Raw genomic sequence first — 266266 nt, forward strand, 5'->3', positions numbered from 1 at the left:
TAGTGGCTCCCAATAACCACCAGTGCCTCCCAGTAACCACCAGTAGCTCCCAGTGGCCCCCTTGTTCTTCCCAGTAACCACCAATGACCCCCCCAGTGCCTTCCAGTTCCTCCCAGTAATCACCAGTGACCCCCCAGTGCCTCCCAGTTCCTCCCAGTAACCACCAGTTCCTCCCAGTAACCACCCCTGACCCCCAGTGACCCCCCCAGTGCCTCCCAGTAACCACCCCTTACCCCCAGTGACCCCCCAGTGCCTCCCAGTGCCTCCCAGTAACCACCAGTGACCCCCCAGCGCCTCCCAGTGACCCCCCAGTGCCTCCCAGTAACCACCAGTGCCTCCCAGTGCTCCCCAGTGACTCCCCCAGTTCCTCCCAGTAACCACCAGTGACCCCCCCAGTGCCTCCCAGTTCCTTCCCAGTTTCTGTCAGTCCCTCCCAGTTTCTCCCAGTCCCTCCCAGTGCCCCCCCAATCCATCCCAGTGCCCTCCCAGTCCCCCCCAGTTCCTCCCCAGTCCCTCCCAGTTCCCCCCCAGTCCCTCCTAGTGCCCCCCCAATCCATCCCAGTCCCTCCCAGTTTCCCCCAGTCCATCCCAGTCCCCCCCAGTACCTGGCAGCGCTGCCTGGTCCCTCCTGCACCGCACTGGGATCGAACTGGGAGCAAACTGGGTTCGAACTGGGAGCACTGGGAGCCCCCCCCAGTCTCTTAAAGGCTCCCGGGGGTGGGGGGAGGGGCCGTGACTCAGTTCCCGGCATTCCCTGCGCGGGGGGGGAGAGGGGGGGAGGTTTTGGGGACCCCCCCGACCCCAAATTTGGGGACCCTCAAAAATTAGAGATGATTCCCCCCCCAAAAAAAAAAATTTGGGATGATCCAGGTGAATCCCCCCCCAAAAAAAATTTGGGACAATCCAAGTGTCACCCCCCCAAAAAAAAATTTGGGATGATCCAGTTTAATTTCCCCCCCAAAAAAAAATTTTGGAACAATCCAGGTGTGTGTCCCCCCCAAAAAAAAAAAAATTTGGGAAGTTCCAACTGTGTTCCCCCCAAAAATTTGGGAAGTTCCAGCTGTGTGTCCCCCCCCAAAAAAATTTGGCACAATCCAGGTGTGACCCCCCCCAAAATAATTTGGGACAATCCAGGTGTCACCCCCCCAAAAAAAAAAAATTTAGGAAGTTCCAACTGTGTGTCCCCCAAAAAATTTGGAACAATCCAGGTGTGTCCCCCCCTAAATTTTGGGATGTTCCAGGTGTGACCCCCCCCAGAAAAACCTCTGGAAAAATCCAGGTGTGACCCCCCCCCAAAAAAAAATCTGGGAAATTCCAGGTGTGACCCCCCCCCCAAATAATTTGGCACAATCCAGGTGTGACCCCCCCCAAAAAATCTGGGAAATTCCAGGTGCGACCCCCCCCCCAAAAAAATTTGGGACGATCCAGGTGTGACCCCCCCCCAAAATAATTTGGGATGTTCCAGGTGTGTCCCCCCAGACCTGGGCGTGTCCCCCATTTGGAACCGGCCCTACTGGGAGCACTGGTTTGGGGGTGGGGCCATACTGGGAGCACTGGTTTGGGGGTGGGGCCATACTGGGAGCACTGGTCTGGGGGTGGGGCCGTACTGGGAGCACTGGTTTGGGGGTGGGGCTGTACTGGGAGCACTGGTTTGGGGGTGGGGCTGTACTGGGAGCACTGGTTTGGGGGTGGGGCTGTACTGGGAGCACTGGTTTGGGGTGGGGCTGTACTGGGAGCACTGGGAGCACTGGTTTGGGGGGGGAGGGGCTGGGATGGGACCCAGTGTCCCCAGTGTCCCAATCCCAGAATCCCCAGTGTCCCCAGTGTCCCCAGTGTCCCCATTCCAGTGTTCCCAATGTCACCATTCCCAGTGTTCCCAGTGTTCCCAGTGTCACCACTGTTCCCATTCCAGTGTCCCCAATGTCCCAATCCCAGTGTTCCCAGTTTCCCCAGTGTCCCAATCCCAGTGTCACCATTCCAGTGTCCCCATCCCAGTTATTCCCAGTTATTCCCAGTTTCCCCAGTGTCTCCATTCCCAGTGTCCCCAGTGTCCCCAGTGTCCCAATCCCAGTGTCCCCAGTGTTCCCAGTGTCCCCAGTGTCCCCATTCCCAGTGTCCCCAGTGTCCCAATCCCAGTGTCCCCACTGTCCCCAGTGTCCCCAGTGTCCCCATTCCATCCCAGTGTCCCAATCCCAGTGTCCCCAGTGTTCCCAGTGTCCCAATCCCAGTGTTCCCAGTGTCCCCAATTCCAGTGTCCCCAATCCCAGTGTCCCCACTGTTCCCATTCCAGTGTCCCCAATGTCCCAATCCCAGTGTTCCCAGTTTCCCCAGTGTCCCCAATCCCAGTGTCCCCACTGTTCCCATCCCAGTGTTCCCAGTGTCCCAATCCCAGCGTCCCCAGTGTCCCCCATCTCAATCCCAGTGTCCCCAGTGTTCCCATCCCAGTGTCCCCAGTGTGTCCCCAGTCCCAGTGTCTCAATCCCAGTGTCCCCATTCCCAGTGCTCCCAGTTTCCCCAGTGTCTCCAGTGTCCCAATCCCAGTGTCCCCAGTGTCCCCAGTGTCCCCATCCCAGTGTCCCCAGTGTCCCCATTCCAATCCCAGTGTCCCCAGTGTCTCGTTCCAGTGTCCCCAGTGTCCCCATTCCCAGTGTCCCCAGTGTCCCAATCTCAGTGTACCCAGTGTCCTCAGTGTCCCCAGTGTTCCCAGTGTCCCCAGTGTCCCAATCCCAGTGTCCCCAGTGTTCCCAGTTCCCCAGTGTCCGCATTCCAGTGTCCCCATTCCAGTGTCCCAATCTCAGTCTTCCCAGTGTCCCCAGTGTCCCCATTCCCAGTGTTCCCAGTTTCCCCAGTGTCCCCAATTCCAGTGTCCCCATCCCAGTATCCCCATCCCAGTTATTCCCAGTGTCCCCAGTGTCCCCATTCCCAGTGTCCCCATTTCATCCCAGTGTCCCCATCCCAGTGTCCCCAGTTCCCCCAGTGCCACACCCCTTACGGGGCAGGGACGAGGCCAGACCCAGATCCGAGATTTTATTTGGGATCCTCCGGGATCCTCTGGGATCTTTTGGGATCCATTGGGGCCCAGGACCCCTCCCCTATTTCCGACACCCCCCACACCCATCCCCATCCCCGGGGCTGGAATCCGGCTCGGATCCGGCGCTGGATCCCTGGTTGGATCCCGTCCCATATCCCTGACTGGATCCCTGATTGGATCCCATCCCAGATCCTGTCCCATATCCCTGACTGGATCCCTGACTGGATCCCATCCCAGATCCTGCCCCATATCCCTGACCGGATCCCATCCCGTAGGATCCCGTCCCAGATCCCATCCCGGATCCCTGACTGGGTCCAATCCCATATCCCTGACTGGATCCCATCCCATATCCTGCCCCATATCCCTGACTGGATCCCATCCCATATCCCTGACTGGATCCCATCCCATATCCCTGACCGGATCCAATCCCATATCCCTGACTGGATCCCGGCCCCCTGCGGATCGGGATGTGCCCCCCGATGCGGGCGGGGTCCCGCAACCCCGGCACGAAGGGGATCCCGGGATTCTTGTAGCCGGGGCGCTGCCGGGATCCCCCAGAGGATCCCAATCCTCCATAGGATCCCGAGGATCCCCCATAGGATCCTGATCCCCCATAGGATCCTGATCCACCCCCGTAGGATCCCCCATAGGATCCTGGTCTTCCATAAGATCCTGATCCCCCATAAGATCCTGGACCACCCCCATAGGATCCCGATCCACCCCCGTAGGATCCCCCAAGGGATTCTGGAACACCCCCATAGGATCCCGGTCTTCCATAGGATCCCGGACCGCCCCCATAGGATCCCAACCCTCCATAGGATCCTGATCCACCCCCGTAGGATCCCCCGTAGGATCCGGCATCATCCCCGTAGGATCCCGAGCTGTCCCCGTAGGAATCCAGGCCCCCATAGGAGCCGGATCCACTTCCAGGTCTGCCAGATCCAGATCCGGATCCGGATCCAGATCCAGGCCTGCCTGATCCGGATCCAGTTCCACTTCCGGGTCTTCCTGATCCAGATCCAGGCCTGCCTGATCCAGATCCGGATCCAGATCCAGATCCAGGCCTGCCTGATCCAGATCCAGATCCGGATCCAGATCCAGGCCTGCCTGATCCGGATCCAGTTCCACTTCCGGGTCTTCCTGATCCAGATCCGGATCCAGATCCAGATCCAGGCCTGCCTGATCCAGATCCGGATCCGGGTCTTCCTGATCCTGATCCAGATCCAGATCCGGGTCTTCCTGATCCGGATCCGATTCCCCCTTGGGATCCAGGCCTGCCTGATCCAGATCCGGATCCAGATCCAGATCCAGGCCTGCCTGATCCAGATCCGGATCCGGGTCTTCCTGCTCCTGATCCAGATCCAGATCCAGATCCAGATCCAGATCCGGGTCTTCCTGCTCCAGATCCAGATCCGGATCCAGGTCGGCCCGATCCGGCTCCGTAAGACCCCGAGTTGGATCCCAAATTCCCAGAGGATCCCGAGGTGCCATAGGATCCCGAATTTCCCCCATAGGATCCCGGATTTCCTCCATAAGATCCCGAATTTCCCCCATAGGATCCCGAATTCCCTCCATAAGATCCCGAATTTCCCCCGTAGGATCCCGAATTCCCATAGGATTCCCCATAGGATCCCGGATTTCCCCCGTAGGATCCCGGATTCCCATAGGATCCCGAGTTTTTCCCGTAGGATCCCCCGTGGGATCCCGAGTCCGCCCCAGAGGAGTACGGATATCCATAGGATCCCCCGTAGGATCCTGAGTCTCCTCCATAAGATCCCGAATTCCCATAAGATCCCAAATTCCCTCCATAAGATCCTGAATCCCCATAGGATCCCAACCCTCCAGACGATCCCGAGCCGCTTCCAAAGGATCCCGGTTTACCCCCGTGGGATCCCAGATTCCCAGAGGATCCCGATCCCCCATAGGATCCCGAATTCCCGGAGGATCCCGAATTTCCGTAGGATCCCCCGTAGGATCCCGGATCTCCAGCGGATCCCGATCCCGAATTTCCTCCATAGGATCCCGAATTTCCTCCATAGGATCCCGAATTTCCATGGGATCCCCCGTAGGATCCCGGATTTCCAGTGGATCCCGATCCCGAATTTCCAGCAGATCCTGAATTTCCAGCGGATCCAGATCCCAAATTTCCAGCGGATCCCGATCCCGATCCAGAATTTCCGGCAGATCCCGAATTTCCGGCAGATCCCGATCCCAGCTGGGGGCTGAGGATCCCCAGCGGATCCTTGCAGGGATCGACCCCGGCCGTGAGCGGGGCCAGGGCGGGGCCGGAGCTCTCACAGCGCCCCCAGGCGGCTGCGGGGGATGGGATCCGGTAAACACCAGTACAGACCAGTACGGACCAGTACAGACCAGTACAGAGCAGTGTGCACCGGTTTGGACCAGTACAGACCAGTACAGACCAGTACAGACCAGTGTGCACCAGTTCAGTTCATCCCAGTCCATCCCAGTCCATCCCAGTTCATCCCAGTCCATCCCAATCCATTCCACTCCATCCCAGTTCGTCCCAGTTCCTCCCAGTCCCTCTCAGTCCATCCCAGTTCCTCCCAGTCCACCCCAGTCCATCCCAGCCCATCCCAGTTCCACCCCAGCTCATCCCAGTTTATCCCAGTCCATCCCACTTCCATCCCAGTCCATCCCAGTTCATCCCAGTTCCTCCCACTCCATCCCAGTCCTTCCCAGTTCCTCCCAGTCCATCCCAGCCCATCCCAGTCCATCCCAGCCCATCCCAGTTCATCCCAGTCCATCCCAGTCCCTCCCAGATTCTGTTTCCGTCCATCCCAATCCATCCCAGTTCATTCCAGTCCATCCCAGTTCATCCCAGTCCATCCCAGTTCATCCCAGTCCATCCCAGATTCTGTTTCCGTCCATCCCAGTTTGTCCCAGTTCATCCCAGTCACCGCAGCCCCACCCAGATTCCATACCCGTCATTCCCAGTCCCTCCCAGTCCATCCCAGTTCATCCCAGTCGCTCCCAAATTCCCTATCGCTCCATCTCCGGCCCTCCCAGTCCCTCCCAGTCCCTCCCAGTTCCTGTCCCAGTTTCCCTCCCTGACCCCATCCCAGTTCCCATTCCCAGTCCCTCCCAGTCTAACCCAGTATATCCCAGTGCCCTGTCCGAGGAGAATCTATTCCCAGTGCATCCCAGTCCATCCCAGTCCCTCCCAGTCCATCCCAGTTACCCCAGTCTCCATTCCCAGTCCAACCCAGTCCCCCAAATCTCCATCCCAGTCCATCCCAGTTCATCCCAGTCCCCCAAATCTCCATCCCAGTCCATCCCAGTGCCCCAAATCTCCATCCCAGTCCATCCCAGTTCCCCTCAATCCCCTCCCAGTCCATCCCAGTTCCCCTCAATCCCCTCCCAGTCCATCCCAGTTCCCCAAATCTCCATCCCAGTTACCCCAGTCTCCATTCCCAGTCCATCCCAGTCCCCCAAATCTCCATCCCAGTCTCTCCCAATCCATCCCAGTCTATCCCAGTTCCCCCAGTCTCCATTCCCAGTGCCTCCCAATCCCCTCCCAGTCCATCCCAGTCCATCCCAGTTACCCAAATCTCCATCCCAGTTCCCCCAGTCTCCATCCCAGTGCCCCCCAATCCCCTCCCAGTCCTTCCCAGTCCATCCCAGTCCCCCAAATCTCCATCCCAGTCTCTCCCAGTCCATCCCAGTCCATCCCAGTCCATCCCAGTTCCCCAAATCTCCATCCCAGTCTATCGCAGTTCATCCCAGTCTATCCCAGTTCCCCCAGTCTCCATCCCAGTGCCCCCCAATCCCCTCCCAGTCCATCCCAGTCCATCCCAGTTCCCCCAGTCTCCATCCCAGTGCCCCCCAATCCCCTCCCAGTCCATCCCAGTCCATCCCAGTCCATCCCAGTCCATCCCAGTCCCTCCCAGTTCCCCCAGTCTCACCGGGCAGCAGCAGCAGCAGCAGCAGCGCCGGGGGCCGGCGGGGCCGGGGCGGAGCCATGGGGGCCAGGTGTGCCCAGGTGTGCCCAGGTGTGCCCAGGTGTGCCCAGGTGGGACAGGAGGGGACCTGGGGACACCTTAAATAGCTCAGGTGAGGGGGGAGGGGCCCAGGTGAGGCTGGGGGAGGGGCGGGGAGGGGGCCACGCCCACCCCCAAAATCCTCTGAGTCACCGGGATTGACCTGCTTGGGGTGGGGGGGGTGGGGACACACCTGGGGACACACCTGGGGGGATGGGGACACACCTGGGGACAGCTGGGGGGGATGGGGACACACCTGGGGACACCTGGGGGGGATGGGGACACACCTGGGGACACACCTGGGGACACCTGGGGGGGATGGGGACACACCTGGGGACAGCTGGGATACACCTGGGGGGATGGGGACACACCTGGGGACACCTGGGGACACCTGGGGGGGTGGGGACACACCTGGACACACCTGGGGACACCTGGGATACACCTGAGACACCTGGAGCACATCTGGAGCACACCTGGGTCACACCTGGGGGGGTCACCTGGTTCTCCCTCCAGCTGAGGGGGGGGCAGGGCTCACCTGGCCTGGATCGAGATTGGGATCAAGGTCAGCCTCACCTGTCCAGGTGTGGGGTCAGGGTCATTTCAGGGTTCACCTGCCCAGCTGTGGGATCAGGGTCAGCCTCACCTGGCCAGGTGTGGGGTCAGGACTCACCTGGCCGGGGTCAGGATCGGGGTCAGGCTCACCTGCCAGGTGTGAGATAGCTCAGGGCTCACCTGCCCAGGTGTGGGGTCAGGATTGGGGTTAGGATCAGCCTCACCTGCCCAGGTGTGGGATTGGGGTCAGGATTTGGGTCAGGATCAACCTCACCTGCCCAGGTGTGGGGTCAGGATTGGGGTCAGAGTTCACCTGCCCAGGTGTGGGATCGGGGTCAGGATTTGGGATCAGGATCAGCCTCACCTGCCCAGGTGTGGGATTTGGGGTCACCCTCACCTGTCCAGGTGTGGGATTTGGATCAGCCTCACCTGCCCAGGTGTGGAATCAGGGTCATCTCAGGGCTCACCTGCCCAGCTGTGAGATCAGGAACAGGGTCAGAGTTCACCTGTCCAGGTGTGGGGTCAGGATTTGGGATCAGTCTCACCTGTCCTGGTGTGGGATCGGGGTCAGGATTTGGGATCAGGATCAGCCTCACCTGTCCAGGTGTGGGGTCAGGGTCATTTCAGGGTTCACCTGCCCAGCTGTGGGATCAGGGTCAGCCTCACCTGCCCAGGTGTGGGGTCAGGATTGGGGTTAGGATCAGCCTCACCTGCCCAGGTGTGGGATTGGGGTCAGGATTTGGGTCAGGATCAACCTCACCTGCCCAGGTGTGGGGTCAGGATTGGGGTCAGAGTTCACCTGCCCAGGTGTGGGATCGGGGTCAGGATTTGGGATCAGGATCAGCCTCACCTGCCCAGGTGTGGGATTTGGGATGAGCCTCACCTGCCCAGGTGTGGGATTTGGGGTCACCCTCACCTGTCCAGGTGTGGGATTTGGATCAGCCTCACCTGCCCAGGTGTGGAATCAGGGTCATCTCAGGGCTCACCTGCCCAGCTGTGAGATCAGGAACAGGGTCAGAGTTCACCTGTCCAGGTGTGGGGTCAGGATTTGGGATCAGTCTCACCTGTCCTGGTGTGGGATCGGGGTCAGGATTTGGGATCAGGATCAGCCTCACCTGTCCAGGTGTGGGGTCAGGGCTCACCTGCCCAGGTGTGGGATCGGGGTCAGCCTCACCTGCTCAGGTGTGGGATCAGGATCGAGGTCAGGGTCACCCTCACCTGCCCAGGTGTGGGATTTGGGATCAGTCTCACCTGCCCAGGTGTGGGGTCAGGGTCAGCTCAGGGCTCGCCTGTCCAGGTGTGGGATCAAGACTGGGATCAAGGTCAGCCTCACCTGCCAGGTGTGGGGTCAGGATCAGCCTCACCTGCCCAGGTGTGGGGTCAGGTCAGGGCTCACCTGCCCAGGTGTGGGGTCAGGGTCATCTCAGGGCTCACCTGCCCAGCTGTGAGATCAGGATCAGGGTCAGGATCACCCTCACCTGCCCAGGTGTGGGGTCAAGGCTCACCTGCCCAGGTGTGGAATCAGGATCAGCTCAGGGCTCACCTGCCCAGGTGTGGGATTGGGGTCAGGATCAGCCTCACCTGTCCAGGTGTGGGGTCAGGATCGGGTTCACCTGCCCAGGTGTGGGATCGGGGTCGGGATTTGGGATCGGGGTCACCTCTCACCTGCCCAGCAGTGACGTCACCTCTCACCTGGCGGGCTGTGACGTCAGCGCTCACCTGGCCGGGATCGGGGTCAGGATTTGGGCGCGGCCCACGCCGGTGACCCCGACCCCCACCCCGGGGTGCGGCCCCAGGTGAGCTCAGGGGGGGTGGGGGAGGGGGGGAGACGCGGCCGCGGCCCCTCCCCCACCCCGGGAGGGCGGGGAGAGAGGGGGAGGGGAAATTTGGGGGAATTTGGGGAATTTTGGGGAATTTTGGGGAATTTTGGGGAGATTTGGGGGATTTGAGGGAAATTAGGGGGAATTTGAGGGGAATTTAGGGGGAATTTGGGGGGAATTTGGGGAAAATTTGGGGAATTTGGGGAAAATTTTGGAGTAAATTTGGGGGATTTTGGGAAAATTGGGGAAAATTTGGGGAAAATTGGGGGAATTTGGGAAAATTTTGGGGGAATTTTGGGGAATTTGGGGGGAATTTGGGGAAAATTGGGGGGGATTTGGGGGATTTAGGGGGAATTCGGGGAAATTTGGGGGAATTGGGGAAAATTTGGGGGAATTTGGGGAGATTTGGGGGATTTTGGGGAATTTGGGATTTGGGGAGACCAGGGAAAGGGAATATGGGGAAATTTGGGAGGAATTTGGGGGAATTTGGGGGGAATTTGGGGAAATTTGGGAAAAATTTGGGGGAAATTTGGGGGGTTTTGGAAAAATTTGGGGGAATTTGGGGAAAATTTGGGGGGATTTTGGCAGAAATTGGGGAAATTTGGAGGAATTTGGGGAAAATTTGGGGGATTGTTGGGAAATGTGGAGGAATTTGGGGGAATTTGGGGAAAATTAGGGGAGAATTGCGACAATTTGGGGAAAATTTGGGGAAAATTGGGACAATTTGGGGAAAATTCAGGGAAATTCGGGGGAATTGGGGAAATTTGGGGTAATTTGGGGAAAAAATTGGGGAGATTTTGGGAATCTGGGGAAAAATTAGGGGAAATGTGGGGGATTTTGGGAAAATTTGGGGAGATTTGGGGGATTTAGGAGGAATTCAGGGGAATTTGGGGGAAATTTGGGGGAATTTGGGGAAAAATTGGGGGAAATTTGGGGAATTTTGGGGAGATTTCGGGGATTTGAGGGAAATTAGGGGGAATTTGAGGGGAATTTAGGGAGAATTTGGGGGGAATTTGGGGAAATTTGGGGGAAATTTGGGGGGTTTTGGAAAAATTTGGGGGAATTTGGGGAAAATTTGGGGGATTTGGGGGGAATTGGGGGAATTTGGGGGAAATTTGGGGGAAATTTGGGGGATTTTGGGGAATTTGGGATTTGGGGAGACCCGGGAAAGAGAATTTGGGGGAAATTTGGGGAGATTTGGGGGATTTAAGGGGAATTTAGGGGGAATTTGGGGAATAATTGGGGAGATTTGGGGAAAATGTGGGAAAATTTGGGGAATTTTTGGGAAAATTTGGGGAGATTTGGGGGATTTAGGAGGAATTCGGGGGAATTTGGGGGAAATTGAGGAAATTCGGGGTTAAAATTGGGGGTATTTGGGGAAAAACTGGGGAAAAATTGGGGGAGATTCGGGGGATTTGGGGGGAATTTGGGGAAAAATTTGGGAAATTTTGGGAATTTGGGGGGATTTAAGGCGAATTTGGGGGGAATTTGAGGGGAAATTGGGGGGAATTTGGGGTCTGTGGAGTCCCGGAAAAGGAAATTCGGGAGGAATTTGGGGAAATCTGAGAAAATTTGGGATCCAGGAGGGTCCGGGGGGATCCCAAAAATCCGAATTTTGGGGGAATTTCGTGCGGAATTCCCGAGATTTGGAGGAATTTTGGTGCCGAGCGGCTCCGACCCCACCCAAAAATTAAAAAAAAAAACAAAAAAAAAAAAATCGAGGCCCCTCCCCCTCCCCAACCCCGCCCCTCCCCCCGAGCCCCTCCCCCATTTCCGCACACAAAGAGGAACCCACCCCTCCCCCACCACCCCCAAAAAATCCCCAAAAATCTCCGAATTCCCCCAAAATTTTTCATTTCCCCTCCCCCACCCTCCCCGCCCTGATTTATTTTTTATTTTAATTTAAATTTTTTTAACAAAAAAACAGATTTAACCCCTCCCCCACCCAAATTTCCCCCAAATTTTTTATCGGGGGGGTGCCCCGGAAGCCCCTCCCCCCCCCTCCCCGCCCCTCCCCCACCTTCCCCCCGCCCCTCCCCCCCCCAGGAAAAGCCGCTTTTCCTCCCCCCCCGCCCCTCCCCCACCCCTCCCCTCCCCCCCCGCCGCTTCCTCCGGGTCCCTCCCGCGCTCCAGCCCGGGGTGAGTATTTTGGGGACCAAATTTTGGGGTCTCTCGGGGTGGGGGGAGGGGCGTGGGACCCCTTCCCTTTATTATTTCCCCTCCCCCCCTATTTATTTTTATTTTTTTAATAATTTTTTAAAAATTTTTTTTAAATTTTTTTCCGCGTTTTTCCACCGCTCCGTGCTCGCCCCTCCCCCCACCGCGCCCCCCAAATTTTGGGGGGGGGTCTCCAACCTTCCCCTCCCCCCACCCAACCCCGCTGTGATTTTTTTTATTTTTTTTTTTGGGGCGTTTCCCAAATTTTTTGGGGATTCCGGGGATGCTCCCGGAGCGCCCCTCCCCCACCCCCGCGGATTTTTGGGAATTCTCGCGGGGTTTTGGGAATTCCCGCGCGTTTTTTTTTTTTGGGATTTCCCTCCCCCCCATCCCCCACCCGGAATTTTGGGATTTTTTTTTCCTCCCCTCCCCCACCCCGAGGATTTCCCGCGATCCCCGCCCGGATTTTTTTTTTTTTGGGGGGGGAGGGGGGTGAAATTCCCGCCGAAATTCCCGCCAAAATTCCCAAAATTCCCGCCAAAATTCCCTCCCCCCCCAAAAAAAATTCCCCCCAAAAAAATTCCCCCGATTTTTCCTCCCCCAAATTCCCGGAATTCTTAAAAAAATTGCTCCGAAAATCTCGGAATTACCCCAAAATTCTCCCAAAATTCTCCCCAAAATTCTTTCAGGATTTTCGGGATCCCCCAAAATTTCCCCAAAATTCCCGAAATTCCCCCAAAATTCTTTCATAATTCCCGGAATTCCCCCCAGAATTCCTTCATAATTCCTGGGATCCCCCAAAATTTCCCCCAAATTCTCGGAATTCCCCCCAAATTTTCCCCAAATCCCCCCCAAAAATTCCCAAAATTCCCCCAAAATTCCTTCAGAATTTCCGGCATCCCCCAAAATTCCGGGAATTTTTGGATTTTGGGATTCCGGGGATCCCCGGGGTGATGTCCCCAAATGTCCCCAGATGTCCCCAGGGCCTTTGGCTCCTCCCTTGGTGGCTTTGGTGGCCCTGGTGGCCCCTGTGCCACCTTTGGTGGCCTCTGTCCCCGCAGTGTCCCCATGTCCCCAATGTCCCTCTGTCCCCGCAGTGTCCCCGGGATGTCGCTGTCCCCAATGTCCCCAATCCCCCCAATGTCCCCAATGCCCATAGCGTCCCCAATGTCCCAAATGTCCCCAATGTCCCCAATGTCCCCGCAGTGTCCCCAATGTCCCCAATGTCCCCAATCCCCCTGATGTCCCTCTGTCCCCAATGTCCCACTGTCCCTGCAATGTCCCCCATGTCCCCATGTCCCCTCTGTCCCCACAGTGTCCCCAGGATGTCACTGTCCCCAATGTCCCTAATGTCCCCGCAGTGTCCCTGGGATGTCACTGTCCCCTGATGTCCCCAATGTCCCCTCTGTCCCTGCAGTGTCCCCGGGATGTCGCTGCCCCCGCGGTGTCCCCAATCCCCCCAATGTCCCCAATGCCCATAGCGTCCCCAATGTCCCAATGTCCCCTTGTCCCCGCAGTGTCCCCAGGATGTCGCTGTCCCCAATTCCCCCGATGTCCCAAATGTCCCCAATGTCCCCAATGTCCCCTTGTCCCCGCAGTGTCCCCAATGTCCCCAATGTCCCCAATCCCCCTGATGTCCCCAATCCCCCTGATGTCCCCTCTGTCCCCGCAGTGTCCCCGGGATGTCGCTGTCCCCAATGTCCCCAATCCCCCTGATGTCCCCTCTGTCCCCGCAGTGTCCCCGGGATGTCGCTGTCCCCAATGTCCCCAATCCCCCTGATGTTCCCAATCCCCCTGATGTCCCCAATGTCCCCAATCCCCCGCAGTGTCCCCAATCCCCCCTCTGTCCCCTCTGTCCCCGCAGTGTCCCCAATGTCCCCTCTGTGTCCCCGCAGTGTCCCCAGGATGTCACTGTCCCCAATCTCCCCAATGTCCCCAATGTCCCCGCAGTGTCCCCATGTCCCCAATCCCCCTGATGTCCCCAATGTCCCCGCAGTGTCCCCACTATCCCCAATCCCCCTGATGTCCCCAATGTCCCCGCAGTGTCCCCACTATCCCCAATCCCCCTGATCTCCCCTTGTCCCCGCAGTGTCCCCGGGATGTCACTGTCCCCAATTCCCCCAATGTCCCCAATCCCCCCAACGTCCCAGTGTCCCCACACTGTCCCCCATGTCCCCTCTGTCCCCGCAGTGTCCCCGGGATGTCGCTGTCCCCTGATGTCCCCTCTGTCCCCGCAGTGTCCCCGGGATGTCGCTGTCCCCTGATGTCCCCTCTGTCCCCGCAGTGTCCCCGGGATGTCGCTGTCCCCTGATGTCCCCTCTGTCCCCGCAGTGTCCCCGGGATGTCGCTGCCCCCCTGGAAGCTGCAGCTGCTGCAGCGGCGGCGGCGCGAGGAGGAGGCGGCGGCGCGCAGGGAGCGCGAGCAGCGGGAGCGCGCGGCGCTGCTGCCACCCTGGAAACGGGAACTGCTGGAGAGACGGAGAGCGCGGGCGGGGACCGGGACAGGAACCGGGGGGACACCTGGGGACACACCTGGGCACGGGGGGACACCTGGGCACGGGGACACACCTGGGCAAAGGGACACACCTGGGCATGAAGGGATTAGGGACACACCTGAGCAAAGGGACACACCTGGGCAGGGGGGGACACCTGGGCACGAGGGGACAGGGGACACACCTGGGCATGGGGACACACCTGGGCATGAAGGGATTAGGGACACACCTGGGCATGAGGGGACACCTGAGCATAGGAGCTCACCTGGGCATGGGAGTTCACCTGGGCACCAGGACTCACCTGAGCCAGGGGTCACACCTGGCCAAGGAGTCACACCTGGGTCAGGGATAACACCTGGATCTAGGGTAACATCTGGTCAAGGGGTCACTCCTGGGTCAGGTGTCACACCTGGATCAAGGGTAACATCTGGTCAAGGGGTCACACCTGGGTCAGGGGTCACTCCTGGGTCAGGTGTCACACCTGGTTCAGGTGTCACACCTGGTTCTGGTGCCACACCTGGGTCAGGTGTCACGCCTGGGCAGGAGGCTCCGGGCGGGTCCCTGGTGCTGGCGCCGGGGCGGAGCCGCGGCTCCGAGGGGCTCCGTGCCCAAAATCCCACCTGGGATCCCCAAAATCCCACCTGGGATCCCCAAAATCTTCGAGATCTCGAAAATTCTCTCCAGAGTTCCCTCCAGGATCCCAAAAATCCCCTTTGGGATCACGAAAATCCCGCCTGGGATCCCCAAATTCATCCCCAAAATCCCCTCCGAGATGCCAAAAATTCCCCGCGGGATCCCCAAAATTCACCCCGAGATCCCAAAAATTCTCCCCAAAATCCCAAAAATCCTCCCCAAAATCCCCAAAATCCTCCCCAAAATCCCAAAAATTCTCCCCAAAATCCCGAAAATCCTGCCCAGGACCCCCCAAATCCCCCCCAGGACCCCCCAAATCCCCCCCAGGACCCCCAGAACCCCCCCCGGGGCTGCGTCAGCCGCCTACGGAGCCGCTTTGTCCCCGAGGGGGACGAGGGGCGTGGCGTGATCACCAAGGGGTCACCTGAGGGTCAAGGGTCAAAGGTGGACACTGGAGCGGTCAAAGGTCATGGGGTGGTCACCAAGGAGGGGTCACCTGAGGGTCAAGGGACACTCAAAGGCCATGGAGTGACCGCTGGCGTGGGGACAGCGGTCAAGGGCATGGTCAAGAACTGGAAGGTGGTGGAGGGCCGGGGGGGTCAGGGGACATTGGGGACATCGGGGACATTGGGGACAGTGAACGGCCACGAGCCCACAGGACCACCCAAGACCTCGGGGTCACCTTCGATGGCCGCGCTGACCACGAGCTCAGCACCGCTGTCCGGTGGTGTCCCCATGTCCAGCGGTGTTCCTGTGTCCAGTGCCACTGTCCCCATGTCCAGCAGTGTCCCCGTGTCCAGTGCCACTGTCCCTGTGTCCAGTGCCACTGTCCCCATGTCCAGTGATGTCCCTGGGTCATCAGGGGTCACTGTCCCTGTGTCCAGCAGTGTCCCCACGTCCAGTGCCGCTGTCCCTGTGTCCACCACCATCCCCATGTCCAGTGCCACTGTCCCCATGTCTGGGGTCACTGTCCCCGCGTCCCCCACCGTCCCCGTGTCCATCCGGCCGGTGTCCCCTCGCCGTGACCCCCCGTGTCCCCCCCCGTGTCCCCACCCCGCCCTGCAGCGCCGCAGCGGCAACACCATCACCGTGAGACCGCGGCGCGGCCCCGCCGCCGGCCCTGGTGGCCCTGGTGGCCCTGGGGGTGACCCTGCAGGTGGCCCTGGTGGCCCTGGTGGCCCTGGTGGCCCTGGGGGTGGCCCTGGTGGCCCCCCCAAGAAGCGCTACCCCACGGCCGAGCAGATCCAGGTGATCGGGGGGTACCTGGCGCTGTCCCGCTCCTGCCTGGCCAAGAACGACGCGCGGCGCAAGAAGGTACCCGAGTGTCACCTGTGTGTCACCTGAGTGTCACCTGTGTGTCACCTGTGTGTCATCTGAGTGTCACCTGTGTGTCACCTGTGTCACCTGTGTGATCTGTGTCACCTGAGTGTCACCTGTGTCACCTGAGTGTCACCTGTGTGTCATCTGTGTGTCCTGAGTGTCCTGAGTGTCACCTGAGTGTCACCTGTACCTGTGTGTTCTGAGTGTCACCTGTGTGTCACCTGTGTGTCACCTGTGTCACCTGTGTGATCTGTATGTCACCTGTGTCACCTGTGTGCCACCTGTGTGTTCTGTTACCTGTGTCACCTGTGTGTCACCTGAGTGTCACCTGTGTCATCTGTGCCACCTGAGTCACCTGTGTGTGATCTGTCGCCTGTGTCACCTGTGTCACCTGAGTGTCACCTGTGTCACCTGTGTGTCACCTGAGTGATCTGTATCACCTGAGTGTCACCTGTGTGTCACCTGTGTGTCACCTGTGTCACCTGTGTGATCTGTATGTCACCTGTGTCACCTGTGTGCCACCTGTGTGTTCTGTTACCTGTGTCACCTGTGTGTCACCTGTGTCACCTGTGTGTCACCTGAGTGATCTGTATCACCTGAGTGTCACCTGTGTGTCACCTGTGTGATCTGTATCACTTGAGTGTCACCTATGTCACCTGTCACCTGTGTGAACTGTGTGTCACCTGTATCACCTGAGTGTCACCTGTGTCACCGGTGTGATCTGTATCACCTAAGTGTCATCTGTGTGTCCTGAGTGTCTCCTGAGTGTCACCTGTATCACCTGAGTGTCACCTGTGGGATCTGTGTCACCTGTGTCACCTGTGTTACCTGTGTCACCTGGGTGATCTGTCACCTGTGTCACCTGAGTGTCACCTTTGTGATCTGTATCACCTGTGTGATCTGTGTGTCACCTGTGTCACCTGTATCACTTGAGTGTCACCTGTGTGTCACCTGAGTGTCACCTGTGTGATTTATCACCTGTGTCACCTGTGTCATCTGTGCCACCTGAGTCACCTGTGTCACCTGTACCTGAGTGTCACCTGAGTGTCACCTGAGTGTAACCTGTGTGTCACCTGTGTCACCTGATTGTCACCTGTGTGATCTGTGCGTCACTTGTACCTGAGTGTCACCTGAGTGTCACCTGAGTGTCACCTGAGTGATCTGTGTTACCTGTGTCACCTGTGTCACCTGTGTGATCTGTGTCACCTGGATGTCACCTGTGTGTCCTGAGTGTAACCTGTGTGTCACCTGAGTGTCACCTGTGTGACCTATGTGTCACCTATGTTTCACCTGTGTGTCACCTGAGTGTCACCTGTGTCACCTGTGTGGTCTGAGTGTTACCTGTGTCACCTGTGTGATCTGTGTCACCTGTACCTGAGTGTCACCTGAGTGTCACCTGTGTGTCACCTGAGTGTCACCTGTGTCACTTGTGTCACCCGATTGTCACCTGTGTGATCTGTGCATCACTTGTACCTGAGTGTCACCTGTGTCACCTGTGCCACCTGTGTCACCTGTGTGTCGCCTGTGTGATCTGTGTGATCTGTGTCACCTGTGTCACCTGTACCTGAGTGTCACCTGTGTGTCACCTGTGTCACCCAATCCCAGCCCATCCCAAATTCCCCTCAAATCTCCCAATGTCCCCAAAATGTCCCCAAATGTCCCAAATCCCCCAAATGTCCTCAAACACCCGCAATGTCCCCAATGCCCCCAAATCCCTCAAATCCCCTCCAAGTCCCCAATGTCCCCAAACCCCCCAAATGTCCCCAAAATGTCCCCAAATGTCCCCCCAGCTGAAGATCTGGTTCAGCGAGCGCGACCTGGAGCGAACCTTCTCCTACCCGTCCGAGGGGGCGGCGCTGGCGGCCTGGGGACCCCCCGAGGACCCCCCTGGGACCCCCCCGGGACCCCCTGGGGACACCCCCGGGACCCCCCCGGGACCCCCCGGGCAGGAGGAGGAAGAGGAGGAGGAGGAGGAGGAGGAAGAGGAGACCCCTCCCCCCAGGCGGGGGCTGCCGGGGGGGCTGCGGGGCCGGGCCCTGCTCGTGGGTGGGTGATGGGGGGGGGGAAATTTGGGAATTTGGGGAGGGGTTTGGGGGTCTTGGGAAGGGATTTGGGGGATTTTTGGGGGTTTGAGGAGGGTTTGGGGGGATTTGGGGGTCTTGGGAAGAGATTTTTGGGATTTTTGGGGGGTTTGAGGGGATTTGGGGGTCTTGGGAAGGGATTTTTGGGTGGATTTGGGGGATTTTTGGGGGGTTTTGAGGAGGGTTTGGGGGGATTTGAGGGTCTTGGGAAGGGATTTGAGGGTCTTGGGAAGGGATTTGGGGCATTTTTGGGGGGTTTTGGGGGGATTTGGGGGTCTTGGGAAGGGATTTGGGGGATTTTTGGGAGATTTTTGGGGGGTTTTGGGGAATTTGGGGATTTTTTGGGGGGTTTTGTGGGGATTTGGGGGATTTTTGGGGGGTTTGAGGAGGGTTTGGGGGGGATTTGGAGGTCTTGGGAAGGGATTTGGGGGATTTTTGTGGGGATTTGGTGGATTTTGGGGGGATTTGGGGGGGATTTGAGGGTCTTGGGAAGGGATTTGGGGGATTTTTGGGGGGTTTTGGCGAATTTGGGGGATGTTTTGGGGGTTTTGTGGGGATTTGGGGGATTTTTGGGGGGTTTGAGGGGGATTTTGGGGGGATTTGGGGGATTTTTGGGGGGTTTGAGGGGGTTTGGAGGGTTTTGGGGGGATTTGGGGGTCTTGGGAATGGATTTGGGGAATTTTTGGGGGAGGTTGTTGGAAATTTTGGGGGATTTTGAGGAGGTTTTGGGAGTATTGGGGGGGATTTTTGGGGAATTTGGGAGTTTGGGGGGGGTTGGTGAGATTTTGGGGGGATTTGTCAGATTTTGGGGGGGATTTTTGGGGCTTTTGGTTAATATGGGGAGATTTTTGGGGAAGATTTGTGAAATTTTGGGGGGATTTGAAGGATTTTTGGGGATTTTTGGCTCTTAGGTTATCTTGGGAATGTGTGAGGGTGATAATTGTGGATTTGGGGGGAATTTTGGGGGTCCCTGACCCATTTTTTCCCCCTCCCAGACGAGTCTTGCCGTCGGTAACCCCGGCCCAGCCCCCCCGGGACCCCCGGAGGGGCAGGACAGGGATGGACACTCGGACAGGGATGGACATTTGGACAAAGATGGACACTCAGACAGAGACCCCCCCCCAAACCACCCTGGGGGAGGGGTTCCAGAACATTCTGCCCACCCTGGCGGGGTCTGGGGGGGTTTTTTCACCCCATTTTATATCTTTGTTATTACCGGGGTTTTAATTATCCATAACGAGGTTTTTTTTAGCCTAATTAAGGGATTTTTTTACTGGGGTGGGGGGGAATTTTGTCAGTATTGAGCCAACTGGAACTGGCCCAGTTTGGACTGGGCCAGGCCCAGTTTGGACTGGCCAAGGGGGCCAAAGCCAAGGCAGTGTTTGGGGGAGGGGGGGGCAAAGCTGCTTTAAAGGGGGGGGTGGGGGAGGGGGAGGGAGAGGGGGCGGATTTTGGGGGGGAGGGGGCAAAAATGGCGCAGGTTTGAGTAGGCCGAAGCCTGCGGCCTTTTTTTGTCGCCATGGACACGAAGCCTGTGGCCTGGTCACTCCTAAGGCCTGTGCCTGTCGCTATGGCAACAATCTGCAGCCTGTGGCCTGCTCCTGTTGCTATGGTAATGAAACCTGTGGCCTGCCTACTCCCGAGGCCTGCTCCTGTTGCTATGGGTAACGAAGCCTGCGGCCTGTGTACTCCTAAAGCGGCCCCGCTCTCATCACCATGGCAACGAAGCCTGTGGCCTGTGTACTCCCAAGGCCTACTCCTGTTCTTGTGGTAACGAAGCCTGTGGCCTGCTCATGTTGCCATGGTAACGAAGCCTGCGGCCTGTGTACTCCCAAGGCCTGCTCCTGTTGTGGTAATGAAGCCTGCGGCCTGCTCATGTTGCCATGGTAACGAAGCCTGCGGCCTACCTACTCCTAAAGCCTGCTCCCGTCGCCGTGGCAATGCGCTACTGCTTGGCCGCGCTTGTATCGTGACAGTGACGATAAACACCAATGTCGGTGACAATAAACGCTGACCTTGGCCGCTGTGACTCCGACTGGTGACATTTGGGGACAGGGGGGTGACAAACGGGGGGGAAATAGGGAAAAAACCAGACAATCTGCCCCAAAAATTATTTAAAAACCTGCAAAAAAGGGTCTAAAAGAGTGGAAAAAAGCCTAAGAACAGCTCAAGAGAACCTTTGAAAAAAGCATCAAAAAGGTTCCAAAAAGTGAAAAATAAAAGGATCCAAAAAAGCTCAAAAAAAATCTCAAAAGTTCCAATCCCTCAAATCTTGGGGTTTTGGTGCACTCCAAACAGTTTCTGAGGGAGAAAAGGGGATTTTCCATAATTAAAGGGAACTTTCTGGCAGAAAACGGAGGTTTGAGGGGGAGAAAAGGGGTATTTTGCATGGAAAAAGTTTGTGATTTTATTGGAAAAAAGGATTTTTGAGGGCCAAGTTTTGTTTCTGGGGAAAAGAAGTGGATTTGTTTAAAATCGGGGTGTCCTGCAGAGGGAAAAAAATGGAGTTTATTGGGAAATTTGGGATTACTTTAATTTTTGAGGTGGGAAAATGGAAGTTTCGAGAAATTCTTGAGGGAAAAGATGATTTTCGAAACGAGACAAACTGAAAATTCATAATTATTAAATTATCAAATGTAACAAAAACTTCGATTTCAGCCCCGAAAATATTTCCAGCCCCTCCCCCCATCGTGAGTAATTAAATGCCCCTTAATTAAATAATGTTAATGAGGGTTGGAGGGGGAGGGGCTGGGAAAGGAGGAGGAAGAGGAGGAAGATGACCGGTGGTCACTCCGTGTCCAGTGGTCACTCAGTGTCCGGTTCAGGTGGCCGGAGGGTGGTCAGTGGTGATGATGATGGTCAGTGATGGTCACTCAGGACCCGGTGGTCACTCAGTGATGATGATGATGATGGTGGTCAGTGATGGTCACTCAGGGCCTGGTGGTCTCTCAGTGATGATGATGATGGTCAGTGATGGTCACTCAGGGCCTGGTGGTCACTCAGTGATGATGTTGATGGTCAGTGATGATGATGATGGTCATTGATGGTCACTCAGGACCTGCTGGTCACTCAGGGCCCGCTGGTCACTCAGTGTCCGGTGCAGGTGGCCGAAGTCCGGCCGCTCGGCCGCATCCCGGGCCCAGCAGTTCAACATCAGCCGGTGCAGGGCCGGGGGGCAGCCGGGGGGGCAGGGCAGGTACTCCTGGGAACTGGGGTTACTGGGACGGACTGGGACGGACTGGGAGGGATTTCCAGTGCTCCCAGTCCATTCCTAGTCTGTCCCAGTCTGTCCCAATCCCCTCCCAGTCCCTCCCAGTCCATCCCAGTCCCTCCCAATCCCCTCCCAGTCCATCCCAGTCCATCCCAGTCCTTCCCAGTCCCCTCCCAGTCCCTTCTAGTTCACTCCCAGTCCATCCCAGTGCCTCGCAATCCATCCCAATTTCCCCCAATCCCCTCCCAGTCCATCCCAGTCCATCCCAGTCAATCTCAATCCCCTCCCAGTCCCTCCCAGCCCCTCCCAGTCCCTCCCAGTCCGTCCCAGTCAATCCCAATCCATTCCCAGTCCATCCCAGTCCCCTTCCATCCCCTCCCAGTCCATCCCAGTTCCTCTCAACCCCCTCCCACTCCCCCAATCCCCTCCCAGTCCATCCCAGTCAATCTCAATCCATTCCCAGTCCATCCCAGACCCTCCCAGTTCACTCCCAGTCCATCCCAGTTCACTCCCAGTTCACTCCCAGTCCATCCCAGTCCATCCCAGTCCCTCCCAGTCCATCCCAGTCAATCTCAATCCATTCCCAGTCCCTCCCAGTCCATCCCAGTCCATCCCAGTCCATCCCAATTCCTCCCAATCCCCTCGCACTCCATCCCAGTCCATCCCAGTCAAACTCAATCCATTCCCAGTCCCTCCCAGTTCACTCCCTGTCCACCCCAGTCCCTCCCGTCCCTCCCAGTTCACTCCCAGTCCCTCCCAGTCCATCCCAGTCCATCCCAATCCACTCCCAATCCATTCCCAGTCCATCCCAGTCAATCTCAATCCCCTCCCAGTCCCTCCCAGTCCCTCCCAATCCCCTCCCAGTCCCTCCCAATCCCCTCCCAGTCCATCCCAGTCCCTCCCAGCCCATCCCAGTCCATCCCAGTCAATCTCAATCCATTCCCAGTCCCTCCCAGTCCATCCCAGTCCATCCCAATTCCTCCCAATCTCCTCCCAGTCCATCCCAGTCCATCCCAGTCCATCCCAGTCCCTCCCAATCCCCTCCCAGTGCCTCCCAATCCATCCCAGTCCCTCCCAGTCCATCCCAGTCCCTCCCAGTCCGTCCCAGTCCGTCCCAGTCCCACCTGCTGCCCGCGGTTCCTGAAGTGGTGCCCGGCGTTGGCGATCACCTGCTCGTCGCTCAGGGCCCCGTACGGCTGCTCCCGGCAGCGCGTCAGCACCTCCCAGAGCGTCACCCCGAAGGCCCAGGCGTCGCTGGCTGGGCTGAATGTCCCCTAAAATCCCAAATTCGGAATTCCTGAATTTCCAAATTCCCAACATTTCCAAATTTGGGGTTTGGCGTTGGCGAATTTTGAGGATTTTTGGTGAATTTTGGGTGAATTTTGGGGTTTTAACACCTCCCAGAGCATCACCCCAAAGGCCCAGGCATCGCTGCCCGGGCTGAATGTTCCCTAAAACCCCAAATTTGGGGAATTTTGGGAATTCCAGAATCCAGGAATTCCAAATTTGGGGTTTGGTGTCGGCAAATTTTGAGGATTTTTGGTGAAGTTTTGATGAATTTTGGTGAATTTTGGGGTTTTTGGCTCCTCCCAGAGCATCACCCCGAAGGCCCAGACATCTCTGACTGGGTTGAACATCCCCTAAAACCCCAAATTTGGGTATTTTGGGAATTTTGGGAATTTCAGAATCCAGGAATTCAAAATTTGAGGTTTGACGTTGGCGAATTTTGGGGATTTCTGGTGAATTTTGGGTGAATTTTGATGAATTTTGATTAATTTTGGAGTTTGGCTCCTCCCAGAGCGTCACCCCGAAGGCCCAGGTGTCGCTGGCCGGGCTGAACGTCCCCTAAAATCCCAAATTCGAAATTCCTGAATTTCAAAATTCCCAGCATTTCCAAATTTTGGGTTTGGCGTTGACGAATTTTGAGGATTTTTGGTGAATTTTGGGTGAATTTTGGGTGAATTTTAGGTTTTCAACTATTCCAAGAGTGTCGCTGGGCACGCTGAACGTCCCCTAAAATCCCAAATTTGGGTATTTTGGGAGTTTTGGAAATTTCAGAACCCAGGAATTCAAAATTTGGGATTGGCGTTGGCGAATTTTGAGGATTTTTGGTGAAATTTTGATGAATTTGGGTGAATTTTGGGGTTTCAACACCTCCCAAAGCATCACCCCAAAGGCCCAGGCGTCACTGGCCAGGCTGAATGTCCCCTAAAAAATCCCAATTTTCCCCCAAAAAATCCCAATTTTTTCCCCCAAATCCAATCGTTTTTCCCCAAAACCCCAATTTCCCCCCGCTAAAATCCCATTCTTTAACCCAAACCCAAATTTTCCCCTCCAAACCCCATTTTCCCCAAAATCCCAAATATCTTTTCTCCCCCAAAGCCCCAATTTTCTCCCAAAATATCCCATTTTTTTCCCCCAAAATCCTGGTTTTCCCCCCAAAAAATCCCGTTTTTTTCCCCCAAAATCCTTTTTTGTTCCCCCAAAATCCCGGTTTTCCGCCCTAAAATCCCATTTTTCCCCCCAAATTCCAGTTTTTTTCCCCTATAATCCCATTTTTTCCCCTCCCAACCCCAATATTCCCCCCAAAAATCCCATTTTTTCCCCAAAAATCCCATTTTCTTTCCCCAAATCCCATTTTTCCCTTCAAATCCCAACTTTTCCCCAATATTTACCACCAAACCCCAATTTTTTTCCCCCAAAATCCCCATTTTTTCCCCAAAATCCCATTTTTCCCCTCCAAACCCAGTTTTCCCCCCAAAAAATGCCATTTTTTTCCCCAAAATCCCTTTTTTCCCCAAAAAAATCCCAGTTTTTTTCCCCTCAAATCCCAATTTTTCCCCTCCAAACCCCAATTTTCCCCCAAAAAATCCAATTTTTTCCCCAAAAATCCCATTTTCTTTCCCCAAATCCCATTTTTTCCTTCAAATCCCAATTTTTCCCCTCCAAACCCCAAATTTCCCCAAAAAATTCCCAATTTTTTTCCCCAAAATCCAATTTTTTCCCCCAAAACCCCAATTTTCTCCCCAAAAAATCCAATTTTTTCCAAAAATCCAATTTTTTTCCCCCAAAACCCCAATTTTACCCCAAAAATCCCAATTTTTTCCTCTCCAAACCCCAATTTTCCCAAAAAAAATCCCATTTTTTTCCCCAAAAAATCCCTTTTTTTCCAAAATCCTGATTTTTTTTCTCCTCCAAACCCCAGTTTTCCCTCCCGAAATCCCATTTTTCTCCTCCAAACCCCAATTTTCTCCCCAAAAAATCCCATTTTTTCCCCCAAAATCCAATTTTACCCAAAAAAATCCCATTTTTTCTCCCAAAATCCCATTTTTCCCCTCCAAACCCCAGTTTTCCCCCCAAAAAATGCCTTTTTTTTTCCCCCAAATCCCTTTTTTTCCCCAAAAAATCCCTGTTTTTTTTCCCCTCAAATCCCAATTTTTCCCCTCCAAACCCCAATTTACCCCCAAAAAATCCCATTTTTTTCCCCAAAAATCCCATTTTCTTTCCCAAAATCCCATTTTTTCCCTTCAAATCCCAATTTTCTCCCAATATTTACCACCAAACTCCATTTTTTCCCCAAAAAATCCCATTTTCCCCCAAAATCCCAATTTTTCCCCTTCAAATTCCATTTTTTCCCTATTTTCCCCCCAAACCCCAATTTTCCCAAAAAAATCCCATTTTTTTCCCCAAAAAATCCCTTTTTTTCCAAAATCCTGATTTTTTTCTCCTCCAAACCCCAGTTTTCCCTCCCCAAATCCCATTTTTCTCCTCCAAACCCCAATTTTCTCCCCAAAAAATCCAATTTTTTCCCCCAAAATCCCAATTTTCTCCCAAAAAAATCCCATTTTTTCTCCCAAAACCCCAATTTTCTCCCAAAAAAATCCCTTTTTTTTCTCCCAAAATCCCGTTTTTTCCCCCAATAGCCTGTTTTCCCCCCAAAATCCCGTTTTTCCCCCTAAAATCCAATTTTTTCCCCCAAAACCCCAATTTTCTCCCCAAAAAATCCAATTTTTTTCCAAAAATCCCATTTTTTCTCCCAAAACTCCAATTTTACCCCCAAAAATCCCAATTTTTTTCCCCAAAATCCCGATTTTTTCCCCATTTTTTCCCCCAAATCCCCATTTTTTTCCCCAGAAAATCCCATTTTCCCCCCAATCTCACCATGAGGATGCACTCCCAGGCCATCCAGCGGATGGGCAGCAGCGCCCGCCCGCGCACCCGGTAATAATCGGCGGCGTAGAGGTTGCGGCTCATGCCGAAATCGGCCACCTTGACCGTGAACCCGTCGCCCACCAGGCAATTCCGAGTGGCCAAATCCCGGTGCACGAAATTCCTGCGCGCCAGGAATCGCATCCCCGACGCGATCTGCGCCCCCACGTGCAGCAGGGTGGAAAAGCTGGGGTGAAAAAATTAAATTTTTAGGATTTTCTAATTTTTTTTTCGGGTTTTTCTTAAAAAAGTGTTTTTTTTCTGTTTTAAAATTGGGGTTTTCTAAGCAAAAATCTGATTTTTCTGGAAAAAATTGGCTTTTTTTCTTACTCTAAAATCTGCTTTTTCCCAAAATTTTCATTTTTTCTACTCTAAAATTCATTTTTCCAAGAAATTTCGCTTTCCCTACTCTAAAATTTGGTTTTCCTAAAAAAATTCCTTTTATTCTACTTTAAAGTTCGCTTTTTCCAGGAAATTTCCCTTTATCTACTCTAAAATTCCCTTTTTCAAAAAAATTTCCCTTCTTTCCTACTCTAAAATTAGCTTTTTCCAAAAAATTTTCATTTTTCTACTCTAAAATTCACTTTTCCCAAAAACTTGCCTTTTATTCTACTCTAAAATTCATTTTTTTCCAAAAATTTCCCTTTCCTCCTACTCTAAAATTCACTTTTCCCAAAAACTTTCCTTTTTTCTACTCTAAAATTCATTTTTCAAAAAAATTTTCCTTTTTCTACTCTAAAATTCACTTTAAAAAAAATTTTTTTGTTTTTTCTACTCTAAAATTCGTTTTTCAAAAAAATTTCCTTTTCCCTACTCTAAAATTTCCTTTTCCCAAAAACTTTCCTTTTATCTACTCTAAAATTCATTTTTAAAAAAAATTTCTTTTTTTTCTACTCTAAAATTCACTTTTTTGAAAAAATTCGGTTTTTTCCTACTCTAAAATTTGCTTTTTCTTCTAAAAAAATATTTTTCCTACCCCAAATCCTCTTTTTAAGAAAAAAAAAATTATCCCCCCAAAAAATCCCAATTTCTGAATCAAAAGCAATATGGAGTGGGCGTGGCCTATTTGGGGTGTGCCAGGAGTGGGCGTGGCTTCTTTAGGTCAGCTGGTCTGTGGACAAAGTGGGCGGGGCTTCCCTTAAAGGGACAGAAACCCAGAAATGTGAATGGAAAGTGATTTTGAGTGGGCGTGGCCGGAGTGGGCGTGGCTTGTTTGAGTGTGTCAGAAGTGGGCGTGGCTTCCTCTGGGCATTTCCTACTTGATGAATAAAGTGGGTGGAGCTTCTCTTAAAGGGCCAGAACACCAGAAATGTGAATGGAAAGCAATTCGGGGGGAAGGGGGGGGGGGGGCTGGCATGGCCATAGTGGGCGTGGCTTGTTTGAGTGTGTCAGCAGTGGGCGTGGCTTCCTCTGGGCATTTCCTGCTTGATGAATAAAGTGGGTGGAGCTTCTCTTAAAGGGCCAGACACCAAGAAATGCGAACAGAAAGCGATTTGGGGAGGGTGTGGCTGGAGTGGGCGTGTCTCGTGCGAGTGTGTCCGGGTGTGGGCGTGTCCCACCTGAGGGCGTGGCCTCGGGGCCCTCCCAGGAACTGGTGCAGGTCTCCGTGCTCCATGTACTCGGTGACGATGCACAGGGGGCCGGGCCCCACGCACACCCCCAGCAGCCGGACGATGTTGGGGTCCCGCAGCCGGCCCAGGGTGCGCGCCTCCTGCAGGAAATCCCGCCTGGCCCCGCCCCCCGGGTGGAGTCAGGGCACCTGGGCACACCTGGGTATGCCAGGAGCACACCTGGGCACACCTGAGCACACCTGGGCACCCCTGGGCACACCTGGGCACAGGTGAGCCCTCCCCAGGTGAGGTTGGTCAAACCCACGATCGCCCTGGATCCCCTCCAGTCGCTCCCAGTCCATCCCAGTCCATCCCAGTCTATCCCAATCCCATCCCAGTCCCTCCCCAGGACATCCATTTCATCCCAGTCCATCCCAGTTTATCCCAGTTCCCCCCAGTCCATTCCAGTCCATCCCAGTCTATCCCAGTCCATCCCAGTTCCCTCCCAGTCCTTCCCAGTTCCCCCCAGTCCCTCCCAGTCCATCCCAGTCCCTCCCAGTTCCCTCCAGTCCATCCCAGTCCCTGCCAGTCCCTCCCAGTCCCCTCCTAGTCCCTCCCAGTCCATCCCAGTCCCTCCCAGTTCTTCCCAATCCATCCCAGTCCTTCCCAGTCCATCCCAGTCCATCCCAGTCCCTCCCAGTTTCCGTACCGGGCGTTCTTGGTGGCGTCTGGCCGCAGCACCTTGACCGCCACCAGCAGGGGGCGCCCTGCGGCCGGGGGGGCGGGGTCTGATCCGGGGGGCGTGGCCAAGTCCAGGGTGTGGGGGGCAATGACCTCACACAGCAACACCTGGGGGCGTGGCCAAGGGAAGGGGGCGTGGCCAATCATTGAGGGTGTGGCCAATGAAAAGATGCTGTTCAAAAAATGAGGGCGGGGCTAAAACTCTGGGGGCGGGGCCTCAATGTGGGTGGGGTTAACCCCGAACTGGGTGGGCCCAAATCCATGAAAGTGGGCGGGGTCTTGGTGGAGTGGGCGGGACAAAACTCATCAGGTGGGTGGAGCCAATTCCATTCAGGGCGTGGCTATGACATCATGGGTGTGGCTAAAACGTTTGGGGGTGTGGTAAATCATTTTGGGTGTGGCTAAAACCCCATTTAGGGGCGGGGTTAAAGCCCTCAGGGGTGGGGTTAAACCACGGTGGGCGTGACCTCAATAAGGGGCGTGGCCAAACCACAGGGGTGTGGTTTGATTCCCAAGGGGGCGTGGCTTACCTCTCCAAACTGCCCCTCCCCCAATTTCTCCCGGAAGCGCAGGCGGTGCCGAGGGAAGGAGGGAAGGGCGGGGCCGTGGGCGGGGCTGTGGGCGGGACCAGCCAGGGCGTAGGCGGAGCCTCCGGTGACGTCAGCCTCGGCGTAAGCCCCCGCCCCCCCCTCGGGCTCACCTGTGCACAGAGGGGAGGGGCACAGGTGAGGTTGGTGTGGGCGTGGCCAAAGTGGGCGTGGCCCTGTCCCAGCCCCGCCCTTACCGTCGGTGTTGATTGGTTTGGCGCCGTCGGGCGTGGCCCGGGCGAGGCCTCCCATTGGCCGGGCGTAGGTGGCCAGGAGCAGCCGATAGGCTGGGTTGGCTGGGGGAACGTGGTTAGAGAGGGGTGTGGTCAGGGAGGGGCGTGGCCAGGAGGTCACACCCCTGATCCCTCCCCGCTCCATTCCCGGGGGATTTTTTTTTGAGATTTTCTACCTTTTCCTCATTCCCGCAGTAATTTTTTTGAGGATGTTCCAGGCAAAAAAAAAAATTTAAAATTAAAAAAAAAAGGGGGAAAAAAATTTCTCCCTCCCCTTTTCTCCATTTTTTTCCCCTTTCCCCTCCCTTTCCTCCCTATTCTCCCCCTTTTTTCCCTTTTTTCTCCTTTTTTTCCCATTTCCCCCCCATATTTTCTGCTTTTATCCATTCCTTCCCCTTTTCTCCCTTTTTTCCCTTTTTTTCCCTTTTCCTTTTTTCCCCTTTCCCCTCCTTTTCCCTTTTTCCCCTTTTTCTCCCTTTTCCTCATTTTTCCTCCCGTTTCCCCCCAAATTTTTCGCTTTTATCAATTTCTTTCCCTTTTCTCCCTTTTCCCCCCCTTTTTTCCCTTTTCCCCTCCTTTTTTTCTATTTTTTCCCCTTTTTTCCCTTTTCCTCACCAGCCCCGGGGGGCAGCGGGGGTGGTCGGGGCCGTGCCCGGGTGGGTTCCTGGTACTCCCCGGTTCCGGTTCCTGTTCCAGTTCCAGGCGGGATCCGCTCGTAGCGGGGCAGCCCCCGCGCCCCTCCCCCCCCCGTGGCATTGTTGATGACCACGGTGTCCCCCGAGAGCTGCACCCGCAGCGCCGCCTCCGGCCCGCGGCCCTGGGCCTGCCAGGACAGGGGGCACAACCAGTTAGAACTGGTTAGAACCAGTTAGAAACAGTTAGAACCCGTTAGAACCAGTTAGAACTGGTTAGAACATATTAGAACCCATTAGAACCAGTTAGAACCAGTTAGAACATGTTAGAACCAGTTCTGCCTCAGTTAGAACAGGTTAGAACCCGTTAGAACCAGTTACAACCAGTTAGAACCGGTTAGAACCAGTTAGAACCAGTTAGAACCAGTTAGAGCTGGTTAGAACCCGTTAGAACCGGTTAGAACATGTTAGAATTGGTTAGAACCCGTTAGAACCCATCAGAACCGGTTAGAACATGTTAGAACCTGTTCTGCCTCAGTTAGAACTGGTTAGAACAGGTTAGAACCAGTTAGAACTGGTTAGAACCTGTTCTGCCTCTGTTAGAACCAGTTAGAGCCGGTTAGAACCCATTAGAACTGGTTAGAAACATCTAGAACTAGTTTAAACAAGTTAAAAACAGTTCTGCCTCAGTTACAACTGGTTAGAACTGGTTAGAACTGGTTAGACCTGGTTAGAACATGTTAGAACCAGTTAGAATCCATTAGAATCAGCTAGAACCAGTTAGAACCAGATAGAACCAGTTAGAATCAGTTCTTCCCCAGTTAGAACTGGTTCAGAGAAGTTAGAACCTGTTCAACCTTGATTAGAACCAGTTCAGAGCAGTTAGAACCAGTTCTACCTTGGTTAGAACCAGTTCAGAGCAGCTAGAACCAGTTAGACCCAGTTCTGCCTCAGTTATAACTGGTTCAGAGCAGCTAGAATCAGTTCTGCCCTGGTTAGAACCAGTTAGAACCAGTTAGAACCAGTTAGAACCGGTTAGAACCCGTTGTGCCGTGGTTCGAACCAGTTCGGAGGAGTTAGAACCAGTTTAGAGCAGATAGAACCAGTTAGAACCAGTTAAAAATTATCCAGAACAGTTAGAACCAGTTAGAACCAGTTAGAAGCATCCCAGTCCATTCCAATCCACTCCCAGTCCCTCCCAGTTCACTCCCAGTCCCTCCCAGTCCATTCCAATCCACTCCCAGTCCCTCCCAGTCCCTCCCAGTCCATTCCAATCCACTCCCAGTCCATTCCAATCCCCTCCCAGTGCCCCCCAGTCCCTCCCAGTGACCTTGCCCAGTGGCCCGGAGCAGAGGCGGTGCCGCAGGGTGAGGATGAGGAGGGCCAGCAGCAGGAGGATGATGGCTCCCAGGCAGCCCAGCAGCGCCGGCGACTGCCCAGGCTCGGCTTTGGCCACCGGCGGGACCAGTTCGGGCTCCCCGGGGGCTACTGGGCGGGGCAGGGCGGTGTCATGGTTCAGTTAAGCCATACCCATTTAATCCACACCCCTTTGAGCCTCGCCTAACTAAGCCCCACTCAGTTAAGCCCTTCCCATCTAAGCCCACCCTCATTAAACCTTTCCTAGTTAAGCCCCGCCCACTGAGCCCCACCCGATTAACGACCCACCAAGTTAAGCCCCGCCCAGTTAAGCCCCACCCAGCTAAGCCCCGCCTACCCAGGGAGGTGACGTTGGTGGCCCGGCCCCCATCTCGGGTGTTTTCCAAGATGGCGGCAGAGGGGTCAGGGGTCGGGGGCCACCCGCTGGCACCCACGGGGTCGTCCAGCACCTCTGGGGACGTTGATGATGTCATCAGTGACGTCATTGACAATTGATGATGATGTGAGCAGTCAATGATGTCATCAACAGTCAATTACATCATCGACAATCAAACGGTGTTATCATGAAATCAATGACGTCATTGTGAATCAGTGATGTCATTGATTCACGATGACATCATCAGTCAACCGATGATGTCATCACCCAACCATTGACCCCAACAGCCAACCATTGACCCCAACATCCAATGAATGACCCCAGCACCCAACCATTGACCCCAGCACCTGACCACTGACCCCACCACCCAACCGTTGACCCCAACACCCAACCATTGACCCCAACACCTAATGAACGATCCCAACACCCAACCGTTGACCCCAACACCCAACCATTGACCCCAACACTCAACCATTGACCCCAACACCCAACCGTTGACCCCAACACCCAACCATTGACCCCAACACTCAACCATTGACCCCAACACCCAACCTGAGACGAAGGAGACCTCACTGAAGAGCATCCACTCGGCACCGAAGAAGAAGCGGCACTGGATGAATCGGGCGTGGCGCCCGCCCAAGGGGACAGTGACCGAACGGGCACTGGGGTCTTTGATGGCCCCGGCCAGGCTGTGAGTAGCCACCGTGGGCTCCCAGGCCGTGGCCAAACTCTTCTTGAAGCGACACTCGACCGCCCGGAATATTCCGACCCCGCGCGTGTGGAGGTTGTTGCAGTGGACCTGAGGGACAGGAGGGCGACAACACATCCCATGATGCTCCGGGGCAGAGTGACCAATCTCAGGCCCCAAACTGTAGTGGTCACTCATCCGTCCATCCTGACCAATCCCACAATTCCCAGATCTCCCAGCATTCCCTGGGGCACCTGCATGGCGTGGAAGGCCCGGAGCTCCTGGAACTCGAACTCCAGCTCCACGTGTGGGTGTGGCCCCGGGGGGCGTGGCCACCCCACGTAGTCGTAGCCCGGCCACAGGCGGCGCTCGCGGGTCCTCAGGAAGTCGTCGAGGCCCAGGACCCCGTCCGAGAGCTGGCCCAGCCCCCCGAAGTGCAACCTGGGCAGGTGGGACACACCTGGGTACGGGGGGGAACCTGAACCGCACACCTGGGGACCTCCCAGGGACACCTGGGACAGTTTGGGGACACCTGGGTACGGGGAGGGTCCTGAGCCACACACCTGGGGACCTCCCAGGGACACCTGGGCAGGTGGGACACACCTGGGTACGGGGGGGAACCTGAACCGCACACCTGGGACCTCCCAGGGACACCTGGGACAGTTTGGGGACACCTGGGTACGGGGAGGGTCCTGAGCCACACACCTGGGGACCTCCCAGGGACACCTGGGCAGGTGGGACACACCTGGGTACGGGGGGGAACCTGAACCGCACACCTGGGGACCTCCCAGGGACACCTGGGACAGTTTGGGGACACCTGGGGATGGTTTGGGGACACCTGGGGATGGTTTGGGGACACCTGGGACACTCTGGGGACACCTGAGGACACCTGGGGCCACCTGGGACTCACGGGCCAGCGCTGAAGCCGTCGTAGGTGGAGTCGTTGAGGACGATGGGGACGGGGTCCAGCGCCATGACGTGTCCCCGCGGGGCCGTGTAGGACACAAGCCCGGCTGGGGACAGCGGGGTCACCACGGGGTCACCGAGGGGTCACCGTGGGGTCACCGCCGGGGTTAATGAGGAGCCACCATAGGTGATGTCATCAACCCAGCATTGACCCCATGACCCAACTGTTGACCTCGTGACCCAACCATTGACCCCAACATCCAATGATTGACCCCAACAGCCAACCATTGACCCCATGACCCAACCATTGACCCCAACACCCAAAGATTGACACCATGACCCAACCATTGACCCCAACACTCAACCATTGACCCCAACACTCAACCATTGACCCCAACACCCAACCATTGACCCCAACACCCAATGATTGACCCCATGACCCAAAGATTGACCCCATGACCCAACCATTGTCCCCAACACCCAATTAATGACCCCAACACCCAACCACAGACCCCAACACCCAACCATTGACCCCAACACCCAACCATTGACCCCAACACCCAACCATTGACCCCAACACCCAACCATTGACCCCAACACCCAACCGTTGACCTCATGACCCAACCATTGACCCCAACACTCAACCGTTGACCTCATGACCCAACTGTTGACCCCAACACTCAATGAATGACCCCAACACTCAATGAATGACCCCAACACCCAATGAATGACCCCAACACATTGAGGAGTGATGGGATGGGACAGACGTGACATGGAGGTGACAGGGGGGTGGCAGGGAGGTGACAGGGAGGTGGCACTCACCCTCCCAGGGGCAGCCGTAGAGCTCGAGGCGCAGGCAGACGCTCATGGCACGCGGCGCCCGTGGGTACACCCGGAGCGCCCGGGCCACCGGCGCCGGCGCCAGGTCCTTGAGCACCACGCCCTCGGGGTCCTCGTTGCCACCGATCACCTGCGGTGACACCATTGGGACCCCAGGGTGGTCACCAAGGCGTCACCGAGGTGTCCCCGAGGTGCACCATCACCTTGGCTCCACGATGTCCTCAAATGTCCCCAAATGTCCCCAACATCCCCGTTGTCCCCAAATCCCCCTGATGTCCCCAAATGCCCCTGATGTCCCCAATGTCCCCAAATCCCCTTGATGTCCCCCAACCCTGCTGATGTCCCCAATGTCCCCAAATCCCCTTGATGTCCTCAATGTCCCTAAATCCCCTTGATGTCCCCAAATCCCCTTGATGTCCCCTTGATGTCCCCAAATCCCCTCGATGTCCCTAAATCCCCTTGATGTCCCCAATGTCCCCAAATCCCCCTGATGTACCTGATGTCCTCAAATCCCCTTGATGTCCCCAAACCTCTCCCAACCCCCTAAATGTCCCCAATGTCCCTAAATCCCCTTGATGTCCCTAATGTCCCTAAATCCCCTTGATGTCCCCTAAATCCCGTTGATGTCCCCAATGTCTCTAAATCCCCTTGATGTCCCCAATGTCCCTAAATCCCCTAAATGTTCCCAAATCCCTTTGATGTCCCCAGATCCCCAAACCCCCCCAACCCTTCCCGATGTCCCCAAATCCCCAAATCCCCCCAAGCCCCCCTGATGTCCCCAATGTCCCCAATGTCCCCAAATCCCCTTGATGTCCCCAATGTCCCCAAATCCCCTTGATGTCCCCAACGTCCCCAAATCTCTTTGATGTCCCCAAATCCCCTTGATGTCCCCCATGTCCCCAAATCCCCCTGATGTACCCGAATCCCCTTGATGTCCCCAATGTCCCTAAATCCCCTTGATGTCCCCAATGTCCCCAAATCTCCTTGATGTCCTCAAATCCCCTCGATGTCCCCAATTCCCGAAATTCCCCCAACCCTCCCTGGTGTCCCCAATCCCCAAATCCCAAAATCCCCCCAAGCCCTCCCAATATCCCCAATGTCCCCAAATCCCTGAAATCCCCCAACCCTCCCCGATGTCCCCGATGTCCCCAAGGCCACCTCGGCCCCCCAGCGGTCCCTCCAGCGCAGCCAGCGGCGCCGGTCGCGGCTGTAGCGCAGCCGGTACTGGTGGGCGAACTCGCGGCCGTGTCCCCCCGCGTGGCGTCCCTGTGTCCCCACCAGCGTCACCACGTGCAGCCGGCCCAGGTCCACCTCCAGGAACTCCTGCTCAGCCGGGAACACCGGGCCGGCCGGGCACCAGGCGCCGTCACCGTCACTGCGGCCCAGCCTGGGACGTTTGGGGACATTTGGGGACATTTGGGGACACTTTAGGGACATTTTGGGGACATTTTTGGGACATTTTGGGGTTTAGGGACATTTTGGGGTTTGGGGACACCGGGATTGCCGGGCACCAGGCGCCGTCACCATTGCTGCGGCCCAGCCTGGGATGTTTGGGGACATTTGGGGACACTTGGGGACATTTGGGGACACTCAGGGGACATTTTGGGGACATTTTTGGGACATTTTGGGGTTTAGGGACATTTTGGGGTTTGGGGACACCGGGATCGCCAGGCACCAGGCGCCGTCACCGTCGCTGCGGCCCAGCCTGGGATGTTTGGGGACATTTGGGGACACTCAGGTTGGGGTTTGGGGGCATCCAGGGATACACCAGAACCCAGGCCCCTTATACTGGTCTATACTGGTCTGAACTGGTTTATACTGGTCCAAACTGTTGTATACTGGTCTGAACTGGTTTATACTGGTCTGTACTGGTTTATACCAACCTACACACTTCCATACTGGTCTGAACTGGTTTATACTGGTCTGTACTGGTTTATACCAACATACACAGTTCCCTACTGGTCTGAACTGGTTTATACTGGTCTGTAATGGTTTATACCAACCTACACAGTTCCATACTGGTCTGAACTGGTTTATACTGGTCTATACTGGTTTATACCAACCTCCACAGTTCCGTACTGGTCTGAACTGGTCTGAACTGGTCTATACTGGTCCATACTGGTCTATACCGGACCATACTGGTCTATACTGCTCCATATTGGTCTATACTGGTCCATACTAGTCTATACTGGTCTATACTGGTCCATACTAGTCTATACTGGTCCATACTGGTCTGTACTGGTCCATGCTGGTCTGAACTGGTCTGAACTGGTCCATACTGGTCTGAACTGGTCCATACTGGTCCATACTGGTCCATAGTGGTCTGAACTGGTCTATACCGGACCATACTGGTCTGTACTGGTCCATACTGCTCCATACTGGTCTATAGTGATCTATACTGGTCTATACTGGTCCATACTGGTCCATACTGGTCTATACTGGTCTATATTGGTCCATACTGGTCTATACTGGTCTATATTGGTCTGTATTGGTCTATACTGCTCCATACTGGTCTATACTGCTCCATACTGGTTCATACTGGTCCATACTGGTCTGAACTGGTCTATATTGTCTATACTGGTCCATACTGGTCTATACTGATCCATACTGGTCCATACTGGTTCGTACTGGTCTGTACTGGTCCATACTGGTCTATAATATCCCATACTGCTCCACACTGGTCCATACTGGTCCATACTGGTCCATACTGGTCTATACTGGTCCATATTGGTCCATACTGGTCTGTACTGGTCTATACTGCTCTATACTGGCCCATACTGGTCTACACTGGTCCGTACTGGTCTGTACTGGTCTATACTGCTCTATACTGGTCTACACTGGTCCATACTGGTCTGTACTGGTCCATACTGTTCTACACTGGTCTATACTGGTCCATACTGGTTTGTACTGGTCCGTACCGGCCGTGGCGCGCGGCGGTGGAGTCGGACCAAGCGCTGGAGGCCGAGAGGCGAAAGTCGGGGATGGTCCCGTCCTGCATGCCCAGGGCGAAGCGACAGCGGCCTGGGGACAGTGAGGGGACATTGGGGACACTGAGGGGACATTGGGGACATTGGGGACATTGGGGACATTGGGGACATTGAGGGGATTGGGGACATTGGGGACAGCCAGGGGACATTGAGGGGACATTGGGGACAGAGGGGACAGTGGAGATATTGGGGACATTGAGGGGACATTGGGGACACATTTGATGGCACATTTGAGGACATTTGGGGACACATTTGGAGACACATTTGATGACACATTTTGGAACATTTGGTGACATTTGGTGACACATTTGATGACACATTTTGGACATTGGCGACATTTGGGGACACGTGTCTCACCCAGGTCCAGCAGTGTCCCCTCCTGTGTCCCCTCCGTCCCCCGCGGGGTCCCCTCGGCCACCCCGGCCAGCAGCAGCAGGGGGAGGGGCAGCGGCAGCGGCGCCATGGGGTGAACTGGGAGCACTGGGAGGGACTGGGAATGAACTGGGAATGAACTGGGGGGTGAACTGAGAGCACTGGGAGTCAACTGGGAGCACTGGGAGGGACTGGGAGTGAGCTGGAAGTCAACTGGGAGTGAACTGGGAGGGACTGGGAGGGACTGGGAGCACTGGGAGGGACTGGGAGGGAGCTGGGAGTGAACTGGGAGCACTGGGAGTGAACTGGGAGTGAACTGGGAGTGAACTGGGATGGACTGGGAGGGACTGGGAGGGAACTGGGAGCACTGGGAGGGGACTGGGAGTGAACTGGGAATGAACTGGGATGGACTGGGAGTGACTGGGGGCACTGGGAGTGAACTGGGAGCACTGGGAGGGACTGGGAGTGACTGGGAGAGACTGGGAGGGACTGGGAGTGAACTGGGAGTGAACTGGGAGCACTGGAAGTAAACTGGGAGTAAACTGGGAGTGAACTGGGGCTGAACTGGGGGGACTGGGAGGGACTGGGAGGGACTGGGATGGACCGGGATGAACTGGAATGAACTGGGAGCCCCCCACCCCCGCAGATGCTCCCATAATTCTTTGCGGGACACACACCACCACCCCCCCCGCTACAAAGGGGCGGAGCCTCGCCCTGACACCGCCCCATCATTTGCATAAACATGAATATTCATGAGCCACCAATAAAAAACACCCGGGGAGGGACAAAATCTGCCCCAAACGCCCCCAAAATTCACCAAAAATCCCCCAAATCCACCCAAATTTCCCAAAATTCCCCCAAACTCCCCGAAATCCCCCTAAAATCCCCTCAAATTTCCCCAAACTCCCCCAAATTCCATAAAATTCCCCCCAAATTCTCTCAAAATTCCCTAAAATCACCCCAAACTCCCTCTCAAATTCCCAAAATCCCCGAAAATCCCCGAAATTCCCCTGAAATTCCCCCAAATTTCCCCAAACTCCCCCAAATTCCATAAAATTCCCCCCAAAATCCCCAAAATCCTCCCAAAATCCCCCAAAATTCCCAAAATTCCCCCAAAATTCCCCAAATTCCCTCAAAATTCCCCCAAATTCCCAAATTTCCCCCAAAATTCCCCCAAAATCCCCCAAATTTTCCCCCAAATTTCCCCTAAAATTTCCCAAAATCCCCCAAAATTCCCCAAAATTCCCCCAAATTCCCCAAATTCCCCCAAATTTCCTCTAAAATTTCCCAAAATTCACAAAAAAATCCCCTCCGACTCCCCCTAAATCCCCTCAAATTCCCAAATTTCCCCCAATTCCCCCAAATCCCCCCAAAATCCCCCCAAATTCCCCAAATTCCCCCAAATTTCCCCTAAAATTTCCCAAAATCCCCCCAAAAAATCCCCTCTGACTCCCCCAAATTCCCAAATTTCCCCCAAATTCCCCAAATTCCCTCAAATTTCCCCCAAATTCCCAAATTTTCCCCAAAATTCCCCCAAAATCCCCCAAATTTTCCCCCAAATTTCCCCTAAATTTTCCCAAAATCCCCCAAAATTCCCCAAAATTCCCCCAAATTCCCCAAATTCCCCCAAATTTCCCCTAAAATTTCCCAAAATCCCCCCAAAAAATCCACTCCGACTCCCCCTAATTCCCAAATTCCCCCAAATTCCCCAAATTCCTTCAAAATTCCCCCAAATCCCCCCAAAAATCCCCCAAATTCCACCAAATTCTCCCAAATCCTCCCAAATTTTCCCTAAAATTTCCCAAAATTCCCCCAAAAATCCCCTCCAACTCCCCCTAAACTCCCCCAAATTCCCCCAAACTCCCCCTAAAATTTCCCAAAATCACCCCAAAAAATCCCCTCTGACTCCCCCAAATTCCCAAATTTCCTCCAAATTCCCCAAATTCCCTCAAAATTCCCCCAAAGTCCCAAATTTTCCCCAAAATTCCCCCAAAATCCCCCAAATTTTCCCCCAAATTTCCCCTAAAATTTCCCAAAATCCCCCAAAATTCCCCAAAATTCCCCCAAATTCCCCCCAAACTCCCCCTAAAATTTCCCAAATTTCCCAAAAAATCCCCTCCAACTCCCCCTAAACTCCCCCAAATTCCCAAACTCCCCCAAATTCCCCCAAATTTCCCCTAAAATTTCGCAAAATCCCCCCAAAAATCCCCTCCGACTCCCCCCAATTCCCAAATTTTCCCAAAATTCCCCCAAATTTCCCCCAAAATTTCCCCACCTCTTGCTCGGTTCCTTCTCCTCGCTCCCAAATCCCCCCCGGACCCTCCCAAAAATCCCAAAAAATTCCGGGACCTCCCCCTGGGGTGGCTCCAGGGGGGCTCCAGGATTCTGAAATCCCCAGAAAAATTCCCAAATTTCCCTAAAAAACCCCCAAAAATCCGAGGACAAAAATCCCCAAATTTCCCCTTTTTTTTGAGGGTGAAAACTCCCAAAATTCCCATTTTTCGGGATTTTTTTACCCTTTTTTGAGGCAAAATCTCCCAAAATTCTCATTTTGGGACCTTTTTGTTCCCAAATCCCCCCAAAATTTCCTTTTTTTGGGACCCTCTCAAAAAAATCCCAATTTTTCAGCCTTTCCACCCATTTTTTTGCCCTCAAAAATTCCCATTTTGGAGACACTTTATTCCCAAAAATTCCCATTTTTGAGCCCTTCCCCACTTTTTTTTTTCTTTTCCAAAATTTCCGTTTTTGGGACCCTTTTATTCCTAAAAGTCCCAATTTTTGGAACCCCTTTTTTCCCTCCAAATCCTCTAATTTTGGAAAACCTTTTTTTTCCCCCCAAAAAAATCCCAATTTATTCCCGAAATTCTTCATTTTTGGAACATTTTATTCCCAAAATTCTCAATTTTTAGAACCTTTTTATCCTCAAAATTCTCCATTTTTGACCCCCTTGAATTCCCAAAATTCCCAATATTTGGAACTTTTTTTTTCACCAAAAAATTCCCAATTTTTGAAACTTTTTTTTGGGAATTTTTGGGGTCCCCCCCTCTCTGGGGCTCCCTCCCCTCCCCCTCCCTGATCCTAAAAATATTTGGGAATCCCTGGGAAAGTCACGTGACCCCGCAGCTGTTTTTTGGGACAACAGCTGGAAAGGGGGAGGGGGGGGGGGGGCGATTTTTGGGGAAAAAATTCCCGATTTTTGGTCGATTTTGCCATAATTTCGCCATTATTAATAATTATATCCTCATTATTAGTAGTTATTTCCCCATTATTAGCTGTTATCTCCCAACTTTTAGTGATTATTAATTGTTATTTCCCAATTATTAGTGATTATTCGTACTTATTTCCCAATCATTAATAATTATTTTCAGTTATTTCCCAATAATTAGTAATTGTTTCCTGTTATTAGCCATTCTTTCCCCATTATTAATCTTTATTTCATGATTATTAGAGGTTATTTCTTAATTATTAGCCGTTATTCTCAGTCATTAGAGGTCATTTCCCCATCATTAATAATTATTTCCTGATTAATAATAATTATGAACCATTATTTCCCGATTATTGATCATTAGTACCCCAATAATTAGCAATTATTAACGCTAATTTTTGCACTAATGTTTAGATTTTACCTCAAAAATTATTGAATATTAATTCTTCTCCGCCATTCCCCCTTTAATTGGGATTTTTTTCCCCCATTTTTTGGGGAAAATTCCCAAATTTTTGGGGAAAATTCCCGCCTTCATCCCTATTAACAAACCACGCCCGCTCATTTGCATAACCCAACCCCTTAATTATAATACACATGTCAATCATCCGCCATTTTCTCCGCCTCTTCCCACCTAAACCACTCCCACTCCCCTTCAGGACTAAACCCCGCCTTCCGCCCCTCTTAACCAATCAACGCTGGCGTCGTGTGAACGACAGCCAATCAGCGCTGTCGCTGGGGCTGAATCAACCAATCAGCGGCCTCGCCGCGTAAGGGGGCGTGGCCTCGCTGCCGTGAGGGGGAGGTGGCGGCCGCCATGTTAGAGGCAGCTGAGGGCGAGCGGGTGGGGGACGTATGGAGGCTGTAGGGGCTCTATAGGGGTGATTTGGGGGGTCTGGAGGGTTCAAAATGGGTCTGGGGACTTCTAAAAAGGGTTCTCAGGGGGGTTAGGGGGGATTGGAAGGGGTATAGAATAAAAGGGGGGGTGCATGATGGGGTGGGGGGTATAGGGGATGTATAGGGGCGGTATAGGGAGGGTATAGGGGATATTTGAGGGGGATTCAAGGGGTTTTTGGAACGTATGGAGGGTGTAGGGGTGGGTTCAAGGGGAGTTGGGGTGGTTTATGGGGTGTATGGCATCTATAGGGGATCTATAGGGGAGGTTTGGGGGGGATATTGGGAATATCCGGAGTGGTTTCTGGGGATATCCGAAACCTATGGATTTTCTTTTTATGGGGGGGGGGGGGGGGGGGGGGTTTGACGGCACCTATGGAGGGTGCGGGGTGGGATCTATAGGGGGCGATTTGGGGAAAAAATCCGGAGTGGTTTCTGGGGATATCCGGAACCTATGGGGGCTATAGGGGATTTTGGTGGGGGGGGGAGGATTTGGGCCCTATATGGGACCTATGGGGGTCTATAGGGGGAGTTGGGGGTCCTATGGGGGCTATAGGGAACATTTGGGAGGGTCTGGGGGTCTATAGGGGATTTTGGGGGGGTATAAAACCCTATAGGGGCTCTTTGTGGGGGTGGGGTTGGGGACCTATGGGATCTATATGGGAATTTGGGGAGGGGTCTGGGGGGAATGTTCGGGACCTATGGAATCTATAGGGGGAGTTTGGTGATTTTGGGGGGGGGGTTTAGAGGACATTTGGACCCTATAGGGGCTCTATAGGTGCTGCTCTGGGAGGGTCTCTGTGTGTGGGGGATTCTATAGGGGATCTATAGGGGATTCCATGGGGGATTCCATGGGATTCCGTGGGGATCTATAGGGGATCTGTGGGGATTTCATTGCTGATCTATAGGGGATTCCATTGCTGATCTATAGGGGATTCTATAGGGGATCCATAGGGGTTCTGTGGGGATTCTGTGGGTGATCCCTTGGGGATTCCATAGGGGGATCTGTGGGGAAATCCATAGGGGATCCATAAGAGATTCCATAGGGGATCTGTGGGGATTCCATGGTGGTCTGTAGGGGATCTGTGGGGATCCATAAATGATCCATAGGGGATCTATAGGGGATTCCGTAGGGGGATCTGTGGGGATCCATAAATGATCCATAGGGGGATCTATAGGGGATTCCATAGGGGGATCCATGGGATTCTGTGGGATTCCATGGGGGGAATCCATAGGAGATCTGTGGGGATCTATAGGAGATCCATAGGGGATTCCATGGGGGGGATCCATAGGAGATCTGTGGGGATCTATAGGGGACTCACACATGATCCATGGGGGGGATCTGGGGAGGAATCTATAGGTGATTCCATAGGGGATCTGTGGGATTCTATGGGGGATCTATGGGAGATCCATGGGGGATCTGTGGGGGATCCATAAGGGATTCCATAGGGGATCTGTGGGGGATTCTGGGATTCCATGGGGGGGATCCATAGGGGATCCAGAGCTGATCTATAGGGGATCCATAGGGGGATCCATAGGCCCTGTCCCCCAGCGGGGGGCGCTGTCCGGTGCGCCGCCCCCGGGGCCGAGGCCACAGCAAGGCTGGGGTCACCTACGGCCGGGGAACCTATAGAGCCCCGGCACACGCCGGCCCCTACACACCCTATAGGGGATCTACACATCCTATAGGGGATGGGAACCTAGAGATCCCATAGAGAAACCTATAGAGTCCATAGGGGAACCTATAGAGCCCACAGAGGAACCTATAGATCTCATAGGGGAACCTATAGAGCCCCGGCACACGCCGACCCCTACACTCTCTATAGGGGATGGGAACCTATAGAGCCCATAGGGGAACCTATAGAGCCCACAGGGGAATCTATAGAGTCCATAGGGGAACCTATAGAGCCCCGGCACACGCCGGCTCCTACACGCCCTATAGGGGATCTATACTTGCTATAGAGGATGGGAACCTATAGAATCTCTAGGGGAACCTATAGAGCCCATAGGGGAACCCTGCCCATCCTAAAATCTCAAATCCCTTATAGAAAATCCCAGTTTTCCTATAGAAAATTCCAAATCCCCTATGGAAAATCCCAGTTCCCCTATAGAAAATCCCAGTTCCCCTATAGAAAATCCCCTATGGAAAATCCCAGTTCTATAGAAAATCCCAGTTCCCCTATGGAAAATCCCAGTTCCCCTATAGAAAATCCCCTATGGAAAATCCCAGTTCCCCTATAGAAAATCCCCTATGGAAAATCCCAGTTCCCCTATAGAAAATCCCAGTTCCCCTATGGAAAACCCCAGTTCCCCTATAGAAAATTCCAGATTCCTGTGGACGAAGCTCCCGGATCAGAGCCCAGGTAAGGAGAGAAAAATCCTGGAAATTGACGGGAAAAATCTGGGAAATTGACGGGGGAATTTCTGGAAATTGGTGGGAAAATTCCTGGAAATTGATGGGAAAAATTACTGGAAATTGGCAGGAAATTCCCTGGAAATTGGCAGGAAATTTCCTGGAAATTGGCGGGGAATTTCCTGGAATTTAATGGGGAAAATCCTGGAATTTGGCGGGAAATTCCTGGGATTTTGGCGGGAAAATTCTGGATTTTTTGGGGTAAAAATCCTGAATTTTGGGGAAAAAAATCCTTGGGATTGGGGAGAAAAATTTGGGAATTTTTGAGGGACTTTTTTTTTCTTTAATTTTATTTTATTTTTCTGGGATTTTTTTATTTTTATTCTGGGATTTTTTTGGGAATTCTGGGAATTTTGGGGGGGGAATTTTGGGGATTTTTGGGGGAATTTTGGGATTTTTTTGGGGAAATTTTGGGATTTTTTTTGGGGGGGAAAATTCCATAATTTTGGGGGAATTTGGGGGGGAATTTCAGGATTTTTTTGGGGGAATTTCAGGTTTTTTTGGGGGAAATTTTGGGATTTTTTTTGGGGGAGAATTCCAGGATTTTCTGGGAATTTTGGGAAATTTTTTGGGAATTCTGGGAAATTTGGGGGGAGGAATTCTGGGAATTTTGGGGGGGAATTTTGGGATTTTTTGAAGGTTTTTTGGGAATTCTGGGAAATTTTTTGGGGAATTCTGGGAATTTTTTTGGGAATTCTGGGGAATTTTTGGGGGAATTCTGGGAATTGTTTTGAGGGAATTTGGGATTTTTTGGGGAGAAATTTGGGAATTTTTGGGGGAATTTTTGGATTTTTTTTGAGATTTTTTTTGGGAATTCTGGGAATTATTTTTTTTAAGTCTGGGAATATTTTTTTGGAATTTTGGAATTTTTGGGGGGAATTTTGGGATTTTTTGGGGATTTTTTTTTTGGGAATTCTGGGAATTTTTTTTTTTTAAATTCTAGGAATATTTATTGGAAATTTTGGGAAATTTGGGAAGTTTTTTCCCCTCCCACAAAGGCGTGCGGGTCTCTCGTGGCCCCCCCACGTAAGAACCGGAGGCAGAAAAAAAAAAAAAAAATTTGGGGCCAAATCCTCAAAATTTGGGAAATTCCCGAAATTCCAATGGGAACAAGCCCGAGAATGGAACCCCACAGGAAAATTTGGGGAAAAATTTGGGATTTTGGGAAAAAAAAGGGAATTTTGAGGAAAAATTTAGGGGAAAAATTGGAAAAAAATTGGGAATTTTGGGAAATAATTTGGGGAAAAAATGGGAATTTTGGGAAAAAAATTGGGGAAAAATTTGGGAATTTTGGGATAGAAATTTTAAGGTTTTTTTGCTTTTTAAAATTTTTATTTTATTTTATTTTCATTTCCAGGCTCGATTTCCCATCTTGAATTTAATCAAAATCTCCTCGTTTCTCTCCTTTAATTAAACTCTAATAAAGATTTTAATTGAAATAAAATAAATTTGTTTCTTTATTAAATTGGGATTACTGGGAGGGGGGGTGGGAAATTTTACCCCCCAAAAATTCCCTTTTTTTTCCCGAAAATTCCCTTTTTCCTACCCCAAAAATTCCCTTTTGTTTTCCCCAAAAATTCTTATTTTCCCCTCAAAAATCCCCATTTTTCCCCCCAAAAATTCCCATTTTTTTCCCCAAAAATTCCCATTTTCCCCTCAAAAATTCCCGTTTTTCCCAAAAAAATTCGCAATTTTTTTCCCCAAAATTTCCCAATTTTTCCCCCAATTTTTTTTACGGGAATGACGCAAAATTCGGGGATTTTCCCACACCACGCCCCCTTTTCATCTCCACCAATCAAATCCCTCTGTAGGCGTGGCCTTACCTTTAAACCACGCCCCCTTCTATTTCCACCAATCAAATTCTTGCATGGGCGTGGCCTCGCTGCAAACCACGCCCATTTTATTTCCCACCAATCAAATCACTCAATGGGCGTGGCCTCTGGTCAAACCACGCCCCTCACGTTTCCACCAATCAAATCCCTCTGTGGGCGTGGCCTCGTCCTCATTTTATAACCCCGAGGCCGCGGGTTCGAATCCCACCCTGTCCTGATGGTGCCACCGTCCCAAAAATTCCTTCTTTTCTTCCCCAAAAATTCTCAGTTTTCCCCCAAAATTCCCTCTTCCCCCGCAAATTCCCTCTTTCGTCCCCAAAATTCCATTTTTTTCCCCCTAAAAATTTCCAGTTTTTTATACAAAATCACCTCTTTCCTACCCCAAAACTTCCCTTTTTTCCCCCTGAAAATTCCCCTTTTTCCCCCAAAAAAATTCCCAGTTCTTTCCCTAAAATTCCCCAAATTTCCCCTTCAAAATTTCCTGGTTTTCCCCAAAAAATTCCCATTTTTCCGCAAAAAATTCCCCCAAATTTTCCCCCATTTTTTACGGGAATGACGCAAAACTCGGGGAATGCCCCTCAAACCACGCCCCCTTCCCAATCAACCAATCAAATCCCTCCATAGGCGTGGCCTATGTTTAAACCACGCCTCCTTTCCCCTCTCCACCAATCAAATCCCTCGGTGGGCGTGGCTTCGCCCCTCATTTTATAACCCCGAGGCCGCGGGTTCGAATCCCGCCATTTCCTGTCGCCATGTCCATGGTGGCCGCTGTCGCCGCCACCGCCACGTGTCCGGGCCGATGCTGGGGACATCCCGAGGGTGTCCCCAAAGGGGTGGCACCGTCCCCACCTCGTCACTTCACCTTCGAACCCCCCCCTGCGCCCCGAGGCCCGTCCAGGCCTCGGCGACCTCGGCATCGCCGCGTTCTTTATCCGCCCGCTGTGAGTATTTTGGATTTTTTGGGTTTTTTTTGGGTTTTTTAACCTCAAATTTGGAGTTTTTCGGTCACCCCGTGTCATCCGTGTCCCTAAAAGTCCCTGAGAATCTCCGCTAAACCCCCCTGAACTCGGAAAAATTCTCCCCAAACTTTTAAAGGTTGCCCCAAATTTCTAAAATTCAACCAAAATTTACTCCAAACTCTCTCCAAATGGCCCCGAACCTCCCTAAACTTCCCCAAATTCGCCCTGAACTTCCCAAACTCGCCCTAAACTTGACCAGATTTGTTCTAAACTTCCCCAAATTTGTCCTAAACTTCCCCAAATTCCTCCTGAACTGCCCCAAATCCCCCTAAATTCGCCCTAAATTTCCCAAACTCGCCCTAAAATTCCCCAAATTTGTCCTAAACCCCTCAAAGTCGCCCTAAATTTGCCCAAATTTGTCCTAAATCCCCCCAAACTCACCCTAAATTTGCCCAAATTTGTCCTAAACTCCCCCTAACTCGCCCTAAATCCTCAAAAACTGGCCCTAAACTTCTCCAAATTTGTTCTAAACCCCCCAAACTCGTCCTAAGCTTCTGAAATTTGTCCTAAACCCCCCTAAACTCGCCCTAAATCCCCCAAACTCACCCTAAATTTGCCCAGATTTGTCCTAAATCCCCCTAAACTCGCCCTAAATCCCCCAAACTCACCCTAAATTTGCCCTAAACCCCCCAAACTCGCCCTAAATCCCCCCAAACTTGCCCTAAATTTGCCCTAATTTGTCTTAAATCCTCTCAAACTTGCCCTAAACTTCTCTAAATTTGTCCTAACCCCCCCCAAATCCCCTCCCAAATCCCAAATTCCTGGAATTCCCCGCCGGGAATCCCAAAATGTTCTCATTTCCTGGAGTTGATTGGGGAGCACTGAGTCATTTCCACCCCCTCAGCTCTGACTCAGATTTTCCTGGCCAGGATTTGGGGCCCTCCCCACTGAGTTATTCGCTCCAGGCTGGGATTTATTTGTCCAAAAAAAAAGGAATATTATCCCCAAAATGGGAATTTTTAACCCCAAAACGTGAATTATTTTTTTGGAAGCTAAGCAGGGTCCACCCCGGTCACCCCTTGGATGGGATCCCTGACTTGATTAGGAAAATATTTACCCCAAAAAGGAATTTTTTCTCCCCAAAAAAATGGATTTATTTCCCAAAAACAGAGGTAATTTTGTCCCAGGATGAGAATTATTTCCCCCAAAATGTGAATTATTTTTCTAAGCAGAGTTAATTCCCCAACCCCTTTTGGAAGCTAAGCAGGATCCACCCCGGTCACCCCTTGGATGGGATCCCTGACTTGATTAGGAAAATATTTACCCCAAAAAGTGACTTTTTGTCCCCAAAAATGGATTGATTTCCAAAAAAAAGAAGGAATTTTATCCCAGGATGGGAATTATTTACCCCAAAATGTGAATTATTTCCCCAGGCAGGGTTAACTCCCCCAACCCTTTTTGGAAGCTAAGCAGGATCCACCCTGGTCACCCCTTGGATTGTATCCCTGACTTGATTAGGAAAATATTTATCCCAAAAAGGAATTTTTTCTCCCCAAAAAATGGATTTATTTCTCAAGAAGAGAGTGAATTATTCACCCTAAAATGTGAATTATTTCCCCCAAAATGTGAATTATTTCCCCAGGCAAGATTAACTCCCCCAACCCATTTTGGAAGCTAAGCAGGATCCGCCCCGGTCGCCCCTTGGATGGGATCCCCAACCTGACCAAAAAGGGGCTTTTTTTCCCCGAAAAGGAATTTTTTTTCCTCAAAAAATGGATTAATTTGAGAAAAAGACAGGGAATTATTTACCCTAAAATGTGAATTATTTCCCCCAAAATGTGAATTATTTCCCCAGGCATGGTTAACTCCCCCAACCCTTTTTGGAAGCTAAGCAGGATCCACCCTGGTCACCCCTTGGATGGGATCCCCGACTTAAATAGGAAAATATTTACCCCAAAAAGAGACTTTTTCTCCCCCCAAAATGAATTGATTTTCCAAAAAAAGAAGGAATTTTATCCTGAAGTGGAAATTATTTACCCCAAAATGTGAATTATTTCCCCAGGCAGGGTTAACTCCCCCAACCCTTTTCGGAAGCTAAGCAGGATCCGCCCCGGTCACCCCTTGGATGGGATCCCCAACCTGACCTAAAAGGGGCATTTTTTCCCCTAAAAAGGAATTTTTTTCCCAAAAAAAAAAATTTATTTACCCCAAAAAGGGAGGGAATTTTATCATGAAGTGGAATTATTTCCCCCAAAATGTGAATTATTTACCCCAAATTGTGATTGATTCCCCAACCCGTTTTGGAAGCTAAGCAGGATCTGCCCCGGTCACCCCTTGGATGGGATCCCCAATCTGACCAAAAAGAGATATTTTTTCCCCAAAAAGGAATTTTTTTTCCCCAAAAATGGATTGATTTCCCAGAAAAAAAGAGGGAATTTTATCCCAGGATGAGAATTATTTACCCCAAAATGTGAGTGATTTACCCCAAATTGTGATTAATTCCCCAACCCCTTTCGGAAGCTAAGCAGGATCCACCCCGGTCACCCCTTGGATGGGATCCCCAACCTGACCTAAAAGGGGCATTTTTTCCCCTAAAAAGGAATTTTTTTCCCAAAAAAAAAATTTATTTACCCCAAAAAGGGAGGGAATTTTATCATGAAGTGGAATTATTTCCCCCAAAATGTGAATTATTTACCCCAAATTGTGATTGATTCCCCAACCCGTTTTGGAAGCTAAGCAGGATCTGCCCCGGTCACCCCTTGGATGGGATCCCCAATCTGACCAAAAAGAGATATTTTTTCCCCAAAAAGGAATTTTTTTTCCCCAAAAATGGATTGATTTCCCAGAAAAAAAGAGGGAATTTTATCCCAGGATGAGAATTATTTACCCCAAAATGTGAGTGATTTACCCCAAATTGTGATTAATTCCCCAACCCCTTTCGGAAGCTAAGCAGGATCCACCCCGGTCACCCCTTGGATGGGATCCCCAACCTGACCAAAAAGGGGCATTTTTTCCCCAAAAAGGAATTTTTTTTTCCCCAAAAACAGGATTTATTTGAGAAAAAGACAGGAAATTATTAACCCTAAAATGGGATTTATTTACTCCAAAATAGGAAATATTTCCCCAGGCGGGGTTAACTCCCCCAATCCTTTTTGGAAGCTAAGCAGGATCCACCCCGATCACCCCTTGGATGGGATCCCCTCACCCCTCATCTAATCCCACCTCAGAAAATTTCCCCCACATGGAAAATTCCAGAAATTCCCAAAATCCCAACAAATCCCTGACCATTCCCCCTTTTTAATTAATTTCCAATTTTAACCCCTCCAGGTGCGCCGCCCCCTCCCCTCGGAAGAACCCAGCGCCGCCAAACGCCTCCTGCTCCTCCTGCTGGCCGTGGTGGGCACCCAAATCTACAACGCGCCGGGAGACGACGGCGCCGCCGGTTTGGGGACCAGAACGGACTTGGGGACAACTCTGGGGACAAATTTGGGGACAAATTTGACGACGAGGACAATCCCAGTTCCGGAGGAGCCTCAAATTCCGGCCTGGAACACCAACGGAACCGCGAGTGGCGCTTGTCCCGCTTTCCTGTGGGTGTCACCCCCTTTGTCACCAGCTGGGGGCGCCAGGACGCGCTGAGGGACGATCCCAGAATCCTCCTGGGTTAATTAACGAGGTCGTTAATTAACAAGGCCGTTAATTACGGCGGAAGAGGCAGGAGAAGGCGGCGACGTCGGACGAGCCCAGTTTGGAACTGGGAGGACTGGGAAGAGGAGGAGCCATTGACTGAGGAGGGTTGTTCCCATTCCTTAATTAATTAGCTCATTAATTACCCCCTAATTAGCTGGTTAATTAATGAGCAGCTCGTTAATTAGCCCCCAGTTTTGGGAACAAACTGGAGGTTGAACGATCCCAGTTTGGAACTGGGAGGACTGGGAATGGGCGGAGCCATGGATTGAGGGAAGTTGTTCCCATTCCCTAATTAATTAGCTCATTAATTACCCCCTAATTAGCTGGTTAATTAACGAGCAGCTCATTAATTAGCCCCCAAAGTTGACTGGTTAATGGTGGGACCAGTCCCAGTTGGGAACTGGAAGCACTGGGAAAGGGGGCGTGGTCAGGATGGGCCTCATTAACGAGGTTTAATTAACGAGGTTTGAATTATTTATTATTTATTTATTTATTATTTATTCGTTATTTATTGCTATTTATGAATATTTAATTATTTATTTGCTGTTTGTGAGCATTTGTTTATTTATTTGTTATAATTTATTGAATAAATATTTATTAATTAATTAATTTAATTAATTTTCTCTGGATGATTCCTTTCCCAATTTCCCGTGGTCTGGAAGGTGAACTGGGAGCACTGGTTTGTACTGGGAGCACTGGGAATCATCCCAGTTTATCCCAGTCCCATCCCAGTATCCCCAGTAACTCCCAGTATTATTTTGGGGTAAATTAATAATTTTGGGGTAAAATAAAGGAATAAAAATCCCAAATTTTTGGTATTTTCAACACAAATATTTTTATTTTATTTTTTTTATTTACGGATTTTTATTGAAAATACAAAGTCACAAAAGTAACAAAAAACTAAAAAAAAAAATTTACATTATTTCCTAAAAAAAAAAAAAAAGTTAAAAAACGCCAGAAAATCCAAAATAAAATTGAAAATAAAATCCAAAATAAAATCCAATCCTTCCTCCCAAACTCACATTTGCATTCAGGACCCAAATTTGGGAATTTTTTTCCCAAATTCCGTTTTTTTTTCCTCTAAATTTTTATTTTTCCCCAAATTTTGAGGATTTTTCCCCAAATTTTGAGGATTTTTTCCCCCAAATTTTGAGGATTTTTTCCCCAAATTCTGATTTTTTCCCCCAAATTTTGAGAATTTTTTTCCCCAAATTTTGAGGATTTTTCCCAAATTTGGAGGATTTTTCCCCCCTTAATTCCAAGGCTTTTCCCAAATTTTAAAGATTTTTTTTCCCACAACTTTTCAGGGCTTTTTTCATGGAATTTTAATTTTTTTTCCCCAAATTTTCAGATGATTTCCCCAATTTTTGGATTTTTTCCCCCCAATTTTTGGGGGATTTTTGCCCAAATTTTGGGAATTTTTTCCCAAATTTTGGGAGTTTTTTCCCAAATTTTTGGGCTTTTATCCCAAAATTTTGTGGTTTTTCCCAAATATTTGCGATTTTCTCCCGAAATTTCGGAATCCACGCGTTGGGAAGAGCCCCCAGTGTTGGGTTTGGCCAATCCCAGTTGGGCACTGGGAGCACTGGGAGCACTGGGAACTCACCAGAACCACGGAATGCTGGGAAGTCCTCATCTCCCCACTTAATTAATGAACAAATTCATCCCTAATTAATTAGAGATCGTTAATTAGCCCCCAAATTTGAATGGGAACAAATGGAAACCAAACTCAACGTTGGGTCTTGGGGTTGGCCAATCCCAGTTGGGCACTGGGAGCACTGGGAACGCCGGGAACTCACCGGAACCACGGAATGCTGGGAATTCCTCATCTCCCCAATTAATTAATGAATGAATCCATCCCTAATTAATTAGAGATCATTAATTGGGCAATAAATTTGAATGAGAAAAATGGAGACCAACCAAACGTTGGGTCTTGGGGTTGACCAATCCCAGTTGGGCACTGGGAGCACTGGGAGCACTGGGAACTTGCCGAAACCATGGAATGCTGGGAATCCCTCATCTCCCAACTTCATTAATGAATGAATCCATCCCTAATTAATTAGAGATTGTTAATTAGCCACCAAATTTGAATGGGAAGAAATGGAGACCAAACTCAACATTGAGTTTTGGGTTGGCCAATCCCAGATGGGCACTGGGAACACCGGGAACTCACTGGAACCATGGAATGCTGGGAATCCCTAATCTCCCAACTTAATTAATGAACAAATCCATCCCTAATTAATTAGAGATTGTTAATTAGCTGCAAAAATGGAACAGGACCAACCAAATGTTGGGTTTTGGGTTGGCCAATCCCAGTTGGGCACTGGGAGCACTGGGAACGCCGGGAACTCACCGGAACCACGGAATGCTGGGAATCCCTCACCTCCCCACTCCATCACCAAACAAACCCAACCCTAACCAATCAACACCCCTCACTAATTACCCACCGACCCCGCCGGAAAACCCGGGAACGCCCGACCCGGCAACGCCAACGCCCAGGGCAGCTCCAACGCCGCCGGCACCGCCGACGACCCCGGGAACGCCGGGAAGGCCAAACCTCCGGGCGCCAACGCCGAGGACGCCGCCGCCGCCGAGGCCTGACCGGCGCCGCGAGCGGCCTTGTCGCCGGCGTGGGTGCGCCGGTGCCGGTTGAGGTGGGAGCTGCGGCTGAAGCATTTCCCGCACTCCTGGCACTTGTAGGGCTTCTCGCCGGTGTGCACGCGCCGGTGGATGGTGAGCTCGGAGCGCTGGATGAAGCTCTTGCCGCACTCGGCGCACTGGAAGGGTTTCTCGCCGAGGTGCGTCCGCTGGTGCGTCAAGAGGTTGGAGGAGACGCTGAAGCACTTGCCGCACTCGCGGCAGGCGTAGGGTTTCTCGCCGGTGTGCATCCGGCGGTGGATGGTGAGGTCGGATTTTTGGATGAAGCCTTTGGAGCACTCGGGGCACTTGTAGGGTTTCTCGCCGGTGTGGATGCGCCGGTGTTTGACCAGCGCCGAGCGCTGCCCGAAGCTTTTCCCGCACTCCTGGCACTTGTACGGCTTCTCCGGCGCCGCCTCCGCCTCCCGCCCGCAATCCTGGCACAACCCCCGGCTCTTCCCGCAATCCAGGCATTTCGGCGACGCCGCCGCCGCCGCCGCCGCCGTGGCCGCGCCGCCGTGAGCGCGTTGGTGCTTCAGCAACGCCGCGCCTTGACCGAAACACCGCCCGCACTGCCCGCACTGGAACAACCTCCCGTGCCGGTGCGCCGCCAAAAACCCGGCCAGGTGCTCCGGGCACCGGTAGGACGCGCGTTCGGCCGCGTGGATTTTCCGGTGCCGGTCCAGGTGGGAGCTGACGCTGAAACTCTTGCCGCACTCGGCGCAGGAGTACGGCCGCTCGCCGGTGTGGACGCGCTGGTGCCGCTCCAGGTCGGAGCGTTGGATGAACCCTTTGCCGCAGTCGCCGCAGGCGAACGGCCGCTCGCCGGTGTGGATGCGCCGGTGCTGGGTGAGGTTGGAGCCGCGGCTGAAGCTCTTGCCGCAGTCGCCGCAGCGGTGCGGCCGCTCCCCGCTGTGAGTCTTGCGGTGTTTTGCCAGCGCCGAGCGCTGCCCGAAGCTCTTCCCGCAATCCCCGCACCGATGCGGCGCCGCCTCCGCCGCCGCCGGCGCCGCCTTGGCTTTGCCGCGCGGTTGTTCCGGCGGTCCCGGCCCGCCGGCGTGGGTGCGGCGGTGCCGGTCCAGGTGGGAGCTGACGCTGAAGCGTTTGCCGCAGTCGCCGCACGGGTACGGCCGCTCGCCGGTGTGGACGCGCCGGTGCCGCTCCAGGTCGGAGCGTTGGATGAAGCCTTTGCCACAATCGCCGCAGCGGTGCGGCCTCTCCCCGGTGTGGATGCGCCGGTGCTGCGCCAGGTTGGAGCCGCGGCTGAAGCCTTTGCCGCAGTCGCCGCAGCGGTGCGGTTTCTCCGCCGCGGTGCGTTCCGGTTGCCGGCAGCGCCGGCCGCACTCGGCGCAGCGCCGGGGTTTGGTCGGGTTTTTGCCGCACTCCGAGCAGTTCCCGGTGGTTTTTCGGTTCTTGGCGGTCGCCGGAGGGTCGGGAGCGGTTTGGGGTTGAGCCGGGGGCGGTTCTTGGGTGTTGGGAGGGGTTGGGTCGTCCTCGGGGCCGCTCCCGGCGCCGACGCCTGCGGTGGGATGGGAGAAGGTGAATTCCAAACAAAACTCTTCCAGGATTTCCATGGGTGGGGTCAATGTTGACCTTGGCCATGGCCAGGAATCCCTCAACCCCAAAATTCCAATCTCAACCCAAATTTTTTCATAGAATTCCATAAATTGGGTTGATGTTGACCATTGACCTTGGCCATGGATCCATTGACATCAAAATTCCAATCCCACCCCAAATTTTTCCAAGGAATTCCATGGATTGGGTCAACGTTGACCGTTGACTTTGGCCATGGATCCATTGACCCCAAAATTCCAACCCCACCCAAATTTTTCCATGGAATTCCATAAATTGGATTGACGTTGACCGTTGACCTTGGTCATGGATCTGTCAACCCCAAAATTCCAATTCCAACCCGAATTTTCCCAAGGAATTCCATGGATTCGGTCAACGTTGACCGTTGACTTTGGCCATGGATCCAGTGACATCAAAATTCCAATCTCACCCCAAATTTTTCCATGCAATTCCATGGATTGGGTCAATGTTGACCATTGACCTTGGCCATTGACCTTAGACTTTGGCTATGGATCTATTGATGCTAAAATTCCAACCCCACCCAAATTTTTCCATGGAATTCCATAATTTGGTCAACGTTGACCGTTGACTTTGGCCATGGATCCATTGACCCCAAAATTCCAATCTCAACCCAATTTTTTCCACGGAATTCCATGGATTGGGTCAACGTTGACTGTTGACTTTGGCCATGGATCCATTGATCCCAAAATTCCAACCCCACCTCAAAATTTTTTGGTAGAATTCCATGGATTTGGTCAACGTTGATCATTGACTTTGGCCATGGATCCACTGACCTCAAAATTCCAATCCCAATCCAAATTTTTTGGTAAAATTCCATGGATTCAATCAATGTTGACCATTGACCTTGGCCATGTCCTGGTCAACCCCAAAATTCCAATCCCAACCCAATTTTTTTCATGGAATTCCATAAATTTGGTCAACATTGATGACTGACCTTGGCCATGGATCCATTGACCCCAAAATTCCAATCCCAACCCAAATTTTTCCATGCAATTCCATGGATTCAGTCAACGTTGACCGTTGACCTTGACCATATCCTGGTCATCATTAAAATTCCAATCCCAACCCAAATTTTTCCATGGAATTCCATGGATTGGGTCAACGTTGATCATTGACTTTGGCCATGGATCCATTGACCCCAAAATTCCAATCCCAACCCAATTTTTTTGGTGGAATTCCATGGATTGGGTCAACGTTGATCATTGACCTTGGCCATGTCCTGGTCAACCCCAAAATTCCAGTACCAACCCAAATTTTTCCATGGAATTCCATAAATTTGGTCAATGTTGACCATTGACCTTGGCCATGGACCAATTTACCCCAAAATTCCAACCCCATCCCAAATTTTTGGGTAGAATTCCATGGATTGGGTCAACGTTGATGACTGACCTTGGCCATGGATCCATTGACCCCAAAATTCCAATCCCGACCCAAATTTTTCCATGGAATTCCAAAAATTTTGAATTTTTTTGAATCCCCAAATTTTTAAAACCTCATTTTTGGGTCTTCCACCAACAATTTTTTTGGGGAAAAACCCAAATAACTCATTTTTGGGTCTTCCACCACCATTTTTTTTGGGAAAAAAAACCCAAAAAATTCATTTTTGAGTCTTCCACCACCATTCTTTTGGGAAAAACCAAAAAACTCATTTTTGGGTCTTCCACCACCGTTTTTTTGGGATTTTTTTTGGAAAAATGCCGAAACTCACCGCCATCTTTGTCCATTCCCAAAAAATTCATTTTTGGGTCTTCCACCACCATTTTTTTGGGGAAAAAAAACCAAAAAAATTCATTTTCGGGTCTTCCCCACCATTTTTTTTGGGGAAAAACCCAAATAACTCATTTTTGGGTCTTCTACCACCATTTTTTTTGGATTTTTTTTGGAAAAACACCAAAACTCGCCGCCATCTTTGGCCATTCCCAAAAAAATCATTTTTGGGTCTTCCACCACCATTTTTTTTGGGAAAAACCCCAAAAAACTCATTTTTGGGTCTTCCACCACCATTTTTTTGGGGATTTTTTTTTGGAAACTCACCGCCATCTTTGGCTATTTCCAAAAAATTCATTTTTGGGTCTTCCACCACCATTTTTTGGGGATTTTTTTTGGAAACTCACCGCCATCTTTGCCCATTCCCAAAAAACCCCAAAAAATTCATTTTTGATGGTTCCACCACCATTTTTGGGGGAAATTTTTTAGAAAAAAATCCAAAAACCCTCATTTTTGGTCTTCCACCACCATTTTTTTGGGAAAAACCCCAAAAAACTGATTTTTGAGTATTCCACCACCATTTTTTAGGGATTTTTTTTGGAAACTCACCGCCATCTTTGGCCGTTCTCCTGCGGTTCCGGCGTTTTCCGGCCTGGCCCTGCTCCCTGACCAATTCCCGGAGCATTTTTTCCACCTGGCTCCTCCCGGCCGTCTGCAGGATCAGCCCCAGCTGGCGGCGGAGGTCGGGATCCGCCCCTCCCCCATCGCCCTGGGGAGGGGGAGGGGCGGGGGCGGGAGGGGGGGAGGGGTGGGGAGGGGAACCGTCGGGGGAGGGGGCTGGGGAGACGGAAAAAAAATTGGGGAAAAAATGAAAAAGAAAAGAGAAAAAAAATGGGGATAAAATGGGAAAAAATGAAAATAAAAAAAGAAAAAAAATGAGGATAAAATGGGAAACAAATTGGAATTAAATGGGGATAAAATGAAAAAAAAATAGGAGAAAAAATGAAGATAAAATGGGGTAAAATGGGAAAAATGGGGATAAATTGAGAAAAAAAATGAAAATTAAAAAAAAGAAAAAATGGGGATAAAATGGGAGAAAATGGGGAAAAAATGAGGAAAAAATTTTTAAAAAGGGAAAAAATGGGGATAAAATGGGGAAAAATTGAAAAAAAGAGAAAAAAAATGGGATAAAATGGGGAAAAATGAAAATAAAAAAAGATAAAAATGGGGTTAAAATAGGAAAAAATTGAAAGAAAAAAGGGGGGGAAAATGGGAAAAAATTGAAAGAAAAAAAGGGGGGGAAAATGGGGATAAAATGGGAAAAAATTGAAAGAAAAAAGGGGGGAAATGGGGGAAAAATGGGAAAAAATGAATTAAAAAACAGGAAAAAATGGGGATAAAATGGGAAAAAATGGGGAAAAAATGAGGAAAAAATTTTAAAAAAGGGGAAAAATTGGGATAAAATGGGGAAAAAAAGAAAATAATAAAAAGATTAAAAATGGGGTTAAAATCGGAAAAAATTGAAAGAAAAAAGGGGGGAAAATGGGAAAAAATGGGGATAAAATGGGGAAAAAAATGGAATAAAATGGGGATAAAATGAAAAAAAAATAGGAGAAAAAAAAGAAGACAAAATGGGGATAAAATGGGAAAAATGGGGATAAAATGAGGAAAAAATGGAAATTAAAAGAAAGAAAAAATTGGGATGAAATGGGAAAAAAATGGGGATAAAGTGGGAAAAAATGGGGAAAAAATGAAAGAAAAAGAAAAAATGGGGATAAAATGGGAAAAAATGAAAATAATAAAAGAGAAACAATGGGGATAAAATATGGAAAAAATTGAAAGAAAAAAGGGGGGAAAAATGGGGATAAAATGGGGAAAAAATGAAGATAAAATGGGAAAAAAATGGGGATAAAATGGGGGGAAATGGGGAAAACATTGAGATAAAATGGGAATAAAATAGAGATAAAAAGGGGATAAAATGGGGAAAATATGGGAAAAAAATGAGAAAAAAATGGGGGAAAATGAGGGAAAAATGGAAAAAAAATGAAAAAAAGGGGAGGAAAATGGGGATAAAATGGGGAAAAAAATGAAAATAAAAAAGAGAAAAAATGGGGATAAAATGGGGAAAAATGGGGATAAAATAGGGAAAAATATTTAAAGAAAAAAGGGGGGAAAAATGGGGATAAAATGAAGAAGAAAAAAAGAGAAAAAATTGGGATAAAATGGGAAAAATGGGGATAAGATGGGGAGAAATGGGGAAAAAAGGAAATAAATGAGAAAAAATGGGGAAAAAATGAGGATAAAATAGGAAAAAAATCAAAAGAAAAAGGGAATAAAATGGGGTTAAAATGGGAAAAAATGGGAGAAAAAATGAAGATAAAATGGGGATAAAATGGGAAAAATGGGGATAAAATGAGAAAAAAAAGAAAATTAAAAAAAAGAAAAAATGGGGATGAAATGGGAAAAAATGGGGATAAAGTGGGAAACAATGGGAAAAAATGGGGAAAAAATGAAAAAAAAAAGAAAAAATGGGGATAAAATGGGGAAAAATTTTAAAAAGAGAAAAAAATGGGATAAAATGAAGATAAAATGGGGAAAAAATGAAGATTAAATGGGGGAAAAAATTGAGATAAAATGAGGATAAAATGGAAATAAAATGGGAATAAAATCGAGATAAAATGGGGATAAAATGGGGAAAAAATTGAGATAAAATGGGGGGAAAAATGAAAAAAAAAGTGAAAAAATGGGAATAAAATGGGAAAAAAATGGGAAAAAAATGGGGATTAAATGGAAAAAAAAGGGAATGAAACAGGGATAAAATGGGGATAAAATGAGGGGAAATGGGGAAAAATAAAGAGAAAAAAATCCTTAAAAATCCTTTTTTTTTTTAAATTCCCACCCCAAAAAATTCATGAAAATTCCCCCAAATCCCCTCTGAATTCCCAAAATTCCAAACACCCCAAAAATTTCAATTTTACCATTTTTCAACCCAAAAAAAACCCTAAAAAATCCATTTTTAAAAAAAATTCCCCCCAAAAATCCACAGAAATCCACCCAAAATTCCCCCCAAAAAAATCAAAAATTGAAGTTTTAACCAAAATTTAGGAAATTTATCCCAAATTTTTTCCGGATTTTTCTCCACTCACCCGACACCAGCCCCCGTCTCCGGTGGGATTCGGCGAACGCGGTGATCCGGGGCCAACTGATGGCGATTTCCTCGGCTTTTGGGGGAAAAAAAATGGAAATTTTGGGAAAATTGGGAATTTCCTCACCTCATTTTCCCACCCTGGGCTCGGGTTTGGGTGGAAATTCTGAGATTTTGGGTGAATTTTAGTGAGGGGAAAAATGTTCCGGGGAAAATGAGGCGGTAAAATTAAAAAAATTTAAAATTTTTGCATTGGGGATTTGCAAAAAAATGGGAAATTCTCTTTAATTTTGCCCTGGGAATTCCCAAAAATTGAGAAAATTTCCTCAAATTTGTGTTTTGGAATTGTTAAAAAAAATCCCAAAATTGCTCAAAATTTGGGTACTGAAAAGTCCAAAAATTCCTCAAAATATGGGTTCTGAAAATTCCCAAAATTCTACAATTTTTGTGCAGAGAATTAAAAAAAAAAAGAGAAAATTCTCTCAAATTTGTGTTTTGGGAATGGTCAAAAAATCCCAAAATTCCTCAAAATTTGGGTCCTGAAAATTCCCAAAATTCCACAATTTTTTGTGCAGAGAATTCAAATAAAAAAGAGAAAATTCCCTCAAATAATCCCAAAATTCCTCAAAATTGGGTCCTGAAAATTCCCAAAATTCTACAATTTTTGCCCAGAAAATTCCCAAAAAATGAGAAAATTCCCTCAAATTTTGTGCAGAGAATTCCCCCCAAAAAACAGAAAATTCCCTCAAATTTGTGTCTTGGGAATTGTCCAAAAAAAATCCCAAAATTCCTCAAAATTTGGGTCCTGAAAATTCCCAAAATTCCACAAATTTTGTGCAGAGAATTCCCAAAAATTGAGAAAATTTCCTCAAATTTGTGTTTTGGGAATTGTCAGAAAAAAAATCCCAAAATTCCTCAAAATTTGGGTCCTGAAATGTCCCAAAATTCCACAAATTTTGCCCAGAAAATTCCAAACAAATGAGAAAATTCCCTCAAATTTTGTTCTGGAAATTCCCAAAAAATTTCCAAAAATTTCCCAAATTTGTGCCTTGGGGAAAAATCGAAATTTTAAAAATAAAATCTAAAAAAATTCTAAAATTTTGCTGTTAGGACACCCCAAAAAAATCCCAAAATTCCCATAAAAATTCCTTTTTTTCCCCTAAATTTTCAGGTTGGAATTCCCCAAAAAATCCCCAAAAATTCCCCAAAATTCCAAAAAAATTCACAAAATTTTGGGGTCGCCTTACCCAAGGAAATGACGTTCTCATAATTCTCCTGCATCCCAAATTTTTGGGGGATTCCCCCTCCAAAAAAATTTCCCAAATCCGAACCTGCAAGGAAAAAAATCCCAAAAATCCCTGTTAGGATCCAAAAAAAATCCCAATTTTTGGGGGGAATTTTGGGGTCAATTTGGGGGAATTTGGGGGGAAATTTGGGGGAATTTTTGGGATAATTTGGGGGAATTTTGGGGAAAATTTGGGGGAATTTTAGGAAAATTTTTGGGGAATTTTGGGATAATTTAGGGGGGAATATTTGGAATATTTTGGAGTGGATTTGGGGGATTTTGGGATGGATTTGGGGGGAATTTTGGGATAATTTTGGGAGAATTTAGGGGGAGTTTTGGGATAATTTTTGGGACTATTGGGAAAATTTTAGGGGAATTTTGGGGGGAATTTTGGGATAATTTTGGGATGGGTTTGGGATGGATTTGAAGGAATTTGGGGGGAATCTGGGGATGAATTTCAGGAAAAATTTTGGGGTGGAATTTTGAGGTAATTTTGGGATTATTTTGGGATGGATTTGGGATGAATTTTGGGATAATTTTGGGAGAATTTAGAGGGAATTTTGGGATAATTTAAGGGGAAATTTGGGGAAAATTGGGAGGAATCTTGGGATAATTTAGGGGGAATTTTGGGATAATTTAGGGGAAAATTGGGAGGAATTTCCCGATCCCACCCCAATCCCGATCCTGACCCTTCCTGATCCCGACCCGATCCCGATCCCGGTTCAAATCCCGATCCCAATCCCAGTCCCGATCCCGATCCCAATTCCCAACCCTGACCCAATCCTGACATGATCCCAATTCCTGATCCCAATCCTGACCCTTCCTGATCCTGATTAAAATCCTTATTCCAATTCCAGTCTCGATCCCGATCCCAATTCCCGATCCTGACATGATCCCAATTCTTGATCCCGATCCCAATCCCAATCCCAGTCCTGATCCCAATCCCAATTCCCAATCCTGACCCGATCCTGATACGATCCCAATTCTTGATCCCAATTCCTGATCCCGATCCCGATCCTGACCCTTCCCGATCCCAATTCAAATCCCAATCCCAGTCCCGGTCCTGATCCCAACTCCCAATCCCAATCCCGATCCCAATTCCCAATCCTGACCCGATCCTGACATGATCACAATTCCTGATCCTGATCCCGATCCTGACCCGATCCCAATCCCAATTCCCAATCCTGACACGATCCTGACATGATCCCAATTCCTGATCCCGATCCCAATCCCAATCCCAATCCCAATTCCCAACCCTGACATGATCCCAATTCCCAATTCCTGATCCTGATCCCGATCCCAATTCCCAATCCTGACCTGATCCTGACATGATCCCAATTCCTGATCCTGGTCCCGGTCCTGATCCTGATCCCGACCCTTTTCCTGGTCCCAACCCCGACCCAGTCCCGATCCCAACCCTTTCCCGATCCCGATCCTGATCCTTTCCTGGTCCCAATCCCAACCCCGCACCGATCCCAGCCCCGACCTGATCCCGATCCTGATCCTTTCCCAGTCCCTGTCCCAATCCCAATCCCAACCCTTTCCTAATCCCAGTTCAAATCCTGATCCTGACTCCGACCCGATCCTGTCCCAATCCCGATCCTGATCCTGACCCTTTCCCAATCCAGGTTCAAATCTCGGTCCCGATCCCGACTCTTTCCTGATCCCAATCCCGGCCCGATTTCAATGCCAATCCCAATTTTCATTCTGATCCTGATCCTGACCCTTTCCCGATCGCAGTTCAAATCCTGATCCCACCCCAATCCCGATCCTGACCCCATCGTGATCCCACCCTGATCCCAAACCGATTCCGATGCCAATCCCGATCCTCATCCTGATCCCAATCCCGATCCCGATTCAAATCCCAATCCCAACCCTTTCCTGGTCCAGCTCCCGGTCCCATTCCCAATCCCGGTTCAAATCCCGATCCCGATCCCACACCAATCCCGATCCCGGTTCAAATCTCGATCCCGATCCCAACCCTTTCCCGATCCTGCCCCACTCCCGATCCCAACCCCAACCCCATCCCGATCCCGGTCCCGATCCTGATCCCAATCCCAATCCCAATCCTGACCTGATCCTGACCCTTTCCCAATCCCAGTTCAAATCCTGATCCCGATCCTGCTCCTGGTCCCGATCCCAATCCCAATTCTGATTCTGATCCTCATCCCAATCCCAACCTGATCCTGATCCCCATCCCGATCCCCATCTGATCCTGACCCTTTCCTGGTCCCGCTCCCAATTCCGGTTCAAATCCCGATCCCGACCCCAATCCTGACCCGATTCCAATGCCAATCCTGACCCTCATCCCGATTTCGATCCCGATCCCTGTCCCCCCCCCCGATCCCAATCCCGGTCCCAATCCCGATCCTGCCGCAATCCCGAACCTCATCCCAATCCTGATCCCAACCCGATCCCGATCCCAGTTCTGCCCTGATTTCAATCCTGGTCCTGATCCCGATCCTGCCCCAATCCTGATCCTGATCCCAATTCCAATCCTGATCCTGACCCAATCCCGATCCCGACCCTTTCCCGGTCCCGATCCCGTTCCTGATCCCGGTTCAAATCCCGATCCTGGTCCTGACCCTTTCTCAATCCCGGTCTTGCCCCAGTCCCAATCCCGATCCCGATTCAAATCCCGATCCTGACCTTTTCTCTATCCCGGTCCTGCCCCGAACCCGATCCCGCCCCGATCCCATCCCCATCCCGATCCCGACCCTTTCCCGGTCCCGACCTGATCCCAATCCCGATCCCGATCCCGATCCCGATCTCGACCCTTTCCCGATCTCGATCCCGACCCCGATCTTGATCCCGACCCCGATCTTGATCCCGACCCAGTCCCGATCCCGCCCCAATCCCAATCCCCATCCCGGTTCAAATCCCGATCCCGGTCCTGCCCCAATCCCGATCCTCACCCCAATCCCTTTCCCGGTCCCGATCCCGTTCCCGATCCCGATCCCCATCCCGATCCCGGTTCAAATCCCAATCCCGACCCTTTCCCGGTCCCGATCCCGATCCTCATCCCGACCCCACTCCCCATCCCGATCCCGCCCCAATCCCAATCCCGATCCCATCCCGGTTCAAATCCCGATCCCGACCCTTTCCCGGTCCCGATCCCGGTCCCGGTGCCGCTGGAGGCGGCTCCCGGCGTGACCCGGATACAGTGGAGCTTCCTCCCCTCCCCCTCCTCCTCCTCCTCCGCCTCCCCCTCCCCCATCCCCATCCCCTCCTCCTCCTCCTCTTCCTTCTCCCTCCCCCCTCTCCCCCTCCCCCTCTTCCTCTTCCTCCTCCTCCTCCCCCTCCTCCTCATCCCTCTCCCTCCCCCTCTTCTTCCTCCTCCTCCTCATCCTCCTCCCCTCCCCCTCCTCCTCCAAAAACCTCCCGAGGAATCGCCCAGAAATTCCCGGGATGCTCAAAGGATTCCCAAGGATTTACAAAAAAATTCAAAAAATGCCCCAAAAAAACTCGCAAAGGTTTGTTAAGAGATAAATAAAATAAAATACGATAAAATAAAATAAATTAAAATATAGAATAGAATAGAATAGAATAGAATAGAATAGAATAGAATAAAATAAAATAAAATAAAATATAAAATAAAACAAAATTTCCTCAATGTCCAAAGAACTCCCAGAGATTTTCCCCCCAAAATTCCCCCAAATGCCCAAAAGATTCCCAAGGATTTGCCCCCCCAAAAAATTCCTCAAATGCCCTCCCCAAAAAAATCTCGAAGGTTTGCAAAAAAAAGAAAAAAATAAATTCCCCAAATGTTCGAAGAACTCCCAGAGATTTGTACCCAAAAATTCCCAAAGATTTGCGCCCAAAATTCGCAAGGATTTGCCCCAAAATTCCCAAGGATTTCCCCCCCAAAATTCCCAAATATTCAAAGATTTCCCAAGAATTTGCACCCAAAATTCCCAAGGATTTACCCCAAAAATCCCCCGAAGATTTGCCAAAAAAATTCCCAAATGCTCAAAGAATTCCCAAAGATTTGTCCCCCCAAAATTCCCAAAACACAAAAAAATTCCTAAAGAACCTCCCAAGGATTTGCCCCAAAATTCACCACAAAAATTCCCCCAAAATTCCCAATTTTCCCAATAATTATTCCCATTTTTTCCCCCCATCATTCCACAAAAAAATTCCAACAATTCCTCACTAAATCTATTTTTTATTCACATTACAAACAAAGAAGAAAATTCCAAAAATCCCAAAAAACCCCCAGGAAAATCCCCGGAATTCCCACCCCAACTTTTTCCATCCGGGAAAAAAAAAAAAAAATTGGGATCAAATCCTCATTTTTATTTTTTATTTAATTCCAGATTTCGGGATTTTCCAGTTGAATAAATACAATAAATTACGGAATTCCGGCTTTTCCAACCTCAAAAAAAAAAAAAAAAATTCACCAAAATTTCCAGGATTTTCTCCAACTCCATTTTTTTCTTCCCCCTGGGAAAATTTTTTTTCCAGAGAAAAAAACCAAAACCTGAAATTCCACTTTATTTTTATTTTTATTATTTTTGTTTCCTTCTCTACCCTACTTTTCCTACTCTACCCTACCCAAAACTACAGCTGGGAACGCCGGGAAAAACAAAAAAAAATCCGGAATTTTCTTTCACCCCTCCGGCATTTCCTTGGATTTTTGGGATTCAATGGAGGAATTCCAATTTTTTTGGGATTCCACGATGGATTTTTGGGATTCAACAAAGGGTTTCCCATTTTTTGGGTGTTCAACGGAGGATCTCTCATTTTTTTGGGATTCCGCGACGGACTTTTGGGATTCAACGGAGGAATTCCCATTTTTTGGGTGTTCAACAACAGATATTTGGGATTCAATGAAGGATTTTTGGGATTCAATGGAGGATCTCCCATTTTTTTGGGATTCAACGGAGGATCTCCCATTTTTTCGCGATTCCTCGTGGATCCGTTGATGTTTGGCCAACGGTGACGAATTGATGAAGGATTTCCCAATTTTTTGAGACTCAACTGAAGATCTCCCATTTTTGGAGGACTCAACCGAGGATTTCGCAATTTTTTGGGACTCAATTGAAGATTTCCCAATTTTTTGGGACTCAACTGAAGATTTCCCATTTTTGGAGGACTCAACCGAGGATTTCCCAATTTTTTGGGACTCAACAGTGGATTTCCCTTTCTTTGGGGACTCAACTGAAGATTTCCCAATTTTTTGGGACTCAACAACGGATTTCCCATTCTTTGGAGATTCAACTGAAGATTTCCCATTTTTTTGTGACTCAAGTGAGGATCTCCCACTTTTTTGCGACTCCTCATGGACCCGTTGATGCTCGGCCAACGCCGACGGATCCGCGAAGGATTTCCCGCTCTCGGAGAAGATTTTTTGGGATTCAACAACGGATTTCCCATTTTTTTGGGATTCAACAATGGATTTCCCATTTTTTTGTGACTCAACAACGGATTTCCCACTTTTTTGCGACTCCTCATGAACCCGTTGATGCTTGGCCAACGCCGACAGATCCGCGAAGGATTTCCCGCTCTCGGAGAAGATTTTTTGGGATTCAACAACGGATTTCCCATTTTTTTGGGATTCAACAATGGATTTCCCATTTTTTTGTGACTCAACAACGGATTTCCCACTTTTTTGCGACTCCTCATGAACCCGTTGATGCTTGGCCAACGCCGACAGATCCGCGAAGGATTTCCCGCACTCCCCGCAACTTTTCCCCGCCCCGGCTCCGTGCGCCTGCTGATGCTTCTGGAAGTGCAGCGTGGAATTAAAACTCTTCCCGCACTCGCCGCAGACGTGGGGCCGACCGCCGGCGTGCGTCCGCTGGTGCCGGTAGAGGTGCGACGTCCTCCCGAAGCTCTTCCCGCACTCCGGACACTCGTAGGGTTTCTCTCCGGTGTGAATCCTTTGGTGCCTCTCCCAGTGGGAGCTCCAGGAAAAACTCTTCCCGCAATCCCCGCACCGGTACGGCTTCTCCGCGCCGGACCCTCCGTGAAAACTCCGGCGGTGCCGCGCGTACTGCGAGCGGGCGCCGAAACCTTTCCCGCACTCCTCGCAGCGGAACGGGCCCTCGCCGAGATGAATCCGTTGGTGCTTCACCAACGCCGGCGCGTCGCCGAAACTCTTCCTGCACAACGAGCACTTGTAGGGCCGGACGCCGGTGTGCGTCCCTTGGTGCCGCTCGAAATGGAGGATGCTGCCGAAACTCCGCCCGCAGTAGGTGCAGATGTACGAGCGACCGCCGGCGTGGCCGCGCTGGTGCCGGTAAAGATGAGAACTCCTGGAAAAACTCTTCCCGCACTCCGGGCACTCGTAGGGTTTCTCGCCGGTGTGAATCCGTTGATGCCGGAGCCAATGGGAACTCCAGGAAAAACTCTTCCCGCAATCGCCGCACTGGAACGGCAAATTCCCGGTGTGCGAGCGCCGGTGCGTCGCCAACTCCTTGTTGCGACGGAAACTCTTCCCGCACTCATCGCATCGATAGGGAAGACCCCGCGTTTGCTTTTCCGAATCGGCGTCGCCGTGGCCGCGTTGGTGCCGGTAAAGGTTGGAAGAGACGTTGAAGGTTTTGCCGCAATGGCGACACCGGAACGGTTTTTCGCCCGTGTGCGTCCGGCGGTGTTTGGAGAAATGGGAGCTGCAGCTGAAGCTTTTCCCGCACTCGGAGCACTCGTAGCTTTTTTGGAGGACGATGATGCTCTTGAAGTTGGAGAAATTCGGGGATGTGGGGTTTTTCGGGTTTTTTTTGCCGGTTTTTCCCGACGTTCCCGGGTCGATTTGTTGGACCACGGTCCAGCGGAGAGTTTCGCGCTCGGGGTTGGGGAAGAGGGGGTCGGGATCCAATTCTACGATTCCGGAGGGGGTCGGGTTGGAGGTTGGGAATCCTTGGGTGGAAAAAATGAAGAATTTTGTGGGGTTTTCCCAGGTTTTTTTCTGGGATTTTCCATATTTTTTACGGGTTTTTTTTCCTCATCTTTTAGGGATTTTCTCCCATTTTTTGTGGATTTTTTTTCCGCCTTTTTGTGCATTTTTCCCCCATTTTTTGTGGATTTCCCCCCCATTTTTAATGGATTTTTCCCTCATTTTTTGTGGAATTTTCCTCATTTTTTGTGGATTTCCCCCTCATTTTATGTGAATTTTTACCCATTTTTAATGGAATTTTCGTCTGTTTTTGTGGATTTTTCCCCATTTTTTGGTGGATTTTTTTCCCTTTCTTTTTCGGGGATTTTCCATATTTTTAATGTTTTTTTCTCCTCATATTTTAGGGAATTGTCTCCCTATTTTTTATGGAATTTTATCCATTTTAAATGGAATTTTCCTCAATTTTTCGTGAATTTTCCCCCATTTTTTGTGGATTTTTTTTCCCTTTTATTGTGCATTTCCCCTCCATTTTTTGTGTTTTTCCCCCCATTTTTTTGTGGATTTTTTTCCCATTTTTTGGTGGAATTTTATCCATTTTTAGTGGAATTTTCTCTAATTTTTTGTGGATTTTCTACCCTTTTTTTCTAGGGATTTTCTGTATTTTTAATGGTTTTTTCCTCTCATTTTTTAGGGATTTTTCCCCATTTTTTGTGGATTTTTCCCCCCTTTTTAGTGCATTTTCCCCCATTTTTGGTGGATTTTCCCCCATTTTTAATGGATTTTTCCCTCATTTTTTGTGGATTTTTTCCCCATTTTTTGTGGATTTCCCCCCCATTTTTGTGGATTTCCCCATTTTTAATGGATTTTTCCCCCCATTCTTTGGTGGAATTTTCCACATTTTTTGTGGTTTTCCCCCATTTTTTGTGGATTTCCCCCCCATTTTTAATGGATTTTTTCCCTCATTTTTTGTGGATTTTCTCACATTTTTAATGGATTTTCCCCCCCATTTTTAGTGAATTTTTACCCATTTTTAATGGGATTTTCCTCTGTTTTTTGTGGATTTTTTCCCCATTTTTTGTGGATATTTTTTTCCTTTTTTATGCATTTCCCCTCCATTTTTTGTAGCTTTTTCCCCCATTTTTTGTGGATTTTTTCCCCATTTTTTTGTGGAATTTTGCCCATTTTTAATGGAATTTTCTCTAATTTTTTGTGGATTTTCCCCCATTTTTTTGTGGATTTTCTTCCCTTTCTTTTTCGGGGATTTTCCATATTTTTAATGGGTTTTTTTCCCTCATATTTTAGGGAATTGCCCCCCTATTTTTTATGGAATTTTATCCATTTTTAATGGAATTTTCCTCAATTTTTTGTGGATTTTCCCCCATTTTTTGTGGATTTTTTCCCTCATTTTTAAGGGATTTTTTCCCCCCATTTTTTGTGGAATTTTCTCCACTTTTGTGGAATTTTCCCTCATTTTTTGTGGATATTTTCCCCCATTTTTTGTGGATATTTTTCCCCATTTTTTGTGGATTTTTTACCCATTTTTTGTGGATTTTTCCCCATTTGGGAAAATCATGGGATCGTGGGATTTATTTATGGGATTTATTTCTAGGATTGATTGATGGGATTGATTTATGAGATTGATTGATGGGATTTTTGGAATTTATTTAGGGGATTTTGGTATTTATTTATGGGATTGATTTATGGGATTTGTTTATGGAATTTATTTATGGGATTGATTTATAGGATTAATTTATGGGATTTATTTGATTTATTTATGGCATTTTTGGGATTTATTGATGGGATTTTTGGGATTGATTTTTGGGATTTATTGATGGGATTTGTGGGATTGTTTTATGGGATTGGTTTATGGGATTTATGGGATTGGTTTATGGTATTTAAAGGATTAATTTATGGGATTTTTGGGATTTATTTATGGGTTTCATTTATGGGATTTATGGAATTTATTTATGGGATCTTCGGCATTTACAGGATTTATTAATAGAATTTATTTATGGAATTTATGGGACTTCTGGGATTTATGGGATTTATTTATGGAATTTATTTATGAGATTTATGGGATTGGTTTATGAGATTTAATTATGGGATTTTGGGGGTTTATGGGATTTATGGGATTTATTTATGGGATTTTTGGGATTTATGGGATTTATTTACAGAATTTATTTATGGGATTTTGGGGATTTTTCGGATTTATTAATGGGATTTATTTATGAGATTTATGGGATTGCATTATGGGATTCATGGGATTTATTTATGGGATCTATGGGATTTATTAATAGAATTTATTAATGGAATTTTGGAGATTTTTGGGATTTATTAATGGGATTTATTTATGAGATTTATGGGATTGGTTTATAGGATTTATGGCATTTATTTATGGGATTTTGGGGATTTATGGAAATTATTTATGGGATTTATGGGATTTATTAATGGAATTTATTTATGGGATTTATGGGATTTTTTGGGATTTATTTATGGGATTTATGGGATTTTTTGGGATTTATGGGATTTATTTATGGGATTTTGGGAATTTTTGGGATTTCCCCCCTTTCCCCAAACTTACCCTGGATCCCGTTGGGATTTTCCTCCTCTTCATCCCCAAAAATCACCTCTGGCTCCTCCTCCCCCCACGGATCCATCGCCGGCTCCGGGATCCTGGAAAATCCCAAAAAAAGGAAAAATAAATTAAAATCCCAAAAGGAAAAACAAATAAAAATCCCAAAAGGAAAAATAAAAATCCCAAAAAAATTCCAATCCCCAAAAAAATTCCTGGCCCTAAAAATTCCAATCCCAAAAAAATTCCTGGCCCTAAAAAATCCCAGTCCTGAAATTCCAGACCCTAAAAATCCAGCAATTAAAGGACACAAAAAATTCCCACTTTTTTATTAATTAAAGCACCACAAAATTCCCGTTTTTCTAATAATTAAAGTACCTAAAAATCCAATTTATCCCTTAATTAAAGCCCCCAAATTCTCATTTTTCTATTAATTAAAGCACCTAAAAATCCAAATTTTTTCCATTAATTAAAGCACCTAAAATTCCCATTTTTTCATTAATTAAAGTGCCTAAAATTCCATTTTTTCCATTAATTAAAGCATCTAAAAATCCAATTTTTCCATTAATTAAAGCACCCAAAATTCTCATTTTTCTATTAATCAAAGCACCTAAAAATCCATTTTTTCCCATTAATTAAAGCACCCAAAAATCCAATTTTTTTCATTAATTAAAGCATCCAAAAATCAAATTTTTCCATTAATTAAATCCCGCAAAAATCCAATTTATCCATTAATTAAAGCCCCCAAATTCCCATTTTTCTATTAATTAAAGCACCTAAAAATCCAAATATTTTTCCATTAATTAAAGTACCCAAAAATCTCATTTTTCCACAAATTAAAACATTTTAAAAATCCCATTTTTAAAGCATCCAAAAATCCCATTTTCACATTAATTAACCCCCCCAAAAATCCCATTTTTCCACAAATTACAGCACCCAAAAATCCCATTTTTTCCATTAATTAAAACACCCAAAAATCCAATTTATCCATTAATTAACCCCCCCAAAACCTAATTTTCCCACAAATTAAACCACCAAAAAATCCCCATTTTTCCACAAATTAAAACATCCAAAAATCCAATTTATCCATTAATAAAACCACACAAAAATTCAATTTATCCATCAATTAAACCCCCCAAAAATCCAATTTTCCCACAAATTACAGCACCCAAAAATCCCATTTTCCCATTAATTAAACCATTCAAAAATCCCATTTTTCCTATGAATTAAAACACCCAAAAATCCGATTTATCCATCAACAAAACCCCCCAAAAATCCCATTTTTTCTATGAATTAAAACACCAAAAATCCGATTTATCCATCAATAAAACCCCTCAAAAATCCGATTTATCCATTAATCAACCCCCCCCAAAATTCCCATTTTCCCCCGAACCTTCCCCACCCCACGCCCCCAAAATCCCCCAAATTCCCCCCAAAAAAACCCCAAAAAAACAAAAAAAAAAATTCCCCGACCCCTCCCCCCACCCACGGGGACAAAGCCGGGGCGTCTCCCCCTCCCCCAACCCCAAAAAAATCCCCAAAAATCCCAAATTTCCCCTCCCCCACCCCGACCCACCCTTAATTCCGATTTTTTTTTAATATTTCCCCTTTTTTTCCTTTTTTTTCCACCCTTTTTTTTTCCCCAAAATCCCCGGATTTTTTACCTTTTTTTTTTTTTTTAGTTTTTTTTTTTAATTTCCTTTTTTCGGAGTTATTTTTTTATTTTTTTTTATTTCTATTTTTTTTTTTTTGTTCCAACCCCTTCCTGTGTTCCTCGATCTCGGAGCCGACCTGCAACACCCGCCCCTCCCCCTTCAACCTTTATTTATTTTTTTATTTTTTTTTATCCCCTCCCTAAAAAATTCCATTTTTTTTTTATATTTTTCCCCTCCTCTCATCCAGCTTTTCCTCCGCTATCCAGGTAAATCAAAATTTCACCAAAACCTCGATTTTCACCCCAAAAAATTCATCAAATCCTCTCCCGACCGCGCCTTGAAAATTAAAATCAAATTAATTAAAATTTAAAAAAAAAAAAAAAAAAAAAGGGGGAGGGGGGAGGAAAAAAATTCCCAGAAATCCCCCCTCGGTTTTTAACCCTTTTTTTTCTCCTCCTCCCCCATCCCGGATCCGTTTTATTTTACCCCAAAATTGCCCAAAATCCGCGGTTTTTTTGGTGGTTTTTATTCGGATTTTCTCTCTCCTCGTAGCCCGGCTGTGAGACTCCATTTTTGCTTTTTTAATCCGATTTTTTTCCCGTTTTTTCCCGTTTTTTCCCCCGTTTTCTGCCGTGATTTTCGGGGTTGTTCTCCCGGTTTTTTCTCCTGGTTTCATCCCCTCTTTATTTCGGATTTTTTTTTCTTTTTATTTCCATTTTTTCCCCTTTTTATTTCCCTTTATTCCCCCTTTTTCCCCCCCATTTTCTCATTTTTTTCACTTTTTATTTCCCATTTTCCCCCCATTTTTTTCCTCTTTATTCCCCTTTTTTCCCCATTTTTTCCCCTTTTCCCCCTATTTTTTAATTTCTAATTTCCTTCAATCCCCATTTTAAAAATTATCCCTTTTTTTAACCCTTTCATTCCCTGGATTTCTTCTCCATGGAAACCCCAAATCCTTCTTTAAACCCTTCCCAAAATTTGGAAAACCGGGATAAGGGAGGGAATTAAGGTGGGAATTTTTTATTTTTTATTTTTTTTGGTGGGGGGGTGGAATCTCTAAACTTCCCTAAATAATTCCCTAAAAAAAATTCCTTCAAAAATCCCTAAAAAAATCCCTCCCTCAAAATATTCCTTAAATAAATTCTCTAAAAAAAAAATTCCCTAAAATATTCCCCCCCAAAATATTCCCCAAAAAATTCCCTCAAAAAAATTCCCTAAAAAAATCCCCCCCACAAAAAAAATCCCTAAAAAAATTCTCTAAAAATTCCCTTTAAGATACCCAAAAAATTCCCTTTAAAATTCCCTAAAAATTCCCTTTAAAAAAATCCCTAAAAAAATCCCCTTTAAAAATCCCCCACTAAAAAATTCCCAAATATGGAAAAACCCCAAATTAATTTTTTTTTACCTGCCAGGATCCCAAAATCTGACTCAGCACTGCTGAAATTCCCTGGAATTGGGATCTTTTCCCCAAAAAAATTCCCTTAAAAATTGTTTTTAAAAAATCCCTAAATAAAAATCCCCAATAATTTCCCTAAAAAAATTCCCCCCCGAAAAAAATTCCCTTGAAAAATCCTAAATATAAAAAACCCCAAATTTAATTTTTTTTTCCCTCCCAGGATCCCAAAATCTGACCCGGAGCTGTCGAAATTCCCCGGATTTGGGATTTTCCCCCCCAAAAAAATTCGGGATAAACTCGGAATTCCGGGACGAGATGCAGGAGAGCTACGAGAGCGTCATTTCCTTGGGTGAGCCCCCAAAATTCCTTGGATTTCCCCCAAATTCCGGATCAAAATCCCTAAATTTTCAACCCTAAAATTAAAATCAATCTGGATTTTAATTAATTTTCTCTTTAATTAATTGGGCAGCCGAGGAGATCGCCATCAGTTGGCCGCGGATCACGGCGTTCGCCGAATCGCACCGGAGACGTGGCCTGGGCACCGGTGAGTCAACGGTGGCCAACGGGGCTTGGCCAAGATGGGGTTGGGCTCTTCCAGTTGGCCAACCCAACCTTGAGTGGGTTTGGGCTCTTCCAGTTGGCCAACCCAACCTTGAGTGGGTTTGGGCTCTTCCAGTTGGCCAACACAACCTAGAGTGGGTTTGGGCTCTTCCAGTTGGCCAACCCAACCTTGAGTGGGTTTGGGCTCTTCCAGTTGGCCAACCCAACCTAGAGTGGGTTTGGGCTCTTCCAGTTGGCCAACCCAACTTTGAGTGGGTTTGGCTCTTCCAGTTGACCAACTCAACCTACAGTGGGTTTGGGCTCTTCCAGTTGGCCAACCCAACCTAGAGTGTGGGTTTGGGCTCTTCCAGTTGGCCAACCCAACCTAGAGTGGGTTGGGCTCTTCCAGTTGGCCAACGGGACCAAGATCCCCAAAATCCCATCCAGGGACCCCAAAACCTCCCAAAAAACCTCCCCAAAATCCCAAAACCTCTCAAAAAAATTCCCAAAAAATCCCCAAAAAAACCCTGAAAACCTCCCCAAAAAATCCAAAAAAATCCCCAAAAAATCCCAAAAAATCAAAAAAAATCCCAAAAAAATCCCCAAAAATCCCCAAAAATCCCCAAAAATCCCCAAAACCTCCCCCCCCAAAAAATCCCAAAACCTCCCAAAAAATCCTAAAAAAATAAAAAAAAATCCAAAAAAATCCCAAAAAAATCCCAAAAAATCCAAAAAATTCCCAAAAAATCCCCAAAAAATCCCCCAAATCCCAAGAACCACCCCAAAAACCCCCAAAATTTCTCAAAACCCCCAAACCCCCTCCCCTTTTCTTCCTCCAGACGCCTCCCCGGCCTCGCCGAGCGACCGCGACGACGAGGAGCCGCCCCCGAACCCTCCGGCAAAACCCGAAATCTCGGCAACGCCGCCCGACCCCAAATCCTCCCCCGACCGCGACGACCCCAAACCCGAAACGCCGAGAGCGGAACCCCAAGCCCAAAAACGCCGCGGTAAATCCGACTGCGGGAAACCCGCGAAAAATTTACGGTGCCATGACTGCGGCAAAGCCTTGGCGTCGCCCAAACGCCGGCGGCGAACGGAGCGACCCCACAAATGCCAGGAATGCGGGAAGAGTTTCCGGTTAGGCTCCGGTTTGGCCACGCACCGACGCCGGCATTCGGGCGAGAATCCCTACAAATGTCCCGATTGCGGCAAATCCTTCGGCGTCGGCTCGGCGTTCATCCAGCACCGGCGCGTCCACGCCGGCGCGGCGCCGTGTCGCTGCGGAGTTTGCGGGAAGAGTTTCCCGGCCGGCTCGGGGTTGGTGAAGCATCAAAAAGTTCACCAGGAGGAGAAACCGTACAAATGTGGCGATTGCGGGAAAGGGTTCAACTGGAATTCCCACCTGGAGCGGCACCGGAGGATTCACACCGGCGAGAAACCGTACGCGTGCCAAGAATGCGGGAAAAGTTTCTCGTGGAGTTCCCACCTGGATCGGCATCGCCGAACCCACGCGGCGCCGGAATGCGCCGAGTGCCACAAGGACGCGGCGAGAAACTCCAAAATTCCCAAAATCCGGCGGGAACCGGCGGAAAAACCCCCGAGGAGTTTCGGCGTCGCTGCCGGCAAACCCTACGAGTGCCGGGAATGCGGGAAAAGTTTTTCTTGGAGTTCCCACCTGGATCGGCACCGGCGCATCCACATGGGGGAGAAACCGTTCCGCTGCGGCAGCTGCGGCAAAAGTTTTTCCCAGAGCTCCCATTTGGAGCGGCACCGGAAAATCCACCGGGAGCCGTGCCGGGAATGCGGCAAAAACGGGAAAAAAAACGGGAAAAGCTTCCCGAAACGCTGCCGGATTTTGGGGGAGGCGGCGTGCGGGGAGTGCGGTTCGGTGTGGGAGAAATGCGGGGAGTGCGGTAAAAATTTGGATCAGGGATCGAATTCGGGGTCGGAGGGCGGGAATTTGAGTTTGGGGTCGGGTTTGGGGTCGGAGGGTGGGAATTTGGGGTCGCACTTGAAGGATCAAGGGACTCAAACGGGCGAGAAGCCGTTCGCCTGCCCGGAGTGCGGCAAAACCTTCGGGCAGAACTCGGCGCTGGCCAAGCACCGGCGCATGCACACGGGCGAGAAACCCCACAAATGCAGCGAGTGCGGCAAAAGCTTCGGCGTCCGCTCCAACCTCATCAAGCACCAACGGACGCACCTGGGCGAGAAACCCTACAAGTGCCCCGAGTGCGGCAAAGGCTTCATCCAAAAATCCGACCTCACCAAGCACCGCCGGATGCACACCGGCGAGAAACCCTACGCCTGCCGCGAGTGCGGCAAACGCTTCAGCGTCTCCTCCAACCTCATCAAGCACCAACGCATCCATCTGGGCGAGAAACCCTTCCAGTGCGCCGAGTGCGGCAAGAGCTTCATCCAGCGCTCCGAGCTCACCATCCACCGGCGCGTGCACACCGGCGAGAAGCCCTACAAGTGCCAGGAGTGCGGGAAATGCTTCAGCCGCAGCTCCCACCTCAACCGGCACCGGCGCACCCACGCCGGCGACAAGGCCGCTCGCGGCGCCGGTCAGGCCTCGGCGGCGGCGGCCTCGGCGTTGGCGCCCGGAGGTTTGGCCTTCCCGGCGTTCCCGGGGTCGTCGGCGGTGCCGGCGGCGTTGGAGCTGCCCTGGGCATTGGCGTTGCCGGGTCGGGCGTTCCCGGGTTTTCCGGCGGGGTCGGTGGGTAATTAGTGAGGGGTGTTGATTGGTTCGGGTTGGGTTTGTTTGGTGATGGAGTGGGGAGGTGAGGGATTCCCAGCATTCTGTGGTTCCGGTGAGTTCCTGGCATTCCCAGCGCTCCCAGTGCCCAACTGGGATTGGTCAACCCAAAACTCAATGTTGAGTTTGGTTTCCATTTTTTCTCATTCAAATTTATTGCCCAATTAATGATCTCTAATTAATTAGGGATTAATTCATTCATTAATTGGGGAGATGAGGGATTCCCATCATTCCATGGTTCCAGTGAGTTCCCGGCATTCCCAGTGCTCCCAGTGCCCAACTGGGATTGGCCAACTCAAAACCCAACGTTTGGTTGGTCTCCATTTGTTCCCATTCAAATTTGGTGGCTAATTAACAATCACTAATTAATTAGGGATGAATTCATTCATTAATGAAGTTGGGAGTTGAGGAATTCCCAGCATTCCGTGGTTCCGGTGAGTTCCCGGCATTCCCAGGGCTCCCAGTGTCCAACTGGGATTGGCCAACAAAAACACCCAACCTTGGCTTGGTCTCCATTTATTCCCATTCAAATTTGGTGGCTAATTAACAATCTCTAATTAATTAGGGATGGATTCATTCATTAATTAAGTTGGGAGATGAGGAATTCCCAGCATTCCGTGGTTCCGGTGAGTTCCCGGCGTTCCCAGTGCTCCCAGTGCCCAACTGGGATTGGCCAATCCCAAAACCCAACGTTTGGTTGGTCTCCATTTGTTCCCATTCAACTGTGGTGGCTAATTAACATTCTGTAATTAATTAGGGATGGATTCATTCATTAATTAAGTTGGGAGATGAGGAATTCCCAGCATTCCGTGGTTCCGGTGAGTTCCCGGCATTCCCAGGGCTCCCAGTGCCCAACTGGGATTGGCCAACAAAAACACCCAACCTTGGCTTGGTCTCCATTTATTCCCATTCAAATTTGGTGGCTAATTAACAATCTCTAATTAATTAGGGATGGATTCATTCATTAATTAAGTTGGGAGATGAGGGATTCCCATCATGCCATGGTTCCGGTGAGTTCCCAGTGCTCCCAGTGCCCAACTGGGATTGGTCAACCCAAAACCCAATCTTGGCTTGGTCCCATTGAATTTTCATGGCTAATTAACGATCTCCAATTAATTAGGGATGGATTCATTCATTAATAATGTTGGGAGATGAGGAATTCCCATCATTCCATGGTTTCCGGTGAGTTCCCGGCATTCCCAGTGCTCCCAGTGCCCAACTGGGATTGGTCAACCCAAAACCCAACCTTGGCTTTGGTTTCCATTTGTTCCCATTCAAGTTTGGTGGCTAATTAACAATCTCTAATTAATTAGGGAGGGATTCATTCATTAATTAATTGTGTAGATGAGGGATTCCCAGCATTCCATGGTTCCGGTGAGTTCCTGGCGTTCCCAGTGCTCAACTGGGATTGGTCAACCCAAAACTCAATGTTGAGTTTGGTTTCCATTTTTTCTCATTCAAATTTATTGCCCAATTAACGATCTCTAATTAATTAGAGATGGATTAATTTATTGATTGAGTGGGGAGATGAGGGATTCCCATCATTCCATGGTTCCGGTGAGTTCCCAGCATTCCCAGTGCTCCCAGTGCCCAACTGGGATTGGCCAACCCAAAACCCAACGTTTGGTTGGTCTCCATTTGTTCCCATTCAAATGTTGTGGCTAATTAACATTCTGTAATTAATTAGGGATGGATTCATTCATTCATTAATTGGGGAGATGAGGGATTCCCAGCATTCCATGGTTCCGGTGAATTCCCGGCGTTCCCAGTGCTCCCAGTGCCCAACTGGGATTGGCCAACAAAAAAACCCAACCTTGGCTTGGTCTCCATTTTTTCCCATTAAATTTCATGGCTAATTAACGATCTCTAATTAATTAGGGATGGATTCATTCATTAATAATGATGGGAGATGAGGAATTCCCAGCATTCCATGGTTCCGGTGAGTTCCCAGTGCTCCCAGTGCTCCCAGTGCCCAACTGGGATTGGCCAACAAAAAAACCCAACCTTGGCTAGGTGTCCATTTGTTCCCATTCAAATTTCGTGGTTAATTAACATTCTCTAATTAATTAGGGATGGATTCATTCATTAATTAATTGGGGAGATGAGGGATTCCCAGCATTCCGTGGTTCCGGTGAGTTCCCGGCGTTCCCAGTGCTCCCAGTGCCCAACTGGGATTGGCCAACCCAAAACCCAACCTTGGTCCCGTTCAATTTTCGCGGCTAATTAACGATCTCTAATTAATTAGGGGATGATTAATTGGCTAATTAATGACAGGATGGGGAATTCCTGCTCATTGCTGGGCTCCTCCCAGTGCTCCCAGTGCCCAACTGGGATCGGTCCCAAACTCCGACGTCGGCGCCGTCGTTTTCCGGGAATTCCGTGGAATTTTGGGAATTTTTTGTTTTTTTGGTCGTTTCTGGAATTTTCCGTTCATGTTGAATTTATTTTTATTTTTATTTTTATTTTTAATTTTTAATTTTAATTTTTATTTTATTTTGATTTTTGGTATTTTTATTTTCAGGGATTTTTACTTTTTTCGGGATTTTTTTTTTTTTGGAATGTGGGAGGGAAAAATTTGGGATTTTCCCGAGCGAAGGAGAGGGGAAAAAATGGGAATGAGGGAGGGAAAAAATTTAAAATTAAAAAGATTAATTTAGGAAAAAAGAAGGAAAAAATGGGAAAATACTCCAGGAAAAAAAAAAGTAATTAAAACTTAATTAATTTATTGAAATTAATCAATTAAATTTATTAAATGATTTTTTTTTTTTAATCCTGGAAAAGGAGGAAAAAAAATGTGGAAAATTAATGGAAAATTCTGGAAAAATTCTGGAAATATTATGGAAAAATTAAGGAAAAATTATGGAAAAATGTGGGAACATTCTGGAAAAAAAAAGTGGGAAAATAAAGGAAAAATGTGGGAAAATAATGGAAAATAAAGGGAAATTATAGAAAAAATACGGAAAAATTACGGAAAATTTATGGAAAAAGTTGGGAAAATTTGGAAAAATGTAAAAAAATTTGAATGTATAAAAAATTTATGGAAAACATGGATAAATCGTGGAAAATAAAGAAAAATGATGGAAAATAAAGGAAAAATAATGGAAAATTTATGGAAATTGTGGGAAAATAATGGAAAAAATAAAAGGAAAAATGTTGGAAAATTCTGGAAAAATGAGAAAGAAAAAGTGGGGTTGGAAAATCGAAAAATTTGGGGAAAAAAACGACCAAATAATCCCAAAATTCCGGGAAAAACGAATCCAAGAAATTCCCAAATTTTGGTTTTTTTCCGGGAAATTTCCGGAATTTTCTCCGCGGCGCCGTCGGGTTTCGTTTCCTTTTTTGTGAGTTGAAATAAATTTGAAATTCCCAAATTTTTCCTGCCTTTTTTCCTGGGTTTTTATTTTTCCTAAGGAAAATCGGGTCCAAATCCAAATTTTTGGGAGGATTTTCTCATTTTTTGGGTTTTTATTTTTTTCCAGGATTTTTTTGGGTTTTTTGGGGAGATTTTCCTATTTTTAGTGATTTTTTCCCGAGGATTTTGGGGTTTTTTTTCCTTTTTTTTGGGAGATTTTCTCATTTTTGGGGATTTTTTTACCAGGATTTTTGGGGATTTTTTTGGGAAATTTTCTCATTTTTGGGGATTTTTATCCAAGATTTTTTGGGGGGAGATTTTCCCAATTTTGGGGATTTTTTTACAGGATTTTTTTGTTTTTTTCCAGTTTTTTTTGGGAGATTTTCCCATTTTTGGGGATTTTTTCATGGAAATTTTTCTGTTTTTTCCAGGATTTTTTTGAGGAGATTTTCCCATTTTAATGGATTTTTTTCCCAGGATTTTTGGGGGTTTTTTTCCAGTTTTTTTGGCAGATTTTCTCATTTTTAGGGATTTTTCCAAGGCGTTTTCCATTTTATTTTATTTTTTTAATCAGTTTTTTTTATATTTTCAAGGTTTTTAAAAGGGTTTTTCCCACCCATTTTTGGGATTTTTTCCCAATTTTAAAAGATTTTTCCCCCTATTTTTGGGATTTTTTTTCCCAATTTTAGAAGTTTTTTTCCCCCTATTTTTGGGGGGTTTTTCCCAGTTTTTAAAAAGTTTTTTAAAATAAATTTAAATAAATTAAAATAAAATAAAAATAAATATATCAAAATAAACAAATAAATGACAAAATAAAATAAAATACAAACAAATAAAAAATTCAAAAATAAAGAGGAAAAGACAAAAAAATCAACAAAAAATTGGGATAATTCCCAAAAAAAATCATCCCTAAAAACCACAAAAATCCCCCCAAAATTCCCAAAATAAAATTACCAAACATAAAGAAGAAAACACAAAAATTTCCCCCCAAAAATAAAGAATTATATAATTTATGACAAGAAAAAACAAGGAATTACAACAAGAAGGAATTTTATTGATATCAACAATTTTTTGGGATTTTTTTTTTATTTTTCTCCCCCCAAAATTCCCAAATTCCTGAAATTTCTTGGAATTCCAGAGGGGATGGGAGAGGAATTTTTGGGAATTTTTAAAAATTATTATTTTAATATTTTAATATTTTTGGGGATTTTTTTGGCTGCCTCGAACCTGGAGATTCTCATCACAGCCTAAAATTCCAAAATTCCCAAAAAATTCCAAAATTCCCAAAATTCCCAAAAATTCTCTTTAGTGCAATTGGGTTCTTGTTTCAGTTTTGGGTGGGAAAAGGGGGAATTAACCCAAAATAAATAAAAAATTGAGAATTTTGTGGGATGGGATTCGTGAAATTAAAAAAAAAAATCCTAAATTTTGGGGATTTATTCCCAAAACTCCCAAATTCCAAATATTTATCCCCCAAAATCCCCAAATTCCCAATATTTATTCCCAAAAATCCCAAATATTTATCCCAAAAAAATCCCAAATTCCAAGGAATTTATTCCCAAAAAATCCCAAAATTCCAATTATTTATCCCAAAAAATATCAAAATTCCCAATATTTATTCCCAAAAATTCCCAAATCAGAAATATTTATCCCAAAAATTCCAATTATTTATCAAAAAAATCCCAAATTCCAAATATTTATTCCAAAAATTCCAATTATTTATCCCAAAAATTCCCAAATTCCAGGGATTTATTCCCAAAAAATCCCAAATTCCAAAAATTTAGCCCCAAATTCCTGGGATTTAAACTCAAAAAAGGAAATTTTGGGATTTTTTGGGGAAGTTTTGGGGATTTTTTAAGGGAAATTTTTAGGGGTTTTTAGGGATTTTTAAAGGGAATTTTTTATGGATTTTTTGGGATTTTTTAGGGAATTTTTGGGATTTCGTGGGGATTTTTTTAGGGAATTTTTGGGATTTTTTTGGGAATTTTTCAGTGAATTTTGGGGATTTTTTTAGGGAATTTTTGGGATTTCATGGGGATTTTTTAAGGATTTTTTTTGGATTTTTTAAGGGATTTAAAAAAATTTTTTAGGGAACTTTCTTGGGGATTTTGTGGAATTTTTGGGGGAATTTTGGGGATTTTTAAAGGGAATTTTTGGGATTATTTTAGGAAATTTTTGGGATTTTTTTAGGGAATCTTTGGGATCTCATGGGGAATTTTAAAGGGAATTTTTGGGATTTTTTAGGGATTTTTAAGGGATTTTTAAAGGAATTTTTTGGATTTTTTAGGGAACTTTTGGGATATTTTAGGGAATTTTATGGGGTTTTCTTAGGGATTTTTTAGGGAAATTTTGGGATTTCTTTGGGATTTTTTTGGGGAATTTTTGGGATTTTTAAGGTAATTTTTAAAGGGAATTTTTGGGATTTTGTAAGGAATTTAATGGGATTTTTAGGGAATTTCTAAAGGGAATTTTTGGGATTTCTTAAGGATTTTTTAGGGAATTTTATGGGATTTTTAAAGGCAATTTTTGGGATTATTTTAGGGAATTTTTTGGGATTTTTTAGGGAATTTTTGGGATTTCCTTGGGATTCTCCAGGATTTTTTGGGAGTTCCTTGGGATTTTTCGGATTTCCCTGGGATTTTTCTTTTTTCAAAATTTTTTGGGATTTCCCTGGGATTTTTAGGATATTTCAGAATTTCCTAGAGATTCTATTTTTTTATTATTTTTTAGCATTCTCCAGAATTTTTTGGAACTTTTTGGGATTTTTCCGAATTTCCTTTTTAAATTTTTTCCTGCCATTTCCCCATGACTTTTCCACCCTCCCCCAAAAAATTTCCAACATTCCCCCAACCTTAAAATCCCAAAAAATCCCAAAAAATACCCCAAAAAATAAAAAAAATCCCCAACAATTAAAAAAAAAATCCAAAAAAATCCCCAAAAAATCCCCCAAAAATAAAAAAAATCCCCAAAAAACCAAAAAAAAATCCCAAAAAATCCCCAAAAAATCCCGAAAAAATTTCAAAAATCAGAGACTGATGCTCCGGTGATGCTGAAAATTCCGCCCCCGTTTTTCCCAAAAAATCCCCAAATAAATCCAAAAAAAATCCCAAAAAAATCTCAAAAAAAAATCCCAAAAAAATCTCAAAAAAATAAAAAAGCCCAAAAAAATCCCCCAAAACCCCCAAAAATTCCCAAAAATCCCCAAAAAAATCCCAAAAAATCCCAAAAAACCCCAAAAAAATCCCAAAAAATCCCCAAAAAAATCCCCCAAAAAATTCCAAAAAATTCCCAAAAAATCCCCAAAAATCCCCCAAAAATCCAAAAAAATCCCAAAAAAATCCCCAAATAAATCCAAAAAAATCCCAAAAAATCCCAAAAAAAATCCCCAAAAAAATCCCAAAAAATCCAAAAAAATCCCCCAAAAAATTTCAAAAATCAGAGGCTGACGCTCCGGTGATGCCGAAAACTCCGGCCCCGTTTTTCCCTCTCCTCTCCCAACTCCTCGCTGTGCAGACTCAACGCGTCGGCGATTCCCGAAATCCCCGGAATCGCCGCCAAATGTTCCACGGAATCGAATTTCTGCAGATCCGAGGCGATGGTTTGGAGGCTCAGAACCGACAGAGAATCCCCGGAATCGGAAATTCCCGACGGAACGGCGGAATCGTCGCCGGAAAATCCGGGAACAGCGGCGTCGGAAATTCCGCGGATTTGGTCGGAAATTCCGAGATTTTTGGCGATGGCGTCGTTGATTCCGGGAATTCCACGGATTTTGTCAGGAATTCCATGGATTTCACCACGAATTTCACTGGGAATTCCATGGATTTCACCAAGAATTTTGCCAGGAATTCTGCTGACATCAGCAGAAATTCCGCGGATTTCGCCGGGAATTCCGTCGATTTCGTCGGGATTTTGGCGGATCTCGCCGGGAATTGCACGGATTTCATCATGAATTTCAGGAATTCCAGGAATTTCACCAGGAATTTTGCCAGGAATTCTGCTGATTTCAGCAGAAATTCCATGGATTTGCCCAGGAATTCCACCAGAAATTCTGCTGACATCAGCAGAAATTCCATGGATTTCACCGGGAATTTTGCCAGGAATTCCACGGATTTCACCGGGAATTTTACTGATTTCTCCTGAAATTCCAGAAATTCCATGGATTTCACCAGGAATACCAGGAGTTTCACCAGGAATTTTGCCAGGAATTCCACGGATTTCACCAGGAATTTTACCAGAAATTCTGCTGACATCAGCAGAAATTCCACAGTTTTCCCCACGAATTTTACCAGGAATTTCTCCAGGAATTCCCATTTCTCCAGGAATTTTGCCAGGAATTTCTCCCTGAATTCCCATTTCTCCAGGAATTTCCATTTCCCCAGGAATTCCAGAATTTTTTCCGATTTCTGCCGGAATTTTCCCGCTGATCTCATCGGGAATTTTCGCGTATTCTCCTGGAATTTTTCCGTTTTCTCCCGGAATTTTTCCCATTTCTCCCGGAATTTCGAGGTTCTGAGCACCCCCCTCAGCCCCCAGAGGATTTTCCCGTTGTTTTTTCCGGAGAATTCTCTGGAATCTTCGGGCGTGAATCTCTTCGCTGATCTGCTCCAGGTTCCGAAGGGCGACGGAATAACGGAGCTTGGCCTGGGCCACGGAGGATTCCAAGGAATTCACGCGGGATTTGTGCTCCTGGAAAAGGGGGAGGAGTCAGGAATGACCAGGAATTCCCAAAAAATAAAAAAATCACGGTGAAAATTGGTGAAAATTTGGGGAAAATCCAAAAAAATTTGGTGAAAATTGGGAAAAAATTGGGAAAAATTTGGTGAAAATTGGGAAAAAATCGGAAATATTTGGGGAAAATCGGAAAAAATTGGGAAAAATTTGGTGTGGGGAGGCTCCCAGTGCTCCCAGTTCCCCCAGTATCCACTTCAATCCCATTCCCAGTGCTCCCAGTTTCCTTCAATCCCATTCCCAGTGCTCCCAGTTCCCTTCAATCCCATTCCCAGCGCTCCCAGTTCCCTTCAATCCCATTCCCAGTGTTCCCAGTTCCCTTTAATCCCATTCCCAGTGCTCCCAGTTCCTTTTAATCCCATTCCCAGTGCTCCCAGTTCCCTTCAATCCCATTCCCAGTGCTCCCAGTTCACTTTAATCCCATTCCCAGTGCTCCCAGTTCCCTTCAATCCCATTCCCAGTGCTCCCAGTTCCCTTTAATCCCATTCCCAGTGCTCCCAGTTCACTTTAATCCCATTCCCAGTGCTCCCAGTTCCCTTCCATCCCATTCCCTGTGTTCCCAGTTCCCTTAAATCCCATTCCCAGTGCTCCCAGTTCCTTTCAATCCCATTCCCAGTGCTCCCAGTTCCCTTCAATCCCATTCCCAGTGCTCCAAACTGATCCCAGTCCCTCCCTAAAAAGAAGAATTTGGGACAGAAAAAAGGAAATTTGGGATTAAAAGGAGAACTGCAGGAACATGGCGGCGGCAGCAGGAGCGGAAGTCGCCTCAGAAGAAAAGGGAAATGGGCGGGGCTTGGACCGGAAGTGGGCGAGGGGGCTGATGGGAAATGGAGTCCGGGATAGGCCAGGGCATTCAATGGGATCCAAAGGGGGACATTTGGGATGGAAAAGGGAAATTTAGGATGGAAAAAGGAGAGTTTGGGATTATAAATGGGAAATTTTGGAGTTTTGGGTCCAAAAATGGAAAATTTTGGAGCAAAAATGGGAAATTTGGGCGAAAAAAAAAGTGGAAATTTTGTTCCAGGAAGGGAGAATTTGGGGCTCCCAGTTCTTTCCCAGTGCTCCCAGTTCCCCCAGTATCCAGTCCAATCCCATTCCCAGTGCTCCAAACTGATCCCAGTGCCCCTCCCAGTATTCCCAGTGCTCCCAGTACCTCCAGCCTCTGGTTGAACTGGGCCTTGAGCTCGAAGTAGGGCCGGCTGCGGGCGATGTCGCGCCGCAGGGATTTCTGCAGCCGCTGCACCTCGGCCTCGGCCTCCTGGCACAGCCTGGTCACCCTCTGGTGCTCCCTCTCGCTCCAGAGCCGCTCCTGCTCCGCCTCGTTCACCTGGAATAACAAAAATTCCCGAAATTCCCGAAATTTTGGGAGGATTCGCAAAAATCCGCGCGAAAATCGGGTGAAAATCGGGTGAGAAACGGGTCGGGAATGGGGGAAAATGAGACAAAAATGGGGTTGGGAATGGGGGAAATTCCAAAAAAAATTTAAAATTATTTAAAAATCCCAACAGAATTAAAAAAAAAAATTTAAAACATCCCCCCAAAAATTCCGCCCCCCCAAAAAAGAAAATGGCCCCAAAAAATCTCCCAAAAATTTCCAAAAAATTCTCAAAAAAATCCCAAAAAATCCCCAAAAAATCAAAAAAATCAAAAAAAATCCCCAAAAAATTTCCAAAAAATCCCCCCAAAATCCCCAGAGAATTCCCAAAAAATCCCCAAAAAAATCCCAATAAAATTTAAAAAAAATCCCCCAAAAAATCCAAAAAAATCCCCCAAAAAAATCCCAAAAAAATCCCCCAAAAATTAAAAAAATCCCCAAAAATTTAAAAATATCCCCAAAAATTCCCCCCAGAAATCCCAAAAAAATCCCAAAAAAATCCCAAAAAAATCCCAAAAAAATCCCCACAAATTTCAAAAAAATTACCAAAAAATTAAAAAAATCCAAAAAAAATCCAAAAAATCCCCAAAAAATCCCCCCAAAAATCCCCCAAAAAATCCCCCAAAAATTCCCAAAAATTCCCCAAAAATCCCCCAAAAATTCCCCAAAAAATAAAAAAAAAATCACAAAAAAATCACAAAAATCCCCAAAAAATCCTAAAAAAATCCCAAAAAAATCCCAAAAAATCCCAAAAAATCCCAAAATTCCTGACCTTCCTGGTGGCGTGGTTGAGCATCTCCTGCCAGGTGGGGTCCAGGCGGTTCTTGCCGGTGCCCATGCCCTGCTCTGCCACGAACACCATCTCCCGCGCCGCGTTGTGCATCCCCACCGCCCGCTCGTAGCGCAGCGCCGCCCGCTGCGTCTCCTGCTGCGCCTGGGATGAAAATTTGGGAGTTTTTTAATGGGGTTTTTGGGGGGATTTGGGATGAGATTGGTGGTTTGGGGTGGATGAGAAGGTTTGGGGTTGGTGGAGAAGGTTTGGGATGGGATTTGGGATGAGTTGGAGAAGGTTTGGGATTGATGCAGAAGGTTGAGGATGTGATCGGAGGTTTGGGATGGATGAGAAGGTTTGGGATTGGTTGGAGAAGGTTTGGGATGGATGAGAGGGTTTGGGATTGGTGAAGATTTGGGATGCGATTGGAAATTTGGGATGGAAGGAGGTTTGGGATTGATGGAGGAGGTTTGGGATTGGTTGAAGATGGTTTGGGATTGGTTGGAGATGGTTTGAGATGGGAGAAGGTTTGGGTTGGAAGGAGGTTTGCGATTGGTGGAAAAGGTCTGGGGTTGATGGGATGAGATTTGCAATGGGATTTGGGAGGGATTGGAGGTTTGGGATGGGATTTCAGAAGGTTTGGGATGGGATTTGGGATGGGTGGAGAAGGTTTGGGATAGGTGAAGATTTGGGGTTGGAGAAGGTTTGGGATTGGTGGGATGAGGTTTGGGGTTGGTGGAAAAGGTTTGGGACTGGTGGAGGTTTGGGATTGGTAGAGGTTTGGGATTGGTGGGATGGGGTTTGGAGAAGGTTTGGGATGGATGAGAAAGTTTGGGATTGGAGAAGGTTTGGGATGGGATTTGGGACTGGTTGGAGGGTTGGGATGGAATTTCAGAAGGTTTGGGATTGGTGGAATGAGATTTGGGATTGGTGAAGAAGGTTTGGGATTGGAGAAGGTTTGGGATAGGTGGAGAAGGTTTGGGATTGGAGAAGGTTTGGGATGGGTTGGAGATGGTTTAGGATTGGTGGGATGGGGTTTGGAGAAGGTTTGGGATTGGTGGAGAAGGTTTGGGATTGGTGAAGATTTGGGATGGGATTGGAGGTTTGGGATGGGTTGGAGAAAGTTTGGGATGATATTTCAGAAGGTTTGGGATTAATGGGATGGGGTTTGGGATGGGACTGGAGGTTTGGGATGGGTTGGAGAAAGTTTGGGGTTGGTGAAGATTTGGGATGGGATTTCAGAAGGTTTGGGATTGGAGGTTTGGGATTAGTGGGATGGGGTTTGGAGAAGGTTTGGGATTAGTGAAGATTTGGGATGGGATTGGAGAAGGTTTGGGATGGATGAGAAGGTTTGGGATGGGATTGGAGAAAGTTTGGAGTTGGTGGGACGAGGTTTGGGATTGGTGAAGATTTGGGATGGGTGGGACAAGGTTTGGGATGGGATTTCAGAAGGTTTGGGATTGATGGAGAAGATTTGGGATTGATGGCACTTGGAAAAGTGGGAGAAGGTTTGGGATGGGTTGGAGAAGGTTTGGGATTGGTGGAGAAGGTTTGGGATGGGTGGGATGAGATTTGGGGTTGGAGAAGGTTTGGGATGGGTTGGAGAAGATTTGGGATTGGTGGAGAAGGTTTGGGATGGGTTGGAGAACGTTTGGGATAGGATTTCAGAAGGTTTGGGGTTGGTGGGATGGGGTTTGGGATAGGTGGAGAAGGTTTGGAATGGATGAGAAGGTTTGAGATGGGATTTGGGATGGGTTGGAGAAGGTTTGGGATGGGTTGGAGATAGTTTAGGATTGGTGGGATGGGGTTTGGAGAAGTGGGAGAAGGTTTGGGATTGGTGAAGATTTGGCATAGGATTTCAGAAAGTTTGGGATGGGCTGGAGAAGGTTTGGGATTGGAGAAGGTTTGGGGTTGGTGGGATCAGGTTTGGGTTGGGTTGGAGAAGGTTTCTGATGGGATTTCAGAAGGTTTGGGATCGGTGGCATGAGGTTTGGGGAAGTGGGAGAAGGTTTGGGACGGGATGTGGGGTGAGATTGGAGGTTTGGGATGGATGAGAAGGTTTGGGATTAATGGAAAAAGTTTGGGATGGGATTTCAGAAGGTTTGGGGTTGGTAGAATGTGGTTTAGGATGAGAATTCCCAAATTCCCATTTTTCCCAAATTCCCCTTTTTTTCCCTCATTTTTTCCTCCTATTTTTCTCTTTTCCTCCCATTTTTTACCTGTTTTCCCCCATTTTTTTCCAATTTTCTCAAATATTTTTCTTACTATTTCCCCATTTTTTCCAAATTCCCCATTTTTCACCCCAAACCTCCTTGGCTCTCCTCCTGACCTCATAGTGGATGTGATTTGGGATGGAAATTCTCATTTTCCCTCATTTTTTCCCCATTTTTTTCTTCATTTTTCCCAATTTTTCCACCAATTTTCCCCATTTTTTTTTATTATTTCCCATTTTTCCCAAATTCCCATTTCCCCCAAATTTCCCATTCTTTCTATATTTTTTCTCACTTTTTTCCTCCTTTTTTCCTCTTTTTTTTTCCATTTTTTTCCTATTTTTTCCCCTTTTTTTGTCGTATTTTCCCCATTTTTCCACCAATTTTCCCCATTTTTTTTATTATTCCCCATTTTTTCCCAAAATCCCCATTTTTTGAATTTTCCCCATTTTCCCCAATTTTCCCATTTTTTCCTTTTTATTTTTTTCCCATTTTCCCCCATTTTTTCCTCATTCTTTGCATCTTTTCCCCTTTTTTCGTCGTATTTTCCCCATTTTTCCACCGATTTTCCCCATTTTTTTTATTTTTTTCCCCATTTTTTCCCAAATTCCCCATTTTTCACCCCAAATCTCCTTGGCTCTCCTCCTGACTTCATAGTGGATGAGATTTGGGATAGAAATTCCCACTTTTTCCCCATTTTTTGTCATTTTTTCCCCATTTTTCCACCGATTTTCCCCATTTTTAAAATTATTTCCCATTTTTCCCAAATTCCCATTTTTCCCAAATTCCCCATTTTTTCTATTTTATTTTCTCTTTTTTTTCCTCCTTTTTTCCTCTTTTTTTCCCATTTTTTTCCAATTTTTTCCCCATTTTTTCTTCATTTTTTCCCCATTTTTTGTCGTATTTCCCCCATTTTTCCACCGATTTTCCCCAATTTTTTTTTATTATTTCCCATTTTTCCCAAATTCCTATTTTCCCCAAATTCCCCATTTTCTCAATTTTTTTTTCTCATTTTCCCCCCATTTTTTTCCAATTTTTTTCTCATTTTCCCCCATTTTGCCTCATTTTTTTGCGCAATTTTTCCCCATTTTTCGTCATTTTTTCCCCATTTTTCCACCGATTTTCCCCATTTTTTTTTTAATTTTTTCCCCATTTTTTCCCAAATTCCCCATTTTTCACCCCAAACCTCCTTGGCTCTCCTCCTGGCCTCGTAGTAGGGCCGGGCTCTGTCGATGCAGGTCCCCAGCTGCGAGCCCTGCGAGTTCAATTTCCGCGCGGAATCCGAGAGGATGCGGCGATAGCGGCACCGGGCGGCCTGCAAACCAGTTTGAACTGTTTTGGGACTGGGAAACCAGTTTGGGACTGGTTTGGGATTGGGAAAGGACTGGGAAACCAGTTTGGGACTGGGAAACCAGTTTGGGACTGGTTCGGACTGGTTTGGGACTGGTTTGGGATTGAGAACCAGTTTGGGATTGGGAAACCAGTTTGGGACTGGGAAACCAGTTTGGGACTGGTTCGGACTGGTTTGGAACTGGGAGACCAGTTTGGGACTGGTTTGGGATTGGGAAAGGAGTGGGAAACCAGTTTGGACTGGTTTGGACTGGTTTGGGATTTGTTTGGGACTGGGAAACCAGTTTGGAATGGTTTGGACTGGTTTTGGACTGTGTTAGACTGGGAAACCAGTTAGGGATTGGGAAACCAGTTTAGAACTGGTTTGGACTGGTTCAGACTGGTTTGGGATTGGGAACCAGTTTGGGACTGGTTTGGGATTAGGAAAGGACTGGGAAACCAGTTTGGACTGGTTTGGACTGGTTTGGGATTGGTTTGGGACTGGGAAACCAGTTTGGGACTGGGAAACCAGTTTGGGACTGGTTCAGACTGGGAAACCAGTTTGGAACTGGTTTGGACTGGTTCAGACTGGTTTGGGATTGGTTTGGGACTGGTTTAGACTGGGAAACTGGTTTGAACTGGTTTGGGATTGGGAACCAGTTTGGGACTGGTTTGGGATTGGGAAACGACTGGGAAACCAGTTTGGGACTGGTTTGGGATTGGGAAAGGAGTGGGAAACCAGTTTGGACTGGTTTGAACTGGTTTGGGATTGGGAAACCAGTTTGGGACTGGTTCAGACTGGTTTGGGACTGGGAAACCAGTTTGGGACTGGCTTGGGACTGGGAAACCAGTTTGGGACTGGGAAACAAGTTTGGGACTGGTTTGGGATTGGGAAAGGACTGGGGAACCAGTTTGGGACTGGGAAACCAGTTTGGGACTGGTTCGGACTGGTTCAGACTGGTTCGGGACTGGTTTGGGACTGGTTTGGACTGGGAAACCAGTTTGAGACTGGGAAACAAGTTTGCGACTTGGGAACCAGTTCAGGACTAGTTTGGACTGGTTTGGGACTGGGAAACCAGTTTGGGACTGGTTGGGACTGGTTTGGGACTGGGAAACCAGTTTGGGACTGGTTGGGACTGGTTTGGACTGGGAAGGGAATGGGAACCATTTTGGGACTGGTTCAGACTGGTTTGGGACTGGTTTGGGACTGGTTTGGACTGGGAAACCAGTTTGTGATTGGGAAACCAGTTTGGGACTGGTTTGGACTGGTTTGGGACTGGTTTGGGATTGAGAACCAGTTTGGGACTGGGAAACCAGTTTGGGACTGGTTTGGACTGGTTTGGGATTGGTTTGGGATTGGTTTGGGACTGGGAAACCAGTTTGGGACTGGTTTGGACTGGTTTGGGATTGGTTTGGGACTGGGAAACCAGTTTGGGACTGGTTTGGACTGGTTTGGGACTGGGAAACCAGTTTGGGACTGGTTTGGGATTGGGAAAGGACTGGGAAACCAGTTTGGGACTGGTTTGGGATTGGGAAAGGACTGGGAAACCAGTTTGGGACTGGTTTGGACTGGTTTGGGATTGGGAAACCAGTTTGGGACTCCCAGTCCATCCCAGTTCCTCCCAGTCCATCCCAGTTTGCTCCCAGTCCCTCCCAGTCCATCCCAGCTCCCTCCCAGTCCATCCCAGTTTGATCCCAGTCCCTCCCAGTCCATCCCAGTCCCTCCCAGTCCCTCCCAGTTTGATCCCAGTCCCTCCCAGTCCCTCCCAGTCCATCCCAGTTCCCTCCCAGTCCCTCCCAGTCCCTCCCAGTTTGATCCCAGTCCCTCCCAGTCCCTCCCAGTCCATCCCAGTCCCTTCCAGTCCCTCCCAGTTTGATCCCAGTCCCTCCCAGTCCCTCCCAGTCCCTCCCAGTTTCCCCAGTTCTCACATCCAGCTCCAGCTCCCCTCTGTTGATTTCAGCGTTGGCCTCGTTCAGGTGCTCGAGCTCCTCCTGAAAATCCAAAAAAAATTCGGGGTCAAAAACCAAAAAAATTCCAAAAAATCCCCCAAAAAAAACCCAAAAAATCCCCTAAAAATAAAAAAATCTCAAAAAAATCCCAAAAGAGCTCAAAAAAATTCCCTAAAATTCCCAAAAAAATAAAAAAAAATTCCCAAAAAATCCCCAAAAAATAAAAAAATTCCCCAAAAAATCCCCCAAAAAATCTGAAGAAATTCACAAAAAAATCCCAAAGAATCCCAAAAAAATCCCAAAAAAATCCCCAAAAAATCTGAAAAAATTTCCAAAAAAATACACAAAAAATCCTCAAAAAATTCCCAAAAATCCCCTAAAAATAAATCTCAAAAAAATCCAAAAAAATTCCCTCAAAAAATCCCAAAAGATAAAAAAATTCCCAAAAAATTCCCAATAAATCCCAAAAAATTCCTAAAAAATCCCAAAAACTTCAAAAAAAATTCCCCAAAAAATCCCCTAATGAAACGCCCAAAAAAATAAAAAAAATCCCAGAAAAAAATTTTAAAATGCCCAAAAAAATTCCCAATAAATTTCAAAAAAATCCCAAAAAAATCCCCTAAAAATAAAAAAAATCTCAAAAAAATAAAAAAAAAATCCCAAAAAATCCCCCCAAAAATCTGAAAAAATTCCCCCCAAAATATCCCAAAAGATCAAAATAATTCCCAAAAAATTCCCAATAAATCCCAAAAAAATCCCTAAAAAATCCCAAAAAATCCCCGCAAAAATCCCAAAAAATCCCCCCAAAAATAAAAAAAATCCCAAAAAAAATCCCAAAAAATCCCCTAAAAATCCAAAAAAATTCCTAAAAAAATCCCCAAAAAATCTCAAGAAAATTCCCAAAACATCCCTAAAAAATCCCCCAAAAATTTAAAAAAAACCCCCCAAAAAATCCCAAAAAATCCCAAAAAAATTCAAAAAAAAACCCCGAAAAAAACCCCAAAAAATCCCAGAAAAATCTAAAAAAAATCCCAAAAATTCCCCCCCAAAATTTCCCCAAAAATCCCCAAATTTTTGGATTTCTCCCCAAAATCCCACCTGGATCCGGGGGTCCAGCTCTTCCTCCTCCTCCTCAAAAAAAATCCTCCAAAAAATGAAAAAAAAAATCCCAAAAAAATTCCCAAAAAAATCCCCCAAAAAATCCCCCAAAAACCCCCAAAAAATCCCAATAAATCAAAAAAAATCCCAAAAAAAATCTCAAAAAATCTCCCCAAAAATCCCAAAAAATCCCCCAAAAAATCCCCAAAAATCCCTAAAAATATCTGAAAAAGTTCCCAAAAAATCCTGAAAGATCCAAAAAAATCCCTAAAAAATCCTCCAAAAATTCCCAAAAAGTCCCCCAAAAAATCTCAAAAAATCCCCAAAAAATTCCATAAAAAACCCCCAAAAATTCAAAAAAAATCTGAAAAAATTCCCAAAAAATCCCCTAAAAATTAAAAAAATCCCCAAAATCCCCCCAAAAAAATCTGGAAAAAATCCCCAAAAAATCTCAAAAAATCCCCCAAAAATTCTCCAAAAAATCGCAAAAAAAACCCCCAAAAAATCCCAAAAAACTCCCAAAAAATTCCCAAAAATCCCCAAAAAACTCAAAAAAAATCCCAAAAAATTCCATAAAATAAAAAAAATCCCAAAAAAATTCCAAAAAAATCCCCAAAAAATTAAAAAAAAATTTAGAAATAACCTAAAAAAAATCCCAAAAAATCCCCAAAAAATCTCAAAAAATCCCCAAAAAATTCTCCAAAAAATCACAAAAAAACCCAAAAAAAATCCCAAAAAACCCCCAAAAATTCCCAAAAATCCCCAAAAAACTAAAAAAAAAAATCCCAAAAAATTCCATAAAATAAAAAAAAATCCCAAAAAAATTCCAAAAAAATCCCCCAAAAATTTAAAAAAAATTTAGAAATAATCGAAAAAAAAACCCAAAAAATCCCCAAAAAATCTCAAAAAATGCCCCCAAAATTCTCCAAAAAACCCCAAAAAAATCCAAAAAAATCTCAAAAAATCCCCTATAATTCCCCCAAAAAATTCCTCAAAAAAAAATCCCCAAAAATCCCCAAATTTTTGGATTTTCCCCAAAATCCCACCTGGATCCGGGGGTCCAGCTCTTCCTCCTCCTCCTCAAAAAAATCCTCCAAAAAATGAAAAAAAATTCCCAAAAAAAATCCCAAAAAAAATCCCCAAAAATCTGAAAAAATCCCTAAAAAAATCCCCAAAAAATTTTCAAAAAATCTGAAAAAATTCTGAAAAATAAAAAAAAATTTCCCAAAACATCCCTAAAAAAATCCCCAAAAAATTCTAAAAAAAACCCCAAAAAATCTCAAAAAATCCCCAAAAAATTCCAAAAAAACCCCGAAAAAAATCCCAAAAAATCCCAGAAAAATTAAAAAAAAATCCCAATAATTCCCCCCAAAAAATTCTCAAAAAATTCTCAAAATTTTTGGATTTCTCCCCAAATTCCCACCTGGATCCGGGGGTCCAGCTCTTCCTCCTCCTCCTCCTCCTCCTCCTGTTCCTTGGGGGGGTTTCCAGAATTTTCCCAATCCCCCATTTTGGGATCCCCCAAAATCCCAGGGCTCCATCCAAGGGCTCAGCTCATTTTTGGGGCAAATCTTCAAGAATTTGGGCAAATTCTTGGGGGAGGGCTGGAAAAGAAAAAAAAATTTAAATTTTTTATTTAAATTTTAAATTTTAAAATTTTTAAATGTTAAAATTTTTAAAATTTATTTTAAAATTTTTTTTAGCAAAATTTTTGGGGTTTTTTTTGAGTGTTTAAATTGGGGGAATTTCCTGAATTTCTAGGAATTCATAAATATTGTCTAAATTCCTTCAAATTCCCCCCAAAATTCCTGAAAATTCCTGAAAATTTTCCCAAAATTCCTGAAAATTTTCCCAAATTTTTTCCTCAAAATTCCCACAAAATTAAAAAAAATTGCCACAAAATTTTTTAAAAATTCCCAGATAAATCCCACATAAATCCCACAAAATTCCCAAATAAATCTCACATAAATCCCACAAAATGTCCACAAAAATCCCTACAATTTCCCACAAAAATCCCACATAAACCCCACAAAATTCCAAATAATTTCCCACATAAATTCCCACATAAATTCACAATATTAAAAAAAAATTCCACAAAATTCCCATATAAACCCCACATAAATCCCACAAAATTCCCACATAAATCCCACAAAATTCCCTAAAATTCCCACAAAATTCCCCAAAAAATTCTACAAAGTTTCCCACATAAATTCCCACATAAATCCCACAAAATTAAAAAAAAATTCCACAAAATTCAAATATAAACCCCACATAAATCCCACAAAATTCAAATATAAACCCCACATAAATCCCACAAAATTTCCACATAAAATCCCTAAAATTTCCCCCCAAGTTATCACATAAAATCCCACAAAATCCCCTGTAAGGCCCCCCAAAATCACCCCAACAATCACAAAATTCCACAAAATTTTCACATAAACCCCACAAAATTCCCACATAAATCCCCCCAAAATTCCCAAATAAATCCCCCATAAATCCCATAAAATTTCCACAAAATTTCCCACATAAATCCCACAAAAATCTCAAATAAATGCCACACAAATCCCACAAAAATCCCTAAAATTTCTCAAAAAATTCCCACATAAATCCCACAAAATTCCCACAAAATTAAAAAAAAAACCCCAAAATTCCCACACAAATTCCACATAAATCCCCTAAAATTTCCCCCAAAAATTCCCACATAAATCCCACATAAATCCCCCCAAAATTCCCACAAAATTTAAAAAAATTTCCCACAAAATTCCCACAAAATTAAAAAAAAAAAATATTCCCACAAAATTCCCACATAAATTTCCCACAAAATTCCCACATAAATCCCACAAAATTCCAAAGAAAATCCCACAAAATTCCCACACAAATCCCACAACATTTCCACATAAAATCCCTAAAATTTCCCCAAAATTCCCACATCAATCCCAGAAAATCCCCTCAAATCCCCCAAAACCACCCCCAGACCCCCAAAATCACCCCAATAATTTCAAAATTCCACAAAATTCCCACATAAACCCCACAAAATTCCCACATAAACCCCACGAAACTCCCTAAAATTCCCATAAAATTCCCACATAAACCCCTCAAAATCCCCCTCAAATCCCCCCAAATCCCCCTCAGACCCCCCCAAACCCCCCCACGGCCCCGACCCCACAAACCCCGCAGGGAATCAACTCCCCCCCACCCCCCAGATTCCCAAATTTTCCTCAGAATTCCCCAAAAATTCCCGAATTTGCCCCAAATTCCCGCCCCACCCCCCCCCGGGCCTGTGTTTACCCCCCGCTCCGCCACCGCTGAGGGCCCGCTCCCCCACCGGAAGCGGAAGTGCGCCTCAGCTGCGTCCTGCCGTACAACATGGCGGCGCCCTGTGCGCGTATTAAAACCCCGCGTTTCCGCCCTTCTCCCCATTCTCCGTTGGCTTAAAACGGTGGGGCGGGATGAATCGTGACGGCGAATCCGCCGTGCTCGGTTTGGCTGCGATTCGCTTTAAAATTTGTTTCAAAATAGCGCTAGGGATGGTGGCGGGGTGCCGGCATCTTGTTGAATGGGCCCGCCGCGCCTCAAGATGGCGGCGGCGGGCGGTGAACGCGCAGGAAGGTTGGAAGGAACCACAAAAAATATGAGGGAGAAAAGGACCTCAAGTCCTCCAGAGCTTCTTCAACCTTCTCAGAGGTTCCTAAATCCCCCCTTTTCTCATTTCACGCTTGGTTTCACCCTTAACTCCCGAGCCTCGCCGGAAGCGGAAGTTCCACCTACTTCCTCCTGCCGTACAACATGGCGGCTCCCTGCGCTCTACACCTCTCGGGTCTCCGCCACCTGCCCGGTTCCCGGGAGCTCAAAACCCTCCCGGTTATGAAATCCGTGACGGCGAAGTCGCCGCTCTCCGGTTGGGCCCGGTTCGGTTTGAAACGCGGCGAGAAACAGCACCGGAAGTGGATCCATGGGTGCCGCCATCTTGCGTTACGGCACAGCCGCGCCTCAAGATGGCGGCGGGGGCGTGGCCGCCATTTTGAATTTCTTTGATTTATTTTAAATAAATAAATAAATCCGGACCAAAATTTGGGATTAGGATCGGGATTTTTTTTTCCCTCCAAATTCCTCCTTTTTCTTCCCAAATTTTGCCTTTTTTCCCCCAATTCTGCCTTTCCCTGCTCCTCCTTTTACAGCCATCCCAAAATCCCGCCCCAAAATTGACAAAAAAAGCCCCAAATTCCACAAAAAACCCCAAAAAACCAAAAAACTCCCAATCAGGATATATCCCAAAAATCTGCCCCAGGAATTCCCGGGAATTTTGTGATTTTTAAATTTTTTTTTTTAAGTTTATTTTTTGGGGGATTTTTGGGATCCAAGAAATTCCGTGGGAGCTTTTTGGGGCGGGAATAATCAAAAAAAATTGGGAATTTGGGGTGGAATGAGGGGAAAAAAGTGGGAATTTGGGGCAGAATTTGGGATTTGATCTCATGAAGGGGGAGGAAAAATCCTCGAGTTTTGGTGTCCACCAGAAATCCCAAAATTTTTCCCCCCAAATCCGACATTCCCCCAAAAAATCAAAATTTTCCTCCAAATTCATCAAATTACTCCCAAAAAATCACCCAAACTCTTCTCACAATCCCCATATTCTCCCCAAAATCCACAAATTTACACCCAAAATCTCCGTTTCCCCTCAGAATTCCAAAATTTCTTCCCCAAATTCCCCCAAAATAAAAAAAACCAAATCCCCTCCAATTTCCCCTAAAAATTCACACAATTTTCGTCAGATTCCCCCCAAAAATCCCAAAATTCCTCCTGAAATCCCAATAATTCCCTGAAAATCCCCCAATTCCCCAAAAATCCCCAAAATTCTCCCCAAATAAAAAAAAAATCCCCAAATTTAGCCCCAAAATCGCCCAAAAATCCCAAAAATTCCCCCTAAAATCCCTCAAATTACCCAAAAAATCCCCAAAATCCCCAAATTTCCCCCAGAATCCCAAAAACTCATCCCAAAATTGCAAAAAATTGCCCCAATTCTCCCCAAATCCTCAAATTTCCCCCAAAAATCTCCAAAATTCCCCCCAAATTCCCCAAATTCCCCCAAAATCTAAAAAAATCCCTCTCAAAATCCCCTAATTCCCCCAAAAAATTGCCCCAAAATCCTCAAGTTTAGTCCCCAAATCTCCAAATTTCCAAACAAGTTGCCCCAAAATCCCAAAATTACCCCAAAATTTCCCCAAAATCCCCCAAAAACCCCCAAAATTCCCCCAAAATCCCCCAAATTTAGCCCGAAAATCCCAAAAATTCCCCCCAAATTCCCCAAATTTAGTCCCAAAATCGCCCAAAAATCCCACTCCACCCCTAAAATCCCCCAAACCCCCCCCAAACCCCCAAAATTCCCCCCAAAATCCCCAAATTTACCCCAAATTCCCCACAAAATCCCCCAAATTCTCTCCAAATCCCCACACAATCCCCCAAACTACCCCAAAAATCCCAAAATTCTCCTCAAAATCCCCATAATTACCCCCAAAATCACCAAACTTCTCCCCAAAAATCGCAAAAATCCTCAAATTCCCCCCCAGAATCCCCAAATTTCCCTCCAAAATCCTAAAAATTCCCCCTAAAAGCCCCAAATTCCCCCCAAAATCCCCAAATTCCCCCCAAAATCCCCAAATCCCCCCCAAAATTGCCCCAAAATCCCAAAAATCCCCAAATTTCTCCTCCAAATCCTCCCAAAATCCCCAAATTCAGCCCCAAAATCCCCAAATTCAGCCCCAAAATCACCCGAAAATCCCAAAATTCTCCCCCAAAACCCCAAATTTCCCCCCAAAGTCTTAAAATTCCCCCCCAAATTGCCCCAAAATCTCCAAATTTTCCCCCAAAATCCCCCTAAAAATTCCAAAAATCCCCCCAAAATCCCCCCAAATCCCCAAATTTCCCCCTAAAATCCCCAAAATCCCCCCAAAATCCCCAAATTATCCCAAAAATCCCCAAACTTCTCCCCAACAATTTCAAAAATCCCCAAATTCCCCCTAAAATCCCCACATTTCCCCCCAAAAGCCCAAAAATTTCCCCAAAAATCCCCAAATTTCATTTCCAATCCCCCTAAAAATCCCAAAAATCCCCAAATTTCCCCCCAAAATCCCCAAATTTCCCCCTAAAATCCCCAAATTCCCCCCAAAATCCCCAAATTTTGCCCCAAAATCGCCCAAAAATCCCCAAATTTCCCCCCAAAAATCCCCAAAAATCCCCAAATTTCCCCCGAAATCCCCAAATTCCCCCCAAAATCCAAAAAAATCCCCTAAAAATCCCCAAATTTCCCTCCAAATCTCCCCAAAAATCCCAAAAATCCCCCCAAAATCCCCAAATTTAGCCCCAAAATCCCCCTAAAAATCCCCAAAATCTCAAATTTTCCCCCCAAAATCCCGAATTTTGCCCCAAAATCGCCCGAAAATCCCCAAATTTCCCCCCAAAAATCCCCAAAAATCCACAAATTTCCCCCCAAAATCCCAAAAAATCCCCCCAAAATCCTCAAATTTATCCCAAATTTCCCCCTAAAATCCCCAAATTTACCCCAAAAATCCCAATATTTCCCCCCCAAAACCCCCAAATCCCCCAAAAATCCCCAATTTTCCCCCCCAATTTCCCCTCCCCCACCCCCCAGGGCGGCTCCTCCCCCTCCCCCCCCCTCCCCCTCCCCGGCCCCTCCCCCTCTCCCCGCCCCTCCCCCCCGCCCCTCCCCCACCCCGAGCCCCTCCCTCCGGTGATTCCCGAGCCCGAGGCCCCTCCCGAAGCCTCCGGGACCCCCCAAAAAAAACCCCAAAAATTTTTTTTTAGGGGAGGGGGGGATCCCAAACCCCTCCCCCCCACCCCGAAATTCCTAAAAATTCCCCTTCCAATTTTTTAATTATTTTTTTTTTAATTAATTTTTTTTTTTCCGCCGCTCCCGGAGCATCCTCGGCTCCATCCTCGCCCCTCCCCCACCCGTGGGAAGATTCCCCTCCCCCCCCACCCCAAAATAAAATTTGGGGTCCCCTCCCCCCCTCCCCCCACTCCGGTTTTTATTTCTGATTTTTTGGGATTTTTTTTGGGAATTATTTTTTGGGGAATTTCGGGAAGATCGGGCCGAGGTAAGAACCGCCCCTCCCCCCACCACCGCCCCTCCCCCCATCCCCAAAATTTTGGGGGGGTCCTGGAATTTTGGGGAGGGGTCCTGGGGTCCCAAAAATTTTATTTCGGGGGGGGAGGGGTCGTAAAAATTGGGGGAGGGGTCTTAAAAATTGGGGGAGGGGTTCTAAAATTGGGGGAGGGGGTCTCAAAAATTTTGGGGGGTCCTGGAGTTGGGGAGGCGCAAAATTTTGGGGGGAGGGGTCTTAAAAAATTGGAGGAGGGGCAAAAATTGGGGGAGGGGTTAAAAAGTTGGGGGAGGGGTCTCAGAAAATTTGGGGAGGGGTTAAAAATTAGAGGAGGGGTTTTAAAAATTTTGGGGGGGTCCCAAAAATTGGGGGAGGGGCAGAAATTTGGGGAGGGGTCTCAAAAATTGGGGGAGGGGTCTCAAAAAATTGTGGGATGGGTTCTAAAATTGGGGGAGGGGTCTCAAAAATTTTGGGGGGTCTTGGAGTTGGGGGAGGGGTAAAAATTGGGGGAGGGGTCTCAAAATTTTTTGGGGGGTCCCAAAAAATTGGGGGAGGGGTCTCAAAAATTGGGGGAGGGGTAAAAATTAGGGGAGGGGTCTTAAAAATTTTGGGGGGTCCCAAAAAATTGGGGGAGGGGTCTCAGAAAATTGGGGGAGGGGTTAAAAAATTGGGGGAGGGGCTAAAAAAATTGGGGGAGGGGCTTCAAAAATTTTGGGGTGTCCTGGAGTTGGGGGAGGGGAAAAAATTGGGGGAGGGGGTCTCAAAAAAATTGGGGGAGGGGCAAAAATTGGGGGAGGGGTCTCAAAAATTGGGGAGAAATCAGAAATTTGGCAATTAAAAATTGCGATTTTTGAGCAAGAAAATTTAATGGTAATTAAAATTTTTTTAATTAATTGTGATTTTTTAAAGTCATTTGAATTTTGAAAATTATTCTGAATTTTTAATTTAATTAAACTTTTAAAATTAATTGGAATTTTACAAAATAATTAGGATTTAAAAATTATTAGAATTATTTTAAAATAGTTAGAATTTTAAAAATAATTGCAATTTTTAAAATTAAATGAAATTTTAAAAATAGCTAGGACTTTAAAAATATTTACAATTTAAAAATAATTAAAAATTTTAAAAAATAGAATTTTAAAATTGATTAGAATATAAAAAACAATTAGAACTTTTAAGAACTTTAAAAATAATTATAATTTTAAAAACAATTAAAATTTTTAAAAATCAGAATTTTTAAGTTAATTAGAATTTAAAAAATAATTTAAATTTCAAAAATAATTAAATTAAAATTTAAAAAATAATTAAAAATTTTAAAAATAATTAAAATTTTAGAAAATTAATTAAAAATTAATTAGAATTATTTTAAATTCCCCCAGATGACTCCACCCTCTCTGCTCTTCCTCCTCCTCCTCCTCTTCCTCCTCCCGGGCCGCGCTCGCGGCGCCGCTCGCGCCAACGTCACCGAAGGTACGGGGTCAAAGTGGGACATCCCAAAATTTCCATCCCAATCCCAAATTTCCTTCCCAATCCCAAATTTCCATCCCAAAATTTCCATCCCAATCCCAAATTTCCATCCCAAATCCCAATTTTCCATCCCCAAATCCCAAAGTTTTTGGTCTCCCCAATCCCAAATTTTTGGGGTCAATCCCAAATTTTCCATCCCAAATTTTCCATCCCAAATTCCAAATTCCCCACCCTAAATCCCAAATTTTTGGTGTCCCCAATCCCAAATTTTCCATCCCTAATTCCCAAATTCCTCACCCTAAATCCCAAATTTTTGGTGTCCCCAATCACAAAATTTCCGTCCCAAATTTTACATCCCTAATCTGAAATTTCCCACCCTAAATCCCAAAATTTCCATCCCCAAATCCCAAAACTTTTTGGTGTCCCCAATCCCAAATTTTCCATCTCCAATCCCAAATTTCCCACCCTAAATCCCAAATTTCCATCCTAATCCCAAATTTCCATCCCAAATCCCAAATTTTCCATCTCTAAATCCCAAAGTTTTGCGTGTCCCCAATCCCAAATTTTTGGGGTCGATCCCAAATTTTCCATCCCAAATTTTCCATCTCCAATCCCAAATTTTCCGTCCCCAATCCCAAATTATTTTGGTGTCCCCAATCCCAAATTTTCCATCTCCAATCCCAATTTTCCCACCCTAAATCCCAAATTTCCATCCTAATCCCAAATTTCAATCCCAAATTTTCCATCCCTAAATCCCAAAGATTTTGGTGTCCCCAATCCCGAATTTTTGGGACCAATCCCAAATTTCAATCCCAAAATTTCCGTCTCCAATCCCAAATTTTCCATCCTCAAATCCCAGATTTTCCATCCCAAATCCCAAAATTTTTTGGTGTCCCCAGTCCCAAATTCCCCACCCTAAATCCCAAATTTTTGGTGTCCCCAATCCCAAATCCCAAATTTTCCATCTCCAATCCCAAATTTTTTGGTGTCCCAAATCCCAAATTTCCATCCCAAATTTCCCTACCCTAAATCCCAAATTTTCCATCCCAATCTCAAATTTTCCAACCCAATTCCAATTTTTTTGGTGTCCGCAATCCCAAATTTTCCAACCCTAAATCCCAATTTTTTTGAGACCGACCCCAAAGTTTTTGGTGTCCCCAATCCCAAATTCCAAACCCTAAATTTCCATCCAAATCCCAAAGGTTTTGGTGTCCCCAATCCCAAATTTTCCATCCCTAATTCCCAAATTCCTCACCCTTAATCCCAAATTTTTTGGTGTCCCCAATCCCAAAATTTTCATCCCAAACCCCAAATTTTTCCTTCCCAACCCAAATTTTCCATCCCAACCCCAAAATTTTCATTTCCAACCCCAAATTTTTCATTTCCAACCCCAAATTCCCATCCCAACCCCAAAATTTCCATCCCCAAACCCCAAATTTCCATCCCCAAACCCCAAAATTTTCATTTCCAACCCCAAATTTCCATCCCAACCCCAAATTGTTCCTTTCCAACCCAAATTTCCATCCCCAAACCCCAAAATTTTCCTTTCCAACCCCAAATTTTCATTTCCAACCCCAAAATTTCCATCCCCAAATCCCAAAATTTTCATTTCCAACCCCAAATTTTTCCTTTCCAGCCCCAAAATTTCCATCCCAACCCAAATTTCTGCCCCCAAACCCAAAATTTTCCTTTCCAACCCCAAATTTCCATCCCAAACCCCAAAATTTTCGTTTCCAACACCAATTTTTTTACGTCCAACCCCAAATTTTTGCTTTCCAACCCCAAATTTCCATCCCCAAACCCCAAATTTTCCATCCCCAAACCCCAAAATTTTCCATCCCAACCCCAAAATTTTCCTTCCCAACCCCAAATTTCCCCCCCCAGGCTGCCAGATCATCCACCCGCCGCGGGACGGGGGGATCCGGTACCGGGGGCTGACGCCGGACGAGGTCCGGAGCGTGCGGTTCCTGCCCTTCGACTACGAGATCGAGTACGTGTGCCGGCCCGAGCGCGAGATCGTGGGGCCCAAGGTGCGCAAGTGCCAGCGCGACGGCACCTGGACGGCCATGGGCCACCCCAGCCGCTGCCGTGAGTGTCACCGGGGTGTCACCGGGGCGTCACCGCGGCATCCCAGGGTTGTCGTTTCGGTGGTGTCGCCGTTTTGTTGGGTTTTTCTATCGTTGCGTCAACAACGTTCTTGTTGATGTCACCTTTTTCTCACCATTCCTTCACTGTCACCATTTTGTCCCCATCCCAGTCGTGTTCCCATCTTGTCACTGTCCCCACAATGTCACCATCTTGTCACCGTGCCATCAATGTCGCCATCATGTCATCGTTTCGGTGGTGTCGCCATTTTATTGGGTTTTTCCATCATTGCGTCAATGTCAACGTTGCGTCAAGGTTAACGTTCCCGTTGATGTCACCTTTTTCTCATCATTCCTTCATTGTCACCATTTTGTCACCATCCCATCGATGTCACCATTTTGTCACCGTCCCATCAACCAAAGTTTCAATTTTGTTGGGTTTTTCCATCGTTACGTCAACGTCGACGTTGCATCAAAGTCAACGTTCTTGTTGATGTCACCGTTTTTTCACCATCCCATCAATGTCACCATTTTGTCACCATCCCATCAATGTCACCATCCCATCAATATCACCAAATTGTCACCGTGCCATCAATGTCACCATCTTGTCACCGTTTGTGTGGTGTCGCCATTTTGTTGGGTTTTTCCATCGTTGCGTCAACATCGACGTTGCGTCAAGGTCAACATTGCCATTGATGTCCCTGCTTTGTCACCCTTCCCTCATTGTCACCATTTTGTCACCGTGCCATCAATGTCACCATCCCATCATTGTCACCATACCATCAATGTCACCATCTTGTCACCGTTTCGGTGGTGTCGCCATTTTGTTGGGTTTTTCCATCGCTGCATCAACGTCGACGTTGCCGTTGATGTCACCGTTTTGTCACCATTCCCTCATTGTCACCATCCCATCTTGGTCACCATTTTGTCACCATCCCATCAATGTCACCATCCCATCATTGTCGCCATCTTGTCATCGTCTCAGTGGTGTCGCCATTTTGTTGGGTTTTTCCATCTTTGTGTCGAGGTCAATGTTGCGTCAAGGTCAACATTCCTGTTGATTTCACCATTTTTTCACCATTCCTTCATTGTCACCATTTTGTCACCATCCCAGTCGTGTCTCCATCTTGTCATCATACCATCAATTTCACCATCTTGTCATTGTTTCAGTGGTGTCACCATTTTGTTGGGTTTTTCCATCGTCACGTCAACATCAACGTTGCGTCAAGGTCAATGTTCCTGTTGACGTCAAGGTTTTGTCACCATCCCATCATTGTCACCATCTTGTCACTGTCCCATCAACCAAAGTTTCCGTTTTGTTGGGTTTTTCTATCATTGCATAAACGTCAACGTTGCGTCAAGGTCAGCGTTGCCATTGATGTGACTGTTTTCTCACCATCCCATCATTGTCACCATTTTGTCACCATCACATCAATATCACCAAATTGTCACCATGCCATCAATGTCACCATCTTGTCACTTTTTGTGTGGTGTCACCATTTTGTTGGGTTTTTCCATCGTTGCGTCAACATCAACGTTGCGTCAAGACCAATGTTCCCGTTGATGTCACTGTCTTTGTCACCATTCCTTCACTGTCACCATTTTGTCACCATCCCAACCGTGTCCCCATCTTGTCACCGTGCCACCAATGTCACCATCTTGTCACCATTTGTGTGGTGTCGCCATTTTGTTGGGTTTTTCCATCGTTACATCAATGTCAACATTACGTCAAAGTCAACGTTCCTGTTGACGTCAAGGTTTTGTCACCATCCCATCATCATCACAATTTTGTCACCATCCTGTCCCCATCTTGTCACCATCCCCTCAATGTCACCATCTTGTCAGTGGTGTCGCCATTTTGTTGGGTTTTTCCATCGTTGCGTCAACATCGATGTTGCGTCAAGGTCAACATTCCCGTTGATGTCAAAGTTTTGTCACCATTCTTTCATTGTCACCATCTTGTCCCCATCATTGCCACCATCTTGTCACCATCCCATCAACCAAAGTTTCCATTTTGTTGGGTTTTTCCATCGTTGGATAAACATCAACATTGCGTCAAGGTCAACGTTCCCGTTGATGTCACCATTTTTCACCATTCCCTCATTGTCACCATCCCATCATGATCACCATTTTGTCATCATCTCCTCAATGTCACCATCCCATCCAGGTCGCCATCTTGTCATCGTTTCGGTGGTGTTGCCATTTTGTTGGGTTTTTCCATCGTTACATCAATGTCAACGTTGCATCAAGGTCAACGTTCCTGTTGACGTCAAGGTTTTGTCACCATCCTATCATCGTCACAATTTTGTCACCATCCTGTCCCCATCTTGTCACCATCCCATCATTGTCTCCATCTTGTCACTATTTGTGTGGTTTCGCCATTTTGTTGGATTTTTCCATTGTTGCGCCAAGGTCAATGTTCTCATTGATGTCACCATCTTGTCACCATTCCCTCATTGTCACCATTTTGTCACCATCCCATCAATGTCACCGTGCCATCAATGTCACCATCTTGTCACTGTTTCGGTGCTGTCGCCATTTTGTTGGGTTTTTCCATCGTTGCGTCAACGTCGACGTTACATCAAGGTCAACGTTCCCGTTGATGTCACCGTTTTTTCACCATTCCTTCACTGTCACCATTTCTTCACCATCCCAGTCGTGTCCCCATCTTGTCATCATGCCACCAATTTCGCCATCATGTCATTGTTTTGGTGGTGTCACCATTTTGTTGCGTTTTTCCATCATTGCGTCAACGTCGGCGTTGCGTCAAGGTCAACGTTCCCATTGATGTCACTATTTTTTCACCATTCTCTCATTGTCACCATCCCATCATGGTCACCATTTTGTCACCATCCCCTCAATGTCACCATCTCATCATTGTCACCATTTTGTCACCATTTCAGTGGTGTTGCCATTTTGTTGGGTTTCTCCATCGTTACATCAATGTCAACGTTGCGTCAAGGTCAACGTTCTCGTTGATGTCACCGTTTTGTCACCATTCCCTCATTGTCACATTTTTGTCACCATCCCAGCCGCATTCCCATATTGTCACCATGCCATCATTGTCACCATCTTGTCACTGTTAGTGTGGTGTCGCCATTTTGTTGGGTTTTTCCATCGTTGCGTCAACATCAATGTTGCGTCAAAGTCAACGTTCCCGTTGATGTCACCTTTTTCTCACCATTCCTTCATTGTCACCATTTTGTCACCATCCCAACCGTGTCCCCATCTTGTCACTGCGCCATCAATGTCACCATCTTGTCATTGTTTTGGTGTTGTCGCCATTTTGTTGGGTTTTTCCATCATTACATCAACGTTGACATTGCATCAAGGTCAACGTTCCTGTTGACGTCAAGGTTTTGTCACCATCCTATCATCGTCACAATTTTGTCACCATCCTGTCCCCATCTTGTCACCATGCCATCATTGTCACCATCTTGTCACTCTTAGTGTGGTGTCGCCATTTTGTTGGGTTTTTCCATCGTTACATCAACATCAACATTGCGTCAAGGTCAACGTTCCTGTTGACGTCAAGGTTTTGTCACCATCCCATCATCACAATTTTGTCACCATCCTGTCCCCATCTTGTCACCATCCCCTCAATGTCACCATCTTGTCAGTGGTGTCGCCATTTTGTTGGGTTTCCCATCGTTGCGTCAACATCGATGTTGCGTCAAGGTCAACGTTCCCGTTGATGTCAAAGTTTTGTCACCATTCTTTCATTGTCACCATCTTGTCCCCATCATTGTCACCATCTTGTCACCATCCCATCAACCAAAGTTTCCATTTTGTTGTGTTTTTCCATTGTTGCGTCAAGGTCAACGTTGCGTCAAGGTCAACATTCCCATTGATGTCACCATTTTGTCACCATTTCCTCATTGTCACCGTTTTGTCACCATCCCATCAAGGTCACCATCCCCTCAATGTCACCATCATGTCACTGTTTCGGTGCTGTCGCCATTTTGTTGGGTTTTTCCATCGTTGCATCAACGTCAATGTTGCGTCAAGGTCAACGTTATCGTTGATGTCACCGTTTTGTCACCATTCCCTCATTGTCACCATCTTGTCCCCATCATTGTCACCATCTTGTCACCATCAATGTCACCATCTTGTCACCATCAAGGTCACCATCTTGTCACTGTCCCATCACTCAAAGTTTCCTTTTTTTTTTTTTGGTTTTTTAGTGCCACCACCCCACGACCATTTTGGTGTCACCAATGTCCATTTTAGGGCCACCAATGTCCCTTTTTGGGGTCACTTTGGGTCACCAATGTCCCTTTTGATGTCCCCACAGTCCGGACATTTCCCAACAGCCACCTGAGCCTGGAGCGCGGCCCGGCGGCCATTTTGTGCCACCAACCCGTGTCCATTTTAGGGCCACCAATGTCCATTTTGGGGTCACTTTGGGATCACGTTGGGGTCACTGATGTCCCTTTTGCTGTCCCCACAGTCCGGACATATCCCAAGAGCCACCTGAGCCTGGAGCGCGGCCCGGCGGCCATTTTGTGCCACCAACCCAAACCCATTTTAGGGCCACCAACACCCATTTTGGGGTCACTTTGGGGTCACTTTGGGGTCACCAATGTCCCTTTTGGGGTCACTGATGTCCCTTTTGGGGTCACCACTGTCCCTTTTGGTGTCCCCACAGTCCGGACGTGTCCCAAGAGCCACCTGAGCCTGGAGCACGACCCGGCGACCATTTTGTGCCACCAACCCGTGTCCATTTTAGGGCCACCAATGTCCATTTTGGGGTCACTTTGGGGTCACCTTTGTCCCTTTTGATGTCCCCACAGTCCGGACGTGTCCCAAGAGCCACCTGAGCCTCGAGCACGGCCTGGTGGCCACCGGGGCCATGGAGCGAGTCCCGGTCGAGGGATCCTGGGCTGAGTTCCGGTGCCATCCCGGCTTCCGGCTGCTCGGCAGCGCCCGCAGCAACTGCACCAAGAGCGGCCGCTGGAGCGACCCCAAACCCCAGTGCCTGCGTGAGTTTGGGGGTTTTGGGGGGGTTTTGGGGTTTTTGGGGTTTTTGGGGATTTGGGGGTTTTGGGGTTTGGGGTTTTGGGGGTTTTGGGGTTTGGTGTTTTGGGGGTTTGGGGTTTGGGGAATGATCCCAACTGCACCAAGAGCGGCCGCTGGAGCGACCCCAAACCACAGTGCCTGCGTGAGTTTGGGGTTTTTTGGGGTTTTTTGGGTTTTGGGGGTTTTTGGGATTTGGGGGTTATGGGGGGTTTGGGGGACTTTGGGGTTTTTGGGGTTTGGGGTTTTGGGGTTTTTGGGGTTTGGAGTTTGGGGTTTGGGGTTTTGGGGGGTTGAGGTTTGGGGTTTTTGGGGTTTTGGGATTTTTTGGTTTTTGGGGTTTTGGGTTTGAGGGGTTTGAGGGTTTTGGAGTTTGGGAGTTTGGGGTTTGGGGAGTGATCCCAACTGCACCAAGAGCGGCCGCTGGAGCGACCCCAAACCCCAGTGCCTGCGTGAGTTTTGGGGTTTTTTGGGGGTTTTTGGGTTTTTTTGGGGTTTTTGGGGTTTTTGGTGATTTGGATTTGGGGTTTGGGGTTTTTGGGGTTTTGGGGTTTTTGGGGTTTGGAGTTTGGAGTTTGAGGTTTTGGGGGTTTGAGGTTTGGGGTTTTTGGGGGTTTTTGGGTTTGGGGTTTGAGGGGTTTGAGGGATTTTGGGGATTTTGTGGCTTTGGGTTTTTTGGGGGGTTTGCGGTTTGGGGAGTTTTGGGGTTTTGGGGTTTTGGGGTTTGGGGTTTTGGCATTTTTGGCGTTTTGGGGTTCTTGGGGTTTGGAGTTTTGGGGTTTTGGGAGTTTTAGGGTTTTGGGGTTTGGGGTTTTAGGGTTTTGGGGATTTGGGGTTTGAGGTTTGGGGGATTTGGGGTTTTGGGGTTTTGGGATTTAGGGAGTGACCCCAAACCCCAGTGCCTGCATGAGTTTGGGATCAGTTTTGGGGTTTGGGGGTTTGGGGGTTTTGGGGATTTTTGGGGTTTGGGGGTTTTGGGGTTTTGAGGGTTTGTGGAGGGTTTGGGGGTTTTGGGATTTTTGGGGTTTTTGGGGTTTGGGATTTTGGGGTTTTGGGATTTTCGGAATTTGGGGTTTGGGGCTTTTGGGTTTGGGGTTTTTGGAGGTTTTGGGGTTTTTGGGGGTTTTCGGGTTTTTGGGGTTTTGTGTATTGGGAGTTTGGGTCTTGGGGTTTCAGGTTTTTATGGTTTGGGGGTTTTTGGGGTTTTTGGGGTTTAGCGGTTTGGGATTTAGGGAGCGACCCCAAACCCCAGTGTCTGCGTGAGTTTTGGGGTTTTTTGGGGGGGTTTTGGGGTTTTTTGGGGTTTTTGGGATTTGGGGGTTATGGGGGGTTGGGGGACTTCGGGGTTTTTGGGGTTTGAGGGGTTTTGGGGGTTTGGAGGTTTTGGGGTTTTGGGGGTTTTGGGGGTTTGGGGTTTTGGGGGTCTGGGGTTTTGGGGGTTTGGAGGTTTTGGGGGTTTTGGGGTTTTTGGGGTTTTGGGGTTTTTGGGTTTTGGGGTTTGAGTCTCTGGGGTTTGGGAAATTTGGAGTTTGGGATCTCTGGGAACTTCTGGGGTTTTTTGGGGAGGGGGGTCTTGGTGTGACTCAGTTTCCCCTGGGATTTTTTCTTTGGGGGATTTCTGGGATTTTTTGGGGAGAATTCTGGGATTTTTGGGGGTGTTTTTTTTGAGATTTTTATGATTTTTTGAGGATATTATTGAGATATATTTGGGTTGATTTCTGGGATTTTTTGGTGGGGATTTCTGGGATTTTTGGGGTCTCTCCGTGTGACTCAGTTTCCCTTGGGATTTTTTTGGAATTTCTGGGATTTTTAGGGGGGATTTTTTTGGGGTGAATTCTCTGATATTTTGGGGACGATTATTGGGATTTTTGGGGGGAATTTCTGGGATTTTGGGGGGATTTTTTGGGGGGGATTTCTGACATTTTTGGGGTCTCTCTGTGACTCAGTTTCCCTCCCCACAGCTCATCGCCCTTCCTCAGGTGAGTCCGTGCCCCTCCTCCTCCTCCAGCTTTCATCTTCATCTTCATCTTCATCTTCATCTTCCTCCTCCTGCTCCTCATTTTCCAGCTCTTCCTCCCCCTCCTCTTCCTCCCTCTCCTTCCTCTTCTTCTTCCTCCTCCCTCTCCCTCCTCCTCCCCCTTTTCCAAGCCTTCATCCCCCTCCTCCTCTTCCTCATCTCCTCATCTTCCTCCCCTCTCCTTCCTCTTCCTCCTCCTCCTCCTTTTCGAGCCTTCATCCCCCTCCTCCATTTCCCTGCCTTCCTCCCTCCTCCTCCTCCTCCTCCTCCTTTTCAAGCCTTCATCTCCCTCCTCCTCCTCCTCCATTTCCAAACCTTCCTCCATCTCCCTCCTCTTCTTCCTCCTTCTTTCTCCCTCCTCCTCTTCTTCCTCCCTCCCTCCTCTTCTTCCTCCTCTTCTTTCTCTCTCCTCCTCCTCCTCCTCCTTTTCAAGCCTTCATCTCCCTCCTCCTCCTCCTCCATTTCCCAGCCTTCCTCCCTTCCCTTCTCTTCTTCTTCCTCCTCCTCCTCCTTCATTTCTAAACCTTCCTCCCTCCCCCTCCTTCTTCCTCCTCCTCTTCTTCCTCCCTCCCTCCTCTTCTTCTTCCTCCTCCTTCTCCCTCCTCCTCTTTTCTTGAGCCTTCATCTCCCTCCTCCTCCTCTTCCCCCTCCTCCTCCCTCCCCTCCTTTTCCATCCCAGCCTTCCTCACTCCTCCTCCTCCTCCTCCTCTTCTTCTTCCTCCCTCCTTTTCTTCTTCCCCCTCCTCCTTTCTCGAGCCTTCATCTCCCTCCTCCTCCTCCTCCTCCATTTCCAAACCTTCCTCCCTCCCCCTCCTTCTTCTTCCTCCTCCTCCTCTTCCTCCTCTTCCTCTTCCTCCTCCTCCTCTTTTCCTCTCCCTTCTCTCCCTCCTTTTCAAGCCTTCATCTCCCTCCTCCTCCTCCATTTCCCAGCCTTCCTCCCTCCCCCTCCTTTTCTTCCTCCTCCTCCTCATCTTCCTCCTCCTCCTTTCTCGAGCCTTCCTCCCCCTCCTCCTCCATTTCCCCGCCCTTTCTCTTTCTCCTCCTCCTCCTCCTTCTCCTCTCCCTCCCAGCCTTCCTCACTCCTCTTCCTCCTCCTCTTCTTCCTCCCTCCCTCCTCTTCTTCTTCCTCCTCCTTCTCCCTCCTCCTCCTCTTCTTCCTCCCTTCTCCTCCTCCATTTCCCCACCCTTCCTCCTCCTCCTCCTCCTCCTCCTCCTTCTCCTCCTCTTCCTCTCTCTTCTCTCCCTCCTTTTCAAGCCTTCATCTCCCTCCTCCCCCTCCTCTATTTCCAAACCTTCCTCCCTCCCACTCCTCCTCTTCCTCCTCCTCCTCTTTTCCTCTCCCTTCTCTTCCTCCTTTCTCGAGCCTTCATCCCCTCCTCCTCCATTTCCACTCCTCTTCCTCCTCCTCCTCCTTTTTGAGCCTTCATCCCCCTCCTCCTCCTCCATTTCCAAACCTTCCTCCCTCCTCTTCTTCCTCTCTCCTCCTCCTTTTGAGCCTTCATCCTCCTCCTCCATTTCCAAACCTTCCTCCCTCCCTCTTCTCTTCTTCCTCCTCCTCTTCCTCCTCCTCCTCCCTCCCAGCCTTCCTCCCTCCTCCTCCTCTTCCTCCCCACTCCTCCTTTCTCGAGCCTTCATCTCCCTCCTCCTCCTCCATTTCCAAATCTTCCTCCCTCCCCTTCCTCTTCTTGTTCCTTCTCCCTCCTCCTCCTCTTCCTCATCTCCCTCCTCCTCCCAGCCTTCCTCGCTCCTCCTTCTCCTCCCCCCCTCCTCTTTTCTTGAGCCTTCATCCCCCTCCTCCTCCATTTCCCCGCCCTCCTCCTCCTCCTCCTCCATTTCCCAGCCTTCCTCCCTCCCCCTCCTTTTCTTCCTCCTCCTCCTCCTTCTCCTCCATTTCCAAACCTTCCTCCCTCCCCCTCCTTCTTCTTCCCCTCTCCTCCTCCTCCCTCCCAGCCTTCCTCCTTCTCCCTCCTCCTCCTCTCCTCCTCCTTTCTCGAGCCTTCCTCCCCCTCCTCCTCCTCCATTTCCAAACCTTCCTCCTTCCCTCCCACTCCTCTTTTTGTTCCTCCTCCCTTCTCCTCCTCCTCCTCCTCCTCCTCTTCTTCCTCCCTCCCTCCTCTTCTCCTCCTTCTCCTCCTCCTCCCTCCCAGCCTTCCTCCCTCCCCCTTCTTCTCTTGTTCCTCCTCCTCCTCCTCCTCCTCCTCCTCCTCCTCCTCCTCTCCGCATTCCCGGCTCCTTCCCCGCGGTTTCTCCGCCCCGAACCCCCCAAATTTCCTCTCCCTCCATCTCCCCCTCCCCCTCCCTCCCCTCCCCCCGCGACCCTCTCCCCTCCCTCCCTCCCTCCCCTCCCGATTTTTTTTTTTTCCCGTTTCTCCGCTTTTTTTTTTCCCTTTTTTTCCCCCCCGTTTTTTCCCATCGATTCCCTCCCCGCATTTCTCCATTTCCTCATCCCGATTTTTTCCCATTTTCTCCCGGTTTTTCCCCATTTTTTCTCCGTGTTTTTCCCATTTTTAATTCGTATTTTTCCCATTTTTTCTCCGATTTTTTTTCCATTTCTTCTCCATATTTTTTACTTTTTTTTTTCTCCGATTTTTTTCCCATTTTCTCCCGATTTTTCCCCATTTTTTCTCCGTATTTTCCCCATTTTTTCTCCGTATTTTTCCCATTTTTTCCCCGTATTTTTCACATTTTTTTCTTCCTATTTTTTTCCCCATTTTCTCCCGGATTTTCCCCATTTTTTATCCGTATTTTTCCCATTTTTTCCTCCGTATTTTTCCCATTTAACCTCCGGGTTTTTTTTCCATTTTCTCCCGGTTTTTCTCCATTTTTTTCTCCGTATTTTTCCCATTTTTCTCCCCATTTTTTCTGCATTTTTTTCCCATTTTCCCGGATTTTTTCCCCATTTCCCCCCGGCTTTTTCCAATTTTTTTTCTCCCTCCTCATCCCATTTTTTCCCCGTTTTTTTCCCATTTTTCTCCTGCGTTTTCTCCCATTTTTCCCCATCCCCCTCCCGGTTTTTTTCCACATTTTTAACCCTTCTCATCCCGGTTTTTTTTTCCATTTTCCCTGATTTCCCCCCCATTTTCTCCCTCATTTTTACCCCTAATTTTTTTCCCATTTTCCCCTAATTTTATCTCATTTTTCTCTCTCATTTTTCCCATTTTTCTTCCCATTCTCTCCCTTATTTTTTCCTAAATTTTCCCTGTTTTTCTTCCCATTTTCTCCCTTATTTATTCCCATTTTCCCTCTCATTTCCCCTGTAATTTTTTCCTGTTTTTTTCCTTTTTTTCCCCCATTTTTCTCCCTTTTTTCTCCCTCATTTTTTCCCATTTTCTCCCTAATTTTCCCCGATTTTTTTCCCTATTTTTCCCATTTTTCTCCCCATTTTCCCCCTCATATTTTCCCTTTTTTTCCCTGTAATTTTTTCCATTTTCTCCCTAATTTTCCCCGGGGTTTTTTTCTGGTTTTTTTCCCCATTTTTCTCTCCATTTTCTCCCTCATTTTCCCCATTTTTCTCCCTCATTTTTTTCCCATTTTCTCCCTGATTTTTTTTCTCTTTTTCCCATTTTTCTCCCCATTTTCTCCCTGATTTTTCCCATTTTCTCCCTAATTTTTTTTTCCTTTTTCCAATTTTTCTCCCTGTTTTTCTCCCTCATTTTTTTCCCTTTTTCCCTCTCATTTTTTCCCCTTTTTCCCAATTTTTTCCCCACTTTTCCCCTCTTTTTTTCCCATTTTTCTCCCTATTTTTTTTCTCTTTTTCCCATTTTTCTCCCCATTTTCTCCCTCATTTTTCTCCCCATTTTCTCCCTCTTTTTTCCCTTTTTTCTCCCTCTTTTTTCCCTTTTTTCTCCCTCTTTTTTCCCTCTCATTTTTTCCCCTTTCCCCCCTCATTTCCCTGACTTTTCTCCCTCCTTTTTCCCATTTTCTCCCTAATTTTTTTTCTCTTTTTCCCATTTTTCTCCCCATTTTCTCCCTCATTTTTCCCCATTTTTCTCCCTCATTTTTTCCCTTTTTTCTCCCTCTTTTTTCCCTTTTTCCTCCCTCATTTTTATCCCTTTTCCCCAATTTTTTCCTCGTTTCTCCCCCTCATTTCCCCCATTGTCCTCCCTCATTTTTCCCCATTTTCTCCTTGATTTCCCCCAAATTTTCCCATTTTCCCCCCCCAAACCCCCCTCAAACCCCCCCACCCCTCCTCCCCTCCCCCTCCCCCCCTCCCCTCCGTGACATCAACACCTCCCCACCCCCTCCCCACCCCAAAAAAAACCCCAAAAAAAACCCCAAAAAAAAAAACCCCAACCATGACCCCATAAACCATGACACCGACGCCTCTCCCCGCCGCGGTCGCCCCTCTTCCCCTCTTGGTGGCCCCGCCTCGCCCCTCGGTGGCCCCGCGGTGGCTTTTGGTGGCCACTTTGGGGTTGATTTTGGGATTTTGCCACGGGACAGGGAAGAAGGCCGTGCACGTGGGCGCGCTCTTCCCCATGTCCGGCGGTTGGCCGGGCGGTCAAGCGTGTTTGCCGGCCGTCAGGATGGCCCTGGAGGACATCAACGAACGAAGGGACATCCTGCCGGATTATGAGCTGCGGCTCATCCATCATGACAGCAAGGTTTGGGGTTTTGGGGTCAAATTTGGGGTTTTGGGGTCAGAATTTTGGGATTTGGGGTCGGGATTCGGGGAAATCGGCGTTTGCGGAAATTGCGGAAATTTGGGGAATTGGGGTTTGGGGACGTCGATGACCACAAGGTCGTTGGGATGAGGATCATGATTAGTTTGGGGTCAGGGATTTGGGGTTTGGGGTTTGGGGATTTGGGGTTTGGGGTTTTGGGGTTTTGGGGTCGGGATTTGGGGTCGGAATAGGTGAAATCGGTGTTTGTGGAAATTGCAGAAATTCAGGAAATTGGGGTTCGGGGACATCGATGACAGCAGGGACATTGGGATGAGATCAGGCTGATCCATCAGGACAGAAAGGTTTGGGATCAGAGATTTAGGATTTAGGGTTTTTGGGACAGGGTTTGGGGATTTGGGGTCAGAAATTTGGGATTTGGGGTCAGGAATTGGGATCGGGATTTACAGAATTGGGATTCGGAAATTTGGGTTTGGGGACATCGATGACCACAAGGTCGTTGGGATGAGATCAGGCTGATCCATCGGGACAGAAAGGTTTGGGGTCAGGGATTTAGGATTTAGGGTTTTGGGGTCAGGGTTTGGGTATTTGGGATTTGAGGTTTTGGGGTCGGGATTTTGAGATTTGGGGTCAGGAATTGGGGTCGGAATCAGTGAAATCGGCGTTTGTGGAAAGTCGGGAAATTGGGGTTTGGGGACATTGATGAGGTCAGGCTGATCCATCAGGACAGAAAGGTTTGGGGTCAGGGATTTGGGATTTGGGGTCAGAATTAGGGTCAGGATTTAGGATTTGGGGTCAGAATTTTGGGATTTGGGGTCAGGATTTGGGGTCGGAATCAGTGAAATCGGCGTTTGAGGAAATTCGGGAAATTGGGGTTTGGGGTCATCGATGACCACAAGGTCGTTGAGATGAGGATCATGATTAGTTTGGGATCAGGGATTTGGGATTTAGGGTTTTGGGGTCAGGGTTTGGGGATTTGGGGTTTTGGGGGTTTGGGATTTGGGGTCGGAATCGGTGAAATCGGCGTTGGTGGAAATTCGGGAAATTGGGGTTTGGGGACATCGATGAGGTCAGGATGATCCATCAGGACAGAAAGGTTTGGGGTCAGGGATTTGGGGTTTTGGGGTCAGAATTAGGGTCAGGATTTAGGATTTGGTGTCAGAACTTTGGGATTTGGGGTCAGGAATTGGGAATCGGGATTTACCGAATTGGGATTCGGGAAATTGGGGTTTGGGGACATCGATGACCACAAGGTCGTTGGGATCAGGTCAGGCTGATCCATCAGGAGAGAAAGGTTTGGGGTCAGGGATTTAGGATTTAGGTTTTTGGGGTCGGGGGTTTGGGGATTTTGAGGTTTTGGGGTCAGATTTGGGGTTTTGGGGTCAGGAATTGGGGTCAGGATTTGGCGAAATTGGGGTTTGCGGAAATTGCAGAAATTTGGGAAATTGGGGTTTGGGGACATCGATGAGGTCAGGCTGATCCATCAGGACAGAAAGGTTTGGGGGTTGGGATTTGGGATTTAGGGTTTTGGGGTCAGAGTTTGGGGTTTTGGGGTTGGGATGTGGGATTTGGGGTCAGGAATTCAGGATTTGGGGTCAGTTTGGGGTCACTGGGATGAGTTTGGGATTGGGGTGATTTTGGGATTTGGATAAATTTGGGATTGGGATGAATTTGGGATTGGGGTCAGTTTGGGGTCAGTGGGGTAAATTTGGGATTGGGGTCAGTTTGGGGTCAGTGGGATGAGTTTGGGATTTGGGGTCAGTTTGGGGTCACTGGGGTAAATTTGGGATTGGGGTCAGTTTAGGATTTGAGATGAGTTTGGGATTGGGATGAGTTTAGGATTTGGGGTCACTGGGGTAAATTTGGGATTTGGGATGAGTTTGAGATTTGGGGTCAGTTTAGGATTTGGGGTCAGTTTGGGGTCACCAGGATGGGGCAACACAAGGTGGGAATGGAATTGGGATGGCATCGGGATTTGGGGCCGGGATTTAGGGCTGGGATTTGGGGCAGAGGGTCAAGAACGGGACCAGGATTTAGGGCAGGAATTTGGGATTTGGGACCAGGATTTGGGGCAGGAATTTGGGATTTAGGGCTGGGATTTAGGGCAGGAATGGGGCCGGGATTTAGGGCAGGAGAGCAGGAATGGGGCCAGGATTTGGGGCAGGAATGGGGCTGGGATTTAGGACTGGGATTTGGGGTCAGGATTTAGGACTGGAATTTGAGGCAGGAATTTGGGATTTAGGGCTGGGATTTAGGACAGGAATGGGGCCAGGATTTGGGATTTGAGGTCAGGATTTAGGGCAGGGATTTAGGGCAGGGTGTCAGGAATGGGACCAAGATTTGGGCAGGAATTTGGGATTTAGGGTTGGGATTTAGGGCAGGGGGTCAGGAATGGGGTCGGGATTTGGGGCCAGGATTTGGGACCAGGATTTGGGATTTGGGGCAGGAATTTGGGATTTGGGGCTGGAGTTTGGGACCAGGATTTGGGGCTGGAATTTGGGATTTGGGGCTGGAATTTGGGATTTGGGGCCAGGATTTGGGATCTAGGGCTGGGATTTAGGGGTGGGATTTGGGGCCAGGATTTGGGATTTGGGGCTGGAATTTGGGATTTGAGGTTGGAACTTGAGGCAGGAATTCAGGGCCAGAATTTGGGACCAGGATTTGAGATTTGGGGCCGGAATTTGGGGCTTGAAATTTTCCAGGATTTTTCGGGGGATTTTTCTGGTATTTTTCCAGTATTTTTCCGGGATTTTTTTGGGATTTTTGGGGGATTTTTTAAAAATTTATTTGGATTTTTCTGGGATTTATTCCAGGATCATTTGGGGATTTTGGGGGGGATTTTTTGGGATTTATTCCAGGATTTTTCCGGGATTTTTAGGGGATTTTTTCTGGGATTTTTTGGGGATTTTTTCCAGGATTTTTTTCAATATTTTGGGGATTTTTTTGGAATTTATTTGGGATTTTTTTGGAATTTATTCCAGGATCTTTTGGGGATTTTTTTGGGGATTTTTCCAGGATTTTTTGGGATTTTTTTTGGGATTTTTTGGGATAATTTTGGGATTTTTTGGGGATTTTTTTGGGGGGATTTTTGGGGGGAGTTTTGGGGGAATTTTGGGGGGATTTTTTTTATATTTTTGGGATTTTTTAGGATTTTTTCAGGGAATTTTTTGGGATTTTTTGGGGATTTTTTTGGGACCTTTTGGGAATTTTTGGGGGGATTTTTTTTTATTTTTGGGGATTTTTAAAGGATTTTTTCTTTTCTTTTTCTGGGATTTTTTTTTTTGGGATTTTTTTGGAATTTTTTAGGATTTTTTCATATATTTTCCTGGGATTTTTTTTTTATTTTTTTTTTATTTTTTTCGGATTTTTTCAGGGAATTTTCTGGTATTTTTTTGGGCATTTTGTGAATTTTTTTGGGGAATTTTTTTTTTACTTTTTAGGATTTTATTAGGATTTTTTTGGTGAAATTTTTGTGATTTTTGTCCTTCCCAAATCCCCCTGGATCCCCCCCACTGGTCCAGCTCCGTTGCCATGGTAACCAGGGATGCTGCTGGGGGTTGCCACGGCAACGGCTCCGGCTCTTTCCGGAGCTTTCCGTGCCCTGAATTATTCATGGGAAAAAAAAAAATTGGGAAAAGTTGGGGGAGGGGGAGCCCGAATTTTTGAGCTCAGAATGGGAATTTTTTACCCAAAAAAAAGCTAAAAAATCAAAATATTAACTCTAAAAAAATCAAAATATTATGCCCAAAAAATGTCGAAAAAATCAAAATATTCACTCTAAAAAAATCAAAATATTCCACCCCAAAAACGTCTAAAAAATAAAAATATTCCATCCCAAAAAATCCCCAGAATGGGAATTTTTTATCCCAAAAAAATCCTTAAATAATCAAAATATTCCCTCTAAAAATTCCAAAATATTTCCACCCAAAAATCCCTAAAAATTCAAAATATTTCCTCTAAAAAATCTAAATATTATCCTCAAAAATGCTTAAAAAAATCAAAATATTCCACCCAAAAAATTCCCTAAAAATTAAAAAAAAAATCCCCCCCCCAAATCCCTAAAAAATCAAAATATTCTCTCTAAAAAAGTCTAAATATTATCCCCAAAAATGCCTAAAAAAATAAAAACATTCCACCCCAAAAAATGCAAAAAAAATATCAAAGCATTCCCTCTAAAAAAATCAAAATATTATCCCCAAAAGTGCCTAAAAAAATCAAAATATTCCCTCTAAAAAAAATCAAAATATTCCCCCCAAAAATGCCTAAAAAAATCAAAATATTCTCCCCCAAAAAATCCCCAGAATGGGAATTTTTAGCTCCAAAAAAATCCTAAAAAAAATCAAAATATTCCCTCTAAAAAAATCAAAATATTATCTCAAAAAATGCTTAAAAATCAAAATATTCCACTCCAAAAAAATCCCTAAAAATTCAAAGTATTTCCTCTAAAAAAATCTAAATAATATCCCCAAAAATGCCTAAAAATTCAAAATATTCCACACAAAACAAATCCCTGAAAATTCAAAATATTGCACCCAAAAAAATCCCTAAAAAATCAAAATATTCCCTCTAAAAAATTCAAAATATTATCCCCAAAAACGCTCTAAAAATTAAAATATTCCACCCAAAAAATCCCTAAAAATTAAAAATATTCCTCCCCAAAAATCCCTAAAAAATCAAAATATTCCCCCTAAAAATCCCCAAATATTCCCCCTAAAAATCCCTAAAAATTCAAAATATTGCACCCAAAAAAATCCCTAAAAAATCAAAATATTCCCTCTAAAAAATTCAAAATATTGCCCCCCAAAATGCCTAAAAAATCAAAATATTCCACCCCAGAAAATCCTTAAAAATTCAAAATATTCTGCCAAAAAAATCCCTAAAAAAACAAAATATTCCCTCTAAAAATTTGGATTTTTGGAGTGAAAATTTGGGATTTTTGGGACCATTTTTGGGATTTTTGGAGCCATTTTGGTGCCGATTTTGGGATTTTTTTGCCATAACTTTTTTTTACTGGTTTTACTGGGATTGTTACTGGTTTTACTGGGATTGTTACTGGTTTTACTGGGATTGAACTGGTCCAAACTGGGATTTTTGTCCCTTCAGTGTGACCTTGGTCAGACCTGGGACCATTTTGGGGATTTTTGGAGCCGTTTTGGCACCAGTTTCGGGATTTTTTTGCCGTAACTTTTCTTACTGGTTTTACTGGGATTGTTACTGGTTTTACTGGGATTGTACTGGTTTTACTGGGACTGTTACTGGTTTTACTGGGATTATTAGTGGTCCAAACTGGGATTTTGGGGCCATTTTGGGACCATTTTTGGGATTTTTGGAGCCATTTTAGCACCAATTTTGGGATTTTTTTGCCATAACTTTTTTTTACTGGTTTTACTGGGATTGTTACTGGTTATATTGGGATTGAACTGGTTTTAGTGGGTCTGTTACTGGTTTTACTGGGATTGTTACTGGTCCAAACTGGGATTTTGGGGCCATTTTGGGGCCATTTTGGGATTTTTGGGGCCATTTTTGGGATTTTTGGAGCCATTTTGGTGCCGATTTCGGGATTTTTTTGCCGTAACTTTTTTTACTGGTTAAACTGGGATTGTTACTGGTTTTACTGGGATTGTACTGGTTTTACTGGGATTGTTAGTGGCCCAAACTGGGATTTTGGGGCCATTTTGGGGACAAATTTGGGATTTTTGGAACCATTTTGGTGCCGATTTCAGGATTTTTTTGCCGTAACTTTTCTTACTGGTTTTACTGGGATTAAACTGGTTTTACTGGGATTGAACTGGTCCAAACTGGGATTTTTGTCCCTTCAGTGTGACCTTGGTCAGACCTGGGACCATTTTGGGATTTTTGGGGCCATATTTGGGATTTTTGGGGCCATATTTGGGATTTTTGCAGCCATTTTGGTGCCGATTTTGGGATTTTTTTGCCGTAACTTTTCTTACTGGTTTTACTGGGATTGTTACTGGTTTTACTGGGATTGTTACTCGTTTTACTGGGATGTCAGTGGTTTTACTGGGATTGTTACTGGTCCAAACTGGAATTTTGGGGCCATTTTTGGAACCATTTTGGGACTATTTTTGGGATTTTTGGCACCATTTTGGTGCCGATTTTGGGATTTTTTTGCCGTAACTTTTCTTACTGGTTTTACTGGGATTGTTACTGGTTTTACTGGGATTGTTACTGGTCCAAACTGGGATTGTTACTGGTCCAAACTGGGATTTTGGGGCCATTTTGGGGCCATTTTTGGGATTTTTGGCGCCATTTTGGGGCCAATTTCGGGATTTTTTTGCCGTAACTTTTCTTACTGGTTTTACTGGGATTGTTACTGGTTTTACTGGGATTGAACTCGTCCAAACTGGGATTTTTGTCCCTTCAGTGTGACCTTGGCCAGACCTGGGGGCATTTGGGGATTTTTGGGGCCATTTTTGGGATTTTTGGCGCCATTTTGGTGCCGATTTCGGGATTTTTTTGCCGTAACCTTTCTTACTGGTTTTACTGGGATTGTTACTGGTTTTACTGGGATTGTACTGGTTTTACTGGGATTGTTACTGGTCCAAACTGGGATTTTGGGGCCATTTTGGGGCCATTTTTGGGATTTTTGGAGCCATTTTGGCTCCGATTTTGGGATTTTTTTTGCCGTAACTTTTTTACTGGTTTTATTGGGATTGAACTGGTCCAAACTGGGATTTTTGTCCTCTCAGTGTGACCCAGGCCAGGCCACCAAGTTCCTGTACGAGCTGCTCTACAATGACCCCATCAAGATCATCCTCATGCCCGGCTGCAGCAGCGTCTCCACCCTGGTGGCCGAGGCGGCACGGATGTGGAACCTCATCGTGGTCAGGGATTTTGGGAATTTATTTTGGGAATTTATTTTTGGGAATTTTGGGGGTTTTGGTCTGGGGGGGTTTGGAGGTTTAATGGGAATTTTTTGGGGATTTTTTTGGGGGATTTTTTGGGGGTTTTAATGGGATTTTTTGGGATTTTTTGGGGATTTTTTGGGGGTTTTAATGGGATTTTTGGGGATTTTTGGGGATTTTTTGGGGATTTTTTGGGGGGTTTTATGGGAATTTTGGGGATTTTGGGGGGAGAATTTATTGGGTTTTAATTGGAATTTTCTGGGACTTTGGGGATTTTTTGGGGATTTTTTAGGGATTTTTGGGGAGATTTTTTTGGGATTTTTTTTTATTTTACGGGGAATTTTCTGGGATTTTGGGGGTTTTTGGTTTTGGGGGGTTTGGGGGTTTAATGGGAATTTTTTGGGATTTTGGGGGGGAGATTTTTGGGGATTTTTTGGGTTTTTTTTTTTTTGTTTTAGTGGGAATTGTTTGGGATTTTTTGGGGATTTTTGGGGGGTTTTTTGGGGATTTTTTGGGGGGAATTTTTTGGGTTTTAATGGGAATTTTCTGGGACTTTTGGGGGGTTTTGGGGATTTTTTGGGGATTTTTGGGAGGATTTTTTTTTACTTTTACAGGGAATTTTCTGGGGCTTTGGGGGGGGTTGGTTTGGGGGGTTGGTGGTTTTAATGGGAAATTTTTTTGGAGTTTTTGGGATTTTTTGGGAGTTTTTGGGAGATTTTTGGGGGATTTTTGGGGGGTTTTTTGGGATTTTGGGGGGTATTTTTTGGGATTTTTTTGGGTTTTAATGGGAATTTTTGGGATTTTTTTGGGGGAGAATATTTTGGATTTTAAGGGGAATTTTCTGGGATTTTCAGGGGGATTTTGGGGATTTTTTTCTGATTTTTAGATTTTTAACAATTATTTTTATGGGAATTTTTGGGGGGATTTTGGGGGATTTTTGTTTGGGGGATTTGGGGTTTTAATGGGATTTTTAAAATTATTTTTGGGGATTTTTTTGGATTTTTTGGGGATTTTGGGGGGATTTTTGAGGATTTTTGGGGAATTTTAGGGGAAATTTTCAGGGATTTTGGGGGATTTTGGTTTGGGGATGTTGGGTGTTTAAATGGGAATTTTTTTTTATTTTGGGGGATTTTCTTTTATTTTTTGGGGGGGTTTGGGGATTTTCTGTGATTTTTTTTTGATTTTTAAAAATTTTGGGGGTGGATTTTTAGGATTTTGGGGAATTTTGGGGTGGGAATTTTGGGGATTTTTGGGTGGGAATTGCTCCCATCACTCCCAGGTTGTTGTTCCCAGATTTTTCCTACCATTCCTGGATTTTTGTTTTTCCTGCCATTCCTGGATTTTTGTTTTTCCTGCCATTCCCAGATTTTTCCTGCCACTCCCAGACCGTTCCTGTCATTCCCAAATTTTTCCTGCCATTCCTGGATTTTTCCTCTCATTCCCAGGTTGTTCCTGCCATCCCTGTCCCTATTCCCACAATTCCCTTTCCCAAATTCCCAAAATTCCCAAAATTCCCAAAATTCCCAAAATTCCCAAAATCCTAAATCCCTAAATTCCCATAATCCCCATTCCCAAGATCCCAAAATTCCCAAATCCCCAAATTTCCACAATTCCCATTCCCAAAATCTCCTAAATTCCCAAATTCCCATAATTCCCATTCTCAAATCCCCCAAAATTCCCAAATCCCCAAATCCCCAAAATCTTCCAAATCCCAAATCCCCACAATTCCCATTCCCAAATTTCCACAATTCCTACATTCCCACAATCCCCATTCCCCAAATCTCCTAAATTCCCCAAATTCCCAAAATTCCCTAATCCCCACAATTCCCATTCCCAAATCCTCAAATTCTGACACTCCCAAAATCCCCCAAATCCCAAATTCCCATTTCCCAAATCCCCAAATTCCCAAAATCCCAAATTCTCAAAATCCCCCAAATCCCAAAATTCCCAAATCCCCAAATCTCCACAATTCCCATTCCCCAAATCCCCCAAATCCCCCAAATCCCAAATCCCAAATTCCCATTTCCCAAATCCCCCAAATTCCCAAATTCCCAAACCCCCAGAATTCCCATTCTCAAATTCCCAAATTCCCAAATCCCCAAATCCCCAAAAATCCCAATTCTCAAAAATCCCCACGATCCTCAAACCCCTAAATCCCAAATTCCCAACTCCTAAAAATAAAAAAAAAATCCCCCTCCAAAAAATCTCCAAAAAACCCCCAAAAATCAAAAAAAAGTCTCAAAAATTCCTCAAAAATTCCTCAAAAAATCCCAAAAAATCCTAAAAAAATCCCCAAAAAATCCCCAAAATTCCAAAAAAATCCCACAAAAAATCCTAAAAAAATCCCCATCCCAAAATATCAAAAAAATTCTCAAATAATCCCAAATCTTTTCAGCTTTCCTACGGCTCCAGCTCTCCAGCGCTCTCGAACCGCCAACGCTTCCCAAAAATCCCAAATTCCCAAACCCCCAAATCCCCAAAAATCCCAAATCCCAAAAATCCCCACAATCCTCAAACCCCAAATTCCTAAATCCTAAACTCCTAAAAATCCCCAAAACAAATCCCCAAAAGTCCCCCCAAAAATCCCCAAAAATTCCTTCCAAAAATCCAAAAAAATACACAAAAATTCCCAAAAAATCCATAAAAAATCCCAAAAAATCCTAAAAAAATAAAAAAAAAATCCCCAAAATTCCCCAAAAATCCCACAAAAAATCCCAAAAAATCCCCAAAAAATCTAAAAAAAAATTCCCAAATTTTTTCAGCTTTCCTACGGCTCCAGCTCTCCGGCGCTCTCGAACCGCCAACGCTTCCCGACGTTTTTCCGGACACATCCGTCGGCGACGCTGCACAACCCGACGCGGGTCCAGCTCTTCAAGAAGTGGGGTTGGACCAAAATCGCCACCATCCAACAAACCACAGAGGTTTTCACCTCGGTAAGGGGCACCCCAAAAAAAAAATCCTAAATTTTTCCCAAAATTCCCCAAGTTTTTGGTAAAATTTCAGCAAAAAAAAGTTGGAATTTCTCACAGGAAATTCGCTCTAAAAATTGAAATTTGTGTTGGGATTTGTGTTGGGAATTTCTTCCCCCACAAAAAAATTCTACTCCCCAAAGGTTAATCCCAAAAAATTTCTACCAAAAAATTTCTCCCAAAAAATTAATCTCAAAAAATTCCCCCAAAAATTATCCCAAAAAATTTCTCCCCAAAAAAATTCCCCCAAAAATTATCCCAAAAAATTTTTCCCCCAAAATTTCCCCCCAAAAAATTCCCCCAAAAATTATCCCAAAAATTTTCCCCCCAAAAAATTCCCCCAAAAATTATCCCAAAAATTTCCCCAAAAAAAGATTTCCCCAAAAATTATCCCAAAAATTTCCCCCCAAAAAATTCCGCCAAAAATTATCCCAAAAATTATCCCAAAAAATTTCCCCCAAAAATTATCCCAAAAAATTCCCCCCAAAAATTCTCCCAAAAAAAATCCCTCAAAAAAATTTTTAAAAATTCTCCCGAAAAAAATTATCCCAAAAAATTGTCCTTGGCTCCTAAATCCCATTTTTGGTTTCCCAAATCCCATTTTTGACATCCGAAATCCCATTTTTTATGTCCCAAATCCCATTTCTGATGTCCCAAATCCCATTTTTGACGTCCCAAATCCCATTTCTGATGTCCCAAATCCCATTTCTGATGTCCCAAATCCCATTTTTGGTTTCCCAAATCCCATTTTTGTCACCCCCAATCCCATTTTTGGCACCCCCAGACCTTGGATGACCTCGACCAGCGGGTGAAGGAGGCCGGCCTGGAAATCACTTTCCGCCAAAGTTTCTTCTCCGACCCCGCCGCGCCCGTCCGGAACCTCAAGGTGCGACCCCAAACCCGAAAAAAAAATAGAAACCGCCCCAAAAATCCATCGGGGGTGGGATAAAGGTTTATGCAAATGAGGTGGGCGGGGTTTTAAAAGAATCGTCCAATCCCGCAGCGGCAGGACGCGCGGATCATCGTGGGGCTCTTCTACGAGACGGAGGCGCGGAAAGTTTTCTGTGAGGTGGGAACGGCGGCGTTCCGATCGCGGATCGATGATGGATCGATGATTGATCAATGATGGATAATGATGGATCATGGATGGATAGATGGATGGATCAATGATTGATCAATGATGGATATTGATGGATCATGGATGGATGGATGGATGATGATGGATCAATGATTGATCAATGATCAAAATTGATGGATCATGGATGGATGGATGATGGATCAATGATTGATCAATAATGGAAATTGATGGATCATGGATGGATGGATCGATGGATCGATGATTGATCAGTGGTGGAAATTGATGGATCATGGATGGATCAATGATGGATCAATGATGGATCAATGATTGATCAATGGTGGATATTGATGATCATGGATGGATGGATGGATGATGGATCAATGATTGATCAGTGGTGGCAATTGATGGATCATGGATGGATGGATGATGGATCAATGGTGGATATTGATGGATCATGGATGGATGGATGGATGATGATGGATCAATGGTGGATCAATGGTGGATATTGATGGATCATGGATGGATGGATGATGGATCAATGATTGATCAATAATGAAAATTGATGGATCATGGATGGATGGATTGATGATGGATCAACGATTGATCAATGATGGAAATTGATGGATCATGGATGGATGAATGGATGATGGATCAATGATTGATCAATGGTGGAAATTGATGGATCATGGATGGATGATGGATCAGTGATGGATCAATGGTGGAAATTGATGGATCACGGATGGATGGATGGATGATGGATCAATGATTGATCAATGGTGGAAATTGATGGATCATGGATGGATGGATGGATGGATTGATGATGGATCAATGATTGATCAATGGTGGAAATTGATGGATCATGGGTGAATGGATGGATGGATCAATGACTGATAATGGTGGAAATTGATGGATGTTGGATGGATGGATGGATGATGGATCAATGATGGATCAATGATGGAAATTCATGGATCATGGATGGATGGGTGATGATGATAATGGATTGATGACAATGAATCAATGATTGATCAATGGTGGATATTGATGGATCATGGATGGATGAATGGATGATGGATCGATGATGGATCAATGATTGATCAATGGTGGAAATTAATGGATCATGGATGGATGGATGGATGGATGATAGAAATTGATGGATCATGGTTGGATGGATGGATGACGATGGATCAATGATGGATGGATGATGAAAATTGATGGATCATGATGGAGGATCAATGATGACTCAATAATGATCGATCGATGGTGGATCAATGACGGAAATTGATTGATCATGGATGGATGATAAGGGATGGATCCCAATGATGGATGACGAAAAGGGATGGATCGCGGGTGGATTGGGATGATGGATGATGGAAATTGATGGATGATGATGATGATGATGATGGATCAATGATGACGATGATGATGGATGGATGACGATGATGATGGATGGATGATGATGATGATGATGATGGTGATGATGATAGATTCAATGGATAATGATCGTGGATGATTTATGATGATGGATGATGATGACGGATCGCGGATGGATCCCGATGATGGAGGATGATGATGATGATGATGGATGGATGATGATGATGGATTCAATGGATGATGATCATGGATGATTTATGATGATGGATGACGATGATGGATCGCGGATGGATCCCGATGATGGATGATGAAAATTGATGGATGATGATGATGATGATGATGATGATGATGATGATGATGATGGATTCAATGGATGATGATCATGCATGGGTGGATGATGGATCGCGGGTGGATTCCGATGATGGATGATGGAAATTGATGGATGATGATGATGATGGATGATGGATGGATGATGGATGAAGCATCTCCCACCCTTCCAGGTCTACAAGGAGAAGCTCTACGGCAAGAAGTACGTCTGGTTCCTGATTGGCTGGTACGCCGACAACTGGTTCCGCATCAAGGACCCGGCCATCAACTGCACCGAGGCCGAGATGGCCGAGGCCGTCGAGGGCCACGTGACCACCGAGATCGTCATGCTCAACCCCGAGAACACGCGCAGCATCTCCAACATGGTACTGGGAGCACTGGGAGCACTGGGAGGGCTCGGCAGCCCAACTGTTGGGTCAACGTTGGGTGGTGGTCAACCCAACGGTTGGGTTGATGTTGGGTGTGGCCAATCCAACCATTGGGTCATCATTGGGTGGTGGCCAACTCAATCGTTGGGTCAAGATTGGGTCAACCTTGGGTGATCTCCAATCCAACCATTGGATAAATGTTGGGTGGTCTCCAACCCAAACCTTGAGTGTTGACCAACCCAACCATTGGGTCAACACTGGGTCAACCTTGGGTGTTGACCAACCCAAATGTTGGGTCAATGTTGGGTCAATGTTAGGTGGTCTCTAACCCAACCATTGGGTCAGTGTTGGGTGGTCTCCAACCCAAACCTTGAGTGTTGACCAACCCAACCATTGGGTCAATGTTGGGTCAACCTTGAGTGGTCTCCAACCCAAACCTTGGGTGTTGACCAACACAACCATTGGGTCAACACTGGGTCAACCTTGAGTGTTGACCAATCCAAACCTTGGATGTTTACCAATCCAAGTGTTGGGTCAAGGTTGGATCAACCTTGGGTGATCTCCAACCCAACCATTGGGTCAATGTTGGGTGGTCTCCAACCCCACCTTTATGTGTTGACCAACCCAACCATTGGGTCAATGTTGGGTCAACCTTGAGGGGTCGCCAACCCAAACCTTGAGCATTGACCAACCCAATCATTGGGTGTTGACCAACCCAACCATTGAGTCAAAGTTGGGTAAATCTTGGGTGGTCTCCAACCCAAACCCTGAGCGTTGACCAATCCAACCATTGAGTCAACGTTGGGTGATCTCCAACCCAACCATTGGGTCAACTCTGGATCAGCCTTGGGTGTTGACCAACCCAACCATTGGGTGTTGACCAACCCAACCATTGTGTCAACGTTGGCTGATCTCCAACCCAACCTTTGAGTGTTGACCAACCCAACCATTGTGTCAACGTTGGGTGATCTCCAACCCAACCATTGAGTATTGACCAACCCAACCATTGAGTCAATGCTGGGTGATCTCCAACCCAACCGTTGTGTCACCGTTGGCCATTGTCCCCCAGACCTCCCAAGAGTTCATCGAGAAGCTCCAGAAGAGGCTGGGCAAGAACCCGGAGGAGACCGGCGGCTTCCAGGAGGCGCCGCTGGCCTACGACGCCATCTGGGCCCTGGCCCTGGCGCTCAACAAGACGTCCCAAGAGTTGGTCAAGAAGGGTTTGAGGTTGGAAGACTTCAACTACAACAACAAGAACATCACCGACGAGATTTACCGCGCCCTCAACTCCTCGGCCTTCGAGGGCGTCTCGGTGCGTCCCCGGTGTCGCCGAAATTCAGCTCTGGGTGGAGGGGACCCCAAAATTCATCTTTGGGTGGAGGTGACATCAAGGGTGGCCCCAAAATTCATTTTTGGGTGGAAGGGACATCAAGGGTGACACCAAAATTAATTTTTGAGCAAATCTTCGTTTTCGGTAGAAGTGACATTGAGGATGTCATCAAAATTAATTTTGGGGTGGAGGTGACACTGAGGGTGTCACCAAAATTCATTTTTGGGTGGAGGTGACATCGAGGGTGGCACCAAAATTAATTTTGGGATGGAGGGGACATCAAGGGTGTCACCAAAATTAATTTTTGGGTGGAGGGGACATCAAGGATGTCACCAAAATTATTTTTTGGGCAAATCTTCATTTTGGGTAGAGGTGACATCAAAATGTGGCCCCAAAATTCATTTTTGGGTTGAGGTGACACCAAGGATGTCACCAAATCTTTATTTTGGTTGGTGGTGACATCAGGGGTGTCACCAAAGTTCCTTTTTGGGTGTCCCCAACGCCATCCCTGTGTCCCCACCAGGGCCACGTCGTATTCGACGCCAGCGGCTCCCGCATGGCCTGGACCCTGATCGAGCAGCTCCAAGGTGAGGGGACAGCGGGTGACAGTGGGTGACATCGGGTGACAACGCTGGAGGACGTTGAGGGACAACAGGGTGACATCAGGTGACAAAATTGGGTGGCACTGAGGGACATTGAGGGACACTGGGTGACATTGAGGGATATTAGGTGACATCAGGTGACATTGAGGGACATTGGGTGACATGATGTGGCAATGCTGGGTGACACTGAGGGATCTTCAGATGACATCAGGTGACATGGAAAGACAATTGGGTGACACTGAGGGACCTTCAGGTGCCACCAACCCCCTCTGGCTCCACCCCCTGTGGATGTCCCCAGGTGCCACCGGTGGCACTCTCAGGTGTCACCTGTGCCATTGTCACCTGTCCTGGTGTCCCCAAGGTGTCATCTGTGCATTGTCACCTGTCCATTGTCACATGGTGTCACCTGTCCATTGTCACCTGTGACATTGTCACCTGTCCTGTGTCACATGGTGTCACCTGTCCATTGTCACCTGTCCCATTGTCACCTGGTGTCACCTGTCCCATGTCACCTGTCCATTGTCACCTGGTGTCACCTGTCCTGTGTCACCTGTCCCATTGTCACCTGTCCATTATCCCCTGTGCCATTGTCACCTGTCCATTGTCACCTGGTGTCACCTGTCCATTGTCACCTGTCCATTGTCACTTGTACCTTGTTACCTGGTGTCACCTGTCCTGTGTCACCTGTCCCATGTTACCTGGTGTCATCTGTCCCATTGTCACCTGGGCCATTGTTACCTGTCCTGTGTCACCTGTCCCATTGTCACCTGTTGTCACCTGGTGTCACCTGGTGTCCCCTGGTGTAACCCGTCCATTGTCACCTGTTGTCACCTGGTGTCCCCTGTGCCTCAGGCGGGGTGTACAAGAAGATCGGGTACTACGACAGCACCAAGGACAACCTGTCCTGGTACAACAACGACAAATGGATCGGTGAGGAACGGGGAGAAAACGGGGAAATTGGGAAAAATGGGAAAAATGGGGAAAAATGGGAAAAATGGGGAAAAAAATGAGAAAAATCAGGGAAAAAAGGGGGGGAAAAATGAGGGAAATACAGGGAAATCGGGGAAAAAAGGATGGAAAAAACGGGGGGAAAAATGGGAAAATTGGGAAAAAATGAGAAAAAAAGGGGAAATCAGGAAATGGGGAAAAAAGGGGAAATCAGGAAAAAAACGGGGAAATTGGGAAAAATGGGAAAAATGGGGAAATGGGAAAAATGGGGGAAAAAACAAGAAAAATCGGGTATAAATGGGGAAAAATGGGGGGGAAATGGGGGAAAAAAGGGAAGAAATGAGGAAGAAATGGGAAAAAATGGGGGAAAAAATGGGGGAAAAAATGGGGAAAAAAATGGGGAAAAATGGGGAAAAAATGAAGAAAAAATGGAGAAAAAATGGGAAAAAATGGGGGGAAATGGGAAAAAATGGGGAAAAAATGGAGGGAAAAATGGGGGAAAAATGGGGAAAAATGGGGGGGAAATGGGAAAAAATGGGGAAAATCTGGAAAAACGGATGGAAAATGGGGGGAATGGGGAAGAAATGAGGAAAAAATGGAAAAAATGGGGAAAAAATGAGGAAAAATGGGGGGAAATGGGAAGAAATGGGGGAAAAATGAGGAAAAAATGAGGAAAACAATGGGAAAAATGGGGAAAATATGGGAAAAAATGAGGGGAAAATGGGGGAAAATGGGGAAAAAATAGAGAAAAAAGGGAAAAAAATGGCGAAGAAATAAGGAAAAAATGGGGAAAAATCGGAGAAAAATGGGAAAAAATGGGGGGAAAATGGAGAAAAATGGGAAGAAATGGGGGAAAAATGGGTAAAAATGGGGAAAAAATGGGGAAAAAATGGAGAAAAAATGTGAAAAAAAGGGAAAATTCCCTGAAATCCTCCTGGATGTTCCCAAATTCCCAAATTTTGGGGATTTCTTCCCCCATTTCCCTGCCCAGGGGGGTCCCCTCCGGCCGATTACACCAAGGTGATCACGACCTTCCGGTTCCTGTCGCAAAAATTGTTCATTTCCGTGTCGGTGTTGGCGTCGTTGGGGATCGTCCTGGCCGTCGTTTGTTTGGCTTTCAACATCTACAACGGGCACGTCAGGTGGGGGAATGGGCAGAATTCCAAAAATTCCCAAAATTCCCAAAATTCTGGGGGTTTGGGGTGAAAAAATTGGGAATTTGGGGGGTTGAAAGGGAAAAAATTGGGAATTTTTGGATTTTAAGGGGAAAAAAAAGAGAATTTTTGGGGTTTAAGAGGAAAAAAAATGGGAATTTTGGGGGTTTAAGGGGAAAAAATGGGAATTTTGGGGTTTAAGGAGGAAAAAAAGAATTTGGGGGGTTGAAAGTGAAAAAATTGGGAATTTTGGGGTTGAAGGGGAAAAAATGGGAATTTTTGGGGTTTAAGGGGAAAAAAAATTGGGAATTTTTGGGGGGGTTAAGGAAAAAGAATTGTTATTTTTCCCATTATTTTTAAAAATTATTTTTCCCATTTTTTCCCATTACTTTTTCCCATTATTTTTTCCCATTATTTTCCCATTTTTCCCCATTATTTTTCTCAATTTTTCCCCATTATTTTTCCCATTTTCCCCATTATTTTCCCCATTTTTTCCCCATTATTTCCCCCATTATTTCCCCATTATTTTCCCATTTTTTTCCCAATTTTTTCCCAATTATTTTTCCAATTTTTCCATTTTTTTCCCCATTTTTTCCCATTATTTCCCCCATTTTTTCCAATTTTTTCCCCATTTTCCCCTTATTTTTTCCCATTATTTTTCCCATTCCCCCCCATTTTCCCCAATATTCCCCCATTATCCCCCCATTATTTTCCCCATTATTTCCCCATTATTTTCCCTTTTTTCTCCAACTTTTTCCTATTATTTTTCCCATTTTTCCAATTTTTTCCCCATTTTATTCCCATTATTTTTCCTATTTTTCTAATTTTTTCCTCATTTTCCCATTATTTTTTCCCATTATTTTCCCCATTTTTCCCCCATTTTTCCCATTATTTTCCCTATTATTTCCCCCCATTATTCACCTATTATTTTCCATTTTTTTCCCAATTTTTTCCCAATTTTTTCCCATTATTTTTCCCTATTTTCCAATTTTTTCCCCATTTTTCCTATAATTTTTCCCTATTTTCCAATTTTTTCCCCATTTTTCCCATAATTTTTCCCTTTATTTCCCCATTTTTCCTGTTTTTTTCCCCATTATTTTCCCCATTATTCCCCCATTATTTTCCCCATTTTTTCCCCCATTTTTCCTGTTATTCTCCCCATTTTTCCTGTTAATTTCCCTGTTATTTTCCCATTATTTTCCCCATTATTTTCCCCATTTTTTCCCATTTTTCCTGTTATTTTCCCCATTATTTCCCCCATTTTTCCTGTTAATTTCCCTGTTATTTCCCCATTATTTTCCCCATTTTTTCCCCATTTTTCCCCCTCCAGGTACATCCAGAACTCCCAGCCCTACCTGAACAACATGACGGCCGTCGGTTGTACCCTGGCGCTCGCCGCCGTCTTCCCGCTGGGGCTCGACGGTTACCACATCGGGCCGGGGCTGTTCCCCTTCGTCTGCCAGGTGGGAAACAGCCGGAAAACTGGGAAAAATTGGGGAAAACTGGGAAAAAATTGGGAAAACGGAAAAATTTGGATTGGAATGGCGGGAACAGGCGGAAGAACAGGCGGAAAAGAGGGAAAATTGGGATGGGAACAGGCGGAGGAACAGGTGGAGAAGGGGGGAAATTGGGAAAAATTGGGGAAATTGGGTAAAAATTGGGATTGGAATGGCGGGAACAGGCAGAGGAACAGGCGGAGAAGGGGGAAAATTGGGATGGGAACAGGCAGAGGAACAGGTGGAGGGAGGGAAAATTGGGAAAAATGGGGAAAACTGGGGAAAATTGGGATTGGAACAGTGGGAACAGGCAGAGGAACAGGTGGAGAAGGGGGAAAACTGGGAAAAATTGGGGAAAATTGGGAAAAATTGGGATTGGAATGGCGGGAACAGGCGGAGGAACAGGCGGAGAAGGAGAAAATTGGGATGGGAACAGGCAGAGGAACAGGTGGAGAAGGGGGGAAATTGGGAAAAATTGGGGAAATTGGGTAAAAATTGGGATTGGAATGGTGGGAACAGGCAGAGGAACAGGCAGAAAAGGGGGAAAATGGGATGGGAACAGGCAGAAAGCGGAAAAATTGGGATGGGAACAAGCGGGAACAGGCAGAGGAAAAGGCGGAGAGAGGGAAAATTGGGAAAAATTGGGGAAAATTGGGAAAAATTGGGATTGGAATGGCAGGAACAGACGGAGGAACAGGGGGAGAAGGGGAAAATTGGGATGGGAACAGGCAGAAAGGGGAAAAATTGGGATGGGAACAGGCAGAAAGAGGAAAAATTGGGATGGGAACAGGCAGAAGAACACGTGGAGGGAGGGAAAATTGGGAAAAATTTGGGAAAATTGGGGAAAACTGGGATTGGAATGGTGGGAACAGGCAGAGAAGGGGCAAATTGGGGTGGGAACAGGCAGAGGAACAGGTGGAGGGAAGGAAAATTGGGAAAAATTGAGGAGAACTGGGAAAAATTGGGATGGGAACAAGTGAGAACAGGCAGAGGAACAGGCGGAGAAGGGGGAAACAGGGAATGGGAACAATCCCAGGAGGAACAGCCAGAGCTACACCCAGGGATGAGGGAAAACGCAGGAATGGGAACAGGCAGAGCAGGAACAGTCGGGAACAATCGAAGACAGAACCAGGGATGAGGGAAAATCTGGAAATGGGAACAGTCAGAGCAGGAGCAGCTGCCATGGCCGTTCCCCATTCCCGGCTGGAATTCCGACTGTTCCTTTTCCAACTGTTCCCATTTCCAACCATTCCTGTTTCTGACTGTTCCTTTTCTGACTGTTCCTTTTCCGACTGTTCCTATTTCTGACTGTTCCCATTTTCCATCCGTTCCCATTTCCGACTGTTCCTTTTCTGACTGTTCCTTTTCTAACCATTCCTTCTCTGGTTGTTACTTTTCTGGCTGTTCCATTTCCAACCGTTCCTGGCTGTTCCTTTTCTGGCCATTCCTGTTTCCAGCTGTTCCCATTTCCGACCGTTCCCGTTTCCAACTGTTTCTTTTCCGACCATTCCCATTTCTGGCTGTTCCTTTTCTGACTGTTCCTTTTCCGACCATTCCCATTTCTGGCTGTTCCTTTTCTGACTGTTCCTTTTCCGGCCATTCCCATTTCTGGCTGTTCCCATTTCCAACTGTTCCTTTTCCAACTGTTCCTTTCCCGACTGTTCCTTTTCCGGCCATTCCTGTTTCTGACTGTTCCTTTTCCAAACATTCCTTTTCCGACTGTTCCCATTTCTGGCTGTTCCTTTTCCAATGGTTCCCGTTTCCGACTGTTCCTTTTCCAACTGTTCTATTTCCAACTGTTCCTTTTCTGACTGTTCCTTTTCTGACCGTTCCCGTTTCCGACCATTCCCGTTTCCAACTGTTCCTTTTCCGACTGTTCCCATTTCTGGCTGTTCCTTTTCCAACGGTTCCCATTTCTGACTGTTCCTTTTCCAACTGTTCATTTTCTGACCGTTCCCATTTCTGGCTGTTTCTTTTCCAACGGTTCCCGTTTCTGACTGTTCCCGTTTCTGACTGTTCCTTTTCCAACCATTCCTTTTCTGGTTGTTACTTTTCTGGTTGTTCCTTTTCTGGCTGTTCCATTTCCAACCGTTCCTGGCTGTTCCTTTTCTGGCCATTCCTGTTTCTGGCTGTTCCCATTTCCGACCGTTCCCATTTCCGACTGTTTCTTTTCCGACCATTCCCATTTCTGGCTGCTCCTTTTCTGACTCTTCCTTTTCTGATTGTTCCTTTTCTGACTGTTCCTTTTCCAACCGTTCCTGTTTCTGACTGTTCCCATTTCCAACTGTTCCTTTTCTGATTGTTCCTTTTCTGACTGTTCCTTTTCCGGCCGTTCCTGTTTCTGGCTGTTCCTTTTCCGACCATTCCCGTTTCTGACTGTTCCTTTTCTGACTGCTCCTTTTCTGATTGTTCCTGTTTCCGCCTGTTCTATTTCCAACTGCTCATTTTCCGACCATTCCTGTTTCCGACTGTTCCTTTTCTGACTGTTCCTTTTCCAACCATTCCTTTTCTGACTGTTCCTTTTCTGACCGTTCCCGTTTCCGACCATTCCCGTTTCCAACTGTTCCTTTTCCGACTGTTCCCATTTCTGGCTGTTCCTTTTCCAACGGTTCCCATTTCTGACTGTTCCTTTTCCAACTGTTCATTTTCTGACCGTTCCCATTTCTGGCTGTTTCTTTTCCAACGGTTCCCGTTTCTGACTGTTCCCGTTTCTGACTGTTCCTTTTCCAACCATTCCTTTTCTGGTTGTTACTTTTCTGGTTGTTCCTTTTCTGGCTGTTCCATTTCCAACCGTTCCTGGCTGTTCCTTTTCTGGCCATTCCTGTTTCTGGCTGTTCCCATTTCCGACCGTTCCCATTTCCGACTGTTTCTTTTCCGACCATTCCCATTTCTGGCTGCTCCTTTTCTGACTCTTCCTTTTCTGATTGTTCCTTTTCTGACTGTTCCTTTTCCAACCGTTCCTGTTTCTGACTGTTCCCATTTCCAACTGTTCCTTTTCTGATTGTTCCTTTTCTGACTGTTCCTTTTCCGGCCGTTCCTGTTTCTGGCTGTTCCTTTTCCGACCATTCCCGTTTCTGACTGTTCCTTTTCTGACTGCTCCTTTTCTGATTGTTCCTGTTTCCGCCTGTTCTATTTCCAACTGCTCATTTTCCGACCATTCCTGTTTCCGACTGTTCCTTTTCTGACTGTTCCTTTTCCAACCATTCCTTTTCTGACTGTTCCTTTTCTGGTCGTTCCCGTTTCCGACCATTCCCATTTCCAACTGTTCCTTTTCCAACTGTTCCTTTTCCAACTGTTCCCATTTCCGACCGTTCCCATTTCTGTCTGTTCTATTTCCAACTGTTCATTTTCCGACCATTCCTGTTTCCGACTGTTCCTTTTCTGACTATTCCTTTTCCAACCATTCCTTTTTTGGTTGTTTCTTTTCTGACTGTTCCTTTTCTGGCCGTTCCCGTTTCCGACCATTCCTTTTCCGGCTGTTCCTGTTTCCAACCGTTCCTATTTCCCGTCGTTCCCGTTTCCGACCATTCCCATTTCCGACTGTTCCCATTTCCAACCATTCCTTTCCCGACTGTTCCCGTTTCTGGTCGTTCTCATTTACGACTGTTCCTTTTCCAACCCTTCCCATTTCCGGCCGTTCCCGTTTTCGGCCGTTTCCGTTTCCGACTGTTCCTTTTCCGACCGTTCCCATTTCTGGCCATTCCGGTTTCCGGTCGTTCCGGTTTCCGGCCGTTCCCGTTTCCGACTGTTCCCTTTCCGGCTGTCGCAGGCGCGGCTGTGGCTGCTGGGGCTGGGGTTCAGCCTGGCCTACGGCAGCATGTTCACCAAGATCTGGTGGGTGCACACCGTGTTCACCAAGAAGGACGACAAGAAGGACAAGAGGAAGGTGAGGGATTCTGGGAAAATTCCTGGGAAAATCCTGGAGAAGTTCCTGGGGAATTCCCTGGAAAATTCCTGGAAAATCATTGGAAAATTCCTGGGGAAATCATGGAAAATTCTTGGGGAAATCATGGAAAAATTCCTGGGGAAATTCCAGAAAATTCCTGGGAAAATTCCAGAAAAATTCCAGGGGAAATCACAGAAAATTCCTGAGAAAATCCTGGGAAAATTCCTGGAAAAAATCCTGGGAAAATAATGGAAAATTCCTGGGGAAATCATGGAAAAATTCCTGGAGAAATTCCAGGAAAATTCCAGAAAAATTCCTGGGGAAATCCCAGAAAATTCCTGAGAAAATCCTGGGAAAATTCCTGGAAAAAATCCTGGGAAAATAATGGAAAATTCCTGGGGAAATCATGGAAAAATTCCTGGAGAAATTCCAGAAAAATTCCTGGGGAAATCCCAGAAAATTCCTGGGAAAATAATGGAAAATTCTTGGGGAAAATCATGGAAAATTCTTGGGGAAATCATGGAAAAATTCCAGAGAAAATCCCAGAAAAATTCCAGGGGAAATCACAGAAAAATTCCATGGAAATTCACAGAAAAATCTGGGGAAAATTCCTGGGGAAATCATGGAAAAATTCCTGGGGAAATTCCAGAAAAATCCCAGAAGAATTCCTGGGAAAATCCCAAAAAATTCCTGGGAAATCTGTGGAAAATTCCTGGGAAAATAATGGAAAATTTTTGGGGAAAACAATGGAAAATTCTTGGGGAAATAATGGAAAAATTCCTGGGGAAATTCCAGAAAAATCCCAGAAAAATTCCTGGGGAAATCCCAGAAAATTCCTGGGGAAATCCCAGAAAAATTCCTGGGGAAATCCCAGAAAATTCCTGGGAAAATAATGGAAAATTCTTGGGGAAAATCATGGAAAATTCCTGGGGAAATCATGGAAAAAATCCTGGGGAAATTCCAGGAAAATTCCAGAAAAATTCCTGGGGAAATCTGCGGAAAATTCCTGGGAAGATTCCAGAAAAATTCCAGAAAAAGTCCTGGGAAAATAATGGAAAATTCTTGGGGAAATCGTGGAAAAATTCCAGAGAAAATCCCAGAAAAATTCCAGGGGAAATCACAGAAAAATTCCATGGAAATTCACAGAAAAATCTGGGAAAATTCCTGGGGAAATCCCAGAAAAATCCCAGAAAAATTCCTGGGGAAATTCCAGAAAAATCCCAGAAGAATTCCTGGGAAAATCCCAAAAAATTCCTGGGAAAATCCCAGAAAAATTCCTGGGAAAATCCCAGAAAAATTCCTGGAAAATCTGTGGAAAATTCCTGGGAAAATTCCAGGAAAATTCCAGAAAAGATCCTGGGAAAATAATGGAAAATTGTTGGGGAAAATAATGGAAAATTCTTGGGGAAATAATGGAAAAATTCCTGGGGAAAATCCAGAAAAATCCCAGAAAAATTCCTGGGAAAATAATGGAAAATTCCTGGGGAAATCCCAGAAAATTCCAGAAAAAGTATTGGGAAAATCCTGGAAAAATTCCTGAGAAAATAATATAAAAATTCCTGGGGAAATTCCAGAAAAATCCCAGAAAAATTCCTGGGAAAATCTGGGGGAAAATCCCAGAAAATTCCTGGGAAATCTACGGAAAATTCCTGGGAAATTCCCTGGAAAATTCCTGGAAAAATCACGGAAAAATTCCAGAGAAAATTCCAGAAAATTTCTGTGGAAATTCACAGAAAAATCTGGGGAAAATTCCTGGGGAAATCATGGAAAAAATCCTGGGGAAATTCCAGGAAAATTCCAGAAAAATTCCTGGGGAAATCTGCGGAAAATTCCTGGGAAGATTCCGGAAAAATCCCAGAAAATGTCCTGGGAAAATAATGGAAAATTCTTGGGGAAATCATGGAAAAATTCCAGAGAAAATCCCAGAAAAATTCCATGGAAATTCACAGAAAAATCTGGGGAAAATTCCTGGGGAAATAATGGAAAAAATCCTGGGGAAAATAATGGAAAATTCTTGGGGAAATCATGGAAAAATTCCTGGGGAAATCATGGAAAATTCACAGAAAATTCCTGGAAAATTCACGGAAAATCCACAAAAAATCCACAAAAAAAAAAATTTCCCCATTTTTCCCTGGGAATTTTCCCCATTTTCACCAGGAATTTTCCCCATTTTTTCCCCAGGAATTTTCCCCATTTTTCCCTGGGAATTTTCCCCGTTTCTCACCGGGAATTTTGCTTTTCCAGAGCCTGGAACCCTGGAAGCTCTACGCCACCGTGGGGGGCTTGGTCGGCTTCGACGTGGTGACGCTCAGTGTGTGGCAGATCGTCGATCCCCTGCACCGCACCATCGAGGTTCGGGGCTTCTGGGGGTTCCTCCAGGGATTTTGGGGTTCCTCAAATGAGTTTTGGGGTTCCTGGGAGGTTCCTCAAAGGATTTTGGGGTTCCTTAAGGGATTTTTGGGGTTCCTTGAATGAGTTTTGGGGTTCTTCAAAGAGATTTTGGGGTTCCTGGGAGGTTCTTGAGAGGTTTGGGGGTTCTTCAAAAGAGTTTTGGTGTTCCTCAAATGAGTTTTGGGGTTCCTGGGGGTTCCTTCGGGGATTTTGGGGTTCCTCAAAGGATTTTGGGATTCCTGGAGGTTTTCTCAAAGAGATTTTGGGGTTCCTGGGGGGTTCCTCCAAGGATTTTGGGGTTCCTCAAATGAGTTTCGGAATTCCTGGGGGGTTCCTCGAAGGATTTTGGGGTTCCTGGGGGGGTTCCTCAAAGGATTTTGGGGTTCCTCGAAGAATTTTGGGGTTCCTCGAATGAGTTTTGGGGTTCCTGGGGGTTCCTCGAGGGATTTTGGGGTTCCTGGGAGGTTCTTGAGGTGTTTGGGTGTTCCTCAAAAGAGTTTTGGGGTTCCTGGGGAGTTTCTCAAAGAATTTTGGGGTTCCTAGAGGATTCTTGAGGAGTTTGGGGTTCCTTAACGGATTTTGGGGTTCCTGGGAGGTTCTTGAGGTGTTTGGGGGTTCCTCAAAAGAGTTTTGGGGTTCCTGGGTGGTCCTCAAAGAATTTTGGGGTTCCTGGAGGTTCTTCAAAGAATTTTGGGGTTCCTGGGAGGTTCTTGAGGTGTTTGGGGGGTTCCTCAAAAGAGTTTTGGGGTTCCTGGGGGTTCCTCAAAGAGATTTTGGGGTTCCTGAAAAGTTCTTGAGGGGTTTGGGGTTCCTCAAAAGAGTTTTGGGGTTCCTGGGGGTGTTCCTCGAGGGATTTTGGGGTTCCTGGAGGATTCTTGAGGAGTTTGGGGTTCCTCAAAAGAGTTTTGGAGTTCCTGGGGGGTTATTGATGATTTTGGGGTTCCTAGGGGGTTCCTCCAAGGATTTTGGGGTTTCTCAAAGGGATTTTGGGGTTCCTGGGGGGGTTCCTCAAAGGATTTTGGGGTTCCTGGGTGGTCCTCAAAAGAATTTTGGGTTCCTCAAAGAATTTTGGGGTTCCTGGGGGGTTCTTAAGGAGTTTGGGGGTTCCTCTAAAGAGTTTTGGGGTTTCTGGGAGGTTCCTCAAAGAATTTTGGGGTTCCTCAAAAGAGTTTTCGGGTTCCTCAAAGAGATTTTGGGGTTCCTGGGGGTTCTTGAAGGGTTTGGGGGTTCCTCAAAAGAGTTTTGGGGTTTCTCAAAGAATTTTGGGGTTCCTTAAGGGATTTTGGGGGTTCCTGAGGGGTTCCTCAAAAGAGTTTTGGGGTTCCTTAAGGGATTCTGGGGTTCTTCAAAAGAGTTTTAGAGTTCCTCAAAGGATTTTGGGGTTCCTGGGGGTTCCTGAAAGGATTTTGGGGGTTCCTTAAGGGATTTTGGGGTTCCTCAAAAGAGTTTTGGGGTTCCTCAAAGGATTTTGGGGTTTCTGGGGCTTTCCTCAAAGAATTTTGGGGTTCCTGAGGAGTTCTTGAGAGGTTTGGGGGTTCTTCAAAAAAGTTTTGGGGTTTCTCAAAGAATTTTGGCGTTCCTCAAGGGATTTTGGAGTTTCTCAAAAGAGTTTTGGGGTTCCTCAAAGGATTTTGGGGTTCCTGGGGGTTCTTCGAGGTGTTTGTTTGGGAGTTCCTCAAAAGAGTTTTGGGGTTCCTGGGGGGTCCTCCAGGGATTTTGGGGTTCATGGGGAGTTCCTCAAAGAAATTTTGGGGTTCCTGGGAGGTTCCTCAAAGGAATTTGGGGTTCCTCAAGTGAGTTTTGGAATTCCTGGGGGGTTCCTCAAAAGAGTTTTGGGGTTCCTGGGGGGTTCCTCAAAAGAGTTTTGAGGTTCCTCAAAGGAATTTGGGGTTCCTCAAATGAGTTTTGGAATTCCTGGGTGGTCCTCAAAGGATTTTGGGGTTCCTGGGGGGTTCCTCAAAGGAATTTGGGGTTCTTCAAGGGATTTTGGGGTTCCTTGGGGGTTCTTGAGGGGTTTTGGGTTCCTGGGGGGTTCTTGGGGGGTTTGAGGGTTCCTGGAAAAGTTTTGGGGTTCCTGGGGGATTCCTCAAGGGATTTTGGGGTTCCTTGGGTTCTTCAAGGTATTTGGGAGTTCCTCAAAAGAGTTTTGGGGGTCCTGGGAGGTTCTCGAAGGGTTTGGGGGTTCCTCAAATGAGTTTTGGAGTTCCTGGCAGGTTCCTCAAAGGGATTTTGGGGTTCCTGGGTGGTTCTTGAGGGGTTTGAGGGTTCCTGAAAAGAGTTTTGGGGTTCCTGGAGGTTCTTCAAAGAGATTTTGGGGTTCCTGGGGAATTCCTCAAAAGAGTTTTGGGGTTCCTCAAATGAGTTTTGGGGTTCCTGGTAGGTTCCTCAAAGAATTTTGGGGTTCTTGAGTAGTTCTTGAGGTGTTTGGGGGTCCCTCAAAGAGATTGAGTTTCTGGAAGTTTCCTCAAAGAGATTTTGGGGTTCCTGAGGAATTCTTGAGGTGTTTGGGGTTTTCTCAAAAGGATTTTTGGGTTCCTGGGGGGTTCCTCAAAGGGATTTTGGGGTTCCTGGGGAGGTTCCTCAAAGGATTTTGGGGTTCCTCAAAGGATTTTGGGGTTCCTGGGTGGTCCTCAAAAGAGTTTTGGGTTCCTCAAAGAATTTTGGGGTTCCTGGGGGGTTCTTAAGGAGTTTGGGGGTTCCTCAAAAGCGTTTTGGGATTCCTGGAGGTTTTTCAAAGATATTTTGGGGTTCCTGGGGGGTTCCTCAAAGATATTTTGGGGTTCCTCAAAAGAGTTTTGGGGTTCCTCAAAGGATTTTGTAGTTCCTGGGGGGTTCCTCAAAGGGATTTTGGAGTTCCTGAGGAGTTCTTGAGGGGTTTGGGCATTCCTCAAAGGAGTTTTGGGGTTCCTGGGGGATTCCTCAAAGGAGTTTTGGGTTCCTAGGGAATTCTTGAGGGGTTTGGGATTCCTGGGAGGTTCCTCAAAGGGATTTTGGGGCTCCTGGGAGCTTCTTGAGGTGTTTGGGGTTCCTCAAAAGAGTTTTGGGGTTCCTGGGGGGTTCTTCAAAAGATTTTTGGGGTTCCTGGGAGGTTCCTCAAAGAATTTTGGGGTTCCTCAAAGGATTTTGGGGTTCCTTGGGGTTTCCTCAAACGAGTTTTGGGGTTCCTGGGGGGTTCCTTGAGGGATTTTGGGGTTCCTTAGTGGATTTTGGGGTTCCTGGGAGGTTCTTGAGGTGTTTGGGGGTTCCTCAAAAGAGTTTTGGAGTTCCTGGGGGTTCCTAAAAAGATTTTGGGGTTCCTGGAGGTTTCCTCAAAAGACTTTTGGGGTTCCTCAAAGAGATTTTGGGGTTCCTGGGGGGTTCTTGAGGTATTTTGGGGTGTTTAAGGTTTTTTTGGGGTGTTCAAGGCCCGTTTTGGGACGGGAATTCCCGAATTTTCCCCCCAGGAGTTCACCAAGGAGGAGCCCAAGTCGGACATGGACGTTTCCATCCTGCCCCAGCTCGAGCACTGCAGCTCCACCAAGATGAACACCTGGCTGGGTGGGGAATTTGGGGAATTTTGAGGGAATTTTGGAAAATTTGGGGGAATTTGGGAAAATTTGGGGGATTTTAGGGGGATTTTGGGGGTTTTCAGGTGGAATTTGGGGGATTTGGGGGAAAATTTTGGGGGATTTTGGGCAAATTTGGGCACATTTGGGGGAATTAGGGGGGAATCCAGATCAAAATTTGGGAAAATTTAGGAAAATTTGGGGGATTTGGGGGAAAATTTGGGAAAATTTGGGGGATTTCAGGTGGAATTCGGGGGGATTTTTTGGTGGATTTTGGGGGATTTGGGGAAATTTGAGGAAATCTGGGAGATTTTGGGGGATTTTAGGGGAATTTTGGGGGGATTTTGGACAAATTTTGGTGGATTTGGGGAAATTTGGGGGAATTTGCGGGAATTTGGGGAGAATTTGGGGGGATCCAGATCAAAATTTGGGAAAATTTGGGGGATTTTGGGTAAATTTGGGGGGTTTAGGGCAGATTTTGGGGGATTTCAGGTGAAATTTTGGGGAATTTCAGGTGGAATTTGAGAATTTTGGGACAATTCCATCAGGATTTGGGAATTTCAGGTGGAATTTTGGAATTTCATGTGGAATTTGGAGGAATTTCAGGTGGAAATTCAGAATTTTTGGGTCGTTCCCATCGGGATTTTTTGCTCCTTTTTTCTCCTCCCTCATCCCAATTTTTTTGATTTTTTGGATCAATTTTTTTTTCCCATTTTTTCCATTTTTTTTCCTCATTTTTCCAGGGATTTTTTATGGATTCAAGGGGTTGTTGCTGCTGCTGGGCATTTTTTTGGCCTACGAGACCAAAAGCGTCTCCACGGAGAAAATCAATGATCACCGGGCCGTGGGCATGGCCATCTACAACGTGGCTGTGAGTTCTGGAAAGTTCTGGAATTTTGGGAAAAAAAAAAAAATGTGGGAATGTTAAAAAAAATTCCCAAAATATCTCTTTAAAATTCTCCAAAAATTTCAAAAAAATTTCCAAAAAATTCTAAAAAAAATCCCAAAAAATCTATTTAAAATTCCCAAAAAATCCTGTAAAAATTCCAAAAAAATTCCCCAAAAATCCCAAAAAATCTATTTAAAATTTTTTTTAAATCCTGTAAAAATTCCTTAAAATTCAAAAAAAATCCTAAAAAATCTATTTAAAATTTTAAAAATAGTCTCAAAAAAATTCCCCAAAATTCCCAAAAATCAAAAAAAAACCCCTAAAAAATTCTCAAAAAATATTCTCAAAAAATGCCCAAAAAATCCCCCAAAATCTCAAAAAATCTCTTTAAAAGTCTCAAAAAATTTCCAAAAAAATTCCAAAAAATCTATTTAAAATTTTAAAAAAATCCCAAAAAATTCCCCCCAAAATTTCCGAAAAATCCCTAAAAAATTCCCAAAAATAACTAAAAAATTTCCCAAAAAATAACTTAAAATTTCCCAAAAAATAACTTTAAAAATCCTAAAAATTCCCAAACAATTCTCAAAAAAAATCCCAAAAAATTCCCAAAAAATACCAAAAAAATACCCAAAAAATTCTCAAAAAATTCTCAAAAAATCCCAAAAAATCCCTTAAAATTTCCCAAAAAATCCCAAAAAAATTCCCAAAAACTATTTAAATTTTTTTAAAATCCCAAAAAATTTCCAAAAAATTCCCAAAAACATCCCGGAAAATCCCTTAAAATTTTACAAAAAAATCCCAAAAAATCTATTTAAAATTCAAAAAAAATTCCAAAAAATACCCAAAAAATCCCAAAAAATTCCAAAAAATTCTCAAAAAATCCCCAAAAATTCCAAAAAATTCTCAAAAAATCCCAAAAAAATCCCTTAAAATTTCCAAAAAAATCCCAAAAAATCCCTTAAAAATCCATTTCAATTCCAAAAGAATTATCAAAAAATTCTCAAAAAATCCCTAAAAAAATTCTGAAAAAATCCCAAAAATTCCCTAAAAAATTCTCAAAAAAATCCTCGAAAATTCCCAAAAATTCCCCAAGAATTCCCAAAAAAATCCCCAAAAATTCCCCAAAAAATACCCAAAAAATTATCAAAAAATTCTCAAAAAATCCCTAAAAAAATCCTCAAAAAAATCCCAAAAATTCCCTAAAAATCCTGTAAAAATTCCAAAAAAATTTCCAAATAATTCCCAAAAAATCCCTAAAAAATTCTCCAAAAAAATCCCAAAAAATTCCCAAAAATTGCCAAAAAATTCTCAAAAAATTTAAAAAATTCCAAAAAAATCCCTTTAAAAATCCCCAAAAAAATCCAAAAAAATCCCGAAAGATTCCCAAAAAATACCCAAAAAATACCCCAAAAATTCTCAAAAAATCCAAAAAAATCCCTTAAAATTTCCAAAAAATCCCTTTAAAATCCCTTTAAAATTCAAAAAAATATATCAAAAAAAGTCTCAAAAAATCCCTAAAAAAATTCCCAAAAATTCCAAAAAAAAGCCAAAAAATTCCCAAAAAATTCCCAAAAATTCCCCCAAAAATTCCCAAAAGATCCCTTAAAAATCCCTTTAAAATTCCCAAAAAATTATCAAAAAAATCTCAAAAAATCCCCAAAAAATTCTCAAAAAATCCCAAAAAATCCCCAAAAATTTCCAGAAAATTCAAAAAAATTCCCAAAAATTAAAAAAAAATCCCCAAAAAAATCCAAAAAAAAAAAAATCCAAAAAATTAAAAAAAAATCCCCAAAAAATTCTCAAAAAAATCCCAAAAAATTCCCAAAAAATATCCAAAAAATACCCAAAAAATTCTCAAAAAATCCCAAAAAATCCCTTAAAATTTCCCAAAAACATCCCAGAAAATCCCTTAAAATTTCCAAAAAAATCCCAAAAAATCTATTTAAAATTCAAAAAAAAATCCAAAAAATCCCAAAAAATCCCAAAAAATTCCAAAAAAATTCCCCAAAAATCCCAAAAAAATTCCAAAAAAATTCCAAAAATTCCCAAAAAATTCCCAAAATATCTATTTAAAATGCCAAAAAGAAAATCAAAAAAATTCCCAAAAAACCCCTAAAAAATTCTCAAAAAATTCCCAAAAAAATCCCCAAAAAATCCCCAAAAAATCCCAAAAAATTCTCAAAAAATTCCCAAAAATTTCTCCAAAAATTCCCAAAAAATCCCTTAAAATTTCCCAAAAACATCCCAGAAAATCCCTTAAAATTTCCAAAAAAAATCCCAAAAAATCTATTTAAAATAAAAAAAAAATTCCAAAAAATTCCAAAAAAATCCCAAAAAATTCCAAAAAAATTCCCCAAAAATCCCAAAAAAATTCCAAAAAAATTCCAAAAATTCCCCAAAAATTCCCAAAATATCTATTTAAAATTCCAAAAAAAAATTCCAAAAAATTCCCAAAAAACCCCTAAAAAATTCTCAAAAAATCCCAAAAAATTCCCAAAAAATCCCAAAAAATTCTCAAAAAATTCTCAAAAAAATTCCAAAAAAATCCCAAAAAATTCCCAAAAAATTCCCAAAAAATTCCCAAAAAATCTATTTAAAATTCCCAATAAATTCCCATAAAATCTCTTTAAATTTCCAGGTGTTGTGCCTGATCACAGCCCCGGTGACGCTGATCCTGAGCTCGCAGCAGGACGCCGCCTTCGCCTTCGCCGCCCTCGCCGTCGTCTTCTCCTCCTACATCACCCTGGTGGTTCTCTTCGTGCCCAAGGTGAGCCAAAAAAAATGGGAAAAAAGGTGAAAAAAACCAAAAATTGGGAATTTTTTAGAATGGTTGTGTTGTGATTAATTTGGGATTTTTTTAGGGTTTTTTACGGATTTTTTTCAGGTTTTTTTCGATTTTTTTCAGATTTTTTTTCAGTTTTTTTTCGAGTTTTTTTTCAATTTTTTTCAGGTTTTTTCCAGATTTTTTTCAATTTTTTTCACATTTTTTTTCAGTTTTTTTTCGAGTTTTTTTCAATTTTTTTCATTTTTTTTCAGATTTTTTTTAAAGTTTTTTTTCAGATTTTTAGAAATTTTTTTTCAGATTTTTTTGATTTTTTAAAAGATTTTTAGATTTTTTTTTTCTTTTTTTTTCCAGATTTTTAGATTTTTTTGTCCATTTAAATAAATTTTTATTAGGTTTTTTTTCAGTATTTTTTGGGATTTCTTTCAATTTTTTTTAGGAAAACCAGGGGAAAAAAAACTTAAAATTGTGAAAAAAATATTTTATAGTCAGGAAAAAATCAGGAATCATCTGGGGAAAATGGGGAAAAAATGAGGGGAAAAATGAGAAAAAAAATTCAGGAAAAATCCCATTTAAAACGTGGGAAATGATGAAAAAATTGTGCAAAAAATGGCAAAAAATTGATTTAAAATCGATAAAAAATCAGCAAAAAATTGGAAAAAATCAGGGAAAAATCAGGAAAAATCAGATAAAAATCAGGAAAAACAGAAAAAAAATCAGAAAAAATCAGGAAAAAAAACCAGGAAAAATCAGGGAAAAAAATTAGGAAAATATCTGGAAAAATCAGGAAAAAATCAGAATAAATCAGGAAAAATCAGGGAAAAATCAGAAAAAAATCATAAAAATTCTGGGAAAAGTGGGAATTGTTGGGAACTCTTTGGAATTGTTGGGAACTCTTGGGAATTGATGAGAATTGTTGAGAATTGTTGGGAATCCTTGGGAATTGATAGGAATCCTTGGGGGAAAAATGGGGGGAAAAAAGAAAAAATTGTTTAAATAATCATAAAAAATCAGGGGAAAATCAGGGAAAAATCAGGAAAAATCAGCAAAAAATCAGGAAAAATCAGAAAAAAATCAGGAAAAAAATCATAAAAATTCTGGGAAAAGTGGGAATTGTTGGGAATTTTGGGAATTGATGAGAATTGTTGAGAATTGTTGGGAATCCTTGGGAATAGTTCGAAATTCTTGGGAATCGATGGGAATCTGTGGGGGAAAAATGGGGAAAAAAAGAAAAACTTGTTTAAATAATCATAAAAAATCAGGGAAAAATCAGAATAAAAATCAGGCAAAATCAGCAAAAAATCAGGAAAAATCAGCAAAAAAGTCAGGAAAAAATCAGGAAAAAATCAGGAAAAATCAAGGGGAAATCAGGGGAAAATCAGGGGAAAATCAGGAAAAATCAGGGAAAAAAACCCAGGAAAAATCAGGGGAAAAAATCAGAAAAAATCAGGAAAAGTCAGGAAAAATCGTGAAAAAATCATGGAAAAATCAGGAAAAAATCAGAAAAAAATACCAGGAAAAAACCCCAGGAAAAATCAGAAAAAAATCAGAAAAAAGTGAGAAAAAAACTATAAAAAATCAGGAAAAATCAGGAAAAAAATCAGGAAAAATCAGGAAAAAATCAGAAAAAAATCAGGAAAAATCAGGGAAAAATCAGGGGAAAAATCATAAAAATTCTGGAAAAAGTGGGAATTGTTGGGAACTCTTGGAATTCATGGGAATTGTTGGGAATCCTTGGGATTTGTTTGGAATCCTTGGGAATTGATGGGAATCTGTGGGGAAAAAATGGGAAAATTAGGGAGAAAAATGAGAATTAATCAGGAAAAATCACATTTTAAAAATGTGGGAAATCATGAAAAAACTGTGAAAAATAATTGGTTAAAAATTGTAAAAAATTGATTTTAAATTGGTAAAAATATCGTAAAAAATCAGCAAAAAATCGTAAAAAATCAGGGAAAAATCAGGAAAAAATCATAAAAATTCTGGGAAAAGTGGGAATTGTTGGGAACTCTTTGGAATTGATGGGAATTGATTGGAAATTTTTGAGATTCATTGGGAATCATTGGGAATTGTTTGGAATCTTTGGGAATCGATGGGAATCCTTGGGGGAAAATAGTGCAAAAATTGTTTAAAAAATCAGCAAAAAATCATTAAAAATCATTTAAAAATCAGAAAAAAATCATTAAAAATCAGCAAAAAATTAGGAAAAAATGTAAAAAATCAGGAAAAAATTATAAAAATTTTGGGAAAAGTGGGAATTGTTGGGAATTCTTTGGAATTGTTGGGAATTGTTTGGAATTGATGGGAATAGTTGGGAATCATTGGAAATTGTTGGGAATTGTTTGGAATTCTTGGGAATCTTTGGGAATCAATGGGACTTGTTGAGAATCCTTTTGAACGGAAAAAAAAAAAGTGAAAAAGTAGTTTAAAAAAATCAGCAAAAAAAAATTGTAAAAAATCAGGGAAAAATCAGGCGAAAATCAGGGGAAATCAGGAAAAATTGGGAAAAAATCAAGGCAAAATCAGGAAAAATCAGGGGAGGATCAGAAAAAATCAGGGGGAAAAATAAGGGGAAAATCAGGGGAAAATCATGGAAAAATCAGGGGGAAATCAGAAAAAAATCAGGGGGAAAAATAAGGGGGAAATCAGGTAAAATCAGGGAAAAATCAGGGGAAATCAGGAAAAGCAAGGAAAAATCAAGGAAAATTGGGGAAAATCAGGGGGAAATGGGGAAATCAGGAAAAATCAGGGAAAATCAGGGAAAAAACAGGAAAAATCAGGGAAAATCAAGGGGAGAAATCAGGAAAAATGAGGGAAAATCAGGAAAAAAATCAGAAAAAAATCCAGGAAAAATCAGGAAAAAATCAGGAAAAAATCAGGAAAAATCAAGGGGAAATCAGGGGAAAATCAGGGGAAAATCAGGAAAAATCAGGGAAAAATCAGGAAAAATCAGGGAAAAATCAGGAAAAATCAGGGAAAAATCAGGGAAAAAATCAGAAAAAATCAGGAAAAATCGTGAAAAAATCATGGAAAAATCAGGAAAAAATCAGAAAAAAATACCAGGAAAAAACCCCAGGAAAAATCAGAAAAAAATCAGAAAAAAAGTCAGAAAAAATCAGGAAAAAAATCAGGAAAAATCAGGAAAAGAATCAGGGGAAAAATCAGGGGAAAAATCAGGAAAAAATCAGGAAAAATCAGAAAATTCAGGAAAAAATCTGGGAAAAATCAGGAAAAAATCAGAAAAAATCAGGAAAAATCAGGGAAAAATCAGAAAAAATCAGGGAAAATCAGGGAAAAAACAGGAAAAATCAGGGAAAATCAAGGGGAGAAATCAGGAAAAATGAGGGAAAATCAGGAAAAAAATCAGAAAAAAATCCAGGAAAAATCAGGAAAAAATCAGGAAAAAATCAGGAAAAATCAAGGGGAAATCAGGGGAAAATCAGGGGAAAATCAGGAAAAATCAGGGAAAAATCAGGAAAAATCAGGGAAAAATCAGGAAAAATCAGGGAAAAATCAGGGAAAAAATCAGAAAAAATCAGGAAAAATCGTGAAAAAATCATGGAAAAATCAGGAAAAAATCAGAAAAAAATACCAGGAAAAAACCCCAGGAAAAATCAGAAAAAAATCAGAAAAAAAGTCAGAAAAAATCAGGAAAAAAATCAGGAAAAATCAGGAAAAGAATCAGGGGAAAAATCAGGGGAAAAATCAGGAAAAAATCAGGAAAAATCAGAAAAATTCAGGAAAAAATCTGGGAAAAATCAGGAAAAAATCAGAAAAAATCAGGAAAAATCAGGGAAAAATCAGAAAAAATCAGGAAAAATCAGGGAAAAATCAGGAAAAAAAAGTAAAAATTCTGGGAAAAGTGGGAATTGTTGGGAACTCTTTGGAATTGTTGGGAATTGATTGGAAATTTTTGAGATTCATTGGGAATCATTGGGAATTGTTTGGAATCTTTGGGAATTGATGGGAATCCTTGGGGAAAATAGTGAAAAAATTGTTTAAAAAATCAACAAAAAATCCTTAAAAATTCAGAAAAAATCAGAAATAAATCAGAAAAAAATCATTAAAAATCAGCAAAAAATTAGGAAAAAATGTAAAAAATCAGGAAAAAAATCATAAAAATTCTGGGAAAAGTGGGAATCGTTGGGAATTCTTTGGAATTGTTGGGAACTCTTTGGAATTGATGGAAATTGTTTGGGATCCTTGGGAATTTATGGGAATTGTTTGGAATCCTTGGGACTTCATGGGAATTGTTGGGAAATTGTGGGAATTTTTGAGAATCCTTGGTGGAAAAAAACAGGAAAGAACTGGAGGGAAAGTTGAGAAAAAATATAGGAAAAATCCCATTTAAAAATGTGGGAAATCAGCAAAAAATAGATTTAAAATTGGTAAAAAATTGATTAAAAATCGGTAAAAAATCAGAAAAAAATCGTAAAAAATCAGGAGAAAAATCATAAAAATTCTGGGAAAAGTGGGAATCGTTGGGAATTTTGGGAATTGTTGGGAATTTTGGGAATTCCTCTCAGATGCGGCGCCTGATCACGCGCGGCGAGTGGCAGTCGGAGCAGCAGGACACGATGAAAACGGGATCCTCCACCAACAACAACGAGGAGGAGAAATCGCGGCTGCTGGAGAAGGAAAATCGGGAGCTGGAGAAAATCATCGCCGAGGTGGGGGCAGAATTCCAGGAATTCCAAAAATTCTGGGATCCAAAACCTTTTTCCCATTTTTTTCCCGTTGTTTTTCCTCATTTCCTGCAGTTTTCAAAATTTTTTTCTGGTTTTTTCCTGATGTTTTTCCATCATTTTTCCCCTTTTCCTGTTTTTAATTCCATTTTTTCCCTTTTCCTCTGGTTTTTCCAATTTTTTTTCCGTTTTTTTCCCCCCTTTTTCTGATGTTTTTCCATCATTTTTCCCCTTTTTCCCATTTTTTTCCCCTTTTTTTCCCTTTTTTTTCCCTTTTTTTTCCCATTTTTTTTCCCATTTTTTTCCTCCTTTCTTTTGGTTTTCAAATATTTTTTCTGGTTTTTTTCCCCCTTTTTCAGGTGTTTTTCCCAGAATTTTTTCCCCCAGTTTTTCCCATTGTTTTTCCTATTTTTTCTCCCCTTTTTCCTGATTTTTTCCATCATTTTTCCCCTTTTTTCCCGTTTTTTTTCCCATTTTTTTCCTCCTTTCTTTTGGTGTTCAAATATTTTTTCTTTTTTTAATCCCCATTTTCCGAGTGTTTTTCCCAGAATTTTTTCCCCCATTCCCATAATTTTTCCCATTTTTTTTCCTGGTTTTTTCTGCCCTTTTTCCTGATGTTTTTCCATCGTTTTTCTTTTTTTCCCATTTTCTCCCATTTTTTTCCCATTTTTTTCCCATTTTTTCCCCATTTTTTTCCTCCTTTCCTTTGGTTTTCAAATTTTTTTTCTGTTTTTTCTCCCCCTTTTTCGGGTGTTTTTCCCAGAATTTTTTCCCCCATTCCTATAATTTTTCCCTTTTTTTTTCCTGTTTTTTTCTCCCCTTTTTCCTGATTTTTTTTCCATCATTTTCCCCCTTTCCTTGTTGTTTTTCCTGGTGTTTTTTTCATTGTTTCCCCCTTTTTCCTGTATTTTTTCACATTTTTTAGTCCCAGTGTTTCCTCACCTTTATCCTGGTGTTTTTCTCATTTCCTATTTTTATTTTCCCCCTTTTCTCCCCCATTTTTCCTACATTTTTCCATTTTCTCTCCTTCTTTTCCCACTTTTCTCTCCTGTTTTTTCCCACTTTTTTCTGCTCTTCTCTCCCATTTTTTCCTCCTATTTTTCCCCATTTCCTCTCCCATTTCCCCCATAATTCCCAAAAATTTTCCCACATTTTCCCCCACATTTCCCCCACTTTTCTCTCCCATTTCCCCCATTTTCTCTCCCATTTTTCCCACTTTTCCTCCACTTTAATCCCATTTTTCCCCAAGTTTTCTCTCCCATTTTTCCTACATTTTCCCCACTTTTCCCTCCCATTTTTCCCACATTTTCCCCATGATTTCCCACATTTTTCCCCACCTTTCTCTCCCATTTCCCCCCACATTTCCTCCACTTTAATCCCATTTTTCCCCAAGTTTTCTCTCCCATTTTCTCTCCCATTTTCCCCACTTTTCTCTCCCATTTTTTCTTTTTTCCTCTCCCATTTTCCCCATAATTTCCCACGTTTATCCCACTTTTCCCTCCCATATTTTCCCCATTTTCTCTCCCATTTTCCCATTTTTCTCTCACATTTTTTCCCCCATTTTCTCTCCCATTTTCCCGTAATTTCCCACATTTATCCTACTTTTCCCTCCCATTTTTTCCCCATTTTCCCCACATTTTTCCCACTTTTCTCTCCCATTCCCCCCCATTTTTCCCCCTTTCTTCCTCCTTTTCTCTCCCATTTTTCCTACATTTTCCCTTTTTCTCTCCCTCTTTTCCCACTTTTCTCCTGTTTTTTTCCCACTTTTTTCTGCTTTTCTCTCCCATTTTTTTCCTCCTATTTTTCCCCATTTCCTCTCCCATTTCCCCCATAATTCCCTAAAATTTTCCCACTTTTCCCCCACATTTTTCCCACATTTTCCCCCACTTTTCCCACCCCATTTCCCCCCATTTCCCCCATCTAACCCCAAATTTTCCCTTTTTTCCACTCCCAGAAGGAAGAGCGCGTCTCCGAGCTCCGCCAGCAGCTCCAGGCGCGGCAGCAGCTCCAGCTCCGCTCACGGCGCCGCCAATCCCACGATTCCGAGAACCACCTGAGCTCCCAGCAGCATTCCCAGATTTCCCAGCAGCATTCCCAGATTTCCCAGCAGCATTCCCAGATTTCCCAACCCTTCCCCCAGCCCAGCCTCGTGCGCTGCCTGGTGTCCGAGCAGGCCGAGAAGTTGGGACGCGGCAATTGCGACGGGAGCCGCGTCCACCTGCTCTACAAGTGACTTTTGCCTGGAAAAAAACAAAAAAAATTGTGGAAAAAAATCCTAAAAATCCTGTCAGAAATGTCACCAAAATCCTGGAGTTCCTGTAGTAAAAATTCCCAGAGTTCTTGTGGAAAAATTGCGGCGTTCACGTGGAAAAATTCCCAGAGTTTGCGCGGAAAAATTCCAAAAATTTTGTCAGAAATGTCACAAAAATCTTGGAGTTCCTGTAGTAAAAATTCCCAGAATTCTCATGGAAAAATCCCCCAAATTTTGTCAGAAATGTCACAAAAAATCCTGGAGATCCTGTAGTAAAATTCCCAGAATGATTGTGGAAAAATCGCGGACTTCGCGTGGGAAAATTCCCAGAGTTCGCGTAGAAAAATCCCAAAAATCCTGTCAGAAATGTCACAAAATCCTGGAGTTCCTGTAGTAAAAATTCCCAGAATTCTTGTGGAAAAAATCCCCAAAATCCTGTCAGAAATGTCACCAAAATCCTGGAGTTCCTGTAGTAAAAATTCCCAGAATTATTGCGGAAAAATCGCGGAGTTCGCGTGGAAAATTTCCCTGAGTTCGCGTAGAAAAATTCCAAAAATTTTGTCAGAAATGTCACCAAAATCATTGAGTTCCTGTAGTAAAAATTCCCAGAATTCTTGTGGAAAAAATCCCAAAAATCTTGTCAGAAACATCACAAAAATCCTGGAGTTCCTGTAGTAAAAATTCCCAGAATTATTGTGGAAAAATCACGGAGTTCACGTAGAAAAATTCCAAAATTTGCGTCAGAAATGTCACAAAAATCGCGGAGTTCCTGTAGTAAAATTCCCAGAATTCTTGTGGAAAAAATCCCAAAAATCCTGTCAGAAATGTCACCAAAATCCTGGAGTTCCTGTAGTAAAAATTCCCAGGATGATTGTGGAAAAATCACGGAGTTTGCGTGGAAAATTCCCAGAGTTTCGCGGAAAAAATCCCAAAAATCCAGTCAGAAATGTCCCAAAAATCCTGGAGTTCCTGTAGTAAAAATTCCCAGAATTATTGTGGAAAAAAATCCAAAAAAAATCTGTCAGAAATGTCACAAAAATCCTGGAGTTCCTGTAGTAAAAATTCCCAGAGTTCTTGTGGAAAAATCGCGGAGTTCACGTGGAAAAATTCCCAGAGTTTGCGCGGAAATATCCCAAAAATTTTGTCAGAAATGTCACCAAAATCCCGGAGTTCCTGTAGTAAGAATTCCCAGAATTCTTGTGGAAAAAATCCCAAAAATTTGTCACAAATGTCACAAAATTCCCAGAGTTCCTGTAGTAAAAATTCCCAGAATTATTGTGGAAAAATCGCGGAGTTTGCACGGAAAAATCCCAAAAATTTTGTCAGAAATGTCATAAAAATCCTGGAGTTCCTGTAGTAAAATTTCCCAGAATTCTTGTGGAAAAAATCCCAAAAAATTTGTCAGAAATGTCACAAAAATCCTGGAGTTCCTGTAGTAAAATTCCCAGAGTTCTTGTGGAAAAATAATGGAATTCTCACTAAAAATTCCTGGAATTCCTGTGCAAAAATTCCCAGAATTCACACAGAAAAATTCCCAAAAAATTAAAAATTTTGGTTTAAAAATTCCCGCAAATCTCAAAAAATTCCTGTTTTTTGTACAGTGTCATTCCATAAATCCCAGCAGCATTCTCAGATTTTCCTGGGAAAAATGTGGGAAAAATCATGGAATTTTTATGGGAAAAATTAAAATAATCGTGTCAGAAATGTCATAAAATTCCTGCAGGAAAATCCTGGGATTTACAGAGAAAATTTCTGGAATTTCTGGAAAAAAATGTGGAATTCCCATAGAAAAATTGCCAGGATTCACACAGGGAAATTCCTGCAGAATTCACAGAGAGAATTCCCAAAAATCCCAGGAAATTAAAATAAAAATTTCCCAAAAACCAAAAAAAATTCCCAAATAAAATTCCCAAAAATCCCAGAAAACTTAAAAAAAAATCCATTAAATTCCCAGTGAGAATTCCCCAAAATCCCAGAAAATTTAAAAAAAAATTTTAAAAAAATGCCAGAAAATTCCCAAAAATCCCCCAGAATTCCCAAATAAAATTCTCAAAATCCCAGAAAATTCCCAGTTAGAATTCCCAAAAAATCTCAAAAAATTCCCAAAAAATCTCCCAGAATTACTAAATAAAATTCACAAAAATCCCAGAAAATTCCCAAAAAAAAATCCCAGAAAATTCCCCCCAAAAATTTCAGAAAATTCCTAAATAAAATTCAAAAAAAATCCCAGAAAACTTAAAAAAAATCCATGAAATTCCCAGTTAGAATTCCCAAAAATCCCAAATAATTTCCAAAGAAAATTCTCAAAAGTCCAAAAAAATTCCCAAATAAAATTTAAAAAAAGTCCCAGAAAATTCCCAGTGAGAATTCCCAAAAAATCCCAGAAAATTCCCAAAAAATCTGCCAGAATTCCTAAATAAAATTCACAAAAATCCCAGAAAATTCCCAGTTAGAATTCAAAAAAATCCCAGAAAATTGCCAAATAAAAATCCCAGAAAATCCCAAAATAAAAATCAAAAATATCCCTGAAAATTAAAAAAAAATCCCAGAAAATTCCCAGTTAGAATTCCCAAAAATCCCAGAAAATTCAAAAAAATCCCAGAAAATTCCCAAAATTCCACAGAATTCCCAAAGAAAATAAAAAAAAAATCCATGGAATTTCCTGTTAAAATTCCCAAAAAAATCCCAGAAAATTCCCAAATAAATCTTAAAAAAAATCCAGAAAATTAAATAAAAATCCCAGAAAATTCTCAGTTAGAAGTCCAAAAATTCCCAGAAAATTCCCAAATAAAATTCCCCAAAATCCCAGAAAATTCCCAAATAAAAATAAAAAAAAACTCCCCAAAAATCCCCCAGAATTCCCAAATAAAATTCCAAAAATCCCAGAAAATTCCCCAAAATCCCCAGAAAATTTCCAAATAAAATTTAAAAAATACCCAACAAAATTCCCCAAAATTCCAGAAAATTCCCTAAGAAAATTCCAAAAAAATCCCAGAAAATTAAAAAAAAAATCAGAAAATCCCCAAATAAAATTCCCAAAAATCCCAGAAAATTCCCAAATAAAATCCCCCAAAAATCCCAGAAAAAATCCCAGAAAATTCCCAAATAAAAATCCCAGAAAATTCTCAATTAGAATTTCCAAAAATCCCAGAAAATTTCCAAAAAAATCCCAGAAAATTAAAAAAAAAAATCCCAGAAAATTCCCAAATAAAATTACCCAAAATCCCAGAAAATTCCCCAAAAAATTCCAAAAAATCCCAGGAAATTTTTTTTAAATCCCCCCAAAATGCCCAAATAAAATTCCCTAAAATCCCCCCAAAATTCCCAAATAAAATTCCCCAAAATCCCAGAAAATTCCCAGTAAGAATTCCCAAAAAATCCCAGAAAATTCCCAAAAAAAATCCCAGAAAATTCCCAAACAAAAATCCCAGAAAATTCTCAGTGAGAATTCCCAAAAATCCCAGAAAATTCCCCAAAAATCCCAGAAAATTCCCAAATAAAATTCCCAAAAATCCCAGAAAACTCCCAAAGAAAATCCCAGAAAAATCCCAAATAGAATTCAAAAAAATCCTAGAAAATTCCCAAATTAAATTTTAAAAAAATCCCAGAAAATTCAAAAAATATCCCAGAAAATTTTTTAGAAAATCCAGAAAATCCCCAAATAAAATTCCACAAAATCCCAGAAAATTCCCAAATAAAAAAGAATCCCAGAAAATTCCCAAAAATCCCAGAAAATTCCCAGTCAGAATTCCCAAAAAATTCCAGAAAATTCCCAAATAAAATTCCCAAATTGATTTCCCAAAAAATCCCAGAAAATTCCCAAAAAAATCCCAGAAAATTCCCAAACAAAAATCCCAGAAAATTCTCAGTGAGAATTCCCAAAAATCCCAGAAAATTTTTTAAAAATCCAAAAAATTCCCAAATAAAATCTAAAATAATCCCAGAAAATTCCTAAAAAAAAATCCCAAATAAAAGTCCCCAAAATTCCAGAGAATTCCCAAATAAAATTTTTAAACATCCCAGAAAATTAAAAAAAAATCCCAGAAAATTCCCAAATAAAATTCCAAAAAAATTCCAGAAAATTCCCAAATAAAATTCCCAAATTAAATTCCCAAAAAATCCCAGAAAATTCCCAAAAAAAATCCCAGAAAATTCCCAAATAAAAATCCCAGAAAATTCTCAGTGAGAATTCCCAAAAATCCCAGAAAATTTTTTAAAAATCCAAAAAATTCCCAAATAAAATCTAAAATAATCCCAGAAAATTCCTAAAGAAAATTCCCAAATAAAAGTCCCCAAAATCCCAGAGAATTCCCAAATAAAATTTTTAAACATTCCAGAAAATTAAAAAAAAAATCCCAGAAAATTCCCCCAAAAATCCCAGAAAATACCCGAAAATCCCCCAGAATTCCCAAATAAAATTCCAAAAAAATCCCAGAAAATTCCCATTTAGAATTCCCAAAAAAATCCCAGAAAATTTTTTAAAAATTCAGAAAATCCCCAAATAAAATTCCCCAAAATCCCAGAAAATTCCCAGTGAGAATTCCCAAAAAATCCCAGAAAATTCCCAAAAATCCCAGAAAATTCCCAGTTAGAATTTCCAAAAATTTCCAGAAAATTCCCAAATAAAATTCCCAAATTAAATTAAAAAAAAAATCCCAGAAAATTCCCAAAAAATCTCCCAGAATTCCCAAAAAAATTTCACAAAAATCCCCGAGAATTCCCAAAAAAATTCCATGGAATTCCCAGCTAGAATTCCCAAAAAAGTTTAAAAAAAATTCCCCAAAAAATCTCCCAGAATTCCCAAATAAAATTCCCAAAAAATCCCAGAAAATTTCCAGTTAGAATTCCAAAAAAATCCCAGAAAATTCCCAAATAAAAATCCCAGAAAATCCCAAAATAAAACCCAAAAATATCACAGAAAATTCCCAAAAAAATCCCAGAAAATTCCCAAAAATCCCAGAAAATTCCCAAATAAATCTTAAAAAAAAATCCAGAAAATTAAATAAAAATTCCCAGAAAATTCTCAGTTAGAAGTCCAAAAATTCCCAGAAAATTCCCAAATAAAATTCCCCAAAATCCCAGAAAATTCCCAAATTAAAAAAAAAAAACTCCCCAAAAATCCCCCAGAATTCCCAAATAAAATTCCCCAAAATCCCAGAAAATTAAAAAAAAATCCCAGAAAATTCCCCAAAATCCCCAGAAAATTTCCAAATAAAATTAAATAAATATCCAAGAAAATTCCAGAAAATTCCCGAAGAAAATACCCAGAAAACCCCAGGAAATTAAAAAAAAAAATCCCAGAAAATTCCCTAAAAATCCACAGAAAATTTGCAAAGAAAATTCCCAAAAATCCCAGAAAATTCCCCCCAAAAATCCCAGAAAAATTTTTTAAAAATCCTAGAAAATTCCCAAAGAAAATTCACAAAAATCCCAGAAAATTCCCAGTTAGAATTCCCAAAAATCCCAAGAAAATAAAAAAAAAATCCCAGAAATTTTTTTAAATCCCGGAAAATTCCCAAAGAAAATTTTTAAAAATCCCAGAAAATTCCCAAATAAAAATAAAAAAAAATCCCAGAAAATTCCCAAAAAAAATCCCAGAAAATTTCCAAATAAAAATCCCAGAAAATTCTCAGTGAGAATTCCCAAAAATCCCAGAAAATTGCCAAAGAAAATCCCAGAAAATTCCCAAATAAAAGTCAAAAAAATCCCAGAAAATTCCCAAATTAAATTTTAAAAAAATCCCAGAAAAATTCAAAAAATATCCCAGAAAAATTTTTAGAAAATCCAGAAAATCCCCAAATAAAATTCCCCAAAATCCCAGAAAATTCCCAAATAAAATAAAATAATCCCAGAAAATTCCCAAATAAAATTCCCCAAAATCCCAGAAAATTCCCCAAAAAATCCCAGAAAGTTAAAAAATAAAATCCCAAAAAATTCCCATTTTCTCCCCAAAAATTCCCAGAAAAAATTGTTTGGAATGTTCAGAATTCCCAAAAAAAATTCACTAAAAAGGGTTCAGAATTCCCATAAAATTTCCCCAAAATTTAAAAAAAAATCCATAAAATTTCAAGAATATTCCCATATAACTTTCCCAAATTTACAAAAAAATTCCCATAAAATTTTTATAAAATTTTGGGCAAATTCCCATCAAATTTCCACAAAATTCCCATAAAATGTCCACAAAATTTTAAGAAAAGTCCCATAAAATTTTGGGAAAATTGTCATTAAATTTCCATCATAGCCCTATAAAACTAAAAAAAAATTAAAATAAAATTACTATAAAATTTTGGAAAAAATTCCTATAAAATTTAAAAAAATCCCATAAAATTTTAAAAAAATCAAAAAAAATTCCCATAAAATTTCCCTCCAAATTAAAAAAAAATCCCATAAAATATTTGTAAAATTTCCATTAAATTCCCATAAAATTTCCCTTAAATTCCCATAAAATTAAAAAAGAAATCCCATAAAATTTCCAAAAAAATCCCAAAAAATTCCCATAAAATTTTAAAAAAATCCCATAAAATTTTTATAAAATTTCCATTAAATTCCCATTAAATTTCCCTTAAATTCCCATAAAATTCCCATAAAATTAAAAAAGAAAACCCATAAAATTTCCAAAAAATCCTAAAAAATCCCAATAAAATTAAAAAAAATTCCCATAAAGTTTCTCACAAATTCTTAAAAATCCCATGAAATTTAAAAAAAAAATCCCATAAAATTTTGGGGAAATTTTTAGAATTTTGGGAAATTTTTTTAATTTTTGAGGTTTTTGGGATTTGGGGAATTTTTAGGAATTTGAGAATTTTGGGGAATTTTGAGAATTTGGAAATTTTTGGGAATTTGTAGAAATTTGAAGAATTTGGGATATTTTGGGGAATTTTTTATTTTTTAAATTTTTGGGGAATTTTGGGAATTATTTAAAAACTCAAAAATATTTAGAATTTGGGAAATTTTCAGAAATTTTGGAATTTTTAAAATTTGGGAATTTTAAAAATTTTTTTTGATTTTCAGACACACTCCAGACAGGTTCCAAATCCAATTTTATTTGTGAAATTTTGAGAAATTTTGGAAATTTGGGGATTTTTTGGTATTTTTGAGAATTTTTTTGGGAACATTGGGAATTTTTAGAATTTGGGAGATTTGGGAATTTTTTTTTTGGTTTGAAATTTTTTTGGGGTTTGGGGTATTTTTGGTCATTTGGGATTTTTAAAAATTTTTAGGAATTTGGGAATTTCTGAAATTTGGGAATTTTGGGACTTTGGAAATTTTAGGGGTTTTTTAGAATTTTTAGGAATTTGGGGACTTTTGATATTTTGGGGAACTTTGGGAATTTTTAGAAAATTTTAAATTTTAGAAATTTTGGGAATTTTTAAGAATTTGGGGAATTTGGGGAATTCAGGCTTTTTGAGAATTTTTGAGAATTTTTGGGGAATGTTGGGATTTTTTTGGATTTTGGAAATTGTGGAAATTTTCTTACTTTAGGAATTTTTAGGAATTTGGGAATTGGGGGGATTTTGGTAATTTGGGGATTTTGGGGGACTTGGGGGATTTTTTCAGAATTTTTTTGGATTTGAGGAATTTTTTGGATTTTGAGATTTTTGGGAATTTTTTGTAATTTAGGAAATTTTTACAATTTGGGGAATTTGGGGATTTTTGGGGAATTTTGGATTTTTTTTTAATTTTGGAGAATTTTGGGGATTTGGGGAATTTTTGGGAATTTGGGGATTTTTGGGAATTTGGGTAATTTTTGACATTTTGGGAATTTTTGGGAATTTGTGGAATTTAGAAATTTTTGGGAATTTTGAGATTTTGGAAATTTTGTGGGAAGTTTGGGAATTTTTAGGAATTCAGGAATTTTGATATTTTAGGAATTTTGGAAATTTTGTTTTTATTTCAAGATTTTTAGGAATTTGTGGAATTTTTGAGAATTTGGGGGATTTTCAATTTTTTTAATTTTTGGGGAATTTTGGGCATTTTTTAGGAATTTCAAAATATTAAAAAATTTGGGAATTTGGGGAATTTTGAGGATTTTCAGACACACTCCAGACAGGTTCCAAATTCAATTTTATTTGTGAAATTTTGGGGAATTTTGGGGAATTTTCAGCGGTTGGATTTGGCCACGCGCTCCAGCTCGTCTTTCTTCTTGATGGCGTAAGAGTTGGAGGAGCCCTGGGGAAAAAATGGGGAAAAAATGGGAAAATTAGAAAAAATGGGAATTGCAGAGGAAAAATCAGGAATTTTGAGAGAAAATTTGGGAATTTTAGGGGAAAAATTGGGAATTCTAAAGAGAAATTTGGGGATTTTTAGGCAAAAATTGGGAATTTTGGGGGGAAATTTGAGGATTTTAGGGGAAAAATTGGGGATTTTGGGGAAAAAATTGGAGATTTTTGGGGAAAAAATTGGGAATAAAAATTAATAATGGGGAATTTTGGGGGGAAATTTGGGAATTTTAGGGGAAAAAAGCAAAAAAAGGCAAAAAAACTGGAAAAAATTGCAAAAAAATCAGAAAAATATTAAAAATCAGGGAAAAATGCAAAAAAAGTAAAAAAAATGCAAAAAAAATTTTTAAAGGCAAAAAAAGAAGGAAAAAAATACAAAAACCCCAGGAATAAAATACAAAAAAAAAAATCAGAAAAAAAATCAGAAAAAAATACAAAAAATCAGGAAAGAACCCAAGAAAAATCATCAAAAAAAGAAAAAAAACCCAGAAAAAATACAAAAAATCAGGAAAAAATGGAAAAAAAAATCAGAAAAAAAAGCAAAAAAAAAAAACCACGAAAAATTGCAAAGAAATTCTTAAAAAGCCCTAAAAAACCCAAAAAATACAAAAAAATCAGGAAAAAATGCAAAAAAACCTGAAGAATATGCAAAAAAAAACCACAGAAAAAATGCAAAAAAATGATTTTAAAAATGCAAAACTAAAAAATGCAAAAAAAATTAGCAAAAATTACAAAAAACATCAGAAAAAAGGTAAAAAAAATCAGAAAAAAAACCAAAAAAATGCAAAAAAAAATTGAAAAAATTCTACAAAAATGAGAAAAAATTCCCTAAAAAGTCACTAAAAATTCTAAAAAAAACAGAGAACAACGGGAAAAAAAAGGGGAAGGGATTTTTGGCAATTGTGGGTGGGAATTTTGGGGGGGAATTTTGGGGGTTTTAGGGGAAAAATGGGGATTTGAGGGGAAAAATTGGGAATTTTATGGGGAAATTTGGGAATTTTGAGGGAAAATTTGGGAATTTTTGGGAAGAAATTGGGAATTTTGGGGGGAAATTTGGGGATTTTGAGTGAAAAAATTGAGAAAAATTCTTTAAATTGGGGATTTGGGGGGAATTTGGGAATTTTGAGTGAAAACTTGGGAATTTTAGGGGGAAATTTGGAAAACTTGGGGGAAGAAATTGGGAGGAAAAAGGAGCAAAAATTTAAAAAGGTAAAGAAAAATTTGGGGAGAATAATGAAAAAAAATCAAAAAAAAATGAAAAAAAACTAGAAAAAATCAGGGAAAAAGGAGAAATGAGAAAAAAAAGAAAAAAAAAAATCAGAAAATAAGAAAAAAAATTTTTTAAATTATAAAAAAGAAAGAACCTGGAAAATTGCAAAAATATTTGGAAAAAATGCAAAAAGAATTGGGAAAAAATGCAGAAAAAAATGGAAAAAAATGGAAAATAATTTGGAAAAAATGCAAAAAAAAAAGGGAAAAAATGTAATAAAAACCCAGAAAAAATGCAAAAAAAAAGGAGATAAAAGTGAAAAAAAAACCACAAAAAAAATCAAAAAAATGAAAAAAAATTTGAAAAAAAAATGCAAAAAAATTAAGGAAAAAACAAAAAAAAATCTAAAAAAATTCAGGCAAAATTCAAAAATCAGAAAAAAATGGTGAAAAATGGGGGAAAGGATTTTTGGGAATTGTGGGTGGGATTTTGGGGAATTTTAGGGGAGAATTTGGAGAAAAATATGAAAATTTGGGGTTTTGGGGAAGAAAATTGAGGGGGAAAATGGGAATTTCAGAGAGAAGTCTGGGAAAAAATGGGAAAATTTGGGAATTTTGAGGGGGTAAAAGTGAGAATTTTGGGAAAAAATTAAGAAAATTTGAGGAGGAAAATTGGGAAAAATTGAGATTTTTGGGTTTAAAAAATTCGGAATTTTGGGGGAGAATTTGAGAGGGAAAAATGGCAAAAAAATGAAAAAAAAATCAGGAAAAATTCTTTAAAAATCAGAAAAAAAATCTAAAAAAAATCAGAAATAATTCTCAAAAAATCAGGAAAAATTCTTTAAAAATCAGGGAAAATTTCTAAAAAATCAGGAAATATTGTAAAAAAACAGAAAAAATTCTAAAAATATCAGGAAGAATTCTAAAAAAAATCAGAAAAAATTCTAAAAAAATCAGAAAAAAAATCTAAAAAAATCCGAAATAATTCTCAAAAAATCAGGAAAAATTCTTTAAAAATCAGAGAAAAAATCTAAAAAAACCAGAAATAATTCTCAAAAAATCAGGAAAAATTCTTTAAAAATCAGGGAAAATTTCTAAAAAATCAGGAAATACTCTAAAAAACCAGAAAAAAATTCTAAAAATATCAGGAAAAATTCTAAAAAAAATCAGAAAAAATTCTAAAAAAATCACAAAAAAAATCCAAAAAACCCGAAATAATTCTCAAAAAATCAGGAAAAATTCTTTAAAAATCAGAAAAAAAAATCTAAAAAAACCAGAAATAATTCACAAAAAATCAGGAAAAATTCTTTAAAAATCAGGGAAAATTTCTAAAAAATCAGGAAATACTCTAAAAAAACAGAAAAAAATTCTAAAAATATCAGGAAAAATTCTAAAAAAAATCAGAAAAAAATTCTAAAAAAATCAGAAAAAAAAATCTAAAAAACCCGAAATAATTCTCAAAAAATCAGGAAAAATTCTTTAAAAATCAGGGAAAATTTCTAAAAATATCAGGAAAAATTCTAAAAAAAAGCAGAAAAAATTCTTTAAAAATCAGAAAAAAAAATCTAAAAAAATCCAAAATAATTCTCAAAAAATCAGGAAAAATTCTTTAAAAATCAGAGAAAAAATCTAAAAAAATCAGAAAAAAAAGGGGATAAAAGGGAAAATTATTTTTGGGAATTGTGGATCGGATTTTGGGGAATTTTAGGGGAAAATTTGGAGAAAAATATGAAAATTTTGGGGTTTTGGGGAACAAAATGGAGGGGGAAAATGGGAATTTCAGAGAGAAGTCTGGGGAAAAAATGGGAAAATTTGGGAATTTTAAGGGGGTAAAAGTGAGAATTTGGGAAAAAATTAAGAAAATTTGAGGAGGAAAATTGGGAAAAATTAAGATTTTTGGGTTTAAAAAATTGGGAATTTTGGAGGAAAATTTGAGAGGAAAAAATGGCAAAAAAATGAAAAAAAAATCAGGAAAAATTCTTTGAAAATCAGAAAAAAAATCTAAAAAAACCCGAAATAATTCTCAAAAAATCAGGAAAAATTCTTTAAAAATCAGGGAAAATTTCTAAAAAATCAGGAAATACTCTAAAAAAACAGAAAAAAATTCTAAAAATATCAGGAAAAATTCTAAAAAAAATCAGAAAAAATTCTTTAAAAATCAGAAAAAAAATCTAAAAAAAATCAGAAAAAGGTGGGGAAAAAAGGAGAGAAGGATTTTTGGGAATTGTGGGTTGGATTTTTGGGAATTTTGGGAGGGAATTTTGGGAGCTCTGACCTTGGCAGCGTTGATGAGCTCGTCGGCCAAGCACTCGGCGATGGTTTTGATGTTCCTGAAAGCGGCTTCACGAGCGCCCGTGCACAGCAGCCAGATGGCCTGGGGGAAAAATGGGAATTTTGGGTGGAAAAATGGGAATTTTGGGGGGAAAAATGAGGATTTTGGGGGGAAAATGGGAATTTTGGGGGGAAAAATGGGAATTTTAGGGGGAAAAATGGGAATTTTGGGGGATTTTTGGGGAAGATTTGGGGATTTTTGGGAAAATTTTGGGGATTTTGGGGAGGGAAAATGGGAATTTTGGGGATTTTTGGGGAAAATTTGGGGCATTTTTTGGGAAAATGTTGGGGATTTTTGGGGTAATTTTGGGAATTTGGGAATTTTTGGGGAAAATTGGGAATTTTAGGTGAAAATTTAGGTGAAAATTTCGGGAATTTGGGAATTTTTGGGGAAAATTGGGAATTTTAGGCGAAAATTGGGAGGTTTTGGGAAAAATTTGAGATTTTTGGGAAAATTTGGGGATTTGGGGGGAATTTTGGGGGAAATTTTGGGATTTTGGGGAATTCTATGAATATGGGAATGTTAGGAATTTTGGGAATTCTGAGGATTTGGGGAATTGTAGGAGACGTGGGAGTTGTGGAATTCTGGGGATTATTTTGGGTATTTTGTGAATTCTGGAAATTTTTTGAGTTCTAAGAATTAGAAGTTGGGGAATTTCAGCAATTCTTTCAGGGAATTATTTTGGGAATTCTTTGGGGAATTGTGAGAATTTGGGAATTTTAGGAAATCTGGGAATTTTTGGAATTATTTTGAGAACTTTGGGGATTATGGGAATTATTCTGGGAACTTTGGGAATGTAGGAAATTGGGAATTTTACAAATTGTCGGAATTAAATTGTGGGAATTCTGATAATTGAATTTTAGGAATTTTAGGAATTCTGGGGATGTTGGGAATTGTGGGAATTTTGTTGGGAATCACTTTCAAAACTTTAAGAATTATTTTGGGAATTATTTTGAGAATTTTGTAAATGCGGGAAATCGCGAATCTTGCGAATTTTACGAATTCTGGGAATGTGGGAACTGTGGAAATTATTTCAGAAATTCCGGGAATTTTGGGTATTGAATTTTAGGAATCCTGGAATTCTGGGAATTCTGGAAATGTGGGAATTTGGGGAACTTTAGGAATTATTTTGAGAATTTTGGGAACGCGGAAAATCGCGAACTTCGCGAATTTTGCAAATTCTGGGAATTTTGGGAACTGAATTTTGGGAATTTTGCAATTCTGGGAATTCTGGAATTGTGGGATTGTGGAAATTCTGGAATTGTGGGAATGATGAAAATATCGGGAATTATTTTGGGAATTATTTTGACAATTTGAGCACGTGAAAAATCGCGAATTTTGCGAATTTCGCGAATTATTTTGGAAATTTTGGAAATTCAATTTTAGGGATTTTAGGAAATGCAGAAATGTCGAAATTTTGGGATTTTGATGAATTTTTTGGGAATTCCTGACCTGGTTGACCCTCCTGAGAGGTGACACATCCACGGCCTGGCGCCGCACGGTGCCGGCGCGGCCGATCCGGGTGGAATCCTCGCGGGGCCCCGAGTTGATGATGGCGTTCACCAAAACCTGCAGAGGATTCTGAAAAAAAAACACAAAATATTTTAAAAAAAATAAAAAATCACATTAAGATTCCATGAAAAAAAAATTCTGGTAGGATTCCACAAAAAAATCCTGAAAAAAATTCGCCCAGAGATCAAAAAATTGCTGTTGAATCAGCAAAAAAATTCATTTTTAAAGATGAAAAATTCCCTTGGATTCCTCTTGAATCCCAAAAAAAATCCCCAAATTTTCCTCCTGGATACCCCTTAAAATCCCATTTTTGCAAGGATTTTTTTCCCTGTTTTTCTCTCTAAAAATCCATTTTATTTCTCCTAAAAATCCCATTTATCAAGGATTTTTTCCCTTAAAAATCCTATTTTTTCCCCTAAAAACCTCGTTTTTCTCCTTAAAAATCCCATTTTTCCAAAGACTTTTTTCCCCTAAAAATCCCATATTCCCCCCCCAAAAATCCCATTTTTTCACCTAAAAACTCCTTTTTTCCGTTGTTTTTTTCCCCAAACTCCCGGATTTTTCCCTCACTAGCTTCTTCCCGTTATTCCCCCAAAAACCCCTCATTTTTCCACCTAAAAATCCTATTTTTTCTGCAGTTTTTCTCCCTAAAAATCCTATTTCCCCCCCTCCAAAAACTCCATTTCTTCATTGATGTTTTCCCTATTTTTCCCACTAAAAATCCAATTTTTCCAAGACTTTCTCCTCTATTTTCCCCCCAAAAAATCCATTTTTTCTCCCGTTTTTCCCCCTAAAAAATCCCATTTTACCAAGACTTTCTCCCTTATTTCTCTCTCTAAAAATATCATTTTCTCCCTCAAAAACTCTTTTTTTCCCCATTTTATACCCCTAAAATCCCCATTTTTCCCCAAAAAACTCCCATTTTTCCTCCTAAAAATACCACTTTTTTTCTGTTTTTTACCTTAAAAATCCTATTTTTCCAACTATTTTTCCCCCTAAAAATCACATTTTCCAAGGATTTTTTCCCTCTAAAAATCCCATTTTCCCAAGAACTGTTCCCCCTAAAAATCCCATTTTTCCCCCTAAAAACCCCTTTTTTTTTGTTTTTCCCCCAAACCCTCACCTCCCCGGTGAGCAGGTGGATGATCTCGAAGGCGTGCTTGACGATCCTGACCGTCATCAGCTTCTTCCCGTTGTTCCTCCCGTGCATCATCATGGAGTTGGTCAGGCGCTCCACGATGGGGCACTGAGCCTTGCGGAACCGCTTGGCCGCGTAACGCCCCGCAGAATGGGGCAGGTACTTGGCGTATTTCTCCTTCACCGCGATGTAATCCTGGAAATTTGGAAATTTTGGGATCAGATTTGGGATCCTGGCACAAAAATCCCCAAAAAAAATCCCGAAATTCCAGCTCAAAATATCATAAAAATGGAAATTTTTTGTGCCGCGTAACGCCCCACCGAATGCGGCAGGTACTTGGCGTATTTCTCCTTCACCGCGATGTAATCCTGGAAATCTGGAAATTTTGGGATTAGATTTGGGGTTTTGGCACAAAAATCCCCAAAAAAATCCCGAAATTCCAGCTCAAAATATCATAAAAATGGAAATTTTTTCTGCCGCGTAACGCCCCGCGGAACGGGGCGGGTACTTGGCGTATTTCTCCTTCACCGCCATGTAATCCTGGAAATTTGGAAATTTTGGGATCAGATTTGGGATCCTGGCACAAAAATCCCAAAAAAAATCCCAAAATTTTAGCTCAAAATCCCATAAAAATGAAAATATTTTTCATGAATTGTTTTTCCTTTACACTGACGAAATTTCTCCTTCACCACGATGTAATCCTGGAAATTTGGGGATTTTGGGAATGTTGGGATCAGGTTTGGGGTCTTGAGCCAAAAAAATCCCAATATTCCAGGCCCAAATCCCATAAAAATCCCAGTATTTTCAACCCTGTAATGAGTGGCGATACATTAATTATTTTTATTTTACACTGATGAAATTTCTCCTTCACTGCGATGTAATCCTGGAAATTTGGGGATTTTGGGATTAGATTTGGGGATTTTGGCACAAAAATCCCAAAAAAATCCCGAAACTCCAACCCAAAATCCCATAAAAATTTGAGCTTTTTTGATCCCATGGAAATATTTTTATTTTACACTGATGTAATCCTGGAAATTTGGGGATTTTGGGATCAGATTTGGGGTCTGAGCAACAAAAAAAAAATCCCAAAATTTCAACCCAAAATTCCAAAAAGCTCTGGATCCCTCCTCCCAGAATTCCAGGAATTCCCACCTGGAATTCCAGCTCTGGATCCCCCCAAAATTCAGGGAATTCCATCCTCAAATCCCGCAAAATTTTGGGAATTCCAGCCTCAAATCCCCCAAAATTCTGGGAATTCCAGCCCCAAATCCCCCAAAATTCTGGGAATTCCATCCCTAAACCCCCAAAAATTCTAGGAATTCCAGTCCCAGATCCCTCCAGAATTTTGGCAACTCCAGCCCCAGATCCCTCTGGAATTTTGTGAATTCCAGCCCCAGATCCCTCTGGAATTTTGTGAATTCCAGCCCCAGATCCCTCTGAAATTTTGTGAATTCCAGCCCCAGATCCCTCTGAAATTTTGGCAATTCCAGCCCCAAATCCCTCGGGAATTTTTGGAATTCCAGCCTTAGATTCTCTGGAATTTTGGCAATTCCAGCCCCAGATCCCTCTGGAATTTTGGCAATTCCAGCCCCAAATCCCTCTGGAATTTTGGGAATTCCAGCCCCAAATTCTCTGGAATTTTGGCAATTCTAGCCCCAGATCCCTCTGGAATTTTGGTAATTCCATCCCCAGATCACTCTGGAATTTTGGCAATTCCATCCCCAGATCCCTCTGGAATTTTGGCAATTCCAGCCCCAGATCCCTCTGGAATTTTGGCAATTCCAGCCCCAAACCCCCCAAAATTCTGGGGATTCCAGCCCTGGATCCTCACAAAATTCCAGAAATTCCAGTTCTGGATGCCCCCAAAATTCCAGGAATTCCAGCCCCAGAACCCCCCAGAATTCCAGGATTCCCACATGGAATTCCAGCCCTAAATCCCCCAAAATTCTGGCAATTCCAGCCCCAAATTCTCTGGAATTTTTGGAATTCCAGCCCCAAATCCCCCAAAATTTTGGCAATTCCAGCCCCAAATCCCCCACAAAATTCAGGGAATTCCAGCCTCAGATCCCCCCAAAATTCAGGGAATTCCATCCTTAAATCCTCCAAAATTTTGGCAATTCCAGCCCCAAATCCCTCTGAAATTTTGGCAATTCCAGCCCCAGATCCCTCTGGAATTTTGGCAATTCCAGCCCCAGATCCCTCTGGAATTTTGGCAATTCCAGCCCCAGATCCCTCTGGAATTTTGGCAATTCCAGTCCCAAATCCCCCACAAAATTCAGGGAATTCCATCCCCAAATCCCTCTGAAATTTCGGGAATTTCAGCCCCAGATTCTCTGGAATTTTGACAATTCCAGCCCCAAATCCCCAAAAATTCTGGGAATTCCATCCCCAAATCCCACAGAATTCCAGGATTCCCACCTGGAATTCCAGGTTTGGATCCCTCCAAAATTCTGGCAATTCCATCCCTAAATCCCCCAAAATTCTGGCAATTCCAGCCCCAAATTCTCTGGAATTTTTGGAATTCCATCCCCGAATCCCCCAAAATTCTGGCAATTCCAGCCCTAAATCCCCCAAAATTCCAGGAATTCCAGCCCCAAATCTCCCAAAATTGCAGGAATTCCATCCCTAAATCCTCCAAAATTCCAGGAATTCCAGCCCCAAATCCCCCAAAATTCCAGGAATTCCATCCCTAAATCCCTCAAAATTCTGGGAATTCAAGCCCCAAATCCCCCAAAATTTCAAGAATTCCAGCCCCAAATCCCCCAAAATTCCAGGAATTCCAGCCCCAAATCCCTCAAAATTCTGGGAATTCCAGCCCCAACCTCCTCAGAATTCCTGGATTTCCACCTGCAATTCCAGCTCTGGATGCCCCCAAAATTCCAGGAATTCCAGCCCCAAATCCCCCCAAATTCTGGCAATTCCAGCCCTGGAATTTTGGGAATTCCAGGATTCCCACCTGCAGGGAGATGTCGTTGATCTGCACATCGTCTGTGCTCCACTTCCCGAACAATTTAATGTCCGGAGTCTCCGTCACGGCCGGGGCCGTCTCCCAGTCCGTCATGCTGGACAAAAATTGGGAAAAATTGGGAAAAAAATTGGGAAAAAGGAACTGTTACATCCTGCTTTTCCCCCTCTGAATCCCATTTTCCCCACTATTTCCCTTTTTTCCCCACTTTTTTACCATTCTTGATTTCTTTTTCCCATCTTTAATCTCATTTTTCTCACTGTTATTCCCATTTCTCCCACTTTTCCCCTCATTTTTCTCACTTTTATTCCCATTTTTCCCACTCTGGATTCTCTTTTCCCATTGTTTTCCCACTTTTCCCCTCATTTTTCTCCTTTTTCCTTTTTCCCCCTTATTTTTCCGGCTCTAGATTCCATTTTCCTTTTTTTCCCCCCACTTTTCCCCTCATTTTTCTCACTGTTATTCCCATTTTTCCCACTTTCCCCCTCATTTTTTTCCCTTCTTTCCTACTCTCCATCCCATTTTCCCACTGTTATTCCCATTTTTCCCACTCTGAATCCACTTTTCCCATTTTTTCCCCACTTTTCCCCATTTTATCCCCATTTTTCCTTCTCTTTTCCCCTTTTCCCACATCCCTCTTTAGCCCCATTAAATCCCCATTTTTCCCACTTTAAATTGTTTATCTCCCACTAATTTCATTTTTTTTCTCTGCATCCCCATTTCCCCACTAAAATCTCTCATTCCCAAATATTTTCCTCTTTTTCCTCCTCTGAATTTCTTTTTTCCTATTTTTTCCCCTTATTTTTCCCACTCCACATCCCCTTTTCCCCACTATTAATCCCATTTTTCCCACTCCGAACCCTCTTTTCCAAACCCCTCCCTTTTCCAATCTTCCCTCTCCCTAAACCCAAAAATCCAAACCCAACACTTTAATTTAAATCTTAAAAAAAAAAAAAAAAAAAAGCCGGGACTGACACTTCCCTCCCTCACCCCCCCCTCCCCCCTCATGGCCGCTCCGCCTCTCCGCCCCTCTCATCCCCATTTTTTCCCCTTTCCCGGCCCTCACCGCCCTAATTCCCACCTCTCCATTTTCCCCACCCTTATTTTCCCCTCACAAATCCAGTTTTTCCCCTCACAAATCCCATTTTTCCCATAAAATCCCCGCTTTTTCCGCGCTCCCTGCTCACATGGCGGCGTCTCGCTCTCCGACCCGGCAAAAAGGACGCTACGGGGCTTCCCAACCTTTTATAAAGCGGGCAGGGGTTAACTTCCGGTGGCGCATGCGCTGTTTTACTGTACGGCGCCGAACTTCCGCTTTTCCGCCCTCACTAGCGGCATTGCGCATGCGCAGTAGCGATTGTACGGACGCGGCCGCCATGTTTGTTACGGGCATTCACCTCAAAGGCCGCCGCGGTTCTTTATAGCCGGATGAAAACACGCGTGGGAGGAAAATGGGAGCTTTAAAAGGGTAAAAACACGCGCGGAGGTGGCAAAGAGGTGACAAAGAGGGGACAGAGAGGTGACAGAGAGGAGTGGAGGTGACACGCGGAGAGGAAATGGCCGCTCACACGTGGACGCAGAAGGGGAGGCACTCATTAAGCGGGGCGGGGAGCGCTGGCCAATCACGACTCGTGGTGTCGGTGACGTCACTGTTGCTAGGCAGATTTCTTCGGGACCGGCTTGGGGACAATTTGGGGACCCCAAAACTCCCCAATTTTGAACCTCCCCCACAACCAAAATCCCATTAAAATTTAAAAAAAAATTCATCCTCAAATCCCTCCTCAAATCTCAAAAAAATTCCCCATCAAAAAAAAAAAAATTCCTAAAAATGCTCTAAAAATGAGCCAAAAATTCCCAAAATCTTAAAAAAAAATCCCAAAAATTCTCTAAAAATGAACCAAAAATCCCCCAAAATCTCCCCAAATCCCATAAAACCATTCCCCAATAAATCCCCGAATGTCCCAAAGAATCCACCCCAAACACCCCCCAAAATTATTTTTAAAATCTCAAGAACTGCCCCAAAAAATATCCCCAAAACCCCTAAAAATTCCCAAAAGTTCCCCCCAAAAATAAAAAAAATATTCCCAAAAAAACCAAAATTAAAAAAAAAATCCCCAAAATTGTCTCCACTTTTATTTTTGACAATAATTTTTTACAGAGAATTTTTTGGGTTTTAAAGGGATTATTTGGAGATTTTTTGGGGATATTTTTGGAATTTTTAAAGGGATTTTTGGGCAGGAATTTGGGGGAATTTTGGGGATTTTTTGGTGGTTTTTAATGGAATTTGGGGAAAATATTTTGGGAATTTTAGGAGATTTATTTTTATTTTTGGAGGATTTTTAGGGCGGATTTTTGTGGGATTTTGGGGATTTTGGGGGGAATATTTTGGGTTTTAATGAGATTTTTAGGAGGAATTTTTGGGGATTTTTTAGGGATTTTGGGATGGATTTTAGGGAATTATTTTTGTTGTTTTTAATGGGATTTAAAAGGAATTTTGGGGGAATTTTTAGGGGATTTGGGGAAATTTTTTTTACATTTTTGAATTTTTTTGGGGGGATTTTTGAGGAAATTTGGGGATTTTTCCAAGGGAGGCATTTTTTGAAATTGGGAATTTTGAGTGGATTTTTGGGGTGAATTTTAGGATTTTTGGGTGGATTTTTTGGCGATTTTGGGAGGGATTTTTGGGGTGAATTTCAGGATTTTTGGGGCGAATTTGGGGATTTTTGGGTGGATTTTTGGGGTGAATTCAGGGATTTTTTGGATGGATTTTTGGGTGGATTTTTGGGATTTTGGGGGGAATTTGGGGTGGATTTTTGCGTTGAATTTCAGGATTTTGGGGTGTATTTTTGGGTTGAATTTGGGGATTTTTGGGGTGAATTTCAGGAATTTTTGGGTGGATTTTTGGGTTGAATTTCAGGATTTTTGGGTGTATTTTTGGGCTGAATTTCAGGATTTTTGGGCGATTTTTGGGCTGAATTTGGGGATTTTTTGGGTGTATTTTTGGGCTGAATTTGGGAATTTTGGGGTGGATTTTTGGGTTGAATTTGGGGATTTTTGGGGCTGTCGCCGTCACCGTCCTGGGAGGTTCCTCAGATGCCACCTGGGAAGAGAAAAACGACCAAAAATGGGGAAAAAAGGTGACAAAAGTGACAAAAACGTGTCAAAAATAACCAAAAAAAAGCAAAATTTGGGGTCCTCACCTGCATAGGTGTCACCTGGGAGGGGGGAGTAACCTGGGGAGACAAAATGGGGCAAAAATGGGCAAAAATTGACAAAAAAATGACAAAAATGGACAAAAATTGACCAAAATTAACAAAAATGACAAATATTGACCAAAAATTGACAAAAAATTGACAAAAAATGACCAAAAAATGACAAAAATTGACAAAAAAAGCAAGAAAAAGGAAGGAAAATTGAGGGGAAAAATGCAAAAAGCGACAAAAAGTGACAAAAAAGTGACAAAAAGCGAGGAAAATGGAGAAAAATGTAAAAAAAGAGAGAGAAAATGAGCAAAAAGGGAGAAAATGGGAGAAAAAGTGACAGAAATGGTAAAAAAGCAACAAAAAATGACAAAAAAGGTGACAAAAGTGACAAAAAAGTGACAAAAGTGACATTTGGGGTCCTCACCTGCGTGGGTGGCACTGGAGGTGAAACCTGGGGGGAGAAAATGGGGTAAAAATTGAGAAAAATGGAATTAAAAAGGGGCAAAAAAGGACAAAAAGGGATAAAAAACAGCAGAAAAGAGACAAAAAAGTGACAAAAATGGGACAAATGTGACAAGAAGTGACAAAAAAGTGACAAAAACAACAGAAAAGAGAAAAAATGAGGCAAAAAAAGAGATTTAAAAATGACAAGAAGTGAGAAAAGTGACAAAAAATGACAAAAAATGACAAAAGGTGACCAAAAAAAAGACAAAAAATGACCCAAAAAATGATCAAAAAATGACAAAAAGTGACCAAAAAATCCCAAAAAAATGACCCAAAAAAGACAAAAAAAGACAAAAAAATGACAAAAAAATGACAAAAAATTGCAAAAAAATGACCAAAAAAATGACCAAAAAAAAAGATAAAAAAATGACAAAAAGTGACAAAAAATTACCAGAAAAATGGCAGAAAGTGACATAAAGTGACACAAAAATGTGACAAAAAAACTACCAAAAATGACCAAAAAAATTTACAAAAAATGACCAAAAAAGGACAAAAAAATTACAAAAAGTGACAAAAAATGAAAAAAACTGCAGAAAAGAGACAAAATAAGACAAGAAAGGAGATTTAAAAAATACAAAAAGTGAGAAAAGTTACAAAAAAAGACCAAAAATGACAAAAATAATGACAAAAAGTGACAAAAAATCCCCAAAAAATGACAAAAAAAGACAAAAAAATTACAAAAAAATTACAAAAAATTGCAAAAAAATGACCAAAAAAAGACAAAAAAAAACAAAAAGTGACAAAAAGTGACAAAAAATGACAAAAAATTACCAGAAAAATGACAAAAAGTGACATAAAGCGACACAAAAAATGATAAAAAAACTACAAAAAATGACCAAAAATGACCAAAAAAATTTACCAAAAATGACCAAAAATATCTCCAAAAATGACAAAAAAATGATAAAAAGTGACCAAAAAATGACAAAAAAATTTTTAAAAAAGACCGAAAAAATTTACAAAAAATGACAAAAAGTGACAAAAAGCGAGAATTAAAAAATGACCAAAAAACTACAAAAAATGGCGGAAAATGACCAAAAAAATTTACAAAACATGACCAAAAAAGGACAAAAAAATTACAAAAAGTGACAAAAAAGACCAAAAATACCCCAAAAAATGATCAAAAAATTATAAAAAATGACCAAAAAATGTCAAAAAAGACTAAAAAATTACTAAAAAATGACAAAAAAAGATAAAAAGTGACAGAAGTGACAAAAAGTGACCAAAAGTGACAAAAAGCGAGACAAAAAGTGACCAAAAATTACCAAAAAGTGACAAAGTGACAAAAAAAGTAAAAAAAATAGATTAAAAAATGACACAAAAAATGACACAAAAAAGACCCAAAAAATGACCAAAAAATTGCCAAAAAATGACAAAAAGTGACCAAAAAGACAAAAAAATTACCCCAAAAAATGTCAAAAAAGGACAAAAAATAACAAAAAATGGCCAAAAAAATGACAGAAAAGACAAAAAAAAAAGACCAATGAAATGACAAAAATGTGACAAAAACTGACAAAATGCGAGACCAAAAAATGACCAAAAATGACAAAAAATGGCCCAAAAAATGACAAGAAATGACCAAGAAGTGGCAAAAAAATTTACAAAAAAATGACAAAAAAGTGACAAAAAATGACCAAAGATTACCAAAAAGATGACAAAAAAAAGACAAAAATTACCAAAAAGTGACCAAGAAATGACCAAAAAAAAGACAAAAAAATTACAAAAAATTACCAAAAAATGAGAATTGGTGACAGAAGTGACAGAAAGTGACAGAAAGTGACAGAAAGTGACAGAAAGTGACAGAAGTGACAAAGTCCCGCGCTCACCTGAGCCCAGGTAGCGGCAGAGGCCGAAGGTGAAGAGGAGCAGCCCCAGCAGCAGGGCCAGCACCGCCAGGGCCACCACGAGGGACAGGCTTGGGGACAATCCCGGGGCTGTGGGGACAACGGGGACAGCTGAGAGAAATGCCAGGAATCGCCCCAAAAAAAATCTCAGATTTGTAATTTAAAAAAAAATAAATTCCCCAACAATTCCCAAGCAAGTTTTGGAAAAAATCCCAAAAAAAACCCCCAGAAAAATTCCCAAATTTGTAATTAAAAAAAAAATACCCCAAAAAATTCCCAAGCAAATTTTTAAAAAATCCCCAAAAAATCCCCCCCAAAAAATCCCAAACAATTTTTTTTTGAAATCCCAAAGAAATCAAAATAAGTTCCCAAAAAATTTCCCAAAAAAATTCCCAAATAACTTCAAAAATAAATCCCCCCAAAATATCCCCAAAAGATTCACAAAAAACTTTTAAAATTCCCAAAAAAATTCCCCAAAAATTCCCAAATTCCAAAAAAATTTTACAAAATAATTCCCCCCCAAAAATTCCCAAATTAAAAAAAAAAAATCCTCAAAAAATCCAAAAAAACTCCCCAAAAAATCCCAAACAATTTTTTTTTAAATCCCAAAGAAATCAAAATAAGTTCCCAAAAAATTTCCAAAAAATTCCCAAAAAATCCCAAACAAATTAAAAAAAATCCCCCAAAATATCCCAAAAAATTTCCAAACAAATTTTTTTTAAATCCCCCCCAAAAAATCCCAAAAAAGTCACAAAAAAATTGCAAACAAATTTCCCAAAAAATTCCCAAACAAATCCCAAAAAATCCCCAAAAAATTAGCAAAAAAAATCCCAAAAAATTCCCAAATTTAAAAATTAAAAAAATCCTCAAAAAATGCCCCAAAAATTCCCTAAAAATTCCGAAATTCAAAAAAATCCCCCAAAAATTCCCAAATTCAAAAAAATCCCAAAAAATAAAAAAACACCAAAAATTTCCCCAAAATTTCCCCTAAAATTCCCAAACAATTTTTTTTAAATCCCCCCAAAAATCCCCCAAAAAAATTCACAAAAATTTTTGTAAAATCCTTAAAAATTTCCCCAAAAATCCCCAAAAAACCAAAAAAAAAACCCCCAAAAATCCCAAAAAACCCAAAAAAAACCCCAAAAAAATCAAAAAAATTCAAAAAAAATCCCCAAAAAACCCCAAACCCCCAAAATCCCCGGAAATCGCCCCAAAACTCTCACCCCACGTGACGCTGACGGGCTCCTGCAGGCTGGGGTGCAGCGCCGAGCACTCCAAGGTGTCCCTTGTCCCCGGTGCCACCTCGATCGTCACCTGCGTCCGGAATGTTCCGTCCCCGACCGGCAGCGCCCGCGATTGTCCCCGAGTGTCCCCGACGACTTCCCCGTTGCGGAGCCACCTCAGGGTGACCTCGGGGGGGGTGAAGCCCCAGGCGTGACACGTCAGGGCCAGCGCGTGGCCCGAGCGCTCGGGGACGATGCGCAGCCGCGGCGGCGCTGGGGACACAAAGGGACATCGGGGACATCCATTGGTGTGACCAAAGGGAGCCAAAATGGCCACCAATGTGGCTCAAAATGGCCGCCAATGTGACCCAAAATGGCTGCCAAATGGCCGCAAAATGGCCACCAATGTAACTCAAAATGGCCGCCAATGTGACCCAAAATGGCCGCCAATGTGACCCAAAATGGCCACCAATGTAACTCAAAATAGCCTCAAATGTGCCCCAAAATGGCTGTCAATGTGCCCCAGAATGTGTCAAAAATGTGTCCCAAAATGGCCGCCAATGTGACCCAAAATGGCCACCAATATGCCTCAAAATGTGTCCCAAAATGTTCCCAAAATGGCCACCAATGTGTCCCAGAATGAGTCGAAAATGTGTCCCAAAATGTGTCCCCAAAATGGCCGCCAATGTGACCCAAAATGGCGGTCAGTGTGACCCAAAATGGCGGTCAGTGCGACCCAAAATGGCCACCAAATGTGACCCAAAATGGCCAAAAATGTGAACCAAAATGGCCATCAGTGTGACTCAAAATGGTCACCAATATGCCCCAAAATGGCCTCAAAATGTGACCCAAAATGGCCACCAATGTGAAACAAAATGGCTGTTAGTGTGACCCAAAATGGTCGCCAATGTCCCCAAAACGGTCGTCAATGTGACCCAAAATGGCTTTCCATGTGCCCCAAAATGGCCACCAATGTCCCCCAAAATGGCTGCCAATGTCTCCAAAATGGCCATTAATGTCCCAAAAATGGCTGCCTATGTGTCCAAAATGGTCCCCAAAATGTGCCCCAAAATGGCCACCAATGTGACCCAAAATGGCCATCAGTGTGACCCAAAATGGCTGCCAATGTTCCCCAAAATGGCCACCAATGTCCCAAAAATGGCCGCCAATGTGCCCCAACATGGCTGCCAATCTCGCCCAAAATGGCCACCAATGTAACCCAAAATGGCCGCCAATGTGACCCAAAAAGGCCCCCAATGTCCCCAAAATGGCTGCCAATGTGACCCAAAATGGCCCCCAAAATGTGCCCCAAATGGCCGCCAATGTGACCCAAAATGGCCCCAATGTGCCCCTGAATGTGCCCCAGAATGTGTCCAGAATGTGTCTCAAAATGGCCACAAAATGGCCACCAATGTGCTCCAGAATGTGTCCAAAATGTGTCCAAATAGTGTCCCAAAATGTGTCCCAAAATGGCCCCAAAATGGCCCCAAATGTCCTGATGGTGTCACCAAACGTGTCCCACAAAATGGCCACCAATGTGCCCCAGAATGTGTCCAAAATGGGCCTCAAAATGTGTCCCAAAATGTCCCTAAAATGTGCCCCAAAATGGCCCCAAATGTCCTGATGGTGTCACCAAATGTGGTCCACAAAATGGCTGCCAATCTCCCCAAAATGGCTGCCTATGTGTCCAAAATGGCCGCCAATGTGTCCCAAAATGGCTGCCAATGTGTCCCAAAATGGCTGCCAATGTAACCCAAAATGGCCATCAGTGTGTCCCAAAATGGCCACCAATGTGACTCAAAATGGACACCAATGCGACCCCAAATGGCTGCCAATGTGTCCCAAAATGGCTGCCAATGTCCCCAAAATGGCCACCAAATGTCCACAAAATGGTCACCAATGTGTCCCAAAATGGCCCCCAAAATGTGCCCCAAATGGCCGTCAGTGTGACCCAAAATGGCCGTCAGTGTGACCCAAAATGGTCCCCAAAATGTGTCCCAAAATGGCTGCCAATGTGACCCAAAATGGCCGTCAGTGTGCCCCAAAATGGTCGTCAGTGCGACTCAAAATGGCTGCCAATGTGCCCCAGAATGTGTCCAAAATGTGTCCCAAAATGGCCCCAAAATGGCCCCAAATGGATCCAAAATGGCCACAAATGTGACCCAAAACGGCCCCCAATGTGGCCCAAAATGGACACCAATGTGATCAAAAATGGCCGTCAGTGTGACCCAAAATACTCAACAAATGGCCGCAAAATGGCCACCAATGTGTCCCAAAATGATCGCCAATGTGTCCCGAAATGGCCACCAGTGTGACCCAAAATGGCCACCAATGTCCCCAAAATGGCTGCCAATGTGTCCCGAAATGGCCGTCAGTGTGACCCAAAATGGTCCCCAAAATGTGTCCCAAAACGGCCCCCAATGTGACCCAAAATGGCCGTCAGTGCGACCCAAAATGGCCGTCAGTGCGACCCAAAATGGCTGCCAATGTGCCCCAGAATGTGTCCAAAATGTGTCCCAAAATGTCCCCAAAACGGCCCCAAATGGATCCAAAATGGCCCCAAATGTGACCCAAAATGGCCACCAATGTGACCCAAAATGGTCGCCAATGTGCCCCAATATGGCCGTCAGTGTGCCCCAAAATGGCTGCCAGTGTGACCGCAAATGGCCGCCAATGTAACCCAAAATGGCCACCAATCTCACCCAAAATGGCCGCCAATGTGACCCAAAATGGCCACCAATGTCCCCAAAATGGTCGCCAATATAACCCAAAATGGCCGCCAATGTGACCCAAAATGGTCGCCAATGTGACCCAAAATGGCCATCAGTGTGACCCAAAATGGTCCACAAAATGTGCCCCAAAATGGCCGCCAATGTGACCCAAAATGGATGCCAATATGACCCAAAATGGTTGCCAATGTGACCGAAAATGGCCGCCAATGTCCTCAAAACGGTCACCAATGTGCCCCAAAATGGCCGTCAGTGTGCCCCAAAATGGCCGCCAATGTGCCCCAGAATGTGTCCAAAATGTGTCCCAAAATGTCCCCAAAATGGCCCCAAATGGATCCAAAATGGCCACAAATGTGACCCAAAACGGCCCCCAATGTGACCCAAAATGGACACCAATGTGATCAAAAATGGCCGTCAGTGTGACCCAAAATACTCAACAAATGGCCGCAAAATGGCCACCAATGTGTCCCAAAATGATCGCCAATGTGTCCCGAAATGGCCACCAGTGTGACCCAAAATGGCCACCAATGTCCCCAAAATGGCCGCCAATGTGACCCAAAATGGCCGTCAGTGTGACCCAAAATGGCGGTCAGTGTGACCCAAAATGGAAACCAATGTGCCCCAGAATGTGTCAAATATGTGTCCCCAAAATGGCCGTCAATGTGACACAGAATGGCTGCCAATGTCCCCAAAATGGCCAGTAATGTGACCCAAAATGGCCGCCAATGTGCCCTAGAATGTGCCCCAGAATGTGTCCAAAATGTGTCCCAAAAGTGTCCCAAAATGGCCCCAAAATGGCCTCAAAATGGCCCCAAATGTCCTGATGGTGTCACCAAATGTGCTCCAAAATGGCCGCCAATGTCCCAAATGTCCCCAATCTCCCCAATGTCCCTAATGTCCCAAACATCCCCAATCCCCCCAATGTCCCCAATGCCCACCAATGTCCCCAATCCCCCAAATCCACCCAATGTCCCCCAATGTCCCCAATGTCCCAAACATCCCCAATGTCCCCAATCCCCCAAATCCTCCCCATGTCCCCAATGTCCCCTCTGTCCCCAATCCCCCCAATCCCCCTGATGTCCCCAATGTCCCCAATGTGTCTCCAATCCTCCCAATCCCCCCAATGTCCCCAAGTGTCCCCAATCCCCCAAATCCACCCAATGTCCCCAATCCTCCAATGTGTCCCCAATCCCCCAAATGTCCCCAAAGTCCCCAATGTCCCCAAAGTCCCCAATGTCCCCAATCCTCCAATGTGCCCCCAATCCCCCCAATGTCCCCAATCCCCAAAATGTCCCCAATCCCTCCAATGTCCCCAATGTCCCCAACACCCCAAATGTCCCCCAATGTCCCCAATGTCCCCAAATCCCCCCAATCTCCCAAATATCCCCAATCCCCCCAATGTCCCCAATGTCCCCAAAGTCCCCAATGCCCCCAATCCTCCAATGTGCCCCCAATCCCCCCAATGTCCCCAATCCTCCAAATCCACCCAATGTCCCCAATCCCCCCAATGTCCCCAATGTCCCCAATGCCCCCAATGTCCCCAATCTCCCAAATCCACCCCACACCCCAAATGTCCCCAATGCCCCCAATGTCCCCAAGTGTCCCCTCACCGCTGGCCGGCGGCCACACCTTTCCCGGCAGCTCCCGGCACAGCCGCTGCCGCTGGCCCAGCCGCTGGCCCCACCTCGGATCCTTCTCCAGGACCTGGGCCAGTCTGTCCCCAAGTGTCCCCAAGGGTCCCCCCGCGCCGGGGCAGGGGACAGTTTGGGGTCCCCGCAGGTCCCCGCAGACCAGCGGTGACTTGGACAGCGCCAGGATCACACTCTGAGAGTCGTTGGTGGCCATCAGGGAGCCGTCGGGGGCCAGCCAGCACCAGGAGGACAGCTGGAGCACGAACGGGGCTGGCAGGGGGGGAAAAAAATTTAAAAAATAAATTTTTAATTTTTAAAATAATTTTTATAATTTTTATATTATGAAGTATAATTTTTATATTATGGGGTTGTTGTGTTATTAGAGTATATTGTGTTATTATATGTGGTTTATGTATTATTTAATTTTTATTTTATTATAATACATTGTGTTGTATTAAATTTCTATGTTATTTAACTCTTGTTTTATTGTAATAAATTATATTATCATCTGTGATTAATATATAATATAACTTCTATTTTATTATAATACATTGCATTATTGTATGAAATTTGTGTTATTTAACTCTTCCTTTATTATAATAAATTATATTATTATCTGTGATTAATGCATAATATAACTTGTATTGTATTATAATATATTGCATTATTATATAAGATTTGTATGTTATTTAACTCCTATTTTATTATAATATGTTGCATTATCATGTGTGATTTATGCATTGTTTAGCTATTATTTTATTTAAATATACTGTGTTATTGTATGTGCTTTACATATTATTTAATTTCTGTTTTATTATAATACATTGTATTATTATACGTGATGTATATTTTATTTAACTCCTATTTTTATTATAATACATTGTATTATTATCTGTGATTTATGTATTATTTACTTTCTATTTTATTATAATATATTGCATTATTGGATGAGATTTATACGTTATATAACTCTTACTTTATTATAATATATTCTGTTATTATGTAAGATTTATATGTTATTTAACTCCTATTTTATTATAATACATTGTATTATTATGTGTGATTTATGTATTGTTTAACTGGTATTTTATTTAAATATATTGTATTATTGTAGAGGATTTATGTATTATTTAGTTTCTATTTTATTATTATACATTGTATTATTATATGAGATTTATATGCTATTTAACTCTTATTTTATTATAATATATTGTGTTACTATGTGTGATTTATATATTATTTAATTTCTATTTTATTATAATACATTGTGTTATATTAAATTTATTTGTTATTTAACTCTCGCTTTATTATAATAAATTATATTATTACCTGTGATTAATACATAATGTAACTTCTATTTTATTATAATACATTGTGTAATTTTATGTGATTTATGTATTATTTAACTCCTATTTTATTGTAATATATTATATTGTTATGTGTGATTTATGTATTGTTTAGCTGGTATTTTATTTAACTATATTGTATTATTGTAAGTGATTTATGTATTATTTAATTTCTACTTTATGATAACACATTCTATTATTATATGTCATTTACATATTATTTAACTTCTATTTTATTATAATACATTGCATTATTATATGTGATTTATATGTTATTTAACTCCTATTTTATTAGAATATGTTGTATTATTATGTGTGATTTATGTATTGTTTAACTGGTATTTTATTTAAATATATTGTATTTTTGTAGGGGATTTATATATTATTTAATTTCTATTTCAATATAATATATTGTATTGTTATATGAGATTTATATGCTATTTAACTCCTATTTTATTGTAATACATTGGATTATTATGTGTGATTTATATGTTATTTAACTCCTATTTTATTATAATATATTGTATTATTAGGTATGATTTATGTATTGTTTAGCTGGTATTTTATTTTAATATATTGTATTATTGCAGACAATTTATGTATTATTTAATTTTCATTTTGTTACGATACATTGTATTATTATATGTAAATTATAAATAATTTAACCATTAAATTATTGTAATATATTCTATTATTATACGTGATTTACATATTATTTAACTTCTATTTTATTATAACACATTGTATTATTATATGTGATTTACGTACTATTGGACTTTCATTTTATTATAATACCTTATATTATTATATGTGATTTATGTATTATTTAACTATTACATAGTGTAAATATATTTTATTATTATATGCAGTTTACGTATTATTTAATTATTAATTTATTATAATAAAATATATTAGTATATGTGATTTATATTTTTTTCAGCTTTTATTTTACTGTAATACATTTTATTATTATATGTGATTCACATATTATTTAATCTTTTATTAAAATACATTGTATTATAATATGTGACTTATGTATTATTTAACACTTATTTTATTGTAATGCAATATATTATTGTGTGATTTACATATTATTTAACTTCTATTTTATTATAATACACTGTATTATTTTATGTGATGTATATGCTATTTAATTCTTACTTTACTATAATATATTGTATTATTTTGTGTGGTTTATATATTATTTAACTTCTTTTTTATTATAATACATTGCTTTATTATGTGTGATTTACATGTTATTTAACTTCTATTTTATTATAATATATTGTATTATTATATGTGATTTATATGTTATTTAACTCCTATTTTATTATAATATATTGTATTATTATGTGTGATTTATTTCTTATTTAGCTATTATTTTATTGCAATATATTATATTGTTGTAGGTGATTTATATATCATGTAACTTCTATTTTTATTATTTTATTTTATTTTATTATGTTACCATATGTCATTTATATATTATTTAATTTTTATTTTATTATAATATATTGTATTATTATATTTGATTTATACACTATTCAACTATTACTGTAAAATGTTATTATATGTGATTTATATGGTATTTAATTTTTATTTTATTATAGTACATTATATTATTGTGTGTGGTTTATGTATTATTTAACTATTAAATTATTCTAATATATTAATTATTATATGTGATTTATAGATTATTTAATTTTTAATTTATTATAATCCATGTTATTATTACGTGTGACTTATGTGTTTTTAGCTGTTTTTAAATTTTAATATATTGTATTACTATATGGGATTTATATATCACTTAATTTTTATTTTATTATAATGTATTGTATTATTACATGTCATTTATACATTTATATTCATGTATTTATACATTTATATTCATATACTTATATATTTTTTCTTTAAATTTTAGTGGTTATTTCCTGAATTTTAGATTTTTTCTTTTTTTTTTTTATTTTTAAGAATTTTTTCACGCCCCCAACTTCCCCTTTAACTCAACTTCCCCTTTTAACCAAAATTTTCCATTTTTTCACTTTTTTCCCCCCAAAAATCCAACAAAACCGAGTTCCCAAAATTTCCCTTTAAAATAAATTTCCTTTTTTTCCCAATTTTTTCATTTTTTCCCATTTTTTACCCCAAAATCCACGTGTTCCCCCCCCAAATCTTATAGGATGGATCCTCCCCAAATTCCCAATTTTTCGCCCCAAATTTTTAAGGCTCCGCCCTCCCAATTTCCCTTTTAACAAAACTTTTTTTTTTCAATTTTTTTCCCTTTTTTTCCCAAATTTTTTCCCTTTTTTCACATTTTTTACCCCAAAATCCGCGTTTCACCCCCAAATCTTATAGCATGGAACCTCCCCAAATTCCCAATTTTTCCCCCCAAATTTTTAAGGCTCCACCTCCCAATTTCCCTTTTAACAAAACTTCCTTTTTTCCCAATTTTTTCATTTTTTTTCCTTTTTTTCACACTTTTTACCCCAAAATCCGCGTTTCACCCCCAAATCTTATAGTATGGAACCTCCCCAAATTCCCAATTTTTCGCCCCAAATTTTTAAGGCTCCACCCTCCCAATTTCCCTTTTAACCAAACTTCCTTTTTTCCATTTTTTTCCCAATTTTTTTCCTTTTTTCCCATTTTTTCCCCCAAAATCCGCTCCCCCCTTTACCTGCCCCGGGCGCTCCGAGCGCCGCCAGCAGCAGCGGCAACATCGCGGACTGGGCCGAGCTGGGCCGAACTGGGCCGAACTGGGCCGAACTGGGCCGAACTGGGGCGAACTGGGAAGCGTTGTCCCCCCCGCTTCGGGTGCCACCCTTGGGGCGGGGACGTTTTGGGGACATTTGGGGACATTTCGGGGACGCCCAATGGGCGCCGGTGGCTGCCGCGCGTCACTCGGTGCCGGGCAGGGCTGGGCTGGCGGCGGCCGCGAGAGGGACTCTGCGAACTGGGAGAACTGGGAGGGACTGGGAGGGACTGGGAGGGGATTGGGAGGGACTGGGAGTGAACTGGGAGGGGACTGGGATAAACTGGGAGGGGATTGGGAGGGACTGGGAGGGACTGGGATAAACTGGGAGAGACTGGGAGAGGAGTGGGAGGGGATTGGGAGTGAACTGGGAGGGGATTGCGAGGGACTGGGATAAACTGGGATAAACTGGGAGGGATTGGGAGGGACTGGGATAAACTGGGAGGGGACTGGGATAAACTGGGAGGGACTGGGAGGGGATTGGGAGGGACTGGGATAAACTGGGAGGGACTGGGAGGGGATTGCGAGGGACTGGGATAAACTGGGAGGGACTGGGAGGGATTGGGAGGGACTGGGAGGGGATTGGGAGGGACTGGGATAAACTGGGATGGACTGGGATGGACTGGGAGGGGAGTGGGAGGGACTGGGAGGGACTGGGATAAACTGGGATGGACTGGGATGGACTGGGAGGGGAGTGGGAGGGACTGGGAGGGACTGGGATAAACTGGGAGGGACTGGGAGGGGATTGGGAGGGACTGGGAGGGACTGGGAGGAACTGGGAATGGATTGGGATAAACTGGGAGTGACTGGGATAAACTGGGAGGGACTGGAAGGGGATTGGAAGGGAACTGGGATAAACTGAGAGGGACTGGAAGGGGACTGGGAGGGACTGGGATAAACTGGGACAAACTGAGATGGACTGGGATGGACTGGGAGGGGATTGGGAGGGACTGGGATAAACTGGGACAAACTGAGATGGACTGGGACTGAACTGGGAGGGACTCGAAGCACTGGGAGTGAACTGGGAGTGACTGGGAATGAACTGGGAGGGACTGGAAGGACCTGGGAGTGAAATGGAAGCACTGGGAGGGACTGGAACAAACTGGGAGCTGTTACTGGGAGCACTGGGAGTGAACTGGGATGAACTGGGAGGAACTGGCAAGGACTGGGATAAACTGGGAGGGACTGGGAGGGTATTGGGAATGAACTGGGATGGACCAGGAGAGAATTGGGAGTGAACTGGGACGGACTGGGATGAACTGGGAGGGAATGGGAGTGAACTGGGAGCACTGGGAGGGACTGAAAGTGAACTGGGAGGGACTGGGGTGAACTGGGAGGGACTGGGAGGGGATTGGGAGGAACTGGGAGGGAACTGGGGTGAACTGGGAAGGACTGGGATGAACTGGGAGGAACTGGGAGCAATTCCAGCAGTTGAAACTGGGACTGGGATCAGGACCAGAATCGGGCCCAGAACTGGGACTGGGGTTTGGGGCCAGGACCAGGATTAGAGTTAAAACCGGGATCAGAACTGAGATCAAGATTGGAACCAGGCCCAGAACCAGGACTGGGATTTGGGACTGGGATGAGAACTGGGATCAGGATTAGAGTTAAAACTGGGATCAGAACCAGGATCAGGACCAGGATCAGGACTGGGATTGGGTCCAGAATCGGGACTGGGGTTTGGGACCAGGATCAGGACCTTGATCAGGATCAGAACTGGGCCCAGAACCAGAATTAGGACCGGGATCAGGACTGGGATCAGGACCAGAACTGGGCCCAGAACCAGAATCAGGACTAAGATCAGGACCAGGTTAGAACCAGGATCAGAACCTTGATCTGAACTGGGGCTGGGGTTTGGGACCGGGATCAGGATTAGAGTTAAAACTGGGATCAGAACCATGATCAGAATCGGGACTGGGATCAGAACCAGGCCCAAAACCCAGAACCCAGGACTAAAACCAGAACCAGAAATGTGACAACAAGGCCGCAGGATTTGCCCAAAGCTCTGGATTTATTTAGGAAAAGCCGAGTTTAGTTCCCAAATTCATTCCCGATTCCCGCGCCGATCACCTCAACCTGTGGAGAGAAAACCTGGAATTGGGGAAAATTCCCAAAATTCCCAAATTGTCACCCCCAAAACCCAGATTTGGGGACAATTTATTGAGGTTGGAACCGGGACTGGGATTGGGGCTGGGATTAGAACCAGGACTGGAAACAGAACCAGGTCTGGGATTGGGATCAGAACCAGGACTGGGATTGAGATTGGAACTGGGACCAGAACTGGGACTGGGACTAGGATCAGGATTGACACTGGAACCAGGACTAGGATTGGGAAAGGGATTAGGATTTGGATTGGGGCTGGGCCTGGGATCAGAACCAGGACTGGGATCGGGACTGGGATTGGGGCTGGAACTGAGACCAGGGATGGGATTAGAACTGGGACTGGAACCGGGACAGGGATTGGGACCAGAATGGAAACTGGGATTGGGATTGGGATTGGGGTTGGGATTGGGACTGGGATAGGGACCAGGATCAGAACCAGAACTGAGACCAGGAATGGGACCAGGCCCAGAACTGGGATCAGAACTGGGCTCAGAACTGGGCTCAAAACTGGGGCTAAAACCAGGCCCAGAACTGGGATCAGAGCTGGGGCTAGAACCAGGCCCAGAACCAGGATCAGGATCATTATCACAACTGAGATCAGGCCTAGAACCAGGCCCAGAACCAGGCCTAGGCCTCGCTTATCCCCATACTGCTCCTGTCCCTGCAGGCCAGAAGGCCTGGAACTGGAATTGGAAGCAGGCCCAGAACCAGGCCCAGAACTTGGATCAGGCCTAGGACCAGGCCCAGAACCAGGATCAGAATCATTATCACAACTGAGATCAGGCCTAGAACCAGGCCCAGAACCAGGCCCAGAACTTGGATCAGGCCTAGGACCAGGCCCAGAACCAGACCCGGAACCAGGCCTAGGCCTGGCTTATCCCCGTGCCGTTCCTGTCCCTGCAGGCCAGCAGGCCCAGCACAGGAACTGGAACCAGGCCCAGAACTGGGATGAGAACTGGGGCTAGAACCAGGCCCAGAACCGGGATCAGAACTGAGATCAGGCCTAGGACCAGGCCCAGAACCAGGCCCAGAACTGGGATCAGGCCTAGGACCAGGCCCAGAACCAGGCCCAGAACCGGAATCAGAACTGAGATCAGGCTCAGAACCAGGCCTAGTCCAGGATTAGCCTCGTACTGTTCCTGTCCCTGCGGGCCAGCAGGCCCAGAACTGGAATTGGAAGCAGGCCCAGAACTGGGATCAGAACTGAGATCAGGCCTAGGACCAGGCCCAGAACCAGGCCTAGGCCCAGTTTATCGCCGTACCGTTCCTGTCCCTGCGGGCCAGCAGGGCCAGCACAACTCCCAGCAGGACCAGGACGATGCCCAGGGCCAACGCGGCTCCGGCCAGTGCCATGTCCAGCTGCTCGTCCAGCGCCGTGTCCGGAGCCACTGCGGACACAGAACCCCAGAATCATCTCAAAATCACACAAAAATCACCCCCAAAATACACCAAAATCACTCAAAAAATCACCCCCAAAATCACCTCGAAATCACCAAAAAATCACCCCAAAATACACCCTAAAATCTACCCCAAATACTCCAAAATAACCAAAAAAATCACCCAAAAAAATCGACAAAAATCACCCAAAAACGACCCAAAATAATAAAAAAAAATCCCCAAAACTGACACAAAAAAATCCAAAAAAATCCCCCCCAAAATGCCAAAAAATCCCCAAAAAATCCCAAAAAATTCCCCAAAAATGCCGAAAAATCCCCCAAAATTCCCTAAAAATTCCAAAAAATTGACAAAAATCACCCAAAAGCGACCCCCAAAAAAACCCAAAAAATCCCAAAAAATCTCAAAAAATCCCAAAAAAATCCCCCAAAAATCCCAACAAATCCCCAAAAAATCCACAAAAATCACCCCAAAATGACCCCAAAAAATCCCCAAAAATCCCCAAAAAATCCCAACAAATCCCCAAAAAATCTACAAAAATCACTCGAAAATGACCCAAAAAAATCCCTGAAAAATCCCCAAAAAATCCCCCCAAAAAACCCAACAAATCCCAAAAAATCCCCCAAGAAACCCCAACAAATCCAAAAGAAATTCACAAAAATTACCCAAAAATGACCCAAAAAAAATCACAAAAAATTCCAAAAAATCCCCAAAAAATCCCCCCCAAATGCCCCCAAAATCTCAACAAATGCCAAAAAAATCCACAAAAATCACCTGAAACTGACTCAAAAAAATCACAAAAAATTCCAAAAAATCTCAAAAAATCCACAAAAAAACCCCAAAATCCACAACAAATCCCAAATAAATCCACAAAAAATGCCCAAAAACGACCCAAAAAACCACAAGAAATCCCAAAAAAAATCCACAAAAATCACCCAAAAACTACCCAAAAAAATCCCAAAAAATCCAAAAATCAAAAAAATCCCCCAAAAATCCCCAAAAAATCCCAACAAATCCCCAAAAAATCTACAAAAATCACCCCAAAATGACCCAAAAAAAATCACAAAAAATTCCAAAAAAATCTCAAAAAATCCACAAAAACACCACCAAAAATCCACAACAAATCCCAAAAAAATCCACAAAAATCGCCCCAAAACGACCAAAAAAATCACAAAAATTTTTAAAAATCCCAAAACATCCCAAAAAAATCTCCAAAAATCCCCAACAAATCCCAAATAAATTCACAAAAATTGCCAAAAACGACCCCAAAAAATCCCAACAAATCCCAAAAAAATTCACAAAAATCACCCAAAAACAACCCAAAAAAACCCACAAAAAATTCCAAAAAATACCCAAAGAGTGCCTAAAAAATTTAAAAAAAAATTCCCAATAAATCCCAAATAAATCCACAAAAATCATCAGAAAACGACCCAAAATATCCCCAAAAAATCCCCCCAAAATGCCCAAAAATGACCCAAAAAATCCCAAAAAATCCCCAAAAAATCCCCCAAAAACCCCAACAAATCCCCAAAAATTCTACAAAAATCACTCAAAAATGACCCCAAAAATTTTAAAAAAACCAAAAAAAAATCCCCCCAAAAAATCCCAACAAATCCCAAAAAAATCCCAAATAAATCCACAAAAATCACCCAAAAACGACCCCAAAAAATCCCAAAAATATCTAAAAAATCCCTGAAAAAACCCAACGAATCCCAAAAAAACGCACAAAAATCACTCCAAAACGACCCAAAAAATCTCCAAAAATTCCAAAAAAATCCCCCAAAAAATCCCAACAAATTAAAAAAAAATCTACAAAAGTCACCCAAAAATGACCCAAAAAATCCAAAAAAAAATCCCAACAAATCTCCAAAAATTCTACAAAAATCACTCAAAAGTGACCCAAAAAATTTTTAAAAATCAAAAAAAAAATCCCCAAAAAATCCCAACAAATCCCAAAAAAATCCAAAAATCACCCAAAAAATCCCAAAAAATTCCCCCAAAAAATCCCCAAAAAATCCCAACAAATCCCCAAAAATTCTACAATATCACTCGAAAACGACCCAAAAAAATCCCTAAAAATCCCTTAAAAATCCCCCAAAAAATCCCCCAAAAACCCCAAGAAATCCCAAAAAAATCTACAAAAATCACTCAAAAAAGACCCCAAAAAATTCCAAAAAATCCCAAAAAAATCTCCAAAAATCCCCAACAAATCCCAAATAAATTCACAAAAATTGCCAAAAACGACCCCAAAAAATCCCAACAAATCCCAAAAAAATCCCCAAAAAAAATCCCCAGAAAATCCCAACAAATCCCAAAAAAATCCACAAAAATCACCCAAAAATGACCCAAAAAAATCCCAAAAAATCCCAAAAAATCCCAATAAATCCCAAAAAATTTTAAATAAATCCCCAATCTATATCTAACCCCAATAGGCCACCATGGTGGCGTTGTCCTTGCGCGAGGTGACCACGCAGGCGTGGACGGTTCCGGGCTCGAGGGTGGTGACGGAAATTCGGGAGAGGCGGACGAAGGTGAGGTCACTCGTGGGGACAAAGGGACCTTGAGTGACCCCTTGAGTGACCACAGCTCCGGCCACCGTCCAGGTGATGTCCAGCACGGGGGGGAAAATGTTTTCCACCAGGCACACCAGGGTGTTGGGTTCGCCAGGGACGGGAGGGAGAGCCGGGAACAGCGAGATCTCCGGGATTGCTGGGAGAATGGGATGAGGGGATTTAGGGGATTATGGGATTTATGGGATTTATGGGGTTAATGGGATTTATGGGGTTATGGGATTTATGGGATGATGAGATTTATGGGATTTATGGGGTTGTGGATTTATGGGGTTGTGGGATTTGTGGGATGATGGGATTTGTGGGGTTATGGGATTTATGGGATTGTGGGATTTATGGGATGATGGGATTTGTGGGGTTATGGGATTTATGGGATGATGGGATTTGTGGGATGATGAGATTTATGGGATTTATGGGGTTATGGGACTTGTGGCATGATGGGATTTATGGGATGATGGGATTTAGGGGGTTGTGGGATTTGTGGGGTTTTGGGATTTATGAAGTTAATGGGAATAATGGGGGAAAGGGGTTGATGGGGTTATGGGATTTATGGGAAGATGGGATTTGTGGGGTTGTGGGATTTAGGGGATTGTGGAATTTATGGGATGATGGGATTTGTGGGGTTGTGGGATTTGTGGGGTCGTGGGATTTGTGGGGTTGTGGGATTTGTGGGGTGATGGGATTTGTGGGGTTAATGGGATTTGTGGGATGATGGGATTTATGGGTGATGGGATTTGTGGGATGATGGGATTTGTGGGGTTATGGGATTTATGGGGTTGTGGGGTTGATGGAGTTGTGGGATTGATGGGGTTAATGGGAATAATGCGGGAAAGGGGTTGATGGGGTTAATGGGGTTAATGGGGTTAATGGGAATAATGGGGATGATGGGATTTATGGGGTTGTGGGATTTATGGGATGATGGGATTTGTGGGGTTATGGGATTTGTGGGATGATGAGATTTATGGGATTTATGGGGTTGTGGATTTATGGGATGATGGGATTTATGGGATGATGGGATTTATGGGATGATGGGATTTATGGGGTGATGGGATTTATGGGGTGATGGGATTTATGGGATTTTGGCATTTGTGGGGTGATGGGATTAATGGGATTTTGGGATTTGTGGGGTGATGGGATTTATGGGATGATGAGATTTATGGGGTTGTGGGATTTATTGGGTTGTGGGATTTATGGGATTAATGGGAATAATGGGATTAATTCTCCATCCCTCCATCCTCAATTTTTCCCCCATTTCCCACCTTTTCCACCTCAATTTTCCCCCATTTCCCACCCCATTCTTTCCCCCATTTCCCACCTTTTCCATCCCAAATTTTTCCCCATTTCCCACCCCAATTTTTCCCCATTTCCCACCTTTTCCATCCCAAATTTTCCCCTCATTTCCCATCCCTCCATCACCAAATTTTCTCCCATTTCCCACCTTTTCCACCCCAATTTTCCCCATTTCCATCTCCAATTTTTCTCACATTCTCCATCTTTATTTCCCAAATTTTTCCCCATTTCCCCCATTTCCCCCCCCAAATTTTCCCCCATTTCCCACCTTTTCCACCCAATTTTTCCCCATTTCCCACCCCAATTTCCTCCCACTCCCCACCTTTTCCACCCCAAATTTTTCCCATTTCTATCCAAATTTTTCCCCATTTCCCCCATTTCCCACCCCAAATTTCCCCCCCATTTCCCACCTTTTCCACCCCAATTTTTCCTCATTTCCCACCCCAAATTTTCCCCCATTTCCCATCTTTTCCATCCCAATTTTTCCCCATTTCCCACCTTTCCCACCCCAATTTTTCCCCATTTCCCACCCTCCCACCTCCCAAAATTTTACCCCTGGCCTCGGGCATGACTCCCGTGAGTGTCCGGCCGAGAACTCCCAGGATTTCCTTGCAGAGCTGAGCCTCGGGGAGGATTTCCTGGGGAGATTCCAGCTCCGAGGGCCAGGGGGGCAGAGAGGGAATCCCGGGATTCCAGCGCGATCCGGGAAAATCGAACCAGAAAAGGTCGCGCCCGTCCAAGGTGACCGAGAGGGACAAGGAGGGAGGGTCGGGCTGGCAGGTGAGGACCTCGGAGAGGAGGTGGGGGGGAGGGTCGGGGTCTGGGAGGGGAGGGGAGAGGGAAATGGGAGTGGGAAAGGGAAATGGGAATGGGAAATGGGAATGGAAAAGAGGGAGGAAAATGGGAATGGAAAAGGGAGAGGGAAATAGGAATGGAAAGGGGAGAGGGAAATGGGAATGGAGGAGGGAGAGGGGAGAGGGAAATGGGAATGGAAAAGGGAGAAGGAGAGGGGAGAGGGAAATGGAGAAGGAAGAGGGGAGAGGGGAGAGGGAAATGGAGGAGGGAGAGGGAAATGGAGAAGGGAGAGGGAAAGGGAAATGGGAATGGAAAAGGGAATGGAGAGAGGGAGAGGGGAGAGGGAGGGATGGGGAGGGAGAGGGGAAATTGGAGAGGGAGAGGGAAGTGGGAGAGGAAAATGACAATGGAGGAGGGAGAGGGAAATCGGAATGGAAAAAGGAGAAGGAAATGGGAATGGAGGAGGGAGAAGGAAATGGGAATGGAAAAGGGAAATGGGAATGGAAAAGGGAGAGAGGAGAGGGGAATGGGAGTGGGAAAGGGAGAGGGAAATGGCAATGGAAAAGAGAGAGGGAGATGGAAATGGAGGAGGGAGAGGGGAGAGGGAAATGGGAATGGAGGAGGGAGAGGGGAGAGGGAAGTGGGAATGGAGGAGGGAGAGATGGGGAGGGAGAAGGGAAATAGGGAAGGGAGAGGGAAAGGGAAATGGGAATGGGAATGGAGGAGGGAGAGGGGAGAGGGGAATGGGAGAGGGATAGGGGAGAGGGAAATGGAGAAGGGAGAAGGAAGAGGGAAAGGGAAATGGGAATGGAGGAGGGAGAGGGAGAGGGGAGAGGGAAATGGAGAAGGAAGAAAGGAGAGGGAAATGGGAATGGAGGAGGGAGGGGAGAGGGAAATGGGAATGGAAAAGGGAGAGGGGAGAGGGAAATGGGAATGGAGGAAGGAGAGGGGAGAGGGAAATGGAGAAGGAAGAAAGGAGAGGGAAATGGGAATGGAGGAGGGAGAGGGAAATGGGAATGGAGGAGGGAGAGATGGGGAGGGAGAAGGGAAATAGGGAAGGGAGAGGGAAAGGGAAAGGGAAATGGGAATAGAAAAGGGAGAGGGGAGAGGGAAATGGGAATGGGAATGGGGAATGGGGATGAAGGAGGGAGAGGGGAGAGGGAAATGGGAATGGGAGAGGGAAATGGGAATGGAGGAGGGAGAGGGAAATGGGAATGGGAATGGGAATGGAGGAGGGAGGAAGGGAGAGGGGAGAGGGAATGGAGAAGGGAGGAGGGTAGAGGGAAAGGGAGAGGGAAATGGGAATGGAGAAGGAAAATGGGAATGGAGAAGGGAGAGGGAAATCGAAATGGAGAAGGAAGAGGGAAATGGGAGAGGAAGGGACGAGGAGGGAGAGGGGAAATAGGGAAGAGAGAGAGGGAAATGGAAATGGAGAGGGGAGAGGGAGAGGGAAATGGAAATGGGAATGGAAAAGGGAGGGGGAGAGGGAAAGGGGAATGGAGGAGGGAAAGGGGAGAAGGGGGATGGAGAGAGGGAAGGGGAGGGAGGAACGGGGAAGTGAGAGGGAAAGGGAGAGGGAGAGAGGACAGAGAGGGGACAGGGAGGGAGGGAGAAGGCGGAACAAGGAAGCGCGGAGACAACAGGGAGGGAGCAGGAAAGTGAGAACAGGGAGAGGGAAAGGACAGGACGGACAAGGAGGGGAGACAGAGGGACACAAAGAGGGGACACAGAGGGGACAAACACCAAAGTGAGACCACACCGCGTGTCCCCTCTCCCACTCCCTCTCCCCTCCCGCCACCTCCTACCGGGGTCACCGACGGCGACAGCGACAAAAACCCCCCAGAGCAGCGCGGCCACCAAGTCACCCATGGCCCCTCCGCGTCCCCAATGTCCCCAATGTCCCCACGGGGGGCTTCGCTGGCCCCACCCGTGTCCCCAACGCAGCGCCAGCCAATGGGAACGCTCGGCGGCTCTGACGTCATCGGTTGCCAGGTAGAGGAACCCCGAGCGCGGCTCGCTGGCGGTGACAGAGCGGGCACCGAAATTCCCGCGTGGGGACACGAGAGGGGGACCCCAAAATTCCCTCCAGGGGTCACGTGGGGTTGGGGACACCCCTCTTGTCACCCCAAAATTAGGGGGGCACCACAAGTGACGTCACGGGCGGCGTGGGGTTAATTAGGGGGACACGCGTGGTAATTGTGACGTCACCGGGGGTGGCATGGGGGTGTCCCGGGGATGTCGCGGACCCCCGTGGGGACACCTCAGGAATTTTTGGTCCCCAAATTCCCCCGTGGGTGCCCCTACACTTCATCACAGACCCCCTGGGTGCCCCCTCCAGAATTTTTGGGACCCCAAATCTCCCATGGGTGCCCCCCCACCTCATCATAGACCCCCGTGAGTGCCCCCCACGGAATTTTTGGGACCCCAAATCTCCCATGGGTGCCCCCCTACGCCATCACGAACCCCCGTGGGGACATCCACGGAATTTTTTGGTCCCCAAATCCCCCATGGGTGCTCCCCCACCCGATCATAAACCCCCGTGGGGACACCTCCGGAATTTTTGGTCCCCAAATTCCCCTTGGGTGCCCTCCCCACCTCACCATAGACCCCCGTGGGGACACCCCCAGAATTTTTGGTCCCCAAATACCCTCGTGGGGGCCCCCCCCACTTCACGGACCCCCGTGGGGACACCCACGGAATTTTTGGGACCCCAAATCTCCCTTGGGTGCCCCCCCCACCTCACCATAGACCCCCGTGGGGACACCCCCGGAATTTTTGGTCCCCAAATCTCCCTTGGGTTGCCCCCCCACCTCATCATAGACCCCCGTGAGTGCCCCCCACGGAATTTTTGGGACCCCAAATCTCCCTTGGGTGCCTCCCCCACCCCATCAGGGACCCCCGTGGGGACACCCCTGGAATTTTTGGGACCCCAAATCTCTCATGGGTGCCCCCCCCACCCCAACACGGACCCCCGTGGGTGCCCCCCCCACGCTGCAGCGCACCCGCACTGCGCATGCGCGCGGCGCTAGGACCCCGCGGCGCCTTTCCCGCCACGGGAGCCGAGGGGAGGGGGCCATGAATGGGGGCCCGTGGGAAGCCGCGGGGGAGCCACGTGACAGCGAGCAGCCAATCAGCGCGCGGGTGACGTAGCGCGTGGCTCCCTTTTCTGCCCCGGGATGGTTTTTTTTATCTTTTTTGCCCCCAACCCGGGGTTTTTCGGGGCGGGAGGTTTTGTGGGGAGCGGAGAGGGGGCGGATGAAGCGGGGCCGAGCCCGGGGGTCGCGGCGCAAAGCGGGGGCGCCTCAGGTGAGTGCCGGGGGGGGGGCGGCCTCGCCCTGCCCCCCCCACAGCGGCGCGGAGGCGGGCGGGGGTCACGTGGCGGCGGGGCGCTGTCAATCACGCTTTGTCCCGCCTCTTTTTCGGGGAGGCGGCCAATAGGAAGCGGAGGAGCGGGTGATTGACAGCGGGGCGGGGCGGCTTTGTGCGCGAGGCGGGGGCGGCGGTTTGGGGCGAAAAGCGCCATGTTTGGGTGTTCGCGCGGGGGCGGCGGCGGGCGCGGCCCCAAGTGCTGTGTCACGGTGGTGGTGGCGAGCGGGGGATGGGGGTGGGGGGGGGAAGGGAAGCGGACGCCACACGGAGCCACCCGTGTCCTGCGAGCCCGGGGGAGGGGGGGGAAGCTTGGGAAGGACGCGAGCCCTCCCCGAGCACGGAGGGTGAAAGGAGTCGGGGGGTCCCGGAGGGGGAGCGGGCGCTGAGGCCTCGCCCGTGGGTAGGGAGGGAGTTCGGGGCTCCCCAGGGTTGAGGGTTGGGGGGGGGGCGGGGGGGTGGGGGGGGCAGCGGCATTTCGGGCCTTTAGCGGGGCTGGCGGCCACGGTAGCGGCGTGTCCGTGGGGGTTGTCGCCCCCCGCGCGTGGTCAGGGATAGGTTGGAGCCACCCGAGCGCCCGTCGGCACCGCGGGGCGCGGGGGCGACGCGATGCGTAGCCGCCTTGGGGGGGGTGGGGGGGGTGCGGAGTTGAACGGCGCCTTAAAGGCTGGACGAGCGCCGCGAGGGGGGTGAGGCCCAGCGGGGGAGCGCTCCCGGGGCTCGCTGCGGCCGAGGAGCGGCGGGGGAAGCGGCGGGTCCGGCCCCGAGCGGCCGCCCTCATTGTCCAGCCGCGGCCGCCGCCGCCATTCAAGATGGCGCCCGCCGGCCCCTTCTTCCTCCTTGGCCCCCCCTCGGGGCGCCGCCGCCAATCGGCGCTTGCGCCCGCCCCCCGCGTGACCTTCCGACCAATCAGCGCGCGGCGTCCGGCAGCACCAGCCAATCAGCGCCGAGATCGCCGCGCGCGTCGGGTGAGGCGCTGAGCGGAAGGCCCGGGGGGGCGGGGAGCCGCGCCGGTGATTGACGCGGCGCGCGGCCAATGGGAGCCGCTCCCTTCGGGTGCCTCCGCCCAATGAGGCCACGGTGGGGCGGGGAGGGGCGGTTGGGTGACGTCAGGGCGCGGCGCGGCCAATGGCGAGGCGGCTGGCGTCTATATAAGGGCGGGCGGGGGCAGGCCGAGAGGCGCCATTTCGCGGGGACGAAGGGACGGAGCGGGTCGGGCCCGGCGCGCGAGGGGGGCGGCCCCAACCCGGCTCCATCCCCCGCCTCCGCCGTCCCGGAGGGCTCCGGGACCCTCCCCGGACCCTCCCCGGCCTCCGCAGCGACCCCTGCCTGCGGCCACCGGCGGCGAGGGGGCCGCCTCCGCCCGGCTTCTTCCACCACCTTCCTCCCTCCCTTCCGCCCCCCCTCCCCGCTTCACCTCAGCGAGCCAAGATGGAGCGCGGCCGCTGAGATCCCGCCGAATATCCGCCGTCATCCGCCGCTCCACCCGCGGCTCCGCGCCTCGCTCCGCCCGCCCGCGGCCGCCGCCGGCTCGCAGCGACTCGGCGAGGGTTGTATCGAGCGGATCGCGCCGCGTTCGGCGGGTCCGGTGAGGCTCCGAAGGAAGGACCCCCCCCCCCACCTCTCCCTCACCCCACCACCGTTACATCCCCTCAGAGCGGCGCCGCCATTTTCGCCGCGCCCCGTGGATGTGAGGCCGAGCGCGGGTCTCCCCCCAACCCCGCCGGGCTTGAGCTGCACCCAAAGGGGAGGGGGCTCCCGGCAAGACCCCCCTCCCCGAGCACCGGGGATGCGCTGACGGTGGAGGGGCCCCCACCGGGCCGGCAGCGGCGAAGCTTTGGCCGGGCAAAGTGGGGGGCTCGTCGGAGGAGACGGCGGGAGGTGGAGGAGGAGGAGGAGGAGAGGAAGGCCGGCCGGGCCCGCGGGCCGCGCACGCAGCCGCCGGGATGTTGCAGAATGTGAATCCCCAGAGCAAGTAGGTGCTGGCGCCGTGGGGTGAAAAGGGATTTTTTATTTGGTGGGGGAAATGGGGGGTGTTGGTGTGAAGGGGAAAAGCGCGGCCTGCTGGCGGTGGGGGACCCCCGAGTTGTGGCGTTGTGGCGGTGACATTGGGGTTCTGTGCTGGGTTTGTGTCGTGCTGTGACAGGGATGTGGGGATCCCTCAAATTGTGGCGTTGTCACATTGGGATCCCCGAATTGTGGTTGTGGCACTCGTGTGTTGGAGCTGTGTCACCCCCATGTTGTGACAGTGACAGGGGGACCCCAAATTTTGGCAGTGTCACTTTGAGACCCAAATACTGTGACAGTGATATTGGGGTCCCCAGATTGTGGCAGTGTCATTTTGGGACCCCTGTGCTGGGCCTGCGTCACCCTCAGGCTGTGACAGTGACATTGGGACCCCAGGATTGTGGCAGTGTCACTGTGGGACCCAAATACTGTGACAGTGACATTGGGACCCCAAAATTGTGGTTGTGTCACTGTGGGACCCCCAATTTGTGATTGTGTCACTTTGGGGTCCCCAGGTTGTGGTGGTGTCATTTTGGATTGACATGCTGTCACCATGTCACCCCCAGGCTGTGACAGTGACATTGGGATCCCCAAGATTGTGGCAGTGTCACTTTGGGACCCCCAAATTGTGGCAGTGTCACTGTGGGACCCAAATACTGTGACAGTGACATTGGGATCCCCAATTTGTGATGGTGTCATTTTGGGACCTCCAAATTGTGACAGTGTCACTTTGGGAACCCCACATGGGGTGAGTGTCACCCCCGTGTTGTGACAATGACACTGGGATCCCCAGTTTGTGGTTGTGTCACTTTGGGACCCCAAAATTGTGGCAGTGTCACTTTGAGACCCAAATACTGTGACAGTGACATTGGGACCCCCAATTTGTGGTTGTGTCACTTTGGGACCCCAAGATTGTGACAGTGTCATTTTGGGACCCTTGTGCTGGGCCTGTGTCACCCCCAGGCTGTGACAATGACTGGGGGTCCCCAAAATTGTGGCACTGTCACTGTGGCACTCGTGTGTTGGAGGTGTGTCACCCACAGGCTGTGACAGTGTCATTGGGACCCCAAGATTGTGGCGGTGTCATTTTGGATTGACATGCTGTCACCATGTCACCCCCAGACTGTGACAAGAACAAGGGGAACCCCAATTTGAGGTTGTGTCATTTTGGGACCCAAATATTGTGACAGTGACATTGGGATCCCCAAACTGTGTTTGTGTCACTGTGGGACCCCCAAGATTGTGGCAGTGTCATTATGGGATCCACATGCTGTCACCATGTCACTCCCAGGCTGTGACAGTGACAGGGGGACCCCAAATTTTGGCTGTGTCACTGTAGGACCCCCAAGATTGTGGCAGTGTCACTTTGGGACCCCTGTGCTGGGCCTGTGTCACCCCCAGGCTCTGACAATGACAGGGGGACCCCAAAATTGTGGCAGTGTCACTGTGGGAACCTCAAATTGTGACAGTGACATTGGGATCCCCAAATTTGTGGTTGTGTCGCTTTTGGATCCCCAGATTGTGGCAGTGTCGTTTTGGGATCCCTGTGTTGGATCTGTGTCACTCCCATGTTATGACAGTGACATTGGGATCCCCAATTTGTGGTGGTGTCACTTTGGGATCCCCAACATTGTGGCAGTGTCACTTTGGGATCCACATGCTGTCACTATGTCACCCCCAGGCTGTGACAATGACATTGGGACCCCAAAATTGTGGTTGTGTCACTTTGGGACCCCAATATTGTGGCAGTGTCACTTAGGGATCCTCATGCTGGGTCTGTGTCACCCCCAGGCTGTGACAGTGACAGGGGCACCCCAAAATTGTGGCACTGTCACTGTTGCACTCGTGTGTCGGAGCTGTGTCACCCATAGGCTGTGACAGTGTCACTGTAGGACCCCAAATTGTGACAGAGTCACTTTAGGACCCCCACATGGGGTGAGTGTCACCCCCAGGCTGTGACAGTGACATTGGGATCCCCAATTTGTGATTGTGTCATTTTGGGACCCCCATGCTGTGACAGTGACATTGGGATCCCAAAATTGTGGTGGTGTCGCTTTGGGACCCCCAGACTGTCACAGTGTCATTATGGGATCCACATGCTGTCACCTTGTCACCCCCAGGCTGTGACAGTGACAGGGAGACCCCAAATTTTGGCTGTGTCACTGTAGGATCCTCAAATTTGTGGTTGTGTCACTTTGGGACCCCCAAGATTGTGGCAGTGTCACGTTGGGACCCAAATGCTGTGACAGTGACATTGATGTCCCCAAATTGTGGCAGTGTCAGTTTGGGATCCACATGCTGTCACCATGTCACCCCCATGTTGTGACAGTGACATTGGGACCCCAAAATTGTGGCAGTGTCACTTTGAGACCCAAATACTGTGACAGTGACATTGGGACTCCCAATTTGTGGTTGTGTCACTTTGGGACCCCAAAATTGTGGCAGTGTCACTGTGGATTGATACGCCGTCACCGTGTCACCCCCAGGCTGTGACAAGGACATTGGGACCCCAAATTGTGGTGGTGTCACTTTGGGACCCAAATATTGTGACAGTGACATTGGGATCCCTAAAATTGTGGCAGTGTCACTTCAGCCCCCTAAATTGTGGCAATGTCATTTTAGGATCCTCATGCTGGGCCTGTGTCACCCTCAGGCTGTGACAATGACAGGGGGTCCCCAAAATTTTGGCAGTGTCGCTTTGGGACCCCCATGATGTGACAGTGACATTGGGATCCCCAAATTTGTGGTTGTGTCACTTTGGGACCCCTAGATTGTGGTGGTGTCATTTTGGATTGGTATGCTGTCACTGTGTCACCCCCAGGCTGTGACAGTGACATTGGGATCCCCAGTTTGTGGTTGTGTCACTTTGGGATCCCCAAATTGTGGCAGTGTCATTTTGGGATTGACATGCTGTCACCTTGTCATCCCCAGGCTGTGACAGTGACAGGGGGATCCCCAAATTTTGGCTGTGTCACTTTGGGACCCCAAAATTGTGGCATTATCACCTCCCAGGCTGTGACAATGACAGGAGGACACCAAAACTGTGGCACTGTCGCCTCCCAGGCTGTGACTGTGACATTGTGACCCCCCCAAATTGTGGCAGTGGCACCGAGGTGACCCCGTCCTTGTCACCGGGGTCGTGCCCTTGGGGACAATCCTGGGGTCACTCAGGGGTCAGCTGTGGGAAAAAATGGAATCCACAATTACTGGATCCCAAAAAATTCTGGGATTGATGTCCTGGGGTGTCCCCAAATCCTGGGTTTGGTGTCATGAGGGTCCCCAAAATCCTTGGGATTGGTGTCCTGGGGGTCCCCAAAATTCTTGGGATTGGTGTCCCAGGGTGTCCCCAAAATCTTTGGGGTTGGTGTCCTGGGGTCCCCAAAATTCTGGGATTGGTGTCCCAGGGTGTCCCCAAATCCTGGATCCCCCAAAAATCCTGGAATTGGTGTCTTGGTGTCCCCAAATAATTGGGATTTATATCATGAGTGTCCTCAAAATTCTGGAGTTGATGTCCTGGGGGTCCCCAAAATCCTGGAATTGGTGTCCTGGGGTCCCCAAAATTCTGGGATTGGTGTCCTGGGGGTCCCTAAATCCTGGATCCCCCAAAATCCTGGAATTGTCATGGGGTTTCCAAAAATTCTTGGGATTGATGTCCTGGGGGTCCCCGGAATTCTTTTGATTGGTGTCTTGGCGTCCCCAAAATCCTTGGGATTGGTGTCCCCATTCCTGGATCCCCCTAAAATTCTGGGTTTTGTATTCTGGGGTTCCCAAAATTCTTGGGATTGGTGTCATGAGGGTCCCCAGAATCCTGGGATTGGTGTCCTGGGGTCCCCAAATAATTGGAGTTGGTGTCCTGGGTGTCCCCAAATCCTTGTGAGTGGTGTCCCCCAATCCTGGATCCCCCAAAATCCTGGGATTAGTGTCCTGGGGGTCCCCAAAATTCCTGGGATTGGTGTCCTGGGGTGTCCCAAAATCTTTGGGATTGATGTCTTGGGGTCCCCAAAATTATTTGGATTGGTGTCCTGGGCTGTCCCCAAATCTTGGTTCCTCCAAAATCCTGAAATTGTTGTCCTGGGGTTCCCAAAATTCTGGGATTGGTGTCCTGGGGTCCCCAAATCCTGGATCCCCCCAAAGTCCTGGAATTGGTGTCTTAGTGTCCCCAAATCTTTGGGATTGATGTCCTGGGGTCCCCAAAAATCCTGGGATTGGTGTCCTGGGAGTCCCTGAAATTCTTAGATTGGTGTCCTGGAGTTCCCAAAATTCTTGGGATTGGTGTCAAAAATTATTGGGCTCGATGTCCTGGGGGTGCCCAGATCCTGGATCCCCCCAAAATCCTGGAATTGGTGTCCTGGAGGTCCCCAAAATTTTTGGGATTTGTGTCCTGGGGTCCCCAAATAATTGGGATTGGTGTCCCAGGGTGCCCCCAAATCCTGGATCCCCCCAAAATCCTGGGATTGGTGTCCTGGGGTGTCCCCAAATCCTGGATCCCCCAAAACCCTGGAATTGTTGTCCTGGGGATCCCCAAAATTTTTGGGATTGGTGTCCTGGGGTCCCCAAAATTTTTAGGATTGGTGTCCTGGGGTCCCCAAAATTCTTGGGATTGATGTCTTGGTGTCCCCAAAATCCTGGGATTGATGTCCTGGGGTGTCCCCAAATACTGGGATTGGTGTCCTGGGGTCCCCAAAATTCTTGGGATTGGTGTCATGAGGGTCCCCAAAATCCTGGAATTGGTGTCCTGGGGTCCCCCAAAATTCTTGGGATTGGTGTCCCAGGGTGTCCCCAAATCCTTGTGAGTGGTGTCCCCCAATCCTGGATCCCCCAAAATCCTGGGATTAGTGTCCTGGGGGTCCCCAAAATTCCTGGGATTGGTGTCCTGGGGTGTCCCCAAATCCTTGGGATTGGTGTCCTGGGGTCCCCAAAATTTTTGGGATTGGTGTCCTGGTGTCCCCAAAATCCTGTAACTGGTGTCTTGGTGGCCCCAGAATTTTTGGAATTGGTGTCCTGGGGTGCCCCCAAATCCTGGAGCCCCCAAATATCCTGGAATTGATGTCCTGGAGGTCCCCAAAATTATTGGGATTGGTGTCCTTAGTGTCCCCAAAATTCTGGGATTGGTGTCATGAGAGTCCCCAAATAATTTGGATTGGTATTCTGGGGGTCCCCAAAATGCCTGGGATTGGTGTCCTGGGGGTCACCAAATTCCTGGGATTGGTGTCAAAAATTATTGGGCTTGATGTCCTGGGGGTGCCCAAAATTTTTGGGATTGGTGTTCTGGGGTCCCCAAAATTCTTGGAATTGGTGTCAAAAATTATTGGGCTCGATGTCCTGGGGGTGCCCAGATCCTGGATCCCCCAAAAATCCTGGAATTGGTGTCCCGGAGGTCCCCAAATATTTGGGATTTGTAACATGAGGGTCCCAAAATTTTTGGGATTGATGTCCTGGGGGTCCCCAAATAATTTAGATTTTTTTTTTTTTTTTTTTTTTTTGTCCTGAATCCCTGGATTTTTCCCCATAAAAATCCTGGGAATTTAAGGCTGGAATTCTCAGGGGGGTTAAAGGTCAAAATTCTTTGGAGTTTGTGAGAAAAATAACGGGATTTTTACAGCTGAAATTCCAGATTTTTTGGGAGTTCATAGTGAAATTTCTTGGGGTTCAGGGCCAAAATCCTCAGGAATTTTTGTCTAAAATTTCTGGGATTTCAGGATCAAATTTTCAGTAATTTCTGTCTGAAATTCCATCGTGGAAGCACAAAAAAAAGGTCAGAATTTTAGGGGCAAAATTGCTGATTTAGGATCGGTTTTAGCTGCGATTTTGGGATTTTTTTTCTGGGATTACATGACCAAAATTTTTGGGTATTTTTCACTGAGAATTCCAGGATTTCAGCACCAAAATCCTCAGGAATTTTTGCCTAAAATTCCATTGTGGAAGCCCAAAAAAATCGGAATTTTTGCGATTTTGGCATCGATTTTCGCTGCGATTTCAGGATTTTTTCTTGGGATTTCAGGACCAAAATCTTCTGGAATTTTTGACTGAGATTCTCAGGATTTTTTGCCAAATCCTCAGGAATTTCTGCCTAAAATTCCCATGATTTTGGCCAGAATTTTAAGGAATTTCTGCCTGAAATTCCATCAGGGAAACCCCCAAAAAAATCAGAATTTTTGCGATTTTGGCACCGATTTTCGCTGCAATTTCGGGATTTTTTTCTGGAATTTCATGGCCAAAATCTGGAATTTTTGCCTGAGATTCTCTGGATTTTGTCTAAAATTTTCTGGAATTTCTGCTTAAAATTCCCAACATTTTTTACCAAATTCTCAGGAATCTTTGGCTGAAATTCCATCGCGGAACCCCAAAAAAAATCGGAATTTTTGCGATTTTAGCGTCAATTTTCGCTGCAATTTCGGGATTTTTCCTGAGATTTCATGGCCAAAATCCTCAAGAATTTTTCACTGAGAATTCCAAGATTTCAGGATCAAAACCCTCAGGAATTTCTGTCTGAAATTCTCAGGATTTTTTACCGAATCCTCAGGAATTTTTGCCTAAAATTCCTTTGCGGAACCCCAAAAAAATCAGAATTTTTGCGATCTTGGCGCCGATTTTCGCTGCAATTTCAGAATTTTTTCCCACCATCCCCTCTTAACCTTTTCCCTCCTATATTTTACATTTCCCAGGATTTTGGGGGAGGGCAATGCCACCCTCATGGCTTTGGCCACCACGGACTCGACTCCCGGCAAACGAATCCGCAAACCTTCGCTGCTCTACGAGGGATTCGAGAGCCCCACCATGGCCTCGGTGCCTTCCCTGGCCAACCCCCAGGTGAATCCTCCTCCCCCGGAGGTTTCCAACCCCAAAAAACCCGGCAGGATCACCAATCAGCTGCAGTACCTGCACAAGGTGGTGATGAAAGCTCTGTGGAAGCATCAGTTCGCTTGGCCCTTCCGTCAGCCCGTGGACGCCGTCAAGTTGGGATTGCCGGTAAAGTTCGGGGGGGATTTTTTAAAGATTTTGGAGGGGTTGGTTGGGATTTTTTATAAATTTTTTGGGGGATTTTTAGTAAATTTTTGGGGGAATTTTTGGGGGATTTTTTGGGATTTTTTTGGGAATTTTAGTGATTTTTTGGGAATTTTTTGGGAATTTTTTGGGATTTTTTGGAGATTTTTTTGAGTTTTTTTGGGGATTTTTTGGGATTTTTTTGAGTTTTTTTGGGATTTTTTGGAGGTTTTTTTGGGATTTTTTGGGGATTTTTTGGGATTTTTTGGAGATTTTTTTAAGGATTTTTGGGATTTTTTGGAGATTTTTTGGGAATTTTTTTGGATTTTTTGGAGATTTTTTTGGGAATTTTTGGGATTTTTTGGAGATTTTTTTGGGAATTTTTGGGATTTTTTGGAGATTTTTTTGGGAATTTTTTGGGATTTTTTGGAGATTTTTTTGGGAATTTTTGGGATTTTTTGGAGATTTTTTTGGGAATTTTTTGGGATTTTTTGGAGAATTTTTTGGGATTTTTTGAGAATTTTTTTGGGAATTTTTGGAGATTTTTTGGGATTTTTTGGGATTTTTTTAGGGATTTTTTTGAGATTTTTTGGGATTTTTTTGAGATTTTTTCGGGATTTTTTGGGATTTTTTGGAGATTTTTTTGGGTTTGGGATTTGAGTTTTTTTTGGAATTTTTTGGGATTTTTTGGAGAATTTTTTGGGGATTTTTTGCGATTTTTTTGAGTTTTTTTGGGGATTTTTTGGAGATTTTTTGGGGATTTTTGGAGATTTTTTCGAGCTTTCTTGGGGATTTTTTGGGATTTTTTTGAGGTTTTTTTGGGAATTTTTGGGGATTTTTTTGAGGTTTTTTTGGGAATTTTTTTGGATTTTTTGGAGATTTTTTTGGGATTTTTTCGGAGATTTTTTTGGGAATTTTTGGGATTTTATTTGGGAATTTTTGGGGATTTTTTGGAGATTTTTTTGGGATTTTTTGATTTTTTTTTGTGGGGGGGATTTTTTAAAAATTTTTTTGGGGATTTATTTTTAATATTTTTGGGGATTTTTAGTGATTCTTTTGGGGATATTTGGGATTTTGGGGGATTTTTTGGGGTGAAATCCCAAAATTTGGGAAAAAAAAAAATCCCCAAATTCTGGGGGGTTTTGGGGCTCAAAATTTGGGTTTTGGGATTTTCTTTGGATTTTTATTTTTGGGGGATTTTTTGGGATTTTTTTGGGATTTTCTTGGGATTTTTGGGGTGATTTTTGGGATTTTTTTAGATTTTATTTTTAGGGGCTTTGGGGGTGATTTTTTGGGGATTTTTTTTGTGTTGATCCTAGAATTAATCTAAATTTGATCCCAAAGTTTAGATTGATTCAGGATTTAATTTAAATTTGATCCCAAAATTAGTTTTGGGTTGTTTCTGTATTCAGTTTAAAATTGATGCTAAGATTAAATTTGATCCCCAAATTAATTTTCCTTTAATCCTAAAATAAATTTAAATTTTATCCTAAGAATAATTTCAAAATCCTAAGAATAATTTCAAAATCCATCAAAATTTCACTCCAAAAATCCCCAAATTTCAGCAAAATCATCCCAAAAAAAAAAAAAGAATTCTTGAATGTGCTAAACCCTAAATTTGAATTTTTTCCCCCCAAAAAAATCAGGATTATCACAAAATCATCAAGCAGCCGATGGACATGGGGACCATCAAGAGGAGGCTGGAGAACAATTATTACTGGGGAGCTGCAGAGTGCATGCAGGACTTCAACACCATGTTCACCAACTGCTACATCTACAACAAGGTACAAAAAATGGTGCAAAAATGGTACAAAAACATCACAAAAAATGCCCAAAAAATATTCAAAATATAGTCAAAATTATGGGACTAAAATGGCAAAAAATCGGGATAAAAACACCCAAAAATGACACAAAAACACCCAAAAAATGGCACAAAAATATCCAAAAAATACCCAAAAAAAATCGAAATAAACCCCCCAAAAATTCCAAAAAATTGCCAAGAAATATCCAAAAAATAACCAAAAAATATCTGAAATAAACACAAAAAAAAGTCACAAAAACTCAATTATTACTGGGGAGCTGCAGAGTGCATGCAGGACTTCAACACCATGTTCACCAACTGCTACATCTACAACAAGGTACAAAAAATGGCATAAAAACACCACAAAAAATACCCAAAAAATATTCAAAATATAGTCAGAAATATGGGACTAAAATGGCAAAAAATCAGGATAAAAACTCCCAAAAATGGCACCAAAAACACCCAAAAAATACAAAAAAAAATGTAAAATATGGCCAGAAATATGGAATTAAAATGGCAAAAAATCAGTACAAAAACACCCCAAAATACCCAAAAAATATTCAAAATATAGTCAAAATTATGGCATTAAAATGGCAAAAAAATGACACAAAATCACCCAAATAATATCCCAAAAATATTAAAAAAAAATCAAAGAAATATTCAAAATATAGTGAAAATTATGGTATGAAAATAAAAACAATTGGTACAAAAACACCCAAAAAATGGCACAAAGACACCCAAAAAATGGCACAAAAATATCCAAAAAACACCCAAAAAATGGCATGAAAATATTCAAAATAAAATCCAAAAATGGCACAAAAACACCCAAAAATACCAAAAAAACATTCAAAATAAACTCTAAAAATGGCACAAAAACACCCAAAAAATATTCAAAATAAACCCCAAAAATGGCACAAAAGTACCCAAAAAATATTTTTAAAAATCAAAAAAATACCCAAAAAATACAGAAAAAATATCTGAAATATAGACAGAAATATGGGATTAAAATGGCACAAAAACACCAAAAAATTGCACAAAAATACCTAAAAAATAACTAAAATAAATTCCAAAAATGGCACAAAAACACCCAAAAAACACCCAAAAAATGGCATGAAAATATTGAAAATAAACTTCAAAAATGGCACAAAAACACCCAAAAAAATCCAAAAAATATTCAAAATATAGTCAAAATTATGGCATTAAAATGGCAAAAAATTGGTACAAAAACAGCCAAAAAATACAAAAAAAATATATAAAATATAGCCAGAAATATGAAATTAAAATGGCAAAAAATCAGTACAAAAACACCCCAAAATACCCAAAAAATATTCAAAATATAGTCAAAATTATGGTATTAAAATGGCAAAAATTGGTACAAGAATATCCAAAAAATATTCAAAATATAGCCAGAAATATGGCATGAAAATAGAAAAAAAATGGCACAGAAACACCCAAAAATGGGACAAAAACACCCAAATAATATCCCAAAAATATTAAAAAAAAATCAAAAAAATATTCAAAATATAGTGAAAATTATGGTATGAAAATAAAAACAATTGGTACAAAAACACCCAAAAAATGGCACAAAGACACCCAAAAAATGGCACAAAAATATCCAAAAAACACCCAAAAAATGGCATAAAAATGTTAAAAATAAAATCCAAAAATGACACAAAAACACTGAAAATAAATAAAAAATAAATCCCAAAAATGGCACAAAAACATCCTAAAAAATCCAAAAAATATTCAAAATATAGTCAAAATTATGGCATTAAAATGGAAAAAAATGGCACAAAAACACCCCCAAAAAATAAAAAAAAATCTAAAATAAATCCCAAAAATGGCACAAAACCACCCAAAAAATACCCAAAAAATATTCAAAATAAACTCTAAAAATGGCACAAAAACACCCAAAAAACACCCAAAAAAGGCATAAAAATATTCAAAATAAACTTCAAAAATGGCACAAAAACACCCAAAAAATATCCAAAAAATATTTAAAATATAGTCAAAATTATGGTGTTAAAATGGCAAAAAATTGGTACAAAAACACCCCAAAAAAATCCAAAAAATATTCAAAATAAACCCCAAAAATGGCACAAAAACACCCCAAAAAAATCCAAAAAATACCCCAAAAAAATGGCAAAAAACACCAAAAATTCTCATTTTTCCCCATTTTTTAAAATTTGGAAAATCCAAAAAAATCCACCAAAATAAAGGAAAAAAATCCAAAAAAATTTTGTTTTAATTTTTAAAAAATGTTTAAATAAATCCTTGAAAAATTAAGAAAAAATCTGAAATTTTTGTCTTGAAATTTAAAAAAAAAAATGGGAAAAAAACCCCAGGAACAGTAAAAAAAAGGAAAAAAATTTGATTAAAAATCTTGAAAATTGTTTAAAAATATTTTTTAAAAGTCCTTTAAAAATTTCTGAAAAATATAAAAACAATTTTATGAATCCCTTTAAAATGAAAGAAAAAAAAGGCAAAAAATCAGAAAAAAATCACCAAAAATTCCAAAAAAAATCAGAAAAAATCCCAAAAAAATTCTGAAAAAATTCTGAAAAAAATCCAAAAAATTCCCAAAAATTCCAGCTATTTCCCCACCCTTAATTCTGATTTTTTTTTTGTCCCCCAGCCCAGGGATGACATCGTTCTGATGGCTCAAACCCTGGAAAAAACCAAAAAAAAATCCAAAAATCCTGAAAAAAAAGGAAAAAAAATCCCAAAAAATTTTCTCAAAATTGTTTAAAAAATATCTAAAAATATCTAAAAATGTTTTAAAATGCCTAAAAAATTCCTTGAAAAAATTTTTTAGAAAAACCCAAAAAATTTCCTTAAAATAAGAAAAAAGCAGAAGAAGAAAAACAAAATTAAAAATTTAACTGGAAAATAATTTAAAAGAAAGGAGAAAAAATCTCATTAAAAATGCAAAAAAAATCTGAAAATATTCTTAAAAATTGTTTAAAAATACCTTTTAAAAATCTTTTAAAATTTCCTGAAAAGTATTTTAAAAAATGCTTTAAAAAATTAGGAAAAAATCACAAAAAAATTTAAGAAAAATCAGAAAAAAACACCAAAAAATTTTTAAAAAATTCTGAAAAAATTCTGAAAAAAATCCAAAAAATTCCCAAAAATTCCAGATATTTCCCCACCCCTTAATTCTGATTTTTTTTGTCCCCCAGCCCACGGATGACATCGTTCTGATGGCTCAAACCCTGGAAAAACTCTTCCTGCAGAAGGTGGCGCAGATGCCCCCGGAGGAGCAGGAGCTGCTGCTGCCCCTGGCCAAGAACAGCCACAAGAAAGGGGCAGCCAGGGCTGCAGGTATTGATTCATTAACTAATTAATTAGGGAGTTAATTAATTGGGGATCAAGCAGCTGGATGTAGGAATTCAGATTTTAATTTAGAAATTAATTGGGGCATTAATTAGAGATCCAACACGTGGATCCAGCAGAAATTTGGGAATTAATTTGGGATCAAACTCTTAAATTCAGTTATTAATTAATTAATTAGTTAATTAGGGACTTAATTAATTGGGGGTTAAATAGTTGGATGCAGGAATTCAGATTTTAATTTAGGAATTAATTGGGGAATTAATTAGAGATCCAACACGTGGATCCAGCAGAAATTTGGGATTAATTTGGGATCAAACTCCCAGATTTGGGAATTAATTGGGGATCAAACTCCTAAATTCAGTTATTAATTAATTAATTATTTAGTTAATTAGGGAATTAATTAATTGAGGATCAAGCAGTTGGATGCAGGAATTCAGATTTTAATTTAGGAATTAATTGGCGAATTAATTAGAGATCCGACGTGTGGATCCAGCAGAAATTTGAGAATTAATTGAGGATCAAATTCCTGAATTCAAGAATTAATTAATGTATTAATTAGGAAATTAATTAATTGGGGATCAAGCAATTGGATGCAGGAATTCAGATTTTAATTTAGGAATTAATTGGGGAATTAATTAGAGATTCAATGTATGGATCCAGCAGAAATTTGGGATTAATTTGGGATCAAACTTTTAAATTAATGTATTAATTGATTAATTAATTAGGGAGTTAATTAATTTGGGATCAAGCAGTTGGATGCAGGAATTCAGATTTTAATTTAGAAATTAATTGGGGAATTAATTACAGGTTTAACGTGTCGATCTAGCAGAAATTTGGGAATTAATTTGGGATCAAACTCTTAAATTTAGGTATTGATTAATTAATTAATTAGGGAATTAATTAATTGGGGATCAAACAGCTGGATGCAGGAATTTAGATTTTAATTTAGGAATTAATTGGGGATCAAACTCCTGGATTTGGAAATTAATTGTTGAATTAATTCAGGAATTAATTGAGGATCAAATTCTTGAATTCAGTTATTAATCAATTAATTAGGGAATTAATTAATTGAGAATCAAACACTTGGATGTAGGAATTCAGATTTTAATTTAGGAATTAATTGGGGAATTAATTAGAGATCCAACACGTGGATCCAGCAGAAATTTGGGAATTAATTTGGGATCAAATTCTTATATATGTGTATTAATTAATTAATTAGGTAGGGAATTAATTAATTGAGGATCAAACAACTGGATGCAGAAATTCAGATTTTAATTTAGGAATTAATTGGGGAATTAATTAGAGATCCAACACGTGGATCCAGCAGAAATTTGGAATTAATTTGGGATCAAACTCCTGGATTTGGGAATTAATTGTGAAATTAATTCAGGAATTAATTGAGGATCAAGCTCCTGGATTCAGTTATTAATTAATTAATTGTGGAGTTAATTAATTGAGGATCAAGCAGTTGGATGTAGGAATTCAGATTTTAATTTAGAAATTAATTGGGGAATTAATTAGAGATCCAACGTATGGATGCAGCAGAAATTTGAGAATTAATTGAGGATCAAATTCCTGAATTCAAGAATTAATTAATGTATTAATTAGGAAATTAATTAATTGAGGAGCAAGCAGTTGGATGCAGGAATTCAGATTTTAATTCAGGAATTAATTGGGGAATTAATTAGAGATCCAAGGTGAGGATCCAGCAGAAATTTGGGAATTAATTTGGGATCAAACTCTTAAATTTAGGTATTAATTAGTTAATTAATTAGGGAATTAATTAATTGGGGATCAAGCAAGTGGATGCAGAAATTCAGATTTTAATTTAGGAATTAATTGGGGAAATAATTAGAGATCCAACATTTGGATCTGTCCAAAATTTGGGAATCAATTTGGGAATTAAATGAGAATAAAACTCCCAGATTTGGGATTAATTTGGGATCAAATTCCTGAATTCAGTTATTAATTAATTAATTAATTGGGGAGTTAATTAACTTGGGGATTAAATAGTTGGATGCAGGAATTCAGATTTTAATTTAGAAATTAATTGAGGAATTAATTAGAGATCCAACGTGTGGATTCAGCAGAAATTTGGAATTAATTAGGGAATTAATTGAGGATCAATTTGCTGGATTTAGTTATTAATTAATTAATTGGGGAGTTAATTAATTGAGGATCAAACAGCTGGATGCAGAAATTCAGATTTTAATTTAGGAATTAATTGGGGAATTAATTAGAGATCCAACGTGTGGATCCAGCAGAAATTTGGAATTAATTTGGGATCAAACTCCCAGATTTGGGAATTAATTGGGGATCAAACTCCTAAATTCAGATATTAATTAATTATTTAGTTAATTAGGGAATTAATTGAGGATCGAACAGCTGGATGCAGAAATTCAGATTTTAATTTAGAAGTTAATTGGGGAATTAATTAGAGATCCAAGGTGTGGATCCAGCAGAAATTTGGGAATTAATTTGGGATCAAATTCTTAAATTCATGTATTAATTAATTAATTAATTAGGGGATTAATTAATTGAGGATCAAGCAGCTGGAGGAAAGAATTCAGATTTTAATTGAGGAATTAATTTGAGATCCAACATGTGGATGCAGCAGAAATTTGGAATTTATTTGGGATTAAACTTCTGGATTTGGAAATTAATTGTGGAGTTAATTCAGGATCAAGTTCTTGAATTCAGATATTAATAAGTTAATTAATTAGGGAATTAATTAATTGGGGATTAAATAGTTGGGTGCAGGAATTGAGATTTTAATTTAGGAATTAATTGAGGAATTAATTAGAGATTCAACACATGGATCCAGCAGAAATTTGGGAATTAATTGGGGATCAAACTCCTGGATTTGGGAATTAATTGTTGAATTAATTCAGGAATTAATTGAGGATCAAGCTCCTCAATTCAGTTATTTAATAATTAATTAATTAGGGGATTAATTAATTTGGGATCAAACAGCTAAATGTAGAAATTCAGATTTTAATTTAGGAATTAATTGGGGATCAAATTCCCAGATTCAGGAATTAATTCAGGAATTAATTTGGGATCAAACTCTTGGATTCAGGAATTAATTGGGGAATTAATTGAGGAATTAATTGGAAATTCAACACTGGGATCAGTTTTTTTCTGTCCCTTAAGGTATTTCAAATTCAAATTTTCAGGTTTTTTGTGTCCCCAAATCCCTTTTTCCACATTTTTTGTGTTGTTTAGGATGTCCCCAATTCACTTTTCCAACTTTTTTATGTCTCCCAATCCTTTTTCTCTGGATTTTTGTGTCCTTTAGGATCTTCCCAATCGATTTTTCCAGGCTTTTGTGTCCCCAAATTCCTTTTTACTGTGTTTTTATGTTCTTTAGGATCTTCCCAATCCACTTTTCCAGGTTTTTTGTGTTCCCAAATCCCTTTTTCCAGGATTTTTGTGTCCTTTAGGATATCCCCAGTTCCTTTCTCCAGGATTTTTGTGTCTCCAAATCCCTTTTTCCACATTTTTTGTGTCCTTTAGGATCTTCCCAATCCAGTTTTCCAGGTTTTTTGTGTCTCCCAATCCCATTGCCCAGCTTTTTTGTGCCTCCAAATCGCTTTTTCCAGGTTTTTGTGTTCTCTGATCTTTTTTCCCTGGTTTTATGTGTCTTTTAGGATGTTCTCAATCCTTTTTTGCAGGATTTTTGTGTCTCCCAATCCCATTTCCCAATTTTTTTGTGTCTCTCAATCCACTTTTTTCCAGGTTTTTTGTGTCTCTCAATCCATTTTTCCAGGCTTTTAATGTTCCCAAATCCCTTTTCTCCAGATTTTTTGTGTCTTTCAGAATCTTCCCAATCCAGTTTTCCAGGATTTTTGTGTCTCCCAAATCCCTTTTTTGCAGATTTTTTGTGTCTTCTAATCCCTTTTCCCGAAGTTTTTTTGTGTCTTTCAGGATATTCTCAATCCATTTTCCAGGTTTTTGGTGTGTCCCAGTCCACTTTTCCAGGTTTTTTGTGTTCCCAAATCCCTTTTTCCACATTTTTTGTGTCTTTCTGGATGCCCCCAATCCATTTTTCCAGATTTTTTGTGTCTCCCAATCCCATTTTCCGAGTTTTTGTGTCTCCCAATCCAGTTTCCAGGGTTTTTCTGTCTCCCAATCCCATTTCCCAATTTTTTTGTGTCTCCCAGTCCAGTTTTCCAGGTTTTTTGTGTCTCCTTATCCCCTTTTTCAGGTTCTTTGTGTCCCCAAATCCCATTTTTCTGAATTTTTGTGTCCTTTAGGATGTTCCCAATCCATTTTTCCAGGTTTTTTGTGTCTCCAAATCCCTTTTTCCACATTTTTTGTGTCCTTTAGGATCTTCCCAATCCCTTTTTCCAGGATTTTTGTGTCTCCCAATACACCTTTCCAGGTTTTTTGTGTCTCTCAGTCCCGTTTCCCAAATTTTTTGTGTCTCCCAATCCACTTTTCCAGGATTTTTGTGTCTCCTAATTCCTTTTCCCCAGGTTTTTTGTCTCCTTTAGGATCTTTCTAATCCACTTTTCCAGGATTTTTGTGTCTCCCAATCCCATTTTCCAGATTTTTGTGTCCCCAAATTCCTTTTTCTCTGGAATTTTGTGTTCTTTAGGATTTTTCCAATCCAGTTTTCCAGATTTTTGTGTCTCCCAATCCCATTTTCCCCATGTTTTTTGTGTCCTCAAATCCCTTTTTTCCCAGTTTTTTGTGTCTCCCAATCCACTTTTCCAGGATTTTTGTATTTCCCAATCGCTTGTCCTCATTTTTTGTGTCCTTCAGGATCTTCCCAATTCATTTTTCCAGGTTTTTTGTGTCTCCCAATCCCATTTTCTTGATGTTTTGTGTCCTTTAGGATGTTTCCAATTTATTTTTCCAGGTTTTTTGTGTCTCTCAATCCACTATTCCAGGATTTTTGTGTCTCTCACATCCCATTTTTCTGAATTTTTGTGTCTTTTGGGATGTTCCCAGTTCATTTTTCCAGGTTTTTTGTCTCCCAATCCCATTTTCCAAGTTTTTTGTGTTTCCCAATCCACTTTTCCAGATTTTTTATGTCTCCCAATCCCATTTTCCAATTTTTTGTGTCTCCTAGTCCAGTTTTCCAGGTTTTTTGTATCTCTCAATCCCATTTTCCAGGTTTTTCTGTCCCCAAATCCCTTTTTCTCTGGATTTTTGTGTCCTTTAGCATGTTCCAAATCCACTTTTCCAGGTTTTTTGTGCGTCCCAATCCCATTTTGTTGTTTTTTTTGTGTCTTTTAGGATGTTCCAAATCCATTTTCCAGGTTTTTTGTGTCTGCCAATCCACTTTTCCAGGTTTTTTGTGTCTCCTAATCCTATTTTCTTGATTTTTTGTGTCCTTTAGGATGTTTCCAATCCATTTTCCAGGTTTTTTGTGTCTCCCAATCCCATTTCCCAACTTTTCTGTGTCCTCAAATCCCTTTTTCCAGGATTTTTGTGTCCCACAATCCTCTTTTCCAGGATTTTTGTGTTCTTCAGGATATTCCCAGTTCCTTTCTCCAGGATTTTTGTGTCTCCCAAGCTGCTTTTCCTAGTTTTTTGTGTCCACAAATCCCTTTTTCCGCATTTTTTGTGTTCTTCAGGATGCTCCAAATCCATTTTTCCAGGTTTTTTGCATCTCCCAAATCCACTTCCCCAGGTTTTTTGTGTCTCCCAATCCATTTTATCCAGGTTTTTTGAGTCATTTAGGATATTCCCAGGTTTTTTTCCCAGGATTTTTGTGTCACTCAATCCCTTTTCCACATTTTTTGTGTCTTTCTGGATGCCCCCAATCCATTTTTCCAGGTTTTTTGTGTCTCCCAATTCACTTTTCTAGGATTTTTGTGTCTCCCAATTCACTTTTCTAGGATTTTTGTGTCTCCCAATACACCTTCCCAGGTTTTTTGTGTTTCTTAGTCCCTTTTCCCAAATTTTTGTGTCTCCTAGTCCACTTTTCCAGGTTTTTTGTGTCTCATTATCCCCTTTTTCAGTTTTTTTGTGTCCCCAAATCCCTTTTTTTCTGGATTTTTGTGTCTTTTAGGATCTTCCCAATCCAGTTTTCCAGGTTTTTTGTGTCTCTCAATCCCATTTCCCAACTTTTTTGTGTCCTCAAATCCCTTTTTCCAGGATTTTTGTGTCCTACAATCCACTTTTCCAGGATTTTTGTGTCTCCCAATCCCCCTTTCCAGTTTTTTTGTGTCCCCAAATCCCTTTTCTCTGGAATTTTGTGTTTTCCAGAATGTTGTCAACCTAGTTTTCCAGGATTTTTGTGTCTCTAAATAATTTTTTCCACATTTTTTGTGTCCTTCTGGATGCCCCCAATCCGTTTTTCCAGGTTTTTTGTGTTTCCTAATCCACTTTTTCAGATTCTTTGTGTCTCCCAATCCATTTTATCCAGGTTTTTTGTGTCGTTTAGGATATTCCCAAATCCAATTTTCCAGGTTTTTTTTTCTCCCTAATCCAAATCCCTTGAATTTTTAGGATCCCCCAAATCCCAAATCTGATCCCAATAAACATTCCCTGTTTTTATTTTATTCCCCAGCCCTGCTGGCAGGTGTGAGCAGCCCAGCCCAGCAAGTCCCGGCCGTCTCTTCGGTTTCCCAACCCTCGGCCGCTTTCGCCGCCGCCGCCGAAATCGCCGCGGCCATCGTCACCATCCCGCACCCGTCGGTGATCGCGGCGCCGCTGCTGAAATCGCTGCAGCACCCCGGGGCCGTTCCCAGCAACCCCAGCAATCCCAGTAATCCCAGTAACCCCAGTAATCCCAGTAATCCCAGTAACCCCGGTGCCACCGTCCTGGCAGCCCCCGCGCCCACCCAGCCCGTGGCCAAGGTGAGGGGGGTTGGGGGTTTGAGGTTTTTGGGGGATTTTGGGGTTGGGGGATTTTGGGATTTGGGGATTTTGGGGTTTGGGATTTGGGGGATTTGGGAATTCTGGGGTTGGGGGTTTGGGGGATTTGGGGATTTTGGGGTTTTGGGGTTTGGGGTGGTGGGATTGGGGATTTGGGATTTGGGGATTTTGGGGTTTGGGGGATTTGGGAATTCTGGGGTTGGGGATTTGGGGGACTTGGGAGTTTTGGGGTTTGGGGGATTTGGGGATTTTGGGAATTTTGGGGTTTGGAGGATTTGAGATTTTGGGTTTGGGGGTGTGGGGGTTTTGGGGATTTTGGGGTGTGGGGGGATTTGGTAATTTTAGGGATTTGGGTATTTAGGGATTTGGGTTTTGGGGGATTTGGGGATTTCGGGGTTTGGAGGATTTGGGAATTCTGGGGTTGGGAGTTTGGGATTTTTGGGGTTTGCGGGATTTGGGAATTGTGGGGATTTTTGGGGTTTGGGGATTTTGGGTTTGGGGGATTTGGAGTTTGGGGATTTAGGGTTTGAGGAATTTGGGAGTTGGGGTGTTGGGATTGGAGATTTTGGGTTTGGGGGGATTTGAGAGTTTTGGGGTTTGGGGTTTAAGGAATTGAGGGTTTGGGGTGTGAGATTGGGGGATTTGGGGTTTGGGGATTAAGGAATTTGGGGTTTGGGGGTGGGATTGGGGTTTAAGGGATTTGAGTTTGGGGGATTTGGGGGTTTGGGGTGGTGGGGTTGGGAATTCTGGGTTTGGGGGATTTGGGGTTTGGGGTGTTGAGATTGAGGTTTGGGGGATTTGGGAATGTTGGGGTTTGGGGGATTCGGGATGTTGGGATTGGGGAATTTTGGGGTTTGGAGGGATTTGAGGTTTAAGGAATTTGGGGTGGTAGGATTGGGGATTTTGAGTTTGGGGTTTGGGGATTTTGGGATTTGGCATTTGGGAATTTTGGGCATTTTGGTGTTGGGGGGATTTGGGGGAATTTTGGGTTTGGGGTTTAAGGAATTTGGGGTTTGGGGTGGTGGGATTGTGAATTTTGGGGTTTGGGGGATTTGGGGTTTGGGGGATTTGAGAATTTGGAGTTTGGGGTTTGAGGGATTTGCGAATTCTGGGGTTGGGGGTTTGGGGGATTTGGAAATTCTGGGGGTTTTGGGGTTTGTAGGGTTTGGGAATTTGGGGGATTTGGGGATTTTTGGGGTTTGGGGTGGTGGGATTGGGAGTTTGGGGTTTGGGGGATTTGGGGATTTTTGGGATTTTGGGTTTGGGGTTTGGGGTGGTGGGATCGGGAATTTCGGGTTTGGTGGATTTGGGGATTTTTGGAATTTGGGGTTTGGGAATTTTGGGGTTTGGGGTGGTGGGATTGAGGAATTGGGGTTTGGGGGATTTGGAAATTTTGAGGGTGGGGTTTGAGGAATTTTGGGATCGGGGGTTTGGGGTTTAAGGAATTTGGGGTTTGTGGTGGTGGGATTGTGAATTGTAGCGTTGGAGGGGTTGGGGGATTTGGGGTTTGGGGGATTTGAGTTTGGGGGATTTGGGAATTTTGGGTTTGGGGTGGTGGGATTGGAGATTTAGGGTTTGGGGGATTTGGGAATTTTGGGGTTTGGGGATTTTGGGGTTTGGCATTTGGGAATTCTGTGGATTTTGGGGTTTGGGGGATTTGGAGATTTTTGGGATTTGGGTCATTTGGGGATTTGGGGAATTTGGGGTTGAGGAATTTGGGGTTTGGGGTGGTGGAATTGGGATTTGGGGTTTGGGTTTGGGGGATTTGGGAGTTTTGAGGTTTGGGGGCTTTGGGGATTTTGGGGTTTGGGGTTTGGGGAATTCAGGTGTTTGGGGTGGTGGGATTGGGATTTGGTGTTTGGGGGATTTGGGGATTTTGGGGGTTTGGGTTTGGGAGATTTGAGAGTTTCGGCGTTTGGGAATCTTGGGGATTTTGGAGTTTGGGAATTTTGGGGTTTGGGGGTTTAGGGGATTTGGGGTGGTGGGATTGGAGTTTGGGGTGATGGGATTGGGGTTTGGGGGATTTGGGGTTTGGGGGATTTGGGGATTTTGGGATTTGGGAACTTTAGGGTTTGGGGAATTTTGGGGGTTTGGGGGATTTTGGGGTTTGACATTTGGAAATTTTGGGGTTTGGGGGATTTGGGGGGATTTTGAGGTTTGAGGGATTTGGGGTGGTGGGATTGGGAATTTTGGGGTTTGGAGCATTTGGATGATTTGTAAATTTTGGGGTTGGGGTTTGGGGATTTTGGGATTTGGCATTTGGGAATTTTGCGGATTTTGGTGTTTGGGGGATTTGGGGGAATTTTGAGGTTTGGGGTTTAAGGAATTTGGAGTGGTGGGATTGGGAATTCTGGGTTTGGGGTTTAGGGGGTTTGGGGGATTTGGGGATTTTGGGGTTTGGCATGTGGGAATTTTGGGGATTTGGGGTTTGGGTTTGGGAGATTTGGGGATTTTGGGGTTTGAGGTTTAAGGAATTGGGGGTTTGGGGTGGTGGGATTGGGAATTTTGGGGTTTGGGGGATTTGCAGTTTGGGGAATTTGAGTTTGGGTTGCTAGGATTGGGATTTGGGATGGAATTCCAGGTGGGAATTTAGGATTTGGGACACTGGAGTGGAATTTTGGGGCACTGGGGTGAAATTCTGGTTCCTGGAACGGGATTTTTTCGATATTGGAACGAGCTTTTTCTTCCTGGAATGAAATTTTGGGTCTCTAAAACACAATTTATCAACACCCCACCAACCAACCCCTCACAAATTCTCCAACTCTCTCCCCAGAAAAAAGGAGTAAAACGAAAAGCCGACACCACCACGCCCACCACCACGGCCATCATCGCCACCAGCGGCGGCGAATCCTCCCCTTCCATCGCCGACAACGCCAAAGCCGCCAAAATCCCGGCGCGGCGCGAGAGCGGCCGCCCCATCAAACCCCCCAGGAAGGATTTACCGGATTCCCAACAGCACCAAACGTCCAAGAAAGGGAAACTTTCGGAGCAGTTGAAATATTGCAACGGGATTTTGAAGGAGTTGTTGTCCAAAAAACACGCGGCCTACGCGTGGCCGTTCTACAAACCCGTGGACGCGTCGGCCTTGGGGCTCCACGATTATCACGAGATCATCAAGCATCCCATGGATCTCAGCACCATCAAGGTTTGGGTTTTTTTTGGGGTTGTTTGGGGTTTTTTTAATGGTGTTTTAGGGATTTTTTTGGATTTTTTTGGGGTTTTTAGGATTTTTTGGGTGATTTTTGGTTTTTTTTAAAGATTTTTTAGGGATTTTTGAAGGATTTTATAGGGGTTTTTTGGGTTCTTGGGGGGATTTTATGAGGATTTTTTTACAAATTTTTGGGGGGATTTTTTGAGGATTTTTGGAGTTTTTTGAGGATTTTTGGTTTGCTTTTTGGTTTTTTTGAGCATCTTTTGGGATTTTTTAGGGATTTTTCGGATTTTTTTCAGGATTTTTGGGGGGGATTTTTGAAGGATTTTTTAGGGGATTTTTTGAGATTTTTGAGCAGTTTTTGGGGGTTGTTTTTGGTGTTTTGAAGACTTTTAGGGATTTTTTAAAGGATTTTGAGGAGCGTTCTTAGGATTTTTTTAAAGATTTTTTTTTATTATTTTGGGGGTTTAAAGGTTTTTTGAGTAGTTTTTGATCATTCCATGACTTCATTGACTCTTCCATGACCTTTTTGACCCTTCCAGGACTTCACTGACCCTTCCATGACTTGATTTACCCTTCCATGACTCCATTGACCCTTCCATGATCCCATTGAGACTTCCATGACCCCATTGAGACTTCCATGACCCCATTGACCCTTTCATGACCTCATTGACCCTTCCATTGACCCCATTGACCCTTTCATGACCCCATTGACCCTTTCATGACCTCATTGACCCTTCCATTGACCCCATTGACACTTCCATGACCTCATTGACCCTTCTATGACTTGGTTGACCTTTCCATGATCTAGTTGATGATTCCATGACTCCATTGGTCCTTCCATGACCTTTCTGACCCTTCCATGACTTGGTTGACTCTTCTATGACCTTTATGACTTTTCCAAGACCCCATTGACCCTTCCATGATCTCATTGAGCCTTCCATGACTCCATTGATTTTTCTAAGACTCTTTTGATGCTGTTGACTCTTCCATTGATGCCACTGACACTTTCATTACCCTACTGACCCTTCCATGACTCGGTTGCCCTTTCCATTGACCCCATTGACCCTTCCATTGACCTCATTGACCCTTCCAAGATCCCATTGACTCTTCCAACACCCCATTGACCCTTCCTTCCATGACTCCATTGACCCTTCCATGACTTGGTTGACTCTTCCATGACCTTTTTGATGCTTCCATTGACCCCATTGACCCTTCCATGATGCCATTGAGTCTTCCATGACCCTGTTGACCCTTCCATACTCCATGGATGCTTCCAAGACTCCGTTGATGCCGTTGACTCTTCATTGACCCCACTGACCCTTCCAAAACTCCATTGACCCTTCCATGACCCCATTGACCCTTCTGTGATTCTGTTGACCATTCCATGATCCTATTGACCCTTCTATGAGTCCATTGACTCTTCCAAGACCTCATTGACCCTTCCATGACTCCATTGACTCTTCCATGACTTGGTTGACTCTTCCATGACCTTTTTGACCCTTCTAAGACCCCATTGATCCTTCCATGACCCCTTTGACCCTTTTATGACTCCATTGACCATTCCATGACTCCATTGATCCTGTTGACCCTTCCATGACTTGGTTGACCCTTCCATGACCCCATTGACCCTTCCATGACTCGATTGACCCTTCCATTGATCCCATTGATCCTTCCATGACCCCATTGACCCTTCCATGAGTTGGTTGACCCTTCTATTGACCCTATTGACACTTCCATGAGCCCATTGATTCTTCCAATACCGCATTGGCCCTTCCATGACCCCATTGACTCTTCCATGACTCCATTGACCCTTCTATGACCCTGTTGACCCTTCCATGACCCCATTGACCCTTCCATGACTCCGTTGACTTTTCCAAGACTCCTTTGATGCTGTTGACTCTTCCATTGATACCACTGACACTTTCATGACCCTACTGACCCTTCCATGACTCGGTTGCCCCTTCCATTGACCCCACTGACCCTTCCAAAACTCCATGACCCTTTCATGACTCCATTGACCTTTCCATGACCCCGTTGATCCTTCTATGATTCTATTGACCATTCTGTGATCCTATTGACCCTTCCAAGATGTCATTGACATTTCCATGACTCCATTGACCCTTCCATGATTCCATTGACCCTTATATGACCCCGTTGACCCTCCAAGATTTCATTGACCCTTCCATGACTTGGTTGACGCTTGCATGACTTGATTGACCCTTCCACTGACCCCATGACCCTTCTATTGACCCCATTGACAGTTCCATGATGCCATTGACTCTTCCATGACCCCATTCACCCTTCCATGGCTTGGTTGACCCTTCCATTGACCCCACTGACACTTCCATGACCCTCTGACCCTTTTCCCGGCTGTTTTTCCCGGCAGAGGAAGATGGAAAACCGGGATTACCGCGACGCGCAGGAATTCGCCGCCGACGTTCGGTTGATGTTCTCCAACTGCTACAAGTACAACCCCCCGGATCACGACGTGGTGGCCATGGCCAGGAAACTCCAGGTGGGAATTCCCAAAATTCCCCCCAAAAAATTAAAAAAAAAAATCCCAGAAAATTCCACTCAAAATTTGGGTTTTGCCAGGAATGGGTTGGGAGCGGATTTTTGGCGTGAGATGAGAAGGAAAGGATGAAATTTTGGGATTTTTTTTTTAATTTGAGATTGGAAATTTGGGATTTTATCAAGATTGGACGACCAAAAATCGACAAAATTTGGGGATTTTTTACCACTGTAAATCTGGGATTTTTTGGAACACTCCAACCCATCCTCATTCCTCCCCCAAAAAAATTTCCCATCCCAATTCCCCAAAAAAAAATCTCCCTTTCCAAAGGACGTGTTTGAGTTCAGTTACGCCAAAATGCCGGACGAGCCGTCGGCGCCGTCGCCTTCGACCAAATCACCAAATTTTGGGATTTTTAAGGAATTGGAAATTTGGGATTTTTCAATTCCGTTGTGGGAGCACTGGGAGTGGATTTTTGGTGTGGGATGAGAAGGAAATGGTGGAATTTTGGGAATTTTTTTTTGGAATTTGGGATTGGAAATTTGGAATTTTGGGATTTTATCAAGATTGTGCAACCGGAAATTGCCAAAATTTTGGGAATTTTTGGTACTGGAAATTTGGGATTTTTTGGAACACTACCAATTTCATCTCCAACCTATCCTCAATCCTCCCCAAAAAAATTTCCCATCCCAATTCCCCAAAAAAATTTTTTTTTCCTAAGGACGTGTTCGAGTTCAGTTACGCCAAAATGCCGGACGAGCCGTCGGCGCCATTGCCGTCGGCCAAATCACCAAGTTTTGGGATTTTTAAGGAATTGGAAATTTGGGATTTTTAAATTCCATACTGGGAGCGCTGGGAGTGGATTTTTTAAGTGGGATGAGAAGGAAATGATGAAATTTTGGGATTTTTTTTTTGGAATTTGGGATTGGAAATTTGGGATTTTGGGATTTTATCAAGATTACGCAACCGGAAATCGCCAAAATTTTGGGAATTTTTGACACTGGAAATCCAGGATTTTTTTGGAACACTGCAACCCATCCTCAATCCCTCCCAAAAAAATTTCCCATCCCAATTCCCCAAAAAAAAATTTCCTTTCCAAACGATGTGTTCGAGTTCAGTTACGCCAAAATGCCAGACGAGCCGTCGGCGCCGTTGCCTTCGGCCAAATCACCAAATCTTGCGATTTTTAAGGAGTTGGAAATTTGGGATTTTTAAATTCTATACTGGGAGCACTGGGAGTGGATTTTTGGTGTGGGATGAGAAGGAAAACATGGAATTTTGGGACTTATTTTTTTTGGAATTTGGGATTGGAAATTTGGGATTTTATCAAAATTGGACAACCAAAAATCGACGAAATTTGGGGATTTTTTGGCACTGGAAGTCTGGGATTTTTTGGAACACTCCAACCCATCTTCAATCCCCCCCAAAAAAAATTTCCCATTCCAATCCCCAAAAAAATTTTTTTTTCCTAAGGACGTGTTCGAGTTCAGTTACGCCAAAATGCCCGACGAGCCGTCGGCGCCGTCGCCTTCGACCAAATCACCAAATTTTTTGGATTTTTAAGGAATTGGAAATTTGGGATTTTTAAATTCCATACTGGGAGCACTGACAGTTGATTTTTCATGGTGGGATGAGAAGGAAATGATGGAATTTTGGCTTTTTTTTAAAATTTGGGATTGGAAATTTGGAATTTTGGGATTTTATCAAGATTACGTAACCGGAAATCACCAAAATTTGGGGAATTTTTGGCACTGGAAATCCAGGATTTTTTTGAACACTTCCAATTCCACCTCCAACCCATCCTCAATCCCCCCCAAAAAAATTTCCCATCCCAATTCCCAAAAAAAAATTCCCTTTCCAAAGGACGTGTTCGAGTTCAGTTACGCCAAAATGCCGGACGAGCCGTCGGCGCCGTCGCCTTCGACCAAATCACCAAATTTTGGGATTTTTAAGGAATTGGAAATTTGGGATTTTTAAATTCTATAGTGGGAGCACTGGGAGTGGATTTTTTATGTGGGATGAGAAGGAAATGATGAAATTTTGGGATTTTTTGGGGATTTGGGATTGGAAATTTGGGATTTTATCAAGATTGGGTGACCGGAAATGGCCAAAATTTTGGAATTTCTTGACATTAAAAATTTGGAATTTTTTTGGAACACTTCCAATTCCCCCTCCAACCCATCCTCAATCCCCCCCAAAAAAATTTCCCATCCCAATTCCCAAAAAAAAATTTCTTTTCTAAAGGACGTGTTCGAGTTCAGTTACGCCAAAATGCCGGACGAGCCGCAGGATTCCGGCGCGGCCTCGGCGTCGGCGCCGTTGCCTTTGGCCAAATCCTCGTCTGAGGAATCTTCCAGCGATGAGGATGAGGAGGATGAGGATGAGGATGAAGATGAAGACGAGGAGAGCTCGACGGAAACGTCCTCGGAGAGCGAGGAGAGCTCGGATTCCGAGGAGGAGCGAGCGAATCGGTTGGCGGAGCTGCAGGAGCAGGTGGGGGGAAAATTGGGGAAAATTTGGGGAAAAAAATGGGAAAAATGGGGGAAAAATTGGAGGAAATAATGGAGAAAATGGGAGGGAAAATAGGGGGGAAATTGGGGAAAAATTGGAGGAAAAAAGGAAAAAAAATGGAGAAAAAATCGGAGAAAATTGAGTGGGGGAAAGGGAAAAATTTTGAGAAAATTGGGGAAATTGGGAAAAAATTGGGGGGGAAAAGAGAAAAACTGGAAGAAAGTTCGAGGAAATAATGGGGAAAATGGGAGGGAAAATAGGGGAGAAAATTGGAAAAAAATTGGAGGAAGAAAGGGAAAAAATTGGAAACAAAATTGGAGAAAATTGGGGGGGAAGGGGAAAAAATTGGAGCGAATTAGGGGGGAAATTGTGAAAAAGATGGGAAGGGAAAAAATGGAAAAAAGTGGGAAAAATGGAGAAAATGGGAGGGAAAATAGGGGGGAAATTGGGGAAAAATTGGAGGAAAAAAGGAAAAAAATTGGAAAAAAACTGGGAGAAAATTGGGGAAAAATTGGGGAGAAAAGGGAAAAAATTTGAGAAAATTGGGGAATGGAGGAAAAAAGAAAATTTAAAAATTTGAAGGAAGAAAGTGAAAAAAAAAGGAAAAAAATTGGAGAAAATGGGAGGGAAATTGGGGGGGGAAAAGGGAAAAATTGGAGAAAATTGGGGAAAATTGGAGAAAAAAAATGGGAAAAACTTGGGTGGGAAGTGGAGGAAAAATGGAAAAAAAATTGGAGAAAATTGGGGGGAAATGCAGGAAAAAAGGAAAAAAATGAAGGGAAAAAGGGGAAAAATTGGAAAAAAATTGGGGGGGAAATGGAGGAAAAAAGGAAAAAATTGGAGGGAAATTGGAAAAAATTGGAGGAAAAAAGGAAAAAAAATGGAGGAAAAAATTGGAGAAAATTAGGGGGGAAATTGGGGAAAATTGGGGGGGAAATGGAGGAAAAAAGGAAAAAAATGGGGAAAAATTGGAGGAAAAAAGGAAAAAATGGAAAAAAATAGAAGGAAAAAAGTGGAAAAAAAATTGAAGGAAAAAAGAGGAAAAATTGGAAAAAATAGAGAAAATGGGAGGAAAAATAGGGGGAAAATTGGGGAAAAATTGGAGGAAAAAAGGGGAAAAATTGGAAAAAAACTGGGAGAAAATTGGGGAAAAATTGGGGAGAAAAGGGAAAATATTTGAGAAAATTGGGGGAGAATGGAGGAAAAAAAAATTGAAAAAATTGAAGGAAGAAAGTGGAAAAAAAAGGAAAAAAATTGGAGAAAATGGGAGGGAAATTGGGGGGGAAAAAGGGAAAAATTGGAGAAAATTTGGGGGAAAATGGGAGGAAAAAATAGGGGAAAAAAATGAAGGGGAAAAGGGGGAAAATGGAAAAAATTGGGAGGAGAAGGGGAAAAAAATGGAGAAAATTGGGGGGCAAAATGGAGGAAAAAGGGAAAAAAATGGAAAAAATTTGGAGAAAAATGGGAGGACAAAAATCTGGAAAGAAAGAAGAAAAGATCAAGGAAAAAGTTGGAAGGAAATGGCAAAAAATCAGAAAAAACGGGGGAAAATCGGGGGGAAATGGAGAAAAATCAGGAAAAAAGGGAAGAAATTGGGGGAAAATAATGGAAAAATCAAGGAAAAATATTGGGTAAAAAATCAAGAAAAATGGGGAGGGAAATGGGAAAAAAAGGAAAAAAAAATCAGAAAGAAATAGGAAAAAAATTTTTTTTAAACTGTGAAAACATGGGAAAAAAAATCACAAAAAAATCAGGAAAAATCACAAAAAAGTCAGGAAAAATCACAAAAAAAGGGGGAAAAAAATCAGAAAAAATTCAGAAAAATTGGGGAAATTTTTGTTACCTTTAAATCGAATTTTTTTGGGCTGGATTTTGGATTTTTGGAGCTCACTGCCCCCCTCCCTGACAGCTGCCCTGAGTCAAAACCCAAGTGCAAAGGGGACAAGAGGAAGAAGAAAAAATGGGGGAAAAATCAGGAAGAAAAGGGAAATAATTGGGGGAAAAATCAGGGAAAGAAATGTGAAAAAAATCAGAAAAAACCAGAAAAAAAATCGGGAAGAAAATTCTAAAAGTGGGGAAAAATTGGCAAGAAAATGAGGAAAAATTGGGGGAAGGAGTCTGAGAAAGAGGGGTAAAAATAGGAAAATAATCAGGAAAAAATGAGAAAAAAACTGGAAAAAATTATTTTAAAAATAGGAAAAAAATCAGGAAAAATTAGGAAAAAATCAAGAAATATTAGGAAAAAATCAGAAAAAAAGGGGGAAATTTTGGGGAAAAAAATCACTGAAATTCAGGGGAAAAAATGACTGAAATTTGGGGGAAAATTGGGAAAAAACTTACAAAAATCAGAAAAGAAAGGGAAAAAATTAGAAAAAATGAGAAAAAAATCAATAAAAAGGGGGAAAAGAAACCAGAAAAAATGGGGGGAAAGTCAGGAAAAAAATGAAGAAAAATCAGTGAGATTTAGAGGAACAAATGGGAAAATTTAGACGAAAAATTAGCAAAAAATAAGAAAAAAATTTTTTTAATTGGGAAAAAAATTACTGAAAAATTACTGAAAAGTCACCGAAAAATTACTAAAAAACCACAAAAAAATCAGGAAAAATCAGAAAAAAATGGGGAAAAAATCAGAAAAAATTCAGAAAAATTGGGGAAATTTTTGTTACCTTTAAATCAATTTTTTTTGGGCTGGATTTTGGATTTTTGGTACTCACTGCCCCCCTCCCTGGCAGCTGCCCCGTGTCAAAACCCAAGTGCAAAGGGGACAAGAGGAAGAAAAAAAATTCTGAAAAAAATGGGGAAAAAAATCATAAAGGAACAAGGAAAAAATCAGGGAAGAAATGGAAAAAGTTTGGGGGGAAAAAATTAAAAATTGGATGTAAATTACAAAAAAATCAGTGAAAAAATGAGCAAAAATAGAAAAAAAAAGTCTGAAAAAAGTTGGGAAAAATGAGGAAGAATTGGGAAGAACTCAGAAGAAATGGGCAAGAAACTGGGAAAAAAAATCAGGAAAAAATGAGGAAAAATCAGGGAAAGTAGGAGAAAAATAGGAAAACAATCAGGGAAAATGAGGGGAAAAACCCAAGGAAAATTCAGGTAAAAATTGGGAAAAAATTCAGAAAAAATGAGGGAAAAAAATCAGGAAAAGAGTCAGAAATAGGGGAAAAATGGGAAGAAGTTAGGGAGGAAAATGAGTAAAATTAAGGGAAAAAATTGTGGAAAAGATAATTTTAAAAATTGAAAAAATCAATAAAAAGGGGAAAAAAAACATTGAACATGGGTAAAAATAGAGGAAAAGTAAAGAAAAACTGAGAAAAGGAGAATTAGGAAAAACCAGTAAAATTCAGGAAAAAAAATAAGGGAAAAATTTAGGAAAAAATCAGAAAAAAATAGGAAAAAAAACTTTTAAAAGGTGAAAAAATTACAAAAAAATCACCGAAAAATTACTAAAAAATCACAAAAAAATCAGGAAAAATCAGAAAAAAATACGAAAAAAAAAATTTAAAACTGGGAAAAAATCACTAAAAATCACCGAAAAATCACTAAAAAATCACAAAAAAATCAGGAAAAATCAGAAAAAACTGGGGAAAAAAATCAGAAAAAAATGGGGAAAAATCAGAAAAAAGAAAGGAAAAAAATCTTTAAAAATGTGAAAAAATTCACAAAAAATTTAGTGAAAAATTACTAAAAAATTACAAAAAAATCAGGAAAAATCAGAAAAAAAGGGGGAGAAAATTTACAGAAAGTGGGAAAGTAATGGGAAAAAGTGACTGAAATTCAGGGGAAAATTGGGAAAAAAATTAGAAAAAATGAGAAAAAAATGAGAAAAAATCAATAAAAAGGGGGAAAGAAACCAGGAAAAAATGGGGAAAAGTCAGGGAAAAAAATTAAGAAAAATGAGTAAAATTTAGAGGAACAAATGGGAAAATTTAGAAGAAAATCAGAAAGAATATAGGGGAAAAAATTCTTTAAAAATTGGTTAAAAATTACTAAAAAATCAGAAAAAAAGAGGAAAAATCAGAAAAAATGGGGGAAAAATGGGAAAAAAATTTTTTAAAAAGTGAAAAAATTACCAAAAAATCACTGGAAAATCACAAAAAAATTACTAAAAAATCACCAAAAAATCAGAAAAAAATGGGGAAAAAATCAGAAAAAATTCAGGGAAAAAAATCTTTTAAAATTGGTTAAAAATTACTAAAAAATTAGAAAAAAGGAGGAAAAATTAGAAAGAAATGGGGGAAAATCAGAGAAAAATGCAAGAAAAAAAAAGTGAAGAAATTACCAAAAAATCAGTGGAAAATCATAAAAAAATTACTAAAAAATCACAAAAAAATCAGGAAAAATCAGAAAAAAATGGGGGAAAAAATGGGAAAAAAATTTTTTAAAAAAGTGAAGAAATTAGCAAAAAGTCACTAGAAAAACACAAAAAAATTACTAAAAAATCACCAAAAAATCAAGAAAAATCAGAAAAAAATGGGGAAAAAAAATTTTTTTAAAAAGTGAAAAAATTATCAAAAAATCACTGGAAAATCACAAAAAAATTACTAAAAAATCAGGAAAAATCAGAAAAAAACGGGGAAAAAAATCAGAAAAAATTCAGAAAAAATTGGGGAAATTTTTGTTACCTTTAAATCGATTTTTTTTGGGCTGGATTTTGAATTTTTGGAGCTCACTGCTCCCCTCCCTGGCAGCTGCCCCGTGTCAAAACCCAAGTGCAAAGGGAACAAGAGGAAGAAAAAAAATTCTGAAAAAAATGGGGAAAAAAATCATAAAGGAACAAGGAAAAAAATCAGGGAAAAAATGGAAAAAGTTTGGGGGGAAAAAATTAAAAATTGTATGCAAATTACAAAAAAAAATCAGTGAAAAAATGAGCAAAAATAGGAAAAAAAATCTGAAAAAAGTTGGGAAAAGTGAGGAAGAATTGGGAAGAACTCAGAAAAAAATGGGCAAGAAACTGGGAAAAAAAACAGGAAAAAATGAGGAAAAATCAGGGAAAGTAGGAGAAAAATAGGAAAACAATCAGGGAAAATGAGGGGAAAAACCCAAAGAAAATTCAGGTAAAAATTGGGAAAAAATTCACAAAAAATGAGGGAAAAAAATCAGGGAAAGAGTCAGAAATAGGAAAAAATAGGGGAAAAATGGGAAGAAATTAGGGGAGGAAAATGAATTTTAAAATGTGGAAAAAATGAAAAAAAATCATTAAAAATCAGCAAAAAAAGCTGAAAATTTTGGGAAAAAAATCAATAAAAAGGTGGAAAAAAACCAATAAAAATGGGGAAAAGTCAGAAAAAAATAGGAAAAAAAAATTTTTAAACTGGGAAAAAAATCACTAAAAAATTACTGAAAAATCACCGAAAAATCACAAAAAAATCAGGAAAAATCAGAAAAAAACGGGGAAAAAAATCAGAAAAAATTCAGGAAAATTGGGGAAAGTTTTGTTACCTTTAAATCAATTTATTTTGGGCTGGATTTTGGTGCTCACTGCCTCCCTCCCCCGGCAGCTGCGGGCCGTGCACGAGCAGCTGGCCGCCCTCTCGCAGGGCCCCGTGTCCAAACCCAAACGCAAACGGGACAAGAGGAAGAAGAAAAAATCGGAGAAGCACAAAGGGAGAGCGGGGACGGACGAGGAGACGCGGCAGAGGCAGGCGCAGCTGCGCAGGGCCCGCAAGAACGCGGCGGGAGCGGGATCCAAGTGAGAAAATGGGGGGCTGGGAATGGGATTTGGGGATTTGGGATTTTTGGGAATTTTTTTTAGTATTATTAGGATTTTTTTTGAGGTTTTTTGGGGATTTTTTGGGATTTTTGGGGATTTTTTTGAGAATTTTTGGGATTTTTTGAGGAATTTTTTGAGAGTTTTTGGGATTTTTCGGGGGATTTTTTGGAGAATTTTTGGGATTTTTTTTAGGATTTTTTAAGGATTTTGTTTTAGGGTTTTTTTGGGATTTTTTAGGATTTTTTTGAGATTTTTAGGGTTTTTTGGGATTTTTTTAGGATTTTTTGGAGAGTTTTTGGGTGTTTTTTCTGAGAATTTTAGGGATTTTTTCAGGATTGTTTTTGGGTTTTGGGGGGATTTTTTGAGGGTTTTTTTGGATTTTTTTTGAGAATTTTTTGGGATTTTTTGGATTTTTTTGAGAATTTTGCAGCATTTTTTGGGGATTTTTTTGAGGATTTTTAGAATTTTTTGGGTATTTTTAATGATTTTTTGAGGATTTTTTGGGTATTTTTTTGGATTGTTTTTGAGAATTGTTGGGGATGTTTTTTGGTGAATTTTGAATTATTTTTTTAGGAATTTTCAGCATTTTGGGGGGGTTTTTTTGGGGATTTTTTTAGGGGTTTTTGAGAATTTTTGGGATTTTTTTTAGGATTTTTTGGTGAATTTTTAGCGGTTTTTTTGGAGAATTTTGGGGGATTTTTTGGGGTTTTGGGGGGATTTTTTTGGATTTTTTTAGGAATTTTTGAGAGATTTTTTGAGGATTTTTGGGATTTCTTGGGGATTTTTCGGGGATTTTTTTGAGAGTTTTTGGAGGTTTTTTTGTGAATTTTTAGGATTTTTTTTTTCAGGATTTTTTGGGGATTTTTTCAGGGTTTTTTTGAGAATTTTTGGGATATTTTTTAGGATTTTTTTGAGAATTTTGGGGGATTTTTTGGGGATTTTTGGGGATTTTTTAGGATTTTTTTGAGAATTTTTGGGATTTTTTTAGGAGTTTTTTGAGAGTTTTTGTGATTTTTCGGGGGATTTTTTGGTGAATTTTTAGGTTTTTTTTGCAGAATTTTTGGGATTTTTTAGGATTTTTTTGGGATTTTTTAGGGTTTTTTTGAAAATTTTTGGAGATTTTTTTGGATTTTTTTTTAGAATTTTTTTGATTTTTTTAGGATTTTTGTGGTGGGGTTTTTTTTATTTTTTTGGATTTTTTTTTTAAGAATTTTGGGGGTTTTTTGGGGATTTTAGGATTTTTGAATGGGGATGCTGCACAGGGCCCGGAAAAAACGCCGCCAGAGCGGGATCCAAGTGAGAACCTGGGGAGCTGGGAATGGGATTTGGGGGTTTTGGGGGTTTTTTTAGGATTTTTTTGGGATTTTTTAGGATTTTTTGGGAATTTTTTTAGGACTTTTTGGTGTATATTTAGGGATTTTTTGGGATTTTTTGAGAATGTTTTGGGGGTTTTTTTAGGATTTTTTTAGGATTTTTTGGGATTTTTTTAGGATTTTTTGATGAGTTTTTGGGAGTTTTGGGGATTTTTAGGAGATTTTTGAACATTTTTTGGTGAATTTTTATGATTTTTTTGAGAATTTTTTTGGATTTTTTGGGGCTTTTTTGAGAATTTCTGGGGGTTTTTTGGAGAGTTTTTAGGAATTTTTGGGGGATTGTTTAGCTAATTTTTGGGATTTTTTTAAGGATTTTTCTAGGGATTTTGGGGGGATTTTTTTAGGGTTTTTTGGAGAATTTTTTAGGGTTTTTTAGAAATTTTTACGGCATTTTTGGGGATTTTTTTAGGATTTTTTGGAGATTTTTTGGGATTTTTTTGATACTTTTTGGAGAATTTTGGGGATTTTTTGGGATTTTTTGATGGATTTTTAGTGATTTTTTAAAGGATTTTTGGCTTTTTTTGGGGTATTTTTAGGGAATTTTGGAGTATTTTTGAGAGATTTTTTCAGATTTTTTGAGGAATTTTTTTATTTTTTTCGTATTTTTTGCAATGTTTTTAGGTTTTTTGAGGGTTTTGGGGGATTTTTTGATGAATTTCTAATGATTTTTTAAAGAATTTTTGAGATATTTGAGATTTTGGGGGGATTTTTTGTGATTTTTTTTAGGATTTTGGGGGCGATTTGTTTTAGGATTTTTTGGTGAGTTTTTATTAATTTTTTTATGTTTTTTGGGGATTTTTTTGGTGAGTTTTTAATAATTTTTTAAAGAATTTTTTTGGTTTTTTTGGGTATTTTTTAGGATTTTTTGGGGGGATTTTTTTGGATTTTGGGGGGGTTTTTTTAGAGAATTTTGTTGAGAATTTTAGGGGGAGTTTTTTTAGGAATTTTTTGAGAATTTTTGGGATTTTTGTGGGGATTTTTTGGGGATTTTTTTGGGATTTTTGGGGGATTTTTTGCGATTATTTTGGGGGGATTTTCGGGGAGATTTTTTTTAGAATTTTTTAGGCAGTTTTTTTGAGAGTTTTAGCAATTCTGGGGGATTTTTACTGTTATTTTTTGGGGGATTTTCTTAGAATTTTTTTGAGAATTGTTAGGATTTTTGGGGTTTTTTTTTATTTTTGAGGGATTTTTTGGGAATTTTTTTGAGAATTTTCGGGGGATGTTTTTGCAATTTTTTAGAGAATTTTTGGGATTTTGGGTGGATTTTTAACCAAAACATTGTGGAAAAATTAAAAACAAAAAAATCCTAAATTTTATTTCCCCCCCAGAAACCCCAAGAAATCCTCCAAACCCCCCTTACCCACCCCCGCGGCCTCGCTGCTGGACTCGGAGGAGGAGGAAGAATCCAAACCGATGTCGTACGACGAGAAACGCCAACTGAGCCTGGACATCAACAAATTACCCGGGGAGAAACTGGGCAGGGTCGTTCACATCATCCAGAGCCGCGAGCCCTCGCTGCGGGACTCCAACCCCGAGGAGATCGAGATCGACTTCGAGACGCTCAAAGCGTCCACGCTGCGCGAGCTGGAGCGCTACGTGCTCAGCTGCCTGAGGAAAAAACCCAGGAAACCCTACAGTGAGAGTAAGGGGAAATTTGGATTTTGGATCTGGGGGGGTTTGGGGATTTTTTGGGATTTTTTTGGGGAATTTTTAGGGTTTTTTTGTGAATTTTTAGGAATTTATTGGCGTTTTTTAGAGATTTTTTGGGAGTTTTTTGGGAGTCTTTAGAGATTATTTTGTATTTTTTTGTAGATTTTTCATTAAGTTTTGATAGATTTTTGTGGGGTGTTTGGGAATTTTTTCATTGATTTTTTGGAGATTTTTAATGGATTTTTAGGATTTTTTTAGGGATTTTTTTGGGAATTTTTGGGGGATTTTTGGAAATTTTTACGGATTTTTGGGGGGTTTTTTTGAGATTTTTTTGGTAGATTTTGAGAGATTTTTTGCAGAATTTTCTAGAGTTTTTGTCTATTTTTTGGGAATTTTTTATTGATTTTTTGGGGGATTTTTTTGCAGATTTTTAGGAGGTTTTTTTGAGATTTTTTGATGTTTTTTCTTTTTTTTTTTTTTGAGATTTTTTTGGTTAATGTTCAGGGATTTTTCACAGGTTTTTCTAGTGTTTTTATGGATTGATTTGGAATTTATCATTGGTTTTTTGGAGATTTTTTGTGAGTTTTTAGGAACTTTTGTAGATTTATTTTAGATTTTTTGGGTATTTTTTTGAGATTTTTTGTGATTTTTTTTCAGGTTTTTCTAGAGTTTTTGTGGGTATTTTGGGAATTTTTCATTGTTTTTTTGGAGGATTTTTTAGGGGTTTTTGGGACGTTTTCTCGGATTTTTCATGGATTTCTGGGGATTTTTTTTAATTTTTCAAGGATTTTTCGCGGCTTTTTTGGGGATATTTTGGTGATTGTTGGTTCAGGGGAATGCTGAGAGCTGGAGCGTTACGTGCTCAGCTGCCTGAGGAAAAAACCCAGGAAACCCTGCAGTGAGAGTAAGGGGAAATAAGATTTAGGGTGTTGGGGGTTTGGGGATTTTTTGGGATTTTTTTGGGGATTTTTCGAAGATTTTTTGGGGATTTTTTGGGAATTTTTGGGGGAATTTTTAGGAATTTTTTGGTATTTTTTTGTAGATTTTTGGCACAATTTTCAGAGATTTTTATAGAAATTTTATGGATTTTTGGGGAATTTTCATTGATTTTTTGGGTGGTTTTTTTAGAAATTTCTGTGGATTATTTTGGGTATTTTTCAGATCCTTTCTGTTTTTGAGATTTTTTTTGTAGGTTTTTTACAGAGGTTTTACAGGTTTTTGTGGAATTTTTGTGGATTTTTTGGGCATTTTTCATTGAGTTTTTGGAGACTTTTTATTTTTAGGAATTTTTTGGAGATTTTTTTGGGATTTTTTAGGGAATTATTGGAGATTTTTTGAGATTTTTCTGGGAATTTTTTGTTGATTTTTCACAGAGTTTTCACAGGTTTTTCTACAATTTTTGTGGATTTTTTGGTAATTTGTCATTGATTTTTTGGAGATTTTTTTATTATTTTTTAAGAATTTCTTAGGGATGTTTTTGGGAATTTTTTCAGGTTTTTTTTCTGTTTTTTGGGGATTTTTTTGTAGATTTTTCACAGAGTTTTCACAGATTTTTGTAGAGTTTTTGTAGATTTTTTGGGAGTTTGTCATTGATTCCTTGGAAATTTTTTATGAATTTGTAAGAATTTTTTAGGAGTTTTTTGGGGAATTTTTTCAGGTTTTTTTTCTATTTTTTGGGGATTTTCTTGTAGGTTTTTCACAGAGTTTTCACATTTTTGGGGATTTTTTGCATGGATTTTTGGAGATATTTTTGAGCATTTTTCACAGGTTTTTTGCAGGATTTTTCCCCAATTTTTTCCCAAATTTTCCCCAATTTTTTCTCAATTTTGCCCCAAATTTTTACTAATTTTTTCCCCATTTTTTTCTAAATTTTCCCCAATTTTCTCCCGCATTTCTCTGACTTTTTCCCTGTTTTATTTTCTTTTCCCAGCCCTGAAGAAGCCGGTGGGGAAGACGAAAGAGGAGCTGGCCCTGGAGAAAAAACGGGAATTGGAGAAACGGCTCCAGGACGTCAGCGGGCAGCTGAACTCGGCCAAGAAACCCCCAAAAAAGGGTTGGGAATTCTGGGAATTTTGGGGAACTTTGGGAAATTTTGGGGGAATTTTTTGGGTATTTTTCTGGTTGTTTTTTTGGGGATTTTTGGGGATTTTTTTGGATTTTTTGGGTATTTTTTAGGGAGTTTTTTGGGGAATTTCTGGGGTTTTGGGGAATTTTTGGAGTATTTTTGGGGGAAATTTTTTTGGAATTTTTGGGGGTTTTTGGGAATATTTTGGAGAATTTTTGGAGAATTTTGGGATTGGGAATTTGGGGATTTATGGTTTTTGGGAATTGGGGATGGGACAGGCAGCTGAACTCAACCAAGAAACCCCAAAAAAAGGGTCTAGGATTTTGGGGAATTCTGTGATTGGGAATTTTAATATTGAAATTGGGAATTCTAAGTTGTAGGAAGGGATTCTGGGATTGGAATTAGGCATTTGGATGTTGAAATGAGAAATTTTGGGATTGGAATTGAGAATTCTGGGATTGAAATTGGGAATTTTGGGATTGAAATTAAGAATTCTGGATATTGAAATTGGAAATTGCAGCACCCAAGCCCCAAATTCTCTCAGGATTCTTCCTTTTACATTTCCATCTTCAAAACCCATTCCCAAAATCCCAAATTTTCCGAAATTTTGGGGTTTTTTTTCTTTATTCTCAACAGTCAGTCAGAAGCCGGAGTCGGTGCAGGGAATTTTGGGATTGGGAATTTTGGATGTTGGGAATTTTGGGATTGGGAATTTTGGGATGTTGGAATTGGGAATTATTAAATTGGGAATTCTGGGATTGGGAATTCTGGGATTGAAATTGAGGATTCTGGATGTTGGGAATTTTGGGGATTGGGAATTCTGGATGTTGGAATTGGGAATTATTGGAAATTCTGGGATTGGGAATTGTGGGACTGGAATTGGTAATTTTGGATGTTGATAATTCTGGGTGTTGAGAATTCAGGAATTGGGAATTCTGGGAATGGGAATTCTGGATGTTGGGATTTCTGGATATTGGGAATTATGAAACTAGGAATTCTGAAATTGGGAATTTTAGGACTGAGATTGAGAATTGTGGGTGTTGAGATTGGGAATTCTGGGACTGGAATTTGGAATTCTGGATGTTGGAAATTCTGGGGTTGGGAATTCTGGGAGTGGAATTGAGAATCCTGGATGTTGAAAATTTTGGGTGTTGGGAATTCAGGAACTGGGAATTCTGGGACTCAGAAATCTGGAATTGGGAATTCTAATAGTGAGATGGGGAATTGAAAATTCTGGATGTTGAGAATCCTGGATATGGGGAATTCTGGAATGGGGAATTCTGGGATTGGGAATTCTGGGACTGGAATTGAGAATCCTGGATGTTGGGAATTTTGGGACTGGAATTAGAAATTCTGGATGTTGAGATTGGGAATTCTGGAATTGAAATTGGAAATTCTGGGATTGAAATTGGGAATATTGGGATTGAAATTGGGAATTTTGAGATTGAAATCAGGAATTTTGGGGTTGAAATTCAGAATTTTGAGATTGAAATTGGGAATTTGGGATGTCGAAATCAGACATCCAAACCCCAGATTCCCTCAGGATTCTTCCTCTTGTATTTCCATCCTCCAAACCTAAATTTTGGGATTTTTTTTTTGGTTTTTATTCCCAACAGCCAGCGAGAAGCCGGAGTCGGCGCAGGGACTGGGATTGGGAATTTTGGGATTGAGAATTCTGGAATTGGGAATTTTGGGATTGGGAATTTTGGGTTTTGGGAGTTCTGGGATTGGGAGTTCTAGGACTGAGATTGGGAATTCTGGAATTGGGATTTCTGGATGTTGAGAATTCTGGGATTGGGAATTACTAGATTGGGAATTTTGGGATTGGGAATTCTGGGATTGGAATTGAGAATTCTGGATGTTGGGAATTCAGGAACTGGGAATTCTGGGACTGAGAATTCTGGAATTGGGAATTCTGGAATTTGGAATTATGAAATTGGGAATTCTGGAATTGGAAATTCTAGGACTGAGTTTGGGAATTTTGGGACTGAAATTGAAAATTCTGGATGTTGAGAATTTTGGATATTGGGAATTCTGGAATTGGGATTTGTGGATGTTGGGACTTCTGGAATTGGGAGTTTTAAGATTGGAATTCTGGGGTTGGGATTTCTGGGACTGGAATTGAAAATTCTGGGTTCCCCACCAGAACTCATCCCCACTCCTAAAATCCTGAATTTTCCCAAATTTTTGGATTTTTTTTGTTTTATTTTTCCCAACAGCCAGCGAGAAGCCGGAGTCGGCGCAGGGACTGGAATTGGGGATTCTGGGATTGAGAATTCTGGAATTGGGCATTTTGGGATTGGGAATTTTGGGTTTTGGGAGTTCCGGGATTGGGAGTTCTAGGACTGAGATTGGGAGTTCTGGAATTGGGATTTCTGGATGTTGAGAATTCTGGGATTGGGAATTCTGGGACTGGAATTGGGAATTATTAAATTGGGAATTTTGGGATTGGGAATTCTGGAATTGAGAATTGTGGATGTTGGAAATTCAGGAACTGGGAATTCTGGGACTGAGAATTCTGGAATTGGGAATTCTGGAATTTGGAATTATGAAATTGGGAATTCGGGAATTGGAAATTCTAGGACTGAGTTTGGGAATTTTGGGACTGAAATTGAGAATTCTGGATGTTGAGAGTTCTGGATATTGGGAATTCCGGAATTGGGATTTCTGGATGTTGGGAACTTTGGGATTGGGAATTCTGTATGTTGAGATTGGGAATTCTGGGACTGGATATGGGAATTCTGGAATTGGGATTTCTGGATGTTGAGAATTCTGGGATTGGGAATTCTGGGACTGGAATTGGGAATTACTAAATTGGGAATTTTGGGATTGGGAATTCTGGAATTGAGAATTCTGGATGTTGGGAATTCAGGAACTGGGAATTCTGGGACTGAGAATTCTGGAATTGGGAATTCTGGAATTTGGAATTATGAAATTGGGAATTCTGGAATTGGGAATTCTAGGACTGAGTTTGGGAATTTTGGGACTGAAATTGAGAATTCTGGATGTTGAGAGTTCTGGATATTGGGAATTCTGGAATTGGGATTTGTGGATGTTGGGACTTCTGGAATTGGGAATTTTAAAATTGGAATTCTAGGGTTGGGATTTATGGGACTGGAATTGAAAATTCTGGGTTCCTCCCAAAACTCATCCCCATTCCCAAAATCCCAAATTTTCCCAAATTTTTGGATTTTTTTCCTTTTATTTTTCCCAACAGCCAGCGAGAAGCCGGAGTCGGCGCAGGGACTGGAATTGGGAATTCTGGGATTGGGAATTCTGGAATTGGGAATTCTAAATGTTGGGAATTTTGGGATTGGGAATTTTGGGATGTTGGAATCGGGAATTATTAAATGGAAATTTTGGGATGGGGAATTCTGGGATTGAATTTGAGAATTCTGGATGTTGGGAATTTTGGGGATTGGGAATTCTGGATGTTGAAATTGGGAATTATTAAGTTGGGAATTCTGGGACTGGAATTGAAAATCCTGGATGTTGAAAATTCTGGATGTTGGGAATTGAGGGATTGGGAATTCTGGAATTGGGAATTCTGGATAATGGGAATTCAGGAATTGGGAATTCTGAGATTGGGAATTATGGAATTGGAATTTCTGGATGTTGGGAATTCTGGGATGGGAATTGGAAATTCTAGATGCTGAAATTGGGAATTCTGGGAATGGAATTGGGAATTTTGGGATTGAGATTGGGAATCCTGGATGTTGAAATTGGGAATTCCAGGTCCTGGAATTTTTTGGGATTGGGAATTCTGGGATTGAAATACGGAATTCTGGGATTGGAATTGGAAATTATGGGGTTGGAATTGGGAATGCTGGGACTGAAATTGGGAATTCTGGAATTGGAAATTCTGGGATTGAAATCAGGAATTTTGGGATTGAAATTGGGAATTTTGAGATCAAAATTGGGAATTTTGAGATTGAAATTGAGAATCTTGGATGTCGAAATCAGACATCCAAACCCCAAATTCCCTCAGGATTCTTCCTCTTGTATTTCCATGCTCCAAACCCAAATTTTTGGATTTTTTCCTTTTATTTTTGCCAACAGCCAGCGAGAAGCCGGAGTCGGCGCAGGCGGCGGCGGCGTCGCGGCTCAGCGCCTCCAGCTCCAGCTCGGACTCGAGCAGCTCCAGCTCCTCCTCCTCCTCCTCGGACACCAGCGACTCAGATTCCGGCTAGAATTCCCAGAAAAATAAAAAAACAAAAATATTCCTGGCAGAAAAAACCTGCAAGGAAAAAAAAAAAAAATTAAAAAAAAAAAAAGTCGGGAATCGCGGAAAAAAAAAAATAAAAATTTTGGGTGAAAAACGGAGGGGGAATGAGGGGGGAGGAAATAAATGAGGGATTTTGGGGGATTTTTAAGAGGGGATTTTCTGGAGGAAAAAAAAATTCCTGGAGAAGAAAAATCCTGGAGGAAGAAAAAAAATTTCGGAGGAAAAAGTGAAAAATTTTTTGGCGCAAAAATGAAAATTTTTGGCGGAGAAACGGAAATTTCGCGGAGGAAACGCCCCAGAAATTGAGAATTCCAGGGAAAAATGGTGGAAAAAAATGAGGAATTTGTGGAATTTGAAGCAGCCAGTGATGGAAAAAATAATTCCATGGAAAAATTTAAAATTCCCAGAAAAAACCACCAAAAAATCGCAAAAAAATCGCACAGAAATTGAGAATTTCAGGGAAAAAAGGTGAAAAAAAAGCTGGAAAAATGAGCAATTTATGGAATTAAAGCCAACCAGAGATGGAATTCTTGGAGAAAAAGAAATTACATGGAATAACAAGAATTACCCAGAAAAAAACACCAAAAAATTGCAGAAAAAACGCCCAGAAATTGAAAATTCCAGGAAAAAAAGGTGGAAAAAATGTGGAAAAATGAGGAATTTATGGAATTAAAAATAGTCAGTGTGGAATTCTTGGAGGAAAAAAATTCCTATAAAAAAGGAAAAATTCCCAGAAAAAAACACCAAAAAATCACGAAAAAAACAGCCAGAAATTAAAAATTCCAGGGGAAAAAAGGTGGAAAAAAAACTGGGAAAACAAGGAATTTATGGAATTAAAAAGATCCAGTTGTGGAATTCCTGGAAAAAAATTCTGGAAGAAAAAATTTCTATGGAAAAATAAAAAGTTCCCAGAAAAAAACCACAGAAAATTGTGGAGGAAACATCCAGAAATTGAGAATTACAGGAAAAAAAATGGAAAAAAAGCTGGAAAAATGGGGAATTTGTGGAATTCTCAAAAAAAATTTCTGGAAAATCAGAAAATTCCTGGAGGAAATAATTTCCTGGAAAAATAAAAAAATTCCTGGAAAAAATCACCAAGAAATTGGAAATTAAAGGGACAAAAAGTAAGAAAAAAATGAGGAATTTTTTGAATTTCTGGAAAAAGAAAATTCCCTGGAAAATCAAAAAAAATCCTGGAAATTTAAAATTTTGGGTGGAAAACATCAAGAAGAAAAAAAAAATTGGAAAAATGAAGAATTTGTGGAATTAAATCCAGAGGAGGAATTCCCAAAAAAAAAAATTAAATTCTGGAAAAATCAAATTTCTGGAAATTCAAAATTCCAGGTGGAAGAAAAGCAGAAAAATCCTGGAAAAATTTAAAATTTTTGGAAAAAAATCCCAAAAAATTGAAAATTTTGAATGAAAAAATCTTGGAAAAATGAGAAATTTGTGAAAAAAAAATTTAAATTCCAGGAAAATTTTTTTGGGATGGGACTTGAGCTGAGCTGAGAATTTTCCCCAAAAAGAAAAAAAAATGGAATGTTTTCCACCTGAGATGCAGAACTGGGAGGAAATTTCTGGAATTTTCCAGGAAAATTTGGAATTTCCCGATTTCCTTTTTCCTCTTTTTCCATCATTTTTTTGGAATTTTTTTTTTTTTATTTTGGGGTTTTTTTCGTTGATTATTTGGGTTTTTTTCTGGAAAAAAGGAAAAAAAAATTAGGATTTTTAAGGGAAAAAAATCATCTAAATCCTCAAGATTTTATTTTAAAAATTAAAATTTTAAGTTAAAAACAGCAGAAAAAAATCCACCATTGAGGGGCAAAAAAAATTAAAAATTTGGATTTTCCAATTTTTGAAATTCCCTTTTTATTTTTTTTCCCAATTAAAAAAATCTTAAAATCCCTCATTTTTTTCCACAGAAAATTTATAATTAATTTATTTGCTGGGAATTATGGGGGAGGGGAAAAAAAAATTGTAAAAAACACCAAAAAAAATTTTAAAATCCCGGGATAATTCCAATCCCTCCAGGAAAAAAAATTTAAAATCCCGGGAATTGGGTTGGGAAATTTTTTTTTTTAATGTTGAATTTTTTTTTTAGTTTTAATTTTTGTTTTTTCTGATTTTTTTTTGTTGTTTTTTGGATTTTTGGGGGGTGGGATTTTCCCAAAAATTTTATTTTTTTTTGTTTTATTCCAAATTTTTCCTGCTCCTCCTTCCCCATTCCCAAGTAGCCCTTTAGGAATTCGTGGTTTTGGTTTTAAATTTTTTTTTGTTTTTTTGGTTTTTTGTTTTTCCTACAAAATAAAAAAACAAAGTGACAAAAAAAATTAAAATAAAAATTTAAAAATGAGAAAAAAAAAAGAAGAAAAATTTAAAAACTGAAAAAAAAAAAAAATCCTTTGGAATTCTTGGAAGCTGTAAATAAAGAAAATATTATTCCAGTTGAAAGCTCGAGGTTTTTTTCTGTTGTTGCTGGAAATTTTTGGGATCAAAATCCTGAATTTTGGGAATTTTTGGGATCAAAATCCTGAATTTTGGGGATTTTTGGGATTAAAATCCTGAATTTTGGGAATTTTTGGGAGGATTTTGGGAATATTTGGGATGAAAATCCTGAATTTTGGGAATATTTTGGATTAAAATATTGAATTTTAGGGATTTTTGGGATTGAAATCCCGAATTTTAGGGAGTTTTGGGAATATTTGGGCTCAAAATTCTGAATTTTGGGATCAAAATCTTGAATTTTGGGAATATTTGGGATCAAAATTCTGAATTTTGGGAATATTTTGGATTAAAATATTGAATTTTAGGGATTTTTGCGATCTAAATCCCGAATTTTAGGGATTTTTGGGAATATTTGTGCTCAAAATTCTGAATTTTGGGAATATTTGGGATTAAAATCCTGAATTTGGGGAATATTTGGGATTAAAATATTGAATTTTGGGATCAAAATCCCGAATTTTGGGGAATTCTGGGAATATTTGGGATCAAAATTCTGAATTTGGGGAATATTTGGGATTAAATTCCTGAATTTTGGAAATTTTGGGGAGAATTTCGGGAATATTTGGGATTAAAATCCTGAATTTTGGGATCAAAATCCCAAAATTTGGGGATTTTTGGGAGAGTTATGGGAATGTTTGGGATAAAAATCTTGAATTTTGGGAGTTTTTGTGACCAAAATTCTGAGTTTTGGGGAATTTTGGGAATATTTAGGATCAAAATCCTGAATTTGTGGAGTATTTGGGATTAAAATATTGAATTTTGGGTATTTTTGGGATCAAAATCCTGAATTTTGGAAATTTTTTGGAGAATTTGGGGAATATTTGGGATAAAAATCCTGAATTTTGGGAATTTTTGGGATCAAAATCCCGAATTTTGGGGAGAATTTTGGGAATATTTGGGCTCAAAATCCTGAATTTGGGGGATTTTTGGGATTAAAATCCTGAATTTTGGGAATATTTGGGCTCAAAATTCTGATTTTTTGGATCAAAATCTTGAATTTTGGGAATATTTGGGATCAAATTCCTGAATTTGGGGAATATTTGGGATTAGAATCCAGAATTTGGGGAATTTTAGGATCAAAATTCTGAATTTTGGGAATATTTGGGATTAAAATCCTGAATTTGGAGAATATTTGGGATTAAAATCTTGAAAATTCGGAATTTTTTGGATCAAAATCCCAAATTTTGGGGATTTTTGGGAGAATTATGGGAATTTTTGCGCTCAAAATTCTGAATTTTGGGAATATTTGGGATCAAAATCCCAAATTTTGGGGAATTCTGGGAATATTTGGGATCAAAATTCTGAATTTTGGGAATTTTTGGCATTAAAATCCTAAATTTTGGGAATTTTTTGGATGCAATTCTGAAAATTTGGGAGAAATTTGTTAATATTTAGGATCCATTCTGGAATTTTTGGAGAAATTTGTGAATATTTGGGCTCCAATTCCCGAATTTTGAGAATTTTTCAGTTTCTAGTTCTGGAATTTTGGGAATATTTGGGGTCCAAATCTCAAATTTTGGGAATATTTGGTCTCCACTACTCAAATTTTGCAAATATTTACGTTTGAATTTTGGAACTTTGGGAACATTTGGGTTCCAGATCTCAAATTTTGGGAATATTTGAGTTTCAATTTCGGAATTTTGGCAATATTTGGGGTCAAATTCCTGAATTTTGGGAATTTTTGGACTCCAATTCCCAAATTTTGGGAATATTTGGGCTCCAATTCTCGGATTTTTGGGAATATTTGGGTTTTAGTTCCCAAATTTCGGGAATATTCAGATTCCAAACCCCAAATTTTTGGGGAATTTTCCGATTCCAAATCCCAAACAAGAAATTCCCGCCCCCCAACAAACGCCGATCAAAAATCAACCAATCACAGCGGCCGCCGAGCAGCTCCGACCAATCAGATCGCGAGGCGCTGATGACTCAGCTGTTGCTGGGCAGATCAGCGGTGTCCGCTGGGACTCCCCGGGAATCAGAGCGGGGAATTTGGGGAGGGGGCGCGGGGGGGAGGGAGGGTGGGGAGGAGGAGGAAGGAGAGAGGAGGAGGAGGAGGAAGGAGAGAGGAGGAGGAGGAGGAGGAGGAGAGGAAGATGAGGAAGGAGAGAGGAGGAAGAGGAGGAGGAAGAAGAAGAAGAAGAAGAAGGAGAGGGGAGGAAGAGGAGGGAGAGGGGAGAAGGAGAGGGATGGAGGAAGGCTGGGAGGGAGGAGGAGGAGGGAGGAAGAAGAAAAGAAGAGGAAGAAGAAGAAGAAAAGCTGAGGAAGAAGGGGAGGAAGAGGAGGAGGAGAAGGAGGAGGAAGGAGGAAGAAGAAGAAGTAAACGAGGAAGGAGAGAGGAGGAGGAGGAGGATGGAGGAAGGCTGGGAGGGAGGAGGAGGAAGGTGAGAAGGAGGAAGAGGAGGGAGAGGAAAGGCTGGAAAATGAGGAGGAGGAGGAGCGGGAGGAGGAGGAGGAGGAGGAGGAGGAGAGGGATGGAGGAAGGCAGGGAGGGACCCTAGAGACGAATTATAATTTTTTATTTTAATTTTTTTGGTGAGAGTTGGGATAAAAATGAGGCAGAGACAGAATTTTGTGTTTGGATTTAGTTTTTTATTAATTCATATTTATAGCACTGTGAGTGCTGCAGTATTTTTTAGCTAACAAAGTAAAAATTTTGGGATTTCTACTGAAAATCCAAAAAAAAATCCGAAATTTCTGCTCAAAATCCCACAAAAAATCGGAATTTCTGCTCAAAATCCCAGAAAATCGGAGTTTTCTACTCAAAATCTTCGCAAAAACTCGGGATTTCTGTGTAAAATTCCAGAAAATTGGGAATTTCTACTAAAAATCGCTCGGTAAAAGGGGTTTGGGGACCCAGAGAATCCCAAAATCCCGGAAATTTTGGATTTTGGGGCGGACCCAGCCCCCAAATTCGTGACCAAAGAGGAACTTTGGGTTTGCCCAGCCCCAAAAATCCTGGGAAAAGGGGATGTGAGAGCCGCCAGTTCCCCAAATTTTGGGTCCAGGAGGGGTTGGGCAATGCCCAGACCCCAAAATCCTGAAAATTTTGGGATTTAGGAACTCCCAGATCCCAAAAAATCTGAAATAAAAAGGGATTTAGGCACTCGGAAAACCCAAAAATCCTGTAAAAATTGGGATTTGGTAACACCCAGCCCCCCCACAAATAGTAGAAAAAGACGAAATGGGAAGTTGGAGTTCCTCAAATTTTGTGTACAGGGGGGTTTGGACACACCCAGATCCCAAAAATCCTGGAAAAATGGGATTTGGGAACTTCTGGACGCCAAAATCATCGGGAAAAACGGGGATTTGGGAACGCCCAGTTCCCCAAGTTTTGTGTACAGGGGGGTTTGGACACGCCCAGATCCCCAAAATCTCTGGAACAGGGGGGTTTGTGAAATCCCAGAGACACAAAATCGTGGAAAAAAAGGATTTGGAAACTCCCAGACCCCCAAAATCCCAGGAAAAGAGAGATTTGGGAAATCTCAGTTCCCAAAATTTTGTGTAGAGTGGGGTTTGGACACGCCCAGATCCCCAAAATGAAGGAAAAATCGGATTTTGTGCACCCACGGTCACTAAAAATAATGGAAAAACAAGATTTAGGAACTACCAAATACCCAAAAACCCGGAAAAGGAGGGATTAAAGAATTCTCAGTTCCCAAAATTTTTGGTACAGGGCGGTTTGGCCACGCCCAGCCCCCCAAAATCCCTGGAACAGGGGGGTTTGGGAAATCCCAGACCCCCAAAATTTTGAGAAAGGAGAATTTTGACCACACCCAACCCCCAAAATTTCGGAAAACGGAGAAACCCCAAACCCCCTCCACCAAAAAAAGGGGCAACGCCCTTCCCAAAACCCCCTAAAACCCCCCAAAAAAATTTTAAAAAACCGGAATTCAACCCAAACAACCCCCTCGATCCCCAAATTCCCAAATTTCCAGGGACCCCCAAATCCCAACCCCGCGGTTCCAGGACCCCCAGACCCCACCTCGGCCCCCCCAAATCCCGGGCAGGCTCAGGGCCAGCAGCAGCAGCCGCGGGAGGCTCCGCGCTCCGTCCATGGCTCCTCGGGCTCCGGGAAACTGGGAAGGGTCGGTGCTGCTGCCCCAAAAGCGGCTCCGAACTGGGGGGACTGGGAGTGGGGGCCGCAGCACCCCAAAAACCGCAAAGCCAATCAGAATTCGACATTGTTATTGCGTCATCGGTTGCCGGAAAAAGCCTTCAAAATCTGAGCTCCCTAAGAAATTCCAGCCAATCAGAGCGCGCGGTGTTGGTGACTCATTGGTTGCCAGGTAGAGCCTCTGGAAAATGGGTCTCCAACTGAACCGGCCAATCAGAGAGCGCAAAAAAACCTTCAGCCAATCACGGCGAGCCCGGAAACAGAGCCAGCCAATCAAAGCGCAGCCAAAAACCACGCCCGACCAATCAGAGCGCGCGTCGCTAATGAGCAGTCCCGGATCCGGACGGACGCTCCCAGTGCAGCGGCTGCTTTGGGGCTGGCGGCACCTGCCCGGCGCTGGCCATGGGGCGAGTGGCGGCCGCTGGGGCCGTACTGGTGGCACTGGTGGTGCTGGGAGCCCCCCCTGGGGCGGGCGCGGAGCTCTCGGGTGAGCGGGGGGGGCGGGAGGCGGTGGGACAGGGGGGAGAAGGGGGAGAAAGGGGGCGGGGGGAGCCCGAAATGGAAGGCGGAGGAGGAGAAGGGGAGGTCCCCAAAGGAAGAGCGGGAGGGGCTGAGGATTGGGGGAAGGTGAGGAAGGGGTGGGAGAAGGTGGGAGAGTCGGAAAAAGGGGAGGGTGGGACCCCAAAACTGAACGGGAGGGGTCTCAGTATTGTGGCAAAATGATGGGAAAGGGAAAAAGAGGAAAGAAATGGGACCCCAAAACTGTTTTGGGGAGACGCTGGAGGTGGGAGGAGAGAGGATGTGAAAGGGGAAATGGCGGAAGGGCGGAGAAGAGGAAGTGGGAGCGCGGGCAGGAGGGTCCCGTGGCGGCCGTGGGGCACAGGGGGTGCGGGGTGGGGATCCGGGGTGGCCCCGGAGCTCTGGGGGTGCTGGGGAGGCACCCCATGACCTGTGTCCTGCACACACAGAGGTGTTCCAGGAGATGAAGAAGGGCGAGTGTTACTTCATTAACGGCACGGAGAAGGTGAGGTTGGTAGAGAGGTACATCTACAACCGGGTGGAGTTCGTGAGGTTCGACAGCGACGTGGGGCGGTACGAGGGGTTCGGCCCCTTTGGGGAGAAACAGGCCGAGTACTTGAACAGTTTACCGGAACGGATGGAGAACAGACGGGCTGCGGTGGACACGTACTGCCGGTACAACTACGAGATCTCCACACCGTTCCTCGTGGAGCGCAGAGGTGAGCGTGGAGCAGAGCGTGTCCCCTCGGGCCCTGCCCTGCCAATGACCCTGGAGCCCCTCAAAACCTCCCTGGGAATCACCCAGAGCCCCCAGCCCTCCCTGTGCCCATCCCCGGGACCTCCTGTCCCTCCCAGTGAGCTCCGTGGCTCTCCCAGTCCATCCCAGTCCATCCCAGTGTCCCCCCGCGCGTTCGTGTCACGCGTGGTTGGAGCTGATCCCTCTCAGCCAATCAGAGTGTGTCTCTCTGATGACGCTCCTGTTGCCAGGCAGACTCGCAGATCCGAGTGCCCCGCGCTGGACTCGGCATCCCAGTGCCGCGCGCTTCATTCCCAGTTCATCCCAGTGCCTCCCCAGTCCCTAACACTCCTTCTAAGACCATTCCCAGTCCTCCCAGTCCCACACCACCCCTCCCCTGCTCTCTCCCAGTTCCCCCCAGCTGATCCCAGTGTGTCCCCGCTCTCTCCCAGTGCCCCCCAGCGTGTCCATCTCGCTCGTGCCCTCGAGCTCCCAGCCCGGCCCCGGCCGCCTGCTCTGCTCCGTGATGGATTTCTACCCTGCCCACATCCAGGTCAGGTGGTTCCAGGGCCAGCAGGAGCTCTCGGAGCACGTGGTGGCCACCGACGTGGTGGCCAACGGCGACTGGACCTACCAGCTGCTGGTGCTGCTGGAAACGCCGGCCCAGCGCGGGCTCAGCTACACGTGCCAGGTGGAGCACGTCAGCCTGGAGCAGCCGCTGAGACAGCACTGGGGTACGGGGGAGGCACTGGGGGGGCTGCCAGAGGCACTGGGATGTGCTGGGAGCAAGTGGGAGGGAGCTGGAGAGAGCCTGGGTGAAAGTGGGAGAGGGGCTCGGGGGTGTGGAAGGGCTGGGAAGGGGTTGGAAGGATGCTGGGGAGGGTGGGATGGGGTTGTGGGGGTGCTGGTGGGCACTGGGAGGGAGTTTGGGGGTGCTGGGTGTAACTGGGAGGGATGTGAGTGAGCCTGGAGGGGCTGGAAGGAGATTGGGGATGGGAAAGCGGGGTTGGGATGAGGTTGGTTGTGCTGGGAAGAGACTGGGAGGGGTCTGGGTGAGTCCCGGTGGGGCTGGGAAGGGACTGGGAGAGGGTTTGGGGGTCCTGGGGCGGTGTCTGGGGACACTGGGAGGGGTCAGTGGGATCCTGAGAGGGACAGGAGGGGCTTTGGTGGGTCCTGGGGAGGCTGGGAAGGGACTGGGAGGAGGTTTCAGGGGGTCCCGGGTGGTGTGGGGGCGATCGGGAGGGTGCTGGTCGGGGCTCGGGGTGTCCGTGCGAGGTTTTGGGGGGTGCTGAGCCCTGCGCACCCCCAGAGATGCCGCCGGACGCCGCCCGCAGCAAGATGCTGACGGGGATCGGGGGCTTCGTCTTGGGCTTGGTCTTCCTGGCGCTGGGGCTCGGCTTCTACGTGCGCAAGAAGGTGAGGGGGGGGTGCCGGGGGTCGTGTCCCCCCTGTCCCGGAGCGTGTGCGCTCCCGCCGGGGCCCCCAGCCCGGTGTCACCCCCTTTTCTGTGCCCGCAGAGCTCCTGAGCCGGCAGCGGCCGCAGCCCCTCCCCGTGGCCTCGGGCCCGCCCGGGACCCCCCGCTCCGTCCCCGCGCTGATTTTGGGGGGGTCGTGTGTCCCCCCCAGCCCCGCTGTCACTCTGGCCCCGCCCGGCTGCTCCCAGTGTTCCCAATAAAGCTTCCCAGTTGGATCCGGTCCCGTTTATTGGGGGGAACTGGGGAGGGATTTGGGGAGGGGGATGCGACGGCGTTGGGAAATCGGGGAGGGGTCGAGGGTGGGCGGTGGGACCGGGCGGAAGAGGAAGAGGAGGAGGAACCGTCTTGGAGTCTCGGAAATCGAGGCCTCTCTGAATTCCTCAGAGAGATCTAAATGTAGGTTTCGAATTAAAGCTTTTTGTGATATTGAAATATATTAAGGCACTCATAGATGAAATAGAGGTGTCAGTTTAAGTAAATGAGTAACTTTATATAAGTAAGTGTTGGAGTCTGCAATTAAGGGTGTCTTTGGATTCTTCAGAGAGAAATCAGAGTGCTGGGATTGAATTAAAACCTTTGGATGGATTGAAGTGTTTTAAGCCCGTCATTCACGAAAAAGTGTAAATTTAAATTTTAGAGTAAGTAAGGCAGTAAGTAATTACAAATAAGTTTTTAATGAGTAAAGGTCTCAGATACCCTGGTAGAAGTGTGGATTCTAGTGAAGGTTAAAAACACATTCCTAGACACGAGTGTTTCGATTGAGACTCCAGGAACATCGCTGTAGACAGAACAAAACCATAGCAAGAATATTGATTACATTTTTCAGATAGAACCAGAGAGACCGTCCACGCGGTTTATACGTGACCTGCCGTGCTGAGAAACTGGAATTATAATTGGTTAGGAAGAAATGGTTCGAGTTTGTGTCTTCTGCCCGGTGGGAATTTTCTAGATGAGAACCGAGGCACTGGGGAGAGCTGGGGCTTTTTGCCATTTGCTTGTAATTTCGCTTTTCCTTTTGCTTTTGCTCCCGCTCTCTCGCCTCCATCATCACCACAGAAGAAGACAGGAGCTGCCGCAGCTGCTTCGGCCCTGCCGGGACCCTCGGGAGCAGCTTCTGCTTCGATTTGGGACTCTGCACCAAACTTAGTGATGGACTTTAATGCTTGGGACGCTTTGGCTGATGAGAGTGATGTGCCTTTGCAAATAAACCTTAATAGCCGCTATTAGCTGCTCTTTAAAGAAGACAAACACAACCCGACAATTGCTGCCAAAAGCACCGGAGAAATAACCCCACACTGGGGGAAGTTTTGGGGTCTCTACGTGGAAAGGGACATCGGGATTGGGACAACCCATCCCGGGAGAGCGGGGGAGGAGAACGGGGGAAGCCCCGGGGTGGGGAGAAGGGAGAGGGGCGATCCCGGAGCTGGGGGACCCCCGGCAGCCTGGAGAGGGGGAGCGGCTGAATAAGGAGAACCACTGGGATCCATGGAACGCTGGAGCGGAGAATCAGGGGACACCTAAAACCCGCAAATCCCGCAGGGTCATGGCTGAGAGGGACCCTGGAGAGGGAGGAACCCCAAGAGCGCAGAGAAGAAGAACTCGCAGAATGCTAAAGAGGAGAGATCAGAGAATGGGAACTCCCGGGAGGGTTTTCTGGGCTGAATCGTGGTGATTTCGGATTTTTAGGGACACAAAACACCCGGAGACATCCAGAGCTGCGAATAGAAATTTCGGCAGCCTGTAAATACAGAAAACCTGTGCAATAAAGTGTATTTTCTGTGCCGAGTTCAGTGCACTCCGTGTCTCTCCATCCCCGCTCCCACCTGCCCAGCACTCCAAGGTTCCCCCTCCCCAAAAATCCCCACCCGGGCCCGCAGCGTCCCGGAACCGCCTCAGTCAATGGCGAAGCAGGCGGAGCGCGCTCAGCCAATGAGAGCGCGGAGCGGTTGTTGCGTCATCACCTCCCGGGCCGAGCCGCTGCCAAACGGGTCCCCAAAAGTGCTCGGAGCCAATGAGAGCGCGCGGCGCTGCTGAGCCCGCGCTGCTCCGGCCTGGCGCTCCCAGCGCAGCCCCAGCGGCTGCTTTGGGGCTGGCGGCACCTGCCCGGCGCTGGCCATGGGGCGAGTGGCGGCCGCTGGGGCCGTACTGGTGGCACTGGTGGTGCTGGGAGCCCCCCCTGGGGCGGGCGCGGAGCTCTCGGGTGAGCGGGGGGGGCGGGAGGCGGTGGGACAGGGGGGAGAAGGGGGAGAAGGGGGCGGGGGGAGCCTGGAGTGGAAGGGGGACGAGGAGGACGGGACGGTCCCAAAGGGAGAGCTGGAGGGGCTGAGGACTGGGGGAAAAAAAATTGGAAAGTCGAAAATAGGGGAATGGGATCCCAAAAATGATTTTGTACGCGGCTGGAGGATGGGGAGAGCGGATGTCAAAGAGGAAATGGCGGAAGGGTGGAGAAGAGGAAGTGGGAGCGCGGGCAGGAGGGTCCCGTGGCGGCCGTGGGGCACAGGGGGTGCGGGGTGGGGATCCGGGGTGGCCCCCGCAGCTCTGAGAGCTGCTGAAGAGGCAGCCCTCAGCTGTGTCCGGCACACACAGGGATGTTCCAGATGTTGGACTGGAATGAGTGCTACTTCATTAACGGCACGGAGAAGGCGAGGTACGTGCACAGGCAAATCTACAACCGGATGGAGGACGTGAGGTTCGACAGCGACGCGGGGTTCTTCGTGGGGTTCACCCCATATGGAGAGAAGTGTGCCCAGGACTGGAACAACAACCCCGAATTGATGCAGAGGATGCGGACTGCGGTGGACTGGTTCTGCCGGCACAATTACGAGGTGTTCGCCTCGTTCCTCGTGGAGCGCAGAGGTGAGCGTGGGGCAGAGCGTGTCCCCTCGGGCCCTGCCCTGGCAATGACCCTGGAGCCCCTCAAAACCTCCCTGGGAATCACCCCAGAGCCCCCAGCCCTCCCTGTGCCCATCCCCGGGGCCTCCTGTCCCTCACAGAGACCCCGTGGCTCTCCCAGTCCATCCCAGTCCATCCCAGTCCATCCCTGTCCATCCCGCTGCCCGCTGCGCGTCCATCTCATGCATGGTTAGAGCTGAGGCGTCTTAGCCAGTCAGAGAGCACCGCGTTTATGAGTCATCTGTTCACAGGAAGATTCGAAGCGCAGAGTGACCCGTTCTGGACTCGGCATCCCAGTGCCGCGCGTTTCATTCCCAGATCATCCCAGCGCCGCCCCAGTCGCTCCCATTCCGTCTCAGACCATTCCCAGTCCATTCCCTGTCTCTCCCAGTCCATCCCCATCCATTCCCAGTCCCTCCCAGTCCCACACCACCCCTCCCCTGTCTCTCCTACTTACCCCCAGCTGATCCCAGTGTGTCCCCGCTCTCTCCCAGTGCCTCCAAACGTGTCGATCTCAATGCTGCCCTCGAGCTCCCAGCCCGGCCCCGGCCGCCTGCTCTGCTCCGTGATGGATTTCTACCCTGCCCACATCCAGGTCAGGTGGTTCCAGGGCCAGCAGGAGCTCTCGGAGCACGTGGTGGCCACCGACGTGGTGGCCAACGGCGACTGGACCTACCAGCTGCTGGTGCTGCTGGAAACGCCGGCCCAGCGCGGGCTCAGCTACACGTGCCAGGTGGAGCACGTCAGCCTGGAGCAGCCGCTGAGACAGCACTGGGGTACGGGGGAGGCACTGGGGGGGCTGCCAGAGGCACTGGGATGTGCTGGGAGCAAGTGGGAGGGAGCTGGAGAGAGCCTGGGTGAAAGTGGGAGAGGGGCTCGGGGGTGTGGAAGGGCTGGGAAGGGGTTGGAAGGATGGTGGGGAGGGTGGGATGGGGTTGTGGGGGTGCTGGTGGGCACTGGGAGGGAGTTTGGGGGTGCTGGGTGTAACTGGGAGGGATGTGAGTGAGCCTGGAGGGGCTGGAAGGAGATTGGGGATGGGAAAGCGGGGTTGGGATGAGGTTGGTTGTGCTGGGAAGAGACTGGGAGGGGTCTGGGTGAGTCCCGGTGGGGCTGGGAAGGGACTGGGAGAGGGTTTGGGGGTCCTGGGGCGGTGTCTGGGGACACTGGGAGGGGTCAGTGGGATCGTGAGAGGGACAGGAGGGGCTTTGGTGGGTCCTGGGGAGGCTGGGAAGGGACTGGGAGGAGGTTTCAGGGGGTCCCGGGTGGTGTGGGGGCGATCGGGAGGGTGCTGGTCGGGGCTCGGGGTGTCCGTGCGAGGTTTTGGGGGGTGCTGAGCCCTGCGCACCCCCAGAGATGCCGCCGGACGCCGCCCGCAGCAAGATGCTGACGGGGATCGGGGGCTTCGTCTTGGGCTTGGTCTTCCTGGCGCTGGGGCTCGGCTTCTACGTGCGCAAGAAGGTGAGGGGGGGGTGCCGGGGGTCGTGTCCCCCCTGTCCCGGAGCGTGTGCGCTCCCGCCGGGGCCCCCAGCCCGGTGTCACCCCCTTTTCTGTGCCCGCAGAGCTCCTGAGCCGGCAGCGGCCGCAGCCCCTCCCCGTGGCCTCGGGCCCGCCCGGGACCCCCCGCTCCGTCCCCGCGCTGATTTTGGGGGGGTCGTGTGTCCCCCCCAGCCCCGCTGTCACTCTGGCCCCGCCCGGCTGCTCCCAGTGTTCCCAATAAAGCTTCCCAGTTGGATCCGGTCCCGTTTATTGGGGGGAACTGGGGAGGGATTTGGGGAGGGGGATGCGACGGCGTTGGGAAAACGGGGAGGGGTCGAGGGTGGGCGGTGGGACCGGGGTGAGCTCTGTACGCACCAACTTCGTGTCGGGTTATCTTCTTAATAAGCAAAACAGCTAATGGTTCTAAAAGGCTGTGTGTTTATTACAAAGCACATCAGTCTCACAAGGCGCAGTCCCAGATGTTCAAGTCCATGCTAAGTTTGGTACAGACTCCAAAGAGAAGGCGAATCTGCTCCTCTCAAGGTCCGGGGAAGCTGATATCGCTGCGGCAGCTCCTGTTTTCTTCTTGGCTGTTGGTGACGGCGAACGAAGCAAAGCAAAACAGAAAAGCAAAAGCTGTGGCAAAAAGCAGAGACGAAAGCCCCAGCGCTCCTCAATACCTGTTCTTATACAGGATTTTACACTTATATAGGATTTTGCCAATAATTAGGACGGAAACTCGGACCACGTGTCCTTAACCTTTCAGAATTCTGGTTCCTTAACACGCTAGGATACGCATAAACTTCGCATAGAGCTGTCTTGTTCTATCTAAAATATTAAGCAATATTCTCACTGGTGCTCTATTATGTCTAAGGAGTTTCTGGAGCCTGCACTGAAAACATCAGCATGTTTTTTAAACACAACCCGACAATTGCTGCCAAAAGCACCGGAGAAATAACCCCACACTGGGGAAAGTTTTGGGGTCTCTACGTGGGAAAGGGACATCGGGATTGGGACAACCCATCCCGGGAGAGCGGGGGAGGAGAACGGGGGAAGCCCCGGGGTGGGGAGAAGGGAGAGGGGCGATCCCGGAGCTGGGGGACCCCCGGCAGCCTGGAGAGGGGGAGCGGCTGAATAAGGAGAACCACTGGGATCCATGGAACGCTGGAGCGGAGAATCAGGGACACCTGAGCCCGTCTGTTCTCTATCCATTCCGGGTCGTTGTTCAATCGCCGGGCATTCCTCTCCCCAAGTGGGGTGAACCCCACGAACCGCCCCACGTCGCTGTCGAACCTCACGTACTCCACCCGGTTGTAGATGTGCCTCTCCACGAACCTCACCTTCTCCGTGCCGTTAATGAAGTGACACTCGCGCTTTGCCATCTCCTGGAACACCTCTGTGTGTGCAGGACACAGGTCAGAAGCGTCCCCCAGCACCCCCAGAGCTCCGAGGCCACCCCGGATCCCCACCCCGCTCCCCCTGTGCCCCACGGCCGCCATGGGACCCTCCTGCCCGCGCTCCCACTTCCTCTTCTCCACCCTTCCCCCATTTCCCCTTTCACATCCTCTCTCCTCCCAACTCCAGCAGTATCCCAAAGCAGTTTTGGGGGCCCATATTTCCTCTTTTTGCCCTTTCCAATCCTTTTCTTACAATACTGAGTCCCCTCCCCTTCAGTTTTGGGGTCCTACCCTCTCCTTTTCTTCACGTTCCCACCCTATCCCATCCCTTCCTCACCTTCCCCCAATCCTCAGCCCCTCCCGCTCTTCCTTTGGGGGCACCCCTCCTCCTCCCCCTTACATTTAGGGCTCTGCCCACCCTCTTCTCCCCCCATGTCCCACCGCCTCTCGCCCCCCCCGCTCACCCGAGAGCTCCGCGCCCGCCCCAGGGGGGGCTCCCAGCACCACCAGTGCCACCAGTACGGCCCCAGCGGCCGCCACTCGCCCCATGGCCAGCGCCGGGCAGGTGCCGCCAGCCCCAAAGCAGCCGCTGGGGCCGCACTGGGAGCGTCCGTCCGGATCCGGGACTGCTCATTAGCGACGCGCGCTCTGATTGGTCGGGCGTGGTTTTTGGCTGCGCTTTGATTGGCTGGCTCTGTTTCGGGCTCGCCGTGATTGGCTGAAGGTTTTTTTGCGCTCCCTGATTGGCCGGTTCAGTTGGAGACCCATTTTCCAGAGGCTCTACCTGGCAACCAATGAGTCACCAACACCGCGCGCTCTGATTGGCTGGAATTTCTTAGGGAGCTCAGATTTTGAAGGCTCTACCCGGCAACCGATGACGCAATAACAATATCGAGTTCTGATTAGCCGTGCGGTTTTTGGGGTGCTGCGGCCCCCACTCCCAGTCCCCCCAGTTCGGAGCCGCTTTTGGGGCAGCAGCACCGACCCTTCCCAGTTTCCCGGAGCCCGAGGAGCCATGGACGGAACGCGGAGCCTCCCGCGGCTGCTGCTGCTGGCCCTGAGCCTGCCCGGGATTTGGGGGAGCCGAGGTGGGGTCTGGGGGTCCTGGAACGGCGAGGTTGGGATTTGGGGGTCCCTGGAATTTTGGGAATTTGAGGGTCGAGGGGATTGTTTGGGTTGGATTTCGGGTTTTTTTTATTTTTTGGGGGATTTTAAGGGGGTTTTGGGGAAGGGTGTTGTCCCTTTTTTTACGGGGTGAGGGGGGTTGAGGTTTCTCCGTTTTCCGAAATTTTGGGGGTTGGTTGTGGCCAAAATTCCTCATTTCTCCTCATTTTGGGGGTCTTGGATTTCCCAAATCCCCCTGTCCCAGGGATTGTGTTATTCCGGGCGTGTCCAAACCCCCCTGCACCAATAATCTTGGAAACGGGGAATTCCCAAATTCCTCTTTTTCCGGGATTTTAGGGATTTGGGATTTCCTAAATCTCGTTTTTTCCATTATTGTTTGGGTCTCAGGGTGCTCAAAATCCGATTTTTCCTCGATTTTGGGAGTCTGGGCGCGTCCAAACACTCCTGTACCAAAAATTTGGGAAGACGGGGAATTCTCAAATCCCTCTTTTTCTGGGATTTTCGGAATGTGGGACTTTCCAAATCCCTTTTTTGCTAGGATTTTGAGTGTCTGGGATTTCCCAAACCCCCATGTTCCTGGGATTTTTGGGGTCTGGGCGTGTCCAAATCCCCTTTATTCCCCCAAGATTTTGGGGAAAATCCAGAAGCTCCCAAATCCCCTTTTTTCCAGGATTTAGGGGATCTGGGGGTACCCAAACCCCCTTGTACCCAAAATTTCAGGAATTCCGAGCTCCCATTTCCTCTTTTTCTACGATTTTTAGTGGGTTGGGTGTCCCCAAATCCCATTTTTAAAGGATTTTTGGGTTTTGGAAGTACCTAACCCCTTTTTTTCTAGGATTTCTGGGCTCTGGGAATTCCTGATCCCACCTTTTCCAAGAGTTCGGGGTCTGGGCATTGCCCAAATCCCCCTGGTCTCAAAATTTGGGGAACTGGCGGCTCTCACATCCTCTTTTCCCAGGAGTTTTGGGGCTGGGCGAGCCCGAAGTTCCTCTTTGTCCACGATTTTGGTGGCTGGGTCCTCCCAAATCCCAAAATTTCCGGGATTTTGGGGGTCTGGGAGGGTTTAAATCCCAAAATTTCCGGGATTTCGGGGTCTGGGAGGATGAAATCCCAAAATTTCCGGGATTTTGAGATTCTCTGTGTCCCCAAACCCCTTTTACACAGAGATTTTGAGCAGAAATCCTCAAATTTCTGGAATTTCCAGCAGAAAATCCGAAATTTCCTGGGATTTTAAGTAGAAATCCTCAAAATTTTACTTTGTTAGCTAAAGTATACTGCAGCATTCACTGTTCTATAAATAAAATTAATAAACAACTAAATCCAAATACAGAATTCTGTCTCTCGATCATTTATAACCTAACACTCGCTAAAAGAAAATACAAATAAAAAATAATAATTCGTCTCCAGGGTCCCTCCCAGCTTTTCTCCATCCCTCTCCTCATCCTCCTCTCTCCGTCATCTTCCTTCTCCTCCTCCCTGGTCAGGTTTTTGTCGGGATTAAATCTCCAAAAGAGCCGAGCACTTTTTACTTGTTATAAATTCCTTTATTCTAAGGGCACATCAGTCTCGAAAGGCAAAGAGTCCCAAGCGTTCAAATCCATGTCAAAGCTTTCAGAGAGTCCCAAAAAGAAGAAAATTCCCGATCAGAAGCAGAAGCCGCTCCTGGTGCGAGGTCCCGGCAGGGCCGAAGTTGCAGCCGCAGCTCCTCTCTCCTTGCGGGCCGCGCTGATGGCGGTGAGGGGAGAAGGAAAGCGAGAGAGCGAGAGAGCGGCCGTGCCCAAAGCACAGGGGCTGCGGCCGCTGCCGGCTCAGGAGCTCTGCGGGCACAGAAAAGGGGGTGACACCGGGCTGGGGGCCCCGGGGGGGAGCGCACACGCTCCGGGACAGGGGGGACACGACCCCCGGCACCCCCCCCTCACCTTCTTGCGCACGTAGAAGCCGAGCCCCAGCGCCAGGAAGACCAAGCCCAAGACGAAGCCCCCGATCCCCGTCAGCATCTTGCTGCGGGCGGCGTCCGGCGGCATCTCTGGGGGTGCGCAGGGCTCAGCACCCCCCAAAACCTCGCACGGACACCCCGAGCCCCGACCAGCACCCTCCCGATCGCCCCCACACCACCCGGGACCCCCTGAAACCTCCTCCCAGTCCCTTCCCAGCCTCCCCAGGACCCACCAAAGCCCCTCCTGTCCCTCTCACGATCCCACTGACCCCTCCCAGTGTCCCCAGACACCGCCCCAGGACCCCCAAACCCTCTCCCAGTCCCTTCCCAGCCCCACCGGGACTCACCGAGACCCCTCCCAGTCTCTTCCCAGCACAACCAACCTCATCCCAACCCCGCTTTCCCATCCCCAATCTCCTTCCAGCCCCTCCAGGCTCACTCACATCCCTCCCAGTTACACCCAGCACCCCCAAACTCCCTCCCAGTGCCCACCAGCACCCCCACAACCCCATCCCACCCTCCCCACCATCCTTCCAACCCCTTCCCAGCCCTTCCACACCCCCGAGCCCCTCTCCCACTTTCACCCAGGCTCTCTCCAGCTCCCTCCCACTTGCTCCCAGCACATCCCAGTGCCTCTGGCAGCCCCCCCAGTGCCTCCCCCGTACCCCAGTGCTGTCTCAGCGGCTGCTCCAGGCTGACGTGCTCCACCTGGCACGTGTAGCTGAGCCCGCGCTGGGCCGGCGTTTCCAGCAGCACCAGCAGCTGGTAGGTCCAGTCGCCGTTGGCCACCACGTCGGTGGCCACCACGTGCTCCGAGAGCTCCTGCTGGCCCTGGAACCACCTGACCTGGATGTGGGCAGGGTAGAAATCCATCACGGAGCAGAGCAGGCGGCCGGGGCCGGGCTGGGAGCTCGAGGGCACGAGCGAGATGGACACGCTGGGGGGCACTGGGAGAGAGCGGGGACACACTGGGATCAGCTGGGGGGAACTGGGAGAGACAGGGGAGGGGTGGTATGGGACTGGGAGGGGCTGGGAATGTCTGGAAATGAACTGGGAGGGACTCAGCTGAACTCGGTGGATCTAGGGCGGCACCGGGAGGGACTGGGGCGGCACTGGGATGAACTGGGATTGAAGCACGCAGCACCGGGAGGCCGAGTCCAGCACCGAGCGGTGTGCACTGAGGATCTGAACGACACCAGATGAATCATCAGGGAGACGCGCTCAGATTGCCTGGGACGAGTCAGCCGTAAGCCCGATTGAGATGGAGGCGCAGGAGGCACCAGGTTGGATGTACTGGGACGGACTGCGAGAGCCACGGGGGCCACTAGGATGGACACAAATTTCCGGGAATTGGCACAGGGCGGGCGGGGGTCTCTGGGGTGATTCCCAAGGAGGTTTTGAGGGGCGCCAGGGTGATTACCAGATAACGGACACACTCTGCCACACGCTCACCTCTGCGCTTCAGGAGGAAAGTGGCGTTCTGCGTGTAGTAGTACCGGCAGCACCAATCCACCGCGGTCCGTATGTACTGCATCCATTCCCGGTCTCTGCTCCAGGACCGGGCCTGTATCTCCCCATGGTGGGTGAACCACACGTACTGCCCCAAGTCGCTGTCGAACCTCAATTCCTCCATCCGGTTGTAGAAGTACCTCACCAAGAACCTCACCTTCTCTGTGCCGTTAATAAAACGACACTCGCGCTTTACCATATACTGGAACACCTCTGTGTGTGCAGGGCACAGGTCAGGGGGTGACCTCCCGATCACCCCTCAGAGCTGCGGGGTCACGCAGGATCCCCACCCCGCAGGTCCTGTGCCCCTCCCCGCCCGCGCTCCCACTTCCTCTTCTCCACCCTTCCGCCATTTCCCCTTTCACATCCTGTTCCTTCCATCCTCCAGCCGCGCCCGAAATCACCTTTGGCAATCCATTCCCCTACGTCCACCTTTCCAAGTTTTTTCCCCCGAGTTCTCAGTCCCTCCAGCTCTCCCTTGGGAGCGCCCCCTCTTCCTCCTCCCCCTTCCATTTGGGGCTTCCCCCGCCCTATTTTCCCCCTTCTCCCCCCTGTCCCACCGCCTCCCGCCCCCCCCGCTCACCCGAGAGCTCCGCGCCCGCCCCAGGGGGGGCTCCCAGCACCACCAGTGCCACCAGTACGGCCCCAGCGGCCGCCACTCGCCCCATGGCCAGCGCCGGGCAGGTGCCGCCAGCCCCAAAGCAGCCGCTGGGGCTGCGCTGGGAGCGCCAGGCCGGAGCAGCGCGGGCTCAGCAGCGCCGCGCGCTCTCATTGGCTCCGAGCACTTTTGGGGACCCGTTTGGCAGCGGCTCGGCCCGGGAGGTGATGACGCAACAACCGCTCCGCGCTCTCATTGGCTGAAACCCATTCCAAAGTGGCGGGGAGAGGAAATTGGAGTTGTCCCCGAGCTCATTTGTATCGTCACCTGCGGGAGGGGATGAGAGTTGGGAACGAGGAAGACTCGCCTTACTTCCTCTCTTTGCGACCCCTCCTCATAGAAAAGGACACTGACCCAATGCAGGGAGCAAACCTCGCTGGGTTAATGAACTTTGGAGCTAATTACAACAAGGAACGGGGATAATGAGGTTTTTGTGTTATGACTATGGAAATGTTTATACTATATTTAAAATAAATACAATCGGTGATCGCTTGTAACTTTGCAGTGCGGATTAGGGGATCGCCTCACTCACGGGTTCCTCCGGTGTGTCAAAATCCTGGACAAAGAAGGATTTGGGAATGCTCAGATCGTCTAATATTTGGTACAGTGGACAAACCCCATCCCCAAAAATCCCAGGAAAATGCAAGATTTGAGCAACCTTAGAAGCCCAAATTTTCTTGAAGTTATGAATTTGGCCACGCCGCACCCGCAAAATCTCGGAAAAGCGAAAACCCCAACCCCTGCAAAAAACAAAAACCAAACCTGGGACAAAGCCCGCGATCCGTCCATGGCTCCTCAGGCTCCGGGAAACTGGGAAGGGTCGGTGCTACTGCACCAAAAGCGGCTCCGAACTGGGGGGACTGGGAGTGGGCGCCGCAGCACCCCAATAACCTCACAGCCAATGGGAGCGCGGTGTTGTTTTTGCGTCACCGGTTGCCGGAGAGACTTTTTAAACTGAGTTCACTAAGAAATTCTAATTAATCAGAGCGCGCGCTGTTGGTGACTCATTGGTTGCCAGGTAGAGCCTCTGGAAAATTGGGTCTCCTACTGAACCGGCCAATCAGAGAGCGCAAAAAAACCTTCAGCCAATCATGGAGGGCACAGACACAGAGCCAGCCAATGAAAGCGCAGCCAAAGACCACGCCCGACCAATCAGAGCGCGCGTCGCTAATGAGCAGTCCCGGATCCGGCCTGGCGCTCCCAGTGCGGCCCCAGCGGCTGCTTTGGGGCTGGCGGCACCTGCCCGGCGCTGGCCATGGGGCGAGTGGTGGCCGCTGGGGCCGTACTGGTGGCACTGGTGGTGCTGGGAGCCCCCCCTGGGGCGGACGCGGAGCTCTCGGGTGAGCGGGGGGGGCGGGAGGCGGTGGGACAGGGGGGAGAAGGGGGAAAAGGGGGCGCGGGGGGAGCCCGGAAACTTAGCGGGAACGGACTGTGATGATGGGGATAGGGTGGGAAAGGAGAAACAAAGAGAATGGCACCCAAAAACTGTTTTGGTGAGACGCTGGAGGTAGTACGAGAGAGGATGTGAAAGAGGAAATGAGGGAAGGGTGGACAAGAGGAAGAGGGAGCGCGGGCAGGAGGGTCCCATGGCAGCCGTGGGGCACAGGGGGTGCGGGGTGGGGATGCGGGGTTTCTCGGGAACTCTGGAGGGTGCATGGGGACAGCCCCTGATCTGTTTCCTGCACACACAGAGGTGTCCCAGTTCATGGGAAAGTGCGAGTGTCACTTCATTAACGGCACGGAGAAGGTGAGGCTCGTGGAGAGGCACATCTACAACCGGGAGGAGTTCGCGAGGTTCGACAGCGACGTGGGGCGGTTCGTGGGACTCAACCCCCATGGGGAGAAACAGGCCCAGGACTGGAACAGGAACCCGCAATTCATGGAGTACATACGGGCCCTGGTGGACACTGTCTGCCGGCGAAACTACAAGACCATCACCCCGTTCAGCGTGGAGCGCAGAGGTGAGCGTGGGGCAGAGCGTGTCCCCTCGGGCCCTGCCCTGCCAAGGACCCTGGAGTCCCTCAAAACCTCCCTGCGAATCACCCCAGAGACCCCAGCCCTCCCTATGCCCATCGCCGACTGTTCCCAATAAAGCTTCCCAGTTGGATCCGGTCCCGTTTATTTGGGGGGAACTGGGGAGGGATTTTGGAAGGGGGATGCGACGGCGTTGGGAAAACGGGGAGGGGTCGAGGGTGGGCGGTGGGACCGGGGGGAGCGGGAGAAGGGATGGAGCGACACCATAATTATACAAATATTAGGATTTTTGCTTAATATACGTTTATTGGAATTAATTATAGGCGATAGTTTGACAGGATTTGCTGGAGATATTTAAGAGTCAGTTATTAGTTAAAAGTTTTCAGAATTGAGATGGTTATAACGGATTTAGATAACGAATTGCTTCTCATATTTATAATTGAGTCCCGTGTTTTTAATGAGAAACGGAGAAAATGAGAATTAAATTTAAAGGAATGCGAGGCACAAATTTTCAAGTTTCTTCTTTAAAGAAATCCCAAACTGGTGCCTGAGAGCTCCCGAGCTCTGAGCTCACACAGGAACACAGACAATTGCAAACCTTTGACATCCTGAAACCCATTCCACACCTGAAAAATCACCAAAATCCTGAAAAAACGGGAGATTTGGGAATGCTCTGGATCCCGTATTTAGTGTATGGAGGTTTTGGCAATCTCAGACCAACAAATTCCTAAAATAAAAAAGATTGGGGATCACGGTGTTCAACTAATTTTGGTGTAGGGACTTTTGGGCACTCCGAGACCCCAAGACATCGGAAAAAGAGGATTTAGGGCACCCTCAGTCACTGTAAATCCTGGAGAAACGGGTACCTCCGATGTGTCAAAGTCATGGAGGAAGAAGGATTTGGGAAAGCTCAGACCATCTAATATGTGGTCCTGGGGTGGTGATACGCGCGCAGACCCTTAAATCCAAGGAAAAAGAAAATTTAGGAAATCCCAGACGCCCAAAATTGCTTGAAATGAGGAATTTGAGCACAGCCAACGCGCAGAATTATGAACAAAAAAAACTTCTAGCCAGTCAGAGCGCGCGGTGTTGGTGACTCGTTGGTCGCCAGGTAGAGCCTCTAGAAAATGGGTCTCCAACTGAACCGGCCAATCAGGGAGCGCAAAAAAACCTTCAGCCAATCACGGCGAGCATATCAATAGAGCCAGCCAACCAAAGTGCAGCCAAAAACCACGCCCGACCAATCAGAGCGCGCGTCGCTAATGAGCAGTCCCGGATCCGGACGGACGCTCCCAGTGCAGCCCCAGCGGCTGCTTTGGGGCTGGCGGCACCTGCCCGGCGCTGGCCATGGGGCGAGTGGCGGCCGCTGGGGCCGTACTGGTGGTACTGGTGGTGCTGGGAACCCCCCCTGGGGCGAGCGCGGAGCTCTCGGGTGAGCGGGGGGGGCGGGAGGTGGTGGGACAGGAGGGGAGAAGGGGGAGAAGGGGGAGGGGGGAGCCTGGAAACTGAGGATGAAGCTGCTGTGATGATGGGGAAAGGGTGGGAAAGGAGAAAAAATTAGAATTACACCCCAAAACTTTTTTATGGGTGACGCTGGAGGTAGGAGAGGAGAGGATGTGTAAGCAGCAATGTGGGAAGGGTGGACAAGAGGAAGTGGGAGCGGGGGCAGGAGGGTCCCGTGGCGGCCGTG

The 266266-nt window shown here is 44.5% G+C and overlaps 14 protein-coding genes and 3 long non-coding RNA genes across 26 annotated transcripts; 6 read left to right on the plus strand and 11 right to left on the minus strand.

Annotated features, from left to right (window-relative positions):
• Window positions 1-21017: 21017 nt before the first annotated feature.
• On the minus strand, window positions 21018-36883 carry DDR1 (discoidin domain receptor tyrosine kinase 1). Its single transcript, XM_042780117.1, has 17 exons — window positions 36778-36883; window positions 36352-36463; window positions 34592-34820; window positions 33416-33563; window positions 32598-32700; window positions 31942-32128; window positions 31552-31798; window positions 30961-31074; window positions 30577-30731; window positions 29230-29437; window positions 28573-28677; window positions 28325-28494; window positions 27763-27902; window positions 27063-27230; window positions 25456-25690; window positions 22419-22568; window positions 21018-21285 (listed from the first exon to the last, which is right to left on the minus strand). Exons 1-17 carry the CDS (start codon window positions 36881-36883, stop codon window positions 21121-21123), a joined length of 2742 nt encoding a protein of 913 aa, XP_042636051.1. The 3' UTR covers window positions 21018-21120.
• A 4824-nt stretch (window positions 36884-41707) lies between these two features.
• Window positions 41708-42915, minus strand: LOC117009850. The gene is made up of 2 exons (XR_004420532.1): window positions 42883-42915; window positions 41708-42788 (listed from the first exon to the last, which is right to left on the minus strand). It is a non-coding gene; the product is annotated as an uncharacterized LOC117009850 (long non-coding RNA).
• Window positions 42916-43163: 248 nt separating this feature from the next.
• Window positions 43164-44740, plus strand: LOC117009857. The gene is made up of 2 exons (XR_004420547.1): window positions 43164-43251; window positions 44659-44740. It is a non-coding gene; the product is annotated as an uncharacterized LOC117009857 (long non-coding RNA).
• Window positions 44741-51218: 6478 nt separating this feature from the next.
• On the minus strand, window positions 51219-56490 carry LOC117009809 (zinc finger protein 345-like). Of its 3 annotated transcripts, none has more exons than XM_033084174.2 (2): window positions 56331-56490; window positions 51219-53934 (listed from the first exon to the last, which is right to left on the minus strand). In XM_033084174.2, exons 1-2 carry the CDS (start codon window positions 56402-56404, stop codon window positions 52218-52220), a joined length of 1791 nt encoding a protein of 596 aa, XP_032940065.1. In that variant the 5' UTR covers window positions 56405-56490; the 3' UTR covers window positions 51219-52217. The 3 variants fall into 3 exon arrangements, with proteins under 3 accessions (XP_032940065.1, XP_032940063.1, XP_032940064.1); XM_033084172.2 differs by having other exon boundaries at window positions 51219-53938; window positions 56329-56490; XM_033084173.2 differs by having other exon boundaries at window positions 51219-53931; window positions 56328-56490.
• A 29-nt stretch (window positions 56491-56519) lies between these two features.
• On the minus strand, window positions 56520-63340 carry LOC117009855. 2 transcript variants are annotated; one of them, XR_004420544.1, is made up of 4 exons: window positions 63248-63340; window positions 60112-60195; window positions 58866-58940; window positions 56520-56556 (listed from the first exon to the last, which is right to left on the minus strand). It is a non-coding gene; the product is annotated as an uncharacterized LOC117009855 (long non-coding RNA). The 2 variants fall into 2 exon arrangements; XR_004420545.1 differs by lacking the exon at window positions 63248-63340 and adding an exon at window positions 61467-61601.
• A 1261-nt stretch (window positions 63341-64601) lies between these two features.
• LOC117009804 (zinc finger protein 345-like) lies at window positions 64602-71919 on the minus strand. Of its 4 annotated transcripts, none has more exons than XM_033084165.2 (3): window positions 71701-71919; window positions 69569-69660; window positions 64602-67010 (listed from the first exon to the last, which is right to left on the minus strand). In XM_033084165.2, the coding sequence occupies exons 2-3, from the start codon at window positions 69642-69644 to the stop codon at window positions 64759-64761; spliced, it is 2328 nt and encodes a 775-aa protein (XP_032940056.1). In that variant the 5' UTR covers window positions 69645-69660; window positions 71701-71919; the 3' UTR covers window positions 64602-64758. The 4 variants fall into 4 exon arrangements, with proteins under 4 accessions (XP_032940056.1, XP_032940055.1, XP_032940057.1 ...); XM_033084164.1 differs by lacking the exon at window positions 71701-71919 and adding an exon at window positions 71136-71175; XM_033084166.1 differs by lacking the exon at window positions 71701-71919 and adding an exon at window positions 71049-71062.
• Window positions 71459-78341, plus strand: LOC117009807 (zinc finger protein 345-like). Its single transcript, XM_033084170.1, has 5 exons — window positions 71459-71480; window positions 72831-72959; window positions 73080-73154; window positions 73990-75930; window positions 78007-78341. Exons 2-4 carry the CDS (start codon window positions 72926-72928, stop codon window positions 75876-75878), a joined length of 1998 nt encoding a protein of 665 aa, XP_032940061.1. The 5' UTR covers window positions 71459-71480; window positions 72831-72925; the 3' UTR covers window positions 75879-75930; window positions 78007-78341.
• A 4297-nt stretch (window positions 78342-82638) lies between these two features.
• On the minus strand, window positions 82639-94229 carry LOC117009792 (SH3 domain-binding protein 5-like). The gene is made up of 7 exons (XM_033084124.1): window positions 94143-94229; window positions 91601-91663; window positions 89529-89657; window positions 86133-86294; window positions 85139-85312; window positions 83469-83943; window positions 82639-83297 (listed from the first exon to the last, which is right to left on the minus strand). Exons 1-7 carry the CDS (start codon window positions 94227-94229, stop codon window positions 82693-82695), a joined length of 1695 nt encoding a protein of 564 aa, XP_032940015.1. The 3' UTR covers window positions 82639-82692.
• A 5541-nt stretch (window positions 94230-99770) lies between these two features.
• LOC117009866 (gamma-aminobutyric acid type B receptor subunit 1-like) lies at window positions 99771-154082 on the plus strand. 2 transcript variants are annotated; one of them, XM_033084232.1, is made up of 23 exons: window positions 99771-99831; window positions 101217-101307; window positions 103189-103392; window positions 108182-108370; window positions 110366-110383; window positions 114865-115025; window positions 121754-121888; window positions 124672-124842; window positions 125663-125764; window positions 125882-125947; window positions 127828-128019; window positions 129092-129334; window positions 129876-129939; window positions 130807-130884; window positions 131894-132044; window positions 133387-133519; window positions 137322-137438; window positions 139683-139790; window positions 143273-143366; window positions 144118-144245; window positions 146902-147030; window positions 151572-151715; window positions 153685-154082. In XM_033084232.1, exons 2-23 carry the CDS (start codon window positions 101217-101219, stop codon window positions 153961-153963), a joined length of 2997 nt encoding a protein of 998 aa, XP_032940123.1. In that variant the 5' UTR covers window positions 99771-99831; the 3' UTR covers window positions 153964-154082. The 2 variants fall into 2 exon arrangements, with proteins under 2 accessions (XP_032940123.1, XP_032940124.1); XM_033084233.1 differs by lacking the exons at window positions 99771-99831; window positions 101217-101307; window positions 103189-103392; window positions 108182-108370 and adding an exon at window positions 108534-108549.
• Window positions 154083-162028: 7946 nt separating this feature from the next.
• LOC117009863 (40S ribosomal protein S5) lies at window positions 162029-172651 on the minus strand. Its single transcript, XM_033084228.2, has 6 exons — window positions 172544-172651; window positions 171348-171453; window positions 168377-168586; window positions 167194-167322; window positions 165685-165783; window positions 162029-162150 (listed from the first exon to the last, which is right to left on the minus strand). The coding sequence occupies exons 2-6, from the start codon at window positions 171450-171452 to the stop codon at window positions 162082-162084; spliced, it is 612 nt and encodes a 203-aa protein (XP_032940119.1). The 5' UTR covers window position 171453; window positions 172544-172651; the 3' UTR covers window positions 162029-162081.
• Window positions 172652-174362: 1711 nt separating this feature from the next.
• On the minus strand, window positions 174363-178809 carry LOC117009797 (translation initiation factor IF-2-like). The gene is made up of 5 exons (XM_033084130.2): window positions 178128-178809; window positions 176887-176994; window positions 174984-175010; window positions 174557-174589; window positions 174363-174456 (listed from the first exon to the last, which is right to left on the minus strand). Exons 1-4 carry the CDS (start codon window positions 178427-178429, stop codon window positions 174568-174570), a joined length of 459 nt encoding a protein of 152 aa, XP_032940021.1. The 5' UTR covers window positions 178430-178809; the 3' UTR covers window positions 174363-174456; window positions 174557-174567.
• A 9768-nt stretch (window positions 178810-188577) lies between these two features.
• On the minus strand, window positions 188578-196771 carry LOC117009796 (HLA class II histocompatibility antigen, DM alpha chain-like). Its single transcript, XM_033084129.2, has 5 exons — window positions 196541-196771; window positions 194494-194760; window positions 192505-192789; window positions 189948-190073; window positions 188578-188658 (listed from the first exon to the last, which is right to left on the minus strand). The coding sequence occupies exons 1-5, from the start codon at window positions 196602-196604 to the stop codon at window positions 188654-188656; spliced, it is 747 nt and encodes a 248-aa protein (XP_032940020.1). The 5' UTR covers window positions 196605-196771; the 3' UTR covers window positions 188578-188653.
• Window positions 196772-199994: 3223 nt separating this feature from the next.
• On the plus strand, window positions 199995-242264 carry LOC117009864 (bromodomain-containing protein 2-like). Of its 3 annotated transcripts, none has more exons than XM_033084230.2 (13): window positions 199995-200076; window positions 206774-207077; window positions 208739-208834; window positions 209189-209230; window positions 212076-212217; window positions 218753-219042; window positions 221834-222205; window positions 224601-224729; window positions 226971-227219; window positions 232739-232929; window positions 235652-235965; window positions 237904-238026; window positions 242098-242264. In XM_033084230.2, the coding sequence occupies exons 1-13, from the start codon at window positions 200048-200050 to the stop codon at window positions 242226-242228; spliced, it is 2412 nt and encodes an 803-aa protein (XP_032940121.1). In that variant the 5' UTR covers window positions 199995-200047; the 3' UTR covers window positions 242229-242264. The 3 variants fall into 3 exon arrangements, with proteins under 3 accessions (XP_032940121.1, XP_032940120.1, XP_032940122.1); XM_033084229.2 differs by lacking the exon at window positions 242098-242264 and adding an exon at window positions 239655-239846; XM_033084231.2 differs by lacking the exon at window positions 209189-209230 and having other exon boundaries at window positions 208739-208876.
• Window positions 242265-249219: 6955 nt separating this feature from the next.
• On the plus strand, window positions 249220-251824 carry LOC117009867 (class II histocompatibility antigen, B-L beta chain-like). The gene is made up of 5 exons (XM_033084235.1): window positions 249220-249366; window positions 249848-250117; window positions 250587-250868; window positions 251444-251550; window positions 251652-251824. The coding sequence occupies exons 1-5, from the start codon at window positions 249282-249284 to the stop codon at window positions 251658-251660; spliced, it is 753 nt and encodes a 250-aa protein (XP_032940126.1). The 5' UTR covers window positions 249220-249281; the 3' UTR covers window positions 251661-251824.
• Window positions 251825-253658: 1834 nt separating this feature from the next.
• LOC117009795 (class II histocompatibility antigen, B-L beta chain-like) lies at window positions 253659-256233 on the plus strand. Its single transcript, XM_033084127.2, has 5 exons — window positions 253659-253809; window positions 254196-254465; window positions 254996-255277; window positions 255853-255959; window positions 256061-256233. Exons 1-5 carry the CDS (start codon window positions 253725-253727, stop codon window positions 256067-256069), a joined length of 753 nt encoding a protein of 250 aa, XP_032940018.1. The 5' UTR covers window positions 253659-253724; the 3' UTR covers window positions 256070-256233.
• A 730-nt stretch (window positions 256234-256963) lies between these two features.
• Window positions 256964-257998, minus strand: LOC117009793 (H-2 class II histocompatibility antigen, I-E beta chain-like). Its single transcript, XM_033084125.1, has 2 exons — window positions 257839-257998; window positions 256964-257373 (listed from the first exon to the last, which is right to left on the minus strand). The coding sequence occupies exons 1-2, from the start codon at window positions 257921-257923 to the stop codon at window positions 256964-256966; spliced, it is 495 nt and encodes a 164-aa protein (XP_032940016.1). The 5' UTR covers window positions 257924-257998.
• A 2032-nt stretch (window positions 257999-260030) lies between these two features.
• LOC117009794 (class II histocompatibility antigen, B-L beta chain-like) lies at window positions 260031-262687 on the minus strand. The gene is made up of 5 exons (XM_033084126.2): window positions 262528-262687; window positions 261888-262157; window positions 261101-261382; window positions 260419-260525; window positions 260031-260314 (listed from the first exon to the last, which is right to left on the minus strand). The coding sequence occupies exons 1-5, from the start codon at window positions 262610-262612 to the stop codon at window positions 260111-260113; spliced, it is 948 nt and encodes a 315-aa protein (XP_032940017.1). The 5' UTR covers window positions 262613-262687; the 3' UTR covers window positions 260031-260110.
• Window positions 262688-266266: the final 3579 nt, after the last annotated feature.

The sequence above is a fragment of the Catharus ustulatus genome, chromosome 36 (assembly GCF_009819885.2).
Source record: "Catharus ustulatus isolate bCatUst1 chromosome 36, bCatUst1.pri.v2, whole genome shotgun sequence".
In the NCBI taxonomy this organism is placed as follows: Eukaryota; Metazoa; Chordata; class Aves; order Passeriformes; family Turdidae; genus Catharus; species Catharus ustulatus.

Bases quoted from the DNA above. Each gene is read 5' to 3' on its own strand.
- LOC117009793 (XM_033084125.1), bottom strand. From the start codon at position 257,923: ATGGGGCGAGTGGCGGCCGCTGGGGCCGTACTGGTGGCACTGGTGGTG. The intron at 257,374-257,838 runs GTGAGCGGGGGG...CTGCACACACAG, and splicing joins GGCGGGCGCGGAGCTCTCGG to AGGTGTTCCAGGAGATGGCA.
- LOC117009797 (XM_033084130.2), bottom strand. From the start codon at position 178,429: ATGTCCCCGATGTCCCTTTGTGTCCCCAGCGCCGCCGCGGCTGCGCAT. The intron at 176,995-178,127 runs GTGAGAGTTTTG...TTGTCCCCACAG, and splicing joins GCCCGTCAGCGTCACGTGGG to CCCCGGGATTGTCCCCAAGC. The intron at 175,011-176,886 runs GTGAGCGCGGGA...TTCTCCCCCCAG, and splicing joins CTGCCGCTACCTGGGCTCAG to GTTTCACCTCCAGTGCCACC.
- LOC117009796 (XM_033084129.2), bottom strand. From the start codon at position 196,604: ATGGGTGACTTGGTGGCCGCGCTGCTCTGGGGGGTTTTTGTCGCTGTC. The intron at 192,790-194,493 runs GTAAAATTTTGG...CCATTCTCCCAG, and splicing joins AGTCATGCCCGAGGCCAGGG to CAATCCCGGAGATCTCGCTG. The intron at 190,074-192,504 runs GTTAGATATAGA...CTGTGTCCGCAG, and splicing joins CACCATGGTGGCCTATTGGG to TGGCTCCGGACACGGCGCTG.
- LOC117009792 (XM_033084124.1), bottom strand. From the start codon at position 94,229: ATGGGGGATTGGGAAAATTCTGGAAACCCCCCCAAGGAACAGGAGGAG. The intron at 91,664-94,142 runs GTGGGAATTTGG...TTGGATTTTCAG, and splicing joins AGCTGGACCCCCGGATCCAG to GAGGAGCTCGAGCACCTGAA. The intron at 85,313-86,132 runs GTCAGGAATTTT...TTGTTATTCCAG, and splicing joins TCAACCACGCCACCAGGAAG to GTGAACGAGGCGGAGCAGGA.
- LOC117009804 (XM_033084165.2), bottom strand. From the start codon at position 69,644: ATGGATCCGTGGGGGGAGGAGGAGCCAGAGGTGATTTTTGGGGATGAA. The intron at 67,011-69,568 runs GTAAGTTTGGGG...TTTCCACCCAAG, and splicing joins AAATCCCAACGGGATCCAGG to GATTCCCAACCTCCAACCCG.
- DDR1 (XM_042780117.1), bottom strand. From the start codon at position 36,883: ATGGCGCCGCTGCCGCTGCCCCTCCCCCTGCTGCTGCTGGCCGGGGTG. The intron at 33,564-34,591 runs GTGGCCTTGGGG...GTGTCACCGCAG, and splicing joins GGGACCGCTGGGGGGCCGAG to GTGATCGGTGGCAACGAGGA. The intron at 32,701-33,415 runs GTGAGTGCCACC...CGCTGTCCCCAG, and splicing joins CTACGGCTGCCCCTGGGAGG to CCGGGCTTGTGTCCTACACG.
- LOC117009807 (XM_033084170.1), top strand. From the start codon at position 72,926: ATGCAGGAGAGCTACGAGAGCGTCATTTCCTTGG. The intron at 72,960-73,079 runs GTGAGCCCCCAA...TTAATTGGGCAG, and splicing joins CGAGAGCGTCATTTCCTTGG to CCGAGGAGATCGCCATCAGT. The intron at 73,155-73,989 runs GTGAGTCAACGG...TTCTTCCTCCAG, and splicing joins GAGACGTGGCCTGGGCACCG to ACGCCTCCCCGGCCTCGCCG.
- LOC117009809 (XM_033084172.2), bottom strand. From the start codon at position 56,404: ATGCTCCGGGAATTGGTCAGGGAGCAGGGCCAGGCCGGAAAACGCCGG. The intron at 53,939-56,328 runs GTGAGTTTCCAA...ATCCCACCGCAG, and splicing joins GAGAACGGCCAAAGATGGCG to GCGTCGGCGCCGGGAGCGGC.
- LOC117009794 (XM_033084126.2), bottom strand. From the start codon at position 262,612: ATGGGGCGAGTGGCGGCCGCTGGGGCCGTACTGGTGGCACTGGTGGTG. The intron at 261,383-261,887 runs GTGAGCGTGTGG...GCTCTCTCCCAG, and splicing joins TTTCCTCCTGAAGCGCAGAG to TGCCCCCCAGCGTGTCCATC. The intron at 260,315-260,418 runs GTGAGGGGGGGG...GTGCCCGCAGAG, and splicing joins GCTTCTACGTGCGCAAGAAG to CTCCTGAGCCGGCAGCGGCC.
- LOC117009863 (XM_033084228.2), bottom strand. From the start codon at position 171,452: ATGACGGACTGGGAGACGGCCCCGGCCGTGACGGAGACTCCGGACATT. The intron at 168,587-171,347 runs GTGGGAATCCTG...CCAAATTTCCAG, and splicing joins TCAACGACATCTCCCTGCAG to GATTACATCGCGGTGAAGGA. The intron at 165,784-167,193 runs GTCAGGAATTCC...TTTTTCCCCCAG, and splicing joins CTCTCAGGAGGGTCAACCAG to GCCATCTGGCTGCTGTGCAC.
- LOC117009864 (XM_033084229.2), top strand. From the start codon at position 200,048: ATGTTGCAGAATGTGAATCCCCAGAGCAA. The intron at 200,077-206,773 runs GTAGGTGCTGGC...TACATTTCCCAG, and splicing joins AATGTGAATCCCCAGAGCAA to GATTTTGGGGGAGGGCAATG. The intron at 238,027-239,654 runs GTTGGGAATTCT...TATTCCCAACAG, and splicing joins CAAGAAACCCCCAAAAAAGG to CCAGCGAGAAGCCGGAGTCG.
- LOC117009795 (XM_033084127.2), top strand. From the start codon at position 253,725: ATGGGGCGAGTGGCGGCCGCTGGGGCCGTACTGGTGGCACTGGTGGTG. The intron at 253,810-254,195 runs GTGAGCGGGGGG...CGGCACACACAG, and splicing joins GGCGGGCGCGGAGCTCTCGG to GGATGTTCCAGATGTTGGAC. The intron at 254,466-254,995 runs GTGAGCGTGGGG...GCTCTCTCCCAG, and splicing joins GTTCCTCGTGGAGCGCAGAG to TGCCTCCAAACGTGTCGATC.
- LOC117009866 (XM_033084232.1), top strand. From the start codon at position 101,217: ATGACTCCACCCTCTCTGCTCTTCCTCCTCCTCCTCCTCTTCCTCCTC. The intron at 128,020-129,091 runs GTACTGGGAGCA...ATTGTCCCCCAG, and splicing joins CGCGCAGCATCTCCAACATG to ACCTCCCAAGAGTTCATCGA. The intron at 147,031-151,571 runs GTGAGCCAAAAA...AATTCCTCTCAG, and splicing joins TGGTTCTCTTCGTGCCCAAG to ATGCGGCGCCTGATCACGCG.
- LOC117009867 (XM_033084235.1), top strand. From the start codon at position 249,282: ATGGGGCGAGTGGCGGCCGCTGGGGCCGTACTGGTGGCACTGGTGGTG. The intron at 250,118-250,586 runs GTGAGCGTGGAG...GCTCTCTCCCAG, and splicing joins GTTCCTCGTGGAGCGCAGAG to TGCCCCCCAGCGTGTCCATC. The intron at 250,869-251,443 runs GTACGGGGGAGG...GCGCACCCCCAG, and splicing joins GCCGCTGAGACAGCACTGGG to AGATGCCGCCGGACGCCGCC.